This window comes from Pimephales promelas, chromosome 19 (assembly GCF_988280905.1).
Source record: "Pimephales promelas chromosome 19, fPimPro1.hap1.1, whole genome shotgun sequence".
Classification (NCBI taxonomy): Eukaryota; Metazoa; Chordata; class Actinopteri; order Cypriniformes; family Leuciscidae; genus Pimephales; species Pimephales promelas.
This window is the reverse complement of record NC_142787.1, coordinates 2873537-3161894: the sequence shown is the minus strand read 5'-3', so window position 1 is coordinate 3161894 and position 288358 is coordinate 2873537. Positions and strand designations below refer to the sequence as shown.

Here is a 288358-nt window from a genome sequence, read left to right as displayed (position 1 = left end):
ACAACAAACAGCGCCAATATACACTCATGGTGTGCTGTAGTTCTGTCATAAAACATGATCCTAATCTTTATCTCCTGTGTGAAATCTCATTTTGGTCAAAAAGTGGTTAATTTTCTTATGAATCATAGAAATATTGGTGTCCGGGATGCCATGAGCCCGAATGCCAGTGTTGTAGTACTCGAGACTCGGACTCGTCTCGGACTCGGTCTCGAGACCATATTTTAATGGTCTTGGTCTTGTCATGGACTCGTGTGCATTTGGACTCGGAATTGACTCGAACATTTTTTTTTTTTTTTAGGACTCGGAATTATTCCCGAGTCCACTCGAGTTCAATTAAAAATATTTTTCATGATTATTAATGTATGTTAATAAAATATTTCTTTAAATTAATTGACACGCCCAGTGATTGGTGTTTTTCTAGTGCGCAACTGCGCATGACAAATTGTAATAAAATTGCTTTTAACACCACCTACTATGTGGCCTTTTTACCCTAAACTGATCATATTTTTTAAACTCTAAGTAAATTCAGTAAAAAAAAAAAAAAAAAAGGATTTCTCTAAGTAAATAAAAGTATATTAGGTAATCAACCCTCACTGGTCTCGGACTCGGTCTTGACTCGGACTCGACTCTCTATGGACTCGGTGTCGACTCGGACTCGAGTGAGGTGGTCTCGACTACAACACTGCCGAATGCTATACTGTACACCGTGAGATTTTGAAAAGGTGTGTGTTATAAATAAATAGTGGACATAAATGGCTGTTGAGATGAAACAACGTGGAGGCATGGACCTGGAAACAGTATTCAATTTTGTCCGGGTTAAGAATCGGATTGTCACTGGATGTCAGACAGCAAGGTTTTGGTTTATTTTTGTTTAATGAACAATTTAGCTGTTGATGTTGGTTGAAAATTGCCCTTCATGTAGTGTGTAACAAATCTAAGTGAACGAAAACATCCTGCAAAGTTTTAAACATGAAAGTTCACTGTATACAAAGTTATTGTCTCTCAAAAGTAAGAGTCGACTCTGAGTCGCTGATATGAATCGTTCGAAGAACGATGCTTTTCCTTTGTCTAGTTGACATCAACTTGACAAGTTATTTGAATAAGAAACGCCCACTTATTGCGCTCGGAGACGCCAGGGAAAACCGGAAAACAATCATGTCGACGAGACGCTGTGTTTTGAAGTGCGACGCAAAAGCGAACTTTTTTCATTTGCCAAGTGAGGAGCATTTGAAGACTAAGTGGCTACAGTTCATATATACAAGCATACCACACAAGTATAGCCCAAACCTTGTTCTGTATTCACGTCATTTTGAAGATGATTGCTTCACAAACCTAAATGCTATAAAGTAACTTATGGATTCGCGAGCCGGCTGATACTGAAGGTAGGATCAGTACCGAGATTATTTGGATCAGCTTCCTTCTCAGAATCACAACCTGTAAGTATTATTAATATTAATTGTTGCTTTTATGTTTTATGTATCATGCTCAATAATTATTTGGTGTGTTGTACGCACAGCCCACAGCTTCTAGGTCTTCAATGTCAATTGTATTGAAATATGTGAAGAATGGAGTTGTCATAAAGAATATAGCAGCTAGCTATAACGTTACTCACATGAGCACCTAAAAAAATCGCTAATTAATTCGTCTTGATACTCACGTTACACTGAACGACATCAAAATTACTCTGATTACAGAACGTCATTTATCAGACATTAGGCTATTACTCCAATCAATTATGACCTGAATTGCCACAACTGTACATTGACACTTACCAATGGGAAAGATCCTGCTCCAGTCGTGTTTGTGTTTCTGGTTCATCTCTGGACGCCGACGTCGTATTCTGGTTCGAATTGATACGGCAATGCCATGTCTGTTCATATACTGTTTACGGTAGTTTTCAATAATAAACCGTAACCCATTTAAGGTGATGGGCGTTCTGTTTCCGACAATCTCTGCACAGAGAATACCAATCACAACTGTCTAGGGTCATCTGACCAATCACCGCAGATTAGCGTCACGCAAAGGCGGGTTTTGGAAAAAGGACTCGCTAAACGATTCATATGGGAGTCGGTAAGCAAATCAGGTGAAAATAAATGCATATTATAAGACAACAAAAGTGTTTTTTGTCATTGCATGCTTGTAAAACTGTTGTTGGGGACTCCCAGAACAATATTAGGAACATTTTAAATGCCATAATAGGTACCCTTTAAAGACTGTCCCTGTACTGAGGACATTTGCTTACTTTTCATCTAACGTTTGATTGAATCATTCTGAGTCAAGAAAAGAGTGGTGCTAAAAGGTTAAAGTGCTCTATTGTTTTTGATAATAATGTAGGCCTACCACCTTCACTAAATCCTAAGCTAAACCTATCCAAGGTTTAGCATAGAGTTAACAAAAACAAACGTAATATAAAACCGCAATGGCAGAAACAACCAGGCCTTTTAATCATACTTTTTTTCACGTCAAATCATGCACTACACTGTAAAAAAAAATATTGTTGGTTTAACTTAAAAAAGTAAGTAACCTGGTTGACTTAAAATTTTAAGTTGATTGAAGTGGAAAAAGTGAGTTAATACAATGGAGATTGATTTAATCATCAGGAACTCAAAATAATAAGTTATCTCAACTAAATAAATTATTTAAGTTGATTTGACAAAAGAAAAAATGTTGTGATAACAAACCTTGAAAAGATTTTTTTTACAGTGTATGGTAAAAAGTGTTTTGAGGTTGTTACAGTAGAATAATGCAAGGAACTGTGTATGTTTTTATCGATTGTCTTGTGTTTAAAGGAATAAATGGCATTTCATTTTTAGTAATCATTTAAAATGGAAACTGCAGTGAATTGTATATATGTTTTGGGAGCTTTCTGTGATTAATTGAATTAGGTGCGGCAAATTTTGTTTCATCATAGTCCCACACTTGAGAACCACTGGTTTAATAAAATACTATAGTGAGGGTTCTAAGACTAAACAGCCCATTCTCATCCCAAGACGTCATCTAACTGACGCTTTTGACCATACGTCAACATCCGACGCTTTAGGGCACCCTTTAACATCAGTTAGATAACCCTATCTATCTAACCCTAACCCTACCCCAGACCTAAACCGACCCGCGTCATCTAACTAACGCTAAAGGTAAAGCATCAGTTGGATGACGCCCTAGGATAGCGTCATCTAACTGACATTAAGGGTGCCGTAAAGCGTTGGATATTGACGTATGGTCAAAAGCGTCAGTTAGATGACGTCTTGGGATGTGTTGGGCCAGATTTACTAAACCGATTATTTACTAAACTGATAATTATTGCAAAAGCACAATAAAAAAAAAAAGCTTTTTGGGGCATTAAATAATGGCACAAATACCAGTAAATTGACAAGTGCAATCCAAATTAAATCACATTGCATTATTCATTTATATACTCTCCTAGCATAAATTTAACTTCTGTAAGGGAAACTCCTACAAATGGATCCAAAAAAGGTCAATTGCAAAAATAACAGTGTACACACTAATTTTTCACTGCGTGACTAGTAAATTCTGGCAGTAGTTTTTTTTCTCTGGCATAAGCTGTTGGCAAATCTGGCCCTTAGTTCTTTATTAAAATAGTGTGTTGAAACTTCTTCGTAGTTAAAGACATCTAGAGGCCCTCAAGCCATTATTTGCTCTAAGTGGGCTTTTTGTAGCTTGACACATATGGCCCATTTGGCCAATATGTTGCAGAGTGTGCCACCTCTAATTGTCCTCTATAAATCAACTTCACAAAGAAAACACCTCTAAGCGGCTGAGTCAACACTCTCTACCTTTCCTATTGTTATATCTAACTATGACTGCTCGAAGCTAAGGACATACCACTACTCACTTTCAGTAAATTTTACCCAAAAACATGAAAATAAATGCTTAATGACACTTGACATAAGGTATGTGTTAACTCTTCATTCAAAATCTAGAGCCTTGTGATTAATTTGTGTAAAAAAAGCTCCTGATTTGCCAAATAAATATGAAGTCTTTGTCAACATCTCTCAGCACCTATCAGACAAGTGGGACTTGCCTTTCAGGTGTCATTTCATGCCAACAGATCAAGTAATTGTTCACAACATAGAGGAAAAACAACAATAGTTGTATATCCAGTTGTACATAGAGCCAATGCTTGACTTTATAGTTCTATCTGAAGCTTGACAAAGCAGTGGCCTCAGTAGAATAACTCACGATAGGAAGCTATCTCACACAAAAAAAATGTCTATTAGGTGTTTGGATGAACGGTGGCCTCTCTAGAGAATTTTCCATACAGCCAACCTGTTCACGACTACAGATTGCCACTACCCATTTTATAAGCCTGACAACTTTAAAGGAGACATATCATGCAAAAAACAAATTTTTAGCCCTTTAATGCATTTTGTTGTATAGTTGGAGTGTTTATAAGTACAGAAAAGATTCAATTATTCTCTTAAGGTGCTTTGTTTATATCTTTATATTCTGTTTTGGTCATATTTTTCAACCTGTTCAGATTTTTCTGTTCTCTATGACGTTTTTTGAACAATTACGTTACAGTATTTGCAGCGGAACTGACAAATAAGGACATTGACTACCGGCCCAACACTTCGAGCAATCCGCCATTGTTATTTCTCTCTCCGATTTTGTAGTCAAAGCTCAATGATGCAGAAGTTACGAGAGGGCAAGTCTAAATGTTTGGTTGTTGGATGTAGTGACCCGAGCACTTCAAGGATTCCCACTTCAACAACCTCCGCCAGTATAGAGAAGGGTTTGCCGATCGACTTCATTATCAATACAGATTTTTAGTGGTAAGATTAAAACGTAGTCATTTATCTTGTCAGTGTGCTTGTTTTAACAAGAGAAATAGTCGACTTTCACTTATAACACAATACAGTTACATACCATTGCAATACATCCATATGAAGACGTTGTTCTGCAGGTTCGTCGTCGTCTTTTTCAAATCGCTCGCTTTGGCTCGAACATGTAAGGCTTGATGGACAAGTCTTCCATTGTTGACATTTTGTTAACGTGTGAATAAAAATGTTCTTTGAAGTTATAGTATATAGAGCCGATCTGCTTTAAAGGGTTAGTTCACCCAAAAATGAAAATTAAGTCATTAATTACTCACCCCCATGCTGTACCAACCCCGTAAGACCTTCGTTCGTCTTTGGAACACAAATGAAGATATTTTTGATTAAATTTGAGAGCTGTATAACTACCACATTGGCTGCCTAAGGGACTGCCTCTTGACGGCCCAGAAAGTCAATGAAGAAAAAGATCGCAATTCTCGCGCATGCGTCGTGGAAATCTAAGGAAATCTCGTTTCTGGCCTACAAGGAAGAAAAGAAATAGTTGAATAAACTCGTTATTTTTGTTTGTTTTTTCGCACAAAAATTATTCGCGTCGCTTGATAAACATATAGTTGAGCCACGGTAGTCACTTGGGATATTTAAACATTTTCTTCATTGACTTTCTGGGCTGTCAAGAGGCAGTCCCTTAGGAGCCAATGTGGTAGTTATACAGCTCTCAAATTTAATCAAACATATCTTCATTTGTGTTCCGAAGACGAACGAAGGTCTTACGGGGTTGGTACAGCATGGGGGTGAGTAATTAATGACTTAATTTTCATTTTTGGGTGAACTAACCCTTTAAGTGTAATGAGGTGGGGCACATAGCTGAAAACTGTGTGAGAAGAAGCAAACAAACTGTCAAGGAGGATGCATCAGCGTCCATGCCACAGGAAAATGGGTTACTGTAAGCCAGGTGATGTGAGGGCAATCTATTGGCTCGACTCCCAAGGACTCTTGAAAATTGGAGGAACGAGTGTTTCGTGTTTACTTGACACAAGGAGCCAAGTCAGTACAATTACAGAACATTTCTTTAAAGAGCACTTAATAAGTGAAGCAGACGATATGCTTTCCACATCCGGTTGGCTCAAAATTACTGCTGCCAATGGTTTAGTCATGCCATACCATACCCTAATCTTGAGCTACCAGTTGAAAACATGGTTATCATCCAGCCAAACTGTGGTTTTCTAGTAGTCCAGGAAGCACAAATCTTGAGTCTTGCCAGCTCTTATCTACATGAATATTATAGGCAGATGCAGACAGTTAGTTCATGCTAAGTTCGATACCACCTTAGGAGGGGAGTTGCATTGAGGTTTTCCAGCAAACCCAAAGAGCCAGTTGACTTTTGTCAACTGAATCCAAAGAAAGAGTTTGTTGCATGGGCTAGCTGTAAAAGAGTGCACATACAGTACCTGCTTTATCAATTTCAACTCTAATGGTCAGGGGAATAAAGAGTTTATTACTTGAGGGTTAAAAACTGTTGTTAGAGCCTGGTTTACATGGGGGCTTGACTGTGGTTCCTTCCCTTGTGTCCACTGTAAAACCATTGTTTCCAGTACACATTGTAATTCTCTCCACAGATGATTTATAGTTACGGCCTCATACCTGGCTGGGTACTCTCTGTCCTGTTGAACCCTTAAGTCCAACTGAGGGTTGTGAAGTAAAGTTGCAGAGAATCTCGGCTGGAGTGGAAGAGATAACTGGAAACACAGAAGAGAGACAGGAATACCTTAACAGACATTCTTAACAAGCTACAGTTAGGTGGTACAGTTGAGCAACAGGCCGAGCTTAAATCTTTGCGTTTTAGGAAAACAGGATGACCGCAAAGAAGATGGGAGGAGTTCCAACTGCTGGAGATCATGAGCACTCCAGCTGGCAGATTTTTTTATTTTTTTATTTGCCAAGATGCTGAATCGCTAATCAGGCCGCACAGAGACAAGGCCACGATGGCCCACAAAACCATGATGGGCCGCATAGAAAAGTCATTGTACGCGCAAGGTCATGATAGACCACATATTCATGAGGCCATGATGAACCACAAGGCCATGATCGTCCGCATATACCCCTTTTCCACCAACAAGAACCAGGTGCTGGTTCAGAGCTAGAGCTAATGTCGGTTGGGAGTTGGTTCGACTGATGAGCCTCCAAACAACCGGTTTGCTTTTCCACAGGCTAAAGAGCCAGCACAAGGCTAGGTCTTACGTCACTGTGTACGTCTCATCTTTCCCAGCAACGTTAACGCGGTGGCGCCAAACCCAAACACACCATCAACAATGGCGGACGTAGCTTTGCTATTGATGTTCATGGCTTTGCAGAATCGTTTGAGTACATCTGCAGTCAGCTCGAGCATGCCATGGGGAGAAGGAACACAAACTACCGTTTGTGTGTCCCAATCTGAAAGCGTGTGGCAATTGCCATCTGGAAACTGGCCACCTCGGTTGTGGAGATGCCTTTTGGGAGATTAAAAGGAAGATGGAGGTGCCTCCTAAAAAGAAATGACTGCAAGCTGGAGCTGAGCAAGAGGATTGCACTGACCTGCTGTGTGCTCCATAACATTTGTGAGGAACATGGTGATAATTTCACGGAAGAGCACGCAGACAGGACTCTAAACATTGAGCCTCCTGTTCAGACATTACCTGGCCATGGTATTCAGTCATCTTTTTGGGGTAGACCTCAGTACTGTGTTCAGGAATTCTGCAACACAGTCATCAAAGGTGCTCCTTCCCGTCCACATACGATTTCCTGATGCTGAAAAGTTGTTGGCCACTTTCTTTAATAATCGCTGGAGAGTTCCACAGTGTGTGGGTGCAATCGATGGCAGCCATATTCCAATAATTGCACCAGAAGACTATACACGAGACTACTTTAATCGTAAAGGCTGGCATTCTATTATTCTGCAAGCAGTTGTGGATGGCAAAGGTCTTTTTTGGGATGTTTGTGTTGGCAATTCAGGGAGCATGCATGACGCCAGAGTGCTATGACAGTCACATTTGTGGGAGGCCCAATGTGACGGGGAATTACTAGGGCAAAACAAAGTGACCCTCTCTGGCTGTGATGTTGGACGTTACCTAATCGGTGATCCGGCATACCCCATGAGAATTGGCTCATGAAGCCCCTTTCCGACTCTGGCAGACTGACCCCTGAACATCACACCTACAATTACAGGCTGAGCAGTGCACGATCGGTTGTGGAGATTAAAAGGAAGATGGAGGTGATTCCTAAAAGGAAATGACTGCAAGCTGGAGCTGAGCAAGAGGATTGCACTGACCTGCTGTGTGCTCCATAACATTGTGAGGAACATGGTGATAATTTCACTGAAGAGCACCCAGACAGCACTCTAAATAAAATAAGCCTCCTGTTCAGACATTACCTGAACATGCGAATACAGAAGGGGCTGACATCAGAGCTGCATTAATGATGCATTTTAACAGAGGGAACGAGTGATTCTTTTTGAATACACCAATGCCATATTTTTGTGTTTGAGGACACCTGCACTTTCATTGTATTTTCTCATCCATTGAATAAACCCTATTATCTCTAAAACTCCATTTTGGGAATAATTTCATAAGCCATTTTATTGCCCTGTAAACACTTACTTGAACAATGTATGGCCATGAGAACTACTCAATTCTTGCCTTATGGTCCTCGATCAACGACCCTTTCACACTTCTGACCGGCCATTATAGCCTTCATTCAGCCATTATAGCCTTTATTCAGGCATTATGGCTTGCCATCAACTCCACTTCAAGCCCACTATCCACCCAATATCTGAAGCCTTTCTAGAAAACAAACCAAATATTGTGAATTCTTGAAGCAAAATAAATTGTGAAATGGATATAGCTCCTGCCCGACAGGTGGATTAGAGCTACAATTAGCACCAGACTTAACTTCGCTAGCGAAAGGTCATAGCAAATATAGTTCTAGCTGTTCCCTTCCGTCTGGAAAAACTTTGCACAGAATGTCTCTGAAAATGCTAAAAGCAATTACGAATTCGTCAAATGAAAGATTACGGTGTAATCTGGGATGTGAAGTTTTCAGATGGACTGAAACCACAGTCAACCATTTTCCTGTCAGCAGCTGGTGAAGGAAGCAGTAATGAAGACAAGTTAATGTCCTTACCTTGGATGATGTTAGCTCTTGTGGGGAGACAACATGACAGCGGCTGGTGAAACCAGCTCCTACCGAAAGACTGAATTAAAATCTGGAGTTGCGAGTGGAGCAGGAAAATCCTGGAATGGAGTCTTAGCCGTGAGTTGACAAGCTGGCTGAGTAGAAGTCGTCGAAGGCACACTTGAGGGATCGCCTAATCCGATAGCAGGAGGACGAAAGTGAGGACTTGCTGAAAGTTTGTAACTGAATTTGAACTGGTGTTAGAATTGAAGAAGTAATGTTCGAAATTCGCCATCTTCGATTCAAAAACTTTAACTGTTTGGGAAAGGCTTTGAACTTGTCGAATGAGTTGTGAATTCGCTTCAGCGGAGATATCCTGAAGAGATGGTGCCCATGCATGCAGTGTGGTTCTTTTAGCTGGAATAGGTGAATAGGTGAATAGGTGCTTGTTTTGGCTGACCTGACGATTGCCCAGGGTGTTTTGGGCCAGAAGAAGCAGATCCTCTCTGGACACACCTTGGCTAATGAGTTTACCAGCTGCCCGAGAGTGCTGATCATGTTCTCCGAAGACCCCTGTGCCAGTGTTGTAGTACTCGAGACTCGGACTCGTCTCGGTCTCGAGACCATATTTTAATGGTCTTGGTCTTGTCATGGACTCGTGTCCATTTGGACTCGGAATTGACTCGTACTCGAACATTTTTTTTTTTTAGGACTCGGAATTATTCCCGAGTCCACTCGAGTTCAATTAAAAATCTTTTTCATGATTATTAATGTATGTGAATAAAATATTTCTTTAAATTGATTGACACGCCCAGTGATTGGTGATTTTCTAGTGCGCAACTGCGCATGACAAATTGTAATAAAATTACTTTTAACACCACCTATGTGGCCTTTTTTCCCTAAACTGATCATATTTTTTAAACTCTAAGTAAATTCAGTAAAAAAAAAAAAAAAAAGGATTTCTCTAAGTAAATAAAAGTAAATTAGGTAATCAACCCTCACTGGTCTCGGTCTCGACTCGGACTCGACCGTCTCTGGTCTCGGACTCGACTCTCTATGGACTCGGTCTTGACTCTCTCTGGTCTCGGTGTCGACTCGGACTCGAGTGAGGTGGTCTCGACTACAACACTGCCCTGTGCCCATAAAGAGTCGAGGCACTGTATTCGCGCACTGCGCCGTGCAGCAAGAGACGGCAGGACGAATTCGTCATCGGAGTCTGAATGGACGCAAATGCGTGTCCTGAAACATTGTGGTTGGCAAGTGAGCACCAGCATTTTTGCATTTAGTTGATTTCAGATGGAAACTGCAGTGAATTGTTTGTTTTGTTTAGTGTTGTAAAAATCAAGTTAGTGGCGCATTTTTCCAATGAGCCTAGGTTGGATAGTTTGTTGAGATCTGCTATATTGTTTCACTACTTTATAGGTAAAATTGGATGTGAGTATAATATTTGTTAAAGTTAGTAATTCATTTTACAGTGATTTCGAATCAGAGGAATCTGTTTGGATGTTTTGCTGTGCCTTGCTGTTTTATGTTGGTTTTTTTTTAGTTGTTGTGTGTGAAGTTTAAATAGTTGCGATACCCCTGATTTCTGCTCCATTTTGTTATGGGAACATCTGTCTTTGAATGCAAGAATCGGGCCTGTGTCAGCACCCTTGAGAAATGAGCCTAATAGCTATCTGGTGCCTATAAACCTCTGTAACTATACAGGGGTACCTAAAGACTGGTCATTCAGAAAACACTGAATATACCGTTTTCACATCCCTAACACAGAATGCACTCCTTGTGATGCAATGAGACTTTGAACAACTTTGATGCGCCCCATATGCCACATCTGTCCTTTAGCTGCACAGAACAAAGACATTTAGTAGTGGCATTCTAGGATGGAAGAAAACCAGCTCAAAAAGGAATCAATACAAAAAGGAAATAAATGGCTAAAATACACAGATAAAGCGAAGCAGAGAGATGCAGGGTGACTATAGGTATGTGTCCAGGGGCAACAGTGAGTGAATCACACTGCTCTTTTCCTTTCTATTTCTACTCTATGCTTCCAGCAGGAGAGATAACGTTAATTCAGAATGATTGATCTTTTGTGTGCCTTTGCTGGCTGACTGGAGAGACTTTGAGCCTAGAGGCCCTTGTTCTACATTTTCAATGTCATCGCCTAAGAAACATTCAAGAGGTATTAAAAATGAGTAAAGTGCTTAATAGAGCCAAATATATGCCAAATCTGCCCTCTGTTATTTTCCTTTGAGCAACACAACGAAATTTGGAAAACACCATTATCATGAAAGCAGTGTTGTAGCACTCGAGACTAGACTCTTGGCCCAAGCCCAAGACCATATTGTCACACTCTTGGTCTTGGATTTGGCCGCAATTGGTTACACACCAAAAGTAAGTCTTTTGTTCTTCATTTTGTTGCAAAAAATAATAATGTATTAGCTATTAACATCTTAAAGGGTTAGTTCACCCAAAAATGAAAATTCTGTCAGTATTTACTCACCCTCATGTTGTTCCAACCCCGTAAGACCTTCGTTCATCTTCGGAACACAAATTAAGATATTTAAGATATTAAGATCGCTCCTGCATACAGTCCATAGGCTTCTTGAGGGACTGGCTCTTGCTGTCCCCGAAAAGTCATTAAAGACATCGTTAAAATAGTCCAAGTGACTACAGTGGCTCAATCTTAACTTTATCAAACGACAAGAACACTTTTGTGCGCAAAAAACAACAAAAATAACGACTTTATTTCAACTATTCACTTCCTTCTCCATGAGCCTATAAGTCAGTTAACGTAGTGTGATTGCGTAGAGCTACGTCACACGTAGGCTCACTATTGGCCGACGCTGGTCATGTGTGTGTGATGCGTGTGACGTACAATAACAGAAGCTTACGCTATTAAACTAGTAACCTGACTCGCGCAGAGGGAGAAATAAACGAATAGTTGAAATAAAGTCGTTATTTTTGTTGTTTTTTTGCGCACAAAAGTGTTCTCGTCGTTTGATAAACTTAAGATTGAGCCCCTGTAGTCACTTGGACTATTTTAACGATGTCTTTAATGACTTTTCGAGGACAGCAAGAGCCAGTCCCTCAAGAAGCCTATGGATTGTATGCAGGAGCGATCTTAATATCTTAAATATCTTAATTTGTGTTCCGAAGATGAACGAAGGTCTTACGGGGTTGAAACAACATGAGGGCGAGTAAATACTGACAGAATTTTCATTTTTGGGTGAACTAACCCTTTAAGCTTCAATCCCACTTTTGAAAAATCACCAGAAATGACATGAACCCTTTGCACTAAAATCACAAGTATGATCTCATTTGAAAGCTGACCCCTGGTAGTTTATTGTAAATGTAGAATTAAATTATTGTCATAATGAAAAACATTTTTAAACAGCTTCAAAGTTTTATAAAGTTATTAGAAATGTATTTTTATGAAACATCCTCATGAAAATTAAATTGAAGTTGGCGCTTTATTTAAAATCTGAAAATGATAAGTCTAAAAATCCAACACTATCTCACGACCAATTCGTACGAATTCGACGCATGATTAAAAAGTGGCTAATTCGTACTAATTCGTACGACCTCACTCGTACTAATTCGTACGATTTGTCTAAACCCACGTGATGGTTAGGTTTAGGGGCGGGGTAAGGGGTAGGTCATTCGTACGAATTCATACGAATTGGCCAATTCGTAAAATATGTACGATTTAGCAAAATCGTATTAATTCGTACGAGTGAGGTCGTATAAATTGTTACGAATTAGCCACTTTTTAATCATTCGTCGAATTCGTACGACTTGGTCGTGAGATCGGGTTGAAAAATCTGCATTTAGTTTCATGTTTTGCAAGATCATGTCAAATTACTTTATTTTGATTAGACTCTAAAATGCAAACTGATGTTTAGTCATCTTCTAAGTCATCTATTCAGTATATTGTCTTTATTGTTTTGTGGTGCAAACGAGCCCCATTCAGTCTCAGTCTCCCCATGCACACATTCACACCTCTCCAGACTGGTAATGGCTAAAAATATGCATTTTTTGTGTGTGCATTATAGCTATATAGCTATATATTATAGCTCGGCTCATCGATTTGCACACAAAAACAAATGGGAACCACTCAAAACCAAAATAAACAGTGTTATAACCAATCACCGACTCCCCTGTTCAACCTTGAATTACCTAAATGACTTGAAAGCACAAGTAGGAACTTCTCAGTATACTCATAAGTCTGGTGGAAGTTAGCCAAACTATTAACATCTCTTACAGCACCTGTGTTTACTGTGCGGCACCTGCAAGGGCTTTATTAGTCTGTGATTGAAGATCTTCCTCCCCTCCCCTCGTATCATCGTCGCCACGGCACTCCATTTGTCGTCTCAAAGCCCGCACTCTCTGCAGGAGCAGTTAGCTAAGAGTCAATACAGATTGCTGTGGGCGGCGTGTGATGAGGTGCAGCTGAAGTTATTACCACCTCCGTCTCTCTCAGGACCACATACACGCTCAAGGTGCCCAGGGTCCAGGCGAGATGTAATGTAGTCAGGTCACAACAGAGACGACCTGGTAAAACAATCTACAGCTTCTCTGCGCAACACATGCTTCACTTCCCAATGTGATGAGAACACCACTACCCCCGTAATATGATCACTTCTCCCATGGACACTTTATTGCCCTTTTTTAATATATTTTGTAATAAAAGGTTCACCGGTGACCCAAACCTCACTGTATCGGTCTAAGCCCTGATGTACACGTCATGCGTCAACACAACACAAGCGATGCGTTTATATTTAGCCGTTATTATCAGATTGCGGTAAACAAGTTTTGGCACTTCCACTTCATCCAAGATGTCCATGTCTTTCTTTCTTCAGTGGAAAAGAAATTAAGGTTTCTGATGAAAACAATCCAGGATTTTTCTCTATATAAAGGTTCAAAAGATTTTATTTGTCACTTACTCATGCAAGATGCGCAGTGAAATGTTTTTGTGACGTACTGTACTTCTGTGCTCAATTGAAGTAGAAAATAAAAATACAAAAATAAAATAAATACAATACAATAAAGTTATAGCAGGAATTATAAATAAGTTACTTTTAAGTTATGATTAAATTATGCTTATAAAATTTTTACGTGTGCAATAGTAATGCAGTCAGTGTGCAATAGTTAGAAATAAAGAATATTATTTTATCTATAAGTTAAAACTAGACAGACAGATATGCAAATGTTAAAATTGAGTGGCTGGGTTGAAAAAAAAAATGTTGAAAGTGTATTAAAAGTTAAAAATGTTCAGAGTGCAGAGTTATGACTAGAGTAGTGGTAGAGTAATGGACTTCAATGGGAACCAAACGGTTCAAGGTCCAAAAGACAGTTTCAGTGCAAACTACAAACTGTTCAAAGGGCTTTAAACGATTTCAGATGACGAATAAGGGCCTTATCAACTTCAAGCGAAACGATCACTCATTTAAAAAAAAATAATAACAAAGTTTAAGTTTTATAAGCTCAAATGCTCGCCTTGCTCTGTTTTGTGATGAGCGTTTGTGACTCTCCTGTTCAAACTCGCTCATCAAAATGAACAAATCTTTTTGCGAGTCAATTTATTCATTTAGTTCGTTGAATCAACAAAATGACACGAAAAAAGATTTGTTCATTTTGATGAACGAGTTTGAACAGGAGAGTCACGAACGCGCATCACAGAACAGAGCAAGGCGAGCATTTGAGCTTATAAAACTTAAACTTTGTTATTTATTAATTAAATGAGCGATCGTTTCGCTTGATAAGACCCTTATTCATCGTCTGGAATCGTTTAAAGCCCTTTGAACAGTTTGCAGTTTGCACTGAAACTGTCTTTTGGACCTTGAACCGTTTGGTTCCCATTGAAGTCCATTATATGGAGAAAAATCCTGGAATGTTTTCATCAAAAACCTTAAAAAATTTTTCGACTGAAGAAAGAAAGACATGGACATCTTGGATGACATGGGGGTGAGTAAATTATCAGCAAAAGTTTTTTTTTGTTTGTTTGTTTTTTTAAAAGTGAACTACTTTAAATGTTTATTCTCAAAAATATTGCTACTTCAATCTCATAATGTTAAAAATCTATTGTTGAAACGTTGTCACTTCATTCCCTTAAAAGACCAATTATGAGATGATTTATTCATGTTACCACTTCTGAAATTCTTGAAATCAAAATGTTTATGCGGCACCAAATGCATTTCTGATTTCAAATCTGTAATAATAATTCACAAAGACAATTTCCTAACCATTTTATTATTTACGTTTGTTATTTAGGTAAATATATTCACTGTTTTAACACAGAGATAATTGTATCATCTTTATAAAGTAGTGACAGAGATGTTATGTTAAAGTGCTTTCTTCTATCCCAGTGTTATATGCTAAGCGATCTATTTAAAGGAGAACACCGGTCAATTTTAACATTGAGCTCATTTTTTTGTACATTTGGAGTGCTGTCGGTACAGACAAAAACGACAAAAATCGGTGTTTCCTACACCATGTTATCCTCTTTTTAAAATTCGCACCCTGTTGACTTCAATGGGGCATGTTCTAAACCTGCTTTTAGCCTCTTAACATCCTTGATTTGTTATTACGAGTGCACAGCCAGATGAGTGGTGTTATTAAGAGTGACCACGGTCAATCCGACTGCAGTAGACGTGAAAGATATTAATAAAAATGATGTTAATTCAGCCAGCTCACTTACCTCTATTTGCTTCCTGTTTTCGGTCGAAGCCCACAGTAGTCGATTGTCGAACTCACGTGCGCGATCATTGGAGAATATCATCTCAAACCTCCTCCGTGTGTTCAACATCTGATTCGGATGAACTACCCATTTGAGCTGATATTCTCAGAACACCACACAGTTTTGGGTTTGAGATGATATTCACCAATGATCGCACTCGTGAACTCGACAATCGACTACTGTGGGCTTCGACCGAAAACAGGAAGCAAATAAAGGTTTATGGAATTCAGCTGGAATTCAAAAAGCATTCTTAGTTCAAACAATCCTTCCTCAAATCATGCAGCTTGTTGAGGAGAGATGTGCTACTCGTTTAGTAGGTGAAAAATACCATTTCAAAGTTCCCATAGACTGTGTTTCCAACCCGGTCTCATCCCAAGACGTCATATAACTGACGTTTTGGGACGTCTTTTGACCATACGTCAATATTCGCCTTTTTAGGGCCCCCTTAAACGTCGGTAGATGAGGTTATGGGATCCTAACTCAATCCCAGACCTAAACCTAACCCGTCACCTAACTGACGTTAAAGGTAAAGCGTCAGTTGTACGACGGCCCGGGATCGCCATCTACCGACGTTTAAGGGGGCCCTAAAAAGGCGGATATTGACGTATGGTCAAAATACGTCCCAAGACGTCAGTCATATGACTTTTTGGGATGAGACTGTGTTAGTTTTTTCAGGGAAACCCTACTTTACGGGGACAAAAGATTAACCTGGCCCTAGCCAGATGAATGTCGTTCCGCCTAGCTTCACTCACATCCATCTGGAACCTCTTCCATTGAGAGTGATTTCTCCAACCAACTTTATGGCTTAGCCAATCAGGACGCAGGGCGGGAGTTTCATAGATGTGACGTAGTGGAGAAGCGACCGTGAGACTGTTTTGATTCAGACAACAATGGCGGCTCGCATCGAGGAAGCAAGCGTTAACATTGATGCTGCTATTTCATCCGTGTTGTCCAATCTACCTAATATTGTTTCATTAAAAGAACATCAGAGAACGGCTCTGAAGGCTTTTGTTGGTGGAAACGATGTTTTGATGGTGGCGTCAGAAAAAAAATATTTATAACTTATTTTTATTGTACAGAAGTGTATTGCATTCACTTGAAGAAAAAAATCTACTCTGTTTTTCTGAATTAATGAGTTAATTATGTCAAAATTACGAGATAATTTTTCATGGACATTTTTTCGCTCCGTTTTTCTGAATTAACGAGTTAATTATCTCAGAATTACAAGATCATTTTGCATGGAAAAAAGTTTTTGAGATAATCAAGTCGTTAACTAAGAAAAACAGAGCAAAAACTTTTTAAGATGAAAGATTATCTTGTAATTCTGAGACAATTAACTTGTTAATTCAGAAAAACAGAGCAAAACCTTTTTGTCATGAAAAATTATCTTGTAGTTCTGAGATAATTAACTCGTTAATTCAGAAAAACAGAGCAAAACTTTTTTCAATGAAAAATTAGCTCATAATTCTGAGATAATTAACTCGTTAATTCAGAAAAACAGAGCAAAAACTTTTTCCATGAAAAATGATCTTGTAATTCTGAGATAATTAACTTGTTAATTCAGAAAAACAGAGCAATTTTTTTCCATAAAATATTCTCTCATAATTCTGAGATAATTAACTCGATTATTCAGAAAAACAGAGCAAAAACTTTTTCCATGAAAAATGATCTTGTAATGGAATTTGATGTTTTTTCCTGCGTCGCTCTCATCAGCGTCACGGGTTGGCTTCGATGTGAGTGGTTAAAATAGCACGTCGATAAAGATGACAGACAAGTGGCTTATCCAATCATATGCAAGGATTTCTGATAAGGCCCAGCCTTCTGAAACGCCATTTCAATGGATCGGTTCCAGATGGATGAGTGGAGCTAGGCGGAGCGAAATTCATCTGGCTAGGGCCAGGTTAACAAAAGATGGCAATACCCGAAATCCTTGTCCTGGAGACATTTTGGTTACGCTTCCTTTTACAGTACAGTACTTACAGTGTACTTACCTAGAAAGTACTGGCTAATATAAGGTAAGTACATGGAACAGGGGTAGGTTCAGTGTTAGTACTAGTTATTATCCAGTAATTGTAGTTACTAAAATAAGTACATAGTATTTACATGGGTAACTGGACTGTAAAAGGAAGCGTTACCGACATTTTTTTTGGCCCTCAAGAGGAAAAGAGTTTATAAATCTCTTGCATCTCTTTGCTCACGGCAAAAGTGATGCTTTTAAAAATGCAGACCGTTTTCTGTGATGGATAGGGTTCAGGGATCCAATACACAGTTTGTAGAATACAAAAATAAAAAAAATATGAAACCCAGTGTGTGCGTGTGTGTGTGTGTGTGACATCTCTTTTCGATATGACATCAATGATTTATCAACAATGATTGACTAACACTCTAGAATGTATTATTGACATGTTTTAAAGTGTGATTTCGATGTACTGAAGTTTTCAGTGTCATGTCCAATATGTTTAGACACCTCTTTCTTGATCAGTGTTGTCTTACTAATGTATTTTTCATCTTCGTTTCTTCAAATCAATCTTCACACAGCAAATTGTTTAAGAAGCTTTGTAAAGACTTTTGTTCTGAAAGTGATAGACTATATATTTAATCAATACTACATTATGTTGGTCATCATTCTGTTTAACAATGCTGTCATATAATGCTTTCCGACTGCCTCTGTTTCTCTGACAAGTTGACAACCGTTCTGATTTGAAGTGAGAGATAATATGAAAATATGAACCAGTGATGTAAACTGACATCTGCAAAGGGACTAGAAGAAGCGAAAGACATGCTTTTATTCAACTTGCAGGTGCTTTTATGTGAATTACATTGCATTCAAGGTATAGATGTTTATCCGTCTTCATATTCCCTGGGAATGTAACGTATGACCTTAGCATTGCAAGCCTCTAATGTCAGCTACAGGAATGCAGGAATAGTAGCAGTGATATTTGCAGGAGCGTCAGAAAAAAAATATTTATAACTTATTTTTATTGTACAGAAGTGTATTGCATTCACTTGAAGAAAAAAATCTACTCTGTTTTTCTGAATTAATTATCTCAGAATTACAAGATCATTTTGCATGGAAAAAAAGTTTTTGAGATAATCAAGTCATTAACTCAGAAAAACAGAGCAAAAACTTTTTACCGTGAAAGATTATCTCGTAATTCTGAGATAATTAACTCGTTAATTCAGAAAAACAGAGCAAAACTTTTTTCAATTAAAAATTATCTCATAATTCTGAGATAATTAACTCATTCATTCAGAAAAACAGAGCAAAACTTTTTTCATGAAAATGATCTTGTAATTCTGAGATAATTAACTCGTTAATTCAGAAAAACAGAGCAAAACTTTTGTCAATGAAAAATATCTCATAATTCTGAGATAATTAACTTTTTAATTCAGAAAAACAGAGCAAAACCTTTTTTTTCATGAAAAATGATCTCGTAATTCTGAGATAATTAACTCGTTAATTCAGAAAAACAGAGCAAAACCTTTTTTTCATGAAAAATGATCTTTTAATTCTGAGATAATTAACTCGTTAATTCAGAAAAACAGAGCAAAACTTTTTCCATGAAAAATTATCTCATAATTCTGAGATAATGAACTCGTTAATTCAGAAAAACAGAGCAAAACTTTTTTCAATTAAAAATTATCTCATAATTCTGAGATAATTAACTCGTTAATTCAGAAAAACAGAGCAAAACCTTTTTTTCATGAAAAATGATCTCGTAATTCTGAGATAATTAACTCGTTAATTCAGAAAAACAGAGCAAAACCTTTTTTTCATGAAAAATGATCTTGTAATTCTGAGATAATTAACTCGTTAATTCAGAAAAACAGAGCAAAACTTTTTCCATGAACAATTATCTCATAATTCTGAGATAATGAACTCGTTAATTCAGAAAAACAGAGCAAAACTTTTTTCAATGAAAAATTCTCTCATAATTCTGAGATAATTAACTTGTTAATTCAGAAAAACAGAGCAAAACTTTTTTCAATGAAAAATTATCTCATAATTCAGAGATAATTAACTCGTTAATTCAGAAATACAGAGCAAAAACATTTTTCCATGAAAAATCATCCCATAATTCTGAGATAATTAACTCGTTAATTCAGAAAAAACAGAGCAAAAACTTTTTTTCCATGCAAAATTATCTCATAATTCTGAGATAATTAACTCGTTAATTCATAAAAGCGGAGCAAAAACGTTTTTCCATGAAAAATGATCTCGTAATTCTGAGATAATTTAACTTGTTAATTCAGAAAACAGAGTAGATTTTGTTTCCTCAAGTGAAAGCAATACGCTTTTGTATTATGGCACTGCAAATAAAAATGTGAGTATTTTTTATGTTTAGTAAATACTGGGAGAAACTTGACCATCAGATTAGGGGACTGGAAGATACTGTCATTTAAAACAAGACAAATTAACGAAACTAATTGTGAAATTCTACCAAAGTTTGCCCTCTTTTTAAAGTCACTTTCATTCGGCCTCACCCGACATTCAACATTTGCTGTCGAACCTTTGAGGGTTCGGAGTGACATCAAAGCCTACACCGAGTGTGTTTTGGGAATGCTTCTCAAGGACGTGTAAATGGACGTGTCATGTTTCTGCTGGAGGTCTCAGCTGGGACGTCCATGTGCCATTGATGAACCCTGTTAGAGTGTTAGCACTCAGTTCTTCAAGGCTCATGTTGCACCAGCAGGATTGTAGTGTTTTGTCTTACACTGACAAACAGTTTTGAAACTTTTGAAAGATGTGCAAATACTAATATAACACCTTTGTTTTCTTCCCCTAACCTACACACCTTTCAAAATATATCCCAGTGATTGTCGTAGATCACTTTACAGAGACCTACACTTTATTTTGATACCCCACTTTAGGCTTTCTGATAACTATAAATAACATTGAACCTTTATGGTGGCCATAAAGGGATGGACATGGTCAGAAACAATGCACAGGTAGGCCGTGACATTTAAACGATGCCCAATTGGCACTAAGGGGCCTAAAGTGTGCCAAGAAAACATCCCCCACATCATTACACCACCACCACCAGCCTGCACAGTGCTAACAAGGCATGATGGATCCATGTTCTCATTCTGTTTACGCCAAATTCTGACTCTACCATCTGAATGTCTCAACAGAAATCGAGACTCATCAGACCAGGCAACATTTTTCCAGTCTTCAACTGTCCAATTTTGGTGAGCTCTTGCAAATTGTAGCCTCGTTTTCCTATTTGTAGTGGAGATGAGTGGTACCCGGTGGGGTCTTCTGCTGTTGTAGCCCATCCGCCTCAAGGTTGTGCGTGTTGTGGCTTCACAAATGCTTTGCTGCATACCTCGGTTGTAACGAGTGGTTATTTCAGTCAAAGTTGCTCTTCTATCAGCTTGAATCAGTCGGCCCATTCTCCTCTGACCTCTCGCATCAACAAGGCATTTTCGCCCACAGGACTGCCGCATACTGGATGTTTTTTCCCTTTTCACACCATTCTTTGTAAACCCTAGAAATGGTTGTGTGTGAAAATCCCAGTAACTGAGCAGATTGTGAAATACTCAGACACCAACAACCATGCCATGCTCAAAATGGCTTAAATCACCTTTCTTTCCCATTCTGACATTCAGTTTGGAGTTCAGGAGATTGTCTTGACAGGACCACACCCCTAAATGCACTGAAGCAACTGCCATGTGATTGGTTGGTTTAGATAATTGCATTAATGAGAAATTGAACAGGTGTTCCTAATGATCCTTTAGGTGAGTGTATAGTGGCAGTGATGAGGAGCAGGTGTGAGTGATTGTGAATGATGTGCAGCTGGAAGCCAAGGAGGGTGATGGGAAATGTAGTGCAGAGGATGGTGACCACGTGGAAATGTGACACATGCGTTTAGGTTAAGTGTTTCTTCCTGTGTCTCAGAGCGGCTCCGTTCACAGTAAATAAAGATCCACACAAACTCAGTCTCTTCAGGTGCTGTTTGTTTGGGTTTCCAAAAATGTGCATTTTGGGAAAGCACATTCATATCTGACATGCTTCGTGTTTCATAGGGAAGTGTTGCACTGTTTTAATTAACTTGCATGGAGCGTCTCAGCAGCTCATATCTCTGCATATGCTGTGAGTTTGGGTTGCTTATAATGCTCATCTGGGAACGCAACGTGCGCCATTTTACCAGATTTGTAACCTAAATCATTTAGAAATCTTATAAATCTGTTATAAATAAGTTAATTGTTTATACTGATGTATTACATTGTGTATTTTAAGTGTTGTTCAATACTGTTATCACTTGCTTTTGAGACTGTATTTGAACCCAATATTGTCTCATTGTTACTATATTTGGGAACACTTTACAATAAGGTTTCATTAGTTAAAAACTTCAGTTAACATGAACTAAGAATGATTAATAAATGTGTTACCGTATTTATTAATCTTAGTTAATGTTGATCATGCATCATTAAAATCTCATATTGTATTTCTTAACATTACTGTGAACTAACATGAAATGAATGACTGTATTTATATTAGCTAATATTAATAAAGATGAACAAATAATGCATTGTTCAGGGTTAGTTCATGTTAATTAATGCATTAACTAATGTTAAGAAATGAACCTTATTGTAAAGTATTACCTTGTATTTTAAGTTGTTTTAAAGACTATTGTTCACTTTTATTACCACAAAAAATATCCAATTACTCGTCAAAATAATCAAATGATTACTCTATAATCGGATAGTAATGACCGCTCTAGATTAGTTTAAATATTTTAAATTGCACCTGCATTGTTTTGCACTTTGTGACTTTCAGTCGAATAAAATACTATTTTTTCAAAAAATAATTTGAGTGTTAAAGTTTGAGCTAATGCAGGTTTAATCCAGAGCCATACACTGTAAAAAAATATTGTTGGTTTAACTTAAAAAAGTAAGTAACCTGGTTGCCTTAAAATTTTAAGTTCATTGAACTGAAAAAAGTGAGTTAATACAATGAAGGAGATTAATTTAATTATCAGAAACTCAAAATGTTATGTTATCTGAGCTAAATAAATTATTTAAGTTGATTTGACAAAAGAAAAAATGTTGTGATTACTACACTGTAAAACAAATATTGTTGGTTTAACTTAAAAAGTAAGTAACCTGGGTTGCCTTAAAATTTTAAGTTGATTGAACTAGAAAAAGTGAGTTAATACAATGAAGGAGATTAATTCAATCATCAGAAACTCAAAATAATAATTTATCTCAACTAAAATAAATTATTATAAAGTTGATTTGACAAAAGAAAAATGTTGTGATAACAAATTTTGAAAATATTTTTTACAGTGCATTTATAAGTCTGAAATTATCCACACACACAAAAACAAAGTATAGCAAAATGTAAATTGCATTAGTGAGTCTGTAAGCTGACTTATTTGCCATGTTTAATACTTTAAGTTAAATACGTTTTAGAGCAAACTCTAATCTTTAGGAATATTAATATAGTGCTGCACCGCAAATACTGTTGTAACATTTTGCTGTTTCATTATATTATGTTTGATGTTTCTACTCCAAAAATAGAGCCTGGCCCTAAGCATTCCTGTAATGAAAACAGTCCAGCATGATGTTAGCCACACCAAGGTCATGGACTCGATTCCCATGGAATTCATGAACTGATAACATGTGAATCTTTAATATTATCTAAGTCGTTTTGGATCAAATTGAGTCGTGACCCAAAAAAATGAGTCGCAGGTCTGTTCTGAGATGGTCATGAAAGAGAAAACCATGCTAAATGCAACTAACGATATTATAATAAATGGGTCATTCATTTAATTTGGTACCATTTGGAAATATAACATTTTTTCAGACGTCAATTCCACTATTTACAGAAATATTTTAAGCAAATGGCTAAAAAAAAATGTCCACTCATGGATAAATATATTTAAAAACCGTAAGACATAAAACAATTAAACTTTTAATAGAAAATAAAATACCGCAGCATTAATACATTGGTAATTCTTCACAATAAGTTTTCATTTGTAAATCAACATAATCTAACAATGTATTTTAACAGCATTAATTCATTTTTACTATAAGTTCATAAAAATACATTTGCTTTGATTTATTACATCTTTTGACTTTAATATTAGTAAATACTGAAATGAACATTCACTAATAAATGCTGTATAAATATTGTTCATTGTTAGTTACCTGTGACTTATGTGTTAACATATTAAAGTCCATTGCAAAAAGGTTACCATAATGGGTAACACTTTACTTGAAGGGGTGTGCATAAGACTGACATGACACTTCATAATCATGACAGGACACATGAAGGAGGTTTTATGCATGTTTATGACAAGTGTCATTCGCTCAGTTATAACATTTTTAATGCAAATATGACATTGTATGAGATGTCTTATGACAACTTGTGTTATGACAACTTGACAGACACCAATACATCATAACCTGTCAGTGTCTTTGTAAAGACAACTTGACATTACTAAGACAACACAACCTGTCATAAACATGACATAGAACATTAATGATCAAACTTAAGAAACTACTAAGCTTTATGGGTTAGCATTACATTCAACTGTCATGTGGTTGGTTTTGACATTGTCATGAGGCCATTATACCATTTTAATGACAAATTCAGTTAGTACCACTGTAGTTGAGGTCACGAAAAATATTCATGACAGTTATAATGGCCTCATGACAGCCAATGTCAAAGCCAACCACATGACAGTTTAATGTAATGCTAACCCATAATGCGAAGTGCTTTATTAATCTGCTATGTCATGTTTATGACATATTTATGACAATTTATGTTGTCTTGGTAATGGCAAGTTGTCATGACAAAGACATTAACAGGTTATGGTGTATTGGTTTATGTCAAGTTGTCATAATAAAGACATTTCAAGCTATGTCATATTTGCATTCAAAATGTCATAATCGACCGAATGACACTTAAAGACAGTTGTCATAAACATGTCCAACCCGATCTCACGGGAATTCGTACGAATTTTACGAGGTGGCTAATTCGTAACAATTCATACAACCTCGCTCGTACCAATTAGTACGATTTTGCTAAATCGTACATATTTTACGAATTAGCCAATTTGTCTGAATTCGTACGAATGACCTACCCCTGACCCCGCCCCTAAACATAACCGTCGCGTGGGTTTAGACAAATCGTACAAATTCGTGCAAGTGAGGTCGTATGAATTAGTACGAATTAGCCACTTTTGAATCAATCGTACGAATTGGTCGTGAGATAGGGTAGACATGTCATGGCATGATTATGATGGTGTAATGTCAGTCTTATGATCAAGTAAAGTGTTACCCCATAATGTTTTGAAATTCGTGTAATTTTACACCAAGTGTCCATTATTTCAATGTTACTGTGTGTTTACTGGGTTCTGTCTGGTCACACTTGGAGCCCTATTATAACGATCTGAGCACATTAAATGCATTTGCTATTTAAACAAAGTGTCGCAGGTCTGGAAAATGATAACTGCGTCGGGCTGAAACTACAGTAGCAAAAAACACGTGTGTCGTACCTGGCGCTGCATTGCACAGGGTGTATGATCGGGCCCATAATGTCACACGTCAAATCTCAATATACTGTACATTTTATTTTACTTGCGTACAACAACTAAAACTGGTACTGTTTGGTCACACTTGATATCCAATGTCAAATTTCCTCATGCAAAACCAGTTTAGATATATCCCTGCATACGTTTAAACGACTAAGCGAATTTAGTTTATGCTGATTCTAATGTCTTCTACATTCAACTTCAGCTTATCACGTTATCCAAAGGAGCAGCTGCCTGGAGGAATCACATGTCAAGTCCTGTCCAGGTGATTTCTCCAGCACCTGGGCCATGTCAGCGCAGCCGTCGGTCAGCCTGCGGGAAGCTCGCTCTGACCTCATTTATGCAGAAGAGAGAGGCTTTTTTGACAAGCCAAAGCATGTGCACTCATGCAGACAGCGATACAGACCTACCGGCTGCTTCTGAACGCTTAAAGAACCTCACCAGACCAAGAACAGGCACTCTCCAGCCAGGTTTCATCAACGCAATGCCTGGCATCAGACGTCGTTTCCACTTAGTGCATCGCTTGGGGAGTGACATGAAACCTTTTCACTTGGTAAATATAATAATTCAGAAACGAATATAGAGGGCACCGTGTTTAAATGGAGAGCATGGCTCAATGTTCCCCTAGACTGGTGCAAAAGTTGGTTTATTTCAGTAATTCAACTTAAAAGTGCAATGTGAGATATTTCAAGCCTTTATTTGTTATAACTTCGTTGATTATGGCTGAAAACCTTTTCACAATAATCTAATTTTGACTGTGTAAACCATAATTATCAAAATTGTAACAAATAAAGGCTTGACATAGGGGAGCACGGGGCACAACCTAAAGGCCCGTACACACACCGCGCGCGTTATTCGTCAGCGGTTTTCAGCGCGTTTTTTGTGCTCACACCCAAGTGATTTTCGCTGACGATGGGTCGATTGAACATGCAAATTCATTCCCTGACATTAGATGGCGCACATTTGCTCTGCAATACCACTCCATATCAGTTCTCTTTTATCAAGATGTTTGTAGTCGCAGTCACGTTTGTCATATAGATCTTTATGTTCGAACGCCAACGAGACCAGCAGCTCATTCATCCTCGTCTTATTTTTTTCCTGTCTGTGTAGACGGCGACGCTACCAGAGAATGTAGCTACTTGGCGTAGATCTTCTTCTCTGTTACGTATGTGTGTTCTCGGCAAAACCGTTTTTTGTGTTTTACTGTAACTTCAGAAGCGCCAATCTCATTGGTCGGATAGTTTTTGACGCGGCTTGTCAAACGAAAAAAACGAACCCGAGGTGTTTTTTTTTTTAATGACGCATTGGTGTGCACACTCACATTGGCGCCCTTTGTTTAGACACGAGGCGTTAAACGTCGGCAAATAACGTGCGCGAAATTCGTCCCGGTGTGAACAGGCCTTAGCGCGGGGGTTAATGTAACACAGACCATTTATATAGTTCGTCAGGATCAAGCAGGCTGTCTTCCCGCTCTTTTTCTCTTGCTGCCAGAAGACGGTCTCCCGCGAATTTGTGTAAAGTTTTGATAATATTTCGTGAAGATACTGGAGAAAGAGTGTTTTGACAGTATGCAAGTACATTTTTTCATTTTCACGTTCACGTTTCTGAGTTGGCTGTGTACATTTCCAAATCTAACTTTATATTTCCGTAATCACGGTCTTGTTCGCTCAAACATAGCAGCGTTTTGAAACATGTCAGCAATTCCTAGCGACTGTTAGCTAGGCTTAAAATATGTAATACACAGCGGGGTTAGTTGTAGCACAGTGTAAAGTGTACAATGATAATCAAATGAAAACAGCGAGACACACAACTGTTCAGGTTTGAGTATTTATTTATACATTTAACTTTGTTGGACTTTCACAAACAATGTTGGAATTTAAAATCTTTAAAATTTAGTGTACTATGCTTTGATCAATTGTTTATTTATTAAAATATGGCCTGTTTTTAATGCAATAAACCCTTTACATATTGATTTTAAACTTACTGTTATTATTATTAATAATACTTATTTTACATGCTGCTGCCACACTCAAATTTAATTCAGTTTAATTTGGATTTTATTTATTATTATTTATTGCAAAACTCTGCACCCCTTTTCTATGTCTCTTTCTGTGATATTGATCCATAATAGAAGGATGATTGGATGAGGGATGGATGTATGGCTATCTGTCTATACAGATGCACAAACAATATCAAACTTTTTTTTCGTTTCATTGGTTCATTCGAGGAATGAAATGAACGAATTGACTCGGAAAAGATTTGTTCGTTTTGATGAACGAGTTCGAACAGGAGAGTCACGAACGCGCATCGGAACAGAGCAAGGCGACCATTTGAGCTTATAAAACTTAAACTTTTAAAAAATGAGCGATCGTTTCGCTTGATAAGACCCTTATTCGTCGTCTGGAATCGTTTAAAGTCCTTTGAACAGTTTGTAGTTTGCGCTGAAACTCGCATTTGGACCTTGAACTGTTTGGTTCCCATTGAAGTCCATTAAATGGAGAAAATCCTGGAATGTTTTCATTAAAATCCTTAATTTCTTTTCGACTGACGAAAGAATGATATGGATATCTTGGATGACATGGGGGTGAGTAAATTAAGTGAACTACTCCTTTAACTAACATTAACAAAGATTGATAACCATACTGTGTGTTGTTACCGTTATTGTGCATTATCATCAATACCCCTTTCAAGCCTATTTAATACAAAATGACTAACATGGAACGGGTTAATCTGTTGCCATTGATGATTCTTGTGTACTGTTAAAAGACAGATATTGTACCACAGTTAAAGAGTTAAGGAGCTTTTAGCATCAGGTTAGTAGAAAGTCCCCTCTCTTGAATGAAAGGAAACCCCTAGATAATGGAGAAAAAACAACTGGTGTTTTGTTATATGTTGTGTTTTTAAGGACAGGGTATTCGCTGCTCCCATTTGCGTTACAAAGGGGGTGAAATAGCATGGTTTTGGTGCACTTTAAAGTAGGTTACAGTCATAGCTGTTCATTTGTCATCCACGACAGTGTGATTAATCATGTAAGGGCCAGTGTTGAATCCCCCATTGGGCTGTGTTCACCAGGTGGCTCATCCTGAATGTCACTGCTCAGCCTCAAGGAGCTCAGCATGTCTCTGCAAAAACTGTCAATCAAATGCACTGGCTAAAATCAGTTATTCCTATCCTGTATCTCACTTTTAAACACACTGCATGGTTTGACATACCTGTCAACACTCCCGTTTTTCCCGGGAGTCTCCCGTATTTCACACCCATCTCCCGTTTTGTTATTTCTCTCGGGAAACTCCAGCAATTTGTATGGCCCATTCCACTTTACATGAATAATTACGTCAAAATATTTTTCCAAGGTCGTTCAGTTGCCAGATCTTTAATGAAATGCATCCTACTCACATGATTGACATATCATTCAAATGACCCCGACCTGGCAACCTACAACCCAGTTGTGCTGTCGAGATCTGCGATGGTAGACGTGGGACGTTGAAACAAGCATCACTGGTAAATGGGAGAAGAAGACTCTAATGTAGAAACTAAATATAGGCTACATGTAAATTTAACAACAGCTTGACGGAAGAATTTAATTTCGTATCTCCAAGCCATATCGACTTTTGAAAAGTGGACACACATTGCTATTATAATAACTTGTCGTGACTGATTCATGTTTATTTTTATTTTTATTAATAATTAGATAGCATGCATCTATTTATATGTGTATATTTAGCTTGCACACTTGTATTGACCGAAATCGGCAATTAGCGGAAGACGGATTTCATCTCTTTTGGTACTGCACCCAAAATCTTACTGAAAGCTCATTTTTTGAGATATCCACCTCAAATTTGGAACTTAACTTGTTTAGATGTATGGCTTTGATTGTATCCCAGTTTTACAGTAAAACATGCTTTTTTTTAAAAATATATATATTTGTGTGCATTTTTCATAATAATAACGTTAACCCTTTACAATACGGGTGCACTAATAAGCATTAATTCATGCTTAACTAATGCACAGATAATACTGAATTACTGTGTAAGTAATGATTATCTAAGCTATTCATTAATGATTACCACATTAGGAACTAATTAAAAGTCTCTAAGGTTAATGTATTAGTTCATACATGAATTGTTTTTAATTAAATATTTAATTGTGGATTAATTCCATAATAACTCATTTTTTTATTGTATTTTGCCTTGTATTTCAACTTCCAGGTAATATGACAGGTACACTAATATGCATTCATACATGATTACTTACTTAATTGTTAGTGCAAATTCATGTGAAAATTACTACAATTATTACTAAATGACTAGTTAATAATGATGTGCCCCAACAAGTAAAGTCATAACATAATGATACCTTTGCAAATCATTAGCTAATGATTAATTAAAGCAGACAACTGGAAGTTGAAGTGCATAGCTTTGACTAATTGTGGTAATTAACACATTAATTTACACTATTAGTTAATAAAGTATGTTATTAAGGAATTAATACACAATGACACGTTGAATTAATATCAATTATTGTATTACTTAATCTATTAATCATATAGACTCTTTATTAGTTGCTGATGCAGTAATCATTAATTAATGGTTTAGTTCTTCACTAGTTATACATTAACTCATGATTATCTGTGTATTAGTTAAGCATGAATTAATGCATATTAGTGCACCCGTATTGTAAAGTGTTACCATAATAACAATAATACATTTTAACTATAAACTTATATAACATTTTTTGTTTAATTATTTAAAATATTTAGCAGTAATCTGACATGTGTCTTCTCTTAAAAGAGACCAAACCAAAGTCCAAAGCGTTCAAGATTTATGACAGTTCTCAAAAAGAGGTTAACAGGTAATAAATTGTCATAACTATCCCATAAATATTATTCACAAAATATTAAATAAAAATATTAATAATATATGGTATGTTCATTTAAAAAATGTTAAGGACGAACTAAAATGTAAGTTAAAACAAAATCTAAAATAAAAATCTAATTCACAATATTAAAGTCTTAAAACCTCTTAAATCCCTCAAAACCAATCTTTGATCACCAAAATTACATGTTTAAATGTTTTTCCTTGAAAAAAAAAAAATCTTCGTGCCTTAAAATATCTTGAATGTAACTCGACACCCTTGCCTCATTTATTATGCGCGGTTCTATGAATATGCAAATGAGTTACAAGATCAGAAAAACCCGCGATTTCAAACCGTATTTTTGAGACTGTCTTTGGTTCACTGCAGTTTTAAGCAGAAAATACTCAGCATTGCTGTCGACTTATGAATTTACACACGGTTTGTCTTAAAGCATATTAAAAACACCACATAGACATATGAACAACATTAAAAGCTTGATTTTCACCACAGGGGGACATTAACAAAAACTATAACAGTATATAGTCATGAAGATCTCCTCTGTTAACGTTTCTAAATGATCAAACATTCGATTTCAAGCTGTCAAGAGTAATAAAATGAGTGGGGGGAATATGATACACACTGGGCCTAGAAACCAGAATATAATAGAGTTGGGGGTGGGGTTCTTTCGCCATAGAAATCACCTCAGAAACCCCACAGCTACACTCAAACCACGAACGATGCAGAACAGCAATGCACTGGTAATCACCCTCGGCTCTCTATAGTGGTGCTTAGCAAGCTAAGCTCATATTTTCATAGGTAAATGTTTAAAAAAGCTAGTTAATAGTGCATTTAAGAGAACAAATTGGACTATTATGCACTTTTTTGTGTGTAGCTCAACAATGACGCAAGGTTTTTTGTTCCCTTGTTTGATTCCTGTGAAATGCAAGACATGATTATTTTGAATAAGATGTACAGTAAGGTGCATTGGATAAGTGTCTGCCAAATGTGTAAATGAAAAGTATTTAATTCATTTTTTTGGTATTATTTGCAGCTCACGGGAGACAGGAGCGTATTGAGACTTGTTGGATTTTCGAGCAGGTGCCATACCAAAGATGCCTCTTAAGACGTCTAGGAAGGAGTCTATGCCAAATATAATTTTAGCTGCTCATTAGACCGAGACCCCCCGGTAGGTTTGTTATTCTCCTATCGTGCCACAGTGGAGAGCCGTGATAACGCTGTATATTTCACTCCAAACTGCATGAACTGCAGAGATAGGTGGCACATGTGTGGGAGATCTCTCCTGAAGATCCGCGATACGGCATCAAAACTCCCACATGCTCATCACATACTGTAACATTTCCTAAGCAGAGGCTTGTCGTAATCTTTTCCACATGCATTAATCAAAATGGTGACAAATAGCTATGTTTTGCCAAATGCACAAATGGCAAGTTAGGCCTACAGTTCTTAGTGACCTTTTGCATGACCATTTTTTCAGTGTTAATATTTATATAACTGTCTGTTGTATGTGTGGTGAAATATGGCTTTTGGTGGCTCATTCAATCAGAATTGAGAGAATGCTTTAAGCTTTAAAGTAAATCTCTTTCTGCACTTTTGTTATGAATAACTGCACTTTATTTCATTTTTTATTTATTTATAAAAATATGTATTACCAGAAGGTTATTTCACATATAAACCATTTGTTTTATTTCGATTTTCCAAAAGGAAATTTATCATAATGCAGTTGCCATGATAAAAGGCTTTAAACATACTGCCCATGATAATCTCTTCTTTGACCCTATGGATGCCGTGGCTACACTTTATCCTTGTCAGGATGAGAATCCTTTAAGCCTTTCATTAGTTACTCTCGCATAGCGAGACCTTCATACTGACGGCAGAAGGTCTGGACTCCATCGCAGATTTCATTGGCCAGTGATGCCCAACAGGACGTCTGACCGACATGTAAAGCTACCAATCACAGTTTTTTTAGTTCCGCTTCATGTTTGTGGGCGTGACAATGTCAAGTTGATGGCCCGACAATAACAAAATAGTGTGCAAAACTCTATTTTAAAGAGTCTAGCCCCGGGTTTCAGGAGTAGTTCACTTTTCGAAAAACTTTTGCTGATAATTTACTCACCCCCATGTCATCCAAGATGTCCACGTCTTTTTTCTTCAGTCGAAAAGAAATTAAGGTTTTTGATGAAAACATTACAGGATTTTTCTCCATATAATGGACTTCAATGGGAACCAAACGGATCAAGGTCCAAAAGACAGTTTCAGAACAAACTGCAAATGGTTCAAAAGGCTTTAAACGATTCCAGACGATATATAAGGGTCTTATCAAGCGAAATGATCGCTCATTTAAAAAAAATAACAACAAAGTTTAAGTTTTATAAGCTCAAATGCTCGCCTTGCTCTGTTCTGTGACGCATGTTTGTGACTCTCCTGTTCGAACTTGTTCATCAAAATGAATGAATCTTTGTCAATTCGTGCGTTTTGTTCTTTGAATGAACCAAATGACTCAGAAAAAGATTTGTTCATTTTGATGAACAAGTTCGAACAGGAGAGTCACAAACATGCGTCACAGAACAGAGCAAGGCAACCATTTGAGCTTATAAAACTTAAAATGTGTTATTTATTTATTAAATGAGCGATCGTTTCGTTAGATAAGACCCTTATTCACCGTCTGGGATCATTTAAAGCCCTTTGAACAGTTTGCAGTTTGCACTGAAAGTGTCTTTTGGACCTTGAACCGTTTGGTTCCCATTGAAGTCCATTATAAGGAGAAAAATCCTGGAATGTTTTCATCAAAAACCTTAATTTCTTTTCGACTGAAGAAAGAAAGACATGAATATCTTGGATGACATGGGGGTGTGTAAATTATCAGCAAAAGTTTTTTCAAAAGTGAACTACTCCTTTAAGCCTAGTCCTGGACTAAAATGCTCGTTTGACCTGTTGTAACTAATACATACTGTATTAAAATATGTCCGTGCCATTACTGACATATTTTAATATATTTAAGCTACAACAGCTCAAACATGTTTCAAGGCATGTTTATAAAAGCTACTGAAATGTCCGAATTGAACTGAGGCCTAATCCCGGTTTAGTCTAAACCCTGTCTGTGAAACAAGCTTTAGTAGTCACATACTTCTCATACTTTTGCAAATCCAGTGTTTAGTTGATCCTCCGGCGAAGCGAGGCATGTCCTGATTTTGCTTAGTTAGATGCATTCTGAGTCAATATATTTTGTTGATCCTGAAACAACATTTCTGCCCCAAAAAATGTATGCTAACGCTACCCCTACCCCTAAACCTAACCCTACGCATAAGTTATCCCTAATGCCTGGTTCAGATTACACGATTTTTTTTGTCTATTACGATAGTCACTGTGTCAGATTACACGATTTTGACTCCTAAAATCTTGTTGTGTCGTGGACAAGACTCGTTGCTTCTTGACCAGTCATCGCATGCGGCGCACGTGATGTCATCGAGAAGGCGAAACTAGTAGCGAGTGACTTCCGGAAATGAACGTAAACAAACAATGGATGAAGAGGTGAGTGTTGTATTGGCTGTCCTGAAAATGGCTGTCCTGTTCAGAAAAAAAGTTAAAAAAAAAAAGAAAGAAGAGGACAGTATGGGCTGTTAATCCTCCAAAGAGAACTTGAGGTAAAATATTGTTTTCTTATCTATTTTTACTTTTAGTTTTAACGTTAACACCATCGTCTCTCTTTCGTTTCGCCATTTTTGAAAGTTGTGAATGGAAAAGCTTCTGTGCTCCTATTGGTCAACCTCATACATGTGACGGAACCGTCGTGGACGACGGTTAAAAAAATTAAACATGCTAGTCTTTTTGTCGTGATGTCGTGAAGCATCGCAGACGCGACGTAGGTTGTCGCCCACTATGACACACTATATGAGATGATACGGTCGAATCTTGCGTCCCGACGCCCGTTGTCGTTTACGAATCCCCACGACACCCTACGTCAAACGGATCGTGTCAATATCGGGCTAAAATCATGTAATCTGAACCAGGCATAAAATCATAGGGAAGTGATAGATGAATAACACTGATGTAGAAGCACTCACCCTGATTCTAAGCCTAAACTTACATACCGTAAAACTTCAAATAAATGCTATTCGAATAATAGCAGCAAGCAGCTAGGCTCCTGATTGGTTAACATGGCGCGAATTGACGCTAAAGTTTAGATTTTTCAACTTGAGTGGCAGACACAAATTCAAGTCAAACGCGTGAATGCACTTAATAAAATCATTTGCGCGTAACACACCAGACACTCAATTCGAACTTTACGCCTGAATGAGGCGTATTCGCGTCCACCGTGCCGCGCTCTACGCTTCATACGCGCCGCAGGCTTTTTTTACGCACGTAACACGTCTTTGCATTGACATAACATTGAAATCACTCGCGCCAGACGCTCTATTCGTGTCTGGTGTGAACGCACCATTAGACAATATAGTAGGCTAATTCTTGCATTTACTGATTTGTTAGACACATTGGAATTATAAATAAAGCACCATATAATGTGGTAACCTCCTACTGTCATGCTTTCCGTGTATCAGCCTACGATATTTGGATCGTTATCTCTAGGCCTACACTCAATGAACAACATCTCAACATTAAAGCTACACTGTGTAACTCTTTTAGTTTATTCTTAGCGAAAAATACTTAGTTCTTTCAAAAATAGATGTCCTCATTAATGTATATCTACTTCGTTCAAGTAATAAAGTATTCTCGTGAGTGTATAATATGCCATTGAAAATAGATACGGGTAAGGGGTTTAAATGTCGGTCTCCATGTTGCCCGTCCATCTTGAAAGTACATTAGCCAAAGAGGGACACCCGTTAATTCAAGCTTCGCCTTTCGCGTTTACGTTTGAGTTAACACTCATGGACGAGGTCGAACTGGAAGCCATGTTAATCTTGGACTACATTGGCCACCGTAGGAGTTAAAACGAAATCGCAATTGAGAGGAACAGAAACTAATATTCACTGGATGGTCATATACCTTTTCACCGCTAGATGGGGGTAAAAATCACACAGTGTAGCTTTAAATTTAACATGTTGCACTTGGCAGTTGCACCTCAATATGCACATGAAATCCACGGGGAGGAGTCGGATCAAGATCCAAGGGGTGGAGATAGGTAGGATTAGGGTTGGGTTTAGGGATTAGGGGGCGGAGTTGGGTAGGTTAAGGTGTACGTAAAGTGGGAGGAGTTGGATCTGGAATAAATAATACGGCTTTCTTGTTCCATGAGGGGGTTTGGCATCACAACAGCTGTGTTTCCCAGTGGACCTTTAAATAACGCGACACACCAACCCGATCTCACGGGAATTCGAATTAGTACGATTTAGCTAATTCGTACATATTTTACGAATTAGCGAATTCGTACGAATGACCTACCCCTGACCCCGCCCCTAAACATAACCGTCACGTGGGTTTAGACAAATCGTACAAATTTGTACGAGTGAGGTCGTATGAATTAGTACGAATTAGCCACTTTTGAATCATTCGTACGAATTCGTACGAATTGGTCGTGAGATAGGGTAGGACACACACGTCTCCCGGAAACCCTGTAGAATCCAACCAATCAAAAGATGACTTGTTCAGCCAACAATCAGTGGGAGTAGTGGACTCATAGTTGACTTAAAACCTAAAAACCCATAATGTAACTATTACTATGTCTCAAATAGTGACATTGAGCTTTCATATTATGCAGGGGAATCATACTTCATTTGAAGTCAGAATGTTTTGAAGTCATAACCTTTTACCATTATGTTCTTTTGAGAGAATTTGTGACCACAAATCAATAACCTACATTAGGCTTTATTTAATCACCCAGTTAATGGCATGCCCATCATCATCTTTAAAGTCGAGCTGGGTTAAACCCCATTGCATGAAATTACAAACATCTGCAATCCTTTTATTAATGCAGACATGATATGCATATACAAGTACTTTCATACCAGTACAGCTACAGTATAAGGACATTTTAAAACGCAATCTGGTATGGCAGCAACGCCATGTGAAACAGATTATTAATATAGAGGCTTTTTTATCATTATTGCGGAATATTTAAGCAATCGTGTTCTCTGCATGAGGGATCTTTGTAATTAACCTCAGTGTTTGAATGCAGTGCATCAGTGTGCTCTTTCTGCCATCTAGAGGCGTAAAACATGGACGCCATTCGACTGCGTCAAGCAGGGTTTAAAAAAAGCTTTCACGTTTTGACCCACCCTTGTTTCCATGGTGCTGCTTTACTGCCAAATGATATTGAGATTTACAGAAATAACATTTGGCTCGTTATTAAACCGGAGACGATATTAGAAACAGGGCCTCAATTTCATCAGCTTAAATATCAAACTTTTTGGCATTTATTTTAAAACAGGTAACATAGATAGACTTTTCAACAACAATTTCAGAACACATTTGATTTGAAACAATGAAGACACTTTCTGCAATACATGTAATGGGATGATATACACATATGGTTATACTTCTTCACATCATCTTAACAGCAGTAGCACTTAAAGTCATTTACGGTGTGTTTGGTCTGTGATGAAAACGCAAGGTGAAGCATTTTCTACAGGCTATATATAGATATAAGAAGAGCTCGACTTTAATTATATGAATTACTGGTGTTCTATAAATATAATTGCATATTTGACTGCACAGAACACATTTTTATCAGGGAAGTTGGCTGGGAAAATAATTATAGATAATGCAGCTGCTGTAATTAGGTGCTCTTTTAATGAACGGTGTTTTAAAGCCAAGCACAGATTGTGGGAATTAGTCAAGATGTACAGTCTAGCACAAGCACAGAGAAGAGGATGCATCTTGATCTCTGACAGTGTTTTGTTCAACTCAACACCTCAAAAACCTGCTGCCATTTCCAGTTTGATACACTCTCAGAAAAAAAGGCACAAAAGTTGTCACTGGGGCTGTATCTTTTCAAAAGGTACACTTTTGTACCCAAAGGTTGCATATTGGTACCTTAGTTGTTCATATTAGCACCTAAAATGCACATATTAGCACCTGAAATGTACATATTAGCACCTGAAATGTACATATTAGCACCTGAAATGTACATATTAGGACCTAAAATGGACATATTAGCTCCTGAAATGTACATATTAGCACCTAAAATGTACATATTAGCACCTAAAATGTACATATTAGTAACTAAATGTACATATTGCCACCTATAATGTACATATTAGGGCCTAAGATGGACATATTAGCCCCCGAAATGTACATATTACCACCTAAAATGTACATATTATGACCTAAAATGTACATATTAGCTCCTGAAATTGACATATTAGCACCTAAAATGTACATATTAGCACCTGAAATGTACATATTACCACCTAAAATGTACATATTACCACCTAAAATGTACATATTAGGACCTAAAATGTACATATTACCACCTAAAATTTACATATTAGGACCTAAAATGGACATATTAGCCCCTGAAATGTACATAGCACCTAAAATATACATATTAGTACCTAAATGTACATAATTACCACCTAAAATGTACATATTAGGGCCTAAAATGGACATATTAGCCCCTGAAATGTACATATTACCACCTGAAATGTACATATTAGCACCTGAAATGTACATATTACCACCTAAAATGTACATATTACCACCTAAAATATACATATTAGGACCTAAAATGTACATATTACCACCTAAAATGTACATATTAGGGCCTAAAATGGACATATTAGCCCCTGAAATGTACATATTACCACCTGAAATGTACATATTACCACCTAAAATGTACATATTAGCACCTGAAATGTACATATTACCACCTAAAATATACATATTAGGACCTAAAATGTACATATTACCACCTAAAATGTACATATTAGGGCCTAAAATGGACATATTAGCCCCTGAAATGTACATATTACCACCTAAAATGTACATATTAGGACCTAAAATTAACATATTCACCCCTGAAATGTACATATTAGCACCTAAAATGTGCATATTAGTACCTAAATGTATTACCACCTACTGTAAAATGTACATATTAGCACCTAAAATGTAGATATTAGCACCTAAAATGGACAAAAGTTTACCTTTTGAAAAGGTACAGCCCCAGTGACAGCTTTTGTACCTTTTTTTCAGAAAGTGTAAGGTGAATTTTGTATGATTTTGAAAATGTAATTGGACAATATGTGTGTATGTGCAAACTGCACGTCAAATCACTATATTTCTATGTACCTTTTTGTACACATGTACCCTAATGCAAACATTTAGACTGAACTGAAGCAAGTCAAATGTCCATAAAAACGTATCCTCATGCAGAAATAAAAGACATAAACACACATTATAAGTTACTCCCATATATGAAGGACACAAACATAATTTAGGTTAAATGACTAATGAATAACTCTGCTGTAATTACCAACAAAGGATTTTACAGCTAAGCCGAAAGAATTCCATGCAAAGTGTATTGACGTAAATGAACAAAATGATCGAAGTGTTTTGTCCCAATGTCCTCATCATTACCCTGGCTGCACATATTGTCAGTGTTCCTGGTTATTGACTACTATGACCACCCCCCTCAGACTGCAAGCAAACAGACATTCATCAAAACCTGTCCGATAAGTGCTGCGCATCTCTATTGTGATTCATATTCTCTCTCCCGAACTGATCCATCAGGACCGTCTCCTCCATGGTCTTCGCTCGATATCTGATTGACCGTGATTCATGTGACACTCGCCTCGCCAGCCCAATCAAACACAGCTTTCTCCAGCCGCGACTGTGAGCGAGACCTGCCAGCTTCCAGACATCTACTGGAACATTCTGCAATGACCTAGATTATATAACTGAGAATCTTCAAAGCCAAATTCACGTCGAAGGGAAATCCTGAATCAATGTGAGAACGACTAGTTTATATGTGCGTCCCTTTCTTGTCAGAGTAGGCTATCGCACTATTAGTTTAGCAACATTAAACTCTATTGAGGTCAATCGAGCTGAGCTCCTGGTGTGATCGGATAAGATTGAGGTTTGAAGTGGGATGGCATTCGGCAATGATAGTCATTTCCTCTCCAATGGAAACATAACCGTACAGCTGTGCTATAGGACAATAAAACTCATTTAGCTCAAATATGATGAATAATAATTCAGTCAGCACAAATTGGGTTGCTTCAAACTGTTAATTCAGCAAGTGAAGAGACTGCAAGTTAGCAGTTCAAAGCAGCGGAGGCACTTCTGAAGAATACGAAACACTTCAATTTGGATTCAAAATGCAATGGCTCCCCCTGTCTGTGGCTTAGAGGACTGCATGATGTCACTGCCCAGTTGCAGTTGAGTGATTTGTTAAAGAAAAGGTTCTTTCTTCTTTCTTATTTTGGAGGATCCCACCTGGGGGAAGACTAAAAGAGAAGCATAACACTTTGGGTTGACTCTCGGGTATGTTTTTCAGTTGCTTTGGGGGCCAAAGACAAGGGACAACGCCCTTGAAGTCAAAATTGACCCAGTTTATCCCTTCCTGGTGTTATTGATGGTCCATCAGTGTACATTGATACATAGAAAACATGTTTGTCTTTGACCCATCACATCACTGAAGCAAAATTAACATTTACTAAACATAATGAAATCCTGATAAAGTCTGACTAGAGAAGAGAAGTGTGCTAGTTTAACTATGTAAAGACTTTATCATCATTATTACTGTATATGGATCATGAAATGCTATCTTTTACATTTTTATGTATTCCTTAAGCAAAGTTTTAGGCGCCCATATTTTCAAAGCGTTGTTATTTTCAACGTGTCAGAAACTTTTCGGTATTGCTGCTGCACCTCCTTTAAGACTTGTCAGTAAATATCCAATTTTATATCTGGCTAATGGCAAGGTAAAGTAGAAACTGACCCAAAAGCAGTTCATATCTACACTCTCAGAAAAAAAGGTACAAAAGCCGTCACTGGGGCTGTACCTTTTCAAAAGGCATATTGGTACCTTAGTGGTACATATTAGCACCTAAAATATACATATCAGGTTCTGAAATGTACATATTAACACTAAAAATGTACATATTAGCACCTAAAATGTGCATATTAGCACCTAAATGTACATATTAACACCTAAAATGTACATATTAACACCTAAAATGTACATATTAGCACCTAAAATGGACATATTAGCTCCTGAAATGTACATATTAACACTAAAAATGTACATATTAGCACCTAAAATGTACACATCAACACCTAAAATGTACATATTAGCACCTAAATGTACATATTAACACCTAAAATGTACACATCAACACCTAAATGTACATATTAGCACCTAAATGTACATATTAACACCTAAAATGTACACATCAACACCTAAAATGTACATATTAGCACCTAAATGTACATATTAACACCTAAAATGTACATATTAGCACCTAAAATGGACATATTAGCTCCTGAAATGTACATATTAACACTAAAAATGTACATATTAGCACCTAAAATGTACACATCAACACCTAAAATGTACATATTAGCACCTAAATGTACATATTAACACCTAAAATGTACATATTAGCTCCTGAAATGTACATATTAACACTAAAAATGTACATATTAGCACCTAAAATGTACACATTAACACCTAAAATGTACATATTAGCATCTAAAATGGACATATTAGCTCCTGAAATGTACATATTAACACCTAAAATGTACATATTAGCACCTAAAATGGACATATTAGCTCCTGAAATGTACATATTAACACTAAAAATGTACATATTAGCACCTAAAATGTACACATTATCACCTAAATGTACATATTAACACCTAAAATGTACATATTAGCATCTAAAATGGACATATTAGCTCCTGAAATGTACATATTAACACTAAAAATGTACATATTAGCACCTAAAATGTACACATCAACACCTAAAATGTACATATTAGAACCTAAATGTACATATTAACACCTAAAATGTACACATTAACACCTAAAATGTACATATTATCACCTAAATGTACATATTAACACCTAAAATGTACATATTAACACCTAAAATGTACATATTAGCACCTAAAATGTACATATTAGCACCTAAAATGGACATATTAGCTCCTGAAATGTACATATTAACACTAAAAATGTACATATTAGCACCTAAAATGTACACATTAACACCTAAAATGTACACATTAACACCTAAAATGTACACATTAACACCTAAAATGTACATATTAACACCTAAAATGTACATATTAGCATCTAAAATGTACATATTAGCTCCTGAAATGTACATATTAACACTAAAAATGTACATATTAGCACCTAAAATGGACCAAAGTTTACCTTTTGAAAAGGTACAGCCCCAGTGACAGCTTTTGTACCTTTTTTAGTGTACATATCTACCAAAAGTGTGGAGGAAGTCGTTTTGGCAGCACTTTTTTGCAGTGAGGAGGACTGCAATGACCTCTTCTATGTCAAAATATCAATACAAATTTGATTCCTCGCGCCAAATCGCTTGAAGCAATTGGATGAACTTAAAACATTTTTTCACATCTTACCACTCACCTGTCCTACCATAACTTACTGTATTTACTTACTATACTGACATCACTTTAGATAGACAATATCTGACTGAACATGGAAGAAGGTGGTTTAGCACCTCAGCATATACAATCTGACACATTTCGGAAGGCAATTTACAACGAAGTAGAAGGACTTGCATTATGCTGTGGTCGGTGACAAGAATCTCAAAATTAAAATGCAATTCAGAGCCTTGGAAAGTGGTGCATTGCTGCAGTTGGAGGAAGGGGGAGGGAGGGCTGGGACACTGTTGCTAGGAAACACTTGTGGCATCGTTGCACACTCTCCTTGCCAATTCAAACAAACCGAGGCGCTTGAGTGAAATGCCTTGTGACCCCTCCATGGGCTTCGTCCAACATCTTCATGCTGCCCAAATGTGTGTTCAAAGTGAGCCCTTGAGTTAAGTTATTGTCTCACTCAGGCTGCTTAATCAGCGCTAACTAAAGTGTCGCCTGGTTGACACCGTAACCCTCTTCCAAATTCATTACTGGATCGATTTTAGACACAACTTTCTGCAATAAACACATGTGATATTAAAGCACACACTCCATAAATACATTACACTGTGCAGCCGAGGTTTCTTGTGTGTATTAACATTCAGTTTGTGCAGCACCAGAAGCCCCTGGAGTCCAAGAGAAAGACAATATCCTCCTCTCTGAATTAATACACCTGAAGCTACACATTCCCAGAACCCCCTGCAGCAGTAATCTCCTCTTTATATACACACACACACACTTTTAAAAAGTTTGGGACAGTGGAAGGGTATTTGAAAGTTGATGCTAATGATGATATGACGCAATTATTATGTAACGGCGTATACTATTTTGAAAGACCGCACAGAAGCCAAATTGTGATTGTAGGCTACATCGTCCTGCATCATGGAGTAACAAAGGGATCAGATATGACACCAGAGTAATATTTCAAGGAAATAACCAATTCATGTTATGCCTATGAGTGTTTGGTTACACTATATACATACAAATGAATAGGTTTGAGGGGTTGAGGGCCAGTCTTGCCCACTTATCAAATTTGAACAGACTTCCATTATGGCAGCACAGATTCCCACAATCAGAATTCCTTAGGGAAGTTAATGTATGTGGGTTATTTTAGTTTACAAAAACTAAAACCGTATAAAAAAAAATATAGGCCTATAAAATCAAGGTCCAATATATACCATTGTGAATTGAGAATACAAAAACACCTTTTGGAAAAAGGATTGATAATGTATTGACTCATTACTTAAATTTAGCTAATTTTGAAAAAAAAAAAAAAAGTAATTTAGTGTACTTTTAACTTTTTATGTGTATATATACACTGTAAAAAATTGTAAAAAATTATTGTGATTTTAACGGTAAAAGACTGACGGATGATAAAAAAATGATACAGTGCAAAGCTTTTGGTTAACAGAAAGCTTCCATACTATATACGGTAAATAACTGTGATATAATTTTACTGTAAAATACCGTTAAATTGAATGTTTTATGTTACAGTTAATGTTGTTAAATTAATGTTTATTGCATTTTTTTTTATTTCATGTGTCTTACCATGATGGTGTTTAATGTTTGTGTGAATGACACTGTGCAGTTTATATATAACTTTCTAATGGAAGATTATTTGTGATGAGCTTTGATTGCTCATGTAACTTGTATGAGTTGATGATCGTATTACAATGGTAAAAAAAAACAGATATCAATTTTTCAAAAGGTTGGTATTGGTAAATCAACATTTTATCAGAATTAATTATTATGGTTTATTACTGTAAATTTTAAGCTAAGCCTGATACTAAAATAATACTGGTTAAAATAATAGTCTCTTTAACCATTCATTTGGAAAATGCATATGCTGAAATAATTGCAAATTAGATTTTGCGGGACAAAAATGATTGAGATACAAAGCAACTTTTGAATGTCCATCAATGAGGGATTAACAGATTCAATAAAACATCTATTGGCATATAAAACACATCAAAATTACTAAAACTTTACCATAAATTAAAATGAAAACTGTGTGTAAAAAAAAAAAATGTTGTTGTTTTTTTTATATAATTTTAAGAGTGGACATCAGGTGAAAATAATAAAAAATAGTGTGATATCCCCTAAAGTGTAATCCATCATTACCATTACAGAATGCTATCTAATAAATTTTGCGCTAACATTGCGGTGGGAATTATATCATGCCGTTTCAGAAAACGTACAGAATAATGTGTGTTGTATCGTATGTCCATTGTTTTGTCCATTTACTATAAAAAAAAATAATAAAATACAAAAGAAAAGTCCATAAAATACTGCCTAATTTTCCATATAGCCTAGATATTTCACAGGTGTTTTCTCTCTTTTTTGAATTACACATTGAATTGTGATGTTTTTAAGATGGATATTTCTGTAAACTTAACAGAAAGTGTCCTATCAGAAAATGACCAGTAACTAGTTTTTTACTTTTTTTTGTCTTACAGTGTATTGAGAGTGTAAAAATGTATTAAAAAGATTCCACATTGAAGAAATTGCCCCCAATTAAAGAAACACCCTGTAACAGTCTCGACCTGTCACATTAGTTTTCAGTTTTCCTCTGGTATGTAAGGCTACCCTACTGCTGTCCTCCTCGTTATCGGATTATATCGGACTGACTCCAGCCATTGCGTTTCCAGACTTTCGTGCACTTAAAGGAGTAGTTCACTTTTTAAAAAAGTGGTTTAAGTTTTTGTTGAAAACATTCCAGGATTTTCTCCATATAATGGACTTCAATGGGAACCAAACGGCTCAAGGTCCAAAAGACAGTTTCAGTGCAAACTGTTCAAAGGGTTTTAAATGATTCCAGACGATGAACAAGGGTCTTATCAAGCGAAATGATCGCTCATTTAAAACAAATAAATAACAAAGTTTAAGTTTTATAAGCTCAAATGCTCGCCTTGGTCTGTTCTGTGATGCGCGTTTGTGACTCTCCTGTTCAAAAATGAACGAATCTTATTCTGAGTCAATTCGTTCGTTCTGTTTGTTGAATGAACCAAATGACTCCAAAAAATGTGTTCATTTTGATGAACGAGTTCGAACAGGAGAGTCACGAATGTCCATCACAGAACAGAGCAAGGCAAGCATTTGAGCTTATAAAACGTAAACTTGTTGTTTGTTATTTTTTTCTTAAATGAGCAATCGTTTCACTTGATAAGACTCTTATTCATAGTCTGGAATCGTTTAAAGCCCTTTGAACAGTTTGCACTGAAACTCTCATTTGGACCTTGAACCGTTTGGACCCCATTGAAGTCCATTATATGGAGAAAATCCTGGAATGTTTTCATCAAAAACCTTAATTTCTTTTCGACTGAAGAAAGAAAGACATGGACATCTTGGATGACATGGGAGTGAGTACCAGCAAAAGTTTTTCTAAAAGTGAACTACTTTTTTTAAGTACTATCCAGATAATAACTTTTGCACTGCTTTTGTGAATGTTGTTGATGTGTCACTTGTTCCTTCTACGTTGAAATGCTTTGACTCTGGCCATGTTGTGTGATTTCCTCTCATGTATTGATGGTGGGATGTATTATTTACCTCTTTCTTTTGTGAATGATACTAACTTTTGCATCTATTTCTTGTCTTACTGAGTATTTAGACTAACACAGAGCATAGCCGGCGGTTCCCTCCCTAATAAAAATCTTGTGGCAATTAGTCTGGGTGTGAATACTAGACGAACTGTTACAACCCTTCTATGAAATTGAACTCTTCCGAGTCATAAATGACTGGAAAGAGGACAGTTATTTCCAAGTGGCATAAGATTGACTGAGGAATTAATGCAGAAATAATGCTGGGATTAATGAGATCGTTCCACTTACTGACTTCCATAATTACATACATGCTGTTGAACAAGACCAATAATAGATGTGTGCTTTGGATCATTAGACAACATATTATATAGAAATTAGTCATTAACATTTTTTGAAATTCGAACCTCAGGCAAAGAAAATATTTATGAATGACTGCAGGAATAAATTGTAAGCAAGCTGGTCATTGGGTAATTGAATGTCCATCCTCTTTTCCATACAATGAAAGCATACAGCATACAATCTCCAAAAAGAACAAGACTATTTTAAGTACTGCAAAGGTTATGTATATGACTTATGCACTGCAGGTCTTGATTTATGATTGCTTTGTGAGGAATAGACTGCCAAATACCTAAATGGGTTGCACCATGTTTCAGGTAAGTGATACCAAATGACATGAGTTATTCTTTCTTGCATCCAAGTAGCGCTTTAGAGAGAGTATGGGGAAACATCAATGAGATATGAGTTTTGAGGTTCCTCACACAATCCTTATAATACATCCCAATAGATTTTTTAATATGGACAACAATTGTCTGAGACAGCATGAGCGTTATGCAGATTTCTCTTGAAATGGCACTAATACAAATCAAAGCCTATTCCCATTTGAAAAAAACTGCCAGAACACAGTGTGGCTTTGGATGCCTAGCTCACAGACTGCCAATTTATTCATTTCAGGCCTGTGGAAAGAAGACAATACAACTTCTCCTATTTTTATATTGTGCATAATTATTGAATTTTACAGAAATATAGTTTAAGATAACACTTTACAATACGGGTGCACTAATATGCATTAATTCATACTTAACTAATTCACAGATAGTCATGAGTTAATGTATAACTCGTGAAGAACTAAACCATTAGTTAATGATTACTGCATCAGCAACTAATAAAGAGTCTATATGATTAATAGATTAAGTAATACAATAATTGATATTAATTCAACGTGTCATTGTGTATTAATTTCTTAATAACATACTTTATTAACTAATAGTGTAAATTAATGTGTTAATTACCACAATTAGTCAAAGCTATGCACTTCAACTTCCAGTTGTCTGCTTTAATTAATCATTTGCTAATGATTTGCAAAGGTATCATTATGTTATGACTTTACTTGTTGGGGCACATCATTATTAACTAGTCAATCGGGACACTATCGCAGCCACAGCCGGTGAGTTAATATACATGCTATCTTCCTAAATTAAAAAATAAATAAATTCATAATACCCACTGAAATGGGTTGGGTTGTATGTCGTTTGATCCAGGAAGGTGTGTTAGGGGCGGGGTTTAGGGTTTAGGGCATTTCCCGGCAGTGGAAATGCAAGCCCGGTGCTTGAGGCCCGAGGCCCGAGGCCACTGGCTCGGCTCGCTGTTAGCCCTAGCCCGGCAGTGGAAACCCGGCTAATGCTCTCTTGGCAGGCCTTCTAGCGTGTATCGTCAAACCTCTGCAGCATATCCAAAATGCAGAAGCGAGAGTGGTCTTCAACGAGCCGAAGAGATCACACGTTACACCTCTCTAAATCAATTTGCACCGGTCCAAATTCAAGGCACTGATGTTTGCCCACAGAACAACCACTGGATCTACACCTCTTTACTCACTACTTCAGACTTATGTGCCTTCCAGGAGGTTCTGCAAGTGAACGGTGCCTTGTGGTGCCATCCCAAAGAGGCACTAAAGAAATGGACAAATGGACAGATTTTTTTTTCCAACACTTGACCCATTAATACTAACACTATTTTATTTCAAACACCTTGATGCGCGTAGCCGCGTATTCTGCTAGATTAACTGGGACTTGCCACAGCACTTACCCTAATGTTGGTTTTTGATTGCTTCTATTGTTCTCCTCATTTGTAAGTCACTTTGGATAAAAGCATCCGCTAAATGATTAAATGTAAATGTGATGGCGTTCCCCCATAGCATCAACTCCATGACGCAGCATCTTGTTCTCCTTCTCAGGGAACCCTGGATAGATACTGTACATAATCGAGTTGTTTTTAATCATTACTCACTCTTAGAAGAAAAGGTTCTATATAGAACCTTAAAAGGTTCTATCAGCGCTACATATTTGGAACCCCTAAAAGGTTCTATACACTCTTAAAAAAGGGTTCCTCTGGGTTCCATACTTGGCCAATAGAACCTATAACCAAACAAATGGTTCTATATAGAACCATTTTGGAGTTCCATATATGAAGCGGGGGATGGAACCATTTCTGGTTCTAAATAGAACCATTTCTTCTAAGAGTGTGGAGCCTCTCCAAGAACCAAGTCAAGAAATGACATGGACTGCACCAGCATTGGAGGCATCTGTCGGCATTATACCTATTTTTGTAAAATCTGTAAATTTCTGTAAAATTTTGACTCTTAAGAGGAGGGGAATATTTTTTATGCCATCTTATTTCAAGGTTTATAAAGAGATTGCACTTTTTGTTGACTAATGTGCCGTTAAAGCGTGGTGAAATTAGACCTAAAGTAACACATTTGGCAGAAGATAAAAACTGGTAATGTTTTGAGAGAAGTATCATGTGCTTGAATAAAAAGGGAGTACCCAGCTTCTAGGGGAGCAAACTGTCCTAAAAACCTTGTGTTCCGATACTTTGAAAGGATTGGTTGGGTGGAAGGGATCGGGCAGCAATAGTAATTAATCCCATGCCCTCATCTACAACATAAAAAACTGTTTATATCTGCTTGCAGAACCGTATGATGTGCAATGAATAATATTATACATGGTCTGGAAAATAGTTATGTCCCTCTCCAAGATGATGCAGATGAAAAATGACCTAGCACAGGGATCGTAACATGAGCAGAATATAAATGCTTTCAGGACCTCTACAAGAAACTCATTGTGGAAAACCTGAACTAAAAGAAGCCGAATGATTCAACCCGTAATGGACAGGTTGTGTAGTTCTTGACCATCATTAAACATTAACATTAAACATCACCATATTCAACATCCCACTCCTCAGAGCTAGAAGCAGCCAACCAATGTGGAGCTGGGGAGATGAAGGCCCATGGTGGAGCCAAAAGGATGGAGGACCACAGTGAAGGTTGGAAAAGGGCGGCTAGGGCGACAAGAAAGGCTAGGGTCCAGGCCAAAACTAAGGAGTCCACCAGCTAAGGAGAGAGAGCTAGAGTCCTGGGTGGAACAAGGGAGTCAATCAAGCTGGACAGGACTGGCGGTGGGGATGTCTCTAGACATTTTTTTACTGAGGGACAAGCCCCAGAGAAATACTGCTGTACCCCAATAAAATATTACTGACATGTAAATGGAACGTACACTTTACTAAAGGATTATTAGGAATTTCTCATTAATGCAATTATCCAATCAACTAATGACATGGCAGTTGCTTAAAAATATTTAGGGGTGTGGTCCTGGTCAAGACAATCTCCTCAACTCTAAACTGAATGTCAGAATGGGAAAGAAAGGTCATTTAAGCAATTTGGAGCGTGGCATGGTTGTTGGTGTCTGAGTATTTCACAATCTGCTCAGTTACTGGGATTTTCACGCACAACCATTTCTAGGGTTTACAAAGAATGGTGTGAAAAGGGAAAAACATCCAGTATGCGGCAGTCCTGTGGGCGAAAACGCCTTGTTGATGCTAGAAGTCAGAGGAGAATGGGCCGACTGATTCATGCTGATAGAAGAGCAACTTTGACTGAAATAACCACTCGTTACAACCGAGGTATGCAGCAAAGCATTTGTGAAGCCACAACACGCACAACCTTGAGGCGGATGGGCTACAACAGCAGGAGACCCCACCAGGTACCACTCATCTCCACTACAAATAGGAAAAAGAGGCTACAATTTGCAAGAGCTCACCAAAATTGGACAGTTGAAGACTGGAAAAATGTTGCCTGGTCTGATGAGTCTCGATTTCTGTTGAGACATTCAGATGGTAGAGTCCGAATTTGGCGTAAACAGAAAGAGAACATGGATCCATCATGCCTTGTTACCACTGTGCAGGCTGGTGGTGGTGGTGTAATGGTGTGGGGGATGTTTTCTTGGCACACTTTAGGCTCCTTAGTGCCAATTGGGCATCGTTTAAATGCCATTGCCAACCTGAGCATTGTTTCTGACCATGTCCATCCCTTTATGGCCACCATGTCCCCATCCTCTGATGGCTACTTCCAGCAGGATAATGCATCATGTCACAAAGCTCGAATCATTTCAAATTGGTTTCTTGACCATGACAGTGAGTTGACTGTACTAAAATGGCCCCCAAAGTCACCAGATCTCAACCCAATAGAGCATCTTTGGGATGTGGTGGAACGGGAGCTTCATGCCCTGGATGTGCATCCCACAAATCTCCATCAACTGCAAGATGCTTTCCTATCAATATGGGCCAACATTTCTAAGAATGCTTTCAGCACCTTGTTGAATCAATGCCACATTTAGGGCAGTTGTGAAGGTGAAAGGGGGTCAAACATGTGTTTGCAAAAAGATCTGAAATTGTTTGTGATTCAGTTTGATCACACACTGAATTGTTTGTAATAGTTTCTCACATCACAATAGAAATGGGAAACTTCATAAGAAAGCGAAAAGACGCACATATACATTGTAGGATTCAAAACGTGCAAATGTATTCTGTCATTTGTCAATGACGGTAATAATGAGAAACAAAAACAAAAATAAGAAAAAAAGAAATCTGTCCGCTTTAATAATCAACCACTGTGAAATCAAAATGCTTAAGTGACTCCTGAAGTGGCATTCTTCTGCTAAAAGTTATAGTCCCTGACATAACAGAACATGATATGCAACACAAATATGCATGATGATATGATAAACAGGTGTTTTGTATCATGTTGTTTTAATGTTGTGGATTTTAGTTTTGCCGAAATACTCTGTTGACCAATCAGAAGCCTGGAACGAACTTACAAACGTTTATACATTAAATATTTTTCTATTTGTTTTAGCATTTTCCAGAACAGTAACTACTACTCTTAAGACGCACTAAGACACATGATTTCTCTTGTATTTTTAGTGATGGAGGTATCCACAAGGAACCAAGGTAATGGAGCATTTTATACATAGTCGTGTTTCTTTAGAAAAAAATAAAGGACAAATGGGGTCTTCAAACGCCTCAGGTGTAAAGTTATTCGCTGTCAAAGTGACGCCAAAATGAATGGGAGACTTTTTGGGAAAGATTGGGAGTCAATGGGAATTCTAAAGCAAGTGAAGTTCTGCTACGAGATGGCAGCTCCCGCGAGGCTTCAACTTCCGGTCGATGGAGTCCCCTTGACCTAAACCCACGTAATGGGTAGGTTTCGGGGCGGGGTCAGGGCTTGGTCATTAATATGAATTGACACGAAAATTTGGTAACTCGTATAAATTAGCAAAAATCTTACGAATTTTTGCGAGTGAGATCGTATGAATTCGTACAAATTAGCCACCTCGTAGCCACCTTGGCTCTGTTGTTCAGAGAAAGGCCATGGTTTCCTGTTACCACAGCAGGAGAACTTCTCTGGCATCACCTCACACCTGGAACTCCAGATGAGTGATGGCTCTGATCCGTCACACTTCATATGAGACACGGTTATGCACGATTATATCAGTGATCCTAAATGCTGTCATTGGGAATCATAGTGCATGGCTTTAAAACTTCAGTAAATAACACAACAAATTGACTTTTTTTTTTTTTACCAGATGCAATAATGTATTTGTATTTATTTCATGAAAGTACCACAAGATGGCAGCACAAATCTACAGAAAAGGGGAATTAACAACAGTAATGATAATTATTATTATTAATCCTCAAATTTGTATTATTCTTAACCTATTATCTTTTTCAGATTTACTCCACACCTTCTCACACATATTCATTCACTTCCTAAAATTAATTCACTTGATTGAATGATGTGAAAATAAAAAAAATCTCAGACTGTGAACTGCAAACAGGATTGTGATCAAATGATTTACTAGTAGTTTTAATAAGAATGCATTTGATTTGAAGATAATGGCAACATGATGACAGCATCCCACCTTGTGCCATTTACCTGATCAATCTTCAATCCTGATTTGTTTGTTTGCTTAAAAAAAATATGTGCGCTCTCTCTGCCTTAAAAAAAAAAAAAAAAAATCATTCCCCAGAATTCATATTTTGTGTGGCAGTGCTAATCTGTTGCACATATAACTACACACGTTGTTATGGTAACTCTTTTGCAGGCATCCCACGGAAGAAAAAAAAAACATGATGCAGCATAATTGTGAATAAACAATATGGAGGTGGGGGACATGTTGTGGCAGATCTTGTGCTATGTATTCCTGCACACACTTCATGTTCACTGCAACAACAAAAAAAGGTAAAATATTTGCTACATTTTTGCCGTGAGCTATATGCACAGAGGGTAAAAATGACATTTGTATCAAATTATTGTGCGCTTTCCCTTTAAGTGATCCCACTGGGTTGGTCTCATATGAGAACTAAATGACGAATCATACTATGGCGAAGGATTAATTCATGAATATAAATATAGTCGTACTTGCATTCCCAGTAATCGTCTAGGCACGTAATCTAATTAATATGTATAAGGCAACCTTCACCATATTTGGAATAAACAATTCGGAAGCTGGCGAACGCTCGCTTACCAATGGCTACCCTTCAGCCAATCAGTGAGGGTTGTTGGGCGAACGTCGCGGTACGTATTTAATATTCATGAGCCAAGGAATCCCATAGTAGGTTTTGTGAATACGGTGGGCTTTAATTAAATTAGAGTCGGTGAGCTGGGATAGGCTGGGAGTTCACTCGGTCCAGACTGCAGGAAATCCGACGTGGACTATAAACCCGCAGAAACGGATAGACAAACAAGCGAATGACTATAAATCCATGCGGAAAACTTTATCCGATTTTCTGCTGTGGCTCTGAGGTTTTCGTGTATCTGTTTTTAGTCTGAGAGAGTGTTACAACATGCCACGGCGGACTGTACTAGAAGTAACTGTTCAAGACGTGCAAAAGAGGAGAAACCCCAACAAACACTATGTAAGTTGACACCGATTGACATCTCTAAATACTTGTAACGAACTTTTCCTAATGTTTTTTCTCCTAATGAAAGTGTCCAGGGATGTATTTTGCGAATGTTTTTCTGGTTGGTCTGAACAAAGAGGCTGGAGATGTGATCTGGAGGATCAAGTTACACACCAGCACAACACGCTCAAAGAGTTGATCTTTTACATGGATCTCTTTATTTCTGTTAGTGTTGCACAGTATTAAACTCCTCAAGTGTCAAGTAAAGTCTCCTGACAGCTGTGGGTAGTAAGGCATACTGCAGTGATAGGGTCAATCCAGATGTTTTCATATCTGCATAAATATAACAAAGACACTTATTAGTCTATTGGCTTGGACTGTATCTGTTTATATATATATATAATATATATATATATAGATATATATATATATAGATATATAGTTATATATATACATATGTGTGTGTAAAACTTGTCCTGTTCACCACACCCTTAAAGTTCTGAACACCCCCTAACCTCCTGCTATTGAATGCTGCCATTGGTTCGGCTTTTCCAGTCCAACAAAGCCAAAGTTTTGTGTATTTAAAAAAAAAAAATCTTTTTCAACTTAAGTTGGTATTATGTTTTGCTATAATTTGTGTTTTTAATGTTTTGGCTGAATAAGCTTGCTTATTACTGCTCACTTGACACATTTTTAAAAACTACTTAAAATGCATGTCAATCTGACCAACTCTGTGCTTTATAGCTCAAGGTTATCAGTTTGATTTATCATGTAGTTATATTCCCCAGATTTAGACCCTTTTGCTTTCTGTGCTTTGATACAGGGGTGAATTTCACTTAAAGGAGTAGTTCAGTTTTAAAAAAAAACTTTTGGTGATAATTTACTCACCCCCATGTCATCCAAGATGTCCATGACTTTCTTTCTTCAGTCGAAAAGAAATTAAGATTTTTGATGAAAACATTCCAGGATTTTTCTCTTTATAATGGACTTCATTGGGAACCAAACGGTTCAAGATCCAAATGAGAGTTTCAGTGCAGCTTCAAAGGGCTTTAAATGACACCAGACAATAAATAAAGCTGCACTGAAAGTGTCTTTTGGACCTTGAACCGTTTGGTTCCCATTGAAGTCCATTATATGGAGAAAAATCCTGGAATGTTTTCATCAAAAACCTTAATTTCTTTTCGACTGAAGAAAGAAAGATATGGACATCTTGGATGACATGGGGGTGAGTAAATTATCAGCAAAAGTTTTTTTTTTTTTAAGTGAACTTCTCCTTTAATTTATCAAATTGTCAAAGTCGTATTTCACTCCAAATATGAAAGTAATTTATCTAAAATGAAACCTCTAAGAATATTTAAATAGTTGATATTTATACATTACGGTTTTATTTGTTAAAAATGCTAAAAACATTTATATTACAATTAGTTGTTTCCTATATGACAGTAAAATGACTGTAAATAATGAGTAGCTAATTAGAATCCCATATTGTGAATGTTAAAAATAAATAATGTTGTTTTTATGTGATATTTAACTTCGACATGTTTTCAAAATTTTAATGCATATATGTGTAAATATTTAGACAATGTAGAAAAATCTGTTTAATCATATAAAACTAACAGTAAAATGCAGAAAATAGCCCAATTTTTTTTAAACTAAACTAACTATGGTTTTTTAACTATTAACTTGTTGACTACTGATTTATTTATATGGTTTGTAGGCCCCAAGCTGTCAAACATTCATTTAAACACATTTAATCCATTTATCCTGATAAATTTGTCTTCATTCAATCTTAGTCCAGAGTAAGTCGTATTGTAACGCACACCGCTGAAAATAAAATCTACAACACAAAAAAACTGAAGTTTGTTTAGGTGTGATGAAAGAGTGGTGGCAGTGACAGCGCTGACTATAATAATCACGTCAAGGACAGTGTTAGCTAGTGAAACTGTAGGTATAAAAACATAATATTAATCCAGTTATTCCCATTCTACTCTGTAATGCATGTTTTTATATGTCGAAAACTTATTTCACTATCTATTGACAGAAATGAATCCTGTGTGACCTAAATAATTAAGGGATAAAACCTACCCCTATACTGGGGATGAAATAAATGTGGAGGCAGGGAAATCCCGCTACTCCCGCATGTATGCATTTGATTTGACTGTCATTTTTACTCATAGTGAATTACTGTACATTTTAAAGAGATAGTTCACCCAAAAATGAAATTTATCCCATGATTTACTCACCCTCAATCCATCCTTAGGTGAAAATGAGTTTCTTCTTTCCACCAAACACAATCAGAGTTGTATATAAATTAGGGCTGTCAAACGATTAATCGCGATCAATTGCATCCAAAGTAAAAGTTTGAGTTTACATAATATATGTGGGTGCACTGTGTATAATTATTTTGTATATATATATAAATACACACACATGCATGTATATTTAAGATTTTTTATTTATGTATATATAAAATATTTATATAAAATATAGATTATATATAAATCTATATACAGTATATACATGAAAATATTTCTTAAATATATACTAGCATGTGTGTGTATTTATAAAATAATTCTACACAGTGCACCCACATATATTATGTAAACACAAACTTTTATTTTGGATGCGATTAATCGCAATTAATCGCAAATTTGACAGCCCTAATAAAAATATATCCTGGCTCTTCCAAACTTTATAATGGGAGTGAATGGTACCTTAGATTATGAAGGCCAAAGTGCATCCATCCATCATAAAAGTAATCCGTATGACTCCAGCAAAACCATGCGTTTTTTAGAAAAACATCCATAACTTTATAAACTAATCACTGGCTTCATGTAACGTCTGTACATGAGTCTACTTCCGGCGGAAGAGTGACCTCTGACCTGACGCATCCCATAGGATGTAGGAGTAGCGTAAGCTTCTCTCGCGGTTCAAACAAACTCAAGCTCCTGCCACACTTCTCTTTAAAAAATCGAATTCTTGACCAGTGTTTTATACGTCATGGTGGGGTCATAGGTCACACTCCTGCTGGAACTAGACTCGTGTATGGCCGTCTGTCAGAAGCCAGTGATTATAGTTCATAAAGTTATAAATATGGATATTTTTCTTACACATGCACTCTTATTAAGTCGTATGGATTTCTTTTATGATGTGGATGGATGCACTTTTTTGGGCTTCAAAATCTAAGGCACCATTCACTGCCATTATGAAGCTTGGAAGAGCCAGGATATTTTCTAATATAACTGATTGTGTTTGTCTGAAAGAAGAAACTCAGGTACACCTAGGATAGCTTGAGAATGAGTAAATTATGGGACAATTTAAATTTTGGCTGAACTAACCCTTTAAGTCTACATTTTGCCAGTAAATGTGCTCCCTGGTAATAAATCCCATGACCTTGATCTGTTTTGAGCATGTTGTACCAGTCGAGCTCCGGGAACACAAGTTAGTTTGTCATTTAAAGAAAAGTTAGAAGTTATTTTAGTCTTAGATTTACATTTGACTTGTACTCATTTAGCAGATGCTTTTATCAAAAGTGGCTTACAAAAGAGGAGAACAATAAAATAAATTAAAACAACATATAAGTGATGTGAGAAGTCCCAGTTAGTCTAGCACAGTTCACAAAGCAAGTCTTTAATAAATAGAATATAAAGGGTTATTATTAATGGGTCACTTTTCATTTCGGTTCTGCATTTGTGTTACTGTAATTTCTAGTTGGTATGAGTCACTCATTTTAAAAATAATGGAGCAGGCTTTACGTCATTCAGAACAAAACCACATGAACGCAACAGCTGCCCATGTGCAAGCAGAGTTGTGTACAATCTGATGGCATCCTCGGTAGCGTTTCTCTGAACAGCATGATCTAGGAAGCCACAATCGAAATCAGTGTTGTGAAGAGCCATTATAGACACCAGTTACCCTGAGAAAACTCTTAGCTAGTGTTGAATGCAAATCGATTACTATAAACAACTCTAATAGCCTGCGGCACACGCTCTATAAAACACTGTATCGAGTTACTGATACTGATCAATAAAGGGTGTGTGGAAAATCAACATTATTATAAATAAATATAGCTGCAAGCAGCAATGCCAGGGCCAAGCACAAAGAAGACGACAAAACATGCCAACATGTGTCAGACCAACTGCAGCAAGGAGCAATTGAAGACATTTAAAGATGAATTTTGGCAAAATGGCTTAAATTATAAATACAGTAACTTATAAAATGATTTAATGGTTTATCACTTTCGGTTTATCGGTTTATCAATTTCGATTTATCACTTTTCGGTTTATCGATTTAATGGTTTATCACTTATCGAACTAGCGGTTTTGAAGATATCGCCAAATGTTTTTTAAGCGCTAAATCGCAACGCTACACAAACCGTAAGACAAAACCTAGCATGTTTGGTATCTGTGGACTCGGCAACGATTCAGGAACTCGACAAGATGACTCCCGCAAAAATAAGTCAACCACAGCCAAAGTTATAAGTATTTAATTTCAGCACTAGGTGGCGCTGTATTTCTTTATTGCTGAAAGAAGCAGGTCATTGGTGAAGGCAGGACGTCTCTGGAGGATAGAGATCGAGTTACACATCAGCACAACATGCTCACAGAGTTGATCTTTTATTCTTTATTTCTGTTTTACTGTCGTATTAAACACGTAGGCCTGGTTTCACAGACAGGGTTTAGATTAAGCCCGGATTAGGCAATTGTGGCATTTAAGTAGCTGTTATAAACGTGCCTTAGAAACTAACATTTCAAATGTCGATGCGCAAAATCAAATATTTTTCCATGAATCTGTTTTTTAATGCCCTCAAATTTTAATGTAAAAATCTGTTTTGACAATATATTTTTGTTCCGCCCATTGGTTGGTATTTCAATCATTGTAATTTTGAGAGCAAATCCTGTATTTGTAATATGGATGTGACGTCCGAAACTTAGCAGCATGGAAAACAAAACTTTTATTCAAATTCTGAATGGATTATAAAGTTTGCAAAGAGCACTCCATTTATAATCACTTAAAAGCTGTAACATATCTAAGTTTATCGCTGAACGATTGAAAGATTTTAAAAGCTGTAACATATCTAAGGTTATCACAGAAAGATTAAAGATATGTATTTCACTTATCTTCACTGTAAAAAGAATAATCCTGTAAAAAATGGTGAACTGCTGCCAGCATCATACCATAACAATATGGTGTGTTACTGTTTTTAAAATTAACAGCTAAATACCGCATTGTCAGCTACAGTATAAAACTTTAATTTAATAGCTATATGCTGTAACACAAAAACAGTAACACACCGTATTGTTACGGTATGATGCTGGCAACCACAGCCGGCAGTAGTTTACCGTTTTTTTACAGGATAATTTTTTACAGTGAAACCAGGGGTCTACAATTTAGAAGGGACGCTAGGAACGTGTCCCCATAGATATCCATAATAAAGGATAGATGTCATCACTCTCTATCGTCATCACCGGCAGCCATCTTGTCACAGGCAAGCTGATGTAAGAAGAATGATCAGCACGAAAACAAATACTCTTATCTCGTTGAAATCTTGACAGATTTACAAACGGTGTGGTTTCTTACTAACGTTATTAACGTGGCTATAATTCTGGATGATTATTTATTTATATACTTATTATTCATAAGTGTGCAGTGTTATAACTACATCTCTGACGTTTTTAACAAACCAAACCATTTGAAAATTGGAAGAAAATTTAGCAAGTTATGGTTATTTAAGAAGTACATGCACCATTAAAACACAATGTTATGAGTGAGCGAGCTGCCTGTGGCAAGATGGCCACCAGGTGCGGAAGTTGACCTCCATTGCCCAGCAGCGCGGACGAGACATCTAGCCTTTATTATTTATTATTATTTTTATGGATATCTATGTGTGTCCCTACCAATATCCAGTGAAACTTATATATCCCTAGCAATAATCTCGATCAAAACTTAAAATATATAGATGTCCCCATCCCCACCAATTATTCAATTTCAAAACCAAACCAATGCCACTGGTTTTAACTATCCAAAAAATGAACCAAATGTGAACCAAATGGTCCATACAATTAGAATAACAAAGCAACAGTTATTTCTCAGGAACTTCTTGTGGATTGTGGGATCTCCATTGGGAGGAGGTCCTACAGTATGTATTGTTTGTAGCCCTCAGTCTTCAGGTATAAATCGTCTCCCACAGATAGAAATCTGGGAGAAGATAAGATGCTTGAAGGCCGACATGCTAACGTCGCTGCTGAAGAACGTTGTGACATTACTACCATCAATAAACTCTTTTCCTCGCAAGAAATCTGGCCAAGCTTACTTATTTTATGTTTTAGAGACACTTTTCATCTCGCATTTCAGAACTGCGTGATATAAACCAGTTATAAAGTCAAAACTGTGAGATAAAAAGTTGCAATTACCTATTCTGTGGTTTCCATAGCCTAACTGTGATTAGTTCTGTTCATTAGCTGGGACGGGACTTTAATTTTATAGGGTCCCTCTGCTGTGTGTTGCTGACTGAGCTGAAATAATGAACCAACGAACTAAACCATTTGTAGGGATGAGAGAGAGAGGAGCTATTTGGAAATCTTCTTTAAACTGCTAGCTTAGCTTACAAAAAAAGATGGCTGACACTATGTGTACATTCTGTAAGTGAGATCCCACCCTCTATGGGCGGGTTGAGAACATGCGGGACAGACCCTACTACTGACTGTGTCAAAATGATGATTTTTATCCCATCAGAGCATTTTTTCCAGACCAAAAAATACATAAATGGTCTCGAGGGGATATGAGGGTGGAAAACACGGTGATACTACAGGTTTCCTACCAATACAAAGCTTAATGCTAAATCCTCAAGTATACCTTTAAATGATGAGCTCCTAGGTGGGGTTGCATTAAAGTTCAACTAAAAATTTAAATTCAGTCATGATGTTGTTTTGAAACCAAATGGCATTCTCTTGTGGATTGCTAAAGACGAGATAATAAAGAATTGCACTGGTTGCTGTTCTCTATGCTGTGTTGATGAAGGGACTGCACCTCAAAAAGCTTCAAAATTACCATGAAAGTATAATTAAAGTGAAAGTGTCTTCTGTCTTTTGGAGCCAAACTGTCTTTGTATGAGGAATAAACCAAAATTCAGTCATTATTACATGCTAAAGTTTTCCTCCAGTTGGCTGTCAACCACTGCAACCAACTCAAATCAATGAGTGAATTAGTCTGATTCATGAACCGATCGTTTAGATTTGAGTCACACCAAAGACACGTTCAGTGTGTGATGACTTGGTTTTAGTCAAAGCTGTCACATGGCTTCAGATTGAATGATAGAGACAATTTTTAATCCATAAACTGTTAATGTGGGTTAACTCTCTTTTTCTTTCCTTTTTTTACTGTAGGTTTACATTATCAAGGTGGCTTGGTCTGATGGCAGCACTGAGAACATTTTCAGGCGCTACAGTAAATTCTTCGACCTTCAGGTGAGTTGTGTTCTAGTTCTAGTACTAGTTAGGCCTACATTATACTAATGTGATCATAAACATGTGAATGAAAATATAATGAATCCAAATATTAGCATCCTCTTTGTTAACATTAAGCATAATGGAAAGCTTGATGTCATGTGCAGAACTAAAAGCTTAGTAGTTCAACATGGATTTCACTGATGGCCACAGAATTGCTGAAGTTTATGTGGCAGGAATTCAGTGGTGCAACAGGAAAAGCCATCATCATATTCATAGCTCTGTTCGAGAAAACAGTGTAGAAACTTACTTATGCTATAGGCTAATTTGAGTATGCTTAGGGTTAGGGTTAGGGTTAGGTTTGACCGGTGAACTGGATTTTGGCCTGTTGGTGGAAGTCTGCCCTTTCCAATATGGCGGTATCAGCATTTAAATCGTGGCGTTTACTTTTTGTTTGTTAGGTTTTTCGCTCTAGGAAAACTGCAGCCGATTGTTTGCATGTTGGTCATTTGGTTTATGGTCAGATTGGCCTCATTAAGATCCTGATAGGCTATGTACCAGTGTTTCAGACGTCATCAAAATTAAAGTTAACTTTATATTAACTTAAAATTATTTATATTTGCTTATAAAGAAATAGTTCCTCCTGAAACAACAAGAAACGACATTCCTCCTGGGTTAGTGACATAACCAACCATAAAGTTTACATAAACCCCGCCCCCGGGAACGCGATTTATAGATTATTACTGTATGACAGAATATGCTAATCAACGACTAGAAGATAACTACACATAATAAGCTAAATAAATACGGTAACGCTTCATTTTACAGTGTACTTACAGTATACTTACCTAGAAAGTACTGGCTAATATAAGGTAAGTACATGGAATAGGTTCAGGATTAGTACTAGTTAACCCAGTAATTGTAGTTACTAAAATAGGTACATAGTATTTACATGGGTAACTGGACTGTAAAAGGAAGCGTTATTATAAATTCATCAACTAACATTTCAGAAATGTCCTGTTGCATTCTCCTTTTTGAGTATCTCCATTATTGTCTGACTCTCCAACTTTGAAATTTTCAGTGCATGTCTGTGTGAGGTAAAAGGACACAAGCTGTTGTAGCTCCGCCCCCTGTGCTGGGAGCAGCAGCTCATTTGCATTTAAAGGGACTGATACAAAAACTGTGCGTTTTTTTCCCCCTTCAAAAAGTGACTATTTGAACCATGCTATACAAAAATATCTAAATACAAATAACATTTTGAGCTAAAACTCCACATACTTGACATACATCTTGTGAAAAGGGCATTATACCATCACTTTAACAAAGAGGCTAAGTTTAAGGTCCAAAGACTGCACGTGTACCTGAATAATAGACTATATTAATACTAATATCTAAAATCTGAACTTCTTTTTGCTGGTGTACATATGTGTTGACACTTCTTCTCTCCAACTATAGGAGCCAAAAACTTGCAAACAGTTTATAACGGAAACCCTCTATTATTAGAAACACTTACCACAACTGAAGCTACTCACTAAATTTGGACAATTGGTCAGAAATCCCCACTGGGAGGTTTGCCACAGCTTCCTGAAAATGTTACTGGATCTTTTTCCTGATGGGCAATTCCACAGAAATGTGACCCATACCATGGAGAAATCAGATTTTTAGCAAATGAATAAAAGCCCTTCAAATAATTCATAGGTCTGAAAATGTTAACTGTAGCGGTATAATGGATTACAAGAGGTGTGCATCAATATTAATTTCCATACAGCCATGTTTTCATAAGTAACATTTATAAAAAGCTAAGTTAAATGAAGTTCCCTTTCGAGGGAACTCAACACCACGTCAGATCAGCGCTATGGGAACGCCTCTGCGTGGGCCAGTGTCTGAAGCGTGTGTGCCAACAAACCAATGAAATTGACCTTGAAATAGTCAGGTCACGAATGGTAATCGAGTCAGTGAGGCTATAAATAGACGTTCAAACGTATCATCATCTTCTTCGTCTTTAGGAAGCCTCTTTGTTTGATGTGTGTGTGTGTCATTGTTTGTCCTTAGATTCCATCGGTTAGGAGTACTTATGGCAAGTAAAGCATTTAAAAGATGTGTGCCTCCTTGCACACACTTTCTGGCAGAGGACGATACACACGATTTGTGTTTTGGGACACACAACCTTTGTTTGGGAGAGGTCTGATCTCTTGAGAGAGGTGGCTGCCCATATTGTGAGTGTTTTACCCTAAAAAAAACTCTGCTCTTGCTGGGATCTCTTTGATGATGATGGAAGCCTGTGGTTTAGGTCCTGCAGATGCTAAGGCAGGTCAAGCTCTGAGTTCTGAAAGATCTGAGACGGGAATTCCCATTTCTCAGTCGGCACCCGCTAACTCAGGAGTTGTCAGGGCAGACGTGAAAGCCTGCTCTGTGGCTTCTTCCAGTCTGCCTGAGAACATAATAATGGCCCGAACTGACTTTGAGGAGTCTAATGTGTTTGAAGTTGAGGTGGAAACAATTCCTTCTTTAGCTCTAAGTGCCACCAAACGGCCGGTGTTATTGGCGTTCTATGGTTGAACCTTTCGGGGATCAGGCAGAGAGATAAAATGACTCTTCTGGACTGCCTGGTTTTGCCATTTGGCCTCTTTGGCACTGCAGTTGAGAGTAGCCGAGAGGTTCAATTGGCTGCATTCAATATGTATGTCCTCATGATGGCTACAAAAGAGCCTCCAGACCCCAACCTAGCACCAGAGTTTGAAGAAATGGTCAGAAGGCTATCTTCCAGGAGGGATCCGAGAGAGTCTTAGATATAAAGAGATGGACCTCATCTTGAGATGTTTTATGGCCCCCATTGGGGTGGAGGTGACAATTGGACGTAGACATACAGGGGTCGGACAATGAAACTGAAACACCTGGTTTTACAACACAATAATTTGTTAGAATGGTGAGGGCCTCATTTTGCATCCAAATACAGCACCAATTCATCTTGGGAATGACAGATAGAAGTCCTTCACAGTGACCAGAGGGATTATGAGCCGTTCCTCTTCCAGAACAGTGTCCAGGTCACTATATGATGCTGGTGGACTCGCTCCTCCAAAACACCTCAATAATATTTAGATCTGGTGACTGTGCATGTTCAACGTCACTTTCATCTTCATCAAACCCTTCTGTCACAAGTCTTGCTGTGTGTGTTGGTGCATGATCATGCTGATACACGGTTTGAGCATCAGGTGCTCATGATCCTCCAGAAGGGTTTGGTAGTCCTCGGCAGTGTCGTGTCCATCAAATACAATCAGGATTGTCATGATATTGGAGCTCAAACCATCACTGATCCACCCGTGCTTCACTCTGAAGATTGGCCGCCAGGCATATAGATGTGAAACCTCCGACATTGGCCAGTGTTTCAGTTTCATTGCCAACCCCTGTAGCTTGTTGCAGAATTTTTCCAGTGCTGGAGGAAAAAGGTGGATTTATAAGCAGAGAGATGGGAGAATCCTCATTTAGTTTTTTGACTGCCTCCTCAGGACTGTGCTTGAGGTGAGAGTGTACACTTCCTTGTTGCCTTTGTTGTACGCTCCTTTACGGAGTGGCGACAGAGTTAAGATAATCGATTGAGAACCTGGAGATAGTAACGGTGCAATAGCCAGTTGGGAGATCCCATGGTTTTAATCATGTTAGTAGTTTTTTTATTTATTCTTTTGCCTCCCTGCTTTCGGAAATGAGTATAGTCCGAGGATGGTAGAGCCATAAGTAACCCACCTCCATGGAAGCTGTTGGTGGATGTATGTATAGCTGAGGCCTCTCTAGCTCCCGATAAAGTAATTTACAGCACTGGAGCTTGAAGTGAGAGTATGAATGTAGAAGCATCAATTTCAATGCCCTTCCTCAGAGTTGGCAAGGGACTGCGTAGACAAATAGGTACAATGCCACACGGCTTGTCCCTTGAAGGCCGGAGGTATGAGCCTTTAAGATGACGCCCCAGTGAAGGGAATGGATAAGTAGAGAACGCTACTCTTCTTGTTGCCCCTCCGACAGGTCTAGCTCGGAGGTGATCGTGCAGGCTGGGTTCGGCTCGGTTGCAAGAATACCTGCCCTCTTCCATTGAAGTTGTTAGAGATGCACCAATATGAACATTTTGGCCAAAACCGATAACCGATAATTCTTTATATTTCAAAGCCGATAACCTATATATTGGCCGATAAATTTAAATTTAAATTTGTATATAATTTTTGAGATCCTGGGGCCAGTTGTTCAAAACATTTAATCTGGATCAAAATGATCCGGATTTGGAAATCCCATCTTTTCCTATCCAGGATCAGGCAATCCGTCTTACTTTTATGCCGGTTTTTAAAAGCAACTTTGGACTGGATCACCGTGATCCAGATACACAGTTTTCAAGATTACCAAATCCGGATTACCAGTGTTCTAAATGGGACAAGATATCACAATGTGGGCAACCAGCTATGCAAAGAACAGGTAGAAGAGCCAACATTGGGGTCACTGTACGTGTTTCTTATTTTGAGGCAAAGCACAAATGGGGACAAGATAATTTGTATTTTATTTTTACTTTACTGCACTGAATAGCTTAATTGTTAGCCTATGTCTACTTTATCACTGTTACAACGGTTACACAAGTCAAGTGCAAAATATAAATAAAAGTATGCACTAAATGATACAAATGTATTATTTGACCAATTTTAAAGTTTTCCTACGTTTTCTTCCTGAAATCCACCTTTAAATCCTACCCCCTGTTGGGATCAGGATAATCCTGTTTTTTTGGATCAAAGTTATCCAAATCCCAATGACAAGTTTTGAACAACACAAACTGAAGGTTTGATCCAGATTAAAACTAGGATTGGATTCTCTGATCTAATCTGATTTCAGATTCCTTCTGTCCCTTTTGAACAACCCATTTTCAAGATTTGATCCAATCCGATAACCAAAATCCGATCAGCTTACCTTTGAACAACTGGCCCCTGGTTACAAAAACAAACGTCACCATTAAAAGCCTTGTCCCCGGCACACAATTTTAATGATGTTCTCATTATAATTTTATGTAGCCTATATGTCAGACTACCGTATTTTCCTTTTTGAAGGGATTCCAATCATATTTAAAGCAATTAAACACCATCATGTTGAACAGTGCACATCTGAAGTGTCTCAGCTGAAGGAAATAATCCATTATGTATTGGCTTTAATATATCGGCCAAATTTTCTTATCGGGCCGATAACGATAACACTTTTAAAGAACATATATCGGTACCGATATGGTGGCCGATATATCATGTATCTCTAGAAGTTGTTGGTGGTCGAGTTCCACTTCCTCTGCTGTCCTCTTCAGCATTGTGATCAGGCTGGAGGTGAAGGTGAACAGCAGTAGAGTTCGAGGTGTTGCAGTTTACTCTGAGTACAGTAGCAACCTGCACTTTTCTATTGAAGTTGTTGACGGTCGTGATTTTGGTGTTGTTTCCTCTCGGTTTAGCGGTTAGATGTGTTTATCTATGTAAGGATTGGATTCTATTAATGACCCCCATAATGAAGAAAAGGGAACTATCCTTTCCTTCCTGGACTTAGAATGTGCTTATTCACATCCTTTGGGCAGGCATTTGGCAGTATGGTGGCATTGGTATTGACGTTCCCATAGCAATCTGGTGCAGTGTTGAATTCCCTTGAAAGAGAAGGTCTTAGGGTTATGGATGGATGTAACGCCGGTTCCCTGAGAAACGGAATGATACCATACAGTTTTTGTGGAAATCGGTATTTTACTAAAATGCTATAGATAGAGCTTGACGTCTACTGTACCCAGCATATCCAAGGTTAAGTTTGGTGGTGTTCCTTCTTTATGTTAAATGGACAAGACACTTACAGTCACTTCATATTAAATCACATGGTTATGATGAAGTGGAGAAATAAATAAAAAAATCTCATTTATTTACCAAGATGATTCATTTAAATACCTAACCACTGAAATAAATAATAATTAGGGCTGTCAAACGATTAATCGCGATTAATCGCATCCAAAATAAAAGTTTGTGTTTACATAATATATGTGGGTGCACTGTGTATAATTAATTTGTAAATATATATATAAATACACACACATGCATGCATGTTAAAAAATATAAAAAATATTATTTATATATAAAATATTTATATTTATATAATATAAATTATATATAAATATATATACAGTATATACATGAAAATATTTCTTAAATATATACAAGCATATGTGTGTATTTATATGTATATATATACCGGTATATAATAATTATATAATAATTAAAAATAATAATTATTACACTGTGCACCCACATATATTATGTAAGAACAAACTTTTATTTTGGATGCAATTAATCGCGATTAATTGTTTGACAGCCTAATAATAATAAATTAAACTTAAAGTAAAATAATTTTTCGTGATCATTTTGTCACAGATTGTGATTTAGAAATGCAATATAATAATATAGTTAACTTCATCCTATCTTCAGTACTGCATTTAAACAAGTGGTGTTTGAATATAAACAAATAGTTGTCATTTACTGCCATGGGCTGACTCATTTTTATTCCTTCCTTTTTGTCTCTATCATATGACGCATGTGACTGCTTTGGTGACGATTTCCTCAACTTTCCCTCATTGCTCTCACTCTCTGCCACTTATCTTTCTTCCATGGAGAAGCATGAGTTGTTGAGAAACTAGTGCTGATGCAGCACATAGCAGTGATGAGGAGAATAAATACGACAACCACTAATGTATTTCAGTAGTGAATCAGATCGGATGATAGTCGTCTGAATGTGGTTACGCTGTTTCAGTTTTTTCTCTGTATTTGGTGGTTTTGCAAATGGTGGAACATACATTTTTTATTCATACCACAATGTTTGGGATTAATTTTAAATCAATTTTATCAGATAACATCAGTTCAGGACACAGAGTATTCTTTAGCATACTTTTAAAAAAGTTTAAGATAATTTAGTTAAGAATTTCAGTAAGTGCTAAACGAATGTAATGTTTTCCGAGACTCAGTTGCATGCTATTTACAATTGCATACAAATTTATTATAGAATGCGAGTAGTTCAATCCACTTAAGCAGGACTTGAGTGCATCTATATGTCATTTGTACTTCCATTGTCTTTGAAATATGGTTAAAGTTTGTTCTGACGAATGTACTGACGAGCATTAAGGGTAAACTAAAATTACTTAGGCTCAATATAAACTAGAAAATATATAAATCACGTAAACACACATCGAGTTGCAATTCGCTACAATTAAGACACTCACATACATTACAGTTAAAATTAAACAACACATCAAAATCATTTTTGAAGCATGAGTCATGACAAAGGATTATGTTTTAAAAGGTTCTCTAAAGGAAAATCTGTAATTTGACATTACCATGTGCTCTTTTTAAGTGTGTTAAGAAATATAGGCTCACTTTATTTTACAGTGTCTATCTACTATTGAAATAACAATTTATGCTTAATTACATGCAACTAACCCTGAATCAAACCCTAACCCTGTGCTAATTAATATTACCCCGTATTTAAATGTATAGTTGCACTGTAACGTGAACACCTTAAAATAAATTGTAACCAAACATAGTCATGAAAGTCTACTCTGTTTAAATACCTATAAGTGGCCTTTTATTTCCTTAATATTATATTATCTGCAATTACTTTTAAGATTTAAAGTACACAAGTGGATTGGGTTTCTGGTAAATTTATGCAAAAGATGGTAGAAGTAAAGTAAATGTAAGGTTTATCGATCAGTAATTCTGATGAGTATAATTAGACCTATTTTTGTTTCAAATGTACTAGGTACCTCCTCCTATTTTGTTCATTGTATGTTATTTATTTATTTATTTATTATTATTATTATTATCTGTGGGGTTTTTTTCGTTGTTGACATAAAATTCTAAAAAAATGAAAGTTTAAAAGTACACAAGTGCACTTTGAATCCAATTAAGTGCACATCTTTTTCACAAGGGACACTTGCAGTAAAAATCTACTCGTTCTTAATTATAACGTTCTCCACATTTTAGAATAGTGGGCCAGTTGTTCAAAGGTAATCTGATCGGATTTTGGTTATCGGATTGGATCAAATCTTGAAAATGGGTTGTTCAAAAGGGAAAGAAGGAATCTGAAATCAGATTAGGTCAGAGAATCCAATCCTAGTTTTAATCTGGATCAAACCTTCAGTTTGTGTTGTTCAAAACTTGTCAGTGGGATTTGGATAACTTTGATCCAAAAAAACAGGATTATCCTGATCCCAACAGGGGGTAGGATTTCAAGGTGGATTTCAGTAAGAAAATGTAGGAAAACTTTAAAATTGGTCAAATAATACATTTGTATCATTTAGTGCATACTTTTATTTATATTTTGCACTTGACTTGTGTAACCATTGTAAAAGTGATAAAGTAGACGTATTCAGTATAGTAAAGTAAAAATAAAATAAAAATTATCTTGTCCCCATTTGTGCTTTGCCTCAAAATAAGAAACACGTACAGTGACCCCAATGTTGGCTCTTCTACCTGTTCTTTGCATAGCTGGTTGCCCACATTGTGATATGTTGTGCCATTTAGAGCACTGGTAATCCGGATTTGGTAATCTTGAAAACTGTGAATCTGGATTGATCCAGTCCAATGTTGCTTTGAAAAACCGGCATAAAAGTAAGACGGATTGCCTGATCCTGGATAGGAAAAAGTGGGATTTCCAAAGCTGGATCATTTTGATCCAGATTAAATGTTTTGAACAACTGGCCCAGTAGTATAAATATTACGAAATGCCAGAAATAGAGGTTAGGGTTGTTATGATTCTAACCTTAGTTTTAAAAGTCATATAAAAAACTCAGTAATAAATTAAAATTTAATTTGATGAACTATAAACATATTAGAAATTCACTATCTACGGAAGCCTCAAGCACATTCCTTAATACTATGATTGTTTCACATCTTTTGTATTGCATGTCTAGTTGGTCTCAGGCGTGTAAAACCTCGCTAAAGTTTCTTGAATCTTTATACAAAAGGGCTATAAAAATTCATGATAAAAAGTCTCGCTACTACCATCATTGTAAAGTACTAAGTAAATATAACATTTTAAATTTTGAAAATCTTATTAAATATAATCAAATTTCTTCTTTATTTAAAATTATCCATAACATCGCTGCACCTCCTTTAAGAAAATTTGTGACACTAAATTCGGAGAGAAATTGTAGAACCACACGGTCGACAGTTAGAGGAGAGTGCAGCGTTCCAAAACGCAGAACCACATATGGTCAACAATCTTTTTCTTATAAAGCAGTGAGCCTTTGGAATACTCTTCCAAATGAAATTATCTCTTGTACTAACTACAGCACATTTACACGCCTGACCAAACAGTGGTTATTAACAAATCAAACCTGTACGCACTGAATGACTGTGATACGAATGATGCAAACTGTGAATGAATGAGTTAAAGATTCTTGTAGTGGAGAGTGTTCTATGATATGAGTAAAGTGATGCTTCTGTGTTCGAATCAACTGTGTATTATAATTCTGTATATAATTTTTAATTGTTGTAAGTATACCATCAACCTGTCCAGGGACTGCAGGCGGAAATTAGCATATTTTTTGCTATAACCTGGCACATGTCATCTCTTCTTTCTTAGATCAATGATTTTTTGTGCATTGTCCCTGATCAAATAAAATAAATTCATTCATTCATTCATTATGTTGTGAACAAAAAGTTCAAACAGACTCAAACCTATAGTATATTTAAGCTGCGACTGTATAGCTCTGCACAATCTGGACACCATACCTACCAACCAGTTTTGTAAAAGAAATGTGTTGACACATTTTATGTTTGCCCACAAAACTCACTTTAAAGCATTTGAAGTTTTTGAGATCATGATAAACATGAATTCCTCTGTATGTCAGCTGCTTACTTGTCCAAACAGCTCAAGTTGTGCTGAACACTAGCTCAGGCGTGGCTCTCAGACATATGGATGTGATTAGCATATGTGAACTCCTGAGAGACGCATTTCTGCTCTTCACATCAGATAGACGCCTGTCATATGGGACGGGGGGTTTCTCTTTGTTCAGCTGAGGAAGGACTGATTGTATGGATTTATCATAAAGGAATTTCAGTTCCTCCTATAAACAACATTTACTGGAGTCATGTTCTTGGCAGCTTTTACTTTACTTGTTCTCTTGTCAGTTCCTCGCATCCACTGCTGTTACATTTTACATTTACATTTATTCATTTTAGCGGACGCTTTTATCCAAAGCGACTTTCAATTGCTATATATGTCATAAGTCGCACACCTCTGGAGCAACTAGGGGTTAAGTGTGTTGCTCAGGGACACATTGGTGTCTCACAGTGGATTCGAACCCGGGTCTCTCACACCAAAGGCATGTGTCATATCCGCTGCGCAATCACCACCTCTGTTACCCATCATGTTACTCTGAGGGGCAGATTTACGATCTTTTATTGAAAACACTGCATCTCATTCACTAAAAATTATGCTAATTATTCATATTTACTGTATATGCATAGGAGAACTTCTCACCAAATGTATGCACATTTGTTCTTAAAGGATTAGTTCACTTTAAAAAAAAAACTTTTACTGATAATTTACTCACCCCCATGTAATCCAAGATGTCCATGTCATTCTTTCTTCAGTCGAAAAGAAATTAAGGTTTTTAATGAAAACATTCCAGGATTTTCTCCATATAATGGACTTCAATGAGAACCAAACGGTTCAAGGTCCAAATGAGAGTTTCAGTGCAGTTTCAAAGGGCTTTAAACGACACCAGACGATGAATAAGGGTCTTATCAAGCGAAACGATCGCTCATTTCAAAAATAAATAACAAAGTTTAAGTTTTATAAGCACAAATGCTCGCCTTGCTCTGTTCTGTGATGCGCGTTCGTGACTCTCCTGTTCGAACTCGTTCATCAAAATGAACAAATCTTTTTTTGAGTCATGACTCGAAGGGCCCTAGAGAAGACCCTTATTCATCGTCTGAAATCGTTTAAAGCCCTTTGAAGCTGCACTGAAACTCTGATTTGGAAAAATAACAACAATTATTTAATTGATGGGCAAAGTTTGCACAGAAATGTAAGATTTTTCCCATGCTCACTAGGGGTGTAACGGTACACAAAAATCACGGTTCGGTACGTACCTCGGTTTTAAAGTCACGGTTCGGTACGTTTTCGATACAGCAAAAAGAAAGAAATGCCAGAGAAATTTCCTATTTGTTATAAGAAAAAATATTTTTAAATAAGTGTGAGTTTTCCTAGATCTTGAAACTTTCAGGTTTATAAATGGGGGTCATCTTTGAAGGATGAACAAATAATGTTTTGGTCATCACATTAAAAATAACATTTAAATATATATTTATTTATATAATATTTGAATTTTGAAGTGCTGGAAAAAGATGTGTGAAGTACTTGAAAGCATTTCACCATTCCAGCCAAACTGGTTCCAGTTAGTGTTATTATATTAAATCCATGGTGAATGTTGCTGGTCTGTGGACGTAAAGTATAACTAGTTCATTCACGGCTCAATGTTTCTCCTGGTTTCCATGACAGCGCTGTTTGATCTAATAGAGATCTACGGTTAATAACGTAGAAATGTGAATGCATCTCACTAGATCTCGCAGCGATGTTATTACCTCAGTGGCGAATTCAAATGTTTTCTTTACCGCATCTCTTAGCGCGGTGTGGTAACACTAACAGTGTTGCTTGATCGAGATCGGCTCGCGCTGCACAGATGTTGCTGGTCCGAACTGATAAACGATCCGTGAAGCACATAACGAGGAGCGCAGTTTCGTTCTGCTTTCATTACCCTTGCCATTTGGATGTTGCGCAACGTTGTATTGGCACGAATTTTGCCGGCAAGAAAAATGGTCCAAGCAATCGTTCGGTTTGTATGCGTACCGAACCGGAAGCCTCGAACCGAAACGGTTCAATACGAATACATGTACCGTTACACCCCTAATGCTCACGACCTCATCATAAAATCCGTTTAAATGATTATATGACGCCTCCTCGCTCGCTGCTTTGTCGACGGCGGCTGCGGTGTGACACTGATGGCTGGTGTTGCCAGATTGGGTGTTTATTCGCTACATATTAAGGCCTGTTTACGTGTGTTTTAGCCGGGTTTTCGCCTGGAAGGCTCTATAGAATTCTGGCACCCGATTGTACGAAGTTAAACTCATAGGCGTCATTTACGGGGGGGACGGGTGGGACATGTTCCCACCACTTTTTGCCAGGGTCGATTTTGTCCCCACCACTTTTGAAACATCTCGCGGCACAGATGTACCAATACAAATAAAACATCTCCAGTTAACAGCATTCGTTTCATTTGTTTGTTAAATAACAGGCGATCTAGCACTGAAATGTGCACGGCCGTAGCACGCAGCAAGAGCACAGGCATCAGCAGTCCGCCTCAGCTCGAGCCGGTACGGGCTCTTCGACCGAGAGCCAGCCGCCTCCTTTTTACGTCACGATAAGCAGGAAGTAAAATACTTAAATCCTTATTTCTCCCATCTCAGGAGAAAATAAGGGAATAAACCATGACCATTCAAAAATATGACTGGGTTTCTAAAGCTATAAAGCTTAAAGGGTTAGTTCACCCAAAATGAAAATTAAGTCATTAATTACTCACCCCCATGCTGTTCCAACCCCGTAAGACCTTCGTTCATCTTCGGAACACAAATGAAGATATTTTTGATTAAATTTGAGAGCTGTATCAGTATAACTACCACATTGGCTCCTAAGGGACTGGCTCTTGATGGCCCAGAAAGTCAATGAAGAAAATGTTTAAATATCCCATGTGACTACCGTGGCTCAACTATAAGTTTATCAAGTGACGAGAATACTTTTTGTGCGAAAAAGCAAACAAAAATAACGACTTTATTCGACTATTCCTTTTCTTCCTTGTAGGCCTGAAACGAGACTTCAATACGATTTCCACGACGCATGCGCGAGAATTGCGATCTCCTTCAACTACTTCAGTTCAGTTCTCGCGCATGCGTCGTGGAAATCGTATTGAAGTCTCATTTCAGGTCAACAAGGAAGAAAAGGAATAGTGGAATAAAGTCGTTATTTTTGTTTGTTTTTTCGCACAAAAAGTATTCTCGTCGCTTGATAATTTTATAGTTGAGCCACTGTAGTCACATGGGATATTTAAACATTTTCTTCATTGACTTTCTGGGCCGTCAAGAGCCAGTCCCTTAGGCAGTCTATGTGGTTGTGATCCAGCTCTCATATTTAATCAAAAATATCTTTATTTGTGCTCCGAAGACGAACGAAGGTCTTACGGGGTTGGTACAGCATGGGGGTGAGTAATTAATGACTTAATTTTCATTTTTGGGTGAACTAACCCTTTAATGCAAATGGGTGAAGTGACCCTTTAAAGTCCCCATGAAATCCAAAAAAAAAATGTTTTTTGGCTTTTAGTATGAATATGTTAGTCTTACTGTTATCTATAAGCTAGTGTGCTCCAAAACAATAACAAAATTCACATTTAGAAGATTTAAGCATTCAATACTTCCGCCAAAGTTTCTCACTTCCGCCAATATGGATCAAGGGTTTTGGTGACATCACTCTGCTTCTCATCAGATTTTCCGTCCAATCAGATGCTCTCTAGAATCTGAAGCTCCACCCCCTACATTATAAATAACTGCTGAAGCTGTGGCTGAAATCAGTCACTTGTTCACGCATTTACTATTTTCTATATGGTGAATAGCACATTATATTATATAGGGCTCTGGGGGATAGGGAATGATTCAGACAGTGTAAATATGCTTTATATTGGGGCGAATGAAGTCTGATTTCATGTTAGTGTCACTCGAACCACCGCAGCTCCAGAGAGACCACACAGAGCGTATCATGCAAGTCATTTTTTTGCGAATTACGCAAAACAGAAAACATATCAGACCCATTTGAATTCTGCACAGAATGCTGTATTTTAAAGCGATATGGAGATTAGGAGAAATGGTTCGACTGAATAACTCCATTAGCTTTAATAATAATCAGTGTATATAGAATTTATACAGTGAAGTTTATGTAGTGTTTTATTTTTACGCTTGTTTATTCAATTTCTTACTTGAGTACTACTGGTAAATACACCTATTGTGAAAAAATATAAAGCACTGTTTATTTCATTTGCATATTATATTGTATTTGTAATGTGCATCGTTTTTTTATTTTTAATAACAAGGATAAAATAATAAAATATAGATTTTCATCTTCACTCACCCCTACTTTGCCCTAAACGGTCTTTTTTCTTTTATATTTTGTTAACTTGAACTTGAGGCTACATTTTTAAAATAGGGAAATTAGTTTAGCTGAACTTCTCAGTCACTTGCAAAATAGTAAAACCAACGTGATCCAGATCATGAATCTGGATTTTCCTGAAAAAATAAATAAAAAAATTGTGATTTGATATTTTTGCCATCTACTCAAGCATAAAAGCATATAGCAAACTATAGTATACTATAACAACAGACACAATACTAAAGACTTAACATGTGTTTAATTAAACAAGCCTGAAGATATGTACAAGTGGCTACTTTAAAGATGTTCATATCAAATATAGATCCGGTTCACATAATTACATAATATCCATACGTCTATTTGTTTTATTAAATTTACTGTTTTTCTAAAAATGTTGAAAATAGTATTGAAGTATGAGTACCTGTGTCCTATTTTTTTTACTGGTAGCATTTGTAAAATTTTCAAATTCATTAAAATCGAAGCCATTTCTATGACTCTCAGGCCTGCTGAAGTCTAATGCACTGTGTCGGCGACCACTGGTCTACCAAATCCTTTGCATTATGAAGCTTTCAAGTCGTAATTTGAAACGGTTATGTGGAGCCGTAAAATGAAATCTCAGAAGACGCAGACACTGCTCTGTAATGGAGCTCATTTGTCTGTGCGAAACAGAAAATAAAGAGGTTTATCCATGCGCCGTCATTCAGATGGTGCTGAGTCACAGTAGAAGACATTGTGCCTTCGCTTAATGAATTGGCCAACGACAGTAAAAGCTTTGTCTGGCAGAATGACAGTCTCTCTCTGCTTCCTCATTAGTCTCGAAAAGACACGAGTGAGAACTACGAATCTATTAATGTTTAACTTCTAAATGTGTCACGGCATTCCTTTAGTTAGTGCGAAAGTCTATGTTAAAAAATAGTGAAGCTTTCGATTTTCATTACATTCTGTTGTTTTTATTTGCTCATTTAGACTTACATGATGCAGTTCCCCTCAGACATTTGCAACTCATTACACATGCTGTATAAGTCATCATTACATTTATTACACAACAGAATTATGTGATCTGAAATGCCAAACTTAGGCTCATTGGAAAAACCTGCCTCTACATAGACTTTTGTAAAAACTCAATAACATACCTATGCATACAGTTTCAGTCTTTGTCACACAAATTAAGATTACAGGGGTAGATTTTTGAATAAACTATATTCATGCTGTTCATTACACAATACTGTGAAATGGCCTCAAAACACTTTTATCTAGGAATTAAATTTTACCGATATTTGGCCGATACCGATAATTCTTAGTATTTTAAAGCCGATAAATCTAAATACAAAGTTTTATATAATTTTGAGATTACAAAAATAAAAGTCTCATCATTAAAAGCAATGTCCCAAGCACAATTATAATGATGATCTTATAATTTTATGTAGCCGATATGTAGGGTTGGGTATCGAGAATCGAGTATCGATTGGAACCGGGACTAACTTTTCGTTTTTCCCGGAATCGTTCAAAAGTTAAAATTTCGATTCCTAGTTTCGATATTCACAAAAAAAATAAAGTTTCGATATTCACAGTCCGCCGAGCGGAAGAAGAAACTGCTGAACATCACCAACGAAGAAGCGTCTACCAGAAGTGTTGGCATAATCACGCGAGTCAAACATGAGTACCTTGCGTCGGCGATCCAAAGTGTGGCTTCACTTTTCTAAAAATAACGAAATCTCGGCAAAATGCAAAATTTATGACAAAAGGAGTATTTTTACAGAAGGAGTATTTCCTTCAGAAAGGCCATTGGTTAGCAAGGTTAGCTAAACTTTTTTGACCCTGCCTCTTAAAAGAATCGGAATCGAGAATCGTTAGGAACCGGAATCGAAACAAGGAATCGGAATCGGAATCAGAATCGTTCAAATTCAAATAATACCCAACCCTACCGATATGACAGACTTGCATTGCACTGTGTACACTTTACTGTATTTTTCTTTTTAAAGTGATTCTATTAGTATTTCGTATTTGTGTTGAACATCTGAAGTGTCTCAGCTGGAGGAAATAACACATTATTTATCAGCTTTAACCCTTTACCTCTCACCCCCCTTTTTGAAAATTGACATTAAAATGCACTATACAAACTTAAATGGTTGTAATTCAAGAATGCTTTGGAATATAGACCTAAGTTTGGTCTTGTTTTAAAGAAAACAAACAGCAGGTTATTATTAAATTGAAAGCACTTAAAAAAAAAATAAACCATGAAAAAGTTATGGAAGTTATAATTGTCAGTAAATCAAATATACTTTATTAATATATTTTTTAATATGAAATTTATACTTTACAAAATATGTTTTACTATAAAATTACTATAAAATGAAAGCTATATATCTAACCAAGTTGTGTTCCAAATTTGAAGTTGATATCACAAAAATTGAAGCTCCCATGAGATTTTGTTTAGGCGTAGTACCAAAAATAGCCACCGGATGCCATTGAATTCCATTGAATTTAATTGTATGCATTTTGCCATAACAAATTAATAAATTTCTATCCAAATATCACTTCTGTCACTAAATATGGAACCTTGAGACTCAGACCTTTCTGACAATATGTGTTTTGTCAAGATTAGAAAAGGTTTTCATAATAAATTCTGAAAGATGTTATTAGATAAGAATGCCCAAAAGGGGAGGGGCCTAATAAAAAAATACCGTTTCTATGGTAACGCAACGTCCAATTTCAAAACGGTTTTCACAGGATGAATTCTGAGTTCGTAAGCTTTCAAATGATACCTAATTTATGATAACTAATAAAATATGTGATATAATAATAATAAAAAAATTATATTTTATATATATATAATATATTATACTTTTTAGAGGACTTCTTACCTTACTTTTTAAAATATAATTTTATCTTTTTTTTGTTGACAAATACTAAATATGTTTTATTATGAAGTTTTAGCACTAACAACCAAAGTTTCAATTATTAAAAGTGTGTGCGTCAACTTTTTGTGACAAAGGTCAGAAACTCCTGTAATGACGTCAATTTTTTTTGAGGCGCACTCTTGTCATATATTCATATATTACTGTTCATTCATAATTTGTAAGGAATAAAACAGACCTAAAATATCTATTTAGGAGTCTTAGACCTTTCCAACGATATATAGTTTGTCATGACAAGATTAGGATTTAATAGTAATATAGTGAAGTAAAGTTAGGTTGCCCGTATACGGGCAAGTGACAGTTAAGGGTTAATATATCGGCCAAAATTTCTTATCGGGCCGATAACGATAACATTAAACATGAACATATATCGGCCGATACCGATATTGTGGCCGATATTTCTGGCATCCCTACTTTTATCATAGTGCATGATATGCAAGAAGCAACGTAATATAATTTTGCAGAAATCTCATCACAGGCCCGTATTTCCAATGATCCTGGTTTGAAGATGACAGCTATTTCTTCACTGGTTAGCTTTACGTTGGGTATTGCATTAGAAGTAAAGTGTAGGGCCTTGCATATATCAGAACTGCTGTGCTGGAAGACGTTGCTCAGCTGATGAATTTAAGCTCTGCTATAGTCATTAGTGAATGAATGCGTAAAATGCACATATGACCTACTTTAACATACTTTGGAAAGGCACAGGTGTGATTTCATTGGTCCGCAGCTGGTTTTGGACTGGAATAAGGGCCTGTTACCAAATCTCTACAGATGGGAGGAAAATGTTAATTGGTGCCAGCAAAGAAAAATAACATATAGCTGTAAGTGATCATCACAGGGTATGGATGTGAGTATTAACGGAGGGAGGTGTTGAGTATAAAAATGTGTAGACCATTTGTTGACTATTGGATTATAATCAGCGTCCTCCATATCCAGTCAAATCCCTAATTGATTCATTCAAGTCCTGCCTTACATTTTTCATCTATGAACTAACATGAGTTGTCTTTTCACATTGACGTTAAGTTTCTCTCTATTGTTTTCCAGATGGAGCTTCTGGATAAATTCCCCGTGGAAGGTGGACAGAAGGATCCTAAACGCAGAATCATTCCCTTTTTACCAGGTAAACAAGTCATATACTACAGAAATACACCGATCTCGGTCTTATATTTGCTTCTTGGAATCGCTTTGCTGCCGCTTCTTGCTTTCATATAGGAAATGCTGTAAACTTGTAATTTCCTTTTTCACTATGGATATGTGTGGTTATCTGCAGTTTCTGCTAAAGTACTGATCACTTAGAGGACACAGGGAATCTGCCAGCATTTGACATTTGGTGCCACTGTGCATTTTTATATGTTTATTCTGACAACATTGTCGAAATATTTCAGCACTTTTTTTTCACATTCCTGTTCCGCATGTCAAGTCAAGTCACATTTATTTATATAGCGCTTTTCACAATACAGATTGTATCAAAGCAGCTTCACAGTGATAACATGAAAGTAGTACAACACAGATCAATAATATTGTTAAATATTAAATATTAAATAACCCCAACTGAGCAAGCCAAAAGCAAGGCGACAGTGGCAAGGAACCAAAACTCCATCAGATTGGATGGAGGAAAAAACCTTGGGAGAACCCAGGCTCAGTCGGGGGCCAGTTCTCCTCTGGCTTACATTCATATTGTTTATATATAAATATTAAATATAAATATTGTTTATATATAAAACGGCGCCATAACATATCGCGGGCGTTGAGTCGTCTCATCACAGGCGTTGGGGCATCCGAATCCCTGTGAGAGGCTGGACACAAAACTGGACCTGACGAACGCCATTTTTCTCTGGACAAGCGTCCCGAGATAACAGCAGAAAGGCAGATGAGAAATAATTAGCATAGCTGATGTTCATAATGATTTCCATTATACGGGAGTCGGTGTTAGAAAACCACTCTCTCACAAACTCTCTGTAACCTGAACTCTCCGCAACCCAACCATACGCGCCGACCCGTTTGTCTAAAAGGCTGTCGAGCCCCACTGTCGCGGAAATGCGTTTCAGTGGCAAACGGTTCCGTATGGCATAACAGAGGACTAGAAGGTAAGCATTATGTGAATGCTTGACTAAAGAGAAGCGTCTTTAATCTAGTTTTAAACTGTGTCAGCGAGTCAGAGCCTCGGACCGTATCGGGAAGGCTATTCCAGAGTTTTGGAGCTAAATGCGAGAACGCCCTCCCTCCTTTAGTGGACTTGGATATCCTAGGAATGACCAGAAGCCTTGAATTTAGTGATCTTAAGGAATGGATTGTAGGGCGAAAGAAGGTCCGTTAAGTACAAATGAGCTAAACCATTTAGGGCTTTATAGGTCAGTAGTAGTATTTTGTAGTTGATGCGGAACTTAATAGGTAACCAGTGTAGAGATGATAAAATCGGTGTTATATGATCATATTTTCTTGACCTAGTAAGAACTCTAGCAGCTGCATTTTGGACTTACTGTAGCTTGTTTATTGAGGATGCAGGACAACCGGCTAATAAAGCATTACAGTAATCTAGTCTCGAGGTCATGAATGCGTGAATTAATTTTTCTGGATCAGAAACAGCATGTTACGTAGCTTAGCAATGAACTAAGCACGTACATACTATTTATAGCAATTACAGTAACTGGGTTATAAATACGAACTAACCCTGAACCCATTAACCTATGTCGTAACTGTAAGTACACATACTGTCAAAATAAATAAAATAATAAGCCCAATTTTTGTTAAAAGGTGTAACCGTAGTCTTTGAGGACACAATTAGTTTACGCATTTTTATTTTCCATTGCAGTAATAGTTATTAAACTGAAAGTATACTTTCTTTAACTAAACGTATCGTACTTAGTTTACTCACGTTGTGGAAGAATTGTTGATAAAACCAGCCTAATGTTTATCTGTTTCTGGGTTATTAACACTGTGTATAAAAAGGTTCTGGTTCAGATCCACCCATGTACTGTCTGGCCTGGGTATACTTCATTTTCTGTTCTTTTTAGAATCGCCAAACTCGGTCCTGGTGGGTCACTGTCCTGCAGAGTTTAGCTGCAACTCAATCATCACCTGAAAAAGCTAATCAATGTCTTCAGGATTACTAGAAACAAAGACACTTGAAGGCAACCTTAGCCAGAAAAGCATAACACATGCTAACGCTGCGGTTTGCAGGGACGGAGACAAGAGGCCATTTTATTTGAATGGATGTCAATGGAGTAGAGGCTTTACTAAGCTGAATGAGCCAGTTTTGTGATGAAATAGCTTATAATTTATAATTCAGGGTTGGAGCGAAATTCTGCAGGACAGTGTTTGCCCATACCTGGTATAAGCCAATTATACTTAAGTCAAATTTATTAGTCCCAATGAAATCAAAATTGAAAGGTTTGGCTTTTAGTATGAATATATTAACCTTATTGTTATATATATAAGCTAGTTTGCTCTAAAACAATGTCAAAGTTCACATTTTAGAAGATATAAGACCTCAAAACTTACAGTTTCTCACTTCCGCCATTATGGAGCAATGATTTTGATGATATCACTCAGCTTCTCATCATAGATTCTGTCCAATCAAATGCTATCTATAATCTGAAGCACCGCCCCCAACATTAGGATTAGACGCTGAATCACACATTTAACCCTCAATCGGGTCATGAGGTCTATACGACCTCAATCGACTTTTATTTTATTAAGAAGAAAACAGGTTCCCTTCATCTCAGTGGAATAAGATTTTGTGACTTTTCATACATTATCTGTCTATACACACACACAAAAACTGGACTTGATTCGGTTGTTCTGAAGGTATTTAAAAAAAAAAAAATGGTTACACTTCTGGTCTTCGGGGTCAGTATGACCCCACATTGAAATGAATGGGAAATGTGAAAAAAACGAAATATATTTTCTTCATGTGTCAAAAAAAAAAATCCAGCATAAATCTGAAAATTTTAACACAGAAATGAAGGCCTAGTACTAGAGCATAAATGCAAGGTATCATAAAAAAATAATAATTCATATGCAAGCTAATGGTGTAGTTGAGGAATTGTGTGGTATATAGATACAAAAGTACTTTATATCTCCAAAAACACAGCAATAATGAATAGATGAGAAGAAAAAAAATATTATTTGTGTGATTAAAAATGTATAATTTTTGTACAATTTACTCAATCAATTGTTGGGGTCGTATAGACCCCAAAGCCCAGAAGTGTAAACAGGAAACAAAGACCATTTGAAGGTTAATATTCCCTACATGGCGAATGGCACATAGTGCACTATGGGATAGGGAACGATTTAGACAGTGTAAATATGCTTTCATTGGGGCGAATTAAGTCTGGTTTCATGTTAGTGTCACTCGAACCACCGCATGAAAGCACAGAGCGGATCATATCGCCAATCATATGGAGGAGATTAGGTGGAAACTGCGGCTTTATCGAGCTCAACGGCTGTGGCTGAACTGTGATATAAACTAAACGCTATTGGTTATTTTAAAAAGGGGAGGAGCTGTTTGATATGTCCCGTCCTGGCTTCTTGTTTGCGTTTAAAGGCACTTCATTGGGCCTTTAAGTACATCTCTAATAAGTACATAATTATTGATCAAAATAATGAGGGCAAATTAAAATAATAGCAGATGTCTTGGTTTAAAAAAAAAAGTAACTTCAGTAAGAAATGTACTTTTGCTATGGTTTTATAATTGTTCAGTGACATCTTCCAAACATTTTTGAATTGTGACACATTTTTTTGTCTATGTAGCCTAGTGTTGACATGTTAACTAGTAAATACGCTATGTTTCGTCATGCTAGCATGTAGAGCCCGACCGATAAAGGATTTTGAAGGCCGATACCGATACAAATATTTTTTTGTTTTAAAATCCGATATTCCGATATATCAGCCGATAAAAACCGATATAAAACCGATATTTTTTTATTTTTTTTATTTCAGAAACGCGCAACAAAACATTAGCAGATTTCCCTAACATTAGTTATTTGTAGTTATTTATGAGTTTTAACTAAAATAATGTGATAATGCATTTTAAAAAGAAACTTGTTTCTTTTATTGTCACAACAGAACAGACTGATGATAGTGGCATTAGCTAACTTTATGGTTAGCTAGTCTATGCTGAGCCATAATTTAGCAATGGATTACGTCATACTGCAAATTGTAAAACATACATTTTCAATATAACAGGCCAAGGAGAGATGATGCGTCTCATTGCTATAACTGTCACGCGCTATTAAAGAAATACTTCAGTCACATTGTCAAAAGTTAAAAGGACAGTCAGTCAACTACACTGTAACAACGTAACGTAACGATTACTAGCTAATTCCGCTTCACTCTCGGCTTATTTAACAGCAGCAAAACTGGACAAGATAGTCACAAATTTTGTCATGCTTATTTGAGTTTAGAGAACTGATGGGGATGTTCTTTTAATTGTTATTCAAGCAATGTATGTCTCGTGACCAACTCAACGAGTGTTGCCAACAGGGACGGTGTAAAGTGCCCTCTGGTGGAAAAACTATACAACTCCAACACTCATGACATGGTTCAAGCGTGTTTCCTCCGTTTTTATTTTATTTTTGAAATATTCATTTATCCGCCATTATAACTGCTGATACCGATAGTTTGGAAAATGACTAATATCGGCCGATATATCGGTCTGGCTCTACTAGCATGTGTGTTGCAACTAGCCCCACGTTAGGTTGTGGCCCGCTCACCCCAGAGTACTAGCTCAACAGCATTTACAGCAAGTTCAGAATGCTACAGTTAATTTGTTTCGAATGAACATCTGGCTGTAATTAAGCAGGCTGGAAGGTTTGTTTGCTTGGGAATCAGACAGTCTACAAGCACCTGAATGTTGTCTTACATACCAGCTCTTTACAACCGTTTAACAAGTGTCTGGGCTTACTGACACAGCACTTTGTCACCAATCTACACAGAAAGTCCTGTAATTAGCTGAGCATCATGTACACACACTCAACATCTATTTGTGAGCTTTGTAAACACACTCATGGCACCATTTAAACAATCTTTATTCTGAACCTGTCTGTCCCATGGATGAGTGGGGGAAGGAAAAAAAGGTAATTTTAATTAAAAAGCTTTAACTTTCTGATACTTATATTTTTCCTAGTGCTTGGTTAAATGTGTATATATATATATATATATATATATAAATATAATGCCACAATTATGTTCTATTTAGTGTCTGTATGAGTTCTCGCTAGTTACTATGGTTTCTGATTAGCAGTTCCTGTTTAGTGTCCTCATATACTATGTGTATTTATACTCGGTTATTTTTTTATCAGTGTTATCGGTGTTTGCTATTGGATTAAAGACTTAAATGCATTTTTCTCCTTCGTTGTGCTCTTTCTAAGCCACCATAAACATGGCAATAGTGGATTATCACGCTTCCGGGTTTCATGGGCGGGATTTGTCAACTTTGTGCATGTCCACTTCTGACTAGGGTTGGGTATCGAGAATCGAGTATCGATTGGAACCGGGACTAACTTTTCGTTTTTCCCGGAATCATTCAAAAGTTAAAATTTCGATTCCTAGTTTCGATATTCACAGTCCGCCGAACGGAAGAAGAAACCGCTGAACAACACCAACGAAGAAGCGTCTACCGGAAGTGTTGCCATAATCGTTCGTGTCGAACATGAGTAGCTTACGTCGGCGGTCCAAAGTGTGGCTTCACTTTTCTAAAAATAACGAAATCTCGGCAAAATGCAAAATTTGTGACAAAAGGAGTATTTTTACAGAAGGATTATTTCCTTCAGAAAGGCCGTTGGTTAGCAAGGTTAGCTAAACTTTTTTGACCCTGCCTCTTAGAAGAATCGGAATCGAGAATCGTTAGGAACCGGAATCGAAACAAGGAATCGGAATCAGAATCGTTCAAATTCAAACGATACCCAACCTTACTTCCGACGCAGTTCAACAATGCCTGAAACGAATGCTATTTATGTCACTGCTCTGTTCCACTTTGTAAATCTAACCAACAACGCGAACCCTACTTAAGTTTTCATGGATTCCCGACTGAATTGAGTATAAGGAAGAAGTGGATTAAAACTTTAAAATAAAACAAGGTAGCACGTTTGTTTGCAGCCGGCACTTTGGTGAATCAGACTAATTTACCAGGGATGCCGTATAAATAAACTTAGTGCAGTCCGTCATCAGTTCGCCAGTGAGATCGGTGATTCAACGGAAGTGGCAGTGCACAAAGATCACAGAATTCGGAAGTACTACGTATCAGCATGATAATCCCCTATAACCGACCCTCTGAAACGAGTAAACTATGACCTCACCAGCATTGCGTCATCTCATTTTCCTCCTCCTCCCCGAGAACCGAAGGTTGCTGAGGTATTTGAGCTGGATGCTCTGGGATGATGGCCTCTCCCTCACAGCCAGCGAGCCCGAGGCACCCATGAAGCTCGTCCAGGAACCAGATCCAGATACCATCAATGCCCTGGTAATGGAGTCTAAGCGCCCTGATCAGTCCGCCCCAGATATGGTCCTGAACCTGATAGATATGTGTCCTGCGGATCCAGTTCCCACCCAGATCCACAACCTCGAATTCTCGCCTTCTTCGCCGGTCCCGCCCGGATATTTGGATGCCCTGCTCGTGCTTAACTTCTCTGGTCCCATCTCCCACGCTGGTCATCAGGATCCGTCAGTGACACTGGAGTCGTCTAGCTCCCAGACTCTGCTCCTTCACTTGCTCCTTGCGGATCGTTAGCTTTGCTTCGGGCTTGAGCCGAAGTCCCCGGCTACACATCAGGCCTCCAGTCCCATGTCCTCATCTCGACCCGTCAGCCCATCAACCTCGCTTCGGCGCTATGCCTCCTCGTCGCCTCCGTGGCCCGTCTGCCCTGAGACTCCGCTGGGCTCACTCGTCCCTCCAAGTCTGCCTCCGGTGGTCGTCGCTCATTTTCCGGGATTCCAGAAGTCCCTACTCCCCCCACCCCAACGCCGTCTCCTTCCTTGCTCCGTCCTCCCTGTCATCCTTGCTCGCTCAGCATCACCACGGTCAGCAAAGTACCCATTGCCACCTCAGTCCCGTGAGCCACCAGACCATCGAAGTTTCCCTGGTCCATCGGTTCCTCCACTCCCCCTGCTTCCGCCACCATTGATCGCCTCTCAGGTTTCCCCTTCAGCCGAAGCTCCTCCCACCGTCAACACCTTCATGGTGTTTCTCTCCTACTCCTCCGGGTCGTCCCTGTCGATCACCAGTTCCACGCCCTGCTCCAAAGCCCCCTCCCTCCTCAGTTAGACATTATTCGGAACGAGGACTAGGGTTGGGTATCGTTTGAATTTAAACGATTCTGATTCCGATTCCGATTCCTCGTTTCGATTCCGGTTCCTGACGATTCTCCATTCCGATTCTTTTAAGAGGCAGGGTCAAAAAAGTTTAGCTAACCTTGCTAACCAACGGTCTTTCTGAAGGAAATAATCCTTTCTGATGGAAATACTCCTTCTGTCACAAATACTCCTTTAGTCACAAATTTAGCATTTTGCCGAGATTTTGTTATTTTTAGAAAAGTAAAGCCACACTTTGGATCGCCGACGTAAGGTACTCATGTTCGAATCGCGCGGTTATGCCAACACTTCCGGTAGACGCTTCTTCGTTGGTGTTGTTCAGCAGTTTCTTCTTCCGCTCGGCGGACTGTGAATATCGAAACTAGGAATCGAAATTTTTACTTTTGAACGATTCCGGGAAAAACAAAAAGTTAGTCCCGATTCCAATCGATACTCGATTCTCGATACCCAACCCTAGCGAGGACGCACCTTTCCGAGGGGGCATAATGTCATAGTTATGTTCCATTTAGTCATTCCTGTCTTTTCTGTCAAGTTCTCGTTAGTTACTATGGTTTCTGATCTTCATCCTGCAGTTCCTGTTTAGTGTCCTCATTTACTATGTGTATTTATACTCCCATTTTCTGTGCAGTCTTTTGTCAGTAATTATTTGTGTTTACATGGTCGTATTCTTTTGTGTTAAAGACTTTTGCTATCTCCTTTGTCGTGTGCTTTCTAAGCCATCATAAACGTGACTATATATACATATATATACTTTTTGTATCATCGCATGTTTCTATTGTGAAAGACAGTTATCAGGTTTATTATTGTCAAGTGTCCTTGTCAGAACAAAATATGTTAAGAAAAAAATAGGCACTGTACCACTCTCTCACACACGCAATTTAAGGCCTGATCACACTGACATACAGTAAATGTTTGTCCCAAAAATTCAGTCAAATTTTCACATTTGAATTGTCTGTTCATAGGCTAAATATGGTGCAAACTTTCTGAGAGGAAGTAATGCTTAGGCTATAGAAAAGCAGAAATACCTCAGTACACTCTGGTACACAAATCCCTATGCAACTTTCAGTTGGACAGTTTTCTTCGCAGTGCAATGGAAAAGTGATTAAAACATCTCTCTGTGAAAAAACTGAATTTTCATCAGGGTGTAAACTGACGTTTAGCCAATGTAAATTCCATTTCAAAAAGCTAAGCGCTAAAAGTTGTACATTTACACAATAACGAGATACTTACAATTGAGAAGTTTATCCTTTTCGAGTTTTTTGTGTACAGACGACACCATAGTCAAAACGATCCCCATTCACTCGGATCTGCGAAAACGACTAAAATGCTGTATTCTTCTGCCAAGCCATTAGACGGTGTCGAAACACTGTAGACTGAACATAATACGCATGTGCATGATGTCATCGTCTTCAGAGTTTTGCGTTTTTATTGTTTACGCGGAGACCGTTTTCAAAAAACGTGCACTTCGAAACCCATTGTCAAAAGTTTGCGTATACTGGCACCCAAAATGAATGGCCAAAACGCATACAAAGTTTTCCGTTTTTAGTTGAAAACGGTGTCGTGTAAACAGCCCCTAAGATCTATGGACCTGGTAAAGAGAGAAATCTGAACACAAGTGGTCACAGGACTCGATTCGATCATTGAATCGTTTGAGGTGGCCGATAATGCCAGGTGTAACAGGGTTTGTTTTTAAATCGGCCAATCCGAGGCCATTGTGAGAAGGTGTGGACTCTACCCAGCTCCACTCAGCACATGAGGTCTGGGGCAGTAACCCAACACATACACACCACATCACACACACCAAGGTGTTTTTAAGCCTCGTTCTCCTGAATGTGCCATTGCTAAAAGATCTATGACCCTAGGGTCTTGTGTGGGATAGCCTAGTTGTTTTCCCACATGTTTCACTTTAAAAAAATTTTTTTACTACATTCAGCAAAAAGGGACCACAGTATATGGTTTTAGTTCAGCAGGATATGAGTCATAAAACTTAAGAGTCTCATTTGTGTTCATTTCTTGGTATTGTTTTATAGGCCACAATCTTTGTTTGGGCAAGTTTCATGCTTGTGGTCTTCCAACATCTGATAAAATGGTCTTAAAGCATGAAGGGACATTCCCAAAAGTTTCCCTTTTGCCTTTCAACCCCTGTGAAGAGTGCTGATGAATTTGAGAATGAAGATGCTGATGAATGCAGGGTGTGTTTATAATAATTGTCTTCTTTTCCTAACAGGAAAGATTCTCTTCAGGAGAAGCCACATCAGAGACGTGGCCATGAAACGTCTGAAACCCATAAACGAGTACTGTAGGGTAAGTTAGACAACAAACAGTACACCTGTGATTAGCATTATTTTTACACGATAAAATGAACACTATTAAATATTTACATTTATAATATTTCAATGCACAGCCCAGGCCAAACTGCAGAAGTCACCTCAAATAAACATTCGGTCATCCTTTACTCACCCTCATGTCATCATGAACCTGAATGACTATTTTTCTCCCTTGAAACACAAAAGGAGATATTTAGCAGACTGCCAAACTGCTCTTTTGACATTATACATGTGACCAGTGACTGAAGGACACAATTCCACCATAATAGTAGTTCATTAGTCTGCTGTAGCTCTCGAATCACATTCAGTGCAATATATTTAAATATGGCAAGTCAAGAGGTGTCACATTAGATTTGACGTCAGTGACGACAAATAGCATAAGTTCTCATGTTTCAAACCTAAAGAGCTACTCTACCATGGATGGGAAGATTTTCAGTGTGAAGTGTGAAGTGTGAATGTTGTGAATACCGGTTTTATGTTTTTGGTATATTTAAAATATCATTTATTCCTGTGACGCAAAGCTTAATTTTCAACATCATTACTCCAGTCTTCAGTGATCCTTCAGAAATCACTGATTTGTTGCTCAAGAGACATATCTTATTATTATCAATGTTGCTTAATGAAGTGTAGAAAACATAATACAGTTTCAATGTCCAAGATTCTTTAATAAACAAAAAGGTAGAAAGAACAGCATTTATTTGAAATAGAAACATTTTGTAACATTATAAATCTCTTGGTAGTCTCTCACATAAATCACCAGGGAGGTCTGCGCTCACGCAATCTGAACACAATAGTGAGACAGATTCTTCTCTTGGCCCAGGACAAGTTCCTGTCACTCAGAGCAATATACATTCCAGGGCATCTGAATGCGTTAGCGGATTTACTGTCCAGACAGAAACTATCGATGGGGAAATGGAAACTCCACCCAGAAGTAGTGAAACAGATCTGGACCAGATTTTACAAAGCAGAGGTGGACATCGCAATGTCCCCTCTACTTCTCTCTGATACCCCTTTTCCACCAAGGCAGAGCTGGTGCTGGTTCGGAGCCAGAGCCTAGTTTCAAATCGGTTCTTTGTTTTTCGACCACCAAAGCACCAGCTCCGAACCAGTAAAAGTGGTTCTTAAGTAGCACCAAATCATCGCAGGTCTAGAAGTAAGAATCGTCAGCGTCTGGGGGCGGGGTTACCGTGACCAACAAGACGAACAGAAACTTGTGACCGCCATTTTTTAAATAGCGGCTAATCACGCTAATAGCAGCTCGATTGTAATCTCCGTTAAAGCAAGTTACGGCGAGCTGCACGGACGTGCTGGATTCACCGTATTTGGATACCGATGTAGGTTTGCAAAGCCATGAGCATAAATAGTAACGCAACGACCGCCATTGTTGATGGAAGGGACTGATCAGAGCTGCAGGAGTGTTTGGAGAGCATAAGACTCCTTCTGCTTTTGAATCACTCTCGCAGTTCGAGATTCACAGCGCCGAACCATCTTGAACAAGCCTGGTGTGTTTGTGTTTGTCGCGCTAGCATTGCTGGGCAACATGAGATGTATACAGTGACGTAAGATCTGGCTCTGTGATGGCTCTCTAGCCTGTGGAAAGGCAAACCGGTTCTTTGAAAACTCGTCAGTCGAACCAACTCCGAACCGACACTAGCTCTGAACCAGCACCTGGTTCTTGTTGGTGGAAAAGAGGTATGAGTCACCCGGCCCCCCTGAGTCTGGACACGATGGCACATGGCTCAAATGTATGCGTTTCCTCCGGTCGCTCTGCTCCCAAAAGTTCTAGCCAGAGTTCGCCAGCAAGTGTCTTGCCTCTTACTAATAGTGCCACGTTGGCCGAACGGAGTATGGTTTCGGAGATAATATCTCTCCTCCCCATGGGCGATTCCGGAGAGGAGGGACCTTCTGTCCCAGGCGGAGGGCACAATATTCTATCCCATGCTCGACCTGTGAAACCTTCATGTTTGGCCACTGATGGGTACCAACTGAGGGACACTGGGCTTTCGTCTGATGTTATTGAGACCATTCTGAGTGCTAGGGCCAACTCCACTAGAAAGAATTAGGATTGCTTCAGTTCTATATTTTCTGCAGTAAAAGTTGTCAGCAGGCATGTGCCCTGCCACTCTCAGGGTTTATGTGGCCACTCTTTCGGCTTGCCACACCTCAGGAGGCATCCTCTGCTTGCTCGTTTTTGAGGCCTCCAACAAGAACCGAGATGCCGTCATGGGACTAAGTTGGGTCCGAGGGTCTGGTTGAGACTGCTTTTGAACCTCTTGAGTCAGCGTCTGACAAATTTCTGTCCCTTAAGATGGTTTTTCTAATGGCAATAACTTCTTTAAAGAATTATCAGGGAAATGCAGGCACTATCGGTCTCGCCATCCTGCTTAGACTTTGCTCCAGGAATGGTGAAAGTGATTTTGCATCCTCATCCTGATTACCTGCCTAAGGTTCCTTTTTCGACTGTACATCCTGTCACTCTTGAGGCCTTCTGCCCTCCACCCTTCACAACGCCGGAACAGGAGAGATCTCACAGACTGTCCAGTCCATCCTCTTCAGGCCTAAATCCACCGCACTAGCCAGTGGAGTAAGTCAGAGCAACTGTTCGTCTGTTATGGGGCCTGCAACCGAGGGACTGCTGCCACCAAGCAGACCATGTCTTATTTGGTCAGGGATGCTATTGCTATTGCTATATGCTATATGCTTGCCTATGGGGCGCACGTTCAAGTTTCGCCAACAGGTTTAAGAGCTCACTCCACCTCTACTGCTTTGGCAAGGCGTTCCCCCTTGCATTTTGTTTGTGATGTGGCAGACTGGTCCTCTCCGCACACATTCATAAGATTTTATAGTTTGGATGTTCATGCCACTCCAGGCTTTCATGTCCTAGAGTCGAGATGTCAAGCTAATGTCTAGGGCCTTCTTGCGTTTTTGTGAGAACACCTACACACCGTAAGGGGTCCAGACATCTCCAAGCACGGCGGCGTGGGCATTTTCGTTCCCAATGCAGTGAGCAGCGCAGCATCGATTGTACCTTTTGAAAGGGAACGCCCGGAGTTACTTTACTGTAACCCTTGTTCCCTGAAAAAGCGGAATGAGATGCTGCGCTGCCTTGCCGTGCAGAAGATGTCCCAGAACTTATCTTCAAACAAAATATCCTGATGATGCACCTGTGGCTTATCTATTTATAGCCTTTCGTCACGGGTGCACGCTGATGAAGTCATCTATCAAGGCTATAATACCATTCTGTTGACATTTTTACACACTATATTCACAGCTGGTAACGTTTAAAGATGTTCCCAATGCGCTGAGCAGTACATAATCTCATTCCATTCTTTTTAGGAAACAAGGGTACAGTTAAGTAACCCCGAGCATTTGACTACCAACCAAAGCACAACCAAAACAATTTCTTCTGCAAAATGCACGCAGTTTTGCACTCACCCTAACCCTAACCACTAGAGGGCCAATAATGTATATAGTGTACCTTTAACAAATAATATCAACAAAGCTCACCACCACACTTTGTACCAAAATGCATGTGAAGGTTGTTCTGACCGTTATTCCAGAACGTGATGATTTTTTTTTAAATAGATGAAAATATTGAATTTTTCAAGATTTCAAGTCAAAAGGGACCCTTAAGAGTATTTGGCTTGCACACTTATATTAATTCTTTTAAAAAAAATTTTTTTACTCGTCCTTTTAGCTGTTGGAGGGTATGGTAAAAAAGTAGATCTGAAAATATTCGTCTAGGTGTCTGACCTTTAGCCAGTGTAAATTCCATTTCAAAAAGCATAGCTTCAGTTCGCTTATTTGTAATAAACTGGCCTTTCTAAGACGTGTACAGAGATTTTTTTCAATGAGGTAAGCAGGAACCAGAAGTAGTTTGACTTTCAGAGAGATCAAATATTAATCCTACAACTTCAGATCAGTTTTTATATGGTGGTCTGCTGTGCGACTTGAATTGCCTTAACATGAAAGACTGTTCTGTCTTAAGTGACTGTTGGGCTTTTGGTAGAAGGGTTAAGAGGGAAAAAAAGCTAGGAATCCACATTTGGCAGCGTAATGTCTTCTTTAGGGCAGGGGTTTGGAGCTGCGCAGAGTTAGCCTTCGTCAGCACATCATGGCTTTTTGTTGACTTTTTAAAGGGCTGTTTCCAACGGAAACTGTTTTTTTTTTTAAATGTTGCTTTGAGTGTTTTTCTTTTTTTAAGGTGCCTGTGTGAGCGGTCATGATCTGTGACTCGTTTTTACCTCTTTTCCTCTCTCATAAGACACGTTTCACGCATCAATTAAGAATAAAAAGAAACATATAGTTAGATCATTGCAGTCTGATTTACAAATGACTGAACCCCAAATGACTGATACCAGTGGTCTTCTGCAGTATTGCTTTCAACATTATTGTAGTCTTACTAATTATGAAAATATGTAAATTCTTGTCTTTTAAATTGAATTAAATATTTTTTTTGTATTTAAACTGAAAGATTATCCACTACATACATACATATAGTATGCATATGTGTGTTTTGTAATCCTGATGTACTGTATCCGCCATGTTGTCATTGTCCTGCGATATACGGCATCAGTTTTGTTACTTAACTGCCATTATTTACAACTCCTATCCATCAAATTGCACTTTGGAAACTTGCAGGAAGCAGTAGGTCATCTGGGTACGTGTTTTTTGAATACTTTGAACTCAGACACACAACTCTTTTCACATACTTTTTTTTGGCACATTCAGATGCGGGGTTTATCCTTTCAGTTAGCATGCTAACTAATTATTATGCTAAGTTTTAGGGTACGTTTACACACCAAAGATGTACTAAAAACAGAAAGGTTTGTCCTTTGGGTTTTGCAGACGACAACGTTGTCAAATCGATCCCAGCTCACATTTTTGTCTTTGTTTTTACGTAGTTGTGTTCATAGCTTATTGCTTTGTATCTCCTTGTTGGATTTTGGATAAATTAAAAATGTGTTATGAGAGTTGTGTGTGAGTGGTGGGTCATGAATTTCAGAAACAGCTGGATACGGTGGGAAAGCCCTCTATTAGCAGCCGACAGCACAGAGACTCTCCGACACATTCATAACTGTCAGTGTGAATGCCCCTTCAGCTGGCCTACTCACTTTTTTGAATGCTGGAGCATGATCTATATTAATTGGGGTGAAAGGTCAGAAATGCTGTTAAGATATTTGTTTTGTCGGGTTAGTGGAAATCCATGGCACTCCAGAGGTTATTTTATTGGATAATCAGATATACTAGCGATTGCTTCAGAACTTGTTTGGTTTTTTTAATCTGAATTTTATTCAAAACAATTTTTTTGATCAGACTGCTACAAGTAAAACAAGAAAAAAAAACATATTTGTATTTATTTAGTTAGTTTTGCTTGAAAAATATCCATTTAACCCTGTAAAGCCTTATTATTATTATGATGATTTTTTTTTTAAATGGAACAGTATTGAACCTTTAGAGCAAATATAAATAAATAAAAATCCTCAATAGTTTTAATTTTTTTAATTTATTTAAGAATCAATGTATTTGACATTAGGTTTTTATGGCTCATATGGTATGGTATAAAATAACATGGAAAATAATGTGCCGAAATTCTGATAGCCTGCAATGTAAATCGTGAGATTTTTGTAACAGTATCAATGCATTTGACATCAGGCTTTTATGGCTCAAATGGTATGATATAAAAGAATATGGAAAATAAAGTGCTCATATTCGAAGATGAAAAACAAATGGAGAAAAAGTCAGATGAAATTCCGAAAGCTTGTAATGTAAATCAACAAGATTTTTGTTTTTTCAGCAAAAAAATCATGTTGATCAAACACTCTAAAAAATGTTGGGTTGTTTTAACCCAAATTTGGGTCAAATATGGACGAACCCAAATGTTAGGTTAAAAATGTCATTTTAACCCACATTCAACTTTCACTTTCGACTATGAATTTTTTAATGACATTTTTAAACCAACATTTGGGGTTGTCCATATTTGACCCAAATTTGGGTTAAAACAACCCAGCATTTTTTAGAGTGAAGTAGGCTCTATAGGGTTAAACATCCGAGATACAACTGGACAACGCTTGCAATAATATTTAAATAGGTAGGCAGTTTACGGTGTATACTGTGGTATTTAGTGAGCAATAACCTATTCCTTTATGAACCACCCATAGCCTTATGTGGGCACATACATGAACAGTCTTATCTTTCTCTGTCTCTCACCCTCTCTCTCTTCCACTTACTGCTCGCATAAAACAATCTAGGTAATGCACCCCCAGTAAAGAGCACCCAATCGAGTCCATTTACTATAATTGGCCTCCATATAGCCTGTGTCTTCAGGGAATGCTAATATGTAGGGAGGTCAGGTGCTGTACCCTGGGGAGACATCAATCTGTGGACATCCATGAATCAGATCCATATCCATCCAATCATCATGCAAACCCAATGCTAGGAGGGCCTCACGCAGCCTCCGATGGTTCCTTCTCTTAATAAAATAAGCCTAAAAACACCCTTTTCATCAAGAAAATTGAGCATTGGGCAAACACGCAAATGTGCACATTAAGTGTATTTGGCGAGTCAGAAATTGGCTCCGGCTGGATTTCGGAAAGGGCACCTTGAGCTTTGAATTTTAAAATTCCTGTCAGGCCAGACATCATAATTCAGCACGTGGACAGAAGGCACCTCCTTCTGAAGGACACTGAGGCACTCAGCTTTATTAAATAAAAGCTCCTCTGCCAAAATGTATGACTGCAAAAAGCATCTTGTGTCAGCCAGAAGGCACTTTAATGTGGGACGAGAAGTCTGCTGCAGTTTTGGTTCGTTTTTCAGCAGAAAAGCTCATTTGGGTCATTGTGCTTTCAGACTCGCAGCTGATAAAGCAGACACCTCTAAACAGCTTGCCTTCAATAGTGTAAAACTGCCTCTAATGTGAAAGCATACAGCTGAGATTTCGAGGGTAATGTCAGTGATTTTACGTGTAAGAGGCGTTTAAAAAAAGGGTCACATCGGCACTGCAAATCACTCTCATTGTGCATGTGTGTCTGTATAGACCCCTTTTCAGTTGGTAAACATGGTGACGTTTTTTTGTGGGGGCGGAGCTTAGGTGGAGGCAGAACGATCCCTCTGGCCGCTTCACTAACGCTAGTTAGCAAGGATTGTTAGCTTGTTTTTTAACAATGACTGGAGAAAATCCGATATTATCTTAATGTGTAAGGTCACTCAGTGTCCAGGACCGCGATTGTTATTTCCAACAGTTATTTTTAACGGACAGAACCAGATTGGCCGACCCGTAGCCGCCTACACGCTCACTCAATGCATGGACGATCTGACAGGATTAACGTTACGTTACCTCGGTTGAGTGGCCTGACTTCTACACCTACCTTATAGAGAAACCGATCGTAAAGAGAAACTGAGAAAATAAATCTTTAGATGCCTATATGGTCCTGTACAAGACTTGTGTGTACGATCCGCAGTTCTGCCGAGCCAGCGCCGAGACCACGACAATGTAAAGGGTGACATTACAGTGCGATTTTAATGATGTGAATATTTTCTAGAAATAAAAGTTATTCATTTTTCATCAATTCTTGCACCAAACAACACAACAAGATGACATTTGATAATAGTAACAATTATTTAAGCTCCTTATTATGTAGCCGAATCTGTGCTGGTTTGCATTGGCCGCCTCCAGTTTTCACTTTGTTTTGCCTCCAGCTAGCGCCGTGACGTAACTGTGACGTCGGCGCAAAAGAGGTCTATAATGGGAAGCTGTGGGAACTGTGTTTTTATTTGAGGGGTTTGATTTTTGCATGCTGTTTTATAAAGAATGTCATAAAAAAAGTATGTTATTAAGATGATTGGAGAATAAATGACTTCAGGGCCGTGTACACCAGGACGAATATCGGCGTGCTTTATTCGCCAGTGTTTTTCAACGCGTTTTTTTTGTTTGCGCTGACGATGAGCTGAGTGAACATGCCAGTTCATTCCGTGACACTAGATGGCGCTTAATGTAAAACAGAAATAGTCCTATTTGGAAGTCACAGTCGCGTTTGTAGTTCTTTATGTTCTATGTTCTACACCAACGAGACCAGCAGATCTTGCGAGATGCCGTTACGTATGTGTGCTCGGCAAGACCGTTTTGTGTTTGAGCGCCCCTGAGTCATGTTTTACTGTAACTTCAGAAGCTCCAGACACGTGACCAAAAGCGGCAATCTCATTGGTCGAATAGTTTTTGACGCGGCGTCAAACCAAAAAGACGAACCCGAGGCTTTTTTTTTTTTTTTTTAAATGACGCTTTTACGCGTGGCGTTTTTTCGTGTCGGTGTGCACACTCACACTGTTTAGTAGGGTTGGGTATCGTTTGAATTTAAACGATTCCGATTCCGATTCCTTGTTTCGATTCCGGTTCCTAACGATTTTCGATTCCGATTCTTTTAAGAGGCAGGGTCAAAAAAGTTTAGCTAACCTTGCTAACCAACGGCCTTTCTGAAGGAAATAATCCTTCTGTAAAAATACTCCTTTTGTCACAAATTTTGCATTTTGCCGAGATTTCGTTATATTTAGAAAAGTGAAGCCACACTTTGGATCGCCGACGTAAGGTACTCATGTTCGACTTGCGTGGTTATGCCAACACTTCCAGTAGACGCTTCTTCATTGGTGTTGTTCAGCGGTTTCTTCTCACAAGGCGTTTTGAAACGTTGCCGAATATCACGCGGGAAATTCGTCCCGGTGTGAACAGGCCTTTATTCTAAACAACATCTGTTGGTTTGTTTTATTACCTCATACATTTTGACTGAAATTTATTTAACAAAGGTAGTGTACATAAATTGATGACCTTCTTATCGACAACTCGCATTTCTGAATGTGTGTCATAATAACGAGTATTCGTGAATATTGTCGTCTCAGGCTCTGATCCAGCTGCCGGTGTATATTTCCCAATGCGAGGAGGTTCGTGTGTTCTTCGAGACGCGTCCTGAAGACCTGGACCCACCTAAAGAGTAAGTTTACACACACTTTCAAAATCAGTAAAATATTTACAACATAATAGTAGCTTAATAACTTAACGAGCCTGAATTCATATTGAGCAGTTTGTTTGTTAAATCAATAAATGTCCGAAAATAAATCACCACTAGCCTTTAGTTTACACCACAGCTCAACTAAACCATGATTTGCTGTCTGTTATCGCTAGTCAGGATCATTAGTATGTGGAGGAGTTGGCGTTCTCAGTGTAGAAAGCATTTATTTGGAGACATTTATTGGGTAACACTTTACAATAAGGTTCATTAGTTAACATTAGTTAATGTATTTACTAACATGCACTAACCATGAGCAATACATTTGTTACTGCATTTGTTCATCTTTGTTAATGTTTGTTCATGAAAATACAGCTGTTCATTGTTTGTTCATGTTAGTTCACGGTGCATTAACTAATGTTAACAAGATTTTAATCAAGTATTAGTAAATGTTGAAAATAACATTAACAAAGATTAACAAATGCTGTATATGTGCTATTCATTATTAGTTCATATTAACTAATGTAGTTAACTAATGTTAACTAACGAACCTTATTGTAAAGTGTTACCATTTATTGTCATCTTGCAGGCGTTCACTAGCACAGAGATTTTCCAAAACCCCCCAAGTATGATCTTCCCTTTGCAGGGACCCGTTCCTAAACATATTAAAGCAGTTATATATCTTGCCACATGTAAACACACCAATTTAGATATATTCAAAAGCAAATTATCAAAATGCTAACTTATTATTTCACTGACTCAGTATTCTACCCACTATTATTATGCAGCTGTGTTAACCCGAAGACAACCATTTTCAGTTGAATATATATTTATCACATGCAAATATTTTTCCAAAGCAGCTTGAGTGAATATTTGTGTAAAGCAATCAACAAAAAAGGAAGAAAACTCAGGAAAACTCAAAAATAATCATGATTACCAACCAGTTTGAAACATTGATGGCAAATTTGCTGTTAAAATGACTGAATAGATAATACATTTAAAATGTTTTTTCTCTGACCCACAGTTTTATTTCTTAGATATTTCATTTGATGTTATTATCGATAGCTAAAACTAAAATAATTATATAGGATATATATATATATATATATATATATATGTATGTATATATATTCTACAAATAAAGTAATCATTAACTGAAATCAAATAATGTAATAACTACAACTAAATAAAATAAGAACAAAAACTATATTGATAATAAAAACAAACTGTTTTATAACTAATAAAAATGACAAAAAAATATTTAATAATTTAATTATATTTAATAATAATTTAATTTATTTAATTTTATTTATTTTAATATTTTATATTTGTTATTTTTGTACTACCGGTATTTCACAATTACTATTAAAATTACTAAAACTTTCAAATGAAATCTGGAAATATCATCCAAAGAATATCAATGATACTGCATTAAAAAACAACATATTTAACATTATAAATACCTAACTTGAATGTGTTTATTTACAGGGAACCCAGTGGAAAAAAGAAATCTGGTAAGGAACTGATTTTCTTTTTTGAGAAAGTGCCATGAGTAAGTTGTTTTTTGGAGTTGTAATTCACTCTGACTGTGGTTAGTGTGCCCTCTGGTGACCATACACTTCATAGATCCCTCAAGTCAAAATATCATGTGAGATGCAATATCATCCTTAAATGCGGATGCTTTCATTCCTTTGTTACTTGAACATTTCCACCTTCCCACTCTCTCATTCCTGCTCTCATCATGTTCCCTCATCAGGCATTGTGGAGCGAGCGTCTTCTTTCCTAAAGAGAGGTAGTAACAGATACTTGCCTAGCCATGCTCTTTGTGTTTGACCCCTCGAAGTGCGGCTCTTCTGTAGAAGGGTGTTCTTTAGGTGGGCAAGGCTAAAGCTTTGTGCTCAGATCCTGTGTGATGTGCATGGCAGTGTGGTGGTGGTGGTGGTGGTGGTGCTTTACTGGACGACCGTTTAGCACAGGGTTTCCCAAACTAGGTCCTGGAGGGTTTAGCTCCAACCCTTATCAAACACACCTACCTGTGAGTAGCCGCGTTTCCATTACCCTTCAATTTGCGCAAATTGAAATTGCGAAATGAAAATACGCTCAATGGAAACACGTCAATTTCGCAAAAACTCTCGTTTATCGCAAAAAATTTTTTTACGCTCGCATGAGGAGGTTTTTCAGGCAATTCGAAAAAGGATTTTTTCGCAAAACTGCATTGGAAACGGATTTTGCGCATTTACAGTCACCTGACTTTGAAGACGGAGTGTGTTTTAGGTCAGTGTCCGCAAATAATAATAATAATTATCATCATTAGCCTATTATAACATTTATTAGGCTACATATGTAGCCTAGAAGACACTTTTATCCAAAAAAGGAACAAAGCAATTCGTCACATCTCATTCATACTACAGGTTAGTGTTGTCACGGTACCAAAATTTCAGTATTCGGTACCAATACCAGTTAAAATTCACGGTTCTCGGTACCAATTTCGGTACCAAAGCTTAGTTTAAATTTACATATATTTAAGTGTTTATCACGGTTACAAGTATGGAAACTGTACATTTTTTATTATAAACACTTTAGAAAAAGATTAGATAAAATGACCTAAAATAAACAATAGTATACACTAACACATTTTTAAAGTTGTTTGTAAAGTTTTAATCCATTATTTATTTAATGCACAATGAATTAAGTGAACAAACATGAACAATCAGGTGTTTGTAATAAATAACATTTTCAAACATTAATTAATGTTGTAAAAATATATTGTTCACTCAATGTGTTGATAACTAAGTCATGTTGATGAATGGTATCTTTGTAGCATTACCATAAAACATGTTTTATTTGACTTGACTGTCCTTTTATTTAATCTAAAACTGCATTCATATTTAATTTTAAAAAGGCTTTTTAAACCTGCTGAGTTATAAAGGCAAGAATACGCATAGAACTGGCACTGACATTAAATGACAATACTAATACCAGTAGTACTCTGGTGTCGGGTGGATACTACTGTGCTCATGTACTCGTAAAACTACCCCGAAAGCACTTTAGAGGCCGTTCACATGTCGCGCGTGTTTTTTAATTATATTTTTGCGCGTGCTTATTCTTTCCAAAGCGCTTGCTCTCACGCGGCGTCTGTCGTTGCTATGCAACGCCAACGAGTTTTTATTAGGAGCGCGCTTGAATCGCGCCTATATTTGAAATTGCGAATTTGCATGTAATCGGCCTCTTATGGCAACGTGACATTAGCCTAATCCAAAATATTTCCATATGTGGCTCTTTCCTCTTTTCGTTTCAACAAGTGGATTCAGAGAGAGAGAGCCATATCAGCGTTATAAAGAGGACGCAACTGTGCACGTTTCAGACATCGCGTCTAGAACAGAACTGGATTAACCTGGTACTCGTTACCTAGAAAAGCTGGTACCGTAACATTTTTTTTTTTTTTTAGTACCGACTTGGTACCGAAGTACCGAGTACCGAGGGCTAACTACTTTTATTTGCGTAATGTCACAATAACAAGAAAACGTTGTAAAATAACATAAAACAATCAGGCGCACTGATCTTCGTGAACTGGAGCGCGAGAACTGAAACAATAGCCTTTATAGACTAAAGCTTTAAATGTCCACTTTAAAAAGAACAAATTCGAATCGTAAGCTAATACCTTCTGATTATGTAATCCTATGAAAGGTGCAGTTCTCTCTAAAGGGGCATCTGGAGATTATGTTTTTAGCTCGTTATTTTTTCAGACGCATTTATAATAACTCACCTAACATATAGCCTAAAGCACTGCGGGAAAAATATCATAAATAGGCTATCCATGTTCTAATTTGGCCTTAGAAAACCAGTAAAATCGACATTTTTTCCCCCATATTAATTTGTGAATATTTTAAATGTTTTAAAGGGAGCAAAAAGTCATAAACAAATATCTGAAATTTCGTTGAGATATAGCGCAGCATTGGTGTGGTCAAACTAAAATGATGGTGTTCAACTTTGCGTTTTAAAAATACAACAACCGTTCATTTTTCGTTTTGCAACGACCGTTTGGACATAATACGAGATAGAGTTCTTTATTAAATTCATTTAAAAAAAGAAACAATAATCACAGGAATAGCCTCTCTAAACCTCAAAGAAATGCCATCAAGACATCGAAGCAGAAATAAGGGAGACACTTAAGGAACTCTGTATGTTTCCCTGCTATTAATGCTTGGATAACACACCACGTCTCCTTCCATTAATAACAATGTCTAGTGCGGTGCATGGCTGTGGAATAAGTTATAAACCTACCAAAGTCCGTTGATTTTTGGAATGACTTATCGTGAGAGGAAAAAAAAGACGTTTTATTCGCATAACATCGGTTAATGGAAACACCGCCATTTCGCAATAGTTTTTTTCGAAATTTGGAAAATATCGCAAAAGTTTTGCGCAAATCTGCGCGCCTAGTTTCTACTGATCCTGAAGACCTTGATTAGCTTGCTCAGGTGTGTTTGATCAGGGTTGGAGCTAAACTCTGCAGGGTCATTGGCCCTCCAGGACCAAGTTTGGGGAACCCTGGTTTAGCTTGATCAGGATAGTTTTTACACTAATGGTAGTTGTAAAAGTTATTGGTTTTAGCAGTAATACAGCTAACACATTTTTTTTTCAGAAGGTAAAAGAGAGCAGCGCCAACACCAAATAGATACAAATACAATCAAAAACGTGTTTTGAGGCAGAATACTGTATGTGGCAGATGTGTTCTTTGTGTGATGCAAAATAGAGATTCTAATTGAAATTGATAACTTTATTATTTTATATCTTGACGTGTTTTTTTGTGTTCTTATATGCTCTCTTTAACCTTGTGATTAAAATGTTCATCAATATATATTCTAAACTGTAGTCATTCAGAATTGTACAAGCTTTAGACAATATCTTTTTTTGTTCATTGAATGGAAATAATACTTTATCTGTGAATGATTTCAAAATCATAAGAAGCCAGGAATATCATCTATAGTGATCAGGATGCTTTATATCAAAGGAATATTTGGTTATCATTTACTCACTTTTATGTTGTTCCAAAGCCATATGTGTTGCTTTCTTTCTTCCATAAAGGTGAAATTTTGAAAAATGGTCATGCATGTCTTTTAAATGCATTGAAATCACATAGGAACTAGTAGCTGTGTAGTCTCCAAAAGGTATATTTGCAAAATGTTAAGCATAATTCACCAAGTGTATTCACATTTGGCAGATCACTGTTGAAAAAACCAGTGGCGTTTGGGATCACTGACGTCAGACCTGGCACAACCAAGTTTGAACATCCTCAAATGAGATTTCAGATCTGCAGAGGAAGGTCATCAGTAAATAACAGCTTAAATGGCGGTCTATTTCACAAAGCTGTTCTATGAATCATGAAGACTTGCAATATAGCACATGAGTGGATATTATTGTCATCTAATGGAAAGAAGCATCCCACTTACATCTCCTTTTTGTGCACAGAAGAAATAAAGTCTCATGGCTGTGGAATGACATGAGAGAGAAAGTCATAACAATTTTCATTTTTGAATTGTTTTATGTAATTTAAGTTAGCCAGCAACCATTCAAAGGTTTGGGGTCAATATAAATACAGTACAGGGGTTGGACAATGACACTAAAACACCTGGTTTTAGACCACAATAAGTGAGGTTCACATCGATTTACCGCCGGAGCATATAAGCAGCCGCTCACCTTGCTCTGGCATCAGATGTTTTGGCGTCAACTCCACTAACATAATTTAGGCACCATACTCCTCATCCAAGCATTAGTAGTCCCACTGGGGGGTGTATCTAAGCTCCAGTTGAAGCTGCTTCCTATTAAGCTTAAAGATTATATGGCTAAATGAACTCCTGAATTTATTAGTATGGTGTAGGGCCTCCTTTTGCGGCCAGGACAGCATTGATTCATCTTGGGAATGACAGATCCAAGTCCTTCACAGTGGTCAGAGGGATGTTTAGGCATTCCTCTTCCAAAACAGTGGTCGGGTTAATCATTCATCTCAGCCTCAGACGTGAAGGTAAAAATACACTCTATTTAGCACAAACAAGGCTACTATAATATGTGAGCAACATGTATGTATTTTTTGAGAGAATATTGTTTATGCGTGGTTATTGAAAAAACTAAAAATGAACGTTTCTGAAATAAGGCCACAAAACACATACTAAATATGCGTCCACAAGACTTTTGATTTATTGATGTTGTTGCCTAGAGTTTTTTTCTTCACAATGATCTGAAAATCATCCTCCTAAAACCGTGTCCTAACCACACGCGACGCGATAAAATTCCAGCGACAGGAAGTGTGTCTGTCCACACTAGACGCGACGCGACTGTGAGACGCCACACATTCAGAAGAACAGCGTGTGAGAGTCTCTCTGTGAAAGTGCAATAATAGGTGGTTTGCAGTCACGTGATTGTGTTGACGCGCGGAACGGAGATGGAGGGCAAGGAGTGAAGAGCGCAATGGACGAGATAGAGGAAAATCCGTACTGTCCTACTTTAGACGCTATTACAAGAGAAATATATAAACAGAAAATCTAAACATATGTTGGACGTGATCCTTACGTTATGAAGAGGACCGATTTTCAACTGAATTGAGAGATTTGCCTGCCATCGAGGCTGTAGATATCAGCAACTAACTCGTCTTACAGACATACTTTGACTTTACAAAATTCGGAAACTGGTACGTTACACAAACAGCCACATAAGTGTATTTAAACACCCGAATAATGTAATTATCAGCCACATAAATAATGTATACTCACATTTGACGAAGTGATCACTGCACACACACACACAGGCATTTTCCCATTCGGTTGCTCCCGACCGCAGACGTAGGTTTGCAAGGCATTTTTCCCGGTGTTTTTCCGTCAATTTCTTGAATTTTCCCCCCTTATGAACAACAACTTTTGGCACACGATAAGAAACTCCTCGTGTTTTGATCGATTTGAGCAACCATAAACGACGCAAAAGATAGGCATTTTGAGTGTGTTATAGTGCTTCCTAATATAGAAAATCACTTCCTGCCCTCCATCTCCGTTTCGCGCCATGGCAACGCAGTGGCGTGACGTCACGTGAAAACAAGCTATTGGCCGGCACTTGCATTGGAAATGGGTAAGGACATAATCAAATCAAGAAATAACATTAATAAAACCCAAAACATTAACAAAATATACTAATTGACTAATTTTGTTATGAAGTACAGTTGTATATTTGCATAGAATTCATTTTGAACGCTATATTATATGCTTTCAAAATCTGAGGTAAATTATCTGTTATCACTTGTGGCACAGTGAGCTGTTTTTAACTAAAAATAAATAATGTATACTCATAACCAGTGTAATTTCTTTATTCTGTCAGCCGCGGCGTCGCAGAAATAGGAACCGTTTCTAAATTAGAAACTTCGCGTGTCGCCGTCGCGTCTGGTTAGGACAAAAACTCTGATTAACATGGAAAAGATACCTTTTATCGCGTGTCGCGTGTAGTTAGGACACGGTGTAATCGTTCACATAAAACTGTGAATTGGGTTATTAAGTCACTACAGTATGTGATGCTGGTGGAGGAAAACGTTTTTTGACTTGCTTCCATAATATCCCAAAGTAGCTCTAGATCTGGTGACTGTGCAGGCCATGGTAGATGTTCAACTTCACTTTCATGTTCACCAAACTATTCTGTCTCCAGTCTTGCTGTGTGTATTGATGCATCATCATGCTGATACACGGCACCCCCATTCAGGGTGCAATTTTTGAATCGTTAGGTGCACATGCTCCTCCGGAACGGTTTGGTAGACCTTTTGCAGGGACAGTAGGGATTGTCATGGTATTGCAGCCCAAACCATCACCCTTCCTTCACTCCGAGCAGCAACAGTCCGGGATGTGAAGCCTCTTTGGGGCTTTTCCGCACCGTAACTCCCAGTGAAGGTGGACTCATCAAAGAACAATACATGTTGGCCACCCTGTTGCCCAAGACAGGTCGCCCACTGAAGCTGAGCAGGGCTGAGCCTGGTTAGTACTTGGATGGGAGACTTCTGGGAAAAGCAGGTTGCTGCTGGAGGTGTTAGTGAGGCCAGCAGGGGGCGCTCACCCTGTGCTCTGTGTGGGTCCTGACACCCTAGTATTGACAGGGACACTATACTGTCAAAGAGCACCGTCCTTCGGATGAGATGTTAAACCGAGGCCCTGGCTAGGGCCCTGTGATTTCTGCGATAACGAAATCACGGACGGAATCGCGGAAATGGCCAATTAACGCGGAATCTAGTGTTAACACGGAATTTTGTGGATTTTTACATATTTGGTTTGAAATTCTGTTTTTGTGTGGGAGATGAACGCATATCTGGTGAAAATGCAGACCAGGGGAAGCAAATCTGGGCCCCAACTCGTCATTTCAGCTCCAATGACGAAATCAAATCAATGAAAGCATGGCGAAGCGGCTCTCCACGGCTCTGCTTTCGTTGGCTAAAAGTTAAGAAACTCGACGCTGTAAGCCGTCAGTGCCGAGCTGAGCAGTTTGCACGTGACTTATGCAGTGTTTCCCACACATTGACTAATTCACCGCCACATACTGCGTTTCGGTTTTTAACAGTATTTAAAACACGCACCGTATTCTTTCAGTTGTATTTCCCTGCTCTCCCTCCGTCTCTCTCTCACACACACAACGTGCACACCGCGTCTGTCTATGAGGCGCCAGACTGGACAAAAGCGAAGCGAACTCCGTAAGAGACAGAGTGTGACTTTATTTAAACTTATATAAACGAATATAATTTATATTACAGTTTAAAGCTTATAACCATATTTTGTTGTTACTTGAAGAGTGCAGTGTTAGGAGCTTTTTCAGGACAAATACGGCATGATGCAACATGAGTAAATGTCTGTATTGCCTCAATAAATTTAAGGTCATTCCTAATGTATTTTTATTTTTTAATACATTTTAATCATTAACTTTAAAAGCATACTATTTTTACAACTAAAATAACAGTCAAGGGTAAAAAAAACCTAATTCCCAAAAATTTAAACGGAATTTGGGAAAAAATAAAACGGATTTCATAGGGCCCTACCTGACTCTCTGTGGTCATTAAAAATCCCATGGCACTTCTCGTAAAAGAGTAGGGGTGTAACGCCACATTCCACCCATTGGCCCTAGCCAATCATGGCCTCCTAATAATCCACTGATTTGCTCGATCACTCTCCACCTATATCTGGTGTGTGGTGTTGTATTGTGGCTGTCGTCGCATCATCCAAGTGGATGCTCACACTGGTGGTGGATTGAGGAGAGATCCCCTGATATGATTGTAAAGCACTTTGGGTGTACAGTAGTACATATGAAAGTGCTATATAAATGCCTCATTCATGTTTCACTTCGTCCACAGTCCAAGATTTGCACTGTTGACACCAATGAAACCAACATTTGGCATTTGCATGAGTGACCAAAGGGTTGGGTATCGTTTGAATTTGAACGATTCTAATTCCGATTCCGATTCCTTGTTTCGATTCCGGTTCCCAACGATTCTCGATTCCGATTCTTTTAAGAGGCAGGGTCAAAAAAGTTTAGCTAACCTTGCTAACCAACGGTCTTTCTGAAGGAAATACTCCGTCTGTCACAAATTTTGCATTTTGCCGAGATTTCGTTATTTTTAGAAAAGTGAAGCCACACTTTGGATCGCCGACGTAAGCTACTCATGTTCGACTCGCGCGGTTATGCCAACACTTCTGGTAGACGCTTCTTCGTTGGTGTTGTCCAGCGGTTTCTTCTTCCGCTCGGCGGACTGTGAATATCGAAACTAGGAAACGAAATTTTAACTTTTGAACGATTCCGGGGAAAACGAAAAGTTAGTCCCGGTTCCAGTCGATACTCGATTCTCGATACCCAACCCTAATGAACATTGAATCTGTGGAGTTTCGGGATAAACAGTTTCGGTGGAAACGGGACAGTCGAGTTGGGCAGCTGTGGTTTTGTTTTTTGGATACAATCCAGGTTAGTTCCTGGACATCCCTTTCTTGTGGTTAGTCCTACGTGGAGGTATGCCGACATAATGGATACCATTGCTCTCGATACACCACACTGTGGAGACTTGCTGTCACGGATGAGCCAGCGAGACACTCACCAACCATTTTGAACTCTGATATGTCTCCCATTATATTGTGTGGATTGCAATATTTTATGTACAGCTGTGCGATCGCTCTTCTAACTCAACCTTCACGCTCGGCTCTTACTGAATCTGATTGATGATTGGCCACCAGGCCGCTCATATATAGGCATGAATCCTCCAACACTATATTGGCCAGATTTCAGTTTCATTGTCCAACACTCAGGTGTGAAATAATGATTTCAGATTGCTGATTTAACAGTACTTTTAGTCAACTTTTTCTTACAGACCATATGTTTCAGTGGAGTTTCAACCCAAACTGAGATCACTGAAATAGATAGAAATGGACAGACAAGTCCCTCATGAAATCATTCACAGAAATGGGCACACAAATAGTCTTTGCTTCAATGATTTGGTACAAATCACCAAACTAATACTGTGCACTGCAATGGTGTTGTTTATACCATGGATTGTATTGTTTAGGCTCAGGTAAATGTGCTTTAAGCCATTTGATAATTGTCCCGCTCTGTTCCGTATTTGCTGTAGCAGTGTTGCTGATTTGGTGTGGGTTTGTTTCCTTGCAAGACTCCCAGCACTAAAACCTCTGGCTTTCCTGCTTTGATCTTTTCCAATCACGTTTGCTTCCTTCTTCTCTTGTCGTGGTGGTGGTGGTGGTGGTGGTGGCACGCTAGGACAGTTGTCGATACCTGTCCACTCTGTCCCTCCAGGAGGAGACTCGTCCTCAGCCGACCCGCTGATGCTGGACCAATACGTGGCCGTCACGGACTACGAGAAACAGGAGAGCTCTGAGGTCAGCCTGTACGTGGGGCAGGTGGTGGAGGTCATCGAGAAGAATGAGTCCGGTAGGATCCTTCGCTTTTATTGTCAAAGTCATTCAGACCTGTTCTGTTGAGTGAATACCTTCATGATGCTCCAAACCCATATGGTTTTCTGAGCACCTGAGAAGGCATTTATTGTTTCCTTTCCCAGGCTGGTGGTTTGTTAGCTCCGATGATGCCCAGGGTTGGGTACCAGCCACATGTCTGGAAGCTCAGGATGACCCTGATGATTTCTCATTTCCAGCAGAAGAAGGTGAGTCCTGTATTTGTTCCACATCAATCTCACCTGAAAAAAATGTCTACAACAAGTCCTGTTTATTCAGATTTGGGTTCTCTTAAAGGTGAAGTGTGTAATTTTTTGAATGTTTAATGCAGAGACTATGGGCCTCATTCATGAAACTTTCGTAAGTAAATTAGCGTGTAAAATGAACTCTCCTCCGGATTCACAAACGCTTTGTATACCACAGATTTGGTAGTTAAACCTGTGTGTGTATAAATGAATTCCAAACATACATAAATAGGGTGCGTGTGCACTAGGGAGGTTCAAGGGATACTCCACTTTTTTTTGGAAATAGGCTCATTTTACCACTCCCCCAGAGTTAAACAGTTGAGTTTTACCGTTTTCGAATGAATTCTTTTATATTTAGAAGAATATCAGTAACCAGACAGCTTCTGGTCTCATTGACTTCCATAGTAGGAATCAATGAGACCAGAAACTGTCTGGTTACTGATATAATATACTGTCTGGTCTTCTAAATATAAAAAAAAATCGGCTGAATTCATTCGAAAACGGTAAAACGCAACTGTTTAACTCTGGTGGAGTGGTAAAATGAGCCTATTTCCAAAAAAAGTGGAGTATCCCTTTAAGAGATCAGACCATTGATGACTCTTGATGAGCAGATTTTGAGTATAAAAGACCACGAGTGTCAAATGTGGAAACCCAAACAATATAAAGTTAGCAAAGCAGTTGTTGTTGTTGTCTAGAGTTCTTGGGTTTATATGCATTGCTTAAAGGGATAGTTCACCCAGAAATCAACATTTTGTCATCATTTACTTACCCTCATGTTGTTTTAAACCTCTATGAGTTTCCTCCTTCTGCTAAACACAAAAGAAGATGTTTTTAAAGAATGTTGGTAACCAGACAGTAGCCATTGACATACATAGTTTGTAAGTATCGTCAACTGTTTGATTACTAATTTTCTTTAAAATATCTTCTTTAGGTGAAATAACCCTTTCAGCAAATGCTATGAACCCAGGAACTCCAGACTTCTGACACTTTTAGTGACGCAAAAATTACACACTTTACCATTCAACAAAGTTATAGAAAGGAAGTCTGACTCAGATGTGATTCATAAAGAGAGATGCGAATTGAGAAGGATAGAGTTTTTCAGATTTAAGTGCAGTTTTTAGTTTTACTTCAGCACTACATGGCAAAGATTGTATATTTGGTGGCCCAACATTAAGAGACGTGACCTGAAGGTTTTCACATGTGTCTGCTTGCTCTCTGCTGGAGTGTGCCGGAGATTCTGGTCACTGCCGAGGCACGTTGGTCGCCGGCGTACTTTAGGGGATCTGTTCAGCACAGGCTTTGGCCAAGGTGGAAAGCATACCACTCTATTGTGATGGTCTCCCTCACCCACCCCCCGCATTTGTGACTTCTGCATGCGCCATTGCATGCACTGCACTGGATGTGGTGTAGAACTGAACAAAGCATGAATCAGGGAATTGTGACACATGTGTCATTATTATTATTTGTATAATACTTTCCTTTTACTTTATGTCCCAAGTCATATCTTATTTACAAAAATAATTACCAAAGCACATGCAATAACTCATGATCCTGCAAAAGAAATGGTGTTGGTTGATGCATGACTTGTCATGAAAACTCTGTAAAAATGTCAGACAGTAAAACACAATCACAATTTAAACAAATTAATCACACAAGCAAAGAGGAGAAGAAGTGACGTCACCTGTGTGTTAGTCTTTTTTTTAAATAGTTTTTATTTATTTATTTTTTTAAATAATACATTTTTACATTTCTTTTGTATTACAATACGTATTATACAGTTAAATACATACAGTAATTTTGAGTTCGGTATTCTATTAATTATATCAGAAGTAAATCAGAATGATTCACACGGTTTCATACTGTGTTGTGCTGCACAACCAAAATATTTGTATTCAATATTAAAGTAATGGAGAAATTAGGGCTGTCAAACGATTAATCACGATTAATCGCATCCAGAAATAAAAGTTTGTGTTTACATAATATATGTGGGTGCACTGTGTATAATTATTTTATATATATAAACGCACACATGCATGTATATTTAAGAAAAAAATATTATTTATATATAACATATTTATATATAATATAAATCATATATAAATCTATATACAGTATATACATGAAAATATTTCTTAAATATATACAAGCATGTGTGTGTGTATATATATATATATATATATACATAAAATAATTATACACAGTGCATCCACATATATTATGTAAACAAAATTTTATTTTGGATGCGATTAATCGTGATTAATCGTTTGACAGCCCTAGGAGAAATAAAAGAAAAAAAAAATAACACTGAGGCTTGTATTTGGCATAAAAGTGAATGTATGAATATAAGAAGCATTTAAACCTGGTGGAGTCGTGTTATGTTTAGATTGTGATTTTGTTTGTGAGCATGTGAAAATAATCATTATTCCCAGCAAATGTGCTTATGCTGTCAATAGTCTCTGATCAGATCCTCCCCCAACCTCCTCCATCTGCTATTCATGACAAAGCTCGAGAGTACTCATTTACTGTACAATATCGATACAAATGTGAAAAGTGAATATTTTACCACAATACCAAATTTACCACATTTCCATTCAACTACTTTGGATGCCATTGCATTGGATAAGAACATTTTCAAGTGCCATTTATTTTAACAAAAATATCACAAGCAAACTTTTCAATCAAATTGCACATATCTATTAATAAAACAATGATAAACTGTTCAAAATGTAGAAAAAAGTATTTGATTAATTTCTGGTTGTCAAGCTTTAGTGGAACATTGGTATTATATGTATTAATTTTGTGCAAAACAAAGAAACATTAAGTGGTAAATTGGCTGTAGTGGTTGAATGTTATTCATGAACGGAATTTTTAACTAAAAAAAGTTGAAATATTCCTTTCGTTTCCTCAGAGGAAAAGTACACCGCAATCTATCCTTACTCTGCACGTGATCAAGATGAAATTGATTTGGAGAGAGGCATGACTGTTGAGGTCATTCAGAAAAACTTGGAAGGCTGGTGGAAGATCAGGTAAAAACAAATGCTAATGTACTCAGAAAAAGGACTAATATACTTAAGCATTTTCTTGGATGCAGCATTCCCCCTTTTACCCCATAGATACCAAGGAAAAGAGGGCTGGGCCCCGGCGTCCTATCTGAAGAAGGCTGACATTCTCAGTCAGAAGATGGCGGCTGGTGGCCCCGTTCATGCCAGCACTAATGACCTAGATGTGGCTTGCAAACAGCAGAATGCCAACAAGGAAAACAAGGAGAATCAGCGGGACCGCTTTTCACCATTTTCAGACAGCAAGTGCAGTAAGCAAGAGTTTTTTTTTTTTATTCTAATCCTAAAAAAATCAAGAAAAAAAATCCAAAAGAGTGATCAAGGCACCAAGCTGAAGTAAAAAATATTGATGCATCCCTAGTTGAGTCTTGCTTGAGACTGTAGTGCACTCTCAGTGCTGAGTTGCATCAGGAAGGGTATCCGGTGTAAAGCTTATGCCAAATAAACGCGCAGATGATCCACTGTGGGGACCATAACAAGAGCAGATAAAAGTGAGAGAAACTTGCTTGAAAAGATTGTTTGCTCTCTAAACTTTTGCAGAAGCAGGAGCTCGACAGAGACCTCCACCACGCCGGGATCTTACAATAGTAAGGGCGATTCTTCTTTTTCAATTGCAAGGTTCTACAGCAGGGATGGGAAACTTCAGTCCTGGTGGGCCATTGTCCTACAGAGTTTAGCTTCAACCCTAATCAAACACACCTGAACAAGCTAATTGAGGTCTTCAGGATTACTAGAAAGTTGGTGATTTTTTTTCAGGGTTGGAGCTAAACTCTGTAGGACAGTGGCCCTCCTGGACCGACGTTGCCCATCCCCGTTCTACAGGATACTTAGGATTTTGACGTGCTAACTGTCTCTAATTCCAGCCTCGAGGAGTGAACCTGCCTAAACCCCCAGTGCCGCCCCAAGTAGAGGAGGAATATTACACCATCGCTGACTTTCAGACAACCATTCCAGATGGCATTAGCTTTCAGGCGGGAGTGAAAGTTGAAGTGAGTTAACATTACTCGAATACATCTATCTATTCCAAATGCATCTCTACATTTACCTCATACCCTGTATTCCCAGGTCATTGAGAAGAACTCCAGTGGCTGGTGGTACATTCAGATCGATGAAAAAGAAGGCTGGGCTCCAGTCACATTCATTGATAAATACAAGAAGACTTGCAATGCCTCTAGGCCTAACTTTTTGGCTCCCCTTCCTGGTGAGATGGGTCAGCTGAAGTTTGATGATACCTCAAACAATAATACCAACTCTGAACATAGTTGGTCCAAACCCTTGCCGGACGAACCCTCATCCAATTCTGAATTTTCCACCCGTTCCAAACTAAGAGAATGGAAGCCCAACGCGGTCAAGGGCAGCTCCCATTTTTCTGCACCCTTACCCCCACCTCCATCCTCACCTACGGCTGAAGAGAAACCGGCTTTACCTCCAAGGAGAGAGTCCATTAACAAGAGCCTGGAATTGGAGGACAAACCCAAAGCAGACCTTTCCAAACCTCTCCCACCCAAAATAGACCTTTCTAAACCCCTCCCACCCAAAGTAGACCTTTCTAAACCTCTCCCACCCAAAATAGACCTTTCTAAACCCCTTCCACCCAAAATAGACCTTTCTAAACCCCTTCCACCCAAAGTAGACCTTTCTAAACCTCTTCCACCCAAAGTAGACCTTTCTAAACCTCTCCCACCCAAAGTAGACCTTTCTAAACCCCTTCCACCCAAAGTAGACCTTTCTAAACCTCTCCCACCCAAACCACAAATGCCAGGGGTCATCGTCCCATTGGTGACGCCAAAAGCAGCTCCTCTCAAACCAGACAAACCCCCAGAGATGAAGAAGGAAGAGAAGAACAAGCAACTCTATCTGCGCAATGAAATGGGCTTGGAGTGTGGCCACAATATCTCAGCCAAGGAGGTGAAAAAGTTTAACTTAAAGCATGTGGCCAAGCAGCCTCCCAAACCCAAACAAGATTCACTCGAAGAGAAGCCTGATTCGGCCAACCCAGCCCCCTTCCTGAAGCCGAAACCAGTGGTCAGACCAAAGCCACCCCCTGCAGTGAAACCAGAGCCGGTAGCTAAGAGTGAGCTGGACATCACAAACCTCCGGAGTAAACTTCGTCCGTCTAAGCTTCCAGAACTCATTGGCAACTCAAGTGATCCCAACCAACAGAACGATACGCCATCCAGCAACCCCCCGAATAATGGCGGAACCAATGAAGAGCCAAAATTCCCCCCTAAGCAACAAAACGGCCATAACCCATCGGAAACAACTAAACCACCAACACCGGCACCAAAAGAGCCTCCCCAGAGGCCATCTTTGGCCCCTAGAAGGCCTCCACCACCAAAGAAGAGTTCAGAGCCAGCCAGTCCTACAGACACCAAAGCTCCTCAAAAAGACTTGCTGGAAGCCAAACCGGCAGCCCCTCCTCAGAACAGACCCCCGCCACCCAAAACGAAAGCCTTCCCTTCACCAGGCTCCAAAGAAAAGGAGGAACCCAAGCCCAAAATACCTGTGCCACCAAAGCCCCTCATTAAGACAGAAAAACCAGGGCCTCCGAGAGACAAACTCCCTCCCCTTATCAAGGAGCCAGCCAAGGAGGAGCTCTTCTTAGCCGTGGCAGACTTTGAAGGAGACGAGCAGACACCTGGCTTTAAAGAGGGCGCTGTCTTCGAAGTGCTGGAGAAAAGTGGTAGCGGCTGGTGGTTTTGTAAAAATGTGAGTGACGGGCCAGGGATGGAGGGCTGGATTCCTTCCAATTACCTGACCAAGAAACCTTAGGTACTCTCGGCATCGCTGCCTAAAGAAAACTTATTTAATTAACATCTTTATTTATGGGTACCTTTTTTTTTTAAATCGCATTCCATCCTTCGCAAGTTCAAACAGGCCATAATAATTTGTTTGCTTGCTTTTTAATTTTAATGTGCTTTCATACGTTAGCACTGTTACCTGCACATCCTTATGTTAATCAAACCTTATATGTATCGCTAAAGGTTTAAGTGACTAGCAATATATCAGCCTCCATGATATTGTGCCTCAGTATAATATGCAAAGCGTTCTGTGCTTTTTGCGTAGTAAATGCAGATAAGTAAAGCTTGATATCTGAGTCTAGATTAGAATACAAGTATGCTTCTATATAACACATACTACAAAACCTTACAATTAGCAAGCTGGAGCTTCAAATCAAGCCTGGAGAACTTAAACACTCTAGCTTTATAACGCTACGTTTCAAATTTCGAGTCTTTTAGTTTACAGCCAAGTACAAATAATCAATAAATCTCGTAGGTTCTTTAAACTTTAAGTTTCAAGCTGCACTTTTTATAGACTCTGCACTGTGGAACCGATGAGTAAAGGGAAGGTGTGGAAAGAGGAGAAGCAAGAAATGTCTAAGGTTTACAGAACGGTGGCACCCATTTAATTTCTATTCGATTTCTGTTGTGTAAATGTTATTGCACATAAAAGCAACTCTGTTTCGCAGTACCAATTGTCCACGTTAGTGAATAATGGATTACCTCAGAGCAGCCATGATATTGTCGATCTTTTATATGTCAGTATTGCCCAAAGTATTTTCATACCATTGACTAAAGGTGCTTAGATATTTTACAATCATTGTCAAATGCGTTTGACTGGTTTCAAGCATACATTTGATAAACATGTTTATTGTTAACACTACATTTGGAAATGTGTATTTTATGTTACTAAACATATTTTGTGTGTTTTTGTTTTCCATTCGTTTCGTTTATCAGAAAACTAAACCAGTGTTAAATAGGTGCCCAGTGGACTTGACAATACTGGGAGCACCAGAAATCAAATGCTGACTTTGCTCTACGGTCATCCGCTCCTGGTTGCTATAAAAGCAGTCCATCTTTAAACGTGCAACACATGCAAGTGCCTGAGTTAGGAAAGGAGAATGGAAGGTGGTCTGTATTGAGAGGTGTTTGCTAGAAAAATACTATGAAGGATAAGGATAATACTGTAAGTATGAAACGTGACGGTTCAAATGTGTTTCTCCAACCAGGAACAAAGGCAAGATGACATGGGTTACCTTATTATTATAATTTTTTGTGTGATGTTTTGTTAATAGTATTTTGTCTTTTAACTTTTTTACATAATGTAAATCAAATAAACATTTTAAATAGTCAACATGATTTTTTTGTTGTTATTATTATCATAAGCAATCCCATGGTAACACTTTATTATGATATTAAACTGTAAGTGAGAGTCATCATCTTCCATTTATATAATTGTCTTTTTGAGTTGTCTGGTTACTTTTTATTGAGAAAAGATGATGAGGATTTTTGAAGCTGGAAAGGGAAGGCAGGGGTTTTCAAACTCCCCCAAATAATAATGCACTGACGAGGGAATAATCTTTCCTGAAAGTAAGCAATAAAGGAGAGGCAGATACATGGATGTTTCTGTTTCTTATTTTCTAAATGATAAGCAAATAAGCATCTATAAAATCGTCTACATCTATATAGACTATGGATTTAAGTCTTTAAAGCGCAAGAGAAATAGCAAATTATGCAAACACATTGCCTTGAAATTTCATATTTTGAAAGTTTAAAGTCCTTTCACCAGTTGCTGGACATTTGATTTGATTTGATTTGAGATCTTTATTTTGAACATGTAAATAATAAATAAAAATACAGATATTAATCAATGAAACAAGGAATATCAATTAAAAGAAACAAAACAAACAAAAAAACAAAAAACAACCCTCTATTTACATGTGCAAAAAGGAGTAGGAAGAAGTAAAACTTATGTACTCCTACCCCCCTATACCATATTTAAACAAATACCTAAAAAAAGAAACAAAAAAGAAATAAATAAAAATCTAAATAAGTAATCAATCTATAATCCATGAAAGTATTGATTCAGAAGTTCTATACACATAAGGATGTTTCCCGATACATGACAATATTTATACTACGGGTTAATTCAATATAAGCTCAAGTTAACCTTGAGCTTGACATGAAGGCCAAAGGAGAGAGCGTCATCAATTACAATACCCAAATACCTGTACTGAGACACAAACTCATTTTTTTTAACCTTGGGACGTAGTAATGGGCAGAAGATTATTATGAGGGATTGATTTGGATTTGGAAAACAACATAGATTTTCTTTTATCCTCATTTAAAACCAGTTTTAATTCAATTAAGTTATGCTGAACAATATCAAATGCAAGCTGTAATTGAGAAAGAGCTAGGTTGGGTGTGGATGCAGAACTATATATTACTGTATCATCAGCATAATAATGAAACTTTGATCAATATTATTTATATAGGAGTGGTCCTAGGACTGACCCCTGGGGCACACCATTAAGTGAACCAGAGATAAAACCTTTGAAAGATAGTTATTAAACCAGCCAATCGTATGTTTAGATAATCCAATAGAAGATAATCTTTGTGTCAGTAAAGTATGATCAACAGTATCAAATGCTTTTGATAGATCAATGAATAAGGCTGCACAGTGTTTCTTGTTTTCTACAGATTCAATAAAATCATTTAATGCCTTTAAGGCTGCCGTAGTTGTGCTATGTTGTTTTCTAAAACCAGAATGAAAGTCATACAGGGTATTATTAACAGACAGAAATTATTTTAATTGATTGCTGACAAATGTTTCAAGGACAGTGTACTTGCCTAGAAAGTACTGGCTAATATAACCTACATGGGACAGGGGTAGGTTTAGTTTTTTTTTTTTTTTTTTTTTTTTTTTTTAAGTAAGGTTAGATCATCAGGAAACATTTAAGGATTTAAGGGAAGAACGTTATAGTAACAAGAACGTTATAGGAACGTTATAGGAACGTTCAATGTAGGTTATTTTTAGGTTCCATTTTTATAACGTAAGAAGAATGTTCCGGGAACGTTCCCGTAACCTTAAGGGAATTTTTTTTTCTTTTATATGTTGACGTTTGTCATGTTTCTTATATAATGGTTGATTATAGTGGAAATACATCTAGTAAATCATGTAAACTTGATTGACTGCTTCATTTACCCTTTAAAATGTCGCCTATTTCTAATGACAGTCAGTTTAAACATGAGCTCTATAATGTCATTTGAGTTTAATTTCCCTTTAAAGTTCTTAAAATTGCACAACGAATCAGATCCTCGGTGAAGTATTTGATAAATATTAAATTTTCAAAAAATATTTAAATCGAAATATTAAGTGAAATAGTCTAGAATAGATTGTGAGGTACTAGTTTTCAGGCCAGTGTTTTTATATTTCGAAACAAAACAAGACAGATTTCTTTTTTTTAATGAAACATTTTTAAAGAGAACAATCACAATATAGAACAAATAAACAGAAAAAATTACAAAAACAAAATAAAAAAAGACTACAAGTCAGGGTATAACTAATCAGAGAAGAAAAAAAATACATATCAAGGGAAAAGACCTGGAGAACCCACAGGGTCAAATTTTACCTCTGTTAATTGCTGCTACCCAAAATAATTAAAAAAAATTTAATTTAACTTCAAAAGCCCAGAGTGCCACTTCTGGCCATTGCATAGAGACACCTAGTGGATGAATATTGAACTCACAAGTGTCAGAGTGGTAGTAACAAGATGGCTGACCACATGCTGTTTTGTTGAGCTGTAAACCTGTCCAAACTCGTCTTCTCAGCAAACCAGCGATTGGTAAAATTGTATATTTTTTGTTAATCTATTCAGTATTAGCTTGCAGAATGCCCAGAAGTACGTTTTATATTCTTTTTGGATAAATTAGGGACTCTGAGCTAGTTAAAAAAAAACAATGGGCCAAAAATGACCCTCTGGCTGTATGGGTTAAACAAATGTTGGGTCAAAAATGACCCTTTGGTTCTTTGAGTGACTTTGATGGAGAATGGTGACAGTCCTGTATTTGGCTAAAGCCTTTAAAATAATTTCATTTGTAGGCCTATCATATATTTTACTAAGTTACCTCAGTAGGACAGGGCCAGAGACTAATAAAGTAGTATATCTTTTCAGGGAGTATGACCACTCCGGCACTGTGAAAAAAATCAACAAAAATAAATAAATAAATAAATTGTTTCAAAGACTACCAAAATGTCTAATGAGTTGTCTCTCTAGCAGAACAGATTTTTGGATAAGCAAAACCCATGGTGTTAGTTTAGTGATTTTGGCCTTGTGTTCTTGTTTCCATTGGCCGAAGTGTTTGCACGTTTGAAATCCAGTTCTAACATGCAACAAATAAAGCAACAGAAAAAAAAAAAAACATTGTTAAATGTAGCTGTGTGGTTGACTGATTATTTTCCTAAATTTAAAATAGTTTGCATTGACAGAATGTGTTATTGTGATTTTTTTTTAAATAATACGCATAAAAATGGGTCAAATTTGGCCCTAATCCTAAATTAGGGAATAAATTAAATTTTTATTCCCTAAGTTAAAATTTAAAAAAAGTGGATATTTTGGTGTTCAGTGAACTTATAGCAGTAATTTAATGCATTGTTCATAATTTTCCAAAGAAGAAAATGGTTCTTGGGTTCTCCAGGGTTAAAAGACTGGCATATTTCAATAGTTTTTAAAGCTTTATTGTTACATGAGTCAAAGATAGTCCCAAAGTAATATTGTACTTCAATAAGCAAAACATTGAAAAGTGGTTTCTGACCTGAAAATTTCAAAACAAAACAGAAATCCGCTGCATCGAAGGTTCTGTGACGTCACAGAGAGAAGAACATTCACTCAAACTGCAGTGAGAGAGAGAGTTGACCGATTCTACTAACTTTACTGGCTTTACACACACTGATTTTGACTGATTTTGCACACTTTTTCACATTATCATACACATAGACTACTGATTTTCACTTAGCATTTGCACACAGAGCTAACACACAGACTTTGTTGTTCATCGAGTGCAGTTTGAGCAGAGTTGCGATGACCAGTTTTCCCTCAGACAAGCTGTCTGATTCTGTCAGCATCGCGGAGTTGGCAGCTGAGACCATGGAGAACAGCCCAGCAGGTGAGATGGAAGAGACAAACAAGTATCATTTATACATTTATTATTAATACAGTTATTGCTGTGTGCTGGGCTTGACATTAACACTCGCCAAATGCAGGTGTATAGTTCATAAGTGGCGTGTAACACACTCCGTAACTGGCTTCGGCGCGAATTACATTTTTTTTAATAGTAGGCTACACTTTTAAAAATGCATTTGAAATAATAAACTTAGTGCAATGTAGTGTTAGCATTTTTTTCGACTATCTGAACGAACGAACAACAAAATGTCCGGTTTGGTTCTCCACAGCAGGAGTCTTCAGTTTAAATTATTTGCATTGCGCTTTTTCATAATACAGTGTTTCAAAAAGTGCATTTCAGAAATGTTCATAGAAAAAATACACCTTTATATTTTCTGTGAGAAAGGAAATTAAAAAAAAAAGTATCAAAACATCGAAATTGAATTTACTGAAGGTGCTAAAAAAAATTTATATTGTGCATTGTATGATAAATAAGTGACTGCAGTCTAATGTGTTAAAATAGTTTATGAAACTTTCTTTTTCTTTTCTTCATTGCAAAACACAGTACCAGAATTTTTCTTTTTCATCCACTTCACATCAGGGAAACGTGCTGTTCCTCGTTATTTAAAGTGACGAAGTATTTTATGTGAATAATCTTTGTAGTGTTCTTGTATTTTTCAATCTTACACTGGTCCTTCGTGAGCTCATGTTTGACTTTTGGCCAAGTCCAGGAAAATGAATTTGCAAAAGTGCAATTTATTTTTTCTTTAATGAATTAATCAGATAAAACCATGTTCATGGAATATGTTTGTCTTTCATCTGTGGTCATGTCCTTTACAACCATTTTTTTCTTTTTTTTCTTATAGGAAAGCCTACAAAACGTAGCACGGGGAAAGCAGTCCGAGCTTTCCTTCGCAATGGATGGGCGGCTGTAAAGTCCCCTTTCATTCGCGAGGACAACAGAGTGGTGTGTCTTAAACCACAGCCAGATCTTGAGGACCCCGAGCTAAAGCGTGTTTCAAGTCCTGTGAGGAACATGCCAACGCCGGGCGCATATCCTGAGCTGGTGTGTTTGCCAGGCCAGGTGTGTGAGGATCTGGAGTCCCCGTGTGTGTCAGATTTCCTCAGGATTGAGGAAACGCTGAACACAGATCCTGCTGATTCTGAGCTGTCGCCTGCTTCAAATCCCTCCAGTTTTGATCCGAATGAAAGTGAGTCATTATTACGTTGTTCATCATGTTATTTTCTCTGATCTATTCTTTTTATTATTATTACTTTCAGTTATAGTTCTGATTTGACATCGCTTGAGTTAAAAATCTGAAAATGATCTTTGTTATACTATTTTCATCTTTAATTGCCTTGATTAATCTAATCATCATTCACAGAGATGTTTTAGTTTTAGTTGTTTAAGTTTGTATTCGTAAAAATTAGTTAGTTAATGGATTTTTTATCAACTAACATTAACAAATATTAATAAATACAGTAACAAATGTATTGCTCATTGTTAACGTTAATGTGTTACCTAATGATTGTTCTTCATTTTAGGAAAAGCTAAGAAAGGAAGGAAGAGGAGAGCAGTCCGTGCCTTCTTCCGGAGATTAGGCGAGGCTGCAAAGGGGCTCTTCCTCCGCCACGGATCGGATCCGGCCCACTCCGAGCTGATGCCTTTCCAGTCAGTACCGGAGCCGGACGATCCAGAGCCGTTGCCTTTCGGACTGCGATACGGTGAGGCATTACTATTTTTGCTTCTTGATATTTCTGCCCTGTTCTTTCCTACTTATAATTCTGAGACTCTGACATCACATTAAAGGAGTAGTTCACTTTTGAAAAAACTTTTGCTGATAATTTACTCACCCCCACGTCATCCAAGATGTCCATGTCTTTCTTTCCTCAGTCGAAAAGAAATTAAGGTTTTTGATGAAAACATTCCAGGATTTTTCTCCATATAATGGACTTCAATGGGAACCGGATGGTTCAAGGTCCAAACGACAGTTATAACAGTTTCAGATGCAGCTTCAAATGTCTTTAAACGACACCAGATGATGAATAAGGGTCTTATCATGCGAAACGATCGGTTATTTCAAAGCTTATTCCAAAAATGTAACTTTTCTAAGGACAAATGCTAGCCTTGCTATATTCTCTGAGGCGCGTTTGTAACGTCACGTAATACGTAATTACGTTCAAAAGGTCACGGGCGACGTAGCCGGAAGTACAGAATCAAAATCGTCCGACATCGTTGTTTTACCTTTTAATTCCTTTTTTGTAAACGGCGTTTGAGTTAGTTTTCACGTTCAACCTATGCGTTCACTTCTGGCTACGTCGCCCGTGACCTTTTGAACGTAATTACGTATTACGTGACGTTACAAACGCGCCTCACAGAATAGAGCAAGGCTAGCATTTGTCCTTAGAAAAGTTACATTTTTGGAATAAGCTTTGAAATAACCGATCGTTTCGCATGATAAGACCCTTATTCATCGTCTGATATCGTTTAAAGACATTTGAAGCTGCATCTGTAACTGTTATAACTGTCGTTTGGACCTCGGTTGGACCTGGTTCCCATTGAAGTCCATTATAAGGAGAAAAATCCTGGAATGTTTTCATCAAAAACCTAAATTTCTTTTCGACTGAGGAAAGAAAGACATGGACATCTTGGATGACATGGGGGTGAGTAAATTATCAGCAAAAGTTTTTTCAAAAGTGAACTAATCCTTTAAGAGACGTATTGTAGCTGATTTGCTACATATACCCGATATCTAAGATTTTGAGTTAATATCAGACAATCAAAGGAAACTGCCTTATTTATATATGTCTCTGTTCTGTGTCCTGTGTGTTTTTCAGGAACTGTGGTGTCTGATCTTTTTAGCGTGGGAGAAAGGATAGGAGCAGGAAGTTTTGCAGAGGTTTATGAGGGAACCCACATATTTTGTGATTGTATCAAGGTAGTTTTATTCTTATTGAATTCAACCAATATTTTGCTCCTGGTGTAGAGATGTGTGTCGTCTCTCTTAATTTAAACACGAATCGATTGTAGTTGTGCAGACCAGGTACTTTAATGTGCTTATTTTGCCGTTCACAGGTTGCCATCAAGCATATACAGAAGCGTGGACGGGAGCGTTATCTCGACACTGTAAGTTGACTAACCTAAATGAGATTTGTTTAAGCGACGAGTATTGTCAAAACATGAAGCAGTGAGTCTAGAAGATGGAAATGTATTTATTTATTTTAAATGTAGTTATTTGCGTGTATCCTGACTAGGGTTGGGTATCGTTTGAATTTGAACGATTCTGATTCCGATTCCGGTTCCTAACGATTCTCGATTCCGATTCTTTTAAGAGGCAGGGTCAAACAAGTTTAGCTAACCTTGCTAACCAACGGTCTTTCTGAAGGAAATAATCCTTCTGTCACAAATACTTGTCACAAATTTTGCATTTTGCCGAGATTTCGTTAATTTTTAGAAAAGTGAAGCCACACTTTGGATCACCGACGTAAGCTACTCATGTTCGACTCGCGCGGTTATGCCAACACTTCCGGTAGACGCTTCTTCGTTGGCGTTGTTCAGCGGTTTCTTCTTCCGCTCGGCGGACTGTGAATATCGAAACTAGGAATCGAAATTTTAACTTTTGAACGATTCCGGGAAAAACGAAAAGTTAGTCTCGGTTCCAATCGATATTTGATTCTCGATACCCAACCCTAATCCTGACATGGTTAAGCTCTTTGGTCAGCTGTGGGTGTTTTTAAATGTGCTATACTAATAAACTTGATCTTGACCAATCTTCAAATTTTCCACCTTATGCGTTCCTACTCAAACTGTTTGTTTTTCTCTCTAGCCTGAAGACTCCAAACCTGTGCTTGAAGAAGTGGCACTGATGCTGCGTTTGGGACAAGCTCCCTCGTGCCCCAACATCATCAAATTATATATCTGGACTGAGGACGAGAGGAGCGCCAATCTCATCATGGAGAAACCCGATCCATGCCAGACCTTGCAGGATTACATCACGTATTCGGACGACATCGGTGAAGCAGAAGCACGCTGGATCATACATCAGTTAGTCCAAGCTGTAAAACACTGTGTCGACCGTGGAGTTTTCCATGGTGATATCCACACGGGGAACATCCTGCTGGACGACAGTCTGAGGCTCAAATTGATCGACTTCGGATGTGGTCGTCTAATTAGGAGTGAGGGCTTCAACAGCAGTGAATATCAAGGTGTGTTAGCAGTTTATGTTAGCGTACATAACAGCAATTGATCACGGTATTATAGACACTAAAACAGTCTCTCTTTTAGGAGCACCCCTGTACACCCCACCTGAGGTCTTGAGGGACGAAGTGTTCTGCGCCGAGCCGGCATACGTCTGGACTGTAGGAGTCGTGCTGTTCAAGATCCTGCACAACGATCTGCCCTTTAAACCCTTCGACGGCATACTGCATGACTCTCTTAACACGAGTCCGGCCTTATCATCAGGTAAACGCAACAGACATCTCTGCACAATCTCACCCAGACAGCAACATAGTGTCTGTCAGCCCACATCCAGACCGTGTGATCCATGTGTACCAGAAGTGGGCCGACACTATTGCTGTCTCAATTGCCCTAAAAGTGAAGAAAAAGTAGATACTGTTGAGTGTGTAGCAGAAGAGTAGACAATAGAGCTGGGTATTGAGACAATTTCACAATTCGATTCGATTTCGATTCACAAGCTTGCAATTCGATTCGATTTCGATTACGATTCGATTCAATATCGATTATTTTGGATATCAGTTACAATAAATGGCAAATTTTCTCAAGGAAATCAAATCTCTTAACTAATGCTGTAAACTATGGGAGTCTAGTTGTAGCCTATAGACTTCATTAGCCTAATATGAAGGTTTTTTTTTTTATAGCTATACAAACACTTAAATTACACTTTCATTTATTTTTATAATAAGAAGATTATGAAATATAAACATTTAAATGGTGGCTGTCATAAAAACTTGCCAGATTTATTCAAATATGCATTAAATATTAAAGAACACTAACGAGTGTGGACTAGCGAGTTTGTGTGGGTTTTCTGAGGTAAATATGACGATACATGACATTGATTACAAGCTGTTTAACTGACGTCTTTCCACGGTTGAAACGCAGATTGAGCGAATCAATGTGACATGATACGGATTTCGATAAGTTGTACTCTATCTTTAACACACTTTCAGATGCTCGTTCATGTTTATTTGGCGCTGTAACTGGTATTATTAACCCGGAAGAGAGATCAGCGCTGCTGCTTCTCCAGAGCGATCTCACGCCACAGCGCCAAAACGCTATTTATGTTTTTGAGTTTCTAAAAAAAATGGACGTAATTTGAAAATTGAGACTTTGTTTCATATCAATAGTAACAAAGGACAAAGATTATTGCGATGTTTTGGATGCGCGCAGCCGCGATACAATGTCTCATTCATTCAAAAGAAACAGGACGACTAATCGATTCTTGAGATTTAAGAATAGATATCGGTTTGTAAAAATGAGAATCGATTAATATCGAGAAATCGATATTTATTACCCAGCCCTAGTAGACAAGCTTTGGGATACTATCACGTCTTTAACGGTTGCTCTCTGTCTAAGTAAACTGGCCTGTCAATCATCCTATCAAAGATAAAATCCTCCACATTTTATTTCCTACCGAATCGGAGAGAAATGCAAAAAGTGAATGGCCAAACGGATCTTTATAGAAGTCCACATTAGTCACTCAAACCTTTATCTAAACACTTTTTACTCGTCTTTACTAGGTTGTTATTTTAATTATTTGATTAATAATGACATTTTATATGGCAAAACATTAACATTATTTCACGTATTTCAACATTAGTGATCCCCTAAGACTAACCCGCGCCCTCTCTGAAAACTTTCCAGCATGCCGAGACCTGATTTCCAGGTGTTTAGAGCGTGATCCAGCGGAGCGACTGACACTAGAGCAGCTCGAGGAGCACCGCTGGTTTGATTAGTAGCAGTCAGTCAGACGAGAAGAGGTAGTGTAACACAGAGGAAGGAGGAAACTACATTTGCAGTGCGAAGCAGTTGTTTATCAATTCTCTATTGTTTAGTGTGACCAGGATGTAGATGAAGTACAAAAGACAGAGGACAGCTCCATCAAAAAAAAAAAAACAAGGCAGGACTGAAGTGAATGGAAAAGGACAGCGTTTACATGCAGGTCAGAGAAGAGATGTTATTGAGGCCAGCAGGGGGCGCTGCTCACCCTGTGCTCTGTGTAGGTCCGAACGCCTCAGTATACTGATGGAGGCACATTAGTGGTATTTCAGGGTGCTTTCACACCTGCCTCATTTAGTTCGGTTCGGTTGAAAGACTAGAGTTGGTTTTCCCTTTTTTGGGAAAGGGGTGTGAAGGCAGCAATCGCACTCGGGTGCGCACCAAAAGCGGACCAAACTAGCGTACGGAGGTCTCGGTACGCTTTCAAACGAACTCTGGAGCGGTTCGTTTGTGGTGAGAACGTGATACGACCTCGAACAGACCCAACTGGCAAATAACTGCGCGTTTTTGGACTAAACCAGCTGCCGTAGTAAAACAAAATGATTATTTATATAGCCAATATCGCTCCCTTTAAGCCATGACTGACTTACCGCGTTCTGCACTCTCACTAAGGCTACGTCCACATTAATCCGGATACATTTGAAAACGGGGTTTTCGTTTAAAAACGCTCTCCGTCCACACTAGCGTTTTCAGGCGTTTTCTTTCTCTGCATCAGGACATTCACATACAGAGCGTTCTCTTTAGTCTAATCGCGCATAGATGCAAAAAAAAAGCATTTGTAGTTCATAATGTAACGATAGTTACAATACAAGGATGATGCTGCGTTAATTTACGTTAAACTGGACAAACTTAATCGCAAGCGTTAACATTGACAGCACTTGTTAGCAGTAAATACGAATCTCATTATTGAATGTGTGAACATAGCCCCCCTCAATATAAATGAAAACTTTATGCATTAGCCTATCCGTCTTCTGCGCAGTGCCGCTTGTAACGCAAAGTTGAGATGTTGTTTAATAGATCCACTCAAACGTTTCACTCGTCGTCTTCTCAAAATCCGAATTACAACATCGTAATTCTCGCAATCTTTAATGGAGCAAAATTGTTGTTTGTTATTTGTGCGAAACATTTTTGTGGTGCTAAATATTGACATGATTCATGTTTATTATGTTGTTTACAATTGTCATTGTCTATTTAGAGATCTCCTGCATGTATTGTGGGATATTCTGGCTGAGGAAAACCACAAGCACCAGTGTTTCAGCAACAGAACTGGAGAAGACAATGATGTGAATTCCAGGCTAAATGATTCATCATGTCATGTTTGGTAATAAACACAACATTTGCAGTGTATAAATGCAGCACACAGACAGCAGTGTCGTTCACAGAGAGCAGAAAGCATGGCTCTGGTTCTGGTTCTGGTTCTGATGCCCATGGTTTGGGCACAGCCGTACCCCATACCACCAACCTGTTACACTAAAGTGCTGAACATGGGCACAGAAATCACTCAAAGAGCGGCGGACATTAAAAAAGACCACGACACTGTAAGTCTAACACATCCACTTGAGGTGAGTGCAAAAATGCCTGACAAAACCAAAGTTGATGTTTTTATTGTGCCTTGTGTTGCAGTACAGATGCGCAGCTCACCTGCCCGACCTGTACATCGATATTCATGTAAGTACTGACAGACTATTGCAGAATTACCCATTCAACATTTAAGAGATAAAGTACGGAAGCGTATTGCATTCACTTCAGGAAACAAAAACTACTCTGTTTTTCTGAATTAAATTTTTTCATGAAAAAAAGGTTTTTCTCTGTTTTTTTGAATTAAATTTTTTCATGAAAAAAAGGTTTTTCTCTGTTTTTTTGAATTAACAAGTTAATTATTCTCAGAATTACGAGATCATTTTTCATGAAAAAAGTTTTTGCTCTGTTTTTCTGAATTAACGAGTTAATTATCTCAGAATTACGGAATCATTTTTCATGGAAAAAAAAACGTTTTTGCTCTGTTTTTCTGAATTAACGAGTTAATTATCTCAGGATTACAAGATAATTTTTTATGAAAAAAAGGTTTTGCTCTGTTTTTCTGAATTAACGAGTTAATTATCTCAGAATTACAAGATCATTTTTCATGAAAAAAAGGTTTTGCTCTGTTTTTCTGAATTAACAAGTTAATTATCTCAGAATTACGAGATAATTTTTCATGGAAAAAAGTTTTTTCTCTGTTTTTCTGAATTAACGAGTTAATTATCTCAGAATTACAAGATCATTTTTCATGAAAAAAGTTTTTGCTCTGTTTTTCTGAATTAACGAGTTAATTATCTCAGAATTACAAGATCATTTTTCATGAAAAAAAGGTTTTGCTCTGTTTTTCTGAATTAACAAGTTAATTATCTCAGAATTACGAGATCATTTTTCATGAAAAAAAGGTTTTGCTCTGTTTTTCTGAATTAACAAGTTAATTATCTCAGAATTACGAGATAATTTTTCATGGAAAAAAGTTTTTGCTCTGTTTTTCTGAATTAACGAGTTAATTATCTCAGAATTACGAGATAATTTTTCATGGAAAAAAGTTTTTTCTCTGTTTTTCTGAATTAACAAGTTAATTATCTCAGAATTACGAGATCAGTTTTCATGGAAAAAAGTTTTTTCTCTGTTTTTCTGAATTAACAAGTTAATTATTTCAGAATTACAGAATCATTTTTCATGGAAAAAAATGTTTTCGCTTTGTTTTTATGAATTAATGTGTTACTCATAATTTTTGAGATAATCTAGTCATTAATTCAGAAAAACAGAGCAAAAACGTTTTTTTTTTTCATGAAAAATGATCTCGTAATTCTGAGATAATTAACTCGTTAATTCAGAAAAACAGAGTAGATTTTGTTTCCTCAAGTGAATGCAATACGCTTTCCTAATAAAGCTTGCTTGTAGTGTAAAATAATGACATACTAATACTAAGCACATTCAGAATCCCATTATCTGGATCAGATTCCACCTCAGTAACAATAATAAACATACAAATCAGATCTTTTTTTTTTTAATCACTCCATTATATGTGTGCTTTGAAATAAGTTAAAAGCCTTGTATGGTCAGTCATATATGCTGTTTGTGACGACAGAACGCTTGTGTAATGTCCACGATGAACTCTTATGTGTCTCTGCTGGGCGGCCTGAGAGAGCGCCGGTGTTCCTACAACAGGAAAGTGCAAACACTCGCTGCCATGATTAGACAACTCTATATCATCATATCACAAAAATGTCACGGGGTAAGTCAAGCATTTATTTCACAAATACTGTATATTATATCAATTTTTGGTCCCTCTTTAGGTGTCTTTAACCACTGACAAGTAAATGAATAATTTGATACGTTGCACTTATTGTGTACATGCATGTTTTTACATTGTACTGTACATATATCTATCTAAACCTTAACTCACCCTTAAACCCATCCCACCAAACCTGTGCCTACCTGTCCCTTTTGAATTAATTAATTCATTTTATACATACATATATATATATTTTTTTTTTTTATTTTTTTTTTATTATTATTATTTATTAATATTTGTTTTTATTACATATATATACTGTGTGCCCTTGCTATAACTGAGTGCCTGAAAAGTAGTCGATCTGTTTCAGGACTTGGTTTTTACCCATGATAACTGTGAAGCATTACAGTCCAGAGGACGGAGAGGCTGAACTCATCACTGCAGGAGGATTGGACCAAGATCACGAAGAGCCCATTACTCAGCATGATAACAGATGTTATTCATAATCAGTAGTTTCAAAAAAATAATAAAAAAATAAACATTTATACGCTTTCAACATTTTTTTTTTTTCATTTAAAAGTTTTTAAACAATTAAGAGGTAATATTTTTCTTCCATCTAAACGTTCACATCATCATCATGATTTCAGGTTTTTGAAAAAAACAAAAAAGTTTTCAATGTTTTTATCACATGGTAATAATATAGCATCTTGCAGATTGGTTACATGACTCAGACTTTGATTTGATGGACAAAATCTTTTTCAAATATTATTACGAAAATGAACATTCCCTTCTTTTATGAATAACATTACAAAATAGCTTATGCTAAAGTTGTTCCCCTTGACTTTATTTTAAGACCCACAAAAAAAAAAAAAATGTAAGAAAATTATTTTTGGATAAGAAATTCAAAACATACATAGAATGATTTCAAGAATGAAATTTTTTATGTATTTTTCAAACCACTAAACATATCTAAAAAAATAAATAAAGATATATTGTCTCGTAATGTATGTGCTGTAATGTGATGGAAATCTTTATTTATTACTTTTTAATATTGTTTTATATTCACTATATTCAATATAAAAAGTACATTGTATATTGATATATCAAAATGACGTGTTTTGTATTCTAAAATAAATAAATAAATAAAATGTACCACAAATTCACCACAAGGTGGAGATTGTGTGCAGCAGTTTTGTTTTAAACTCGGGCTTTTTCATATTTTATCTGTAGTTTTTTTTTTTCCTGTGCGTCTTAACTAGAGTATTACAATAGCAGTATTCAATACAAATATCACGATTACTTAAAATCATTAAAAAACATTAAAATGCTTGTTGCTCATACTGTCTAGCCTACTTTAAATTTTTATTTTATTATTTAGCTTCTAGAACAGGATATAGTGAGACATATATAAGATATAACATGGTACCGTTGTAAATATGTTATGTTGTGTTGCTTAGGCTATTTTATGATTAACTTTAAAAACTACTATTCCCATAATTCTGTGCAGTGGGCGTGGCTCTGTCTCTCTTTCTCTCACACACACGCACACACTATGCGCGCACACACACACACAACAGCAGTGAGTGAACAGGTGAACATGAGTGTTTCACTCGCCTCAGACGGCGCATGTTTTCTCATGGATGGAGTGGAATAAGTCTATTACAACTTGAAGTTATTTTTAATTTTTTTAAGTGATGAAGATGTCTATATTTCCAGCGGAGTGTCGGATAGTTTTCAGCCCAGACGCTTTTGTTTTTTTCTGAGGTCAACTAATTTATCATCAGCATAATCAGGGTTTTTTTTTTAGCATTTGAGGCTTCTACCTGTATATTTTTTAAAAATGGCTTTTGCCAAATTCAGCAAGATGATCCGGTTTCCTGCACTTGACATCAAGAAGAAAACCAAGCAATATGAGCACGTTCATCGGGATGTAAATCCAAACGACATGTGGGAAATTATCGGGGAACTGGGCGACGGTGCTTTCGGGAAAGTTTATAAGGTGAGTTCGGATATTAATAAACCTGTGAGACAGCGAAACGAAACTACGACTTCTACCATGGTAAAGGATTAGTTCATGAATATTACCGTTGTCATGTTATTGACGTCGCTTCGTTTACTAATGACAATGATTAATATTAATAAGCCTAGCCGTAACCAGATTCGCTGATTGGCCATCTAACTGTCTTTCAGCCAATCAGTTAGGCCTGTTTAGCGAACGTCATTCTTTTAATTAATATTCATAAGCTAAGCCTTTAGCATAGTAGGCTTTTGAGAAGTTCTCTTAATTGACAACCTGTTGTGCTCATGACAGTTAGAATTCATTCCGAGAAACATATAAACATTTTGCCTTCGTATTGACACCTATTTCGCACTTTTTAGTCTAAAACATGTTCACATATACAAACAAAAAACCAAATCCATAGTCTTTTCTTTCATAGCACTCTTGAATTATTATATTTAATTGTGTTATTTATGTATTTGAGCCACTTTAGTTACTTTTACCAACATTGTGTTTGTTTGAATTGTGAAAAGAGCCCGTATGGGACAATCAAGAGACTTGTGCACACTTCTTGACCAGATGGTTATGAATGCAACTCAATATTTCATGTACTGACATGTGTTGTGATATGTGACATGAAGTGGTGCGTTACTACCCTCAGTAAAACCATCCTGACTAACTGATCAAATATTAGATAGGCTTACTCCATTACCATTCCGGTTAATGGCACTCACTCTTCGGCCACAAAGACACCCTGACAGGTCACATGTGTTCAGCCCGGGGCCCTCAGGGGCCACTCGGAGTCACTGTGTAGGAAGATGCTGGAATGTGCTGCAGTTTCGATAGGCGGAGAAAAACCCTTGTGTAGGAAACGCTGAATTTGCCTTTTGTCTCCAACAGTGTTGTGTGACATACAGGGTCACTGTAACCCTCTTACCCTTAAAGACCGGGTTGAATGGGTTTAAATACAATCTTAGTACAGACAGCTTTCACAGTGGAGTGATCCAGTAATACTGTAATGGGGCGATTCTCATAATTTATGAAGGTTTTGCGCACATTTTCAATTTTTGTTACACACAGACCTAAGACTCATCTTTTTTTTTTTTTTAAATAACAATATAGTTCACCCAAAAATGAAAATGTTGTCATCATTTACTCATGTTGTACCAAACCTGTACGAGTTTCTTTCTTCAGTTGAACACAAAAGAAGATACTTTGAAGAATGTTGTTAAGCAAACATAAAACTTTCTTTTGTGTTCAACAGAAGAAAGAAACTTACACAGGTTTGAATGCGAGTATCACTGTAAACGTTTCTTTGACTGATGCTTTGCTTATAGAGTGCCGAAGTTACGACGTCACTCTGTAGGCCAAAACGCGGAAGTGGGTTAGCATTTTTTTAGCACTCCCGGTTCCCTCGCCCTAAAATCTATGGGATTTTTGAATGGGTTTTTGACATAAAACACATCAGTAATTACCTGCTTGTGGTTTTTAAACTTTATATAGGCTTTAAAATGTATACATTTTGTATTAACTTGTAAATATTATCTTGATAGACAAAACGTGTAAGGGTTTACACGTATTTTTTTGCGATTTTTCAAAAGTCTGGGGAAAATGCATAGCTTTTTGGTCGAGGGAACCCACGTCCGTCCTACAAAGTGACGTCATAACTTCGGCACTCTATTGGTCTTTGTTTAGTAACATTTAATCATGATCATAAAATCTCAAATCAGAGACTGATCAAACTCCCACACCTTCGCACTGTTGATTTTTTTTGCCTGGACATGTTAAAACACGCGTCTCTATGAAAGAACATCCTGTGAACACGTACAAGGGATTGTGTTTATACACTTACACTCCGGGCCTAAAACTAACTTTAGCCACACTGCCAATGGCTGGTGATGTCACTGATATTTCTTACTGGCTATGAAACTGTTTTTGCAAAAACAAGCCGTAATGACACCAAATTTGTATATTTCCTAACCAATATACTGTAAATTTAAAAGCAAATAACCAAATAGTCAGTAATAAAACAAGAACAAAAAATCAAATTAGAAGCAAAATCACAAAAAAAATACAATATAACAAAGATACAATTAAAATAAACAGTGCTTTTTCGATTTTTCAGGAAGATCTGACCGTAGTTTCCAGGTACAAAATTGTAATAAAATAAAAATAACACTGCATAGTCTTCACTGTATAAATTAAACATCCTTATTAAAGTTAAAAGAGATTTTTCTTTGTCAGACAACAGACAGCAGCAGGAATATTAACCTACTGTCTCTTTAAGACCGACTGCATAGATCTAATAAACTGATACTGACACATGCGTTTACTTCTCAATTGTTGTTCAAGACATAACCGACTATGTTTACTTGGATGTGCACTATTTTTAGACATAATTTGGTGTGAATTTGTCCGCTCATCCATTGTTAGTATTCATAAAAATATGTTAATTCGAGTGTTAATTTTAGGCCCTGCTGAGAATGCGTTTTTGCTTTGAAAACGTGAGACGCATAGAGTGGAATGCGGGAAAACGTGTTTTGAGACACGTTTTTTAAAAGTTTTACTGATTTTAACTTGAGGACTGTGTTTTTAGAATGCCATGTCATGCCGCAACGTTATACACACCGCGTTTACATAGAAAAACAATGGAAATGGTGCATTGGAATGGAAAAACACACTCTGTGTGAATGGCCCCATACACATCTACACTGACAGCAAATGATGTGAAGAAATAAAGCTAGAACAGTCTCATTATAATCATCAAAACTATATTGTTGCATATTTGCAGTTTAGACGATGTATGGCCTAATACTTCCTCATCCTCAAGATCTCACGAATGACAGAGCAAAACAAATGGCTGCCAAATGTGCCAATAAATATGAAAAAAGCATATTATCAACGTAACTAATAATCACAATTATTTCAGAAACAAAAAGTTAATATTTAATCACATTTAAGAGACAGTGTGGCCAGATTATATTTTGTTTATTTGTGCTCTTCCGCAAAATATTTACAATATTGTATCATTTATTTACTCTGCTTCGACTTCTGGTTTGAAATTACATTTGATTTATCTGGTTGTCTTTTAAAAATAAATATGAATCGTACCAGCAAGTAACAGAATTGAGTTCAATCGAATCATGGCCAAATTTACATAATTTAGTAAGGAATCCAAATGTCTTTGGTGTCTTTGAGTGTTTGAGTGTGAAGCTGTTGGATTTGTGTGTGTTGTTATTTAATGCTGAGTGTCTCTTTGACTGTTAATTATTGATGGCACACGTGTGTAAGCTCATGGCAGCAGTGTGAACACCTGAACTCCTGTCATGATAAAGTTTGACAAGTCCTGAAGTGGTTGTGGTTGAGATGATCACGTGTTTCTCGATGGGTCTGCTAATCACCAGTGTTCAGTGCTGTTGGCTTTACAGTGATAAGAGCGTCTTCTGTGGGTGGAGAGGAACATTTTCTGCATATTAGCTTGACTACAGCATTCTCCACATTTAAGGATCTGGTTTTGGCCTCATTGTTTCCGCCATTATTATTAGTAGCTTCGCAGTGGCTGCACAATTAATTGAAACCATTGGAGTCAGTGTACTAAACTTTCAAGTGATAGTTCACCCAAAAATGAAAACTCTTGTCAGTAATTACTCGCCCTCATGTTGTTGTTCAACCCTGTAAGACACAAATTGAGATATTTTAGATTAAATCTAAGAGCTGGATCACTCCTCCATCGGCTTCTAAGGGATCAAAACTGGCGAAATTAAAGCTGCAAGCAACATTTGTCGGGGTTCAAGCAGTTAAGGGCTTTAAGCACAAAAGCACCAAAAGACATTCATTTTATTTAGTAAGACCATTTACAGGCAATACTGGCAATTTACCATAGGGAACACATGGTTTTTAAGATTTTTAACAGTTATAGCGCCACCTATTGTCCGATCTCCATAAAACTTTGCCACATATGCTCATCAATTTTTCTGAAGTTCTGAGTTTTTATTTATGATTTATAGGCTTTTGAGTTTATTTTGCCACGCACCCATTATTTAAACGACACGTTTATAGCCAACCAAATGGAAAAGTTCAACTTTTTCTCAATAACTATTGATCTCGAGAGTCCAGAGAATTGTCCTAGACTGGTCTGGTTCCGATCGGGCGAAAAACCAGGGACTAGTTCGCAAAAGTAGGTTTTGAACATATTTGTGAATATTTAATGAACGATTTGATTGACAGCAATGGTTCTAGAGGCAAAGTTGTTCAGCATGAGGAGATCTATCAAATGATATGCATATTGTGGGGATGTGTGCAACACAACGTGATTACAACAGAGCCGTAAAACTCGTTACTGCCAACTAGTGGCCAATTTCTTTCAAAACTCGTAAAGACCTCTAGGGTCATGAGTCGAACACACCCATCGAGTTTCGTTCTGATCGGCCTTCGTTAACCTCGTCTCATAGGTGCTCAAACTTCATTGGGAGATACGCAAATGTCCTCATACATGACACCTTGGTCCAAGACACTGCATACCAATTTTCAAGTCAATCGGACTTACGGTCAGGTGGTCGTAGCCAGTTTTAGTTTTAAAGTCACATTTCTCTGACAAGTCAACATGTTTTTGTAAAATGCAGATTGTTTTAAAGCGGCTTTACAGCGAGACTTAATGATCATTTCAGTTAATTTCAGCTCCAAAAGAAAATAGTGTCATTGTTTAGCTGAACTTTCATTGAACTTGTCAGTGTTGATTCAGTTCCACTGTGAAAATGAGTGTCATCTATAAAGCAGAACACAGCAGTGTCACAGATGTAAACAGAGGTGGATCTCTTTTATGGGTGTTAATGTCCATTACACAGGGTTGAAAGTACACTATTGTGTTGCTGTTGCTCAGGGTGTTGTTTCGATGGCCATTCTCCAGGATAGATGAGAAGCTTTGACTTGAGCAGGTGCCGTAATCCTCTCAATGGATATGGAAGTGGATTTGGGGCTTTATATTTATGGTTATGCTTCTTTGAGGCGATGAGCCCTTCAACTGTTAGTGCACATCTCCAATCTCTTCTCTCATCTGTTTGTCCAAAGGCAGGAGTGAAAGAATGTTCAGAAAACTGATAAACTAGATACAAATGTGATGTTTGCTTTGAGAAAGCCTGGCTAGAAAGTTTGAATTAGTCTAAAAAGCATTAAGATTTAAGTAGTTTTTAAGCATTGATGAAAAAAAAAGGATGATTAAACTAGAGAAACTGGTAAGACTTCACAATAATAGCATCTAACAATTACTGTAACAATGAGCAAAACATTTGTTATAGTATTTATTTAGTAATTATTAAATATCTATTAACATTACTTAATAAAAATACAACTGTTCATGGTAGCAGATCCATTAAATAATAATATTAAAAGATACTATTTTTCATTTTAATTTATTATAAAAAGATAATTGTTTAATGGTAAAATGAACATGAACTAAGAGAAATAAATGCTATAGAAGCTGAGACACTTGTTGAACACTGTTTATGATTTTGATTTTCTTGAAACAGTTTTGAAATCTCTTTAAAAAGAGATTTTTAAAAATTAAAATATGGTTCGTTCGGTGCAGCGCAAATCTGTCATATCGGCTATACAACACTATAATGAGAACATCATTATAATCGTGCGCTTGAGACATGGATTTTAATTGTGAGACTTTTGTTTTTGTAATCAGGCTCTCAAAATTAGATAAAAATTTGGATTTAAATTTATCGGCCGATATATCGGTTATCGGCTTTCAAATATAAAGAATTATCGGTATCGGCCAAAATTTTCATATCGGTGCATCCCTAAAAGTAATTCAAAATGAAGATGTTATTCTATAAGATACATCTGTGCCTTCTAATATGGTTCTGAAAGTCCCCATGAAGTCCAAATTTCATCAAAAATGACTTTTAGTATGAATAAATTAGTTACTATCTATAAGATAGTGTGCTGCAAAAAATGACACAATTCAGGTTTAGAAGATATAAGCGTTCAAATCTTACAAATTAGCCCATAGGAATCAATGATTTTGATGACGTCACTCAGCCTTTCTCTCCAATCAAATGCTCTCTAGAATCTGAAGCTCCGCCCCCTACAAACATGCTGCAGCTGAAATCAGTTACTTGTTCACACATTTACTATTTTCTACATGGCCAATGACACATAGTGCACTACATAGGGGATAGGGAACGATTCAGACAGTGTAAATATGCTTTGTATTGGGGCGAATGAAGTCTGGTTTCACGTTAGGAAGTCTGGTTTCACGGATCATATCATATGATCATATCTCATCATAGGTCGTCATATAGTGACGCTTTTGAAATTTCGTCTAAATCCAACGCACATGGCACCCTTTTGCGTTAAAATATAACACGCTTCAGTTGTGGGTAGGTTTAGGTCTGGAGTAGGGTTAGACCACTAAGAGGCGCATTCTGGACCCTCTGCGTCTCATATTGACGCTAAAGGGTGCCATGAGCGTTGGATGTAGACGAAATGTCAAAAGCGTCAGTATATGACACCTTGGGATGAGAACGGGCTAGCCTTTCATATTCAGATTCACGTTATTTAATTGAGCAAGAGGATAAGATAGATATTCGTTAGAATTGTGATTCCTTGGTCAAGCGTCACATCAGGGTGTGACTCATCTGTGTTTCTGCATGACCCTAGCAACTGCACAGTAATGGCCTAGCAACCACCCAAAACACTAGCTTATTATTCGTTTTATTAGCCATCTAAACCTGCCATACTTTCATTCTCTCCTCTATTACATTTTTATTGATAATAACCATCACTGTCCAACTTACAAGCCTTGCTTTTTGTTAGTTGTGCCAAATCATGTTTTAGTTGCTTGACAACTGAGCGGAAGTCCTGCATTTGAGTGGTTTGGCAACAGTGTTTCCTTTTGAAAACATGCTAACCACAATGAGTGACTGCATCTCAACCAGCGCTGCATGTTCCCACCGCTTCGACAGATATCACACGCAACGCCATCAAACTGGCCTAATATCTGGAAAGATGTTCACTGAAAAACATTCACTGCTCATTGTTTTTGAAAAACGAAATCAAAGTCATGTGGTGAACGCATAAAAAACTGAAAACAACAAAAAGATATATAAAGCTCATGACCATCAAGGTCAGGAAGTCTTACAATGTTTGATCATTTAATCTTTATGACAAGGCGTTCACATTTCAAAATCAGAAATGCATTTATGAATTAAAGGGGTGGTTTACTGCTTTTTTTCTTTGCATGATTGTGTTTATGGGGTGCAATATAACCTGTATTCGTGGTTTTTCTTTTCTAAAAAGTTTTATTTTTCATAAATTTCACCTTTATTGTAAGCCACGCTCTCCTCTGTCATTTGAAAGACCGGTTGACTTCCTGAGTCTATGAGACCACTCCCTCAGGAACAGACAGTGGGCTCAGATTGGTTAGTTTGGGCCGGTGTGTTGTGATTGGCTAAACAGTAGCTCACGTTGTCCGGAAGTTTCACGCCCATTACTTTTACGGGTGAAACGTGGATGTGCTCCGGTCCAATTAGGGTGACCACCTGCTAATAAGCCCAAGGGGGGACAAGGGGTATGTTTCTGAGGGACAAGGTGGGACACTGCTTGGCGCGGCGGTGCCCCCACACGGGCAGACTCTGATAGTGGTTTACCCATATCTAGAATTGTTACTATTGCCTTACTGTTTGTACATGAATAATTGTTCAAAAAAAGCACATACCTTAGCACATACATTAATAATGCCCTATTCCCTAAACATGTTTTGCTGATAGGCTATATGCTGATGCTCATGATAGGCCAACCAATGTGTATTTTTTTTCTAAATAAAGATGAATATTTTGAACATTCAATGAATTGACAGATGCACTTCCACTTACGATTTACTTTAGCTATTTAATTTAATTTATTTTTCATTACAATTAATTCACTTTAAATAAATAAAAATATAAAATTATAGGATTAACAGGAATTTTAGTTGCTCAACACCACAGGAACAGTTTTAAAAAAAAGTCGAAAAAAAGTCTAAACTCACAACTCCAGAGGTTCACGGAACGAGAAGCTGCGCTGTCATGACAACAATGAAAAAGTTAACATCAACCTAGTCGGCAGGTCACGTGGGAGTGGCAACCAGTGTTGGGGAAGTTCACTTTCTACATGAACCAGTTCAAAGTTTAGTTCACACATTTTAAAATGAACTAGTTCAGTTCAAAGTTTGCACAGAAATGTAAGATTTTTCCCATCTTCACCGACCTCGTTATAAAATACGTTTAAATTATCATACGACGCCTTTGTCGACGGCGGCCGCGGTGCGACACTGATGGCTTGTGTTGCCAGATTGGATGTTTTTTCGCTACATATTAAGCCCTGTTTACGGTGAGTTTTAGCCGGGCTTTCGCCTGGAAGGCTCTATAGAAATCTGGCACCCCATTAAACTGAGAGAGCGTGCGTTCACAGACACCAGAACGAACGAGTTCACACGTTCATCGGGACAGGCAGTAAAACAATACGTTCAGTTCACCCAAAATATGAACGAGTTCATGGACGTGAACGTGTTCAGGCACAACATTTGGCTGCCTCGGTCTCGAGGATATAGACTGACCGACTTTTTTTTTCTTTTTGAGAAAGCATTGATTATGCGTGACACGGTCTCAATTTGCGGGACGCATGAATTGGGCTTCAAACGCTGTGCGCGCACGCGCTACGCGGGACGGGTGGTCACCCTAGGTCCAATGCAGAGCCGCTCTGGTCAATGGTGTCGATACTGCAGTATCAGAGCCAGATTCAGACCCAGAAAGCGGCGATGAAGAGAGTCAAGCAGAACCTCTCTAAACACGGCTCTTACAAAAACGTTTCTGAATGCTAATTTGCCTATATTTTATTAAATTTATACACATTTGTTTTACACTGACTGGCTACTAATGTTGTAACAGATTGACCTAATTGATTGGGGTGCCAAGCAGGTTTTTAAACCTACTATATTTCGTTTAGTCAGTCAACCATACAAAGGATTCAGACGTTTAAAAATAAAAGTAGAACCCTTAATATGTGGATGAAGAATTAACACACAAACAGCAATAGGCTCAATTCATATGAACTGTTATTAGTTTCTTTTTTTAGCAAGATAATATTCAGTGAGGGGAAAGCATTAATGATTCACAAATGCCAACACAAAAACAACAACAACAAAAAAATGGAAACATAAAAATTTCCATAAATTCAAATACTCAATTCCCAGTTCTGAAAATCTTTCCAACAAAAACAAATCAGTTAATTCAAAAATTAAATCAGTTCAAATTCAGTTCATTTCTTTTCTACTCATTTAGGGTGCAAACCCCCAGTTTCACAAGTTCACATTAGACCTTCTTGACTGAGTTCTCAATCCAGCATAGTTGCTTGCATATGCACTTAGACCTTTGAGTCTGTTCAGACCAACACTGAGCAACCAGTCCACTGTGCCGTTCAAAAAGAGTTTCCTCGGCACTTTAAACAACATGTACACAGTCTCATGGTCAAAAGTCTCATCTGGCAAACCCAACATAAGAACATGTAAAAAAAAACAGTACTTGTTTGGTTTTGTCCAGTCAGGTCCTCCATTGTTGTTTGAACCCTTGGTAATTTCTCTGAACATCCAGGAACATCCAAAAGAACATCCAGGAACGTCACAAGATATGCGACGAGCGTGGAACGGGAATATCAGCAGGATGCCGCAATGTTGATCACGCTGACGTTGTTTTTTGATGTGAAACTGGTTTGTCTTTCAGGCCCAGAATAAAGAAACTGGTGTGCTTGCTGCAGCTAAAGTGATCGAAACCAAAAGTGAGGAGGAGCTGGAAGACTATGTGGTGGAGATTGACATCTTAGCGTCTTGCAACCATCAGTACATCGTCAAACTGCTGGATGCCTACTTCTACGACAACAAACTGTCGGTAAGCTGGTTAAACTGACCAAACTGACCTTTCTTAGAAACCACTGAGGTGTGTTGTCTTGCATATCATCTGATTTGCTCACCGGGTTTACAAATGCACACCCCAATTGAGCCGCCATACAGATTCCCGAATCTGACAAAAAATAAAATAGCAGATGTGATCACTATTCACTTTCCAAACACCTACACTTATACCTAGCATCAAATATTAAAGGGTTAGTTCACCCAAAACTAGGGGGCGGTAAAACTCGTAAGCGGTGAGCAGCCGGTAACAAAAAGTAGTCGAAGGAGAAGAACGTCCTCGTCTCAGTTCTCGCGCATGCGCCCATAAGGAAGTAATGGAATAGTGGAATAAAGTCGTTATTTATGTTTTTTTCGCACAAAAAGTAGTCTCGTCGCTTGATAAACTTATAATTGAGCCGCTGTAGGCACATGGAATATTTAAACCTTTTCTTTAATGACTTTATGGGCCGTCAAGAGCCAGTCCCTTATGCAGTCTATATAGGACTGATCCAGCTCTCAGATTCAATCAAAAATATCTTTATTTGTGTTCCGAAGATGAACAAAGGTCTTATGGGGTTGGTACAGCATGGGGGTGAGTAATAAATGACTTAATTTTCATTTTTGGGTGAACTAACCCTTTAAGATTTAAAGGAACCATGTTCTACATTTATAGCATTATCGTTTCACTGAAGTCATTATGCAATTTTTCATGGTGCTTTTTTTTCCACCTTTTCTCTGATTCGCATGAAATGAAAATTGCATGTTTGCATCTAAATGCACATACTCTTCTTGGGTAAGAACTCTTCATTCTCTTCACATAATCGGGGTTCAAGCGCATAACGCTTAAATCTTATTGCGAAATTTCCAAGGATCAGTATTCTCCCCTAAAAGTGATCTGCCGACCCAACCGTAAGACGTAGAGACTTGAAACTTTGAGGGCTGGTTGTATTCGCATCGCCTACAATGTCACCAACGCTGCTCCGATTGGCCTGAAGGGGGCGCTACAGCGCTCAAAAGTATGAAATCGCTTGTAAAACCGTTTAGGCGTAGGCTTATATCTTTGGAATCCTTGGCTCAAGACAGACAAAATACATGCTTAGTGAAAGTTGCAGGTATTTCGGCCCAATCGAAACCTAACCAGTGCAGCAAGATTCCCTGGAGTCGGATTGTCAATAATTATCAAACATTTTGATTTATGTCTCATGTCATAGAGTGATTTATATCTTCTCTAATGCTGAGCTGCACTCTTACGACTAGCTAAAACGATCAGAGTGAACTGAACACACTTACAGCTTTCAATGACTGGAGCAGATTTTAAACAGCGACTGAACGCAGCTCGGCACGTTTGGCCATGATCGGTCGTAAGTATCAAATTACATTCATAATCGGCCTTACAGTCGTTAAGTGTGTCCCAGACCGCCAAAAGCGCCGCCAAAACGTTCGAAGTGGGCGTAGCCACTTTTACTAAAATGGATATAACTCGTGAACGGGATGAGATATTTTCGCCAAACATGGTGCACGTATGTAAAAGCTCATTCTGTGGACATGTGAAAAAGCAAATGGGACTGGCCACCTGTCTGCGCTATAAATGGAAAAACATAAAAACAGCAGTTCTGTGCATGTACCATTCATATAATGGTACATGCACTTTTACAAGTTGATTGTACACAACCATCATTTAATGATAAAAATCCATCCAGTGGTTTTGTTTTAATCTCCTTATTTGTTTTCCCCTGCCTCAAATCGAGCCGTTCAACCGCGTGACGTCACACGGCCGCACGCCCCTCCCGCGGCTGTTGATTGACAGCAGTGTTTCAACACAGACCCGCCCTGAGCGAGCTGTCATCATAGACTATAGTCCGTCATTGTTGATGCACTGGAGCAGAATGACGTCTAAGCGATTGTGTTGTTTTGTTCTTGGGTCCAATAAACACAGAAATCATTCTGATGTTCCTAAATTTGAACCGATGAAAACGAAGTGGCTGAGTTTTGTTTACGAAGGGAATATTCCCCACGATCAATGTCAATACTTTCTTGTTTGCGAGAATCATTTCTCACCAGACTGCTTTATAAACGAGGATCAGTATAAAGCTGGTTTTGCTAAGAAGCTGCTCCTGAAAAAATAATCGGTACCAACTGTTTATGTTCCCTCTGATCCTAACGTTTTATTAGTCTTTATATTAATCTTTTGCAAATCACGGGAAAAAGTTTTTTATGACAATTAGTTGTAACGTCAATCTGTCAATGAACTAACATATACATCAGTAAACACAGCGTTCGTATCTCACTACTCTACCCTGCCAGTGCATACAAAGGTAGATCAAAGTAACATTACGTTAACCAACCATTCAGAAACGTCCTCAAGCCTTAACTGTCGAACTTCTTTGCGGCCGCCATCTTGTTCCGGTGAACAGTTACTCCAGTTCAAACTGATACAGTTGCACTAAGTGTCCTCTAGAGCCCGACCGATAAAGGATTTTGAAGGCCGATACCGATACAAATATTTTTTGGTTTTAAAATCCGATATTCCGATATATCGGACGATATTTTATTTATTTTTTTATTTTTTTAAACTGGAGATGATTAGTCACAAATTTTGTCATGCTTATTTGAGTTGAGAAAACTGATGGGGATGTTCTTTTAATTGTTATTCAAGCAATGTATGTCTCGTGACCAACTCAACAAATGTTGCCAACAGGGACGGTGTAGAGTGCCCTCTGGTGGACAAACTATACAACTCCAACACTCATGACATGGTTCAAGCGTGTTTCGTCCGTTTTTATTTTTGAAATATTCATTTATCGGCCATTATAACTGCCGATACCGATAGTTTGGAAAATGACTAATATCGGCTGATAATATCGGTCTGCCGATATATCGGTCTGGCTCTAGTGTCCTCAGAGACTCCCGCTGTCATTCTCTCTCCAAAAACTTCAACTGTTGTCAAGGCAACACTCCACGTGCGTTCACGCCCGCAGAACAGAGGGGCGGGGTTTTATTATTTAAAGGCATATTCACTAAAACGGCTTGCTGAAAACAGCTGATTTTGACCAGGTAAAATGGTGTTTTCTTAAACTACTAATGAGAACTTTTAATAGAAGTATATTACAAAGTTTTCATTTAGACCTTAAACATTCATATTAACTTGTACAAAAATGGCATTATATGACCCCTTTAAGGGCGTCCGGCTAACGCATTGACTTTGAAGCGTCTGTCGTTTAATATAGATTTGACAGATGACCTTGCGGCTCAATTGGACGGCTTTATGTGAGAAGACTTGGTCGTGGTCGTCGCCATCTTTGACATTACTTTGGTCACTGTCAATATGGTTTGTGTTATGAGAAAAGAGGCTTGACTCTTGTTGCACGTTCATACAGACAGTACTCGAGACGCTACTGTAAGTTGCTGTGTGAACGGGACATTTTGAGACTCACTCCTGTAAGTAAATGCGTTGTCAATCCCAAAACTGTACTGGGTGAACCGAACATAGCCCAAATCTGAAAAATAAAAGATGTCAGTTGGGTTCTGAAATACTGTTGTCACTCTCGCTAACTGAACAGCACATGAACATAACTCTCTAAATCAGGACTGACATCTGTATTCTTCTGCTGTGTGAATGTGGCTACCGAGTAATGCATTAAATAGCTGTTTTTTCTACGATGTCTAAATGTAAAAGATTTGCTAGTTGACATAATCAGCAGGGTGGGATAAGTATAGCTAAATAGATAAGGAAATGTGTGTGATTGTGTTGACATGCTGTCAAGGTAACAGCCTGTAAAAGCACGTTTTCATGAGGAGACGTCTAAAGCGTTGCTGGAATTCCTCAGTGTGACGGTAAATTTGCTTGTCTGGAAGATGTGTCTCCAGATCTCATAGTGTTTGAATAAGACTTCCTTTTGTTGGAAACTACTCTAACCCTAAATACTAAACTTTGACTAGGCCCAGACAGCAAACTGACATTGAATCAACGTGGAAACGACGTCTCTCATGACATCGAAACAACGTTGATTTTGCTCATCGAATTAACGTTGAACCAACGTCAGACGCGGCATTCTTCAAAGCTAAATGAAAATCGAAAATTGGTTTGCTTTCATAACGTTGAAACAACGCGTTGATTTCAAGTTGATTTTCCGTTAGTTTTGAAAGAATGACGCGACTGACGTTGGTTCAACGTTAATTCGATGAGCAAAACAATGTCAGATCAACGTTGTTTCGATGTCATGTTTCCACGTTGATTCAATGTCAGTTTGCTATCTGGGTATGGACATGAATAGATGGCTAGGCTAGGCTAGGCTATCTATTTTTTTTTCTTCTTTGTCTATTGATCCCTGCAAGAGTTATGTTTTTGTTGGCCAAAAAAGTCAATGAGTTTTCAGTTAAATATCTGAAATATGGTCTGTGGTTAACACAAGGTTAAGATATTGTATACAACTATAGGTCATTTATAGCCTTGTGAAGGTTAACATGAACAACAAAACGTGTAAGAATCAAACTTTTATTGGTTACTGTGCTTACTTCTGCTGTATTGATAAGACAGCGGAAAGTCATATTGGGTTTTTGTTGAGGGAATCACGGTGATTTGAACTTTTGGCTTGGCCTATGATGAAAATACGTCATCCCTGCAGATATGTAATGGGAAAGTTTATAATTAGCATTTGCGTGTGTTAAGTTTGCTCATACTAAAGCAAGAGGTGTGGCACAGCTGTCTGGGCAATGCTACGCTGTGTCCTAGATGATCATGTGTGGGTGTGGACGAGGCGACCAAGCTCTCGATGGAAATATTCGGATGGGAATGTGTGTGGGGTTTTGTGAAAGGAAATAGCTGCACACTTGTTGTCAAACATAACGAGCTCTTGTTCTTTTGACTCGAGTGTGTGAAGTTGTCTTTACCGAATCTGGGGATACAGATGCTGAACTGAAAGCCCCAGACCTCAAGCATTCAGGCCATTTGTTTGTCATATGTTTGGATGCAAGCATGATTTGGGTCCTTGATGCTTTTCAATTAAAGATTTTGATGGTATTTTGACATGAAACTGCTCAGGCACCTTCCTACTTATATTTATAGTACGTGAAATAACATTTATTATGCAATAATGTATGTGTCATTGCTGAACATTATATACTGGTATTCATATGTGTGAGGAGAAGCACATGATTTCTATTTACAACACGACAAAAAACAAATTCCCACATTTGTAATTCTCCTTTACTGTCTCAAAAGCACTTTCCTCTGATGGGAATGTATCACAGGCAGTGTTGGGTGTAACTAATTACGAAGTAATTTATAAACTTATAAATTACGAAGTAATTAGTTACTGTAATTACTTTTCCCTTGAAAATGTAAAGTAAGGGATTACTCTTAATTTATCTGTAATTTAATTACAGTTACTTCTGATGTAATTGAGGTAAATACTGTGTAAAGATCAATCCGATCTCACAGCGATTCGTATGCATTTTATGAGGTGTCTAAATATTATGATTATGAATTATTGTAAAATATGTATGAAAAAAGTGTGAAATGTCATGAGATCAGACATAAAACAATAGTGGGTTTAACATCAAAATGTATTATCTGATGCTAAAAAGTATTTTAATGTTCTCCTCCGTGGTCAGTTTAAGGATAATTCATGCAATTTTATAGTATTTATTTGAAAGAATTTAAACAGATTCATGTCTATTCTTGTATTATTCAGCTAGTTGAAGTTGATATGGGATTTTGAAAGTAATTAGTAATTAAAAGTAATTAAATACTTTTTAGAGAGAGTAATTAGTATAGTAATCTAATTACACTGTTGAAGAGGTAATTAGTAACTAGTAATTAATTACTTTTTTAGAGTAACTTCCCCAACACTGATCAGAGGTAAATAAGATTCTTTCAAATTATTATTTTTTTTTAAATATGCAAATCAGGTCCTAAAATGCACATTTGCACCTTACATCAAAAGTCAGAGATTGTCAGCTATTCAAAACGAAAATTTGAAAGGAGAGTGCACATCGTATACTGTTACCACCTCTATTTCTGTTTTATTGTGGTTCTCTTGTGGTCAAAGTCAATTCTTGTGCTCGAGTTCTCCATCATGATCAGAAATAAAGCGATAAATCACGATCAGCAATAACCAGAAAGCAAAGGGCCCTTTAAATGATGCAATGATGCAAATACCTAAATGCTTAAACATTTATAATTTAACATTATAATGAAAGTTTAAAAAAAATGTTTGTCAAAATTGTAATTTCAAATCTCGAAAGCAGACAGCTTTTGCTCCCAACACCGGTTTAATGTTTTTTATTTTGGCTGATATTTGTTCAAGACTTGCACAACAAATCACCTGGATGATGCGACGGCAAAGCTGCAGTGACACGACTTTACCAGTTGCTGATTGGCTCTTTTATGTAGAAGGCGGGACTTATTCATTCATAGTAATATAAGTGCACCGTCTTTGTATCCACAAGTTTCCGAGGGGCGCTCCTGTAAAAAATAAAGTGGGTGAAACTTCTGGTGAGGCGCGGAAGTAGCATTCCAATGGTATTTTGTGTGTTAGTTAGCGAAGAGGCTAGCTGTTTTTCGGAGAATTATTTTACTATTTAAAGACGCAAATCTTTATGAGAGATGTCGTTACGGAGCTCAGGGACAACATGTGCTGTTCGCGGTTGTATGTATAACCGGACTAAACTAATTCAGTGGCTTAAACGTGATTGTATTGAACATAAGCCGAAAACGAAATCAGAGTGATCCTGCCAACGACTGTAGTTTCCATCACCTCCCAAAAGACGACGAATCTTCCTTTGTACATTTGTTTAAATTCTTAATATTCTCTAAACTCTATCAGCATGTGATTGGCTGTTCGCTACTGATGTTACACCTAAACTCAGGATCAAAGCCTGAGTTGACAGAATACCAAATGTGCCAGTTAATGTATTCAAGCAGCACATTCATTTATAATTTTGAATAAACTCCAAAGCACAATGACTAAGTGTGTATTTTTTATTTTAATTGTTTGTCAGCTCGCACAACTGTCTGTCACCATGCCTTGATGAGTATTGATTATTAATAATGTTATTATAATACTCCCAATCAACGACTGCGGAGGGTAAAGGTACTGTTATTTCACCCTTTTGAATTTCGTTGAGTTTGTGTTCCCACATCGTTAGCTAGTTTGGATCGCTATAACTTGAATGACTGTCAACTGTTGAATGAACGAGTGTAGTATCCCAGATAGCAAACTGACATTGAATCAACGTGGAAACATGACATCGAAAAAACGTTGATCTGACATTGTTTTGCTCATCGAATTAACGTTGAACCAACGTCAGATGCGTCATTCTTTCAAAACTAACGGGAAATCAACTTGAAATCAACGCGTTGTTTCAACGTTATGAAAGCAAACCAATTTTCGATTTTCATTTAGCTTTGAAGAATGCCGCGTCTGACGTTGGTTCAACGTTAATTCGATGAGCAAATCAACGTTGTTTCAATGTCATGAGAGACGTCGTTTCCACGTTGATTCAATGTCAGTTTGCTGTCTGGGATGTCAAATCGCGCTTTGTTTACTTTTGACGCAAGGCCTCATGGGGCGTAGGAAACTTGTGGATATCTAAAGTCTTTGTTAAAATGTGCTTGCTTCTAATTTCAACTGGACATTTTTTGTTGTTGAAGTCTAGTTTGGTCTGTAATAGGGGAAATAAACAACAAATAAATGTGCTCAAACGCAGATAAAAAACAAATCGGCTACTGATTATCAGTATTTCAGATTATTAATCAGCCTATTTGCTTGTAAACCAATCGGCAATTGGAATCGGCCATGAAAAATCATGATCTTGCATCCCAATCTCATTTATTCTTGTAGTGCCTCTTCTTAATCTCAAGTGTGGGATTTTAGCACCACAAGTGTCATCAAACAGAAGCGCAAAAACAATGACTATATAGAAGCTGTCTAAAGTGAAATTGGAGAAGTATTTTACATTAAAAAAAACAAACTGTCATTGATCTGCTCATGTGTTGTTCAAGTGTGTGTCAGTCAGCGGGCGTGTAAACATGTAACAGGTGTGTGAAGATCTCTGACCCTCATCCGACAGGGGTCAAACGTGCCTGGACTCACACGTGTGTGTGTGTGTGTGTGTGTGTGTGTGTGTGTGACCTTCTCAATCACTGCGCGTCAGCCATAAACTCTTGTAAACTGTTGTATTTAAGATCCAATTAAGCAGCGGGATAAAGGAGGTCGGCTCACGACTGCTTCTCCTCCGTCTGTGCGCGACATAATCTCCTCTTATCCTCTTTCATTCTTCTCAGCTTCAGTGCAGTGCGTCTCAACAGTCTGATGAACTCATGTCTGCAACATCTCAGTCAAGGTCAACAATATAGGATTGTTTTTTACTAGCTAGCATTATTTGAAGACGCTATGCACTATGAAGAATTAAATGGGCATTAATCTGAACTTCATGATTTATATGTCGAGTACTCGGTAAAGTCACATTGATTTAAATAGAGCTTTATACATTACAGATTGTTTTAAAGTAGCTTATAAACAGGATGAATAGAAATGTTAAAAAAATCATTAATTATTAATTTAAAGGGATACTTCAGGATTTAGCATTAAGCTTTGTATTAGTAGGAAACCTGTAGTATGCTTTCCACCCTCATACCCCCCTGACACGACAGATTTATGTATTTTTAGTCTGGAAAAAATCCTCAGATGACGCAAAAATCGTCATTTTGACACAGTCAGTAGTCGGGTCTGTCCCACATGTTCTCAACCCGCCCATAGAGGGGGATATCACTCACAGAATGAACACATAGTGTCGGCCATCTTGTTTTGGAAGCTAAGCTAGCAGGCTCTTGTTCTGGAGAAAGCTGAGTAGTCAGGGTTATCACCCTCTTTTTCCGGGACATGTCCGGCCGTCGATGTCCGGGATTCAGCTTTTGCTTTCTGCAGTCGCCATTCATTGTTTACATGCACAGCTTTTGTTTCAATCTAACTGAATTCAGAGTGTCGTGTTTACATGAACGCTAAACAATGTGCGTTTTAACATTGCTAAGAAAATTTCCGCTCTCCGTGAGAGATACGAGACCGGTGCGTCTCACAGGTGTCGCTCATCGGTAATCACGCCACCGGCCTCGCGCCGTTCCCTCACTCGTCCCGCTCGCCACAGTAAACATGATGAATGGCGACTAGATGGCAAAAGCCCAATCCCGGACATTTTGGGCGATCTGAAAACACATTTTTGGGCAGACTCATCACGGAGACTCACTAGTAGCCTAGACTTGTTGTTTAACTACTGCGATCTGTTGCCGGTAGGCGTGGCCTCCTAGGGCAGCGAAGCAAGTGCATTCTGGGAGTTGTTGTCTTTCATCCACATAAGCCAAAAAATACATTTTCTGGCTTTTCTCAGTCTAGAAAGCTCCAAATTCAAAAATAATTTCACATTTCTTCTACATAAATGACCCATTTTAAATACACATTCATCTTTCCAGAGGTGAAGTGTCCCTTTAATTTCAGGTGTTAAGCAATTCTGTAGAAGACGATTGTCTTTATTCTGTTGAATACTTTGGTTAAATAACACAATTTAGTTCAGTGTTGATTCAGTTTAGTTCAATAACCGTCAATGTTGCAAAGTTAATCAATTATATAATATTCAGTTTACAGAAGACAAAAAATATCATTATTCAGCTCAACTCAGTCTCATCCAATCGTGTGAAATTGATAATATTTCTCAACGTTAGTATTCTTTTAAGCCCCATGAGTAAACGATATGAGAAGACAAAATGAGTAGAAAGATAAAATTCACAAAATGTCCATTCGATCAACTGTTTAACACATTGTATTGTTGTATACTTCATGTTTGTTCACATATAGTAGGCAGGCGGCTGTAAAGTTTCCATTCCTATGTCAGCATGTTACATTAAAATCTTTTATTTTAAAGCGTCATGGAAAAAAATGTGATTCGCCTCTCTACCGGGAACTGAATGAAGTTATTTTAGCCATCAGTTGCTCATCTCTTAAGTAAATGTAAGTGTGGAGCTCTGTGCCAGTGCTGTGAAAGTGATAATCATCATCATTACTTATTTATCAGGTTGAATAGGGTTCAGGGCATGTGTCCAAGATCAGTCGAGTTATGCAGTCTTTATTGACTCCTGTTAACAACAGTGTTGTGGATTTGTCTCATTAAACCCTCAATCGTTTCTGTTTGTTTAACCTCTTGTTGCGTTTGCCTGAGAGATATGTGCGTAGGCGTTTGAGGAATCCGTGTTTGCTCGGACGCTCTCGATCTGACTTTGTTCTTGTGGTCGGACTGGTTGTTCAGCCTTCCTGTACCTCCAGGCATCGGCGCATGTCATCGAGAATATTTCAGAAATGTCAGTAAGACAGAAACACGTGAATGGAGATGCTAAGATGCTAAACTCACGGCGACTGGTTTCTCCAGTTTTTATAACATTGAGAGGTGTTTACCGGAAATAAAAAGAAATTATATGGTCTCATCTGGTCATTTATTACTATTAACTATGGATTTCATACAGGTAATTACTTAAATACACCTCTTTTATTATGAATTCCAATTTCTGGATTAATAGTGATTTTTGTGTTGTGAGGGAAAAAAACTGAAAAATGTCAAGGTTATGTGTAAATAGGATTAAGATTGTGTTTTAAAATATTTTTTCATTTTGAAAACCCGTCAAAGAAGAAAGAAAAAAAAGAACAGGAAATTATATCGCAGTCACATGGTCAGAAAAATAATTAAGCCCAAGTAATTATGTTATTTCACATTTCAAATTGAATAACCTCATGAACACTTTGTTAAAAAATTCATAAATTCAAGATACAACATATAGCAGAAAATAGATATTTTCAGATATTTTTATTTAGCTATCCAATTAAAAAATGCAATTTAAATTGCTTTATTAATAATAAATTCAAAAATATATCTACAAGTAAATGCATTTTAGATCAAATTTACAAATGAACATTGTATGCATGCAAGGTTTCCCCTCAAAACCAACATTTTTCGTCGTATGTTTATTTGTGATTAGCCACTAATCATCAAGTATTACCATTGCTTCTATGATACATACTGACTGTATTTTCAAGAGCTTGTATTAATAGCTGTATTGTTGGATATGCAGTTCCTGTACGTTCCCTCTGTAAACACACAGTCACGGGTCTATTGTTTGGAAACGCCTGGATTATCCGTCGGGACAGTGACTCATTGGACAGTGTTGTCATTGCATGTGTTCAGTAATGAATATGTTGAAAGTGAGTCTTTTTTTTTTTTTTGTTATGGCAACAGTAAATGTTTCTACTGTTTATTTACCAATCCATCCATTATCCAAACTGCTTGTCCAATGCTGGGTCATGGGAATGGTATAGCCTAGGCTAATGTCGGGCCATTGGTAGGGATAGTCGGTCCTGTCATAAAACAATTACATAATAGCTGGATCATGTGACAGGCGAGTGACATCAGCCTCATAATCTGCTGATTCATGTTCCTAAGGCAAGCACTACTATATATAACGATAAAATATTTCAATTTGAATCTTAAAAGGGTTTTAAGGCCCACCCATATTATGCAATATTTGCGTATGTGGTTTTAGTTGTTGTAAATTTTTTGCATGAAACCTGTCGATGAATCATGATTTGGAATTTTACGCGATTATTGCCGCTCACCGTTTTCAAGTAAAAGATTTGTACATTGACAGGTGCTGTTTTATATGTTAGTGACATTAATACGGGAACGTTTACAAGACTGATCTGAAACAAGTCACAATTACAAGATCACTAGCAATTTATAGAAATCACATGTGGAACAGAGTTCAGCACCCATTTGAGAAATGATCTTAGTCCCTGTTTACAGCTGGTATTAAGATGAGTTTTGGTCAATCGGTTCACAACTCCCGTTTACACCTGGTGTTTTAAAGGGTTAGTTCACCCAAAAATGAAAATTCTGTCAGTATTTACTCACCCTCGTGTTGTTCCAACCCTGTAAGACCTTCGTTCATCTTCAGAACACAAATTAAGATATTTTTGATGAAATCTGAGAGCTGGATCACTGCTACACACTAGTCCATAGGCTTCTTGAGGGAATGAAACTTGCCGACCTCAAAGTTATTAAAGACATCGTTAAAATAGTCCAAGAGACTACAGTGGCTCAATCTTAACTTCATCAAGCGACGAGAATACTTTTTGTGCGCAAAAAACAAACAAAAATAACGACTTTATTTCAACTATTCACTTCCTTCCTTAGCGTAGCGTGATAGCGAAGAGCTACGTCACATGTAGGCTCACTATTGGTCATGTGTGTGATGCGTGTGGCGTACAATAACAGAAGCTTATGCTATTAAACTCGTTACCTGACTCGAGGCAGGGAGAAGGAAATGAATAGTTGAAATAAAGTCGTTATTTTTGTTGTTGTTTGCGCACAGAAAGTGTTGTTTTGTCGTTTGATAAAGTTAAGATTGAGCCACTGTAGTCACTTGGACTATTTTAACGATGTCTTTAATAACTTTTCGCGTCCAGCATGTTTCATTCCCTCAAGAAGCCAATGGACTAGTGAGACAGCTCTCAGATTTCATCAGAAATATCTTAATTTGTGTCCCGAAGATGAACGAAAGTCTTACAGGGCTGGAACAACATGAGGGTGAGTAAATACTGACAGAATTTTCATTTTTGGGTGAACGAACCCTTTAATCCATCTCTTTTGTCCACTTTCAGCCACTTCTGTCCTGATTTCTTCAGAGGAGGGTCTATGGGTGGGTGTGGGCTTTTTCAGATCTTTCAATCTAATGGGCGGAGATGACTGAAAAAAACGCACGGAGAACATCAATTTTAGTTTCTACTCTGAATTAAGACCAGCGGAACACTGTGTGTGTGTGTAAAGCCTAGTTCAGAGTACGTGATTTTAAGCCCAAATTGCAGTCAGGGTGTTATCAAGTTCAAATCGCGGGGGATTAGCCTGCCATGAACGCTCGCTAATCTGTTAGTATGAAAGAGCCAACAACGCATTAATGTGTCGCAGAGCCCAGAAAAATATCTAGCATGCTAAATATCCAGAGCTGTCGCACGACTCAACCTCAGTGATGTCATGAGCTACAGCCAATCAGAGAAAGGCATGGGTTGATGGGTTTTTGCATTTTTTTCTCAGAGCAAATCATCGCGCAAACAGTTTGTAGCACTAGTTTCTGTCTGACGTCCACATTCGCGTGTTGTGTTCTTCGTCTTCTTCACTGGTTATTGGCGCGCGTGCTGTTTTGCGTTATTTCAATTTTAATGGAAATGCGCCTTGTGAGAGAGAGAGGCGCGATCGAACAGTGGGAACATAAAAACATACACCGTCATTTTTTGTTCGTACAGGATATCATTCAAACTGCAAAGTGTTTACTTATATTTGTGCACACTCGCAATAAAACACAACATTGTGCTTGGATGCCATGGACCCTGTGTCCTGATTTGGGTGGAGTTTTTACACGCAGCACAAACACAGTAGTTCACCATTGTCAATCTACAATCTACTATATATTTCTATCTTGCTGCTAACGTTAGCTATATCTGCTAACGTTATGCCGTCTGCCTATCTCTCTCTATACTTGTCTATACATCTAGTCTGTATATATCTAGTCTATCTATCTATCTATCTATCTATCTATCTATCTATCTATCTATCTATCTATCTATCTATCTATCTATCTATCTATCTATCTATCTATCTATCTATCTATCTATCTATCTATCTATCTCTGTATATCTATGTATTTATCTATAATCTGCTCTACTGAATACTCTCGTCTTCTACTCGTCGCTCTAAACAAGGCGGGCTTTGGAAATTATCTCCCCAAGGTGACGTAATGCAATGCATTATGGGGGAAAGGAGAATCGTTGAAACTGCTGTAAGATAGTACCTACTTTTTCGTAGCAGTTAACAGTTTAAATGTTTATTACCAACAAGAAAATTGCACAAATTCGTTGAAAAATTAACCCTGCAACACGGCCTTTAACATTTAAATAAAGATCAATCAAAATCAGTACCTGAGATTATCATTGTTATATTTTGCATCTTGTTGTTCTAGCCATGACTTTACAGTTGTTTCTAAAAGAGAATCTCCTGACAAAAACTGATTAACATGGTAAAGAGACAATTTATTGCCTGTCGTGGCATTGTGTTGCGTCTGGTAAAGTGTGGGCATTGGTAACCTAAACCAATTAATAACCACATAGATATGAACCAAAACACTCTGGACAAGCAACCAACCAACCGACCACCAGTAAGTGTAAATAAATAAATAAATAATAGTGTGATTTCTCTCATGATGTAGGGAGCAGAGAGATTCAGGAGTTAAGCTGCTTTCCAACCCAGAAAATAGCAGTTTTATTGGATAGCACATTTGACTCCATGTCTCTTCTCTTTGGTATGTGGTTTATGTATCTTGGATGCAGTCATGAAACGTTGTGTCGCTGTGTTATCGCCTCCATCACTAAATATACACACACTTGTGTTTACCAGTCCATTTGGGTCGAGCCCTTTGCTTAGGCAGGACGGTGTTTTCACGAGCAAATCACTTTCAATACTTTTGCAGTTGTGGCTCAGTATTGACAAGGCGTTACAAATTCACAATGGAAGAATCATATAGAAGAGTCATACATTCCCAAAGGAGTAGTTCACCCAAAAATGAAAAACTCTGTAATCATTAATTATGTCCTTCCAAACCCACATGAATTTGAAGAATGTTACAGTGACAAATCAGGCCTGTTCATCACACAATGTTATCGTATGACTTCAGAAGATTTGAAATTTATTGCACAAAAGTCATATGGTCACAAGTTTTCAGTCACTGTGTGGAAAGAAAACGGCATAAACAATCTGTTAAACATCATATTGTTTGTTCTACACAAGTAAAAAAAAGTAATATGTGTTTGGAAGGACATGTGATTACACTATGGCACAGTATATGTGTTTTTTTTTTTTTGGCAAACTTCCTTTTAAACAAGTCAAAACTATGACGAATGTGGAATCCTCATTTTAAAGTAGGTCAGGATCTGATGAAGATTTATCATATGACTGACAGGTGGAGGATATTTGTTGCACATTCTTTCAGTTTTACTCAGAATCTCTTTCTCTGTCATTTCCTGGAGATACTCCTGTCGTTTCTTACTGACATTTAGGAACTTTTCTTATATTGTTCGTGGAGAACAGCGTGCGAAACCTGCAAACTCACGTCAGTGATAGACAAAGTACAGTATGTGAAGGTCAGGAATTGTTTTGGCAAGCAATGCGAGGGGTTTTCTTGGCTCGCTTTAAACGGAGAGAAAGTTACTGCATTAATCCAGAGAAGAGCATTGACAGAACACTGCATTTCTAATGATTCGAGAATGCACTTTGACTACAAAAACAAAATGTTTTGATGATGTTATCATTTGCTATTTTTATATTTTGTGAACTCGCCACAGGGAAGAAGAATAAAACTCTTTGATACACGCACACAAATAAAATGTTTTCTCATTTTGAACATGTGATGTATTATTAGGCACGTTATAGCATTTCAGGTTTTATGATATATGATTTTATGATACAGATTTATGGAAGCTTGTTTCCGCCTTTGAATATAAAATAAATAATTGTGACTTTTTATCTCACAATTCTGACTTTTTTTCTCACTCGCAATTCTGACTTTATTTCTCAGAATTGTGAGATATGAAGTCAGAATTGCATGATATAAAGTCAGAATTGTGAGATATAAAGTCAGAATTGTGTGATATAAAGTCAGAAATGTGAGATAAAGTCAGAATTGCATGATAAAAAGTCAGAATTGCGTGATATAAAGTCAAGATTTGCATGATATAAAGTCAGAATTGGGTGATATAAAGTCAGAATTGCGTGATATAAAGTCAAGATTTGCATGATATAAAGTCAGAATTGGGTGATATAAAGTCAGAATTGCGTGATATAAAGTCGCAATTGCGAGATATAAAGTCAGAATTGTGATATAAAGTCAGAATTGTGATATAAAGTCAGAATTGTGATATAAAGTCAGAATTGCGAGATATAAAGTCAGAATTGTGATATAAAGTCAGAATTGCGAGATATAAAGTCAGAATTGCGTGATATAAAGTCGCAATTGCGTGATATAAAGTCGCAATTGTGTGATATAAAGTCAGAATTGCGAGATATAAAGTCGCAATTGTGTGATATAAAGTCAGAATTGCGAGATATAAAGTCAGAATTGCGAGATATAAAGTCAGAATTGTGATATAAAGTCAGAATTGCGAGATATAAAGTCGCAATTGCGTGATATAAAGTCGCAATTGCGTGATATAAAGTCAGAATAACGAGATATAAAGTCAGAATTGCGAGATATAAAGTCAGAATTGCGAGATGTAAAGTCAGAATTGCGAGATGTAAAGTCACAATTGGGTGATATAAAGTCGCAATTGCGTGATATAGTCGCAATTGCGTGATATAAAGTCGCAATTGTGAGATATAAAGTCAGAATTGTGTGATATAAAGTCGCAATTGCGAGATATAAAGTCAGAATTGTGATATAAAGTCATAATTGTGATATAAAGTCATAATTGCGAGATATAAAGTCATAATTGCGAGATATAAAGTCAGAATTGTGATATAAAGTCGCAATTGCGTGATATAAAGTCAGAATTGCGAGATATAAAGTCAGAATTGCGAGATGTAAAGTCAGAATTGGGTGATAATGTCCTCATCTTATGGAAAATAATATTTTATCAATATCGTTCCACTTTTTCTTTATGATATTTTCTTGAATCTTGATGTGTAATAAAGATATAAAAAATATACCGCATTAAACATCTGTAAATGTGGTCAAATAGAGGAATACAAACTAAAACCATCAGCACAGTCCAGAAATGGCCGTATGCAAAGAATGACTCATAATTGCTTAATTTCCATATAAATAATAGTGACTTGCTTGCATTTTTTTTTTCAATGGGCTATATGCACGCATAAGTTCCGCATTTGACGTAAGGATGCTCGTCCATTTCCGGTTGTGTAGATTAAAGCGGAGGAAAACCGGAGAAAACGGGATTATGGCAGAGTCTTCAATATTTACTGTCCTCCCGTCTTTGAAACGAAACGTACATACCTTTTTGATGTTATTTTATATATAGTTATGTTTATTTAATATAATTTTAAAAAGAAGCATAAACACAACGAGGGGTGTCTGTTTTATCTGTTTTTGTGACTAACGTTTCATTAGTATAACCATGGAGTATAAAATTCAATATAAATTCTCGGTATTGCATTGGACTCTATGATCGGCGGAAGTTATCGAGCATCCCTAATGCTTCACCGGAAATAACGCTGTGCATAGAGCCCATTTTATTTCCAGTCTTCACTCCTGCAATGCTTAAGCCCCGCCCACAGTGAAAACCCATTGGTCCAAAATTCTGCTCCACACAGAACAAATTTCTTGTCTGGATTAAGACACGATGCAAATATTTACCTTTCATAAACTGGTCTTGCAGTTTAACCTTTGTGCCAACTAAATTTTACCCAGATTGTCAGCATCTCAGGAGGACATTGTTTACATATCCGATCAGTCAGTTAATTAACACTAGAATAACCATGATGGGAAAAAAGTATTATTTATTATTATATTATAAGTTGGCATTAAACAGATTTCGCGATAGTCTTTTCTTCCCTATTGTGATGTACATCCGAGTGAAACGACTTTTCAAACAAGAATAAATGTAGGAGTCCCTTACAACATTAAACGCGTCATCAGAGAAATATACATACTGACAAATTCCATAAAATAAAATGTAATTGTTATTTTGATTTTCATGGTGACTTTAAACTTAAAGTCTGAGTCCTGAGAACTTTATTTAGACTTTTCCAGATAATCTTGAATCATTGTTCTGTGATCTGAATAACTCATATCCACAATCGCCACCCTTTCCTGTTTACGTGAAATGAGTCTTTATCACGAGTCTCCAATGAGATCTTCTGTCTGAATTTGCACAAAATCTTGCTTACACTTTATTTTAAGGTGTCATTGTCACTATGTAATACATTTAAGGACTGAGTAATAATACGTAGTTAACTGCATGTACTTGCTTGCTATAGGGTTATGATTAGGGTGTGTTTTGTGGTTAGTTGCATGCAATTATGCATAATTTATAGTAATTACTAAAGTAACCATGTGTAACAAGGACACTGTGAAATAAAGTGTTACTGAAATCTCTCTCCTGCAGAGAACCATGTTAAGTTGAAGCTCATTTCCCCACAGATAATGATCGAGTTCTGCCCCGGGGGTGCGGTCGATGCCACCATGTTAGGTAAGACTATAACAGTATATCTGCTAATGTTCTTGTTTTCGTAAAAGACCCCTGCGTCTTGCTTTTGATGCTCATGGGGGAGTAGGTAAACGCCCCTTTTTACCCTGAAGTTTAAACAGGATATTGCATTATTTTGGGTGTTTTGTGAGCGAGTCAGTCTAGGTCACTCAGAGTTCATTGCCTTTGATTACCCCGCTTTGCCTCTTGACTCAGAATTTTGTCGATTATTAAGAGGTCATGCTGTAGGACTTTTTGTGTGTGTGTATTTAAAGGAATAGTTCACTTCAACGTGAAAACTCGCCCTCAAGATGGACCCCATTGACTTCCATCCATAGTATTTTTATTTTTTATTTTTTTTGCTATACTATGGGGTCCATTGACTCTCTGGTTACCGACATTCTTCAAAATATCTTCTTTTGTGTTCAGCAGAAAAAGAAATTCATATACGTTTGAAACAACTTGAGGGCGAGTAAATGATGACATAAATTTGTGAATTATTCCTTTAATATTGACAGAATTGTAAATTTATAGTCTGAAAAACTGTTTATTTTCTGTATTGTATTGTATAATATTATATAATTTAATATATTTATAATTACTGATGACAGAATTTTCATTTTGAAGTGAACTATTCCTTTAAATTGACATACATTCCCTTTGTTTTGGAGAAAATACCCTTTAATAGTCTTAAAAACTGTTTATTTCCATTATTATATTAATTATATTACTCAGTATATTATTATATTAATCTATCATAATCATATCATATCAGTTTCTGTTTGATATTTTTTGATATTATGAGATTGACTGGTGTTTGTGTGTGTGTAGAGTTGGACAGGGGTCTTGAAGAACCTCAGATCCGGGTGATCTGTAAGCAGATGTTGGAGGGTCTTCAGTATCTCCACAGCATGAAGATCATCCACAGAGACCTGAAGGCGGGAAACATACTCCTCATGCTGGATGGAGACATCAAGCTAGGTGTGTACATCAACAGATCGCTCAGACTGAAGTCAGCATGAAACACAAGTTGTGATAGTCTTTTTTTTTATGTATTGCATCGTGCATCCGAGTGAAACGGCTTCAAACGTTGTGGAAAATGTTTGGACACGCTACAGCAAAAGATATAAATAACTGGATTAAAAAAAGCCAGTGGGGGGTGAAAATACTAATGTGCCTAAGACTTTAGCAAATTAGTGTGTGTGTGTGTGTGTGTGTGTATATATATATATTACTGCTGCCTGTCTAAAACAGCATTTGGATCAGGTGTGCGGCTGTAATGCCTTAAAGGAGAACTCCGGCGCAAAATGAACCTTTGGTCTAATAAAACATCGGTACCTAGTCAACCGTTCTCTGAGATTTGTTTTCATGATAATCGAATGTAAAGAGTTTTATCTCTAAAAACTGTTTAGCGTGTAATGCTAGTACTGGGGGCATTGACTAAGTAAAAAGAAATCGCTAGTTTATACCACTAACAAGGCTCAAAATAGCCCCACACTAACACAGTAACATAATGAGGGTCCCTACATGCAAACCGAAGCATTGAGAACTTTGTAAGTGTACAGACCGTTTAATAAGAAGTTAATTTATAAAGACACTTCGTGTATACAGGTGGCACCATCTTTGAAAACAGTCTCAGGCCTGGTTCAGATTACACGATTTTAGCCCGATTCTGGCACGGGGCGCAAGATTCGATCGTATCATCTCAATAGTGTGTCATAGCGTAGACAACCAACGTCGCGTCTGCGATGCTTTACAACATCACGACAAAAAGACTAGCATGTTTAATTTTTTTAACGGTCATCCACGACGGTTCCGTCACATGTATGATGTTGACCAATAGGATCACAAGCTTTTCTGTACACAACTTTCAAAAATGGCGAAACGATGGTACTAACGTTAAAGCTAGAAGTAAAAATATATAAGAAAACAATATTTTACCTCAAGTTCTCCAATACTGTCCTCTTCGAGCAGGGTTCTCAAGTCTCACGCAATGGCCGTGAGACACACGCAATTAAACCAGTTCATACACTCACACGCCACACCGTCTATTTCTCACGCTGAAAAGGCAATGCCGAGCAATCCAGGAAGTCACTCGTTACGAGTTTCGCCTTCTTCATGACATCACGCGTGGCATTAAACGTGGCATTCGATGACTGGTCAGGAAGTAACGTGTAGTCTGACATGTTGTCTTGTCCACGACACGAATTTAGGAGCCAAAATCGTGTAACACAGTGACTATCGTAACAGACAAAAAAAACCGTAATCAGTCGAACCACGAACGCTCAAAGATACAGCGCGCTTGGAATAAACTACGCATTTAACGACATATTACTAAATAACAAGAGGAATGTCGCCCAACGTAACAAGGTAAAGGTACAGTTTTATTTTTTCATTTGAAAGATAGGCCTACTCGAGTTAAATTAAGTAAAAGTCCCCACATTTAAATCTAAAAAAAATAAAAAATCCTCAAGTAAATGTAACTTAGTAAATGTAGGCCTACTTCGGTTCTGTTTGCTAATGATGATGACCGGCCTCATTCGCTAAAGCTAACGCTTCCTACCGTTAGCTGAGGCCGAGCGTATGCGATAGAGGCCAGAGTTAACGGTGGTTAGCTCCTTGACACCGGCATTCTTAGCTCTTTTAAAAAAGCTTAAAAAATTTATTCGCGGGACGTTTTTAATAGCAGCTGCTTGTTTCTCTTCCTTTTCCTTTTTTTGTTTTTCTCTTGGCAGCCCCGCTGGCCTTTATTTTTTATTCTGACTGGATACTTGTCAAGATCGAGGCCATGCCTTGTGTATAATATTTTTATGTAGCGCAAATAAAAATAAAAAAACGCGATTACGCGCAAGCCAAGAGCCCCTGTGCCCGTATGGTAGATCCGGCCCTGGCCTTAACATGTTGTCTAGATAGGCAACGCACTAGGTGAAGTCACAGTGACCTTTGGTTGAGCGTAGTGTTTTGTGTCTGTGCTATTAGATCTCTTACTAATTCTTATGACCTCTCTCACACTTTCTCTCTCACACACACACACACACACTCGCTGTATTGTTGTAGGTTGTGTTGTAAAGCACCAGATTTTGCCAAGAGCTGACTTATAATATTTCATTACACTTCACTTCTCAAGTCTCATTGGATTGAGTAATTCAATGAGAGAATTATTTCCCCTGAATGCTGTTTAACGTGTAACCCAATGTGGCTTCATTGTGTGTTGGCTAATGGCACCCCAGAATGCCGGGCCAAGACTCTCTGGCCTTTATCACTTCCTGCGAGAGAAACTTTAAACAGGCTCATGTTCTTCAGATGCTGGTCCTCCAAACATTTCTGTGGACTATATTTGCACTCTATGCATTCGCTATCCAGTCAATTAAGAATATCAAAAAATGCAGTCGACATATGATTATTATTACTATTTGAAATAACACAATAATAGAAATGTAATATACTCATTATTTTATAAATATTATAATAATAAAATATATTCTAATATTAATAACAATAACTTACATTTTCTTACAGATGCTACAACAGATTTTTATTCCATTTCAATCCAGTCCTTTTAAACTTTTTATTTTATTTATCAAAGAATCACAGTTTCCACAAAGGTATTAAGCTGCTAATTTTTTTTTTTTATTATAATTGATTATAGTCATAAATGTTTCTTGAGCAGCAAATCAGCATGTGAATTATTTCTGAAGGATTAGGTGACACTGTAATGTGTAATGATGCTGAAAATACAGCTTCGACATTACAGATAGATAGATTAAATAAATGTTATTTTACTTGGGCTGGTACAAATTTCACAATTCGATTCGATTTCGATTCACAAGCTTGCAATTCGATTTCGATTCAATATTGATTATTTTGGATATCAGTTACAATAAATGGCAAATTTTCTGAAGGAAATCAAATCTCTTAACTAATGCTGTAAACTATGGGAGTCTAGTTGTAGCCTATAGGCTTCATTAGCCTAATATGAAGGTAATAATAAACTGTTTTATAGCTATACAAAACACTTAAATTACACTTTTATTTATTTTTATAATGAGAAGATTATGAAATATAAACATTTAAATGGTGGTTGTCATAAAAACTTGCCAGATTTATTCAAATATGCATTAAATATTGAAGAACACTAACGAGTGTGGACTAACGAGTTTGTGTGGGTTTTCTGAGGTAAATATGACGATACATGACATTGATTACAAGCTGTTTAACTGACGTCTTTCCACGGTTGAAACGCTGATTGAGCGAATCAATGTGTCATGATACGGATTTAGATAAGTTGTACTCTATCTTTGAACACACTTTCAGAAGCTCATTCATGTTTATTTCGCGCTGTAACTGGTTTTATTAACCCGGAAGAGAGATCAGCGCTGCTGCTTCTCTTGAGCTCCGCCAGAGCGATCTCACGCCACAGCGCCAAAACACTATTTATGTTTTTGACTTTCTAAAGAAAATGGACGTAATTTGAGAAAATGACCTTGTTTCATATCAATAGTAACAAAGGGCAAAGATTATTGCGATTTTTTTTTTCGGATGCGGGCAGCCGCGATACATAGTTCAATATTCAAATGAAACAGGGTGACTAATCGATTTTTGAGATTTAAGAATCGATATCGGTTCGTAAAAATGAGAATCGATTAGTATCGAGAAATCTATATTTATTACCCAGCACTATATTTTACTGTATTTTTGATGAAATAAATGCAGCCTTGGTGAGCAGAAGAGACTGATCCCAAACTTTTGAATGCTAGACTGTAATGATATCCCTCCTAGGACTTGATCTATAATAGTTTAACAGTGATTTCTATCCCTCCTGTATTCTCCAATGAAAATCATACAATAATTCAGTCCTCATTTTTACATCATTTGACATTATTTGTAGAAAAAAAGCCTTTTCTGTAAGCCACTCTTAGAGAGTGCCCTCATACAGATGACGTCAACTCTCGATTTGGGGGTTTTGGAGGTTGTGACCATTTTGAAACTGGGACAAATCCTTAATACTAATAATTCAACATCTCTTATTTTTATTACAGCGGATTTTGGAGTTTCGGCAAAAAACACCAAAACCCTTCAAAGGCGAGACTCTTTTATCGGGACTCCATATTGGTAAGTGCTAAAACTTCACTGTTTAATGATCAAAACAAACATTTTCAGAGCGAATATCTTTGGTTGTCGACATTTCAGTGCATCGCTACAAAATATAATTAACATAAGTAGAATGAATGGTTACAGGTTTCGTGAGTTTCCCATAAAGGTAATAGAAATATGCTGATAGATAGAGGTCTTGTCATATCCCACAGGATTTAAAGCAATCATTAACTAGTGTGTAGCTTGATGTGAAATATCTGCCCTACCTTTGTCCTTCCTCTGAGCACACACACACACACACACACACACACACACACAGGAGCTAGTGGATATTAACGTCTTCTTATCTGACTCAACAATCTTTATCAGTTTTATTAGTGACTTGTAGTAAATTCTTTTAGTCGCCGGCTAAATATCTGCAGACATGTTTCCGTACTGGGAATGTACGGTAGTCGAAGTTTGAAGCGGATCAAAAAAGTTATACATGATTTTTGAACAATACTCAAAAGGGCTGCCACTTTTGTGAGAAAATCCTGTTCGATTTACGCGTTCATTAAATCGATTTTCCATGTCTAAAGACGTTTCTATTTTCAGCACCAAATACAGGCAAATCCACGGACACCTAACAGGCATTAGGACGAGCGTAAAGAGGAACAAGTCAGCAATATTCCTGATGATTTATTGCCGTAAAGCTTCGTCCACAGTGACGAACAGGAGCGCAACATTCAGGGATTGAGATTAACACCCTCGATCCGCCAAATTTGCGTAAAAAATGAATTTGGCGGGAAACGCTGTCCAATCACAAGCCAATCTGGTGTTTATATGTTTACTCACTTTGCTGGGGAAGTTCGTGTAAGGGAAATCTGCGCAGATTTAGTGCAAATACGCAACTCGTGATCCTCATGATATATTAAATACAGCGTATTGCACAGAATCTGCTCATTTCTGGCTTACTTGAACACACACGTCACTACGCAACACATAATGGCGCGCTTGTTCACTTGCATTGACGTAATGGCGAATATTAAAAAGCATTTGGTGAACAGAAAAGACATTGTTATTTTCCAACATCCTTCATGTTCTGTGTGCTGTATAAAATCGATTCCCTATTTTCACTTTCGAATGTGTTGGTTGATTGTGCAATCGATTTTCGAGCGTAAAGTGACAGCCCTGATAGCCGTTCTTGTCTTAGGACAACTTTATTTTGATCCCCTTCAAATGTTGACAGTGTTCGAAGCTTTCGTGGTGATCTAACTGTAATATCTCCTGTGTGTTCAGGATGGCTCCAGAGGTTGTGATGTGTGAGACCATGAAGGACGCTCCGTACGACTATAAAGCGGACATCTGGTCACTGGGCATCACCCTGATAGAGCTGGCTCAGATAGAGCCCCCCCACCATGAGCTGAACCCCATGAGGGTCCTGCTGAAAATCGCCAAGTCTGAGCCGCCCACCCTGGATCAGCCCTCCAAGTGGTGAGCCGCGAAACCCCGATTTCACTGACATTATGAGATTCCTGTGCTCTGAGCATAGTTGTGGCTTTTTACTTTGATTTATAGCTCTTGACATTTCCTGAATATCGGCATCGAATGTTATTTTAGCACTTTGAAATTAATTTTTGGTATGTTTTAGCTTACCTCAAGGGCATCCAAGATGTAGGTGTCTTTGTTTGCGAAGTAGTTTCAATTTTAATATTTTTAGGTCAAAGCGTTGTTGTCTATCAGTCATATAATGGAGGTCTATGGTCACCACCACCTCAAAGAGCATGCACAGAGAAGTTCAAATTAAACTTGATTTAATGACTCATAAATGAAAATACACATTGATGGCCTAAGACACGAAATGAGCGGTTTGTGTGAGAAAACGAACAGTATTTATATCGTTTTTACCACAAAGCGCCCGCGTCCTCAGATCACTTGGACATGCTGTGTACCGCTCGTTTCGTGTCTCAGGCCATCAATGTGTACTTACATTTACGAGTCATTAAATCATGTTTAATTTGGACTTCTCTGTGCATGCTCTTTGAGGTGGTGACCATAGACCTCCATTATATGACTGACAGACAACAACGGTTTGACCTAAAAATGTCAAAATTGAAAATACTGTGGAAACAAAGACGCTAGACGCAGCTAAAACATGCCAAAAATTCATTTCAAAGTGAACTATCCCTTTAAGAGATTGTATTGGGCAAATTTTGAAGGGTTTTGTGTGTTTTAGGTCAATGGAATTTAACGATTTCCTGAAAAAAGCTTTGGACCGAAACCCTGAGACGAGGCCGACGGCTGCTCAGCTTCTAGAAGTAAGGAGTTCACACACACACACAGACACTTGTAACACACATTATATTATCTCTCTCTGCTGCAGTCGCTCGCAATGTATTGTAAGGCATTTTAAGACGGTATGTGCAAACCACAGCAGAACGTCTTATCAAGGCAGTTCTCGCTTCCTGTCCGCTCTGGGTCAAGGGACTTACAGCAATTTTCACTCTTCCTTTTGGGTATTTCTTCACCTCCACCCCATCAGAAAAGAGGAACTGAACAATTGAGGAGTTTACGAAATGAAAAACGTGCAGTAGATGTGCTGAAGACCCAGAATAATCCCCAAGTTACATTTTGACTTTGGCGAATTGGACTTTAGTGACACTTGCTAGTAATTTAATTAGAAACTCTCACACAATAGTTGACATCACATTGTAAGACCGACGATCTGACCGGAGATGCGTGAAATATCGTCATCGAAATGCTTTTTCCTCACTGGACGATTTACTTTACTTTCAAACATATCATTAAATGTTCATATGCCAACTAGTTGCTTATTAGCATGCATTTTACGAGCTTATTGGCTGTTTATTAGTACCTATAAAGCAAATAACCTTATTCTGCATGACCAGATTCTACATTCCTTAATCCACCCAATACCTAAACCTAACATAACTATACTAACTATTAATAAGCAGTAATTAGGAATTAATTGAGGGAAACCTCCTAGCTAGTAGTGAATATGTTAATTAAATATGGCTGTCATATTTAAGGAGTAGTTCACTTTTAAAAAAACTTTTGCTGATAATTTACTCACCCCCATGTCATCCAAGATGTCCACGTCTTTCTTTCTTCAGTCGAAAAGAAATGAAGGTTTTTGATGATTTTCTCCATATAATGGACTTCAATGGGAACCAAACGGTTCAAGGTCCAAATGAGAGTTTCAGTGCAGCTTCAAAGGGCTTTAAACGACACCAGGCGATGAATAAGGGTCTTATCAAGCGAAACTATTGGTCATTTCACAAATAAATAAAAATAAGTTTTAAACTTCAATTATTCAACAATATCGATTATGTTATTCAATTTCTGTGTGATTTATTACTTGAATGCTGCTGTTAAATAGATGTAAAATGAAAAAAAAGAGAAAATGCTGAGGTTTAATGTCTTATCTTTTATTTATTCAAAAAATAACTTTATTGTGATTATTAACATAGTAATTATTATTAATAAAAGAATTGGAGGAAAAGATGCATCGAAAACCGATTTATAATCTATTTGATACTCTTCGAATCGTAATTGAATCGTGAGGAATGTGAAGATTCGATATTGGCAAGTGGTAAACAGTAAACTGTGGAGATCTGCATGCATTAGCATGCATATTACTAGCTTATTGGCTGTTTATTAATACTTATAAAGCACTTATTCTGCTGGCCACTGAAAATAAAGTGTTCACTCTCCTGTTCTGATGTCACTCTCGCTTCTGGGTTTCATATTACATCTTAATTTAATGCTCTGCTGCGTACAGAGCAACCTGAAAGACAGGTGGTGGATGAAGGTGAAGAGGTTACACTGATATTCAGTACATGCTGTCCTGCAAGAGTTGAATGCTAAGTTCATATATCACTTCTATCCTGAGTAGTGAACATTACCACAAAGTCTTTATAAGCTGGTTTGTAGTTTATATTCATCATCGAAATATCCTTAAGAAACCTTAAATAAAAGAATTTGGCTACATATTTGTGCATGTTCAGACACAAAGGCTTCTTAAAAATCTTATAATAAAGTCTTAAATTCAGTTTGATTAATTTAAAGGAGTAGTTCACTTAAAAAAAAACAAAAAAACTGTTGCTGATAATTTACTCACCCCCATGTCATCCAAGATGTCCGTGTCATTCTTTCTTCGGTCGAAAAGAAATGAAGTTTTTGATGAAAACATTCCAGGATTTTCTCCATATAATGGACTTCAATGGGGTCCAAACGCATCAGGGTCCAAATGAGAGTTTCAGTGCAGCTTCAAAGGGCTTTAAACGTCAACAGACGATGAATAAGAGTCTTATCAAGCGAAACGATCACTCATTTAAAAAAAAATAAAAAACTACGTTAAGTTTCATAAGCACAAATGCTCGCCTTGCTCTGTTCTGTGATGCGCGTTCGTGACTCTCCTGTTTGAACTCGTTCATCAAAATGAACGAATCTTATTTCGAGTGATTTGGTTCATTCAACGAACGAAATGACTCGAAAAAGGATTCATTCATTTTGATGAACGAGTTTGAACAGGAGAGTCGAACAAGGCGTGCATTTGTGCTTATAAAACTTAAATTTTTCTTATTTATTTTTTAAATGAAATGTTTTACTTGATAAGACCCTTATTCGTCGTCTGGTGTCGTTTAAAGCCCTCTAAAGCTGCACTGAAACTCTCATTTGGACCTTGAACCGTTTGGTTCCCATTGAAGTCCATTATATGGAGAAAAATCCTGGAATGTTTTCATCAAAAACCTTAACTTCTTTTCGACTGAAGAAAGAAAGACATGGACATCTTGGATGACATGGGGGTGAGTAAATTATCATTATATATATATATTTTTTTTTTAAGTGAACTACTCCTTTAAGGTCGTAAAACAAAATCCAATCGACACTCTAATTCATATTCATTGATGGTAAATATATTTATATATTAACTTGTGGTTACCCTGTTTTGCAGTTGCATGTTTAGAAGAATTTCTGAGATTTATATAGAGATTCTATGGGTTTGTTTTGTATGGACATACAGCATTCATGTTCTTATAAAAAGGTCTTCATAGGTGTTCTTTAAATGCTATTATTTTAAACATTTTTCCTGGGAATAAATCCGTTGACCTCGCCGTTGCACATAGTGTTCCTGTATCTCACATTATCCAAACGTACTATGAATTGTGATGGTCTATTTCTGACCTCTCGTGCAGTTTCAGATATATCGTGCGTGTTGTTTTGCTGCAGTGTTTCTTTATGAGCTGTGCTTATTTGTTTTCTTGACTGTCATCGGTGAGGGTAAGTGATACTGCTGGCTGTATGTTTTTAACGCTCGAGTCCCCCTCTCATGCGCTCGGCAGCTGGGACACTTCAATTAAACAAGGTGCAACTCGGCTGAATAATAGATGAGAGCAGCGTTCCTCTTCGTTACACTGATGCCTTCACAGTTCAGCGCAAGTCTAACTCCGCTGACCCACTAATTAATCCTCACATCAATTTTTTTTTTCAATGACCTGCCACTTTTGCTAATTCCAGGTGGATTTCAAGTAAAATAACATGCTTACACAAATTCCACAACAATGTGAGGAGTCGAGAACTTTTGCGTTTCGGTCCAAACCACAAATATTTGACTAAATGTAATAAATGAGTAAGGGATAATCCACGGCTAGCTCTGCATTACACAATTAGAATGCATGACGCAGTTAATGCACTGCTATACTGCTTTTGCCAGAATTAACAAGTTAAAGTTGTCATTTATGTTTGCATAGTTAAATTTGACTGAAAGAGGTTAAAGGAGAACTCCGGCACAAAATGAACCTTTGGTCTAATGAAACATTGGTACCTAGTCAACCGTTCTCTGAGATTTGTTTTCATGATAATCGAACGTGAAGAGTTTTATCACTAACACAGTAGCATAATGAGGGTCCACACATGCAAAACGAAGCATTGAGAACTGTGTAAGTGTACAGACCGTTTAATAAGAAGATACTTTATAAAGACAGTCCACATCGCCATCTTTGGGAAACAGTTTCGACAAGTCGATCCCCGAACGCCGTTCAGAAGTTCGCCAAACTTCATACAGTTCAGATCACTCAGCACGACGTTCGTGGTTCGACTTGTCGAGACTGTTTTCCAAAGATGGCGCCACCTGTATACACGAAGTGAACTGTCTTTATAAAGACAACACTTTACAATACGGGTGCACTAATATGCATTAATTCATGCTTAACTAATGCACAGATAATGTATAACTCATGAAGAACTAAACCATTAATTAATGATTACTGCATCAGCAACTAATAAAGAGTCTATATGATTAATAGATTAAGTAATACATGAATTGCTATTAATTCAATGTGTCCTTAACATATTTTACCAACTAATGGTGTAAATTAATGTGTTAATTACCACAATTAGTCAAAGCTATGCACTTCAACTTCCAGTTGTCTGCTTTAATTAATCATTAGCTAATCATTTGCAAAGGTATCATTATGTTATGACTTTACTTGTTGGGGCACATCATTATTAACTAGTCATTTAGTAATTGTAGTAATTTGCTCATGAATTTGCACTAACAATGAAGTAATTAATCATCTATTAATGCATATTAGTGTCATATTATGAAAAAAAAATATACTATGGAAGTCAATGAGACCAGAAACTGTCTGGTTACTGATATTCTTCTAAATATCAAAAAATCGGCTGAATATATTCGAAAACGGTAAAACCCAACTGTTTAACTCTGGGGGAGTTGTAAAATGAGCCTATTTCCAAAAAAAGTGGAGAATGCCTTTAAGATGGCGTGTGCATGTTATTGTCATTTTGGAGTTTGTACCGCTACAAAGAACTCTGTCTAATCTTTCCGCGTATGTTCTGCGTTTCAGCATCCTTTTGTGAGTTCAGTGAAGACCAACCGTCCATTGAGAGATCTGGTGGCGGAGGCCAAAGCTGAGGTGATGGAGGAGATCGAGGACAATCACGAAGAAGGAGAAGAAGAAGACCCTGCTGATGTCACTCCTGTAGAGGTCTTGACACTTCTCTCTTACTGCACACCTTCCAAATGTCTCTCTATCGTAAATCCCTCAGATAGAGGAAAGATAATGCACTGCTAATGGAAAGAGCTCAGGGCGTAAAGAGCGACGCATTTGTTTAGTGCTTTGACAACTCTAACTGTTATTGCATGGAAAGTTTATTGTACGCTTCAGTGCAGGTGTACCTGTGAAGGGCAAAAACACTGCGAACAGCACAACGTGCCACCAACTCAATGAATTATGCAGATATGTGCTCGTTTGGGTTATTAATACACTCTTTGTAATGCTGCAGTGTATGCAATATGTATTGTATACAGTATGCACATTTTTTATGCATAAAATATCTGGATAATATGCTACATTTGCCAGCCTAAGCAGTATACAACAGAGCACAGAATGTCGTATCCCACAATGCAGTGTTCCTCTTAACTTTCCTTATTGTAAGTGTGTTGAATTAAGCACAGCCACTATTTTTAACTCTTAAATCGACTCATTGGTTTCAACAAAATTGAATTGAAGATGCAAAAGATCTGTTTTGATTTAAAACTTGCTGAATTTAACATGCAAAATATCAAGGTCACGTGATCACTAATGTTTATCGTTAAACTAATTTTTTATGTTTTTGAAAGTCTCTTCTGCTCACTAGGGCTACATGTAATTACAAATACAGTAAAGACAGTATTATTTTGAAATATTTTTACAATTTAAAATCTATTATGTTCTATTTGAGTTTATTTTCAAATGTAATGTATTCCTGTGATCGAAGCTGAATTTACAGCATCATTACCCCAGTCTTCAGTGTCACATGATCCTTCAGAAATCATTGCTGCTCAGGAATCATTTCTGATTATTATTATTATTATTATTATCATCAATGTTGAAAGCAGTTTTTGCTGTTTAACATTTTTGTGGAATTGGTGATAATTTTTTTCAGGAATCTTTGAGTAGAAAATTTCAATCAATGAACAGAAATTTTGAAAGCATTTATTAACTAGAAATCCTTTGCAACATTTTAACATTTTAAAGGTCTTAGCTGTCACTTTTGATCAATTTAAGGCAACCATGATGAAGAAAAGTAGTAATTTTTACCACACTGAAAAAAATAATATGCTTTATCGAATCAATAAAATTGTGGCAACATATTGCAAGCAATATTATTAATTAAATTGTACAAATCAGAATTAATTAGAATATTAATTTGATTAACTATTACTCAATTCTAATTTGTTCAATTTAATAATTGCTTGTAATCTGTTTCCACAAAATTTTATTGATTAGATAAAGCATATTCTGATACACTGATACTAATAATAAGAAATGAAAGCCAGTAGTTTTCCACTGGGCGCCACTACCCTAATGTCACACTGTGACCATGTTGTCAACACTGCATGTATAATTATACGAACAGAACATGTGTCCCCCACCCAACTTTCACATTAACGTCTCCATTTAAAGATCTACTCTAGGCTGTTGTGGTCAAATGGCACAATGGTATGAATGTTCAAAAATAACTCTTAATACACTTCCTCTTCCACTTCTGGCCTTCATGTAGAAATGAAACAAAAGACACGACATCCACATTTCTTTAGAGTTAAATAAAGCATAGGACAATTAGTCCCTCTTTTTGCAAAGGACACAGTGGCCTGTGGCTGTGAATGAGCTAACTGTCAGTCTCTGGCCTGTATGTTTTCTCAGTCCATTTTAGTTCAGGCACTGGAGACTTTCCTTTTTATAAAACCAGCCATAGTTTTGCTGGTTTACTCTAGTCACCTTCATTTATACAGAATAGGCTAGTGCTTTTAACCATATTGATTGTTTCAGAGCTGCTTCACAGTGATGACGGGGATTGTTTTGCTCTAGAATAAACTTACTGTCCAGCTAAATTAAGTTTTTAATTGACTCATGCAAAGATCATTAGTTATTAACTTAGGGGGCGCTAACACCGCACCGTTTTAACTGAAAACTAGGGCTGGGTATTGACACAAATTTCACAATTCGATTCGATTTCGATTCACAAGCTTGCAATTCGATTTCGATTTCGATTCAATATTGATTATTTTGGATATCAGTTACAATAAATGGCAAATTTTCTCAAGGAACTCAAATCTCTTAACTAATGCTGTAAACTATGGGAGTCTAGTTGTAGACTAGGCTTCATTAGCATAATATGCAGCGCCAAAACGTTATTTATTTTTTTGAATTTCTAATTTGAAAATTGAGACTTTGTTTCATATCAATAGTAACAAAGGGCAAAGATTATTGCGAATTATCTATTTATTTATTTTTATTTTATTTATTTTTTTGGACGTGCGCAGCCGCGATACATAGTTCAATTCGTTCAAATGAAATAGGACGACTAATCGATTCTTGAGATTTAAGAATCGATATCGGTTCGTAAAAATGAGAATCGATTAATATCGAGAAATCCATATTTATTACCCAGCCCTACTGAAAACGTTCATTTGTACGACAACTGTGTTTGGTGGTTCGAGAACGCAAATAATAACCTGGGGGGCGTTTGGCCTACATGTATAACAGATAGTATTGTATATTTCTCAGTGGGACTGACAGAGCGGTTTATTTTGAAGAAAGAAAAGATAATTGTCATGGTTTTATGTTGCATAAGCCTCATTCTGTGTGTGTTCTTTCTAGGCTCCAGTCAAAGACCCGTCAGAAACCAGTGAGACCAGTTCATATGGGGAGCATCCGCACGACGCGCGTCCCACCGAAACTCCAATGGTGATCGAGGAGGAGCTCAGGTCCACCGAAACCCCTTCGAAAGAGCAGGAGGACAATCTCAGCGACAAGTTTGCAGAGGAAGACCATGACAAACCTGAGAGCGAGGCGTCGGGCAAGGCCTCCTGTTCCGACTCCGGGATCGAGGATGGGAAAAGCACGCCCACCTCTGAGGAGGACACCAAAGCGGTCGAGAGCTCAGAGCCAGAACTTCCTTCAGTGAGGACCGCCGAACCTTCAGAGTCTTCCTCAGACACCAAGCCATCAGAGAAACCAGAGGAAGAAGCTCACAGTGGAGAGATGCCTAACCAGCAACCATATCCCATGCTGGACCAGACGTATCCCAAAGAGCCGGCCAATCGTGTGTCTGTGGTGAGCGACAGGTCCTCTTTGGCTGGTGAGGATCTGGAAAGTTTGCTTCCTCACACAAACGGCAGGTTATCCAAACGATACTCTGATGTGGTCAGTGAGAACATGGACATCAGCCTGAACCTGTCAGGTGATCTGTCTGTCAACAAGGAAATGGGCACCATCTCTATAAGGGTAAGTCTTTTACATGACACCGATGTACTAAAAACTGAAATGTTTTTCCTCTGCATTTTTGTTTCGCGTCCAGAAAACGATCCACGAAAACGATTAAAAAGCTGTATTCTGCTGCCACTTTGTAAAGATACAATGCACTCTTATAGACTTATAGAACACTTAATATGCATGACGTCACCGTTTTCACAAGTTCACGTCGTTTTGTCATTTACACAGTCAATACTGGTATAATTTTAAAAAACTTGCACTTTGAAACCCATTTTCATATGAATTGCATTTTAAGTAGAGCCAGACCGATATTATCGGCCGATATTAGGCATTTTTCAAACTATCGGTATCGGCAGTTATAATGGCCGATAAATGAATATTTCAAAAATAAAATAAAAACGGAGGAAACGGGCTTGAACCATGTCATGAGTGTTGGAGTTGTATAGTTTGTCCACCAGAGGGCGCTCTACACCGTTCCTGTCGGCAACACTCGTTGAGTTGGTCACGATACATACATTGTTTGAATAACAATTAAAATTTGTGACTATCATGTCCAGAGAGTGAAGCGGAATTAGCTAGCAATAGTTACGTTACGTTGTTACAGTGTAGTTGACTGACTGTCCTTTTAACTTTTGACAATGTGACTGAAGTATTTCTTTAATGGCGCGTGACAGTTATAGCAATGAGACGCATCATCTCTCCTTGGCCTGTTATATTGAACATGTATGTTTTACAATTTGCAGTATGACGTTATCCATTGCTAAATTATGGCTCAGCATAGACTAGCTAACCACAAAGCTAGCTAATGGTATCATCAGTCTGTTCTGTTGTGACAATAAAAGAAACATGTTTCTTTTTAAAATGCATTATCATATTATTTTAGTTAAAACTCATAATAACTACAAATTACTAATGTTAGGGAAATCTGTTAATGTTTTGTTGCGCGTTTCTGAAATAAAATAAATAAATAAAAAATATCGGAATAACGGATTTTAAAAGCAAAAAATATTTGTATCGGTATCGGCCTTCAAAATCTTTTATCGGTCGGGCTCTAATTTTAAGGCCCCCAAACCCCCGCTGTTGTGTCAATGAATGGACAAAATGCATAGGTTTTTTTTGTTTGTTTGTTTTTAGTAGGGTTGCACGATATATCGGCCACCATATCGGTATCGGCCGATATATGTTCATTTTTAATGTTATCGTTACCGGCCCAATAAGAAAATTTGGCCGATAAATAATGGATTATTTCCTCCAGCTGAGACACTTTGATGGTTTTTTGCTTGAAATATGATTGGAAAAGGGGAAAAAAACAGTCAACATGTGCAGCACAAGTCTGTGATATAAATGACATAAAATTATGAGAACATTATAATCGTGTGTTTGGGACATTATATAAATGATGTAAAAATTTGGATTTAAATTTATTGGCCAATATATCGGTTTTCGGCTTTCAAATATAAATTTATCGGTTATCGATATCGGCCAAAATTTTCATATCAGTGCATCCCTGATTTTTATGACATACACTACTAGTTTAGTGTGTGTACATTTTGTTTTGGTTTTGTATAAATTGGCCATATTTGCGCCAGTAATCTCTATTAAAGCATAGTGATCTGGAAAGTTTCTAATACAAATTGTTTTTGGTGCGACTAATGCTTCCCACACATGATTTTAGCTCTGATTTCCCACTTGCCGACAGTTAATGGCAATCACTGGCAAAAGACAAAATTTAAAGGAAAATCTGTGCTCGTTCGCCTGAGTGACGATTGCTGTATTCGAATAATCAAAAACGTGATCTCTCATTTGGCGCTTGTTGAATGTTAATTTTAGGCCCTGCATGTTCAAAATCCATAGTTTTATAGAATCCATGTTGTTAGAAACCACATAGATGGTTTCTACCATGGAAGTCCTGATGGTTTAGCAGTGGTTATAGAAGAGCACGGTCCTAGTTGTGCTTTCAGGATCTTTTTAGTTTTACTGTATTTATCTATTGCACTTCTTATAGTTGTTACTGTTGTTAAGTAAATTTACATCTGCATCCCTACTCCAACTCAATGCTTAAATGTGTTAAATGTGCATTTCCATGAGACAAAACGTATAATATTATTAACTTCTTGTTCAACCAAACTAGGGATGCACTGATAAAACATTTTGGGCCCATAACCGATAATTCTTAATATTTGAAAGCCGGTAACCGATGTATTGGCCGATAAAGCTAAATCCAAATTATGATATAAATTTTCAACGCCTAATAACAAAAAAAGTCCCATGTCCCAAGCACACAATTATAAAGTTCTCATAATTTTATGTAGTCTATAATGACACTCTTTAACATACTTGCTTTACTAATACTCTCACTTCCACTCTATGTGGTCCTCTGTTCACGGTCTCCTCAGTCGGGCCACCGTAGAACAGAGCCCTGTTTATGAGAGCTGGTGGAACGTGCTTTGGGCGGGTCGACCGGCGTACACACAGAAGTACAGTGAAGGTACAGAGCTCAAACAGAGTCCAGCCTGTCTCACGCATCATGAATGAGCTCTCTCTGCACCGCTGGATGGATCGATGTGTGTGCTTTACATATATTTAAGCCTCAAGTAGCCCTTCATTGACACCAAACCAGAAATGAGTTGGGCTTTGCTTAGCATTGTCAGTAAAACGATTAAAATAGCCGTTATTACGAAGAATGGTAACACTTTATTTGAAGGGGTATGCATAAGACTGACATGACACTGTCATGAACATGAAGGAGTCTTTATGAATGTTTATGACTGTTGTCATTAAGCGCCATCCGGTAAATTATGACACTTTTAAATGCAATGTTGACATTGTTTAAAATGTCTTTGTTATGACAACTTGACTTTAACCAAGAAATTATAACCTGTCACAAAAATGTCATAACAGGTCTAATTTTCAAACTTAAAGAAGTTATTTAGCTTTGTGTTAACATTACATTACCCTGTCATATGTTATGGTTGGTTTTAACTGTGACACCATAACTCTGTCATGAATATTTTACTTGTCCTCAAGTAAAGTGGAACACATTGTACTAGTTATAAAGATGTCATTAAGGGTTATTACACTGTCAAATGCTGTCAAACAACAGTGTCATTAATATTTCCCCTTACCTCAAGTAAAGTGGAACACGTTGGACTAGTTATAAAGATGTCAGGTTAACAGGTTATGATTTCTTTGTTAATGTCAAGTTGTCATAACAAAGACATTTTAAACAATGTCAACTTTGCATTAAAAGTGTCATAATTTACCGAATGACACTTAATGACAACAGTCATGAACATTCATAAAGACTCCTTCATGTTCATGACAGGTGTTATGTCATGTTTAGTGTCATGTCAGTCTCTTTTTTTCAAAGCTCTTTTCTTAGAAATGATGTACCGACTGATTTTAGAATTACAGGTTGCTTTCCGAAGTATCTTGCCAAGCAACAGTCCTGCAATTTATGGACAACCCTACAATTTATGCTGTAGTTTCTGTTTTATAGGTTTAACAAAGCAAAATCCTGCAAAAACAAAGTGTTTCCAGGTATCCCTGAAGCCTAAGCAGATTTACAGAAAGTCATGTTAATGTTTATAGTATTTTTACTTCATGCCTTCTAACCGCATTCAGCAGATGATAGTGTAGGCGAGTTTCATTTTTGCAACAATACAAGCAATAGACTGATATACTATATAACTGATCCATTTGAGTATACCGTGTGTACGTGGATTAATTTGGATGTACTATATTCCTCTCTGTTATAATATAGTTTAGCCAGCAACCATATCACCCTGTAGCCCAAGACTGGTTGCCCACTGAAGCTAAGCAGGGCTGAGCCTGGTTAGTACCTGGATGGGAGACCTTCTGAGAAAGCCAGGTTGCTGCTGGAAGAGGTGTTAGTGAGGCCAGCAGGGGGTGCTCACCCTGTGGTCTGTGTGGGTCCTAACGCCCCAGTATAGTAATGGGGATACTATACTGTCAAAAGAGCACCGTCCTTCGGATGAGACGTTAAACCGAGGTCCTGACTCTCTGTGGTCATTAAAAATCCCAGGATGTCTTTCGAAAGAGTAGGGGTGTAACCCCGGCATCCTGGCCAAATTTGCCCAGTGGCCTCTGTCCATCATGGCCTCCTAATCATCCCCATATATATATACCAATTGGCTTCATCACTGTCTCCTCTCCACCAGTAAGCTGGTGTGTGGTGAGCGTTCTGGCGCACTATGGCAGCCGTCGCATCATCCAGGTGGATGCTGCACACTGGTGGTGGTTGAGGAGATTCCCCCCTCTATGTGAAGCGCTTTGAGTGTCCAGAAAGGCGCTATATAAATGTGATGAATTATTATTATTATTATTATTATTTATATTTTGTAACGATATAAATAGTTGCACATTTGAGATTTGCTATATTTCTTTACGTGAGTTTACAGTATGTTTGCAAGTAGAGTAGAGAATGAACTATATATGCAACTTTTAATAAATGGGCGATAATATAGTTTAAAGTCCCCGTGAACCGGAAGTTGCAAACGGTTTTACTCTAGCGCTCCTCCTCTCCATCTGTCGCTCATAGCAAACTAACGGTTTGAGGGGAGTGGTTAAGCGTTTCCCCACCCAAACTGTGAAACCTACGTCATCAGAAAAAGAAACCGTTCCAGACCGGAAGTAACTTTTCAGATTTTGATTAAAGATTGCTAAGGTAAAACATTTGTTTTAATATATATTCACTTGCACGGATTAATTGTTCACCACAAGACTAGTAATATGCGCTAACAAAGTAAATAGGTTCAATTTTGATTTCATGGGGACTTTAAAGATTTCGATTTCGATTAGTGCTGTCTGAAAATTCAGCTTTTCCATCACAGAAATAATGTACATTTTAAAATATATTAGGACAGTCAAACGATTAATCGCGATTAATTGCATTAAAAATAAAAGTTTGTGTTTACATAATATATGTGGGTGCACTGTGTATAATTATTTTATATATATAAATACACACACATGCTTGTATATATTTAAGAAATATTTTCATGTATATTCTGTATATAGACTTATATATCATTTATATTATTTATAAATATAAATATTTTATATATAAATAATATTTTTTTCTTAAATATACATGCATGTGTGTGTGTGTATTTATTTATATATATATATATATATATATATATATATATATACACACACACAATAATTATACACAGTGCACCCACATATATTATGTTAACACAAATTTCGATTAATCGCGATTAATCGTTTGACAGCTCTAAAATGTACATTACATTTTTTTACTGTATTTTTTATCAGTACCATCCCTGATATGCTGTTGATTTACAAAATTATAATAAAAAAAATATGTCTCATCTAAAAGATTTAGTTTGAGGTGTGATCATCTAGGTAGAGTAGTTAAACATGTTTTATCCGCATAGACTCATCATGAGTGAATCTGGTGTTGAACCCTGAACATTACTTTAAATGAAGTCAATTCATTTGTTGCATGTTTCAAAGTGCTCGCCTGTGTCAGATTTTCCATCCATTTCTCTCAAACGCTCTTTGTCTCTGGTCCATTCAGTATTGTGCATCAGTCACTGAGGATTTGTTTGTGACTCCAGAGAACAGCTTCTTTTCTCATGTTTGCCATTTTCCCAGTATGATTCAGAAGTTTAACTCTCTCTTATCCTTTAGTTTTGATGCTGCACGATCAAAAATGGTTCAACAATGATTTTAGCAAACATTAGTGCACATATGCACACTTTACCACCAAAACCACCTCGCAGGAAGTGCAAGGTTTGCGCGCTTCGGACAGCAGGCTTCGACTCACTATCGAGTGTACGGCATGAAGACGACAGAGGATGTGGCTGTTTGCTCAGCTGGGTTAAATAGACACGAGTCTTTGTGTTGTTTGCTGAAAAGTGACGGCATTTATATGACAAGATCCAATAAAATACGATTGCAACTGTGTCTAAATAAATTAATTGAATTCAGTGGCTCTGAAACTACAAAACATCTTTGCCTTTTATGTTAGTTAGTTTGTAATCCAACAAATATAATATATTATTTATTATTTTTTCTCATTACAGCAATGACTTGCTTATTACATTTCCATAAAAAGGATGGCACGATGGATTTGTGAGATTAACCCTCATAATCTCTCAATCATGCGTTCATGAGCCACTGACACTTCCTGTCAGAACTGGCTTTACAGGATACCAGAAATCGCACTGCTTCCTGTTCATGCCCTTTGTCTCAGTTTCTCATTTCTTCTTTCTTTGTCCAGTCCACCCGTTCCTTACGCTTCTAGTTCTATCAGTGCTAGTTCCTTCACGTCGCCAAGCCATGTCCCATCCACAGTTCCCTTCAATCTTGCTACCACACCCATCACAGTTTCTGTTTCTTAGTTTCTCTCATTTAAATGCATTTGTTTTTTTAACAGGACTCCAAGAAGACGCTCAAACGCACCCGTAAGTTCTTGGTTGACGGTGTCGAGGTGAGCATCACCACCTCCAAAATCATCACCGATGATGAGAAGAAAGACGAGGAGATGAGGTTCCTCAGGCAAGTCCACGCCATCACTCGCTTTAATCAAGCTTTTTGAAAAAATTAGAAAATTCTCATTCTCACTCATGTAAGACTTTTGTTCATCTTCGGGAACACACACGAAGATATGATTAATGAAATCTGAGGGATTTCTGTCCGTCCGTTGACAGTCTACGCAACTACTACTGTCGCTTCAAAAAAAGTCCATAAAGAGATTGTAAAATGAATCCACATGAACTTAATCAATCAGTTTAGTTCACATTTTCTGAAAACACAATCATTTTATATGAGGAACAGATTGAATGTAGGCTTTTATTCAAATTAGGGGTGTCAGTTTAACGCGTTATTAACGGCGTTAACGCAAACCCATTTTAACGGCGTTAATTTTTTTTATTGCGCGATTAACGGTCTTGTTTAATGTTTTTCACATGCTTTTGCAACAGGACGCGGCATGCGTCCTGATCCATTTCGGCGTCTCACGCTCGTCATCCACTCAAAGCCGGCTCGCAAGCCCAAACGTGTGTTTGCGGCGTGCCTGTTGTTTTGTTTCCGTTCCAGCTAGATCCGCTTGCGCTTTTCGAAGAAGCAACAAAACGTCCTCGCGCGGCGCAAGCCATTGAAATGAATGGGTTTCAGATTCGCAGCGCGAGGACGTTTTGTGCCGCACACACTCGTTTCGGCTTGCGAGCCGGCCAAATAGTAACGTTACGTTTGAGTGGATGACGAGCGCGAGACGCCGAAATGGATGCCCTAAGATTCGGAATGGAAAGTTTACTTTTAAAAAGTTGCCAAATTGTCCCATTGACAAGACCAAGTGATCTGTGTGTTTTGTCGTTGTGAACTGAGCTATCATCATCGCAGCACATCCAGTCTGAAACACCACTTGATGATGGCCAAGCAAACACACACACACACACACACACACACAGATGATGCGAATTCTCCACCCCCTCGTCAATATCAGGACCTCGTCAGTATTTCTTTCACCCTTTTATTGATAGACAGTGTTACATTGTGTGAGAGATTATTTATATATGTTAGTGTGAAATTGAACACTATTCCAATGTTATTTTCAATAATAATAATAAAAAAACATTTGCACTAAACAAGCCGATCCACTTTTCCATGTTGACAAGAGAATTAAAATGAGTTTAAAATAATGTAACAAAAAGAAATCAAAAGACATTTAGAATAGATAAAAATGTGCGATTGATCGCGAGTTACCTATGACATTAATGCGATTAATCGCAAGTTACCTATGACATTAATGCGATTAATCGCAAGTTACCTATGACATTAATGCGATTAATCGCGAGTTAACTATGACATTAATGCGATTAATCGCAAGCTAACTATGACATTAATGCGATTAATCGCGAGTTAACTATGACATCAATGCGATTAATCGCGAGTTACCTATGACATTAATGCGATTAATCGCGAGTTACCTATGACATTAATGCGATTAATCGCGAGCTAACTATGACATTAATGCGATTAATCGCGAGCTAACTATGACATTAATGCGATTAATCGCGAGCTAACTATGACATTAATGCGATTAATCGCGAGTTACCTATGACATCAATGCGATTAATCGCGAGTTAACTATGACATCAATGCGATTAATCGCGAGCTAACTATGACATTAATGCGATTAATCGCGAGCTAACTATGGCATTAATGTGATTAATCGCGAGCTAACTATGACATTAATGCGATTAATCGCGAGCTAACTATGACATCAATGCGATTAATCGCGAGTCACCTATGACATTAATGCGATTAATCGCGAGTTAACTATGACATCAATGCGATTAATCGCGAGTTAACTATGACATTAATGCGATTAATCGCGAGCTAACTATGACATCAATGCGATTAATCGCGAGTTAACTATGACATCAATGCGATTAATCGCGAGCTAACTATGACATTAATGCGATTAATCGCGAGCTAACTATGACATTAATGCGATTAATCGCGAGCTAACTATGTAATTAATGCGATTAATCGCGAGCTAACTATGACATTAATGCGATTAATCGCAAGCTAACTATGACATTAATGCGATTAATCGCGAGTTAACTATGACATCAATGCGATTAATCGCGAGTTAACTATGACATTAATGCGATTAATCGCGAGCTAACTATGACATTAATGCGATTAATCGCGAGCTAACTATGACATTAATGCGATTAATCGCGAGCTAACTATGACATTAATGCGATTAATCGCGAGCTAACTATGACATTAATGTGATTAATCGCGAGCTAACTATGACATTAATGCGATTAATCGCGAGCTAACTATGACATTAATGCGATTAATCGCGAGTTAACTATGACATCAATGCGATTAATCGCGAGTTACCTATGACATTAATGCGATTAATCGCGAGTTACCTATGACATTAATGCGATTAATCGCGAGCTAACTATGACATTAATGCGATTAATCGCGAGCTAACTATGACATTAATGCGATTAATCGCGAGTTACCTATGACATCAATGCGATTAATCGCGAGTTAACTATGACATCAATGCGATTAATCGCGAGCTAACTATGACATTAATGCGATTAATCGCGAGCTAACTATGGCATTAATGTGATTAATCGCGAGCTAACTATGACATTAATGCGATTAATCGCGAGCTAACTATGACATCAATGCGATTAATCGCGAGTCACCTATGACATTAATGCGATTAATCGCGAGTTAACTATGACATCAATGCGATTAATCGCGAGTTAACTATGACATTAATGCGATTAATCGCGAGCTAACTATGACATCAATGCGATTAATCGCGAGTTAACTATGACATCAATGCGATTAATCGCGAGCTAACTATGACATTAATGCGATTAATCGCGAGCTAACTATGACATTAATGCGATTAATCGCGAGCTAACTATGTAATTAATGCGATTAATCGCGAGCTAACTATGACATTAATGCGATTAATCGCAAGCTAACTATGACATTAATGCGATTAATCGCGAGTTAACTATGACATCAATGCGATTAATCGCGAGTTAACTATGACATTAATGCGATTAATCGCGAGCTAACTATGACATTAATGCGATTAATCGCGAGCTAACTATGACATTAATGCGATTAATCGCGAGCTAACTATGACATTAATGCGATTAATCGCGAGCTAACTATGACATTAATGTGATTAATCGCGAGCTAACTATGACATTAATGCGATTAATCGCGAGCTAACTATGACATTAATGCGATTAATCGCGAGTTAACTATGACATCAATGTGATTAATCGCGAGTTAACTATGACATTAATGCGATTAATCGCGAGCTAACTATGACATTAATGCGATTAATCGTGAGTTAACTATGACATCAATGTGATTAATCACGAGTTAACTATGACATCAATGCGATTAATCGTGAGTTAACTGTGACATCAATGCGATTAATCGCGATTAAATATTAAATATTATATAAAATATTAGCAATAAAATATTAGCACTAATTCAAATATTGATCAGCGAGCATAAACAAAAGCTTAACCGGCTTGACACGCGAGAACAAACCTCATTTGTTTTGTTATTTCTTGCTAAATCTCAAACGTGATGCTTAACACGAGATTTAACCTCATTGGTTCTTGCATGTCAAGCGAACATGCTTAAGCTTCCATTCACCATATGTGGGCGTAGTTGAATGTGTATATGTGAATAAAAGTGGAAGTGTTAGTTATGTGTAGTGTGAATGGTGAGACCGAAAGCTCTCAGATTTCATTAAAAAGAAACATTTGTATTTCAAAGATGAACAAAAGTCTTTCAGGTTTGGAACAACATGAGGGCGAGTACATGATGACAGAATGATGAACTAACCTTTTAAGAGGAAAAGTTTTCTACTTGATCTTGCATCTCAGCGGAGTAAACAGGCTATTTTAGGTCTCAGGTCCAAGACCTTGTCCGTCCCGAATGGGACATTAATACACAAGGGGAACTTTGTGTACAGCCAGAGGAAGTGGACCACTTTTAAAGGGCAAAACAAGAGCTCAAATCTCCCTTCAACAGATCCATCATCTGAATCCTTGTGAACCTTTCAATCTAGCCTTCTCTCTTGAAGCACCTCAGCTGGTGGTAGTAGATTACACACACACACACACGCTGCTCTCGGTCCGCACCTACAAACAATGCCACTGCTGCCATCTAGTGGTGTGATCGTGTCCTGCATGAAACACACATAGCACAGCTTCACTTCAGTCTCACAACAAACATGTCCGGATCATATTTGACCTCAAAATCAAAACACAAAATCAGCCTTCTTAATAATAGACTTCATTGTCCTCAAGCAAAATGCAATGTATTTCTTTTGGTTTGGTGATGAAATATGACTGGGGCTTGAGATCTACCCCCACATTAAATATCTGTGTGGAACATTCCTCTGGTCTCTGGCTGTCAGTGAAGTCATGCAATGAATGAGGTGGGGGTGTCTTTCCCATGAGCCCTCTGTAGTGCTCTCTGTGGAAGAACAGACTATTGCTGCATTCTAGACATTCTTTGGTTGGCGGGAGACTTCACATTTTCAGCTTAAAGGGATAGGCCACCCAAAAAAGAAAATTGCGTCATCATTTACTTATGTTGTTCCACTTCTTCTGCTGAACACAAAAGATGATGTTTTGAAGAATGTTAGTAACCAAACATTTGAAGTGGATCAAAAAAAGCCGTCCTAAGACAAGAACGGGTATTGTTCGAAATTCATGTACTTCAAATGTTGAGTACTGTAGTTTTGGTGCCCATTGACTTCCATTCAGCGATTCTGACGTCTGCGTTGATTGATCCACACAGGCGCCAGGAGCTGCGAGACCTTCGTCTCCTGCAGAAAGAGCAGCATCGTGCCCAGGTCGTGCTCAACCTGAAGCTGAAGGACCAGCGGGAACAGATGCAGCGCAGATTCGACCAGGAGATGAATGTAAGAGTCACAGATCTCCAGCACAAGCAGCTTTACGCTGAACACACTGCGTGTTTGTAGTTGTGAAGACAGTTAAGCTCACTTTAAAGACGTTATGAACGGGCCTTCTTAAGACATCACATGTAAATGGGGTAAAAAATGTACTATATACATATAAAAAACTGTACTGTGTATACTGTGTGTGTGTGTATATATGTCTATATATCAAAAAGAAAGAAAAAAAAACACTGTGTGTGTGTGTATATATGTTTATATATCCAAAAAAAAAAATGTCTAGAGGACACCTAGTAAAGGAGTTCTGGTGAAACTGACTGTTTACCTTTCGAAATTAATAAATAAATGCGCTTGCTACATCAGCTGTGAGTAACCATAGCAACAGGCAGTCAAAGTATACGTTTACAATTTTGATGATTTAAATATAGGTTAAAAGACGCCCCCATGACGCCCCACAAGCCTAACTTACATGAATATAAATATGTGAAGTTTCTGGCTTGAAAGTTAGCTAAACTGAAGGGTTCTACGGCTATGAATATCTCCGCTTGCTAAAGAAACCGGCAGGCGTAAACAGGGAAACCAAGTTTTTGTTTGTAGAGCTGCAGTTGTAAAAGAACACGGAAGAACACTGTAGCCGGAGCAACTTCTCTTCATTAATGTCTATGGCGAGTTCATGATGTAGCTCACTCGTTCATTTTGAACATAAGTGCAGCAGTTGATGCAACGGCGTTCTGTTGCGCGAGCGTCCACTCGCACATAAGCGACCATATAAAATTTTTGAAAAATGGATTCATGATACTAGTAGCCTACTCGTTCAACTTGTAAAATTTTTTTCTCCCTGAGAATAGTTTATATCACTCAATTCTGACTTTATATCTTTCAATTTTCGACTTTATATCAATCAATTCTGACTTTATATCACGCAATTCTGACTATATCACGCAATTTTGACTTTACAACACGCAATTTTGACTTTATATCTCAATTCTGACTTTATATCTCGCAATTCTGACTTTATCTCGCAATTCTGACTTTATATCACACAATTTCGACTTTATATCAATCAATTCTGACTTTATATCACGCAATTCTGATTTTATATCTCGCAATTTTTACTATATCTCGCAATTGCGACTTTACAACACGCAATTTTGACTTTATATCACGCAATTCTGATTTTATGTCTCGCAATTTTGACTTTATAACACGGAATTGTGACTTTATATCAAGCAATTTTGACTTTATATCTCAAAATTCTGACTTTATATCTCAAAATTTTGACTTTATATCTCGCAATTCTGACTTTATATCACACAATTTCGACTTTATATCAATCAATTCTGACTTTATATCTCGCAATTCTGACTATATCACGCAATTCTGATTTTATATCACACAATTTCGACTTTATATCAATCAATTCTCACTTTATATCTCGCAATTTTGACTTTATAACACGGAATTCTGACTTTATATCTCAAAATTCTGACTTTATATCTCAAAATTTTGACTTTATATCTCGCAATTCTGACTTTATATCACACAATTTCGACTTTATATCAATCAATTCTGACTTTATATCTCGCAATTCTGACTATATCACGCAATTCTGATTTTATATCACACAATTTCGACTTTATATCAATCAATTCTCACTTTATATCTCGCAATTTTGACTTTATAACACGGAATTCTGACTTTATATCACGCAATTCTGACTTTATATCACGCAATTCTGACTATATCTCACAATTCTGGCTTTATATCTCGCAATTCTGACTTTATATTTCAAAATTTTGACTTTATATCTCAATTCTGACTTTATATCTCGCAATTCTGACTTTACATCTGTGAGAAAAAAAGTCAGAATTGTGAGATAAAAAGTCACAATTGTGAGATATAAAGTCAGTTACCTTTTTTTATTTTTCATTCTGTGGCGGAAACAAGCTTCCATACATATGTGACCAATTTGGCTGCAGTCTGGAACCGTGACTTCATGCAGTTGAAATGTTGACCAGCGCTGATGTGTTGTTCTGCGGCTTTGCTCACAGGCCAAGAAGAAGTTCTTTGACACGGAGCTGGAGACCCTGGAGAAGCAGCAGAAGCAGACCATAGAGAAGATGGAGATGGACCACACCACACGACTGCGGGACGAGGGCAAACGCATCCGTACAGAGCAAGAGAAAGCCTACAGCAAGTTCCAGGACCAGATGAAGCACAAGAAGAAGGAGGCGAGTGAGCTACACCCCAAACATACACACACACACATATATATTCAAAATATACTTTATTGGCCCCAAACATTCAATTTCAATGATTTCCCAAACGTTAGGGTTAGGGTTATGGTTAGGGTTAGAAACTGTTGCACGAAACTGTTGATATCAAATTAATGTTTTTGGTAATTTCCATTATAAATATGAAATATATTCATTCATATATTTGAATGTGTAACTAATATTCTAGAACTTTACTATTTTAATGTAATGTATATTGAAACCTGGCTTCGTTGTAAATCTCGTTAATCAAATAATTGCTAAAATGATAATTTTTTTTTTATTTTGCTAATGATAATGTAAAAAATATGATTATTTTTCGAATGGTGGCGATGAATTTGACATCGAAATTGACAAATTGAAATTTTTCTGAAGAGGAGTAAATATCTAAAAAATAATATGTTTGACTTGGATGATGAAATATGAAGTCGCTAACATCCCACGTAATGCTCTCTTGCTTACAATATAAACTAGTGCAAGAGTCCGCATCATCATGTGTCTAAAATATTAAAATCTGTTGATCTAGCATTCAAGCGGTCCGCTATTTTATTCCAGATGTTTCTTCTGATTAGAGTAACGCCACGTCACGTGACCACACAGCCCGTTATGGGGCCATTCTAGATAACTCTTGTGTTGAATTTTCCAGTTTGAAGTAAAACACTTACCCTCGTTTGGTCTCAGGTCAAACAAGAAGTGGAGAAACTGCCCAGGAATCAGAGGAAAGACAGTTTGAAGGCCAAAATGAACAACTTTCAACAGCTGAAATCCAACGAGGTTTGTTTATCATGGACAGAATCATCCATTTCAATGGCCAATCAAACACTAGGAAAGGACCAAAGAGGTCTGACTTTCATTCTTTCCGGCTCTTTGTTCAGGAAGAGAAGTTCCTTGCGGATCAGAGGGATCATCTGGACTCGACTCTGAAGAGGATCATTGCTGAAAACAAGCGGGAAATCTCCGAGACGGAGCGCGATTGCCTCCTGAAGAAACAGGCTCTACTCAGAGGTATAAGTGCAGACCGAGAGTCACGGTTTCCGAAGAGCTGAATGCAGACGGCGCCTCTAACCCGAGCGCTCTCCTCTTCCCTCAGATCGAGAGTCCACTCTCTGGGACATGGAAGAGAAGAACCTGCACGAGAGACACCAGCTCCTCAAACAGCAGCTGAAGGACCAGTACTTCATGCAGAGACACCAGCTCCTCAAGAAACACGAGAAGGTGTGTGTGTGTGTTGTCTCAGTGTGTTTAAAGCTTGTGCTGTGTGTTAGTGCTCTGACACTGACCCATGTGTGTGTGTGGGGTCTCAGGAACAGGAACAGATGCAGTGTTATAACCAGCGCATGATTGAGATCCTCAAAGCTCGACAGCAACAGGAGAAGAACAGACTCCCGAAGATCCAGCGCAGCGAGGGCAAGACACGCATGGTGATGTTCAAGAAGAGCCTGAAGATCAACTCCACCGGAAACTCAGCGGAAGACCGCGAGAAGATCAAGCAGGTGAAGTGTGTGTGTGTCCTCTCAGAGACTCCTCTCTCGGCCCGTGTGTTTGTGTGTGTGTCCTCTCTGAGACGTGTCTCTCTCTCTCGTGTTCAGTTCACCAGGCTGGAGGAGAAGAGGCAGAAGGCCGAGCGACTGCACCAGCAGCAGAAACATGACAACCAGATGAGAGAGATGATCAGCCAGTGTGAGGGGAACAGCCGAGAGCTTCAGCAGCTGCAGGTCACACACACTCTCCTCTTCTTCAGCCCCGTTCACACAGTGCTGGGCGGTAGACCGGTTCATAGCGGTGTTTATTAGGGCTGGGTAATAAATATCGATTTCTCGATACTAATCGATTCTCATTTTTACGAACCGATATCGATTCTTAAATCTCAAGAATCGATTAGTCATCCTGTTTCATTTGAATGAATTGAACTATGTATCGCGGCTGCGCGCATCCGAAAAATCGCAATAATCTTTGCCCTTTGTTACTATTGATATGAAACAAAGTCATTTTTCAAATTACGTCCATTTTCTTTAGAAATTCAAAAACATGAATAACGTTTTGGCGCTGTGGCGTGAGATCGCTCTTAGCAGCGCTGATCTCTCTTCCGGCTTAATAATACCAGTTACAGCGCGAAATAAACATGAACGAGCATCTGAAAGTGTGTTAAAGATAGAGTACAACTTATCTAAATCCGTATCATGTCACATTGATTCGCTCAATCAGCGTTTCAACCGTGGAAAGACGTCAGTTAAACAGCTCGTAATCAATCGTCATATTTACCTCAGAAAACCCACATAAACTCGTTAGTCAGCTAGAAAAATAACTCTAGAGAGGAGCATTTTGCTAAATATATACACCATATTACATATGCATTATAATCTTAATGTTCTTCAATATTTAATGCATATTTGAATAAATCTGGCAAGTTTTTATGACAGCCACCATTTAAATGTTTATATTTCATATAATCTTCTTATTATAAAAATAAATAAAAGTGTAATTTAAGTGTTTGTATAGCTACAAAACAGTTTATTATTATCTTCATATTAGGCTAATGAAGTCTATAGGCTACAACTAGACTCCCATAGTTTACAGCATTAGTTAAGAGATTTGATTCCCTTGAGAAAATTTGCCATTTATTGTAACTGATATCCAAAATAATCGATATTGAATCGAATCGGGATCGAATTGTGAAATTTGTGTCAATACCCAGCCCTAGTGTTTATTTTTGTTATGATATGAATTTTTAATATACCGCAATACCAGTGTCTCTGTCTGTTTGAGGGGGCCTTTTCACTGTTGCACTGGTCATACACAGCTGTGTGTGTGTGTGTGTTACTGTAAAGGTGAAGATGGATGGGTTACACTATAATTGATAGCTGTCAAATTATATTACAGTGTTTCCCACACACATTGGTTCTCAATATTAACACTGTTTGACATCGCTGAATAAACATGAGCACTGCATGTTTCAAAATCGTGGCGCGGGTGTTTTTAAATGAATGTTTCTGAAGTGAACCTACAGTCTTTAGAAGAGTTTCAACGTTATTTTCATTTAAAGCTACACTGTGTAACTCTTTTAGTTTTAGGGTTGCCACCCGTCCCTTAAAATACGGAATCGTCCCGTATTTGTGAAGTAAACAGCGCGTCCCGTTTTGAATCAATACGGGACGCGGTTTGTCCCGTATTTCCGAACGCATGATCCCATGCAAATTATGCCACCCGCATTCTGTGAAGACTCGTCCTATTCTACCCTTGATTGGGAAATACTCGCTGTCATTGTTGGTTTGATTGGTTTGTTTAATATACCATCAGGTTCAGGGCCAATCAGAGTCAGAAGAGGGCGGGTCTTGATGCGTCCACCTCTGAAACGAAGTGTGTGCAAAAGTACCGACGAGAGTGGGAGGAAACAAATACTGGAAAGTGTCAGTGGCAATGAGTAGCCTAAATAAGTTATCATTAGAAATAAGAGAGATATATATTTAATACATATTTAATAATAAAAATGTGCATGTTGTGGAGAAATTAAAAACCTAGAGAATGTCATCCTGTCTGAATACATAAATAAATACATAAATAGATTTTCTTACCAATAATACAAATAGTCATATCAACAGACATAATTTTACATAGATGAATAAACAAATAAGGATTTTATAGTAGCCTATAGATAATAGGCTACTAATAGTAATTATAATAAAATCAATTTCACAAGAAAAAGGTAGAGTAGTTAATTTGCGCATGAATGCATTTTAGTGTCTTTTTTTCCATGGTGACGAGTCTAGAGAACATGCGGTATAGGCCTATTGTTTTTTGTTGTTGTTTTTTTCTTTGAAAAATAAATATATAACATTAATACTATTCCATACATTTGTCAAAGCTTGGTAGACAGCTATTATATTTGTTAATGTTATTAAACAGATTAATAAATACATTATAATTGGTATTATTAAATATTAACCATATATGCATACTAAATTATGGTCATATCTGTAATACACACTTTATGGCAATTAAAAGAAAGTTTTAAAAGTGCTACATTATTTAAATAAAAAATAGACAAACAATTACATAACAATTTCAAAATGAAATTCAAAATCAATGTGAGTAAATAAAAACAATAAAAATATCCCATCCATGCAAAATTGTCAAAAACATGATTACTGGTTCATATATATATATATATATATATATATAGTAAATAAGTAAAATAATAATATAAAATGTTTTCTGTTGCAAGCTCACATGTTTTCTCTTGGTTTATTGTTGAGCTGTCAAGTTGTCATGTTGAAATAACCAGTTCCATACCCTTGACACATTTTTTAAAATTCATTTAATTATTTATTTATCTCGCGTATGGGTGTCCCTTATTTTGCCTCACTGAAGGTGGCAACCCTATTTAGTTTATTCTTAGCTAAAAACACTTAGTTCTTTTAAAAATATATGTATCTCATTAATGTATATTTACTTCGTTCAAGTAATAAAGTATTGTCGTGAGTATTCTCGCATATCATACCATTGAAAATACATACGGGTAAGGGGTTCTAATGTCTCCATCTTGAAAGTACATTAGCCAAAGAGGGACATACCCGTTAATTCAAGCTTCGCCTTTCGCGTTTATGTTCGAGTTAACACTCATGGACGAGGTCGAACTGGAAGCCATGTTAATCTTGGACTACATTGGCCACCGTAGGAGTTAAAACGAAATCGGAATTGAGAGGAACAGAAACTAATATTCCCACAGTGTAGCTTTAATCTTTCCTGATAAAGCAGCATTTATGAGCGTTGTGCTGCTTTGTGTACTGTCGTTACCGGGAAACCGCTTTGTGTTCAGCCGCTACCGTGGAAACCGCTGTTTGAGTGACAGACCTACAGCGCCTCCTGCTGGACCTCTTTATGAAGAGCGTCATTTTGTGCAAACCTGTATTAATGTGGATTTCTCTAGAATATTCACTCAGTCTACTGCAGTATCTCCTCTCTCAATCAGCAGAAAATGTGGATAACACCCAATCAGAAAAAAAAAAAAAAGTAATGCCTACTGTGAAACCGGTATAATAATAAAATAAAAGTGATATAAATGTATATATAAATCATATAATATAATTGTTTGGTCAAACCACCCAGCACTACATTCACACATATTGTGTAGAACACAAAAGGAAAAGATAGTTTGATACATGTCTGAGTGTATTTTGTTTTCAACCTCAACATTATCTGACACACTCTTTTTTTTTTTTTTAGAAGATAAGCTATGAATTAACTATAAACTAAGTTTAAAAAACTATTTTGTTACTGTAAACTTATAGTATTACCTGACATTTGTGTGTTGCATCGCGTCTCCCTGAAAACTCAAAGTTTTGTGGTGATAGTTGTTTTGTTTCACACTTCACGTGTCTGACTGTGTGTGTGTGTGTGTGTGTGTGTGTGTCCTGCAGAATGAGAAGTGTCACCTGCTAATAGAAAACGAAACGCAGCGTCTGAAGTCACTGGACGAGCAACACAACCAGCAGCTGAAGGAATGGAGAGAACACCTCAAGCCCAGGAAGAAGGTCAGAGGTCACTTTCACACACCGAGTTACACACGTCTGGAACCTGAATTACAGAAAAACAAACATAAATTGAACTCAACCATTCAGAAGTTTGTGGATGTCCGATTGAGCCGCTCATGGTCTTCATGCATTTATCTGGTGAAAAACAGTCAGAATAGTAATATTGTACGGTTTAAAATGTCTGTTTTAATATTAGACTTCGATGAATTGTCTTATTGCAGTTATTTGATTTAATCACAATTATTTGAGTTAACCACAATAATTGTGTTGGTTATGTTTGAATTCACATTTTGCCGTTGAAATGAGGGAGATTTTCTTTTGCGGGTGAAGTGTGTGTGAAGGTTACACCCGTTCTGGAGCGCACACAAACATTTTCAATTAAGGGGTTAACTTGCATTATGGTAAAAATTTCCATCTTCATCATTCTAAACATTCTTGGTCTAATGCTCTTTATGACATGAAGGCTTGAAGGTTTAATCAGACGGCATTTTTATAGTATGTTATATTTTACTATATTATATTATATTGTTCAAGTTTTCTGTGCTCCAATTAAAGTTGAACAAAAAGAGAAATATTTTAAAGTCCGCCTGTAGTCAATAATTGTATCCCTGCATCTTTGATCACTAAAATGATGCATAAAAAAAAAAAAAAAAAAATGTGTTCATGCCTTCTTGAATGTAACTCGACACCCTTGCCTCATTTAGTATACGTGGTCCTATGAATATGCAAATGAGCCCCGCCTCCACTCACTCAGACATCCACTGGTTGACGATGACACGTTGATCTGATTGGTTACAAGGTGGTTTGTGACGTCAGAAACACCAGCGATTTCAAAGCGTGTTTTTGAGACTGTCTTTGGTTCACTGCAGTTTTAAGCAGAAAATACTTGTGAACAGAATATGAATTATGAATTTACACACAGTTTGTCTTAAAGCATATTAACAACACCACATAGACACATAAACAACATTGAAAGCTGGATTTTCACCTTTCACCTTCTGATATAAAGAGTGCCTATAATCATGTGTTCTGGAGAAAACCATGTGTTTTGTGTTGCGATTTAGACTCCTCTTTCAATTCTTTTACTTCTGCTCATTTTTTTTTATTTTTTTTATAAAAGATCAAAAGGATTTACAATGCAGATTTATTTTCACAGCCATTTCTGATCATATTTACCAGGGGTGCTAATAGTTCTGACCACAACTGTAGATTATGGCATTTTATTTATTTATTTATTTATCAACAAAACTTACAGGTGAAACTCGAAAAATTAGAACATCGTGCAAAAGTTCATTGATTTCAGTAATTCAACTTAAAAGGGGAAACTAATATATTATATGCAATGTGAGGCATTTCAAGCCTTTATTTGTTATATTTTTAATGATTACGGATTACAGCTTATGAAAACCTTTTCACAATATTCTAATTTTGAATTTGGGGTTTTCATAAAGTTCACTTTGAAATTAATTTTTGGCATGTTTTAGCTTACCTCAAGGGCATCCAAGATATCAGTGTCTTTGTTTCCACAGTAGTTTCAATTTTGATATTTTTAGGTCAAACCGTTCTTGTCTGTCAGTCATATAATGGAGGTCTATGGTCACCACCTCAAAGAGCATGCACAGAGAAGTCAAAATTATACATGATTTAATGACTCGTAAATGTAAGTACACATTGATGGCCTAAGACACGAAACGAGCGGTTTGTGTGAGAAAACGAACAGTATTTATATCGTTTTTACCACAAAGCGCCCGCGTCCTCAGATCACTTGGACGTGGCTGTGGTTACAAGAGCGATATAAATACTGTTCGTTTTCTCACACAAACCGCTCGTTTCGTGTCTTAGGCCATCAATGTGTACTTACATTTATGAGTCATTAAATCATGTTTAATTCTGACTTCTCTGTGCATGCTCTTTGAGGTGGTGACCATAGACCTCCATTATATGACTGACAGACAACAACGGTTTGACCTAAAAATATCAAAATTGAAACTACAGCGGAAACAAAGACGCCTACATCTTGGATGCCCTTGAGGTAAGCTAAAACATATCAGAAATTAATTTCAAAGTGAACTATCCCTTAAGCTGTACGCCATAATCCTGTCAGTTAAAACTGTCAGTTATTGTCGTTTGGATGTGATTTGTTGTGTAGTGACCGTGTGACGTGTTCTCTCTCAGGTCCTGGAGGATGAACTGACTCTGAGGAAGAAGGAGCAGGAGATCTTCTTCAGGTTGAGTGAAGACTTGGAGTGTGTGAACGTCGGCTCGCCGAACAAACTCACCAAGTTCCTTCCGTACGTGGATTCCTCCACCACATGAGCGCCACACACACACTCACACATCCAGATCCACAACAAGTGTGTGAGCTTTTTTATTTGTGTTGGAGGCGTCACCTGATACACGTCAGATCACACGATGCTGAAGCGTAAAGCCAAAGACGCGTTGAAAGCGATACTGACACGCTCATGATTGACGGACAGTTCTCTGCTCTATATAGACAGAGGCGAGAGCTGGGATGAAGGGATTTTGTTTGATGAATAAGAAACGAGGGCATTGTTTCGTCTGACAGTCTCGCCTTAGTTAAAAAGCTGTCGATCTTTCGAAGTTGGTCGAAGCTGGTGTATTGCCAAACATATTGTACAAACCTTGCATATTCTTATATATTTTTATTTTTTCTATGATCATTTAATATATATATATAGAAACTTTATAGCTTTTCTTTTATAACCAATTTTGCCCTTGTACAAATGTTTAAATGCTGAAAAATGTTTTAATTAGTTTGAACCGCTTCACAGAAGCATCGTTTTAATTGGTACTTTAAGTTATTTTCCACGTTCGTTGGATGTTTTAGTTGTTTTATGTACGAGACGACAGCTCATTTGCCACTTTTATTACTCTGCAAAGTTCCCGAACTGTGAGTTATCGTCGACACTCTTACTGTAACGCATCACACTGGACAACACGGGCCAAACTTCCAGACTCTGGCTTGAGGATTAGTTTACGTTGGCATGGAGTTGACATTTAGTTTAGTTTAGTTTATCATCGGCCATTTTGTCACCTAACTCAAGTGCAATATGTGTGTTTTTCCTCTAATGTTGTGTTGAGATTATTTTACAAGCGCTTCCATTCTTTAGCCATCGGATGGGTTTATTTCCCCAGTGTCTGACAATAAGGTACTTGGATTTTAATCGTTTTATTTTTATTTTATTTGTATGCACAATGTTGGTCATTCCTGTTTGAATCTGTAACTCTGTTTAACCAAAGGTTCAGTGTGGATGATGATGATGCCTCGAGATCTCCCGATGTAAGAAACTGTTCTCCTACAAGAGTATATATAATAAATGAGATGTTTATTATTCATCAGTTCTTTCATTGAGTTATTGGTATTAGACATAAGTTTGTGGTTCACTTTTAGAAAAACTTTTGCTGATAATTTACTCACCCCCATGTCATCCAAGATGTCCATGTCTTTCTTTCTTCAGTCGAAAAGAAATTCAGGTTTTTGATGAAAACGTTTCAGGATTTTTCTCCTTATAATGGACTTCAATGGGGTCCAAACGGTTCAAGGTCCAAAAGACAATATATATATATTTTTTTAAAGTTTTATAAGCTCAAATGGTCGCCTTGCTCTGTTCTGTGATGCACGTTCATGACTCTCCTGTTCGAACTCGTTTATCAAATGAACAAATCTTTTTTTGAGTCATTTGGTTCTTTAAACGAACGAAACGAACGAATTGACTTGGAAAAAGATTCGTTCATTTTGAGTTCTTCCACTGAAACTGTCTTTTGGACCTTGAACCGTAAAATAAATAAATAATAATATAACAATAAATCTTGCATGTCACAAAGAACTTGTTTTTCCACCTCCACGAATGAGACGAGTGTTGTTCATTATATCCTTGTTGAGGTAAATTGTAGTTTTGCTTCCTTAAACCCCCGGTCTTACATTAAAAAGATGAAAAGTAGTATTTAATTAAATGCATTTATGGTGAGATTACTACATTTTATTGAATTAAATGCATGTATGGTGAAACTAAAACATTTTCAGGTCAATCTGAGTTCATTTTGACCACGAACCGTGCGCTAGTCACTTAATTCAGCGTTTGCAGCCCAGCAGAAATAGACTCGGCGCGGCAACGATCTCTGCACTGCTGTATACGCACCGCAACTGGAACGGACCGACGGACTGCAGCGTGAAAGCTCTAACCTGTTGACATGGGTATGGAAAAAAATATGCACCGCATACGCACTGCAAACGGTGTGTATGTGAAACGGGCGTAAGCGACGAGAATACTTTTTGTGTGAAAAAACAAACAAAAATAACGACTTTATTCGACTATTCCTTTTCTTCCTTCTGGGCCTGAGACGAGACTTCAAGAGATTTCCACGACGCACGCGCGAGAACTGAACTGAAGTAGTTGAAGGAGATCGCAGTTCTCGCGCATGCGTCGTGGAAATCTAAGGAAGTCTCGTCTCAGGCCAACAAGGAAGAAAAGGAATAGTCGAATAAAGTCGTTATTTTTGTTTGTTTTTTCGCACAAAAAGTATTCTCGTCACTTGATAAACTTATAGTTGAGCCACTGTAGTCAAGTTTCATTCCCTTAGGTAGCCTATGTGGTTGTGATCCAGCTCTCAAATTTAATCAAAAATATCTTCATTTGTGTTCCGAAGACGAACGAAGGTCTTACGGGGTTGGTACAGCATGGGGGTGAGTAATTAATTACTTAATTTTCATTTTTGGGTGAACTGACCCTTTAAGGTTGTAAAATTTTTTCCAAAAAGTTTGTCTATATTACTTCTAAATGCTTTTCACTTGCACACGGCCGAGATTCGGCACATGTATGGCATATCCACACTGTTTACTGGCAGACGTTTGTATAGTTTCAGTGGAGGAACTCAAAATGAACGAATCTTTTTCCAAGTCAATTCGTTCGTTAAATGAACCAAATGACTCGGAAAAAGATTCATTCATTTTGATAAACGAGTTTGAACAGGAGATTCACAAACGTGCATCACAGAACAGAGCAAGGTGAGCATTTGAGCTTACAAAACTTAAACTTTGTTATTCCTCCATCCATCCACCCCTTTATTCTTCTGTAAATCCACCCCTTTATTCCTCCATACATCCACACCTTCATTCCTCTGTCCATCCACCCCTTTATTCCTCTATACATCCACGCCTTCATTCCTCCATACAACCACCCCTTCATTCTTCTGTCCATCCACCCGTTCATTCCTCCGTCCATCCAACCCTTTATTCCTTCATCCATCCACCCCTTTATTCTTCTTTCCATCCACCCCTTCATTCCTCCGTACATCCACACCTTCATTCCTCTGTCCATCCACCCCTTTATTCCTCTATACATCTACGCCTTCATTCCTCTGTCCATCCACCCCTTTATTCCTCCATACATCCACCCCTTTATTCTTCTGTCCATCCACCCGTTCATTCCTCCGTCCATCCAACCCTTTATTCCTCCATCCATCCACCCCTTTATTCTTCTTTCCATCCACCCCTTTATTCCTCCATCCATTCACCCCTTCATTCCTCCATACATCCACCCCTTTATTCTTCTGTCCATCCACCCCTTCATTCATCCATCCATCCACCCCTTCATTCCTCCATCCATCCACCCCTTTATTCTTCTGTCCATCCACCCCTTTATTCTTCTGTCCATCCACCCCTTCATTCCTCCATACATCCACACCTTCATTAATCCATACATCCACCCCTTTATTCCTCCATACATCCACACCTTCATTCCTTCATACATCCACCCCTTTATTCTTCTGTCAATCCACCCCTTCATTCCTCCATACATCCACACCTTCATTCCTTTGTCCATCCACACCTTGATTCCTCCATACATCCACACCTTGATTCCTCCATACATCCACCCCTCCATTCCTCCGTCCATCCACCCCTTTATCCTTCCGTCCATCCACCCCTTTATTCTTCTGTCCATCCACCCCTTTATTCCTCCATACATCCACACCTTTACTCCTCCATCCATCCACCCCTTTATTCTTCTGTCCATCCACCCCTTCATTCCTCCGTCTATCCACCCCTTTATTCTTCTGAGAGGTGGCCAAAATGAATTTAAAAAGGACTGAATAAAGCTCTCTACGAACTTATATGACTGACTAACATATACAGTATGCGCATGAATCACTGTCACACGCTCAGAGACATATTGTAAGTTGAAAAGACACTTTTGGCTATGTCTTTTAACTATTATAGTATTTCGAAGGGTAAAAACATGAACTTTAACTATTTGCAAGTCGCATACTTGCATAGCCCTTTAGGTGGTACTGCCAGTAGCATATAGCATTAGCTTCTTAGCCAGAGCTAACTTCATCACGTTGAGCTAAGCGGGCATAGTTTCAGCAACCAGGCAACTCAGCTCCACCGATGTCCTGCCTCTTTGACCATGTTCTGTTATCAGAGAGCCGAGAGCACTTTAATTAGTTGAATTGTTTATTTTTATTAATAAAAAGGTTTACTTGTCGTCACCGCTGACCTCCTTGTCCTTTTTCATTAAACTTTGTTACACTGGTACTAATTCACTATCACTAATCATTTCACTGACGAAAAGTGTCACAGTCACCACCTAATGATCATCGTCACTGTCATGTGTTAGTCCCCGTCTACACAACAGTTCCCAGCATCCTCCTTGGCCCACACCTGCACCTCCTTAACCATTACCCACACCAGAGAATGTCTAATTGAGGAGAATTGGCACTGGCTGGTTACTTCTGGTTTCTGGACTGGCTGCAGTAACGCGTCTCTGTCCATGCGGGGGCGCTCGCGGTCGAGTGCAGAATGAATGGGAGTCAATGGGGTTTCACCCCCAGAAATCCACTTTTCTCAGGATGTAATTCTTTGTCAAGTAATTTGAAAGTTGCATTCAAAAGGGAGGGTTAAGATAATACACTCACCTGAAAATTGCATTTTTAAGTTCACTTATCTGTTCTAAAAATCTGTTCAAAAATGTGATGACATCACACAATAGCAGAATGCTAGCACGTCCCGGCCAACAATGGCCTAACCTGTAAGAAATCAAAAGGACATAAGTACTTGTTCATTCCACTTTTGGCCTGTAATCTATATTGAACTTGCGGAATCAGCAATAAAATCTATGTTGATTTAACGACAAGCAGGTGAAAAAGACACATTTAGCCGTTTAGCCCCATAGACTCCCATTCATTCTGCACTCGCACGCGATCACCTCCAGTGGAATTCCAATGGAACTGCAACCAGGATGATACACAATAGGGCTAATAATAGGAAGTGCCAAGGCTCTCCGTTAGATGGGCTCTGCCCACACCTGCCAGCAATCATCATCATCGTCACTCACCGTCTTCAGCTGTTGTCTTCATTGTTCACCTTTGTATTTAGTTCCTTTCTGTTCAGTCAGTCTCTGTCTGTTCTACAATGTTTTAAGTGAGTGTGAACCTTCTGCTCCTCTGCTCCTGTGTAATGTTGTGCTAGAACAGGTGGCAACTTATTGGTCATGTTATGCTTGCCTTCCAATGCTAAAGCCAAACATCGCAGTACTTGGTCATGGCGCCAAGTAAACCAACCTTGGCTAAGAGCCACCTTACATCCTGTCAGAATGTGCCTTAATGTGGCAGGTGAACACAAAGGACAAGAGGGATCCTCTCCTAGGTTTAGGTTCTGCAGTGATGGGAGAACATCATATGTTGACCTGATAAGGAAACTGATCCTACTTTCTTCCATTGACCAACCTACTCGCCTCATTGACTACCAGCTTTCTCCTTTGAGCTGGGCCTGCCTTGTGCCATTTAGGAGGAACTAAACTAAGCCCAAAACCCCCTCTTCCATGCTGTACCTGTCCCACGATATCACTAATTTGAAGGGTAGCCTTTGCCTCTACCACAGATTTCTTTGCCGACCACTTTCTACCAGTTTTTAACACAGGTGCTGCCTCTCTTACACATTTGTCGCGTGACTCCACTAAGGTCATTTCCAGTCTGACCTTGGCACACTTAAACTCCTCGGTTAAAGCAGAGACTGCAATATTCTTTTACTATAAAGCCCCACTCTGCTGAGGAACTTATCAACGCCTCCAGCCTATCCACTGTTGTCAAAGAAACCTCTTACGCGGTCAGTGGCCACAGCAACTTTGGCAGTAGACCAAACTGAAAGTACCAGTTTTAGTTTGCCTGGTAGAGCACAGCTGTTTATGCTCTTCAACCCTTCCACTGCTTGTCGTCTAACTTCTCAAACTGTGTCCTTTAGATCACCATTGTACCATCTCCCAAGACTCTTCACTGGCTTCTCAGAAACTGTTGGTATGGCCTCACCATTAATGAAGAATGTTTTATCTACTACCTTTCCTTTAACTATCGAGATGCTCCTTGATTTAGAGGGCTTAAATTACATTCGTGCCCATTCAATATTATCAGTTGACTTACCCAATAACCGATTAGTGAAGGGTACAGTTGTAGTTATGGTTGTCATGTCATCCATGTATGATCGGATTGGTGGTAGTCGCATCCCAGAAGCCAAGAGTTCTCCTCCTACTACCCATCTTGATGCCCTAATGATTACTTCCATTGCCATCGTAAAAGCCAGTGGAGAAATGGTGCATCCTGCCATTATTATACCTCCAAGCATTGCCATGTAGAGATGAATTCTGGAGTTGAGAAACTAAATTGCAAATCTCCAAAATAGGCTTTCACTAATTTTGCATTTGACAGTGGTACTCTGAAAAGTAAAAATCTGCAAAATTCTGCCCAAAGAAGCTCATGTGGCACTGAATCATATGCATTAGCCAAATCCAGGAACGTCACATGGAGCTCCTTCCTCTCCTGTTTAGCTGACTGAATTCGTTGCCAGATAACATTAATGTATTCTAAGCATCCTGAGAACCCTGGAAAACCTGCTTTTTGAACTGAAGTGTCAATGCAGCCCTTCTTTAATAGGTAGGTGGACAATAATGCTGAAGAAAATCTTACCTTCAATGTTTAATAGTGAAATAGGACGAAACTGACTGATGCCTGTAGCATCTTTAGGTATAAAGACTCCACCTGCTCTGTGCCATGCTCTAGGTACAACCTGTTTTTCCCATGCCACTTTTATCAATTTCCACAGAATTCGCAGAACTCCTAAAGCACTCTTGGACACTCTGTACGGAACTCCATTAGGCCCTGGAGATGATGAAGCCCTTGCCTTTCTCACAGCCTGCTCTACCTCTTTCCACTTAGGTGCACAGACCTCCATTTGGTATTCTGGTGGGTTGATAGGTGGAATGTCTGATGGAATTGACAGGCTCATGCCTTTTTGCATCTGTATGTGTTTCCTTCAAATACGTATCTCTCTAGCTCAACCCTAGATGCTTTCAAAATGCCATTCTTCTCACTGGTGAATAACTTCTTTACAAATTTGAATTGGTCTTTATAGAAATTAGCCCTCACACGTTCCTTCGTCGTGTAGCGTTTTTGTAGGCGTTCAGCTTTGCGTAATGTTGCCAGCATATCTTTTATGGCCTTTTGTAAGAGATTGAGTCCCTCCTTCTGGCTTTGTTCTGCTCTCCATTGCTTCCTCAGCTGTCTCCTTTCTCTAACTAACCCTTCAATTTTCTGCTGCCGCCTAGACATTACTGGAGTAGTTTGTATTTTTTTCCTTCCTTTTTTCCACACCAAACCTCTCACTTCCGTATGCGTAAATGATGTCCCCAAATTTCTCCAGCTTCTTTTCAACTGTACCAGTTAGCAAAAGCATAGATCTGTGTTTACCGTATCCCATGCAGTTTTCTCACAAGCTCTTGGCCATCTAAGAGCTCCAGTTTTCTCACAAGCTCCAGGCCTATGTCCGTTGAGGTTCTTTTCTCTCTTATGCTGGTTAGTCTGACCGGGTTCAGAAGTATGAATATGTTCATCACCAACTGTGCAAACCCTCCTCTCCTCTATGACAGGGGTGCTGATATCTTGCAAGCTGTGGTTTGTTTCCTGTCCCTGAATATCATTCGACTGACTTCGTAAGAAGTACTGATCAATGACACAAGCTTGGAGTTCAAGTACTTTACTAATTGCAGATCTTGAACTAGTCTTACTCTCCATTCTCATATCCGTTTCTATTCCTAAGTCATTAACCATGTTGTCCAACATTGAGTCATCTTCCGCCCCCACTCTCGCAGACTCTAGGGGTATTTTTCTCTTTAACTTCTCAGAAGCCTTGGGCGGGTGTCTCAGGAATCCTGTAAACACGGAGCTGGATACTGCCGTCAAGGGTAGCTAACCCTTACCAGCCCCATTGGGGTCTCTTTCCTCCTGTCAGCTGCCTCTCCTGGCTGTCACAAGGTCTTTCCCAAGCAACTGGACGTATCCAGATATTCATGATTTCCATTACATGTGAGTTAGAGTAGATAATAAAAACTTCATGCTAATTTTTACCCGGCTTTCGCCAAGACTAAGACGTGGCTTTGCAGTAACCTATGCTTCCCCATCCAGTTACGCTTCTTTCCATATGGTGATGTGAATCTCCTTTTGTCCGGCATTAACGGCTGCAGTTTACTACTTTAAAAAAAAAAATACAACTTTTTATGCGTTTTGGGCCTGAAAACGCAAAAGTTTTGAAAACAGGTTTCCAAGTGCAAGTTTTTGAAAACGGTTTCTGTGTAAACAACAAAAACACAAACCTCTGAAGACGATGACATCATGCACATGCATATTATGTGTTCAGTCTATAGTGTTTTATTGCCATCTAATGGCCTGGCAGCAGAATACAACGTTTTTAGTCATTTTTTGCGTGTCCGTGTGAATGTGGATCGTTTTGACAATGGTGTCATTACGCGGAAAACTCAAAGGAAAATCTTCTCCGTTTTAAGCATATCGTTGTCATGTGTAAACGTACCCTTACTTTAACACCCTTTAGAGTGGGACCATATGTACTCTGAGCAGAGTTAATTTAAAACTGGGGATTTTGCTGTGTACTTCTTTTTTTTTACTTACTTTTTTCTTATTAAATAAACAAATGAGCTCTATAAATGTCACATACCTGCGGTGACTGATCACATACAGTCTGTGCAAGTAAATACAGGCATCTGAGAATAAGAGCCAATGATGTCCTCGACAGACGAGAATCTGCAAACTACAAAATAAATGCTCAATGTTCAAAAAACCTTGCCTGAAAGTGTTCTCAAAATCACTAAAGTTTGAAGGTTATAAAGCAATATTGAAGAATACACTTAAGATCTATTACACGTCTATCTAATTGAAAAGCCAAATCGGATGAATTTAAATCTCCAGAGAAACACATTTTAATTATAAATTAGTGCAGTATGTGTCGTGTGTGTAAATAACTATGCAACTAGATGTAAATTAAAACCTAATTCAGTCCTGCACCACTAGATGGAAGCACAAGTTCTACAGCTGATCATTGCTTGTTATTCCATCGCGGTTTGACCTTCCATGCTGAGAACTGTAGTCTTCTTCTTCTCCTGAATAAACAACACTTCTATCATTTAGCAAAGAAAAAAGCTCATCAGTTTGAGTCATTGAAAAGAAGCATGCTTGTGCGATAAAACGTGTTGTGTAAGTCTATTCAGGAAAGGTGACTAGTGTATTTGTAAATGCCAGTTAAGCTATAAAAGAGCTGTGTGTGCATGAGGCATCTAATCTTGTAAAGTACTCCGGTGTGCCAAGAGCGTAATGGTGATTTGGCTGGATTTTGAGAGATCCTATTGCTCTCTTACCGCCTAAAAAGAATTTCACTTTCAAGACCGACGACAGACCCAGAGCAAATTTATTAGCCTCACATGCCTGCGTAAAAAAGCAAGCTAAGCAAATATCTAAATTCACATGACCTTGGCCCTTGACATGCTCAATTAAGATCTGCACTCTGCAGTGGTTTATGTTTTGATGTGGATACTCTATTTTATTCTATTCCACAATTATGATCCACAATAAAAAACTTTCGGTTGATGGTAAACTAGTGCGGTCAAATCAATAAATCATAACTAATCTAACATACAGTAAAAATATGCATATAAATATATTTTTTAAACTACAAACTTTTATGTGATGCGAATATCGCAATTAATCAATTTGACAGTACTACTAAAACAAACATTTTAAACTTTACTTTAAAACATAAAAGTAACTTAAAAATACTATTTTGTTTAAATGTTGTTTTTTTAACAGGTTATTTGTTTATTTATTTATTTATTTTTTTTACAGTTTTTACAATAATTGCAATTATCACTCAGTTTTCATTTGTGGAATGTGTCAAGTGGTGTAACCATAAAGGAAAACATATTAAAATATTTACTTCGTGATTATCTGTAGGCTAACGTTACTATTTGTCCCCGTGAAATCAAAATTGAACCTATTTACTTTGTTAGCGCATATTACTAATCTTGTGGTGAACAATTAATCCGTCCAAGTGAATATATATTAAAAAAATGTTTTACCTTAGTAATCTTTAATCAAAATCTGAAAAGTTACTTCCGGTCTGGAACGGTTTCTTTTTCTGATGACGTAGGTTTCACAACTTGGGTGGGGAAACGCTTAACCACTCCCCTCAAACCGTTAGTTTGCTATGAGCGAGAGATGGAGAGGAGGAGCGCTAGAGTAAAACCCTGCCCTCTGTTCAATATTCCGTTTCACTTGGAAATTCGTCACAGCACTGGAGAAAAATCGTTTGCAACTTCCGGTTCACGGGGACTGTCTTCAATCCTACAAACAAACAAACAAAAATGTATCATGTATGTTTGAATCATGAATAGTGATTACATTCGACGACCTAACCTTGCCATGTCATAAAAGGTCAAATAAATAGATAGTTTTAAGAAACTTGCTGACCTTGACATTAGGGTCCGTTTGTTGTCACATGAAAACAAAATGGCGTTAGCCTACACCACGCTGATTTTGATTTGACTACTCTTTCAAATGTTATTGTAAACTCTTCTTTCGAATAATGATAATATTTTACTTTTTAAAATTATTTTAAGAAATTACAAAAAAATCTAAGTCACTGTATAAAATGTATTTTATTACGAATTCTTGAATAAATTAAAAGGTATTTTTACAGCAGCGCAGTAACATTGCGTATACAGTAGCCTACTTGCCACATCCACATCATGCATGAATAAATGAACCTTCCCGACGCCATCATCATCATCATCATCATCACATGCGATGCCCATCAGATGTTTCCACAGACGCATAGTGATGAGTTGATCAACAGTTGAGGACGTGAGCTCAGCTGTGCAGCTCTCAGCAGTCAGTCACACACGCACACGCACACACGGTGATCTGGATCAGATCAGATGTCCTCTGCTCGGAGACTGGGACTGTCCGCGGATGTGTGTGTGTGTGTGTGTGTTGTGATGCAGGCATGAGACTCTCGAGCGCATATGGGAGGTAAAGCAGCATGCTCGTGTGTTCTGCATCAGTGTGTCATTGACTCCGGCTCTGCAAGGATCTTATCACGGCATTGCGGTGAGTGGAGAAGTTGTGTGGGATAGTCTCTGTGTCCAGCACTCATCTGTACACTGCAGTCTCGCCTGTGACCAGTGTGTGACTGCTGCTGGCATCGCTGTGAGGATCAACTCGACCATCCGACCATATTAAACGGTAAGTTTATGATTGCTGATGATTTATATACAACAGAGTTCAGCTACAGGTCAATACAGGACGTGATCTTACATTGTGTTTACTAGTCCAACTCATCTATTTCTACCACTCTATTTAGACTTTACATACTGTTTATGTTACTGTGTAAAGTAACCAGTGAACGACATGTAAGCTGCTGTAATTGAGTAGTCTATTGGCAAAGTAAAGTACTTTTAATAGGGTCTAGTTGTCTCGCCTTTTATCCAGTTTATAGGTTTGGTGTATTTATTTGAGAAAATATTGAAAATTTCACATTATTGTCATGGAAATTGATAGTGATCTAATACCTTTTATAGAAGAACATCATATCACGCAACATATTTGTATTTGAAATGTATTATTGGCTTTTTAAGGGCTTTTAAACAATTCAAGCATGCTAAAAATAACATTAAATCATGTTTTGGCTTGCAGTTATCATTTAATGAATGAATACCAATTATAAAAAGATCATTCAAATAAAATCTACTTTCATTGCCTAACTTTTTTTGTCAGATGAACATGGTCAGTTTAATACAATATATTTAGGATACCCAGTTGAGATTTTAAATTAGCCTAAAAAGTTAGGTCAATAATTCAATGAAGTCAATAATAGTAATAATAACATTAAGTTTACGTTTTTCTGATGTCGGGTAATGGTCTCATGACATGTAGGTTTTATCTTTTTACCAAGTGTTTTATTTAAATTTTTAATTTGAATGACTTAATAGCTTTTCATTAAACTCACTAACTCCCTAGAGTTCCTTCACGAACACCAGTCTGGGAAACCCTGCCCTAATGTACATTACATTAATGCACTTCATGTTGATTACAAAGAATGAAATATGTTTTCTTTCTCTTTGCATTTTACTGTACAAGATGATCCTATTATGATTCGCCAGAAGTAATCTAAAAGTAGTCCTATTATATTACCTCAAATTACATTACTATCTACAAATTTTTGTTTAATGTAATTTGAAAACAGTAACTGACTACAATTCGTAATCTACCCAGTACTGAATGTATGCATGTGCGTAGAATACGTGAATACGCACTTTTAATAAAACGTAAATTCATCTCATGCAGGGGTGTTCATGGGCCAATGTGAATAAATCTAGATTTCAAATCCGGAAGACAGGATATTCTGCAGTGCTAAACGTTCTCGTTTAATGTACGTTTCTTTCATACTCGAAGCCGGAGGGCGCAAACAAATGAGTGGTATTTGATAATCGCGATTAATCGATTTGACAGCACTACTACAAACCTTCTAAAGTTTACTTTAAAACATATAAGTACTTAAAAATACTATTTTGTTTAAATGCTGTTTTTTATTTTTACAATTTTTACAATAATGGCAATGATCGCTCAGTTTTCAGCAGTGTATTTGATTTCACGGCCCATTAAAAGCAAGAGATAAGAAAAAGAAAGAACTGGTGTTACACCGTGTCTACACCGGACGCGAGTGGTGCGATGCAATAAAAGACAATATATAACTCATTATAATCAGTGTTGCTGTCTACACTGCATGCGAACCAATCCCGACAGTAAACTGATGCCTCGTTCTAGTTCTGATGTACTCTAAGCATTCACGATTCTTCTCATACGAAGGATAAATGGATTTGCAATGGTCGCTTTGTCGCATGCTAGACTTGACATTTGTGACCCGCTCAGTCTATGTAACATAAACACTGTAATGGAAAGTCGGTCCAGATTTGATTCTTATTAAACTCTCGCTTCACTCTGTCCCTGTCACAGGTCATTCTTCTATCCAGCTATATATCCTTATTAACAAACTCAGAGGATGTTTCCATTTTAAACTGGAGAACTTCACCTCTTAAGAAGACATGGGACTTGGACAGTCTAGCAGGACATCCGTCGGTGATGACCCAGCGGAGGGTAAGTGTGTTCTTGGACACAAAACAAGTTGTTCCAGTTCCTATAGTAGGACAGAGGACTCGAATTCTAATTCACGTATTTATCTATGAACTTCTTATTAATTTAACAATCAAGTGTTTTTTTTTTTTAATGTTAAAATAGTTTAAAAAAATAATAAAAATATTTTAATTATTATATTATAATTAAATATATAAAACAATATTTAATAAAATATATATATATTTTTTAAAATAAGCAATCAATAGGTTTATTCCCCTAAATTGTTTCTATCAAAACATTAGTTTGAGCATCCCAACCAATCCGACCCAGCAACACTACATCAGCCAATGGGGTGAGTTTAAGGCAGGAGCAGGACTATCATTTTGACCAGCCAATGGCAGACAGAGGGTGTTCAGGAGACTTAATATGCCAAAAATGAAATCCTGTCTCCAATTTTCACCCCATTTTTGTTTCAAAACAGTATGAACTCTATGGAGAACAAACAGAGAAACCTGAGATGCTCTTTTCCATGCAATGATTATATACAGTGACCTGGGACTCTCAACCTCCAAAAAGAACAAAAAGCACCATAACACTTTATTTTAAAGTGACTATCACGCACACTGTAAAAATGAATATGCTTTATCTAACCAATAAAATTGTGGCAACAGATTACAAGCAATATTATTAATTAAATTGAACAAATTAGAATTGAGTAATAATTAATCAAATTATTCCTTAAAAGTTAACAATTTAAAGTGAGTAAAGTTTACAACAAAAATTAAACAAAAAATATCTAAATAACAGACAGACGTCAAAGATTAAGAACTCTTTATTTTATATTGCCAACATTGAAGACAGCTGATGTTAAGAAGCAGAATCACTGAAGGAGAAAACCATAATTTTAAAACAAACACTGATCACCATAATGGTGACTTAAATTTACGTTGTTGGGGTTTTTTTTGTACGTTTTACTTTTAAGGAATTCATTTGATTAATTATTACTCAATTCTATTGTTAAATTGATTTAATAATAATGCTTGTAATCTGTTGCCACAATTTTTTTTGATTAGATAAAGCATATTAATTTTTACAGTGCAATACATGTACTCACTATAGTAATACCAGTCAATTCTGCATTATTACAAGCAACAAACCCTAACCCTAAAATCTAACTCTATTGCAAGTTCATGTAATTAATTCATATTACTCAGGACTCATTTGGTTAAAGGAGAACTCCGGCGAACAATGAACCTTTGGTCTAATAAAACGTCGGTACCTAGTCAACCATTCTCTGAGTTTTGTTTTCATGATAATCGAATGTAAAGAGTTGTATCTCTAAAAACTGTTTAGCGTATAATGCTAGTAATGGGGGCATTGAGTAAGTAAAAAGAAATCGCTAGTTTATACCACTAACAAGGCTCAAAATAGCCCCACACTAACACAGTAACATAATGATGCTCCATACATGCAAAACGAAGCATTGAGAACTGTGTAAGTGTACAGACCGTTTAATAAGAAGATACTTTATAAAGACAGTTCACTTCGCGTATACAGACAGGAGCCATCTTAAAAAATAGTCTCGGTAAGTCGATCCCCGAACGCCGCTCATACAGTTCAGAAGTTCGTTGAACTTCATAGAGTTCAGATCACTCAGCACGACGTTCGTGGTTCGACTTATCGAGACTATTTTTTAAGATGGCTCCTGCCTGTATTCGCGAAGTGAACTGTCTTCATAAAGTATCTTCTTATTAAACGGTCTGTACACTTACACAGTTCTCAATGCTTCGTTTTGTATGTATGGAGCCTCATTATGTTACTGTGTTAGTGTGGGGCTATTTTGAGCCTTGTTAGTGGTATAAACTAGCGATTTCTTTTTACTTACTCAATGCCCCCATTACTAGCATTATACGCTAAACAGTTTTTAGAGATAAAACTCTTTACATTCGATTATCATGAAAACAAAACTCAGAGAATGGTTGACTAGGTACCGACGTTTTATTAGACCAAAGGGTCATTGTTCGCCGGCGTTCTCCTTTAAAGGGCTGATGAACTGAGAAATCCAATTTTCCTTGAGCTTTTGACATCTAAGAGGTCATCATATTATAAGAATATCCTGTAAGTTTCAGAACTGAAAATGTCCTTGTTAGTCCAATAAAAGCTTTTATTGACACCAGCCTCAGCAAACGACTTGTTTTTCAAAGTGGGGAACTATGACGTCAAAGAGGATAAAACCCCACCCCCGCAGAAGAAGATCAACACCTACTTCAACACGGCCGGTTTAGCCCCGCCCACCGATTCTCGCATTACACGCATAGCTAAATAACATAGATGCCTACCTCGCGATGACAAACCGGATCGAGCTACCGAGCAATACAGAATATTGTGCAGCGCCTGATTGTGGAAGAAGACAGTCGCTGCATAAGCGAGTGAGTTGAAACTCATTATAATATGCAAAACTGTTATCCACTCACAGCAGTGGGCGTTTACTTTCAAGTCTTCAGTGCGAGACGCCCATAAAAACCCAGCGTTTTTCAGCTAGGCTCAAAACTAGGGTAGAAAATAGCCTATTACTTAAATTGTTTAATGTAAAAACCAAGTGAATGTCATTGCTGACCCCAGACAACAATATAAATAATTAAAAAGCCAGTTCATGACCCCTTTAATCACCCTTAAAAAAGTGTAACCTGTAAAAGTATTCTTAAAGTGGAACTATACACCACATAGTTCTTTTTGTGTGAAGTAGAGAATAAATTGTAAGTTGTTATTTGCTTATTTAGTTGTTCTTCAACTTCCTGTAGCTAAAATTAATAATCCTGGCAAAACAATCCATGTCAGTCTTCTGATGAGATCTCAGTTTAAGAACAGAGTAAACCCATTCAACAGGATCCGAAGCTGCGGAGTGCAGAAAGTCATTTATTGAGGTTCTCATAAATCGGTTTGTGCAGGTGGGTCTAAATTTTACAACCTAGATTCCAAGACACCTGAGCGTAAACGAGTCAAAGGAAGAGATGGGCCATCACAAGTACAGTTGGCCCATTTTACAAGGTAACCATGTATGTGGGTAAACAGCAGTATGCACAATGACTAAAGCAAACAACTATTAAACGAAATTGGAGTGTTGCTAGTCAATGAGAAAATAACCGATAGTGTGAGAGTGTCGTGGGTGTAAAAAGAGACTCCCCGAAAGTTTCTATGGCTTTACAACCTTTATGTAGTCTATGTGAGAATACACCTTCGAAGCATTGCGGGTTTAAGAACAGTTTAAGGGAATTCGGTATTCGCACACCTGGGATCATCATTTTCACTCTTAAAACCTTCAACAATGCTTTCAATATTTTCTAAGGGCATCGTTGAGTGTGTGTGGGCTGATTTCAGATGCTGTCCAATGGCAGAACCAAGCTTCATAATTCTCAGATCGCCTTTGTCCTTGTCATTCTTTCTTCAGTGGAAAAGAAATGACCATTAAAGGAGTAGTTTACTTTAAAAAAAAAAAAAAAAAAAAAAATTTTGCTGATAATTTACTCACCCCCATGTCATCCAAGATGTCCATGTCTTTCTTTCTTTAGTCGAAAAGAAATTAAGGTTTTTGATGAAAACATTCCAGGATTTTCTCCATATAATGGACTTCAATGGGAACCAAACGGTTCAAGGACCAAAAGACACTTTCAGTGCAAACTGTTTAAAGGGCTTTAAACGATTCCAGATGATGAATAAGGGTCTTATCAAGCGAAACGATCGCTCATTTAATAAATAAATAACAAAGTGTAAGTTTTATAAGCTCAAATGGTCCCCTTGCTCTGTTCTGGGATGCGCGTTCGTGACTCTCCTGTTCGAACTCTCAAACTTTTTTTCAACGAACGAAATAAACGAATTGACTCGGAAAAAGATTTGTTCATTTTAATTTTTTTGATTTTTTTTAAGATGAGCGATCATTTCGCTTGATAAGACCCTTATTCATCGTCTGGAATCGTTTAAAGCCTTTTGAAGCTGCACTGAAACTGTCTTTTGGACCTTGAACCGTTTGGTTCCCATTGAAGTCCATTATATGGAGAAAATCCTGGAATGTTTTCATCAAAAATCTCAATTTCTTTTCGACTAAAGAAAGAAAGAAAGACATGGACATCTTGGATGACACGGGGGTGAGTAAATTATCAGCAAACGTTTTTTTTTTTTTTTTTTAAAGTAAACTACTCCTTTAATGATACAATACAAACCAAGACAATTTCGGAGCAGTTTTGCTAATGCGGTGTACGGGCTAATGATGATTAGTGATGCAACAAGATTAATTTTAGCTTTAAATAAAAAAAAGTCAAAGTCAATGACCCAAATAATTCATTGTTAATAAGTTTTGGGTTCAGTGATGTGTAAAGTTCATTAATTATGAAATTAAGTAAAAAAAAAAAAGTCCTGTTTTGCATAGTGTGGATGAATTAGCATGTTAGCAACTAGCGAATATGCAATTTCTGTTTACACATTGGCAGCAGTTGTCATGCTGTGAGGATACAGTGACAAAGGTTTGTGCCGGTATGTAAACTTGTGAAAGTTGAAATAGGAATTTGCTTTTGTTCCAGTTATTCAGCAGGGTTTACAGCAGTTTTGAACACTTTGTGCAGCATTAGCAGCAGATTGCTAATTCAGATTGCTGTGTTAGTGAATATTAACAACAGCCGAATGCATAATAAATTCAAATTATACTGTTTGCAAGTTGTTGAGATTTCAGTAACAAAGCATGGCTGATACATGAACTCGTTAAAGTAAAATAGGCATTTGATTTTTTTTATGTTTTGAGGACGACGGTCCCTGGTGGAGCTGAAGGTGTGAGGAGACAAGTCAGACCCGGACAGCAAACTGACATTGAATCAACGTGGAAACGACGTCTCTCATGACATTGAAACAACGTTGATTTGCTCATCGAATTAACGTTGAACCAACGTCAGACGCGGCATTCTTCAAAGCTAAATGAAAATCGAAAATTGGTTTGCTTTCATAACGTTGAAACAACGCGTTGATTTCAAGTTGATTTTCCGTTAGTTTTGAAAGAATGACGCGTCTGACGTTGGTTCAACGTTAATTCGATGAGCAAAACAATGTCAGATCAACGTTGTTTCGATGTCATATTTCCACGTTGATTCAATGTCAGTCTGCTATCTGGGGAGCCTACTGGTCAACTTTGATGGGGGGGTCTTTTTAAGCATATTATCGTATAGCAGTAGGCTAGTGTGTTTTCATGCAGCATAAACATTTTGGCTTGTATTATTCATATTCTTCTCGTTTCCAGCTTTGTAATTTTATATATGCTTTTTGTGCAGCAGAAGTATGTCTTACATGCTCACTGCAGCGTAACGCCGTATGTATTGACAGTAGCAAGTTCCTCTGTAGCAGCAGCAGCAATCTACAACAATATTAAACAGCAGCTGCGGCTTTATAGATCTATTTCGCCCAGACCAAAGAAAGTCGTCATGATATATATGTCAATCCGACACAGATCTGTTTAGTTTTCACATTTAAAACAATACAAAACAAAATGTAAGCACCACTAATAGTCAAACAATAGTCAAATTTCCTGCACTTCAATGTAGAGCATGTTTAGCTTTTTTTTTAAAGAGTTTTTGTAAAGAGATCTTTTCAAATTTAATTGAAGCCTTGATTTGGAAATTGTTATTTCTCTTTGTGGTAAGAATTTCCTCTTAGAGATGGGGCTTTTGCTATTTAGGACAAGCTTATGACCCTTCTGGATGTCTCCGTGAAAAAGGGTGTCAGCGTTCTCTAAGTGGCTGTCCTAGATCGTTTGCCCACACTCAATAGTTCACTCAATGGCTCTTGAGAGATGGGACAAAACAAGTCCCTCAAATGTACCTTTTATTTTTAAAGTAGCTCTATATTTAATCTTTGAAGTTTATCACGAGTTTGGTCAATTTTTTTTTTACAAAAATGCCATTTTAAAAGTACCATTTCATTTAATTTTCTCTTTGTTTTATTAAAACTATGAAATTTCGATACTTCATATAGTTTAAAGGAGTAGTTCACTTTTAAAAAAACTTTTGCTGATAATTTACTCACCCCCATGTCATCCAAGATGTCCATGTCTTTCTTTCTTCAGTCGAAAAGAAATTAAGGTTTTTGATGAAAACATTCCAGGATTTTCTCCATATAATGGACTTCATTGGGAACCAAACGGTTCAAGGTCCAAAAGACGACGAATAAGGGTCTTATCTAGGACCCTTCGAGTCATGACTCAAAAAAAGATTTGTTCATTTTGATGAACGAGTTCGAACAGGAGAGTCACAAACGCGCATCACAGAACAGAGCAAGGTGAGCATTTGCGCTTATAAAACTTAAACTTTGTTATTTATTTATTAAATGAGCGATCGTTTCGCTAGATAAGACCCTTATTCATCGTCTGTTGTCGTTTAAAGCCCTTTGAAGCTGCACTGAAACTGTCTTTTGGACCTTGAACCGTTTGGTTCCCATTGAAGTCCATTATGTGAAGAATAATCCTGGAATGTTTTCATCAAAAACCTTAATTTCTTTTTGACTGAAGAAAGAAAGACATGGACATCTTGGATGACATGGGGGCGAGTAAATTATCAGCAAAGGTTTTTTTTAAAAAGTGAACTACTCCTTTAAATAAGCAAAAAAGGACAATTGAAGAGTTTCTAAATGCCATTTGAAATTTTCTTCTTTAATGATGATTTTTTGTCAAACTTGTATATTTAAGTTCAGTAATTTCACTTAAATAACAATTAATAGGTAATCTTCATTGCCATTTAAGTGAAATCACTGAACTTAAATATACAAGCTTGATAAAAATGATCATTCTAGAAGAAAATTTCAAATGGCACTTAGAGGTTTTTGCATCTGAACTCTTCAATTGTTTCTGTCCCACTCCCAACAGAAGGAAGCAAACTTTTAATAAACCTCTTTATATTGCTTCATATGTTATGTTCCTTTCAGCTATAACACTATCAGATACTTATCAGCCACAACATTAAAAACACCTGTCTAATATTGTGTAGGTCCCCCTCATGCTGCCAAAACAGCTCTGAGACATCTGTGGTCTCTGGGACCAAGACATTAGCAGCAGATCCTGCAGAGATGGGGTCCATTCACATCCACATCCCATAGGTGCTCAATTGGGCTGAGATCTGGGGAATAAGTAGGCCAAGTCAAGACTTTTAACTCTTTGTCATGTTCCTCAAACCATCCCTGAACAATGTGTGCAGTGTGTCAGGGTGTATTATCCTGCTGAAAGAGGCCACTGCCACCAGGCAACCCCTTTAGCTGTGTTTCCACTCTCAGGCCAAAATCGCCACTGTCACTTTCACTTTCAGGGCTTCCTTTGGTTCAACAGCCGATACCCTAACGTATATCAAAGTGGGCCAACTAAGGGCTTGAACAAAGATGGATTTGATCTGAAACCTTTCTATAATTGAACAGCATTAAGCCTTTCAGCAATTTGACAGTAGCTTCTCTGTGTGATTGGACCAGATTGGATTTAATGTTATTGTTGATCAGTGTATATAGATTTTTAGATAATCTCCCACAATATAAGAAGCAAGATACCAATAGTAACAATAGTAAAGGCCTATAAATTAATAATCATTCAATTTAGTTGGTGTAACTGGGCAACTTCTATGAATTACACGTACGTTGAATTTACTATACACACACACAGGGTTGAGGTCTTCTGAAGGATTTCCCTTAAGGGATACTGCAGTTCTCCCAAAAACACGTTATTTTGCAGTCCAGTTCTGCATGTATATATTATGACCTTACTGTAGGAATGTCAATAACGGGGTACTTGCTATTAACCCAAATCCTAAGCCTAAAATCCAATCATAGTTGGTTAAGTACACTGTGCACATACAGCACTGAAAAATGAAAATTACCCACCTTTATGACTTTATTTTTTCATCCTTGTTTGACTCTATTTTCAAGACTTTGCGGGGAATTCTTGAAAAAAAATTGATTTGGCTCTCACTGGATCCTGAAAGTTACATATTGCTTAAAACCGTATTCTGGACAAATGTGGGCAAAATAGTTTTGATTTATTTTAAAAAATACTTCCCTTGATCTGAGTAGTACAAGACTTGGCTACTTTTCCTAAGTTTGCCTCCTGAACACACACTTTTTTTTTTTTTGGACTCAATTCTACAATGTTACGTGGGTGAAAAAAACTCTTTAATCTTGTATTTGGGTCAAAAATGGGCACCCATAGAAATGAATGGGAAAAACTGTAATTAAAATAAGCCAAAATAAGACACCAGGTGACTTGAAGTCACTTCATCTTTAGGTTTTAGCTCTAAGAACTTATTGGAATGATATTTTAATGTAGATTAAAAAAAATAAAAAATAAGCATAATTTACAAAGAAAATATGGTACTTTTTGAAGGAAATAAATTCAAAAATACCCCCCCCCCCCCAAAAAAAAAAACCATAAATGGATAGACAAAACTTTATCAAAGACAGTAATATAATATTTATAATAAATAAAAATTAGGATCACACCTGAGTCCTCCGTGCCCACATTTGTCCACAATTACAGGATTGAGGGCCTGAGGCAGAGAAAGACTTCTCATTTAAAAAATATAATTGCTGGTCCTCAACCAACACACTAGTGTCTATCGAGTAGTGACCATCAAACTGTAATTGCTGCTGACAGCATGTATTGGACTGCAGTTTCAGATAGACGAGCTTTGAGAGAAGAGAGATGGGCAAGGGTCATTCACGGGTCAGATGATGAGTTTGGCTGCATTAGAGATTATGCTTTGAGTCGGACTGCATAACTCTTTAAATCAGATGCGCAACTTCATAAAAAAACTAATTTGCTGATAGCTGGTTTTATTTACAATTCAGCAGAGTAATTGTCCTTGAGGTGTGAGGGGGGGATTGGTTGAATCCGTTCTGTTCCTCCCATCTGCTACAGTGCTTTCTGTGTTGGCTGGACAAAGTCAACATATTACCCATTGATTTTCAATGTATATGTGTGTTTTTTGTTCCACAGAAGAAAGAAAATCATTGTAGCTTGCAATGCACTAACTGTTACATTACCTTTTTGTCTCTCCACAGTCAATTTTGACCACTTTCAGATCTTGAGAGCCATTGGTAAAGGCAGTTTTGGGAAAGTAAGTTTTGCTCTATATATTGACTTTAAAACAAACCAATAATCAAAACAAATGAAGCTCATTGTACCGAGGCCAAAGTGAATTGTCAGGGATCTTCATTGATTGTCCTTGAAACATTAATAATGTAGATTAAGACCTAATTTAGAGAATTCAATTAACTCTAGAAAAAGTGCTCCAGTTGGCTTCAAGACGGTTGATTACTACTATATTGACTCCATAGTATGGCAAGCCAATTGTCTATTATTGCGCAATATTCAATTCGGTTACAGTTTCAATCTATGTTAACTCTCCAGTTGAGTGCAGCAGTCTGGTTACAAACGTTAAAACATTGTTTTTTGCATAGGGAAATTGAAAAAAAAAAGTGTATTTTTAACGATAACATATAGGTGAACATTTAAAAATAAACATTTAAATCAGTGGCACGTTCTTGTTATAGCCTTGAGTTTGCAATATTTCAGCAAATCATGTTAGACAGCAAAATTTGTGGTGAAAAATGGCATTACCTACTCCACCAATCAGAGTAATTGCCTAGCAAATTGAGCCAAAAGAGCTCTGCATGAAGCACTGTGAATGATGTAGTCAAATCAGTCTCCATACACTCTCAAAATACTTATATTTACTAATATTATAATACTAATATTTTTAGATATATGCATATTTTACCATATATTTGATCATATCTATATATGATTAGTAATAATAACATTTTTCTTTTGTCAAATCAACTTAGATAATTTATGTAGTTCAGATAACATAATATTTTGAGATTCAAGCTCAAATTTATTAATTGATTTTAATTAATTTATTAATTAATTAAAAATTAATTGTATTAACACAAATTTTCAGTTTCAATGAACATAACATTTTTGTAGGTTAAACTTTTTTTTTGTAAGTTAAACCTACAATATTTTTAATCAAAATAATATTTTTTTTATATTTCACCATTATTTTTTTATTTTAGTATTTCATTTGCTGTGCTTCGTGGAATTAACGAGTTATTTCCCTCACTAAAGCCGTTAAGTACACAGTCTTGTACCATTCTCTGGTTTGGTTACATGGCTTTAGAAAAAATGTACAGGAAAAAAATACAGAACTAACACCGCTGAAAAAGTGGGCTAGCACTATTGAGTGCAACAGACACTGTCCAGTTTTTTTAGCAACATTGAATTCAGATTTATTTCAATTAAGACCACTTACATTTTGTTTCCCAGGTATGCATTGTTCAGAAAAAGGACACAAAGAAAATGTACGCCATGAAGTATATGAACAAACTTCAGTGTGTGGAGCGCAACGAGGTGCGCAACGTCTTCAAAGAGCTCCAGATAATGCAGAACCTAGAGCACCCGTTCCTGGTCAATTTCTGGTGAGTTTTTCCCAGTGCTGAAACATAGTCCAATAACAGTATAATTTACAAAATTAACCGTGAATACTGTTCTGTACATTTTTTTTAATTTTTATGATGTAATAAAAAATGCATGATGTTTTTAAATGTAATGATACGTAATGAGACAGGTGACCTTGGAGTGTTTCAGCTGCGTATATAAGTATTCTACTAAGACACCAATGCTAACATTTACAACGAGCCTAATGAGCTGACTCAACCCCTAACTGAATTGAAATTTCATAAGTAATGACTTTAGACAATCAAAATGACACTCAGACTTGACCAAGCAGCCTGTCACACTTACCTAGCGTTCTGTTTATTCTGACAATAGCATGTTGCTAAGCTAACTAAGCTAATTCAATACTCATTCTTACTATATTTTCTGTGTAGTATAGGAAATATTAACTGACTATGCGATCTCCATATTTAAGGGAGGAGGAAGCATCTAACATAGTTTATAAAACAAAAAAACAATTGTATTGTTCCAACAAAGACCATCAAAGATTAACACACCAACTAAAACATGTGTCAGTAATAATATCCGTAACAGGGTCGGGCCTGCTCTCATCCGCCTCCTGCCACCTGAGAATAGAAACCACAAGAAAAACCCAAAGGATTCACCGCAAACAAGTAGCAACCATTAATCACCATTACAGTGCCAACCTTCTAATACACACCTCACAGCAGTGCCACGCCACCCGAATCACCTACACCGGGGGAGGTTAAGTGTGGATGCAGGCTTTTTGTCCCTGTACAAATCCGTTAAACACTGTAACACAAAAAACGAGGAGAGCAGTTCCACACAAACAAAAGCAAATGACAAACAATATTTAATAGGGTCAAAATAAACATCAATATAGAATTAAGTAAAGAAAAACACCAAGAGACAGTGGCTGGACTGCTCCTTTAACAAGAAACAAAAACCACATGCACGTTAACCTCCAATAAGAGAAAACAAAACCTACTTTAGCGAAAGTACAACTGCAGACTCAAATTCATAACCCATCGGCCTCAATAAAAGGTATACTGCATTTACCGGTTGTTCACACTCCTACACAGCCCATGGAAGGTACCGCAGCAATAAATATTTGTCTGCCCAGCTTCCAAGACAGAGGGTAAAACCTGTTAATAAATCAGCCTAAAGGAAAAAAGGGATCAAATAAGAATGGAATTGAGCTATTAAAACGCACTCATTCAACATAAACAAATCACACAACTAATAACTCCAATACCTAAATGAAAGGGTAAAGAGGCTGCACGTCGAGCACAACTTCACAAACATCTGTTTCTGCAACAATTATTCATGCTTTCTTGGTCATATGACTTGCTACACACACCTGAAACTCATTGCTAGCCAGTCTCCTCCCACATGTGTAGTTTTTAGGACAATATGACAATGTAAAAAAACATGTCATTTATTTAAAGTGCATTTTTATGTTGATCTAATCGAAAATCATTTCCAGGTTAAACCTGATTTATTCTATTTGGCTAAAACACTCACAACACAATGATTTTTTTAATATGTTATTTTAAATATTGTTGATGTGTAGAACACTTTTACATTTATTCATTTAGCTGACGCTTTTATCCAAAGCGACTTACAATTGCTATATACGTCAGAGGTCGCACGCCTCTGGAGCAACTAGGGGTTAAGTGTCTTGCTCAGGGACACATTGGTGTCTCACAGTCGAACCCGAGTCTCTCACACCAAAGGCATGTGTCTTATCCACTGCGCCATCACTAATAGCTAGCTTTACTGGCTGCATACATTATTGTGGGTTTTATTTAGTTTTTGGTTGACATCTCTACTAACTAGCTGATGAGTTGAATCTGGTGTGTTTGATTAGGGAGACATGCAAAATGTGTAGTTTGAGGTACTCCAGGACCAGAGTTGGGAACCACTGTTTTATATGTGTAGTAGAATGAAATTCGGATGCACTACATATGCCATGTTGTCATTGTCATGTGACCTAGAGCATCAGTTGTGTCGCTTCGCCATTCACAAATCCTCTCCCGTGGGCTCATTTAATAGTAAAGTGTCCATCAAATCCATACTTACGAATCTCTGTAGAAGTAGTAGGTCATCTAGGTACTTTACGCCTACTGCATTTCGAGTACTATGTATTTGAACTTACTACTCTGTTGGTGTACTATTTTTCACATACTATATAGTAGAGTAGTATTCGATTTCGAACAGAGAAAAGAAATACAATAACTAAATGGAAGTAGAAAGCAAATAAACAGTCCACAGAACAGAATGGAAAAACTCCAAGGAGATGCTGGGGGGAGCGAGGAGCCAGGGAATCGACAATGGAGGGAGAAGCCAGGGAGGAAGGAGCCAGGTAGTGACCCAGAGCAGAGTCACCCGACCGAAGGCCCAAGGTGAAACCAATGGAGGGAGAAGCCAGGGTGGAGACAGGAACCTGTCCAACTAAGGTAAGGCTGGGAGAGGTGGGGACGCAGACCGAGGCTAGAAAACGAAGACTCATGGTGACACTGTAGGCCTGAAGAGCCAAAACGAAGCCAGCGCCTGTGGGAGTCAGAATAATAGTGGATCCGGAGGGAAGGAGGAGCCCTGCCAAGCCAGAGGGGTGGAGGGTCGAAATGGTGCTGAAAGTGACTTTTTTTCCTATGCAGCAAAAAGGACACTGTGGAGACCACAAGGGAGGTACCACATGGGTAAAGAAGTCTCTGTGGTGTGAGTTTACCAACCGGGAAACTGAACAGTGAAAATACATCATATGGGATTGCCATCAGGTAATCCAGAAATATGGAGCACCCAACCCAAGTCCAAGGGCTCACGTAAAAAGGGACATACCACAAGCAATTGGCCTGGCAGCAAATTCCACCACCAAATTTGGCCAGGGTTTGCCGGACATCGGGAACCCACATGGACAAAAATGCACACGTTATCACCTCAAGGAGGGGACAAGCGGTGTGTGCAAGCAATACACTGGACCAGTTGTCCAAAGTTTACCTATACGTGTCTCATAATATTTGGGAAGAAACAGGCTAAACCGAGAGATTGTAAAATCTGGCAAAGGTAACATTGACTTGTACCCCAGAGGATGCGACACTCCTATTGGAGTGTGCTCGCTCTTCGGCGGGGGACGGCCAATTCTGTGTTTGGTATGCCGGAGAAATGGGATCCACAATCCTCTGTTTGGAGATAGCCTTCCCCTTCTGCTGTCCCCCAAAACAGACAAAGAGCTGCTCAGAGAATCTGAAACTCTCTGTGTGGTCCAAGTAATTGCAAAGAGCATGCACTGGACACAGCAAAGATAAGTCCACTTGATCCCAAAAAGGGGTACTGGGAACTTTGGGCACATAGCCCAGTCGGGGTCTCAGGATCACGTGAGTATGCCAGACTGAACCGAAGGCACGTTTTGCTAACAGAGAATGTTTGCAGATCCCCAACCCTTTTGATAGATGTAGGTGTGAGGGCACTAAGCTCAATTGACACCAGTGGCTCAAAACAGGGCTCTCTATAGGCCCGGCAACACTACAGAGAGGTCCTAAGAAGGAATAAGGTACAGACCTGGATGATTTAACCTCCGGGCACCTCTAAGGAACCTGATGATTAGGTTGTGCTTTCCATCCATTGTGTCACCTTAGTGCAGTGCACCTTAGGATGGTGCTTTCTTGCAGGAAGGAAAGCAGGGCCAGGCGCCAGACTTGGAGGTTGTAGAGGTCTGGGCGTTGGTGCCAAATTGTGCCCTACCCCTGAGAAAGAAGGTCCTTCCTAAGGGGAATTCACAAAGTAGGGGCTGTCATGAGGAGCATGACCACCAGCAAGAATTGCTCTATGTCCGGACCAACACGTGCTTAGTGGAACGCCATCAGTACTGCCAACAACTTGAGGTAGTCTATAGCCGCTTTTCCAGTACCAGCTCAACTCGACTCTGCTCGCTTTTCGCTCCGTTTTTCATTGCAGACAGTACTCCCAAAAATAGTACTCGGCCGTCATAGCGACGCCTTTCGTTCCTCGTTGCCCCATCAAGCTCTCGCTGGATCCCTCGCTTCTGCAACCAAAAAAGGAAGGTCTGCACCTCCTCGTTTGACCACGGCGTATTCTTCCGAGTTGCCATAATAATAGTAGTAAGTTTAGTAACTATAGGGACGGTTCTCTCTGACCAATCAGCAGTCGGCATTGTTTTCACGTCACATTTTAGTATCGCCTTAGCTCGCTCAGAACCTCGCCGGAGGTGATACAAAAAAAGTACCCGAAAGCAGGAACAGGTACAACTTTACACAGTGGAAAACCAAACAAAGGCGAGTTGAGTCGAGTCGAGCTGGTACGGTGTAGTTGAAAAGCGCCATTTGTGCCAACACAATCTGGGTCCTGTCCAGGATCCCAAGGCTACATGCCCATTGGATTCAGCACCCCAACCAATGTTGGATGCATCTGTAGAAATGCGTCTAGAGCTGAATGTGCAGTGACAGATAAGCGTGATAGCCATGTGATGAGTACCACTGTGACATGCCCATCTTGGGACTCAAATCTTAAGCCAGTGCTGAAGCGGTCTCATATGCTTCGACCAGAGCAGTAAACCTGCGGCTGAGGAAATCAGCCATTTTTCATCCCTTACCTCACTGTGTTGGGGATTCACCTGGGGCATCCCATGAACCATCCTCAACTGGGATGGGGGATTCCCTGGCTCCTCCGGCTACTGTCCCCGCTACCTCAACTTCTCCGCCTCCATTCCTCCCTCCCTCAGCTCCTCTGTCAACCCACACCTCACCAGGTCTTACATGAATGAAAGACTTATAAGGTTTGGAATGACATGAGTAATAAATGATACAATTTTCATTTTTGGATGAACTATCCCTTTAAAAGGATATCCTACAGAAGTTTTTTTTAAATTTATTTTTATTTATTTTTTATTACAAGGACAGTGCAAATTAATAAACATTTGTGTAAATATGCCAGAATTAGCCAAAAGGCTATTTTTCATCTGTATGCTATATTATTTCAGTGTACAATATCAGCTTTTTATAGTTATTATAAAGAAATAATAAAATTAATATAATACAATATCATATTTATCATTTTTTTTTTAAAATAAATCAAATATAAAATAATAAATAAATCAAATCATATCATATATTCACAATCACAAATATTATGACACGCGTCTTGTTTTCTTTATCAAACTCAGTGGAGCATGCTGGAGCACAACGCATCATCCTCATCAGTATGTCATGCATGAATGACTCAATTGCAAATGACTAAATCAATACCAGTGCTTTTTTTAATTAAAAATTAAACAATACGTAAAAATGTCCTACAGCGAAGAAGAGAAAACAGCTCTCTCTAAATAATAGTCCTGCCGCATGGGGCGTTAAATTTGATAAGAATGCCTGGGGAATGGTAATGTGCTTGGCAGCCGTTTTAAAGAAGGTGAGCATTGTGCATGTTCCCCTGCAGTGCTGCAGATGAATGTGAGTTCTACTGGACCGAAAGAGGCACTCAAGGTCAGATGCGAGAGACTTCAAGCCACTGTACTCCCCCCCCCCGCCCCTCTCTCTGTTTGTGTAACAATTGATAGATAAGTATTATAACTGTGGTTATGATTATTCATGAGACCATTTAATGTATTTTGTGATGGCGCAGCGGACAAGACACATGCCTTTGGTGTGAGAGTCCGGGGTTCGAATCCACTGTGAGACACCAATGTGTCCCTGAGCAAGACACTTAACCCCTAGTTGCTCCAGAGGCGTGCGACCTCTGACACATATAGCAATTGTAAGTCGCTTTGGATAAAAGCGTCAGCTAAAATGAATAAATGTAAATTGCAATGCACAATTAATGGATTTTAAATACTTTTATAATGCATAATATACGTATGAAGGCTTTAAAGGGATACTCCACCCAAAAATGAAAATTGACTCACCCTCAAGTTTTTGCAAACCTGTTTGAGTTTCTTTCTTCTGCTGAACACAAAGGACGATAGGATTGGAACCAAACAGTTGTTTGGCACCATTGACTTCCATAGTAGAAAAAAAAAATACTATGGAAGTCAATGGTGCCGAAGTTCCAATCGTTCTTCAAAATATCTTCCTTTGTGTTGCTCAGCAGAAGAAAGAAACTCGTGCAGGTTTGCAACAACTTGAGGGTGAAGTGTTAAGTGTTACAAAATTCATCTCAGTTAAGTCCAAAATTTTGGACAAATATAAAATAATTAAACATCAGTCTGTTCTCAAATTATATACAGCAGTATTCTACACTCGTAAAACAAAACGAGTCAAAATATAAGATTAAAATAATGTGTAAAGCACTCATTTCTCATAAGTGACATTGAACACTGACACCAGCAGATCACGTTTCAGAGAGAGGGCGCCCATTGTGTTCTCACCGAGGTCATAAAGCGTGCGTGTGTGAGCAGGGTAATGGCAAAGTGCAGATCACGTGAGAGAAGGCTGTAATAATCACCCCATCAATGTGACCTTTGGTGCTACGTTTGAATCTTTGAGAAAAATAACTCATTTCCTGGGCTAAAAACCCCATAGTTAAGAGTTATGCTAGTTGTGATGTTGTAGGAGCAATATGAAAGTGCCCCATTGTGCTTTTTCGAATATTACCTTTCATGCAGTGTGTGTAGCTGTCTCTGAATGTGAACGGTCTGCGAAGTTGTAAAGTCGAAAGTGTACGATAAACACGAAGTTCTGTCATGAAACTCTAGATGGCACATGCTAGGGGTGTAATGGTACGCAAAAATCACGGTTCGGTACATACCTCAGTTTTAAAGGATTAGTTCACTTTTCAAAAAATAATAATTGACTCACCCCCATGTCATCCAAAATGTCCACGTCTTTCTTTCTTCAGTCGAAAAGAAATTAAGGTTTTTAATGAAAACGTTCCAGGATATTTCTCCATATAATGGACTTCAATGGGAACCAAATGGTTCAAGGTTCAAAAGAAACTTTCAGTACAACCTGCAAACTTGTTCGAAGGGCTTTAAACAATTCCAGACGATGAATAAGGGTTTTATCAAGCGAAATGATCGCTCATTTTTTTAAAAAATAACAAAGTTTAAGTTTTATAAGCTCAAATGTTTGCTCTGTTCTGTGGTGCACGTTCGTGACTCTCCTGTTCGAACTTGTTCAACAAAATGAACAAATCTTTTTCCGAATCAATTCGTTCGTTTCTTTCGCCGAATGAACCAAATGACTCGGAAAAAGATTTGTTCATTTTGACGAACGAGTTCGAACAGGAGTGCGTTATAGAACAGAGCAAGGCGAGCGTTTGAGCTTGTAAAACTTATACTTTGTTATTTATTTATAAAATGAGCGATCGTTTCGCTTGATAAGACCCTTATTCATCGTCTGGAATCGTTTAAAGCCCTTTGAACAAGTTTGCATTTTGTATTTAAGTTTCTCTTGGAACTTGAACCATCTGGTTCCCATTGAAGTCCATTATATGGAGACATGCTTGTTTTTCATTAAACTGAAATAACCGCAAGAAAAGTAAGGTTTAAAAGTAAATTAGTTATCACAGATGTTAGGGGAGAGCCGGAACGGTTGAAACACTTTTCAGATAAACGTCGTTTTCTAAGATACAGCCAACAGTTCACATTCGTTGCTTGATAGACGCTAACGCACAACTACAACTTCCGCATTTGTCCAGGACTACACGCAGTACGAGCGGAAACCGAGGTAACGCGGATATGACACGATTGACTGGCGACTCCCAACTCACCCCTGCTCACACGCCCCGTTTCCTTGGTTAAAATCTCAATTTTCTCGCGATTTAAACATTGTTTGAAACATTTGGAAAATTGTAAGTTATCATCTTAACTAAATATATAACATTGGCATTGGGATTTTGGGATATTTTAATGCAAAAATCTTAGTATTTGTTTTGCTGTCTTTACAAAATTTTGTAAAAAGTCTAATAAGAATCAGCAGAATATAATGAGCATTACAAATAAAACCCTAGTCAAAATGCAATAAAATAATTAATTATATTAAAAAAGAATCTATTTTATGGTCCCACTTTAAATTAAGTGTTTTTAACTACTATGTACTAACATTTAAATGAATGATTTGATACAAACCACTAATTTTGTACATGCATGTTTTTACCTTGTACTAAGGGTTTTTTGTTTTTTAACTGCATAAAATTACAGCTGTAATAGATTTCGGTAATTACAACTATAATTACACTGTTGACCTTCTCTTACACCTTAACGAAGCCCTAACCTTACCATACCCCTAAAAAAATGTTTTGCAATGCAACATGAACACAATAAGTACAGAGTATTTAACTATTAATAATATTATTATTATGTAAGTACATAGTAGTTAAATATACCTAATGTAAAGTCGGACCCATTTTCTTTATGCAAAATACATATAAATATATATATATATATGAAGAGTTCAGATGCAAAAGCCTCTAAATGCCATTTGAAATTTTCTTCTTCAATGATGATTTTTATCAAACTTGTATATTTACGTTCAGTAATTTCACTTAACTGGCAATGATAATTACCTATTAATTGTTATTTAAGTGAAATTACTAAACTTAAATATACAAGTTTGATAAAAATCATAATTAAAGAAGAAAATTTCAAATGGCATTTAGAGGCTTTTGCATCTGAACTCTTCATATATATATATATATATATATATATTTTATGTCTGGGTCAAATTACAGCCCAGACTGGTTTTCATAACATTATGTCACCCAACTGTATGGGTTATTATAATGTTGTGGTCAGATGAAACTAAGATCGAAACCGCAAAACATCCAGGTTGGATGGAGAGTGCATACAGGGCTTGAAACTAAGATATCTTGATAAATATATTGCTTACACCAGACACTTTTACAGTAAAATATTTGGCAGTTGACAATTACTTACAGCATCTGTGCAGTGTTTATATATACTGTAGCAGTGGTCCTTGCATTGCAAGCCTAATTACTTTTAAATGAGATGTAGACAGGCTTCACTCTCTGATGGCCAACTGAGTCTACAACCTTTTTTATATTTAAAGAGGAGAGCTCTCACCCTACTGTACCTCCCGTCTCACGCCGAGTGTGTTTTCCCCAGACTGCTGAAACTCTCGTGATGAACGCGGGGTCTGTGGCGAAAGTTGAATTCTCCACTCCTCATGTCTGACCTTCTAATACCAAAAGATAATAGCATTTAGACTATAGTTTTCACATTCAACAGCCATTGCACTTTATTTAATGGACAATTATGAAAAATGTTGTACTATGCTATTAGCACTTTTAAACTGGTTTTGACGAACTGTTGTAGAGATAATTACATAATTTTGGCTTGCGTTTAGCAATTTTCGTTTTCATTACGAGGCCCCCAAATGCACTCAATCTTGAATTGAATCAATCTTCTGCCACCATTGTGCTTGTACAGGAAGTATACCTTGACCGAAGAAGCCTCACACCTAATGCTTTCTCAGCACCGTGGTGTAATTTGGTCCCTCTTTGACAAGGGCCGCTGAGCAGGCATTGCGAACTGACAAATAAAGCCTGTCAATCAAAGTGCAGTTTAAAATCAATGTGACACATATCATGGTGACATCTTAAGCACATTTTCATGCCATCCCTTTTTCCTTGTCATTAGTAATTTATCAGATGTGTTCTTTTGCAGTAGTGCAGGATCTCAGTGAAGCCCTGAAAATACAAATCAAGCAGCCTCAAAGGGTCATTAGACAGCTATAAAGAATGAAAAATGAATGCCCCACAAAATCTGACAATGCCAAAGTGAAATACTTTTGTGCATATTTTGCCAGGCGAACATGAACATGATTAGGAAGTGCACAAAAGCTGTGTATGCCTTTTTTTGGTTTCAAATGCAGGATTATTAAAACCAATGAAAATAATGCATATTAATTACATGAAAAATACAATAAACATTAATTAAAAAAGCTAACATTTCTCGTATAAATAATTCAAACAAAACAATCTAAAAACTAACAACCAGATTCACTAACCAGGGCAAATCTATAAATGTTCTTCGGTGATCTACTGACTCAGCTCATTTACATTAGGCCTGTTCGACTTCATACAGCACCGATAGACCCCACTACATTGGTATTTAAATAGTATAGGCTTTATCCTTGTACAAACAGACGCTGTATTTAGCAGTACATAAAGTATTAAAGGTGCATTGCGCAAGTCTCTGAGTTTTTGCAGAACTACGCCCCCTCTGGCGACAGGCGAAACTGCAACCAGAGGTGTGCACGCTCATGGACCACACACACGCTCGCATGAGCTGTTCATAACCAAACGAGCATCAGCCGCACAAATCTTGTGTTACAGTCATAATGTCTTCAGAGGTAATAAAGTTATAAATCTGCAAGTCATTTTAAATGTATGAAAGGAAAGGCATTTCAGGGGAAAACGGGGGTAGTAGAAAACTTCGTTTTTTGTTTCCATCTATCTCCATGTTGAACTGTTTACTGGATCCACTTATGATTGTTTTATTATGGAAACACGTTCATGAACAATATAAGTTATTACTTTGACCCGTTTGAGCCCTAGAGCCGACCGGAGATCTCTCCGTTTGTTGAAAGCTTCCCGATGTTGACTCTCGTTTTATTCCGACGCCTGGCACTAGACACAAGTTTTATTTTCTTTGTCTTACGTGGAGTTTGCGTTGGGGTTTGGAATGAACTACAAGCCGGTCTCTTTGAATCCATCTTCTACTTTTGTGGAAAGTTGACTAAAGTTGTGTCGCTCGAGTTGTCTTCGCTGATACGGAGAATGGCGGCGAATACATGAACGACGTCGCATGCATGACGCATACATGCATGACGTCTTGCCCAGTCTCAAATCCGTCCCGAATCCCTCTTATTTATTTTGCTGTACAGGATTATAGAGGCAATCGCAGTGATCAGAGAAGGGCTCGTTCAGGCAATTGTTTAAGCATGTAAAACAGGTATTTTTAACATGAAATGTTGCGCAATGCACCTTTAAATAGAAACTTAATTGAAAGTCGGTGTATTTGACAAATATTGCATTTATTTCACTTCAGCTGTGGTAAAGTTTGCAAACACAGTGCGAGCGTCACTAGAGGAAGCAGAAAGTGTCCGACTTGACGTCTCCGTTTTCAACTCTCGCCAATCAGTCCAGCCGCAGCCGATGTCCAACTAGGGCTGGGGGATAAAACGATAACGATAATTATCGCGATATAATTTTTCTCGATAAAATAATATCAAGATGTCGATAAATGTCCAATAACGTTTATGCGGCAAAAGCGGAACGAAACTCATTTGAACCGCGTGAGCCACACGGAGCATTTATCCGCTCGGCTCAAAGTCCAAACGGCAGCGCACTGAGTGCAGCTCAAGCTCACGCAGACTCGCAATCTGATCGTCTCGCTCACGAGATCCAGTGAGAAACGCTTGAGTTCAGCGAAGAACACAAATGTCAAGTTTAAACCAGTTTAAAGGCAGATAAAACACCGCTGACAAAAAGGAGAAACACCGCGTGCAACGATACAGTCAGAATCTGAATTGATACTGAATCCATTTAGCCTACCATGGATTTACTGTAAGGTTAGCCTAGTAATATTAAGTGCACCATGAAATGTGGGATAAACATGTTGAATTTAGAGCCTGACGATAAAGGATTTTGAAGGCCGATACGATACAAATATTTTTGGGTTTTAAAATCCGATATTCCGATACATCTGCCGATATTTTTCTTTTATTAAATATTGTTGGATTTCACATACGTGTAAAAGAAAAGCTAACTTTTCTGCACAAGATACGTTTGATACTTTTTCTCTTTGTCTAAATGTTCACTCCTCGCAAGTCTAACTTACATTTTACAATGCAGGGACTGTAACTAGAGATATGCTAGTTATAAATACAGTAATCATTACTTTATTTAGGCAGAAAAAGTTCATTGTGGTTCCAAGCTCATTAGCGGTCTTCCACTGATGATAGTGGCATTAGCTAGCTTTGTGGTTACAATATAACAGGCCAAGGAGAGATGATTGAAGCGTGTTTCGTCTGTTTTTATTTTATTTTTTAAATATTCATTTATCGGCCATTATAACTGCCGATACTGATATTTTGGAAAATGCCTAATATCGGCTAATATCGGCCGGCCGATATACCGGTCTGGCTCTAATTGAATTGTATTATATTATTAATGTAGACAATGTATTAAATGACTAATGGAATATATGTACAGTATTTAATAATGTATTTAACTGTTAGGCTACTGTTTTTCATACAAATACCACAGAAACCATAAAATTATGCCATGATAGTGAGGTGCTAAGTTATAGGCTATACCTGGTTTTATCTGTGGTTATCGGTTATTGGTTAATTTCAATACAACTCAAACAGTCAGAATATTACTTTTTACCAAATAAAAATGTGGTCATTACATTTAAAAAAAAAACTGATGTTACTGTTTTTGTTAATGAACATAAATTTAAAGAGTAGTTTAAAAACACAATTAACACTCTGCTTTACAACTTTTACTTAGGAGCAAAAATCTGCCTTTAAACTTGAAAGAAATAAAGATTTGACATATATCGCGATAATTATCGATAAAAAAAATATATCGTGATAATTTTTTTGGCCATATCGCCCAGCCATGTCCAACACAGCTGTTATGAGCAAAGCAATCTATCAATCTACAAAATAGCGTAGGGTCGCAAACAAGCAAAGCCGATGAAAAACAGGTGCGGGCGATCTACTAACAACACAGGACGTTAAGAACGTAGCTTGGCGAATGATATGTTCGGATAACATCTTCCTCTTGCATTCCACATAAATTAGCATAAGTGGAGACGTTTCTCTTCTTTCTGGTATATCCTCCTTGAAGAAACTTTCACAGCCATGTCAAGCACAAAATGGGTTAAGACATGCTTTTTTGGGTGTTAAATAATTTCACACAGAGCAGTACACTGACTAAAGCAAACTTAGGACTGTAACTCACCCTGCACTCTCTGTGCTACGGTTTCTCAAATTGTCTGGCTTGTCGGCTTTCTAAAAATACAATAGGACAAACAGTAATCTTTTTTTTTGACGGGTGAATGATGAAACGGGAAAAACAATCCTATAGGACAGAGCCATAACTATAGACCAGAATATCATAGAGACTTGCCACACAGGACACCAAAGCACCCACTTAACAACAACCACATCATAGCAATGTCCTAAAAACCAGCCAAACTCTAACAGTAAGTGCCTCACGCTTTGATCTTGACCAGCAATGCTCTAATTTCTTCTGTCTAAAATAACATTAGTGCATTTTTAATATTTTAAAAGATTTCAATGTAGAGTCTCCTTGGAAATGATGAGATGAGCATGTTCAGTATAGCATGTTCACTTAGATGACTCACACAAGTCTTTTCAAACATTAAGCAATGATATGAGAACATCTGCAGATGGCCAGATTGTTGTTATCTCGCTTAAAAACCCTCAGGCTGTGTTGTATTTGTGTCCACACTATAGGCAGATAGTTGCTGAGTTCAATCTCTTAGACTTCAAATTGAGGATGTCTGCAATCCCGCATGAATATTAAAAGGAAAGTTCACCCAAGAATTATCTGTCATCATTTACTCAACCTCAAGTTGTTCTAAACCGGTATGAATTTCTTTCTTCTGCTGTGTGGATGGAAATGCGGTGAGATGGGAAGAACTCTTCGTCTAAGTACGGATTTACCCACCCCAAGTCTTTTGGCGACCGTGAGCGGATCCGTAAACTTGTCCCGTTGGAACATGCAAGGGGTTCCATTCCCTCACTGTTCCCCCTCTTGGAAACGAGGAGTACATCTAAGCCCCTTTCAAAACGTACAGAAGCAGCTGCAGGATTTAAGTTAAAAAGCCCAAATAAGAAGTTATGAAACTTAATGAAAGTTAATTTTCCCCTTAAGATATAGCTCTGGAACATGTAATTACAGATTAATAAGACCAAAGATTGGCCGTGTGATATTGGCGAAATCTCATGTTTAACCACTATCTACATACAATAAAGCCCCTTTCACTCAGAGATTCCGGAAAATACACGGATAATGTTACCCGGCATTTGTCCCGCGATTGTTTGATTTCGGTTCATTCACACTGCCAGTGATTTGCCGGGATCTGTGAGTGCGTTCACGCACAACCCGTAAAGATCCCGGAAAGACACATGACGTCAGGATGAGATGTGTCGAAAACATGTACACGCGCATACCGTTCCACAAAGCTGGTGAACGATCCCAGCTTCAGCGCGGATAGTGAGGAGCTCCTGGTCTCTGCTTCGTTCCAGTGTGCAGACATTTGTTCGTCCTTTCTTTGTTGATGACGAACACAAACTTTCTTCTAATGCTACGTCCACACCAGACGAGAATAGCGCGTCAAATTCGCGTCTAACGCTTTGTGTTAATTTGCGCGTCAAGAGCGAAACTGACGCGTGTAAAAAAAAAAAGTTTGAAGCGAAATTTACGCGCATCTCATGCGTCAAAATCGAAACCCGATTTTTTTTTATGTTGATCGAGCATTGATCGAGAGATTTACCTCACTGCATTTGCTCTGGAGAGCTAGAACAGCGGCGTGGGGATCATTGTCGGCGTATTTGTGTCCACCGGACCCTTCGGAGGCGAACTGATTGGCGAGTTTCACCATTTGCTCGCTCGATGAGCTGCGCCTGGATGACGGCCGCTGTCAGCGGTACTTCCGCCTGTCCCGCACCCAGTTTGATGACCTGTTGTCCCGCATCGGAGTGAGGATCACCCTCACCCTCATCCATCTAATCTAGCTGTCATTTATTTTTGTTTTGAAGATAAAGAGAGCCAGCCTTCAAAAGTTATTAACCTGTCCTGTGATTTTTTTTTTCTCTCTCTCTCACGTCCAGACACGAACTTATGCACATGTATGTTGGTTGTCTTTACATCATACTATTTCATATCATCTAGACATGGAATGAATAACATTCAATACAAAATGAACATGTCTCGTATATCGAAATAAAGTTTTAAGTGATAAAATATTTGCTTTGTTGTGCGTAAGAATCTCACCATGCATTTAGTCAAATTACAAAATAATTTATTGAAGCATCCAGACACTTTACCATGTGAGCAAGCAGCTAGGCTCCTGATTGGTTAACACGGAGCAAATTGACGGCAAAGTTTAGATTTTTCAACTCGGACGGCAGACGCGAATTCGCGTCAAACGCGTGAATGCACAAATGGCACAAACTAACAACGTTTGCCAGACGCTCAATTCGCGTGAACTTGATGCGCGAACGAGGTGTATTTGCATCTTCCGCTCCGCGCCTCGCAGGAATTTTTTACGCACGTAATGGGTCTTTGCATTGACTTAACATTGAAATCATATTTGCGTCCAGTGTGAACGCACCATTAGACCAACAGTTGCGCAATGGCACGAGCGTCATCACTATGACACACCCCTTATGGCTCTGGGACTGATCCCGGCAATGTTACTAGGTCCCCGACCCCGCATCGATGCCGGAATCAGTCCCGGGTCGTGTTTGCATTCACACAGAAGGCGTTCTGGCATTTTCCCAGGATCAACACGCCGTGTGAAAGGGGCTTTAGCTTCTGTATAATTTTACATTTTGTGTTGCAGTTGCGTTACTCTTCACGAACACAGGGCCGTCACCAGAACAAACCAAATGGGAGGGCATTTCATTTTCATAGGGGGGCACACTTTTTTTAATGATCTGAGACAGACCAAAACAACAACCCACATTAGGCTTCAACTAAAATAGACCACAATAGTCTTGTTTTATTCATTTTATTTAAATAAAATACTTCACTGTATGATCTCAACGTCTCTGTTTATTTTCTCTTAACATTTCCACATATAGCTTGCTAGCCTAGTAGCCTATATTTTTTGTTAATCTGCATAGTTCGTCACATACGTAGACAAGACAGTGCCATCTAGTGGCTTTCTTGAGTAAAAGGCGCAATCAACGTAATGTCATTAGTCCAAAGTCCAAACTAAGTAAAACTACGCCAAAACCAATTTGATTTATGACTCTCTACACTTCATAAAAATGAGTCACGAAAGCACCTGGTTTCCACCAACGATACAGCAATAATAAAAGCAATGCATAACATTTTGCAATACAAATTTAGCAATGTAGCAGACAAATTCTCCATTCCTACCTTTCTTATAATGTCTCTTTCTACCATCTAATTAGCTCCAGAGTCGTCTCCACGCACGTTGTTGTTGGTCAAAGTCGTCTTTGTCAACGACGAAACTTTAAACCACTTAGCATAAGCTTTGCTGTAGGCCTACAAAACCACTAGAATTTGATTCTCGCATCGCATGCACTGCACAGCTGCGCAAAGGAATTGCGTATAAACAATACTGTATGCTTAACTAAATAAATTGCATTGTTTATATTATTTATTTATCCTTAAACACAAACTGCATATTGTAATTTGAAGAAATAAAAATACTAACACAAAAATAACAAATTGAAAGGTCTGCTGCTGGAGACTTGCCATTGGCTGTTGAATGTGAATAATTAATGAGGTAGGTCTTTGCAAGGTTTGGGTGCTGTTTTGGGATGTTTCACAGTCATTTATGAAAATAATTATATTTCAAGTTACGTTCTGTGTAATAATGCGTTGAATAATGAATTTCTAAATCATTTCTGAAGATAATGTATTATACATTCCTACCGTTGTAGAGCTGAGATAAGTTATGCAGAAAGACCGAGCTCTTTTCGAAAATCATTACTAGTATATATATTAACATCTATTGTCAAGCTCATGCAAGGGTGGGCACAGTGAGTCGTTTGGGGGGGCACTGCCCCCCAATGCCCCCCCTTGGCGACGGGCCTGCACGAACAGTCGTGTTAGTTGGCTGGTGCACAGTAGCAGATGGCAAAATAGACAGCCTTGTGCGCAGCCATAGAGAAGCTGAATGGGGGAAGGACCAGTCTCAACATGTGGAGTGGCACTGCAAGAAATCAGTTATCACAGATGTTTCTGGATGGCCATTTAGGCAGTGTGTTCTCTCTACAACACCATTAGCTGCCACGTAGAGAGGAACGGAGGTGACGAATATGCCTTCCTTACAGAAAAACAGCAAAAGCAGCAGATGTAAACTGAACACTGTTATCTGTAACTACACTCAATGGAAGACTGAAGACTAATGACAGAAACAAAACCACAGAATCTGTCGTGACAGTGTGAGTAAAGGAGACCGTAGGCCATTTGCTGTAATAGTCAGTTAAGGTTATAGCAAACCTACAGTATAGTGGGATGCAGCAGTGTCAAATGACCCGACTACATCCACAGCCACTTTCTGCCATGATCCATCTGGCAGCAGCTCTGGCTGGAGAGGAGCAGGTGTGACTTGACAGTTTTGTCATTGAGCAGACACACGTGACAGTATCAGTACCCTGACCCCCAATAGAGTTCACGGAGGCATTGTTTGGTTCTCACCTCTCCCTGATGTCCATCGTTTGCTGTGGAGACCAGCACAGATCAAAGAGAAGCAGGTACAATCAGCTGTGAGCCTCGCAAGACGAAGTTGTCCTTAAAGGAGTAGTTCACTTTAAAAAAAACCCATTTGCTGATAATTTACTCACCCCCATGTCATCCAAGATGTCTACGTCTTTCTTTCTTCAGTCATTGAGAAATTGAGGTTTTTGATGAAAGCATTCCAGGATTTTCTCCATATAATGGACTTCATTGGGAACCAAACGGTTCAAGGTCCAATTGAGAGTTTCAGTGCAGCTTCAAAGAGCTTTAAACGACACCAGACGATGAATAAGGGTCTTATCTTGGACCCTTCGAGTCATGACTTGAAAAAAGATTTGAACAGGAGAGTCACGAACGCTCATCACAGAACAGAGCAAGGCGAGCATTTGATAAGATAAGACCCTTATTCATCGTCTGGTGTCGTTTAAAGCCCTTTGAAGCTGCACTGAAACTCTCATTTGGACATTGAACCGTTTGGTTCCCATTGAAGTCCATTATATGGAGAAAATCCTGGAATGTTTTTATCAAAAACCTTAATTTCTTTTCGACTGAAGAAGGAAAGACATGGACATCTTGGATGACATGGGGGTGAGTAAATTATCAGCAAAAGTTTTTTTTTAAAGTGAAAACAGATGGTCTGAGTCACAGTTTATAGTATGCCAACAACTCAACGTCCAGTCCCTTGGGTGAAGGAGGCCAAATCTGTGTACAAAGTGTGGTAAATCACCTGGATGATGCGATGGCGGCCATATTGCGCCAGAACGCCCCAACACACACCATCTTACTGGTGGAGAAGAGACCGAGTGATCAGTATATTGGGATGATTAGGAGGCCATGACGGACAGAGGCCAATGGGCAAATTTGGCCAGGATGCCGAGGTTACACCCCTACTCTTTGTCAAAGGACAACCATCCACATGCAGCATCAACATTAGCAGAAAACAGAGAGTTAGAAGCAACAATCAACAGGAGCTAAACAGCATTATCTGCAGGAGAAGCTGGTAAGGGCAAACGTGACAGATAATCAGCAAGGGAGTCCCGACGGTCCTCATGCGGCAGCACTTGGTAGTAAGCATTAGTCAGGTCAACGATATGGAAAAGAGTCCAAGATCACTGTTTTATTTGGCTCTCTGGGGTCAACGCATACCCTAATTTTACCGGACTTGTTCTTCATAACAATTGGTGACACCAATGCAGAGTAGAGCCAGACCGATATATCGGCAGACCGATATTATCGGCCGATATTAGGCATTTTCCAAACTATCGGTATCGGCAGTTATAATGGCCGATAAATGAATTTCAAAAATAACATAAAAACGGAGGAAACACGCTTGAACCATGTCATGAGTGTTTGAGTTGTATAGTTTGTCCACCAGAGGGCACTCTACACCGTCCCTGTTGGCAACACTCGTTGAGTTGGTCACGATACATACATTGCTTGAATAACAATTATAAGAACATCCCCATCAGTTCCCTTTACTCAAATAAGCATGACAAAATTTGTGACTATCATGTCCAGTATAAAATAAATAAATAAATAATTAAATAAAATATCGGCAGATATATCGGAATATCGGATTTTAAAACCCAAAAAATATTTGTATCGGTATCGGCCTTCAAAATACTTTATCGGTCGGGCTCTAATGCAGAGGCATCGATGCGTTCTATCACTCCCGCTACTTGCAAGTGATTTAATTCCTCTGACACAGCACTCCAAACTGAGAGTGGCAGACAACACAGTTTTTGGCTCACAGGTGTGACGGCTTCATTCAGCTTTATGCCTGAAGTTTTTAGCACATCCAAACTCAGTTGACTCAGCAATATAGAACTAAAAGACTGGCATAGGAGAAGCAGGCATCCTCACATTCAGTGCAGACATTAGTCCCTCCCCATGAGTGGAGTCCCTTTGTATAAATAACAAAGTATAAACCAAGACAATTTATAACGTAGCAGGAACTGAGTGGAAAGCGTTCCTCTGGAGTCTGGGCTTTAAAAGACAACTCCGGCGCAAAATGAACCTTTGGTCTAATTACACATTGCTACCTAGTCAACCGTTATCTGAGATTTGTTTTCATGATTGCCGAATGTAAATAGTTTTATCTCTAAAAACAGTTTAGCCTATAACGCTAGTATATAGGGCATAGAGTAATGACAAATAAAAATCGCTTGTTATTACCACCAACAAGGCTCAAAATAGCCCCACACTAACACGACAGCATAATAAGGGTCCCTACATTCAAACCGAAGCATTGAGAACTTTGTCAGTGTCCATACAGTTTAATAAGAAGATATTTTATACACACAGTCAACTTCGCGAATACAGGAAGAAGCCATCTTTGAAAAATAATCCCTACCAGTCGATCTACGAGCGCCGATCCAAGTGCACTGAACTGTGCAGAATCTCATATGGTCCGTTGTTTCCAGAAGAAACACAAACACAAACCGTTTATTTGTCTTCAATATGTACACGTAGCCTACTGTTCGCGCTCACTTTATCACCTTATTCACATCTCACCAGCGCACTTGGATCGGCGTTCGTAGATCTACTGGTAGAGACTATTTTTCCAAGATGGCTTCTTCCTGTATTCGCGAAATTTACTGTGTGTATAAAATATCTGCTTATTAAACTGTATGGACACTGACAAAGTTCTCAATGCTTCGGTTTGAATGTAGGGACCCTTGTTATGCTGTCGTGTTGGTATGGGGCTATTTTGAGCCTTGTTAGTGGTAATAACAAGCGATTTTTATTTGTCATTACTCTATGCCCTATATACTAGCATTATACTAGCGTTATAGGCTAAACTGTTTTTAGAGATAAAACTATTTACATTCGGCAATCATGAAAACAAATCTCAGATAACGGTTGACAAGGTAACAATGTGTAATTAGACTAAAGGTTCATTTTGCGCCGGAGTTGTCCTTTAATTATGTCACAAGCCTGGCTGTGGGTTGCGACTGCACAACATTACTGGTTATTGATCATGAGCATGTCAAAGTGAATGGGGCATTGCAAAGCGATCAAATGCGCATAAATTGGACGCTTCAATACAACATTTGCATGCACCTACTGTATTCAGAAAGACAAATGTTCCGGTTTATGATGTTTCTGCTCAAATTGTTGTTGTGCATCATGTTAAAAAATGCAGCCAGTGCAAAACACATTCACTTTAGACAGCGTTTGCCTTCTCAATTGCTTACTCGTGACATAGCAGCACAGATAAATGTATTCCTAATACTGTAGGTTGGACCTTTAATTGTAAGAAGTCTACTTGTAAGAGCTGTGTTTAAGATGTTTGAGTTGAGGTGCGGCGCAAAGGGAGCGTTTGCAAAATAAGATGAGTGTTTTCTGATATATGTCAGTCACTGATTGATTGATTGATTGATGGGTAACAACTTTACACAGCATGATCCTTGTGATATGGCACCCTACTATTACACCACAGCCAGCCTGAACTGCTCACACAAGGCCGGTCATCAGTCTTGTCATTCTCTTTTGACCTCTCTCATTAACAAGGGCTTGTCAGCCACAGAACTGTCGCTCACTGGGTGTTTGTGTTTTGTTTTCTGCATTCACTGTAAGACTGTTTATGGTGCATTAAAATCCCAGATCAGCTGTTTCTGAGATTCTCAAACCACCTTGCCTGCCACCAACAATCACTCCACAGTCAAAGTCACTTCGATCACATTTCTGCCCAAGAAGGATCGGGTTGCTGCCACATGATTGGCTTAGTAGATGTTGGCATTAACGAGCATGTGTATAAGTATACCAGCTGCACTTGCGTTATTCTGAATTCAATAAACTGAAAACCGACACCGAAAATACGGATTTATTCATCAAATTAATTTTATAATCAACCAAAACTGAGTTGTATGAAAACATCTGAATTGCAGTTTTTACATCGATATTTGAATTATATAATTATTAGAGCTGTCGGTTAAACGCGTTATTAACGGCGTTAACGCGAAACCATTTTTGTGCGAGATTAAAGGTCTTTTTGGTCTAGCAAACTTTGTAGTTTTTTTCACATGCTTTCGCAACAGGATGTGGCATGCGCGGCGCTGCGTTATGAACCCCGTTAATTTCAATAGCTAAACCGCACACCGCGGTCAAATTTCAAAATAGTTCAACTTTTGCCGCTGTGACGATTACCAGCGCGCCCAATAAAAACTTTTTGGCATCCAAAAATTTTAAAAAACTGCCGTAGCACCGCGCATTCTGCGTCTTGTCTTAAAGCACCAGATCTAGCTAGACCGGAAACACACTTGTTGCGAGCCGGCCAAATAGTTGGTTAACGTTACGTTTTGAGTGGATGACGAGCGCGAGACGCCGAAATGGATGCCAATAAGATTCTGAATAGAAAGTGTACTTTTAAAAAGTTTTATTTTTTTTGACATTGTGAACTGAGCTATCATTGATGGCCAAGCACATACACACACACAGCTGATGCGAATTCTCCACCCCCTCGTCAATATCAGGACCTCGTCAGTAGCTATTTCTTTCACCCTTTTTTGATACATTGTGTGAGAGATTATTTGCTCTAATTGAGAATGTTTTAGTGTGAAATTGAACTCTGTATATGTCAATGTTGTTTTCAATAAAAAACATTTGGACAAAGCATTAGGGCTGGGTAATAAATATCAATTTCTCGATACTAATCGATTCTCATTTTTACGAACCAATATCGATTCTTAAATCTCAAGAATCGATTAATCATCCTGTTTCATTTGAATGAATGGAACATTGTATCGCGGCTGCGCGCATCCAAAACATCGCAATAATCTTTGTCCTTTGTTACTATTGATATGAAACAAAGTCTCAATTTTCAAATTACGTCCATTTTCTTTAGAAATTCAAAAACATAAATAAACTTAAGGTTTTGGCGCTGTGGCGTGAGATCGCTCTGGTGCAGCTCAAGAGAAGCAGCAGCGCTGATCTCTCTTCCGGCTTAATAATACCAGTTACAGCGCGAAATAAACATGAATGAGCATCTGAAAGTGTGTTAAAGATAGAGTACAACTTATCAAAATCCGTATCATGACACATTGATTCGCTCAATCAGCGTTTCATCCGTGGAAAGACGTCAGTTAAACAGCTTGTAATCAATGTCATCGTCATATTTACCTCAGAAAACCCACATAAACTCGTTAGTCAGCTAGAAAAAATAACTCCAGAGAGGAGCACTTTGCTAAATATATACACCATATTACATATGCATTATAATCTTAATATTCTTCAATATTTAATGCATATTTGAATAAATCTGGCAAGTTTTTATGACAGCCACCATTTAAATGTTTATATTTCATATACTCTTCTTATTATAAAAATAAATAAAAGTGTAATTTAAGTGTTTGTATAGCTATAAAACAGTTCATTATTACCTTCATATTAGGCTAATGAAGCCTATAGGCTACAACTAGACTCCCATAGTTTACAGCATTAGTTAAGAGATTTGATTTCCTTGAGAAAATTTGCCATTTATTGTAACTGATATCCCAGATAATCAATGTTGAATCGAATCGGAATCGAATCGAATTGGAAGCTTGTGAATCGAAATCGAATCGAATTGTAAAATTTGTGTCAATACCCAGCCCTACAAAGCATACCGATCCACTATTTCATGTTGATAAGAGCATTAATATTAGAAAAAATGATGCGACAAAAACAAATCAAGAGCCATTTAGAATAGAGAAAAATGTGCGATTAATTGCGATTAATCGCGAGTTAACTATTCCATTAATGCGATTAATCGTGATTAAATATTTGAATCGTTTGACAGCACTAATAATTATGTTTATACTCCAATTATACATATTTAAACAAGAATAAATATTTAAATGATGGCCGTAATACAATGTTGTTCATCATGTTTATATTGTACTCTAACATCTACAAAAGAGACGATCAATTCACTGCCCTGAGAATGATGCACTGATTTCTGTGACCATCGAATTCTGTGACCGCAGTAGGCGCACTTATCACAGTATTCGGTGTAACAGCGCCTATAGCGATCTGTCATGTGTCAAAACAACATCTATTGTTTGAATTTCATGATGAAATTGACAAAATTTGAAAGCTCACTCTGAGTCACTGAGCACAAAGCATAGTGTGATTATTGGATGCTAGGCAGCAGGCGCACTACACATATTCTTTTGTGAAGTTTTGTTCAAAAGACAAATTGGTATTGTCAACCCAGCAGACAATACTGTCAAAACACTGCATCGATGATTTCAGTCCTTCAAAACGAGAATTCATTTTTGGCCGCATATTTGGCCTTTGAAATTAGGCCGTGTAAAAATAAAAAAATTAAATCTGGATTTCAAAGATAACGCTGTCATAATGTGTCTAATGCAGGTACTCATTTCAAGACGAAGAGGACATGTTCATGGTAGTTGACCTGCTGCTGGGAGGAGACCTGCGTTATCATCTACAACAGAATGTGCACTTTACAGAGAGCACTGTGAAGCACTATGTGTGTGAAATCGCCCTGGCTTTGCACTACCTGCGCAACAAACACATCATCCACAGGTAATGACTGCATAAAGGTTTTGCACACACACAAACAGGCAAAATGGTATGGACAAATGACTCAAATATACACGAATGCAAAGATATTAGTCAGATGCTGATACTGTTCTTTATGTTGCCTTGTGTGGCCTAATTTGCTTATAATGACAACAGAGCTGTTGAGTAAATATTGCGACATAAATTACACACCGTCATGCCTCATTAAGGAATTTTGAAGCAGCTGTGTTTTTTTTTTTTAAATCACATTAGTTGCCTTCAGGTTGTTGAATAGTACTGTATTGTATTAGTAGAGATTGTGGCAGTTCTTTCCACTCTTCAAATGTGAGGTCTGGCTTGTACGTTTTTGTTTGGATGCTTTTAACTGAGTAACATTTTACAGTACCCATGCTTTAATTTTATCCTGTAAAGTCTGACATTTGAAACAATAGTCTGTGTATATATACACTCACCTAAAGGATTATTAGGAACACCATACCAATACTGTGTTTGACCCCCTTTCGCCTTCAGAACTGCCTTAATTATACATGGCATTGATTCAACAAGGTGCTGAAAGCATTCTTTAGAAATGTTGGCCCATATTGATAGGATAGCATCTTGCAGTTGATGGAGATTTGTGGGATGCACATCCAGGGAACGAAGCTCCCATTCCACCACATCCCAAAGATGCTCTATTGGGTTGAGATCTGGTGACTGTGGGGGCCATTTTAGTACAGTGAACTCATTGTCATGTTCAAGAAACCATTTTGAAATGATTCAAGTTTTGTGACATGGTGCATTATCCTGCTGGAAGTAGCCATCAGAGGATGGGGAGATGGTGACCATAAAGGGATGGACATGTTCAGAAACAATGCTCAGGTAGGCCGTGGCATTTAAACGATGCCCAATTGGCACTAAGGGGCCTAAAGTGTGCCAAGAAAACATCCCCCACACCATAACACCACCACCACCAGCCTGCACAGTGGTAACAAGGCATGATGGATCCATGTTCTCATTCTGTTTACGCCAAATTCTGACTCTACCATCTGAATGACTCAACAGAAATCGAGACTCATCAGACCAGGCAACATTTTTCCAGTCTTCAACTGTCCAATTTTGGTGAGCTCTTGCAAATTGTAGCCTCTTTTTCCTATTTGTAGTGGAGATGAGTGGTACCCGGTGGGGTCTTCTGCTGTTGTAGCCCATCCGCCTCAAGGTTGTGTGTGTTGTGGCTTCACAAATGCTTTGCTGCACACCTCGGTTGTAACGAGTGGTTATTTCAGTCAAAGTTGCTCTTCTATCAGCTTGAATCAGTCGGCCCATTCTCCTCTGACCTCTAGCATCAACAAGGCATTTTCGCCCACAGGACTGCCGCATACTGGATGTTTTTCCCTTTTCACACCATTCTTTGTAAACCCTAGAAATGGTTGTGCATGAAAATCCCAGTAACTGAGCAGATTGTGAAATACTCAGACCGGCCCGTCTGGCACCAACAAGATCGTTAGATCGCTTAGATTGTCAAAATAGGTCCTGTCTATAGTGTCTGTTGCTTCTTTGAAATCCAGAGAGGAGAAGTGGTTAGTGGCAGGAAAGGGTGCAGAGACCACAGAGGAAAAGTGTGTAGGAAATAGAGAATTCAGTGGCAAAGGAGGATTCAGTGGTGAGCATGAAGGCAGAGTGACAGAGAACAGGACAAAACAGTGGTCAGAAAGGTATAGTGGAGCAACAAGATGATTATCAATCGTACCTTTGCATGTGAAGATGAGATCTAGCTCTTCGCCTGCTTTGTGTATCGCAGCGTTGCGCTGGTCGAGCAAGGCTAGAAGAGTACACTCTAAAAAATGCTGGGTTGTTTCAACCCAAATTTGGGTCAAATGTGGACAAACCCAAATGTTGGGTTAAAAATGCAAATAAAAAATGTACAGTTGAACGTGAAAGTTGAAGTTGGGTTAAAATTTGAAATTTTTAACCCACCATTTGGGTTTGTCCATATTTTAGCCAAATTTGGGTTGAAACAACCCAACATTGTTTAGAGTGTAAGGGAATCATTTGCTTGAGGTCACCAAGAACTACCAGCGGCGTGTCATCTTCCGAAAAAGAAAACAGTAGCACATCCAACTCTTCCAGAAATTTGCCTAGTTGAATGACCTGGTGGGTGGTAGATGACAATAAGATAAAGTTTGGCAGGATTAGTAACAGTGATATCATAATATTCATAGAAGAGAGATGAGAGAACTTCCAGCTGTCGGAAATGAGTAGACCTGTCCCCACGTGGGGGAAAGTGATGTCAGAGGGCTAAAGGAGTGGCAGGAGTGGTTCTCTGCTGAGATCTATGTTTCAGTCAGAGCCAAAACATTACGTTTTGACTGACAGGCAAAAGCAGAAATGAAGTCAGCTTTGTTGACAGCCGATTGACATTTCCATATCCCGACGGATAGGGTATCAGGCTGGTGGCAATTGAACGTATGTATCTTGGAGTGTCCTTCTGTATGCAGAGGTGCTTGAATGTCTGTCTGCCATGGACAACAGAGATGAACTGATGCCAGATGAGTATTACTAGGGAATATAAAAGTAAAAAAGGGGATACTTAGTTCAGTGTGCAATGCCTTGCTCAGTGGACTCGTGCAGGGAGACTCGCAGATCTTTTCCTGAGCTCTTTCTTTACATCTATTTCTTGACGTACTACTGTATATACAGTGGGGCCAAAAAGTATTTAGTCAGCCACTGATTGTGCAAGTTCTCAAGTTCTCGAGGTCTGTAATTTTCATCATAGGTACACTTCAACTATGAGAGACAAAATGAGCAGAAAAAAAATCCAGGAAATCACATTGTAGGATTTTTAAAGAATTTATTTGTAAATTAAGGTGGAAAATAAGTATTTGGTCACCCACAAACCAGCAATATTTCTGGCTCTCTCAAACCTGTAACTTCTTCTTTAAGCAGCTCTTCTGTCCTCCACTCGTTCCCTGTATTATTGGCACCTGTTTGAACCCGTTATCTGTATAAAAGACATCTGTCCACAGCCTCAAACAACTCCAAACTCAACCATGGCCAAGACCAAAGATCTGTCGAAGGACACCAGGAAGAAAACTGTAGACCTGCACCAGACTGGGAGTGAATCTACAATAGGCGAGCAGCTTGGTGAGAAAAAATCAGCTGTGGGAGCAATTTTAAGAAAATGGAAGACATACAAGACCACTGATAATCTCCACTCCACACAAGATCTCATCCCGTGGGGTCAAAATGATCATGAGAACGGTGAGCAAAAATCCCAGAACTACACGGAGGGACCTGATGAATGACCTGCAGAGATCTGGACCAAAGTAACAAAGGCTAACATCAGTAACACACTACACCGAGAGGGACTCGAATCCTGCAGTGCCAGGCGTGTCCCCCTGCTTTAGCCAGTACATGTCCAGGCTCATCTGAAGTCTGCCAGAGAGCATATGGATGATCCAGAAGAGGATCGGGAGAATATCACGTGGTCAAAATAGGACTTTTTGGTAAAAACTCAACTCGTCGTGTTTGGAGGAAGAAGAATGCAGAGTTGCATCCCTTGAACACCATACCTACTGTGAAGCATGTGGGAGTTTGGGGCTGATTTTCTGCAAAGGGGACAGGAAAACTGATCCCCCGTGTTGAGGGAAGAATGAACGGGGTCATGTATCGTGAGATTTTAAGCCAAAACCTCCTTTCATCAGTGAGAGCCTTGAAGATGAAACGTGGCTGGATCTTCCAGCATGACAATGATCCCAAACACACCGCCCGGGCAACGAAGGAGTGGCTCCGTAATAAGTATTTGAAGGTCCTGGAGTGGCCTAGCCAGTCTCCAGACCCCAACCCCATAGAAAATTTGTGGAGTCCGTGTTGCCCAGCGACAGCCCCGAAACATCACCGCTCTCGAGGAGATCTGCATAGAGGAATGGGCCAAAACACCAGCTACAGTATGTGCAAACCTGCTGAAGACTCACAGGAAACTTTGACCTCTGTCATCGCCAATAAAGGTTATGTTACAAAGTATTGAGTTTAACTTTTGTTATTGACCAAATACTTATTTTCCACCTTAATTTACAAATAAATTCTTTGGATTTTTTTTTTCCATTTTGTCTCTCATAGTTGAATTGTACCTATGATGAAAATTACAGACCTCTCTCATTATTAAGTAGGAGAACTTGCACAATCAGTGGCTGACTAAATACTTTTTTACTCCACTGTACACTGAAAAAAATAATATGCTTTATCTAAACAATAAAATTGTGGCAACATATTACAAGCAATATTATTAATTAAATTGTGCAAATTAGAATTAATTAGAATGGTAATTTGATTAACTATTACTCAATTCTAATTTGTTCAATTTAATAAATAATATTGCTTGTAATCTGTTGCCACAATTTTATTGATTAGATAAAGCATATTCATTTTTACAGTGTATATATACAGTATATATATACTGTATATACTCCACAGTATAAATAAAATCAGAATATTCACATATCATCTTTTTTATAGACATGAATTATGTTGTCTTAATGGCAGTATAATTTAATACATCTTATAATACAGGGCTCGACATTAAGGACTGCCCAATACCAGTGAAGACCATGTAGTTTTATATTACATTTTATCATTAGTAATTATTGTATTTATTGGTGGTATTGATTTGTTTTTTTGTTCTTGTTTTATTACTGACTATTGCCTTATTAATATTTGTAATGGTTAGTTTGGCTGGTAGTTTTTGTTGTGGTATCAATATTGGAACTGTGGAATATCAATGGTATATAATATCTTGGTGTCATATCCTTATTTATTAGAATACAGGGGTACTGGGTCAAAACCTACGAAAACAATCGTTTTATTTGATTTATTAATTTTTTTTTGTGGTGGGGCAGGCACAAATGTATACCACTAGACTAGACTAACCAGGCCAGTAGAAGAAAATCCTTACTAGAAACAACACAAGTGTTTATCATCACCCTCGAGTGCATTTCCGTCCCTATAATGGAAGATCTCCCCTGAGACGGCATCCCTTGTTCCGCCTGGGCTACAGAAATGAAAACAATACACCCTGTTTTTTATTTTTTTGCTTACAGCTATTTGAATTATTAACACTGGAGTGCTGTTCAATCAACACCATCTTAAGAGACAAGGCTCTTCAAATCAGGATGGAAGGGGTGGATAAGAAAGGCCAAAATTATTAATTGTACTATTCAAATGGGATTAGTTTTCTAAACCGATGTTGCATTACATTTAGGACTGTAGAAAGATTGTTAATCACCCTAAACCCAATAAAATATGGCCTAAGCGTCGGTCTTTGAGTGCCACGAAGAAACACTGAAAGCCTTCTCTCTAGTGCCACTCCGGATTCTTGCGTTCACCATCACCGGTCACTGCTTGAGGGATTTTGGTGTGAGAGAAAACACACATTTAAATGAACATGTTCCTCCCTGCAGGAGGTTTCAAAGGTCAATTTTTCCACAAATATTCCTCTCAAGAGTCCTGTGAATGTCAGAAAAAGGAGCTGAATCTGCATTCCCAACCTAATATTACTGATTATGAATGATTATAAACCCAAATTGTTCTTTCTTAACTGTAAAGACCCCTTGAAATGGCTTGGCAGTTATGCATATTTTTCAGCATTGATGTATTTCATATTAAAACAGGAGGTAGGGGGTTAAGGTTCACTTTTTATTACAGGAGTAGTTCACTTTTAAAAAAAAACTTTGCTGATAATTTACTCACCCCCATGTCATCCAAGATGTCCATGTCATTCTTTCTTCAGTCGAAAAGAAATTAAGGTTTTTGATGAAAACATTCCAGGATTTTTCTCCATATAATGGACTTCAATGGGAACCAAACAGTTCAAGGTCCAAAAGACCTGTTCAAACTGTTCAAAGGGCTTTAAATGATTCCAGACGATGAATAAGGGTCTTATCAAGCGAAACGATCGCTCATTTACAAAATAGACAAAAAACAAAGTTTAAGTTTTATAAGCTCAAATGGTCGCCTTGCTCTGTTAGGGTTAGGATGTGATGCGCGTTCGTGACTCATATGCGAACTTATTTATCAAAATGAACAAATCTTTTCCCGAGTCAACTAGTTAATTTCATTCGTTGAATGAACCAAATGACACGAAAAAAGATTCGTTCATTTTGATGAACGAGTTCGAAAAGGAGAGTCACGAACGCACATCACAGAACACAGCAAGGCGACCATTTGAGCTTATAAAACTTAAACTTTGTTTTTTATTTATTAAATGAGTGATCGTTTCGCTAGATAAGACCCTTATTCATCGTCTGGTGTTGTTTAAAGCCCTTTGAAGCTGCACTGAAACTCTCATTTGGACCTTGAACCGTTGGGTTCCCATTGAAGTCCATTATATGGAGAAAAATCCTGGAATGTTTTCATCAAAAACCTTCATTTCTTTTCGACTGAAGAAAGAAAGACGTGGATATCTTGGATGACATGGGGGTGAGTAAATTATCAGCCATTTTTTTTTTTTTTAAGTGAACTACTCCTTTAAGTAGGCTTTAAATGGAAGTATTGGTAGGCGGTAGCAACAGGTTGGACATTCTAATCATAAAGATTGTATTATTGGACAAAGGTCCAATAAAGAGTAACACATGTCCAGCTTTGTCCAGTAAAGCTCAAAAGCAGCCAACTCTCTTCATCAAACAGATACCCACAAAGCCCTGTTATCGAAGAGCTTGTGTGTCGGGCTCCAGCTGTCCCTCTGTTCCTTCGTATCTAAACAGGGATCTGGTAACCAGGAGGGCAGCTCACTTACAGCCCTCATCATGATATGTGATGTAATGAGGCCATTAGATCCTGCTAATAGGTTGTTGGAGCAGTCATCCGAAAGAAAAGGCCGCTGGATCGGTTTGCCCGGCCCACTGCTCTCAGGGTGGTCAGATAACACTGCCATTGAGCTCTGAGAAAGGTCAGGTGTGTGAGACGTGGAGGAGGAACTCGTGATGACTTCCCATGTCACTCTTTTATTAGGTGATGCCTTCGAATCGACTCCAACTGATAAGTGATGAGTTTTACCTTGATAATGGTGAGGGATGGGACAACCTTTGACAGTTGTTGCTGAAATGTCACCACTTCTCATTAGTGGGCAGAAATAGAAGATGGGTTATCAATGAAGCAGCTGCGTCTGATATTTTAATATCACATATTGTGTGCCTCATTCTGGCAGCAAGTCAATGTAAACTTCAAGTGTGTACACAACCACCCTATTGTAGTAAAAATCAATTCACTCTGTTTGTTATTTTCCCCATAAATCTGAAACAGTGTCTCAAAAATGAGCCGTTCAGGAATGTGATTCAATATGACGTCACTGCGGAACAAGCCCCGCCCATGATTGCATACAGACTCCGCCCTATTCGCTTAGCTCCGCCATGTTTAATTCCTTGCCAGAGCATTCAATTAAGAAATTTATTCTTATTAAATCTGCTAAAGTTATTCAGTCAAGAGCAGGGAGTGATTTTCTGTTTTTCTTTTGTTGTTTGATTCATATTTACAGCATATATAGCAGTAGGTACTGAATATTATAATATTAGCTGATGTGCGCAATATGGCTGCCGTCGCATCGGTTGAGGAGATTCCCCCTTCCATGTATAGCGCTAAAGTGCTATATAAATGTAATGAATTATTGTTATTAATATTATGCTGCTTTCACTTTAATACACAGATGTAATATACACATATGGTTTACGTTCCCAGACATGTGTTAACATGAACTTTGTGTTTTTGACATAATCTTGTGTATTTGATAGTTTACGTGCAATAAGACTTGAAAGACAACTTAGTTTAATACTCACGGGACGCGCCGTCTGCATGCTTCAGATGTGTGCACTCAAAAAACATTCGTTTAAACTGACATGGCTTTAAAACGCATGCAGATAATAAACGTTTAATAATAAAAACTGCAATGTCACATGAGCGTGAGCGCGATAGAGATGACAATCAAAACCAAACGTTTTTTGGCAGAGTATCGGAGACACGAGCTGTACAGGCTCCGCCCTCTTCTGGAAAAGGAGCTCATTTGCATTTAAAGGTACATGCAAGAAAACAATTATCATTTTTGTGTAACTTTGGCACTATGTGCTATGTTTATGTTTGGTAAGAATAAGAGAAATCATTAGACAAACTAACTACTCTGCTAAAATTACTTTTTGACAGACACAGTTGAGAACCTCTGCACTTTATTTAAAATACTATGTAACTAAATATTTGGCTACACTTTACTCTAAGGTGACATAGTGACATTGTACTCACTCAAATAAGTATTCAGTAATATTAATGAACCACATGGACTTATAGAGAGCCTAAGTCCCTCTCATCCGCTTCCGGCTCATGGGACCTTATTTCGGAAAAAATATGAATGGTAGTCAATGGCGAGAGACAACTTATCTTTTTATTCCGTCTGAGCTGTGCCCTGAATTACACATATGATGTTTGTCAATTTAAAAGATAATTCTGAAAGTCAAAAACGTCACAGTTTGTCATAAAACAGAAGAGTAACATTTAGTTTTATGTGAAAATCGCTCTGTGAACTACATCCCAGGAAGCGAAACAACGAGCGAGATCCGCTGCTCGTGTGTGTGCAGTCTACAAAACACCCAGGTATGACGGCGTAACGTTACGATTATAACGTAAGACTGTTGAAACAATGACAGACATTAGCCTCAGTAAAGTTAGCTTCATTCATTGAGAGAAAATGTGCGCCTTTGGGGTTTGTAGTCTTTGTAATTACGTATTTTCACAGTCTTATACCTCAACGGTTTTAACATCAAACTGCGACTTTCTTTACTTTAAAATGTATCTTTTAAATTGACAAACATCATATGTGTCCCATGGTGGTCGACCAAAAGGATAGGGACTTAGGCTCTCTATAGAGTTACGGTTAGGGTTTGGTTTAGGGTTAGTTGTACTTATGCAGTATTTACTGTTATTACTATAGTAACTACACGTAGTAACGTATTGCTACGTCACGTTAATATATAAAGTGTTACCAAATATTAATCCTAAGAATTAATATTCTGTCACCCTCATGTTGGGCCACACTCAAATAGCATTATTTCAAGCTTCGTAAAAGTGGTCCATCCATTCGACCATGTAGATATGTGTGAGGAACAGATTGAAATGTATGTATTTACTTTACTGCTATAACTCCCCTCCAGTGGGCCACAGAGTGCAAGAGTTGGACTTCTGAAGTAAAAATCCCATTATTTTTCTCCATAGGGGAACAGATTTTTAACAATAACTTAACAAACCTTAAAAAAATTAATCTAAATTGATCTAAATTAATCTATGATATACGCTTTTGTTGAAGCCAGCAGTCGGTATTTGATTTATTTATATATCTTATATTTAAATAATCACATTTAGCAGTGGAATTGTGATGAAAAATGAATTGTTTCTCTATACATAATTAACATCTCTAAATCATTTGTCTTATATTTAGCCTTAGTTTCTATATTTTGGTGCTCCTCAAACGGATGGTCACGGCATGAAAATACTACTAAAACTTAATTTTGGAAAAATATTAGTATTAAAAATCTTTAAATGAACTGGCTTTCTATTAATGCCGTGAATGACAAGCGTCCATGGTCTCCCAGTGACTTACTTTATTGTCAGTTTAGTGTTAAAATCCGCTTGTAGTCAATACTTTTATCCTTTAAACTCATCTTTAAATACCAAAATGACATATTTAAGTTTCGTTTTGTTCTGTTTATGCCTTGAAATATCTTGAATGTAACTCGACACCCTTGCCTCGTTTAGTATGCACGGTTCTATGAATATGCAAATGAGCCCCACCTCCACTCACTCACTCAGCTCAGAGATCCACTGGTTGACGATCACACGTTGATCTGATTGGTTACAAGGCCGTTTGTGACGTCAGCGATTTTTCAGTCTTAGGTTCACTGCAGTTTTAAGCAGAAAATACTCAGCAATGCTGTCGACTTATGAATTTACGCATGGATTGTCATATTAAAGCATATTAAAAACACCACATAAACAATATTAAAACCTGGATTTTCCCCACAGGGGGACATGAAGCTTTTTCAGCTTTGTGATTCTCTTTGTAGACAATATGGTTATACAATCTTTTATAGGCGTATTCACGCTTGAACACACTAAAGTTTGACAACATTATTTTTCAATTCATTACTTCTGTATAGATGTATATATTAAGTTGCTCAAGCAAGTGACAAAACATTTAAACGTATGTTTCTTATGTTAAAATCACTAATATTTAAAGATAAAACGTACAATTGACAAACACAGCCTATTATGCCTTTTCTTTTGCATTTAAATCTTTATATAAGATGTCCTGCGGGTCATAAAGAACTTTATGTTGCTCACGGAGAGACGAGTGCCATCCATTACCCTGCCTTGTTTATCTAAATGTGAGGAAAGATTGTGGTTTTCCTTGCTTAACCCCGGGCAAACCCCCGAATGTTGGCTGTTAAACAGAAAAGTTCAATTATATGCATCTGGAGAAATTACTACATTGCATGTCAATGATCCATGCTCGTTTTATTTATGCGAACAGTCTCTTAAATTCAGCAAAAAATAGACTGTAAACCTGGTGTAATGTGTGCTACTGTAGCACTGTGCAAATGTCAGCTAATTAAACTCAACACATTTGACCTGTCTCACCTGCATAGGCTCACCCGTGAACTTGTGAACTGTCCATAGCATCTCCTACAAAGTTGACGTTAATTAGTCTGTGGATTCCCATAGAAACCTAGTTCACACTAAAGCCGGACCGATTTATCGGCAGGCCAATATTAGGCATTTTCCAAACTATCGGTATCAGCGGTTATAATTGCCAATAAATTAATATTTCAAAAATAAAATAAAAATGGACGAAATACGCTCGAACCATGTCATGAGTGTTGGAGTTGTATAGTTTGTCCACCAGAGGGCACTTTACACAGTCCCTGTTAACCACAAAGCTAGCTAATGCCACTGTAAGACCACTAACGTTAACATTAATGAGCTTTGGTTCCTCTGTTCTGTTGCGACAATAAAAGAAACAAGTTTTTTTTTTTAAATGCATTATCATATTATTTTAGTTAAAACTCATACATAACTACAAATAACTAATGTTAGGGAAATCTGTTAATGTTTTGTTGCGCGTTTATGGAAAAAAAAAATATCGGCCGATATATCCGGATATCGGATTTTAAAACCAACAAATATTTGTATCGGTATTGGCCTTCAAAATCCTTTATTGGTTGGGTTCTAGTTCACGCTACATGATTTTAAGCCTGATTTGCAAATCGTTGAGCTCGCCGATAGGTCAGGGTGTTATCGTGTGCAAATCGCGGGGGATTTGCGAACGATGAACGCTCGCTAATCTATTAGTATGAAAGAGCCAACAACGCATCAAAGACGCTCGCAGACGCGTCGCCGAGCCCGGAAAAATATCTAGCATGCTAAATATATCCACAGCTGTCGCATGACTCATCCTCAGTGATGTCATGAGCTACAGCCAATCAGAGCAAGGCATGGGTTGAGTTCTTTTTCTTTTTTTTGCATTTTTTCTCAGAGCAAAACAGTTTGAAGCACTAGTTTCTGTCCGACGTCCATATTCACGTGTTGTGTTCTTCGTCTTCTTTGCTGGGTATAGAGTGCCGAAGTTACGACGTCACTCTGTAGGCCAAAACGCGGAAGTGGGTTAGCATTTTAGCACTCCCGGTTCCCTCGCCCTAAAGTCCATGGAATTTTTGAATGGGGTTTTTTGATAAATCGCCTGAAATACGGTCTGTGGTGAACAAAGCCTCTAAATATTTTCACGTTTTATCTACGACATAGAATACATCAGCTATAACCGTATTTCTTGCAAAGATTATCTTGATAGACAAAACGTGTAAGGGTCACAACTCTTTGTTAAACACAGATCTTATTTTTTTGCGATTTTCCAAAAGTCTGTGGGGAAAATGCATAGCTTTTCGATCGAGGGAACCCATGCGCCGCTAGCTTCTGAATTGTCCTACAAAGTGACGTCATCACTTCGGCACTCTATTGATGCGCGTGTTGTTTCGCATCATTTCCGGTTAGTTTTTTCGCATTTTTTCGGTTTGTAGACAAGATAGAATCGTTGTTGTCAACTCGTGTAGTGCGTTACCTCCTGTTGCGGATCAATCACGTTGTGTCGTGTGGTGTGAACGGCTCAACAGCTTGAACACTCCTGATTTCACTGAGAGCAAGTCATGTTGTGTGAACCGCACAGTTCAGCCCCGCGTTTTAAAAACATTTAGTGTGAACTAGGCTTTAGTGGAACAATAAGTGTGTTTTGGGTTTGTTGCTTTGAAATGTTCTTGAGCTCTGTTCCAACACTTAAAGAGCTTTCTCACTGCCTACATAGGGAGCTTCCTAAATGTAATATATCCTCATATTGCTGGACTGGAATGCTCTACAACTCACCAACACACACCACACAAATGAGGCATGAGTGCCTCTTCACTTTACAACTGACGTTAATGTAATGCTTTACTTGTTTTCCGCTGTGTCCAGATGAATTGTTAGTGTGAAAAGTCAACAGAACATTTGTTCTAACTACATTTTATTTATTTGTTCACAGAGACATTAAGCCAGACAACATTTTACTGGACGAACACGGTAAGCCCCACAGATACTATACATTACCATCACACTAGTGCTTCTTGTTAAGACGAGCATTACTAGAACTGTTGCTCAGTTTGACTTTGCCCTTCAGAGGTATCTTTCATGTCTTGAGGAGAGGCGTTAAAACAAAACCCCATAGAATTAGAGTTCATTAAAGGAAAAACCACAGCCATATAGGCCCTGTTTAAGGGAGATTACACCTGGTGTTTTAATCGGTCTCTTTTGTCCACTTTCAACCTGGTTTCTTCGAGGGGAGGGTCTATGGGTTATGTACCAAACCTGCAGTTCATCAGGTAATCAGCAGCTGTCCACACACACTATACCGTAAATTGCGCGTATTTAAACGCGCTATTGAATGGGCCTCCACCTCTCGCTGCTGATGCTATGACTGTTTGAATTGATCCTGATGCCAATAATTGTAATGTAGCGAGGAGTTTAAAGGATTAGTTCACTTTTCAAAAAACTTTTGCTGATAATATACTCACCCCCATGTCATCCAAGATGTCCATGTCTTTCTTTCTTCAGTCGAAAAGAAATTCAGGTTTTTAATCCATATAATGGACTTCAGTGGGAACCAAACGGTTCAAGGTCCAAATGAAACTTTCAGTGCAAACTGCAAACTTGTTCAAAGGGCTTTAAACGATTCCAGACGATAAAGAAGGGTCTTATCAGGTGAAACAATCGCTCATTTTTAAAAAAAAAATAACAAAGTTTAAGTTTTACCGAATGAACCAAATGACTCGGAAAAAGATTTGTTCATTTTGATGAACGAGTTCGAACAGAAGTGCGTTACAGAACAGAGCAAGGCGAGCGTTTGAGCTTATAAAACTTAAGCTTTGTTATTTATTTATTAAATGAGCGACCGTTTTGCTTGATAAGACCCTTATTCATCGTCTGGAATCGTTTAAAGCCCTTTGAACAAGTTTGCAGTTTTGTGACTGTGGTTTTGTGGTCCAGGGTCACATTTCAGGTTGGTCCCGCCAATGCGCATGTGCAGTTCTAAGTCAATATTAGCAATATTATCACAATATCTTTGCTGACGAAATAAAGTTATAATATTATCGCAATAATATTAAAAGCCTGGCTTAAAGGGATACTCCACTTTTCTTTTTTTTTTTTGGAAATAGGCTCATTTTACAACTCCCCCAGAGTTAAACTGTTTACAAACCGGGGGATTTGTAAAATGAGCCTATTTCCAAAAAAGTGGAGTATCCCTTTAAAAAGACCAATTTCACTCATGTGTCGAGTATGATTGCTGGTTGGTTGCTGCTTTCAAGCGCTCCTGTATACTCTAAAGGGTTTCCATTTACATTATTCACAGCTTTAGGCATAAAGAAAATCAGAGATTTAAGAGATTCATAGTGTAGCAAATAAGCAACAATGACCACACACTTTTCCATTATCCTAGGTTCTGGAAATATTAATCTTCAGTAAAGAGTTCTTCTAAGCCATGAGCTCAATCGCATTGCATGCTTTGTATTGAGTATTTCAAAATTGGTAAAAAAAAATGTTAATTTTTATGCATCTAAATGTACAGTCGTGCTCAAAAGTTTACATACGAATCCGCTGAATGTCCCGCTGTGGTGAAGCTCCAGCTTTTAATGTTTTTTATATGTCTATGTGATGTTTTTAATATTCTTTAAGACAAACCATGTGTAAATTCATAAGTCAACAGCATTACTGAGTATTTTCTCCTTAAATTTATTTTGTTTAAATATCAGATTTTTCCGAATTAATTGCGGTTTACCTTTACCTTCAAAACTAAAAAGTTTTCACCCCCCACTCTTAATGCGTCATGTTTCCTTCTGTTGCATCAGTGAATGTTTGATGTTTTTCAAAGTATGGAAGTATTAGGGAATTGTACACCATATGCAACGAAGAATAGTCTAAAACATCCTTAACTTTATACAAGACCCCAATACTCTTAATAAAAACTATGTGAACTTTCCAATTCAATTTCTCATCCAAAATAACACCCAAGAATTTTATCTCATTAACTCTTTCAATATCAGTTCCTTCAATTACTATTCTTACATTTTCATTCTTTTTACGATTACCAAAGATCATGTATTTTGTTTTCTCCCAATTTAAACATAACTTGTTTTTTGTCACACCATTCCTTAATTTTTACCGTTTCTGAACTTATATATTCTGCAATTTCTGGCAGATTATTTCTAGAGTAAAAAATATAAGTATCATCGGCAAACATCAAAAACTGTAATACTTTAGACACTTCACAGAGGTCATTAATAAACAAAATAAAAAGTAATGGACCTAAAACGGACCCTTGTGGAACTCCACATTTTATGTCTTTTAACTCGGATTTTTGACCATTGATTTAAACAAACTGCTGTAACTAGAGCCCGACCGATAAAGGATTCTGAAGGCCGATACCGATACCAATATTTGTTGGTTTTAAAATCCGATATTCCGATATATATCGGCCGATATTTTTTATTTTATTTTTTTCAGGAATGCACAACAAAACACTAACAGATTTCCCTGACATTAGTTATTTGTAGTTATGTATGAGTTTTAATTAAAATAATATGATAATGCATTTTAAAAAGAAATTTGTTTATTTTATTGTCGCAACAGAACAGAGGAACCAAAGCTCATTAATTAATTAACAAAGCTAATTAAATTCCACTGATGATAGTGGCGTTAGCTAGCTTTGTGGTTAGCTAGAATGTGTTGCGCGTTATAAACGAGTGTTGCCAACAGGCCAGGAACGGTGTAGAGTGCCCTCTGGTGGACAAACTTATACACCTCCAACACTCCAACATGACATGGTTCAAGCGTGTTTTATCTATTTTTATTTTATTTTTGAAATATTCATTTATCGGCCATTATAACCGATACCGATAGTTTGTAAAATGCCTATTATCGGTCTGGCTCTAGCTGTAAGCCCATAATATTGGGCTTAATATTAACTATTAACTTATTAACTGCTCAGGACAAACAAGGTACAAAAAACAGCCATGGATCATGCAGGTAACAACAGTAAGAATCATTAAGAATCAAGGGTATGTAAACTTTTGAACAAGGTAATTTTTATAAATTCAGCTATTTTTTTGTCTTGTATACTATATATGTACTATATACAGTATATATAACATATTTCATGTACAATATCTTACTCAGGACAGTACTAAATAAAAAATAACATGATTATAACATTTATATGATCCCTCTTATTCTGTTAAAATAATTGACATTTAGCAGATTCTGTAAGGTGTTTGTAGACTTTTGAGCGCGACTCTAATTTTAGGCTCTTTTTATTGTGCACATTTTAATTTAAACATTTAAACATTTTTGCCTGTGGTATCTGACCCTGCGTCCCAATTTTCATATTATCTGCCCTTGAGTTGTTTCTGATATTAGAATTGGTGAGTCCCGAATTCTTATGTTGATGCACACAACGGCGCTTTGGATGAGGAATTAGTTCAGAACTACATGTCTCCCTTATCCTTATCCGATTCGTGATTAGAAACATCTGAGTCATGCGGTTGTGTGCGGTGTCTCCAGGACTGATTTGAGAATCATTGATCTAGACAAGCATCACCTACCATTCCTGTCCTTCACTATAAGCCCTAAGGTAAACATCTGCTCCTGTGCTGAAGAACATCTCAGAGGAGGTTTTGTGATCTAGGATTGCTTCTGTCTGTACAGATTAATGTCACTGGTCTCAGAGCAGTCATTTCAAATATATTATGAAGACACTATATCATGAAAAGAGCGAACAGTTGCTTTCATCACACAGCACTGAAGGCCTGTGAACACTAAACAGTTATTGTAGCTTTGACACTTACTTTTATGACCCTTATGTATTGCCTCTCCATTTCACACTTGCTCTGAGTGAACTCATTTTTATTTGTATTTGGTTTCTTTTGGTTAATTTAGGGTTGCCAATGATGGCTTGTTTATGTGGGGTTGTGATTTATTTGAATATTTAAATTAGTATTAATTAAATCATTTAAAATCAATATCAGAATGTATATGTACATGTACATGTACTAATTTAGTTTGTGTATATATATATATATATATAGGTGCTCTGGAGAAAACAGTGATGTTACCGAAAGCATCGTTAGCCAAATATGGTCGCAAGTTCCGTCGTTACCAATTGAGTTCAATGGAAGTTGAACCAACTTGCGACCATAGTTGGCTAACGATGCTTTCGGGAAACGCACCCCAGCTCAGTTCATTTCTCATATAATGGTGTCAATGCAGGTAAATCAATAATATTGTTTAATATTAAATGTTATATGTCCCCAACTAAGCAAGCCAAAAGTCAAAGGCGACAGTGGCAAAACAAAACTCCATCGGGTGACAGAATGGATAAAAAAAACTTTTTTCCTAGGGAAGAAAGAGGCTGGAACCGGCGAACATTAAACATACCTTTAATAATAAAATAAACATAAACAAGAGAGTGAAAGAAAAGCAGCAGCTCCTCACTAAAGTAAAGCGGCAGATCTAGTCCTTTCTCATCCTTCACTGTCGTCACTCCTCCTATTATACTTCCCAGACTGATCTCATGAAGTAGCGTGTGTATGACACGCCAATTCGTATTTCCATTTTTGGCGTGCTATCAAGACGCAAAATCGCCTTTCAGCGTGTTAATGAACGCCGTTGACTTAACGTTACTACTGTGTATATAAATATATGACTTACCTCAACCCCGTCCCTAAAATTAACCGTCACTGGGGTTAATGGCATTTATGACTGTTCCCTTACCATCCTAGGGAAAAAAAAGATCGCTCCCCAGATGTAGATTTACATTTTGCTTCGTTTTGAGCGGACATTTGACGGCATGTACAGACACGCGGAATCACTCGGACGTTAATGGCGTAGACATACACGCGGATACACGCGGATAGCTCAAAATGCGTAGAGATAACACGCCACTTGAATTGAAAGTGGCGTGTATGTTTACGCAAAAGTCATGATGTCATGTTGTATTTCCGGAGGTCGTCGGTGGGACTTGAGATTAGTGTGGCGTGCAGGCGACGCTCATATCCTCGCTCCGTTCCCATGGCTTTCGGTCCTCCTCATTCGAGAAGCCGGCAGGAGGAGAAGACGACTCCTCCGCTCCCTCATGGACCACAGCCGCCCCTCAAGAACAAAGGCGGCCGGCAGCGAGTTCGTCCGTGAGCGTTTACACTACAAAACCAATCCGGTCGAATGCGTTTTCAACATCCTCTGGGAGTGGTGGAAAGTGGATGAGCACAAAACATTTTAGACCCGTTTACACCTGTATTTAGAGTCGTCCACTTGTGATCCGATCAACCAAAACGCATCTTAATCTTAATTCCAGGTGTAAACAGGCCCTTAGAGACCAGACCAGAATGCATAGAGATTTGGTAGGGATGCACGATATATCGGCCACATTATCGGTATCGGCCGATATATGATCATTTTTAATGTTATCGTTATCGGCCCAACAAGAACATTTAGCCGATATCTAAAAGCCAATAAATAATGTATTATTTCCTTCATCTGAGGCACTTTAGATGCGCACTGTTCAACATGATGCTTTTAAATTGCTTGAAATATGATTGAAATCACTTTAAAAAGTAAAATCTAGTTAAAGTGCAAAATGTGCAGCGTTTGTCTGTCATATCGGCTACACAGCATTAAAATAAGAACATCATAATTGTGTTTGTATCTTGGCTTTTAAGGAGGAGACTTTTTTTGATAATCAGGCTCTCAAGAATTGTCTAAAAACGTGGATTTAGATTTATCGGCCAATATATCGGTTATCAGCTTTCAAATACAAAGAATTATCGGTTATCAGTATCGGCCAAAATTGTCATATCGGTGCATCCCTAAAATTTGGAGTTGAGTGGGGTTTGACTTTGACAAAATCCCTTTGAGGGAAAGTCATCCCACTCTGTGGCCATATTTGCAATGCCTCTGGGTAACTTTTTTGAACAAACACCTATCTGTTTGACTGGGAAAATATTGAAATCTCAAAAACTGCTCCTTCATGGACCCAGAACCCAGGTGGCCAGCAGTGAGTTTGTCCTTCCCCCCGGCAACTCACTCCAGCACACACATATATATATATATATATATATATATATCCACCAGCTCAAGTGGCCATGGCGACAGACTCTACACAGCCCTGCTCGATGTCATTCAGATCCCCCACAGCGGCGAGGGCTCTTTGACAGCATGTTCCTTATTCCTCATGGGTTTTGGTACCAGTGTTACAAGGTTAGATGTTGTGGGTTGAAAGAGCCATGAACACGCGAATATTTAACAGACTTTAACACATAAATAAACACAAAACGAAAGTAAAGGTGGCAGTCGTCCGTTCTGCATACACATAAACGAAACATACCGTAATGTCCAGGCCTGGTCCTCTCTCATCCTTCACTGTCGTCGCTCCTCCTTTTATGCTTTCGTAGCTCCTCTGTGTGATACGAGGCCGGTGCGGCGCAGGTGACGCTCCTTAGTAATCACGACACCTGGCTCTCTGCCTCGTCCTGCTTGCAGAAATGACACTGCACTCCCCCCCCTCCCCCCATCCACCGGTGGGGCATCATGGCGACCACAGCACCTGGGGGTAAGGACTGATGAGGCAAGAGAAAAGGAGATAGAAGATAAGGACTCGGAGGGACAAAGGCAAGAGAGATGGAAAAAAAATTAAAAATCTGGGTCCGGTTCCCAAAATGCACTGCCATCTGGTGGATTTCCCACAGCACCACAGTCTCATTAGCCCCTTTCACATAGGCTGATCCCGGAAAATTGACACAAAATTGCCAGAGTGCCTTCTGTGTGAACGCAAACACGTCCCGGTGACACTGAAGCTGAGATCGTTCGCCAGCTAGTGGAATGGCAGGTGATGCGCTAGTTTATGATCGAATCAGAAAAAAATACACGAGCATGGTTGAGAGAGAAATCGCAGATCATAAGCAAACTTAAGACGCTGTGAAGACATTACACGTCACACCGATGTCACATGTCTGTGTGTGAACGTGCGCACAAGTTCCGGAAAATCACTGGCAGTGTGAATGAACTAAAATCATACAATCCCGGGACAAATTATCGGTGTATTTCCCGGAATCTCTTTGTGAAAAGGGCTTTTGACTGCTCATCCCCCCTTCCTTCCGGCTTTGTTGATAAGGGAATAATGAGGCGGGACCCGGCGAACGTTGAACATAACTTTAAAAATATCAAAAACATAAACAAAAATAAAGAATATAAATGTATGACCATAAAAATGAATCAATGGTGTAAGAATACTTTAACGCACAATTCTGTGATTTTATGAAGATTCTTTTGAGATGTCCCTTGGAAAATCAAGTAATCATTAAATACAGTGGTATATAAAAATATACCAACTGATACCACCATTGTGGCATTGTAACTCCAAATTACGTTTTATAAAGCACCCTTTCACACAGCAAAGGCATTTTACATCAATGAAGCATTCATACTTCTTGTGACAAAAAGGTTAGTTCACCCACAAATGTAAAATCTGTAATCATTTACTCGCCGTCATGTTGTTTTAACTCAGTATCATGTGCTTTGTTTTGTGGAAAAGAAGATATTTTGAAGAATGTTGGTAACCAAACAGTTTTGGTGACATTGTCTTCCAATGTATGGACAAAAAAACAAACATATTTTAGCCATTTCACAAAATATGCTCTTTTACTTTTCACTGAGTCATACAAGATTGTAAACATTACCAAAGTGAGTAAATGAAGACTGCCTACTGCTGATGAAGCCTATGGCAAAACATCCGATGCTTTTGACTGAAAATCAGCCTTTTAACGCCATCTGCTCGGCTTACAAACACTTGTACACCGTGCTCTTTTGAACCCCTGAAGGGTGTCTGTAAACCGCTGACTCCTGCAGACCTCACGTCTAGGGGAGGTGCTCTCCACAGCTCAGTGGACACATGGGTGTTTATATCCTGAGGAATAAAACATACGTTGCCTCCATTGCTCATACCGCAGTAGTCAAGACCACTCAAACACACAGAGAGAGTTTGAAAACACTGCATTCTGACAAGAAATACAGTTCCAGGGAGGGGAAGAAGAGGAGGAAAAATGCCATTATGCTTCGTTCACGCACAACACATTTTTTAATCATAGATTATAGGGCTTGAATACCATGTCCATATGATGGCTATTAACTGATTATATGTAATCTGGATTACATAATAAAAAGAGTCGAAAAATTAGTTTCACTGTTTCATGGACTCTTAATTTGTCATTCTGTTGTCTTGCTGTGTCTGTGTTCTCTTCCTGTGGTTTAGTTCCTGTTTCCTTGTTTTTATGGCATCTTGTTAGTTTTCTTATGTTATCTGCTTCAAGCCTCATTGTTTGTGGATAATCAAGTCAAGTCAACGCATGACAATTATATAACTTTTAAAATACTTATAATCGGACTACGGTTACATTTTTATTGATTACACGATAGTATTCACAAAATGGCAGTAAATTATTAATAATTTTTTGAGTCTCAATAATTATTCTATTCTGTCTTTAAAATGGTCCTTTCTCAATTCTCAAAAGTCAATTCTGCTACTAAAATAGATAGATAGATAGATAGATAGATAGATAGATAGATAGATAGATAGATAGATAGATAGATAGATAGATAGATAGATAGATAGATAGATCAAGACACAAAACAAAATCAAGCCACAACATAAACAAACCACAACACAACGAAACCAAGACACAACAAAACAAAATCAAGCTACAACAAAACAAAACAAAGCCACAACAAAACAAGATCAAGGCACAACTAAACAAAATCAAGCAACAACAAAAACAAACCACAACACAACAAAACCAAGACACAACAAAACAAAGCTACAACAAAACAAAATCAAGGCACAAAAAACAAAATCTAGGCACAACAAAACAAAATCAAGCAACAACAAAACGAAATCAAGCCACAACAAAAAATCAAGCCACAACAAAACAAAATCTAGGCACAACAAAACGAAATCAAGCCACAACAAAAGGAAATCAAGACACAACAAAACAAAATCAAGCCACAACAAAACAAAATCAAGCCACAACAAAAAAATCAAGCCACAACAAAACAAAATCTAGGCGCAACAAAACGAAATCAAGCCACAACAAAACGAAATCAAGTCACAACAAAAGGAAATCAAGACACAACAAAACGAAATCAAGCCACAACAAAACAATACCAAGCCAAAACAAAACGAAATCAAGCCAAAACAAAACGAAATCAAGCCAAAACAAAACGAAATCAAGCCACAACAAAACAAAATCAAGCCACATCAAAACAAAATCAGGCCACAACAAAACGAAATCAAGCCACAACAAAACGAAATCAAGCCACAACAAAACGAAATCAGGCCACAACAAAACAAAATCAAGCCAAAACAAAACGAAATCAAGCCACAACAAAACAAAATCAAACCAAAAAAAAACCAAATCAAGCCAAAACAAAATGAAATCAAGCCACAACAAAACGAAATCAAGCCACAACAAAACGAAATCAAGCCACAACAAAACGAAATCAAGCCAAAATGAAATCAAGCCACAACAAAACGAAATCAAGCCAGAACAAAACGAAATCAAGCCACAACAAAACAAAATCAAGCCACAACAAAACGAAATCAAGCCACAACAAAACGAAATCAAGCCACAAAACGAAATCAAGCCACAACAAAATGAAATCAAGCCACAACAAAACGAAATCAAGCCACAACAAAACGAAATCAAGCCACAACAAAAAATCAAGCCACAACAAAACGAAATCAAGACACAACAAAACGAAATCAAGACACAACAAAACAATATCAAGCCACAACAAAACAAAATCAAGCCACAACAAAACGAAATCAAGCCACAAAACAATATCAAGCCAAAACAAAACAAAGTCAAGCCACAACAAAAAATCAAGCCACAACAAAACGAAATCAAGACACAACAAAACGAAATCAAGACACAACAAAACAATATCAAGCCACAACAAAACAAAATCAAGCCACAACAAAAAATCAGGCCACAACAAAACTAAATCTAGGCGCAATCTAGGATTGTGGCTTGATTTTGTTTTGTTATGGCTTGATATTGTTTTGTTGTGGCTTATTTCTGTTGTGTTGTGGCCCGGATTTTGTTTTATTGTGGCTTGATATCATTTTGTTGTGACTTATTTCCGTTGTGTTGTGGCTTAATATCGTTTTATTGTGGCTTGATTTCGTTGTGGCTTGATTTTGTTTTGTTGTGGCTTGATATCGTTTTGTTGTGGCTTCTTTCCTTTGTGTTATAGGTATTTTAATAGTCAAAAATAGTAGTTTAACATTCTAATGGACTTCTGATGTTACAAAAGTAGTTACATGCACACACATAACGATTTCTTAATTATATATACATTGCATTAGGAAAGTAATCCAAAATTAGCTGGAATGCTATATTCGATGTCTCAAAAAGACATAATTAACTATGAGGTCCATTGTTGGTGTGTAAATATTGCAGTTCCTGCATGAAGCTGTTTTACATTCACACCAACACTGCACACATCCACAACATCTACTCTCTCTATGATATAGGGACACATATGCATTTTCTTAGATAAAAAGAAAGTCCCATGTTCCCCTCCCTTCTGTGTCTCGTCATACACACTCAGATACACACAAGCATCTGCTCTAGTTTTCTCACAGCCTGTGGCGATGGCAGATCTTCATCAAGGTGAGCGGCTGACTTTGGCCTTCTCACTCCGGTCACTGTTATTTCCTTCGCCGCTCACCACACTTAAAGTCATCTCATTACCAGGAAAGAGTAGAGTAACAGACCCACAAATCAAACCAAGCTGTTTTATCAGGGCAGAAAGGAAGGAGTAAATTCTGGAAGGTGTTGTTTCAACCTCAATACTGAGACAAAGCTGGGCTGTGTATATTGTAGAATGGAGGATTACTGTTGTAATGCTTGTTGTATATGAAACGAGGGGAAGCAAGGATATTAGGAGGTAGGGATGAGCGATATATCGGCCACCATATCGGTATTAGGCGATGAATGGTAATTTTTTTACGTTAATGTTATCAAGCCGATAAATTAAAGTTGATAAATAATGGATTCTTTCGTTCGGCTGAGAAACTTCAGATGCGCACTGTTCGCTATGATGGTTTTGAATTGCTTAAAGGGATATTTCACGCAAAAATGAAAATTAGCCATGATTTACTCACCCTCAAGCCTTCCTAGGTATGTATGACTTTCTTCTTTCAGACAAATTAGAGTTATATACATAATTTGTCTGAAATTCGGAGTTATATTAAAAAATGCCCTGGCTCTTCCAAGCTTTATAATGGCAGTGAATGGCCGTTTCTGGTTTAAGTCCATAAAAGCGCATCCATCCATGATAAAAGTGGGGGGTAATAAGGTCTTCTGAAGCTAGCCGATGCGTTCGTGTAAGAAATGATATATATCCATATTTAAAACTTTATTTACTAAAATAGACAAAGTTTAAACATCCGGCAGACAGCCTACGCAAGTTGACTTACGTCGAAAGAGTAACACCTGACCTGACACTCAACGTAATGATGAACACGGAAGCGCAGAGGTTCACGAATTAGAAGTCTAATGGTGTGTTCACACCGGACGCAAATAGCGTGTCAGGCGCGAGTGATTTCAATGTTAAGTCAATGGAAAGACGCATTACGTGTGTAAAAAATTCCTGCGGCGTGATTTAGGCGTAGAGCGCGGTGCGGTAGACGCGAATACGCCTCGTTACGCGCGAATGATGTAGTTAGTGCTATTTGTGCATTCACGCTTTTGACGCGAATTCGCGCCTGCCGCCCGAGTTGAAAAATCTGAACTTTGGCATCAATTCGCACCGCGTTAACCAATCAGGAGCCTAGCTGCTTGCTCACGAAGTGAAGTATCTGGATGCTTCAGTAAATAATTTTTTAATATGACTAAATGCCTGGTGTGGTTCTGATGCGCATCAAAGCAAATATTTTATCACTTAAAACTTTTCAATATACAAGATATGTTCATTTTGTATTGAAAGTTATTTATTCCATATCTAGATTATGTGAAATATTATTATGATGTAAAGACAACCAACATACACGTGCATAAGTTTGTGTCTGGACGTGAGAGAGAAAAAAAATCACAGGACAGGTTAATAACTTTTGGAGGCTGGCTCTATTAATCATGACAGATTAGGTGGATGAGGGCGAGGGTGATCCGATGCGGGACAACAGGTCATCAAACTGGGCGCGTGACAGGCGGAAGTACCGCTGACAGCGGCCATCATCCAGTGCAGCTCGTGGAGCGAGTAAATGGTGAAACTCGTCAAACGGTTCGCCTCCGAAGGGTCCGATAAACACAAATATACGGCGACGATGATCCCCACGCCGCTGTTCTGTCTCCAGAGCAAATACAGAGCGGTGGCTCTCACTATGAATGCTCGATCGACAGAAAAAAACGGATTTCGCCAACGGATTTCGATTCTGACGCGTAAATTGCGCTTCAAACTTTCGTTTTTACACGCGTCAATTTCGCTCTTGACGTGCGAATGGATTCGAAGTGTTTACCCGTATAACTAGACGTGGTAGGCGCGAATTTGACGAGCTATTCGCGTCTGGTGTGAACGCACAGTAAAACGTCAATTTTTAAAGAAATGTGGGAGGAGCTTGAGTTTGTTGTCCAGCCCTGTTTGATTGAACTGCGAGAGGTCTAAGCTTACGCCACTCCTACATCCTACATCGTCAAGTGTTACTCTTTTGGCGAAGTCGACTTGCGTAGGCCGTCTGCCGGAAGCTAGTTATTTTAGTTGATTAAGTTGGATATTTTTCAGTGTCAGTGCATCATTTACCCTGCGGCTCCAGAGTAATTGGACACATGTCTCAGGTGTCTGCCTCAAAAAAAATATAATAATTCACATTTATTCATTTAGCTGACGCTTTTATCCAAAGCGACTTACAATCGCTATATATGTCAGAGGTCGCATGCCTCTGGAGCAACTAGGGGTTAAGTGTCTTGCTCAGGGACACATTGGTGTCTCACAGTGGATTCGAACCCGAGTCTCTCACACCAAAGGCATGTGTCTTATCCACTGCGCCATCACCACCCCATATTAATAATTTAATAATAATAATAAAATCTGTATGGAAAACGAAATGGCCCTGGGTCAAGACGAAATCATGAGCGTCACATACCATCACATTCCTGTCCAGCCAGTGCCATTGAGATGAATGGGAATGCTAACAGATAGCTAAGTCCAGATATTATAGACCTTCCAGATATCAAGATATATTGATTCTATGACGTTAACATACTCAGCAGTATGTACAGTACTTTCCCATCACCAGCACATTCAAATTGGGATGCCATTAGCGTGAGACCATCTCAGGAAAGTGTCTGTGAGCATCCGTTTAACCACTTTTATTTAAAGCAAATCAAGTTTTGATTATGGTTTCACTTCCTTATTTTTGATTTAAATGAAGTAAATTTCTTGTAGTCCAATGATATATATATATATACTGTATATAGTAGTGTACAGTATGTGGTTTTGTTTAGTGTGTATCTCTTCTTTTGCAGGTCACGCTCACCTGACAGATTTTAACATAGCTGCTATTGTGAAGGAAGACTTAAAAGCCACATCTATTGCAGGGACAAAACCATACATGGGTGAGAGCTTTCATACTTCTCTTTAGCACTCGACGGCTGCTAGTCAGGCTTAAACAACTACAGTCAAAGGTTCCTCATTTTACTCGTCATTGACAAATTGTTAAATGTTATAGGAAAGTAGTTTTCACAGTTCTTTCTTGTTAAAGGAGTAGTTCACTTTAAAAAAAACTTTTGCTGATAATTTACTCACCCCCATGTCATTCAAGATGTCCATGTCTTTCTTTCTTCAGTCGAAAAGAAATTAAGGTTTTTGATGAAAACGTTCCAGGATTTTCTCCATATAATGGACTTCAACGGGAACCAAACGGTTCAAGGTCCAAAAGACACTTTCAGTTAGAGATGGGCAACGATTAATCGCGATTAATCGCATCCAAAATAAAAGTTTGTGTTTACATAATATATGTGTGTGTAGTGTGTATAATTAATTTGTATATATAAATACACACACATGTATGTGTATATTTAATAAAAATGTGTTATTAATATATCAAATATTTATACTTATATATAATATTAATTATGTGTAAATATAAATAAAGTATATACATGCAAATATTTCTTAAATATATACATGCATGTGTGTGTATTTATATATACAAATTAATTATACACACTACACACACATATATTATGTAAACACAAACTTTTATTTTGGATGCGATTAATCGCGATTAATCGTTGCCCATCCCTACTTTCAGTACAAACTGCAAACTGTTCAAAGGGCTTTAAACGATTCCAGACGATGAATAAGGGTCTTATCTAGCGAAACGATCGCTCATTTAATAAATAAATAACAAAGTTTAAGTTTTATAAGCTCAAACGCTCGCCTTGCTCTGTTCTGGGATGAGCGTTCGTGAGTCTCCTGTTCGAACTCTTTTTTTGAGTCATTTGGTTCATTCAACGAACGAACTGACTCAGAAAAGGATTCGAGCCCTTTGTACAGTTTGCACTGAAAGTGTCTTTTGGACCTTGAAACGTTTGGTTCCCATTGAAGTCCATTATATGGAGAAAAATGCTGGAATGTTTTCATCAAAAACCTTAATTTCTTTTCGACTGAAGAAAGAAAGACGTGGACATCTTGGATGACATGGGGGTGAGTAAATTATCAGCAAAGGTTTTTTGAAAAGTGAACTACTCCTTTAATAAAGTTCACAGTGAATCCCAGACTGACGTTAAAAGCCCTTTATAACAGAATTAAAAGCTATGGTTAAAATATGGTTTAAGTCTATTGTCAAATGTGCTTATAAGCATTTATGGTAAACTAAAATAGATGCTAATGCTATCATTTACTAACGGAAAATAAGGATTTTGGTCAAATAGAGGAACTTAAAGCTCCATAAAGCATACCAGGCTTATGCTTTATTATAATTTGATACAATTTTTGGTAACGCTTTACTTGCATAAGACTGACATGACACCTTCATAATCATGACATGACATATTTTACGAGGGTTAATGCATGTTTATGACAACTGTCATTAAGTGTCATTCGCTCAACTCTGACATTTTTAACGCAATTCTGACATGTCTTTGTTATGACACCTTGACATCAATACATCATAACCTTCATAAGACAATGTCAGTCTTATGCACACCCCTTCAAGTAAAGTGTTACTAAATTTTTTCATCACCAAATTACCATGTTACTATCAGAACATCACTTCAGTAATAAAGATTTGGTAGATTAAACTTCTGTTCTCTGTAATGTCAATGAAACCCACTGTATCATTTAAAAATGCTGAAACAAGTTCTGTACAAACAACAGGACTTCATATACTAGGACTGCGTATAATCCTTACCGTTGTGCGTTCTGTTGTTGCAGCCCCAGAACTGTTCCAGTCGTTCGAGGGAACGCACCCAGGTTACTCTTTCTCAGTGGACTGGTGGTCTTTAGGAATTACTGCATATGAGCTTCTCCGAGGACAGGTGGGGGACCCTCAATCTGATCTGAGATCAGTATAAGGACAAGACGGTAACACTTTACAATACTAATACTGTTCCATAACTACACAAGAACACATACTGTATTTAACGCACTCTTAACATTCTAGTAACTAACAAGAGACTCTTAATAACAAATTAGTAAGTAATATAATCAATAACTACAATTTTTTTAACTACTATATACAGGTTCATAATTGATTTTAATAATGCAAAAAGTATAATATAAGGTAATGATAACCCATTAGTAATGAATAAAGTGTTACTACATCCTTCCAAAGAAATTAAATTATTGCCCCGATCTAATATTGACTGAAGTCATTGAGGGTTTTGGATAGTAATTAGTAAGAAATGACTAATTATTTGGATCGGGTTTCTAAAGTGTTTACTCATTTGTTCCTGTGTAGTTATTCATTAATGAAGGGACAGTATTCTAAAGTGTTACCGTCAAGACTCATCATGTGCTGCTGAGAATCAGCTGGCAAGAAAACGTAGACGTTTCATTGATTGTTGCATCATGGCTGGTTTCACCCTGGTTCTCTCTTTAGAGGCCGTACATCATGCGCACTAACACACCAGCCAATGAGATCCTGCAAACTTTCCACAAAGCGCACCCCTGTTACCCAGCGGCCTGGTCTTCAGGGATCAAGTCTCTTCTACAAATGGTAGCATTAATCACACCGTAGTCATACTTTATTATTTCATTATTTATATTTATTTGTTAGGATCACTTAAAGGAGTAGTTCACTTTTAAAAAAAAACTTTTGCTGATAATTTACTCACCCCCATGTCATCCAAGATGTCCATGTCTTTCTTTCCTCAGTCGAAAAGAAATTAAATTTTTTGATGAAAACATTCCAGCATTTTCTCCATATAATGGACTTCAATGGGAACCAAAAGGTTCAAGGTCCAAAAGACACTTTCAGTACAAACTGCAAACTGTTCAAAGGGCTTTAAACGATTCCAGACGATGAATAAGGGTCTTATCAAGCGAAACGATCGCTCATTTAATAAATAAATAATAAAGTTTACGTTTTAGAAGTTTAAATGCTCGCCTTGCTCTGTTCTGTGACACGCGTTCGTGACTCTCCTGTTCGAACTCGTTTATCAAAATGAACAAATCTTTTTCCGAGTCATTTGGTTCATTCAACGAACGAAACGAACGAATTGACTTGTAAAAAGATTCGTTCATTTTGATGAACGAGTTCGAACAGGAGAGTCACGAACGTGTGTCAAGGCGAGCATTTAAGCCTAAACATAAACATAAAACCTAAACTTTGTTTTTTTTTTTTTTTTTTTTTTTTAAATGAGCGATCGTTTCGCCTGATAAGACCCTTATTCATCGTCTGGAATCGTTTAAAGCCCTTTAAACAGTTTGCAGTTTGCACTGAAACGGTTTTTTGGACCTTGAACCGTTTGGTTCCCATTGAAGTCCATTATATGGAGAAAAATCCTGGAATGTTTTCATCAAAAACCTTAATTTCTTTTCGACTGAAGAAAGAATGACATAGACATCTTGGATGACATGGGGGCGAGTAAATTAGCAGCAAAAGTTTTTAAACTACTCCTTTAAGAAATATACATTATCTAATACCATAAGAAACATTGATTCCGAAAGAAAACGTTTCGGTCTGTTGTCAGCTGTTGTGTGTAGATGCGCAGAAGAGGATTTCCTGTCTCTCGGAGCTCCAGGACTTGGAATACCTCTCTGATGTCAATTGGGATGCTGTGCTGAGCAAACAAATCCCACCTGGCTTCCTCCCTAATGTAAGTACACGCACACACACACACACATGTAGACATTCCAGATATGAATGATTTGAACTTACATGTGACACTTTGCAAAACTTGTGCAGATTTCTGATAATTGTTCTTAACTGAGAGGATTTGATGCAGTGAATACACTTGCGTTTATTTTATAAGGCTCGTTTGATGAGGTTAGTTTTTGCAAATGTCTGTTTGGATCAACGGTTCAGCATGGTTACTGTGATTGCTTTACCTTCGAAGTGTCCTGCGTAAGCAACATTTGTAATGCACTGTAAAAATGCTGAATTACAAAACCTGCTCAACACAAGTGAAGTGAATCCTGGGAAAGCTCTGCCACTATTACAGCCTCTCGCTTCAATATTTTGCGATGTCCTTCTGTGCGTTTCTAATGTGATGACATTCACAATGTGATGATGAGATTTGAAGTGCACATTCAATACAATTAAGTGCCCTTCTCTCTGAAATAGTAATGCTTGCCAAAAGATTTTGATTTGTTCATGGGCACATGGTATATAAATGAGTATTTGTTTGATGGCAGAGGCGACGACTAAACTGTGACCCCACATTTGAGCTGGAGGAGATGATCCTGGAATCCAAACCGTTGCATAAGAAGAAGAAGAGGTTGGCGAGGAAGACGAGGGAGAGCGGCTCTGATGGATCTCCTCAGGTAGCATCTCTCTCTTCATCTTCTCTTCCTCGTATTATAGTTATTACTTCAGAACATGACGATCACACCGCGGTTATTGGCAGGAACCCATACTGAACCCAGCTCGCTCACACTGTCACTGTGGAATGTGGTTAACTGCAAAAAGACATAAAACAATTAAAGTCTTGTTTATGGCATCCAAGATGTCCATGTCTTTCTTTCTTCAGTTGAAAAGAAATGAAGGTTTTTGATAAACCTTCCAGGATTTTCTCCATATAATGGACTTCAATGGGAACCAAACGGTTCAAGGTCCAAATGAGAGTTTCAGTGCAGCTTCAAAAGGCTTTAAACGACACCAGACGATGAATAAGGGTCTTATCAAGCGAAACAAGCAGTCATTTAAAAAATAAATACAATTTTTTAAGTTTTATAAACTCGCCTTGCTCTGTTCTGTGATGCGCGTTCGTGACTCTCCTGTTCGAACTCGTTCATCAAAATGAACAAATCTTTTTTTTCGAGTCATGACTTGAAGGGTCCTAGATAAGACCCTTATTCATCGTCTGGTGTCGTTTAAAGCCCTTTGAAGCTGCACTGAAACCCTCATTTGGACCTTGAACCGTTTGGTTCCCAATGAAGTCCATTATATGGAGAAAATCCTGGAAATTTCTTTTCGACTGAAGAAAGAAAGACATGGACATCTTGGATGACATGGGGGTGAGTAAATTATCAGCAAAAGTTTTTTTTTTTTAAAGTGAACTACTCCTTTAAGTACTTATGTACTTACTATAGGGTTATGGCCCAATTTACTTCAAGCCAAATCGAAAAACGAACTGGTGTGACATCATTCCGAACAAAATCATGCCAAAATAAAGTTTGCTGAAAGAGCTTGCCAAAGCGAACTTACCGTAAATGTTGCAATTGGTCCGTGTCGATTACGTAATAGGTTGGCTCCGCCTTCTTTGACTGGAAATTTCCGTCGAGGTCAGACGCGAGTCACTGGAGAGCTGCTTTATAGAAGAAACTGAATTTGTAATTCTAATTGAAAGAGACACTGACACTTCTTTCATGTTTAATACTTTAAAGCTGCTGCGATCTATTGCATAAAGTGCTGTATAAATAAACGTTATGTAACACGAATGTCCCAAATGTATGATCCGATGCTTTCTTAAGTGCTTTTTTTGTGCCGTCACTTTGTAGGACAACTCGGAAGTTAGTGGCGCATGGGTTCCCCCCTCGATCGAAAAGCTATGCATTTTCCCCATCGACTTTTGGAAAATCGCAAAAACAAAGAGTTGTGTTTAACAAAGAGTTGTGACCCTTACACGTTTTGTCTATCAAGATAATCTTTATAAGTTAATACAAAATGTATACATTTTGAAGCCTATATAAAGTTTAAAAACCACAAGCAGGTTATAACTTTGTGTTCTTTGTCATAGATCAAAATGTAAAAATATTTAGAACCTTATTTCAGGCGATTTCTCAAAAACCCATTCAAAAATCCCATAGGCTTTAGAGCGAGGGAACCGGGAGTGCTAAAATGCTAACTCACTTCCGCGTTTTGGCCTGCAGAGTGACGTTGTGACTTCGGCACTCTATTGAGAGAAAAGAACGCAGCACGTATTTGCATATTTATCTAAACTTCACTCTCAGCAGTGTTGGAGGCGTCGGATGTCCGCTAACAGTATTTGGCTGCTCACGTACAGTATTTGAACATCTTTTTACCCCTAAGCGAAGAACAAAAGAGAACTTTGCCATGAGTATATCTGGGCCTTTCCAGACAGCAACACAGTGTCGGCTCAGATCCGGCACACATTGCAACTAAATAAACTTTTTAAGGGGGAGGGATTTACAGAGAGACTATGGACAAAGCATGCAAATGACGTAGGTGTGATCTCGTTACCAAACTTTCCCCAGCCCTGATCTCATCAGCATAACCATTATTCAGGGCATTGAGAGTGTGTGTGAGTGAGTGAGTGAATGTGTGTGTGTGAATGGAATAAAAGTGTAGGATGAAGACTGTAGGAGTTCAAGTTAGTGTTGTACGTTCACATTTTCAGAATAAGTGACGATCGATACTCTATAACCAGTCCCCACAGTCTCTTCTCCTGACTCTCCCTTTTTCTCTCTGTATGCTTCAGATTTCCTCCCACTAACTCATTCTGTCCTGACTGTTCTCAGTCCTCTCCTCCCACTGAAGTTTGCAATGTATTGTAAATGGGCTCAATCCAGTCAGAGAAATGCAGAGAAATGTTGAACTCTTGTTGTGGGAACAAAATAAAGAGCAGCATCCCACTCCCACAGGCCACACTGACTTCAAACTAACGTTTAGAACCCAGACAGCAACATAGTGTCGGCCCAGATCCGGCCCACATCTGGTACACGTGGATTCCACTCTTACCCGATGTGGGCCGGATCTGGGCCGACACTATGTTGCTGTCTGGAAATAGAAACAAAATTAAAGTTCAGTGCTTAAAATGTTAGTTCTGTTTTAATCTAATATTGTGCATTGTGAATTCTCTTATATTTCAACGAACTATTCCTACAAGATGAATAAATGTTTGGTGAGTAAATAATCACACTTTTTTGGGATGGTGAACATCCTTTGAGTATCACCAACGCTGTGTGTTCAGCAGCAGCTAGTGAGAGAGTTTCAAAGAGCTGTTTCTATTGGATGGGGTACGAACAAGCCCTCTCCTCGATTGTAGCACACTAAGCATCAGTCACGCTTACTCAAGGAAATCCCTGTGCTTGCCTGAGTTGCATGGCTGAGGTTTCTGGAGTAAGCACTAAACACTCGACGCCTACTGACATTTAATGACACTCAAAGTCATGATTTCACACATTTATAGCGGCAGGAGTTACAACTCTTGTTTTTTTGCTTTGCAGTATTTTGTTCACATTTTGTGTTATACAGGATACATTAATGGCCCTCTAATGCTCAATTCAAGTCTCTTGTTGACCAACTATCGGCTTAAGGCCACAATCTGGCCAGTCTGATTCTAGCCAAAGAACCATCCATTTAGATAAAAAAGATCTGAAATAGTATCCAGAGTTTTGTTTATATTTGTTTATAAGGGGCATGTTTTGTCCAAGTTGTCATTTGAAATAATGAAATGGCTCCATCCAACTGGCCATCCAAAACACAAAAACAGAAAATTTTGCAGAAATAAATCAGAAAGCGGAACACACAGTTCTGCTCGTGGATATCTACTTTATGCCTAGTTCACACTACATGATTTTAAAATGTCGGGCTGAACTGTGCAGTTCACATTACATGACTTGCTCTCAGTGAAATCATGAGTGTTCAAGTTGTTTAGCTGTTCACACCACACAACACAACGTGATCGATCCACAACAGGAGGTAACTCACTACACGAGTTAACAACGCACTACATAGAGATACAACCACGATCGGATGATAAGAGCATATCATTTGTGACTCAATGAGAGCTGTTTCAGTACTATAGTACGGTCTAAATCCTGAAAATAATCAAACAAATAACGAGTTGACAACAACACGATTCTATCTGGTCTAGAAACCATGTTTTGTAACGAAAAACCACGCAATAAAACGAACCAGAAATGACGCGAAACTGCAGAGAAGAACACAACACGCGAATATGGACATCAGACAGAAACTAGTGCTGCACACTGTCTGCTCTGAGAAAAAAAAAAGCAAAAAAGAAAAAGTAAGATTTACCTGGTGTCCTCAACCCATGCGTTGCTATGATTGGCTGTACTCATGACATCACTGAGATTGAGTCGCGCGACTGCTCGAGATATCTAGCATGCTAGATATTTTTCTGAGCTCGGTGACCTGTCTGCGAGGTGTCTGCGAGCTGTCTTTGATGCGTTGTTGGCTCTTTCACACTAACGGATTGGCGAGCGTTAATCGTCCGCTAATCGCCCGCGATTTGCACGTGATAACACCCTGACTTGTCGGCGACTCAACGATTTGCAAATCGGGCTTAAATCGGGCTTAAAATCACGTAGTGTGAACTAGGCTTTAGTTGCTCTAAATCAATGGTTCCCAACCTTTTTGACTACACGGCCCTCGACCATTTAAGACAGTATTCACAACTAGCAGTTTCTGCCTACTAGAATACTTTAGAGCTTAGAGCTTTAGAGCAACGTGACTTTGGTAAAGATACCAGGAGACTGGGACAACCCAGTCGAGGCAGAATCGAGACGTTGAAATATCTATCCTTGAGATTGATTGTTGCGAGGGGACGAACGCACATGAGAATGTGTTTCTGCATTACCATTTTGAATGGGAGCTTGTGAAGGGCCAAGTTCAAGACTCACAGATCTAAGATAAGCCATAACCCACCTTTTTTGGGTACGATGAAGTACCCTCGCCGTGAACCGCGCACCAGACCCAGGAACCAACCATCCAACCATGAGCGCTTGAGACAAGGTGTATGGTTCCACTCGAGTCTGATGCCCACAGTGACACGGAAAAGCATGGCTGTCAACTCTGAATCCAATTCGGTGGGAGTGACCACCCCAGAAGGGGGAAGCTCAGCTTCATCTTCCTCTCCAGAGGACAAGCCCACACTCCGATGCAACTATCGACAACTGGTCCTCGATTGATTGGTTCCCCTCTGAGGACTCGCGCCATCATCCGGCAGTTCAACGGCACATTGGAGGAGCGGGAGGTCAGTGTAGACTGGCCCGGTGGAAGAGCTCCCACTGTAACCCTAAGGCAGGGGTGCCCAACCCTCCTCCTGCCAATCGACTGTCCTACACAGTTTATCTCCAACCCTAATCAAACACACCTGAAGCAACCAATTAAGGTCTTCAGGGTCACTTGGAAATTAAAGGCAGGTGTGTTTGATTAGGGTTGGAGATGAACTGTGCAGGACAGTCCTGGGCACCCCTGCCCTAAGGTCTCCCAAGCCTCTTTTCCACCAAAGCATTTTGAGAGCCGGTTCGGAGCCGGTGCCTGCGCGCGAACCAGTTCTTTGTGAACCAACTCTATGCTGGACTAGAACGGTTCTTTTACCACATCATGCTTACGTCGGGGGCTGAGGCGGGTTTAGATGTGTTCTGAACATCTTTTCTGACCATAATAAAGGATCGCAAAGCCAGGAGAAACTTTTGCAGAAACACGATGGAGTCCGCCTTTGTAATTGTTATGCTTGAAGTTGGCGCAAGTGTTTCTATTTTTTTTTTTTATTGAAAACATTATAAGCAAAGAAGAAAACAGTCAGTCACAATATAGAACAAATAAATGGAAAGAAAAAAAGACAAGACAGGGGTACATAACTAATCAGAAAAGACTTACTTTTAAAGCCTTCTTGGTACAAGAGTTAGAGATAATCCCAAAGTAATGTTGTCTTGTCTTTGCACGCGTTTCTAGCTATGACGTATGGCGACGTACACAGTGACGTAACGACGTCGTTCCCTGGGCGCTCTAGTCAGTGGAAAAACAAACAGGTTCTGAACGGGTTCGCAAGTTGAACCAACTCCGAACCAACTTTAAACCAGCACCAGTTCTGAACCAGTTCTTTTTTGGTGGAAAAGGTCTCCCAGAGTGTTAACCTCCCCGCCCTGTGAAGAGGAACCGGGCTGGGTAACAACAGAGGGAACTTCACGAGAAGAGTCGTGACTGCAGTGTCGACATGGTCATTTTCTCGCAATCCACAAATGCCATCTCACGGCCCGGACATGAGAGACGCCGATCGTCATTTGAGGACAGGAATCGACCGCCTCCAGAAACACCTGGACAGAAAGGCATCTTGCCGCCCATTTTGCTCTTTTAGGAAACCGTTATTTTTTCGCTGAAGCACATGGGGGGAAACGCTGCACTTTAAGGGTTAGTTCAGTAGGGTTAGTTTCAAAAATGAAAATTAAGTCATTAATTACTCACCCCCATGCTGTACCAACCCGGTAAGACCTTCGTTCGTCTTCGGAACACAAATGAAGATATTTTTGATTAAATTTGAGAGCTGTATAACTACCACATAGACTGCCTAAGGGACTGGCTCTTGACGGCCCAGAAAGTCAAAGAAGAAAATGTTTAAATATTCCATGTGACTACCGTGGCTCAACTATATGTTTATCAAGCGACGAGAATACTTTTTGTGAGAAAAAAACCAACAAAAATAACGACTTTATTCGACTATTCCTTTTCTTCCTTGGCCTGAAACGAGACTTCAATACGATTTCCACGACGCATGCGCGAGAATTGCGATCTCCTTTAACTACTTCAGTTCAGTTCTCACGCATGCGTCGTTACCCGTTACCCTCTGTTACCCAGCCCGGTTCCTCTTCACAGGGCGGGGAGGTTAACACTCTGGGAGACCTTTTCCACCAAAAAAGAACTGGTGCTGGTTTAAAGTTGGTTCGGAGTTGGTTCAACTTGCGAACCCGTTCATAACCTGTTTGTTTTTCCACTGACTAGAGCGCCCAGGGAACGACGTCGTTACGTCACTGTGTACGTCGCCATACGTCATAGCTAGAAACGCTTGCAAGTAAATTAATGACTTATTTTTCATTTTTGGGTGAACTAACCCTTTAACTGTGTAATACAATGGCGAAACACTGCTGAATGCTCCATAAAGAGTGATCGCTCATAAGAAACAACCACTCGGCTCCAAAGCATAAATCGAATGATTGGATGTGTGCCACCATCTTTTCAGTTAGTAAACATGGTGACTTTTTTTGCGGGCGGAGCTTAGGTGGTGGCAGAACGATCACTCTGGCCACTTCACTAACGTTAGTTTGCAAGTTAGCTTGTTTTTTTAACAATGACTGGAGAAAATCCAATTTTATCTTAATGTGCAAGGTCACTCACCGTCCAGGACCACAATTGTTATTTGCAAAAGTTAATTTTAACGGACAGAAACAGATTGGCTGACCCGTACGCGCTCACTCGGTGGATGGACGATCTGACATTAATAACGTTAACGCTACCACCGATTGAGTGGCATAACTTCTACACCTAACGTTACCGTAAAGAGAAACTGTGGGCATATGCCTATAAATGTCATGTACAAGACTTGTGTGGTATGATCCGCAGTTCTGCAAAGACGAAAATGTGAAGAGTGACATTACGGTGCAATTTTAATGATATGAATATTTTTTATAAATAAAAATTCCAGATATAGCATATTCATTTTTCATTTATTCTTGCACCCAACAACACAGCAGAATGACATTTAATATTAATAATAATAATTTAAGCTCCTTATTATGTTGCCGAATCTGTGTTGGTTTGTATTGGCCGCCTCCAGTTGTCCGTTTGTTTAGCCTCCAGCTAGCGGCGCAAAAGGGGTCTATATACCAGTATGTATGGAGGAGTGGCTTGGCATGCAAATTCAAATCTATTGGCTGTTTTTCTAAAACTCAAAGGTGATTGGAGCTCCCAAGTCAGACCCCATTTGTCAGTCGACATAACGTTGTAGTGACTGACAGATAGGGAACACATGTTGTCATGACTTGTTGATTATTTTATTTTTTATAGTGTATAAGGTAAAGTATAGGTGCAGTTTGGAGGAAAATGCGGAATGGTAGAGCTGAAATTGTGCATTCGTTATGAGACTGTGAAAAAGTCAAATAAAATCTACCTTTTTATTGTGGTCTTTGCAAACAAATCTTTTCATGAAATAAATGCCATTTCACATTGTTTAACCGTGCACCTCTTGACAAAAGCAAAATTGAAAAGCTTGACTTTTGGTTGCTTCCTCGTCACAAAGTGTTGTCAGTGTGAATGCTCCCCAAGGCCTCTTTCTGCAGTTCTGTGTAATCTTTCTGACATCCTGCTGTTTGAGCACCTGTAGTCAGCGACAGCTCGGTTCAGTAGGGCAAACTCATTGTCTGGACACACTGATAATGCTTCTCTTCCCTGAGATGACTGCACTGACCTGACAAAACAGCACAAAATGGTGATGACTGTGAGGAAGACCCTGTGAATTCACACTTGAGTGGCTTTTAGTTCATCTCTATTAGCTTTCTAGGTTTTCAGTGACAAACATTAACCGTAAGCAAAAATACTGCAGTATTTTTTTCTTTCAAGAAAAACTGACTAAATATTGATGACATCATCTATCACAGTGCATCCAATTTTTTGTCTAATCAAAAGCTAGAATGAGTATGACCCTCCAATTAATACCAACTTCTAAATGGCTCAGTTAGCATTTCCCTTCTCTCACATTCAACTAGCCTAAAAATTTTCTTTTTTTATACTTTTTGTCATCCCAAAATCGAACAGGGGTGCGTTTCCCGAAAGCATCGTTAGCCAACTATGGTCGCAAGTTCCGTCGTTACCAATAGAGTTCAATGGAAATTGTGACCATAGTTGGCTAACGATGCTTTTGGGAAACGCACCCCAGAGCGGTTCATAATTAAGTGTAGCAGAGCAGAATCAAGAATATCAAATATTTGGGGGGTCTTGACACCCTTAGGGCTGGGTATTGACACAAATTTCACAATTCGATTCGATTTCGATTCACAAGCTTTCAATTCGATTAGATTTCAATTCGATTCAATATTGATTATTTTGGATATCAGTTACAATAAATGCCAAATTTTCTCAAGGAAATCAAATCTCTTAACTAATGCTGTAAACTATGGGAGTCTACAGTAGTTGTAGACTAGGCTTAATTAGCCTAATATGAAGGTAATAATTAACTTTTTTTTTTGTAGCTATTCAAACACTTAAATTACACTTTTATTTATTTTTTATAATAAGAAGATTATATGAAATAATAAATATAAACATTTAAATGGTGGCTGTCATAAAAACTTGCCAGATTTATTCAAATATGCATTAAATATTGAAGAACATTAAGATTATAATGCATATGTAATATGGTGTATATATTTAGCAAAATGCTCCTCTCTAGAGTTTTTTCTTCTAGCTGACTAACGAGTTGATGTGGGTTTTCTGAGGTAAATATGACGATACATGACATTGATTACAAGCTGTTTAACTGACGCCTTTCCACGGTTGAAACGCTGATTTTGCGAATCAATGTGACATGATACGGATTTCGATAAGTTGTACTCTATCTTTTAACACACTTTCAGATGCTCATTCATGTTTATTTCGTGCTGTAACTGGTATTATTAACCCGGAAGAGAGATCAGCGCTGCTGCTTTTCTTGAGCTGCGCCAGAGCGATCTCACGCCACAGCGCCAAAACGTTATTTATGTTTTTGAATTTCTAAAGAAAATGGACGTAATTTGAAAAAACTTTGTTTCATATCAATAGTGACAAAGATTATTGCGATTTTTTTTGGATGCGCGCAGCCGCGATACAATGTTCAATTCATTCAAATGAAACAGGATGACTAATAAAATAAGCAGTGCCGTAACCATCTTAGACACAGAGGGTGACTAGGGCTGGGTAATAAATATCGATTTCTCGATACTAATCGATTCTCATTTTTTACGAACCGATATCTGTGTGGTTACGGCACTGCTTATTTCCGAATCTACTCCACTTTGTCGCATTTAATGTAAAAAAAAAAACACATTCTTTTCTTTTGATTTTACAGAATGGGCAAATCCAACAACGCTTAGAGACTGTCCAAAGAGATTTCATCGTCTTCAACAGGGAAAAGTAAGAAAACTTGATAACTTTGAAAGGACATGAAACAGTTTTTGTTTGAATTTTAACAATAACATTTTCAGTTTCATGCATTAGTTTCCACTGTAAAGCAAGTGTTTTGTAATTTAATCTCAACGGTTTTAAGTTTTTAACCTTGTTTTGAAATGTAAGAGATTTGAAACACCCAAGGCCAAATGAGGTTGTGCACTTATATTCCAATATATATATACATATATATATATATATATATATATATTAGTTGCCTTTCAGTAGGGTCATGTTCAACGCCACGTCGGACTGACCAACGAAACTACTTCAAGTGTAACTAAATAAGCCAATGCGAGATTGGCATGCAAGATTTGCATCTGCCGCTCCGCCCTGCAGTGCGGTTATAAATGAGCAGCAGGTGCATCGCTTATAAGCTTTTCGCTCTGAGCAGTTTTACTGTTTCTGCTCTTCAATCTATGTTGAGAAAGTGTTCTTCGAGCCCTTGTTCTTTTTGGAAAGAAGCATCTGCAGTTGGTGTGACGATGCTTCAGAGGTGGCCACGGTCTCATTAGGAGCTTAAAAAACAGCTGTTTTCACAGCTCTTTAAAGAGCGAGTGCACACAGGAGGCTGCACTGTCTCTGCTTGTTTTGCCGCGGCCATTTCCCCTGCGAGTTTTCAGCACCTGAGAGAACTAATTTCCCTAGAAGAGCTTACACGGGTGTGAAACTGCGTCTTTTTAAAGATGTCATTCCACCCGTGTGTTTCTGGATGTGGTTGTTACCTGGCACAGGCTGATGGTCACGATCGTCGCCTCACTTGTCTGGGGCCCAGACAAGTGAGGCAACGATCGTGACCAGACTCTGGGCTTAAAGCACGCAGAGGTGGCTTTCGTGGATGAGTCATATACCCAATGCGGGAAGATGACCATCTCTGTTTTGCAGTTGAGACTAGAGTACCTCAGACGAGGTAAAGTCCCTTCACCTATTCCTCATTCTAGTTCCTCTTCTGGTGTCCTGGTGACCAGAGGATTATGGTTAGGGCTTCTCCCACAAGGAACCAACCTACGTGGGCCCCTCGCCCCACCGCAGCCAGTCGAGCTTCCTGACGAACGCGCTGGACCTTCTAAACAAAGTGTACCAGCCGTATCCTTCAGGGCTCTGCCCAATGAAGAGTTGTCAATCGCTGCATCAGAGGGTGAGTCTGGATTCTCTGGGGATGAAAATTCTGCTACGTTGCCACTTTCGGGAACGGTAGCGTTGTCCGAGTCCGACCCAGAGTTGATGGCTAAGCTTTCCAGGGCCACCGAGAGCGTTTGTCTCTCCCACTGTGTCCCGAACCCTCGAGGCTGGATGATTGGTATCTTGGGGCGGTTCAACTGGTTCTCAGCGTCCATTCTAGTTCCATTCTTCCCGGAGGTGCATGAGGAGCCTACTAGGTCATGGATGGTACCTTTTACTGCCAGAAATCGACAAGGTCCATCGATGGCGGAGCGGGCAAATGTGTTGTGCGGGAATCCCCTGGTCAGTTGCCATGCAATTGTGTCCAAGCACCGCTGCCACCTGCCACCGTGTCCCCCCTCCCGGGCCTGTAAGTACTTGTCCTATCTAACGGGCAAGGCTTACGGAGCTTGCAAGAGAGCCCGCCTCTGCCTTGTACGCCATGGCGCTTCTCCAGGTCTACCAGGCCAAAGCGCTCAAGAAGCTCTACATCTGGGGAGTGATATTTTTTTTTCCTAGGATGGTAGGGGAAGTCTCATAAATGCTATTAACCCCAGTGACGGGTAGGTTTAGGGACAGGGTTGGGGTAGGCCTTCTCCAGGTCTACCAGGCCAAAGCGCTCAAGAAGCTGCAGAAGGGTAGTTCCGACGATCGTGGAGCGAACAACCGAGCGACTAAAATCACTGTGTGCTCCCTAGGTCGGGCGATGCCCACTCTGTTGGTCCAGGAATGCTATCTCTGGCTGTGCCTAGTGGACATGTGGGATTCAGACAAGATTCAGTCTCCCAGGCCGGCCTCTTCGGCAACGCAGTTCAGAGCTGTGCCCAGCGGTGTCGAACGTGACCGACTGAAAGTGAATGTCTTGGTTACTTATGTAACCCTCGTTCCCAGAGCCGGGGTGGCCAGGTCACTGACTCGGCTCCTCAGCGAAAACCTGATATGCGAGACACACTGCAAGGCAGAGCAACCGATGCAAATCTCAAATGCCAATGTGCATTGGCTCGTTTAGTTACACTATAAGTGGTTTGGTCTCTCGCGAGATTCCTGATTCAGACGGCATTTCGTATTTCCATTTTTGCCGTGCTATCAACACGCATAATCACTTTTCAGCGTGTTTATGAAAACCGTTGACTTAACGTTACAATACTGTATAAATATATGACCTACCCCAACCCTGTCCCTAAACCTACCCATCACTGGGGTTAATAGCATTTATGAGACTTCCCCTACCATCCTAGGAAAAAAAAATATCACTCCCCAGATGTAGATCTACATTTTGCTTCGTTTCGCTCGGACATTTAACGGCGTGTACATACACGCGGGATCACTCGGATATTTAACGGCGTAGACATACACGCGGATAGCTCAAAATGCTCAAAATGAAAGTATGTTTACGCAGAAGTCATGATGCCATACGCACAACCGGCACATCCGGGAACTTAACTGTCAATTTTGTCCCCGCCCCCTTTTGGGGGAAACAAACTAGACTCCCCATAGACTTCAATACAAAATAACGGCAAAAACCAACGTCCGTACACAGCCGACAGGCCTAAATAACTTAAGAAATCACTTTTATAAAACATGTCAAGTAATTATATGTCCACCCTGCCTGCCATAGAGCATGAAAGATAAATTTTTTTTATGCCCGTAATCATCTAGCCCAGGCTACCTGCCATCATCATCATAAATTCATGATATATACATTAAGGTTTTTTACTTTAAAAAACGAAATAAAATCATTCAGGGGCTTACCTGGTGACTCGATGAGGTACAATTAAATGTCCGGGAAAGACACCTCTGGCCACTGGGTGGGGTTGTTACACCAATTTGACGCTGGGAGAATAAAGGGACGTGTTTTTAAATTGGCCAAATTAAGTTTGTGTATGTATCTTTCACGCTCTATGGCTGGCAGGGTGGACATATAATTACTTGACATGTTTTATATAAGTGATTTCTTAGGTTATTTACGCCTGTCGGCTCTGTACGAGCGTTGTTTTTTGCTATTATTTTGTATTGAAGTCTATGGGGAGTCTAGTTTGTTTTCCCCCAAAAGTGGGCGTGAACCTATTCAGAGACATTCTATGACGCAGCGCCGGTTGTGCGTATGTAGCCTGATTCGTCGGTCAGTCCAACATGGCGTCTCCGTTCCCTCCTTTGGGGAACGAGGGTAACATACGTAACTGAGTAGGTTTTTTTATTTTAGTTGAAAGTTTTAGTGATTTGTGTTCTTGGTTCTTTTTTAACTATCGAGTCATGGATTTGTTTCTGTGTTTCGGAGGTTGCGGAAAACCAAAGCTGACGCGGAGACCAACAACCTCAATGCAGAAGAGACAAACAAAGCCATTCAAGACGGACAGAACAACAACGTACAGCACTGTTTATCAAGTTAACATTTGGCCGGAGGGACACGCCACAGCTTTCTTATTTCACTCCAAGCTCATGGCGAAGCAGACGCCCCACTGCAATTTCCATGGAAAAACCCCAGAAAATGCATGAGAAAATCCATGGAGCATCATGGGTTCCAGGATGGATTCATCAAGCTAGCGTGCCCCTCATGCTCCGCATTCACTCAAAAACTGATGGCGTACGGTGGTTTACAGTGACTGACATAAAACTGAATACAACAAAATACCATTTTCAAAAAAATAACTGAAGGACGACGTTCTCTGCACCTGGCCGTGAAAATGTGTGCCTTACTAGTTTAATGGATTTCCCCTAATGCGTTTGGAGGCACATGAAGATTTACTGCTGTCTGATTCAGCGAGTGATCAGACTCGAGCCATTCGCCATGATTTATAAAGCTGCTCTTCTTAACGTACAAATGCAGAGAACAGAACGCGAAAGATATTTATTTCACCTCATTAATGCGTACGTGATTCATTCAATCCATGTAAACGTGAATCTTACAGAGCTGCAAAATACTGTCGTTTATGCCACTGAGAATACTTTTTGGCCTTTCTGAATCTAAAGCTTTTTTGGAGATTCATTGCTGGATCCCATTGTGCTGCTTGATTAAGATATTGACCACACTGAACAGATAAACTGATAATAAAACAATTTAAGAGCATCATCTGACAAGTCTAAATGAGGTTTGCATAGCTTAGGAATATTCACACGAGGTTGTTTCTGGCTCATTTATAAAACAAGGTTTAGATTTGTAACATAAAAAATCCCCTGCACTGTTGAAAAAAAAGAAAAAGAAAACATCTTAAATGAAAACGTGCTGTTTAAGTTTGGTGGAAACGTACAAAATATTACTCATCTGAAATCTCCGTTTCTCAAGATGAATAAAAATCGCCATCTAGTGGCCAGGTGAATATTAAATATAACAAACTACACACAAAAACGACCATTTGTTTTGCTTTGTTATTATTATAATCTAATTTAGAAGGTTTTATAGGTCAGGGTGATGTTTTATGCTGTTTCCACTGATTATGTAAATGAGAATTTGGACTGAATGTAGACTGAGTTTGTATAGAGATTTGCAAATCAAACCTTCAGTTTGAGATACACCGCTTACTGTGTTTGAGAACTTGATAGCAAACAGAATAGAACTGTTTATGTCTTAACACTTCATCCAGTGAGAACAATGAAATCAAACGATATTGTCACATCATACTCTCTAAAAATGCTGGGTCGTTTTAACCCAACTTTGGGTCAAATATGGACAAACCCAAACGTTTGGTTAAAAATATAATTAAAAAAATAACCCAATGGCTGGGTTTATCCATATTTGACCCAAAGTTGGGTTAAAACAACCCAGCATGTTTTACAGTGTATATTAGACTTTTCACTCTCAAACATGCTGGGTTGTTTTACCCAAACTTTGGGTCAAATATGGGCAAACCCAAACGTTTGGTTAAAAATATAATAAAAAAAAAACAACCAAACTTTTGGGTTTGTCCATATTTGACCCAAAGTTGGGGTAAAACAACCCATCATGTTTTACAGTGAGAGCCTTTTCACTCTCAAACATGCTGGGTTGTTTTACCGCACCTTTGAGTC

At 38.1% G+C, this 288358-nt stretch overlaps 5 protein-coding genes across 7 annotated transcripts; all 5 read left to right on the top strand.

Moving 5' to 3' along the window:
* Nucleotides 1-52163: 52163 nt before the first annotated feature.
* On the top strand, nt 52164-113778 carry sh3pxd2b (SH3 and PX domains 2B). 3 transcript variants are annotated; one of them, XM_039688168.2, is made up of 14 exons: nt 52164-52447; nt 59818-59898; nt 78078-78153; nt 87571-87647; nt 96560-96651; nt 98155-98180; nt 98423-98458; nt 107479-107613; nt 107741-107842; nt 110787-110904; nt 110992-111188; nt 111478-111524; nt 111801-111926; nt 112003-113778. In XM_039688168.2, the coding sequence occupies exons 1-14, from the start codon at nt 52376-52378 to the stop codon at nt 113707-113709; spliced, it is 2892 nt and encodes a 963-aa protein (XP_039544102.2). In that variant the 5' UTR covers nt 52164-52375; the 3' UTR covers nt 113710-113778. The 3 variants fall into 3 exon arrangements, with proteins under 3 accessions (XP_039544102.2, XP_039544103.2, XP_088979570.1); XM_039688169.2 differs by lacking the exon at nt 98423-98458 and having other exon boundaries at nt 52165-52447; XM_089123444.1 differs by lacking the exons at nt 52164-52447; nt 59818-59898; nt 78078-78153; ... (1 more) ...; nt 96560-96651; nt 98155-98180 and having other exon boundaries at nt 98446-98540.
* A 5020-nt stretch (nt 113779-118798) lies between these two features.
* LOC120490661 (serine/threonine-protein kinase pim-2-like) lies at nt 118799-126217 on the top strand. Its single transcript, XM_089123986.1, has 8 exons — nt 118799-118883; nt 119746-120090; nt 120425-120604; nt 121718-121818; nt 121956-122006; nt 122707-123085; nt 123165-123341; nt 126091-126217. Exons 1-8 carry the CDS (start codon nt 118799-118801, stop codon nt 126180-126182), a joined length of 1410 nt encoding a protein of 469 aa, XP_088980112.1. The 3' UTR covers nt 126183-126217.
* A 69-nt stretch (nt 126218-126286) lies between these two features.
* Nucleotides 126287-128710, top strand: LOC120490663 (cytokine-like protein 1). Its single transcript, XM_039687988.2, has 4 exons — nt 126287-126433; nt 126519-126563; nt 128008-128154; nt 128525-128710. The coding sequence occupies exons 1-4, from the start codon at nt 126290-126292 to the stop codon at nt 128582-128584; spliced, it is 396 nt and encodes a 131-aa protein (XP_039543922.2). The 5' UTR covers nt 126287-126289; the 3' UTR covers nt 128585-128710.
* Nucleotides 128711-129800: 1090 nt separating this feature from the next.
* stk10 (serine/threonine kinase 10) lies at nt 129801-195533 on the top strand. Its single transcript, XM_039688091.2, has 19 exons — nt 129801-130153; nt 139918-140082; nt 158326-158374; nt 159203-159352; nt 163411-163483; nt 164744-164938; nt 165681-165762; nt 170335-170475; nt 173134-173760; nt 180176-180297; nt 185113-185236; nt 187282-187461; nt 188185-188277; nt 188379-188508; nt 188594-188718; nt 188808-188996; nt 189093-189218; nt 192921-193034; nt 195210-195533. Exons 1-19 carry the CDS (start codon nt 129995-129997, stop codon nt 195348-195350), a joined length of 2985 nt encoding a protein of 994 aa, XP_039544025.2. The 5' UTR covers nt 129801-129994; the 3' UTR covers nt 195351-195533.
* A 10423-nt stretch (nt 195534-205956) lies between these two features.
* stk32a (serine/threonine kinase 32A) lies at nt 205957-288060 on the top strand. The gene is made up of 13 exons (XM_039687924.2): nt 205957-206633; nt 208404-208544; nt 217596-217651; nt 218863-219014; nt 242815-242988; nt 255563-255600; nt 269148-269237; nt 271060-271163; nt 271727-271843; nt 272820-272945; nt 273484-273612; nt 283095-283159; nt 286632-288060. The coding sequence occupies exons 2-13, from the start codon at nt 208493-208495 to the stop codon at nt 286741-286743; spliced, it is 1215 nt and encodes a 404-aa protein (XP_039543858.2). The 5' UTR covers nt 205957-206633; nt 208404-208492; the 3' UTR covers nt 286744-288060.
* Nucleotides 288061-288358: the final 298 nt, after the last annotated feature.

Coding starts and splice junctions, on each gene's coding strand:
- LOC120490661 (XM_089123986.1), top strand. CDS start 118,799: ATGACCAGTTTTCCCTCAGACAAGCTGTCTGATTCTGTCAGCATCGCG. Junction 120,605..121,717: donor GCCTTTCGGACTGCGATACG/GTGAGGCATTAC, acceptor TGTGTTTTTCAG/GAACTGTGGTGTCTGATCTT. Junction 122,007..122,706: donor GGGAGCGTTATCTCGACACT/GTAAGTTGACTA, acceptor TTTTCTCTCTAG/CCTGAAGACTCCAAACCTGT.
- stk32a (XM_039687924.2), top strand. CDS start 208,493: ATGGGACTTGGACAGTCTAGCAGGACATCCGTCGGTGATGACCCAGCG. Junction 208,545..217,595: donor CGGTGATGACCCAGCGGAGG/GTAAGTGTGTTC, acceptor GTCTCTCCACAG/TCAATTTTGACCACTTTCAG. Junction 242,989..255,562: donor AACAAACACATCATCCACAG/GTAATGACTGCA, acceptor ATTTGTTCACAG/AGACATTAAGCCAGACAACA.
- LOC120490663 (XM_039687988.2), top strand. CDS start 126,290: ATGGCTCTGGTTCTGGTTCTGGTTCTGATGCCCATGGTTTGGGCACAG. Junction 126,564..128,007: donor ACCTGTACATCGATATTCAT/GTAAGTACTGAC, acceptor TTGTGACGACAG/AACGCTTGTGTAATGTCCAC. Junction 128,155..128,524: donor TATCACAAAAATGTCACGGG/GTAAGTCAAGCA, acceptor GATCTGTTTCAG/GACTTGGTTTTTACCCATGA.
- stk10 (XM_039688091.2), top strand. CDS start 129,995: ATGGCTTTTGCCAAATTCAGCAAGATGATCCGGTTTCCTGCACTTGAC. Junction 188,278..188,378: donor AACAGCTGAAATCCAACGAG/GTTTGTTTATCA, acceptor CTCTTTGTTCAG/GAAGAGAAGTTCCTTGCGGA. Junction 189,219..192,920: donor GAGAGCTTCAGCAGCTGCAG/GTCACACACACT, acceptor TGTGTCCTGCAG/AATGAGAAGTGTCACCTGCT.
- sh3pxd2b (XM_039688168.2), top strand. CDS start 52,376: ATGCCACGGCGGACTGTACTAGAAGTAACTGTTCAAGACGTGCAAAAG. Junction 52,448..59,817: donor GAAACCCCAACAAACACTAT/GTAAGTTGACAC, acceptor TTTTTACTGTAG/GTTTACATTATCAAGGTGGC. Junction 98,181..98,422: donor CAGTGGAAAAAAGAAATCTG/GTAAGGAACTGA, acceptor TTCCCTCATCAG/GCATTGTGGAGCGAGCGTCT.